The sequence below is a fragment of the Phalacrocorax aristotelis genome, chromosome 21, assembly GCF_949628215.1.
Source record: "Phalacrocorax aristotelis chromosome 21, bGulAri2.1, whole genome shotgun sequence".
Taxonomy (NCBI): Eukaryota; Metazoa; Chordata; class Aves; order Suliformes; family Phalacrocoracidae; genus Phalacrocorax; species Phalacrocorax aristotelis.
Window position 1 is genome coordinate 2,286,138 of NC_134296.1, and position 268,240 is coordinate 2,554,377.

Sequence of the window (268,240 nt, forward strand, 5' to 3'; positions counted from 1 at the left end):
GGGGCAAATCTCATGGCTCTTCCTGTCTTGCCATGCCATACAAATAGCAGGACTTCACCTGAAGCTACTTGCCGTGATTCCTGTATGCCTGTATGTCAAACAAGAGTTTGGCAAACGTCTAATCATGAGTGGATTCACAAGAAGTCACCACTCTACCCGGTCAAAAGCTTTTTCTCCTTCTTTCCCTCCTGGATAACCTAATGAACGATGTTTGGTGTCTGACTGGATTGGAAATATTGCATCTGGCATATTCTGGGCATTATCTGTTCCAGGGCAGCCAGGTAAAATCTCTGAGGATAAGTTTTTACTATTTCACGGCAGGCTGGTGATGTTCTGGCCAGCAAATTGTAATCGCACATTTAGAGAGAAGCTGGCCTCTAATCTAGAATATCTCAGCCACACATCTTTAGCACTAACTCAATCTTTTATCCCTTAAAAGCAAAGGAATCTAGTCTCTGAGAAGTGTTTTAAAATTTACCAATGAATCCAGTAGTCTTGGTTCCCTGCAGGAACTTTGCTCAATTAGATGGGCGCTGATCTGAGCCACTTGTCTTCTCTGTGGTACAATCCTTGCCACAGCAGGATCACCATTTCCAAGCAGTATTTCCTGTACAGTTTTTATTGCGAGATGATGCCAGCTCGGCTTCTGGGAAATTTGCATTCCTTCAGATTTGGGCGATTCTTGTTAAGCCTTTCAAGCTCCCTTTGAATTGGCAAAATACTCCAGCCTCTGTTAACGGTGAGGTAAATCTTTGCCTTTTTCATTTATAAGAAGCTAGACTTAAAATTTATCTAATTTTTCATAGTCATAACTTTTTCCTTGTGTTAAATTCAAACATGTTGAGTGAGGCATAACTCAGTGACCTCTAAATTGCAAAACAGACCCATAGACTTCACACAAACATCAGTTTTGATGCAGTCTTTGGGGAAAACCAGTTCAACTGACTGTCTCCTTATCCTGCCCATTCATATGGCATCATTTGTTTTTGACTTTGAGTTCACCATGTGTCTAATGAAAGCAGATACTTGTGTGCAGAACTGACAACCCATTTATTTATCAAATGCTAGCCTAGTCTTTTCTTCAAGAGGATAACTCGGCTTGTTGGTCTGACGCTTCAGTTAGAAAAGCCAGATAGATGCATCCTCTGTCAGGCAATATGGATATTGTCAACACTTGCTCTTGTCAAACTTGATGCCATTGAGATATCACAAGTTGGCAAATTTAGCTGACTAACATTAACTGATGCCCTAATACATCTGGAGTCTTGTAACACTGTGACAGCAATAAATGATGCTGAACTAAAGAGTCTAGCATGTCCTCCCTATTCCATCCATACTACATGAATTATAAACTGTTTTATGTATGTATGTAAACTATTCTCAATGCAGTTTTTAGTGGTGAGTCATCAAAGGCGTGAGTGTCCTACAAAGGCTGGGTCCCACCTCTATGGTGATGCCTACCAAATTAGTATTTTCAACCACGTAAAGCAAATTCGCAAGTTTAAAGCAAGTCTAAAATCACTGCCAGTTATACAGCTTGAAAAAGTAAAGTTGGTGTTAGACATAGTAAAACTTTAATTAAAATAAAACTTCATGAGGTTTTGCAAGAATTTTGCATTCAACACTCCTGCTTTCTAAACACAAAACAAATTAATGCTCGATATTCTATTAGAGGTCCACCAAATCTTAGCTAATATTGCTCTTTTTTTTTTTAAGAGGGGTTTTTTGTACAATTACAACCAAACCACAAAGAATTAAAATTCAAAACTCATCCAAAGTTTGAAACACCAATAGCTGTTTGAGGAACCATTACAATAACCAGTGGTTGTTTTGTTGTTTTAAAACAGGTGAACGGCTCATTAAAAACTCAATTGATTTAAAGAATAATATTTTCTAATGAGACCAAGTATGGAAGGTTTCATGATTAAGGAAAAATAGTTGAGTAAGAGAGAGGAGTGGGGTAAGTTACAATTTTGACAGGACAATTCAGAGCATGAGGAGAGAAACTTTTGCACATATCTGTGTTTTCCGCCTTAAAGTACACACTCCACTGCCTCCCACCAGTGTTTACCACACATTGGAGGGTAATTATTGTTCCTGTTAATCAACCCAAAAATATTCAAGAAGTACACTACTTAGAATTCTAAATCTCATTTATAAAAGTGATATATCACTTACCAGCGTAATAAAATGAAAGACATTAGGATACAGATATCTGTGTTCTTGGAGTCTAGATCTGGGAAAGGATTTAGATTTAACTCAGACACCACAATTTTTAGTTTAATACTGAGAACTTCTGCCATCAGTAGAAGCTGGAGAAATAATAACTTAGTTCTTCAGGAAAAGCCAACCAGTCTAGAAACCAGCTGTTTCTCTCCTAAACATCCATCCAAAACAAGATAGTGACAGGACAGTGATAGGACAGGCAGGCTGTTCTTCACACTCCCCACCCTGTGAAGGTGCAATCGGACAGCACGCAGAGGAACTCCATCCTTAACTTGCAGCCAGGCTTAGCTGAAGCTGTGACCCAGAGCATGCTGTGAAACTAAAGTGCATTGGGCCTGTAGTGAATAAGGGTATTCCAAAAAACCATCATCCGTGGGAACGGACAGGTGGCTCCAAGTTCAGGGTCAGCTCCAGGCTTGCATCAAACATCTCTCTGATGGTTCTTTGCTGCATAGTAGTCCGCCAGTTAGGACTGTTTGCACTTACTGCTTTGCTGAAGTGAAGATGTTGGAACACAAATGCTTCAGCACTGAAAACGCAAGACTAATAGGGTCAGTCGCAGCCGCACTTCCCAGGCAGGATTTGCTCTAGCAGATGCCATGCCTTGGAGAGGACCTTACTGAGCTGAGGCATGGAGCCACCCCCTGCTGTCTCTCCTGGCAAAGCCCCACCCACCACCATCCAAGGACAAGTCCTCCAGGATAAGGTTATAGAGTAGCTCCTGTTTCCAGCCAGTGATTTCAGCCCTTCAAGCCAACAAATGAAGTTGGTTGAACTGGTGAACACAATTAGCGGTGAAGGTTTCTTCAACAGCAAGGAAAAAAGCTGTACATCAGCTCCACTGTTGTGGAAGAAACTCTGAAAACTCTGCATCTGGTTGGGAAAGGTCCCCCCTAAAACCGAAGTCACCACAGGCAGGTGACCTAATTTGGCCACCCACCTATGGCATGATTCACCACAGCTTAAGGGCCCATTTCCGTCAATTGTGACACAAACCGAAGGAAGTGAGATCAGAAAAGACACCTAAAGCCCTAAGTCACAACTCCCAAAATGTAAACTTAAAAAGTTAAGCCTCATAAAGAAGGAATAATGAGATAAAATATCACCTGGACATATAGAGCAGCTTCCTGCATGTTGGAGAGGAGTGTGGGAACGAAGGGAGGGGCAGGAGTGGCAAAAAAAAAAAAATCAGGCAAGATCAGTCATCATCAAGCACCTCTCCCTACCCTAGTAAATGCACTTAAGATGGGCCAAATTCAGATACTACCACTGCCTGGCGGGAGTGGCTATGCCTCGCATCAGGCACACACAGCAAACACTTCATTGCCCATCTCCATGCCCCAGAACGCAGGGATCTGCATCAGCAGAAAGCCAGGTGCGTTTTGTTGGCTCAGATTCTGACCAACTCCACATGTGAATACCGTTGCCTCCAAGGTCAGTTTCCCCACAGCAGAGAAAAAGAAGATGGAGAGACAAATTCTTTCGGTAGTTCATTTTTACTGAGCAAGTCTTTTTGCCACAAGGTCACAAACTAGACGTCAGCCTTTTTCTTCACAGGAACTTCACCATTGCTACTCTGTGTCCTGGGTTTGGCTGGGATAGCGTTAATTTTCTTCACTGTAGCTGGTACGATGTGTTTTCGATTTAGTAGGAGAATAGTGTTGACAGTACATGGATGTTTTAGCTGGTCTTAAGGAGGTGCTAACTGTTGCTGAGCAGTGCTTACACTAGTCAAGGAATTTTCCAGCTTCCCATGATCTGCCAGGTGCACAGGAAGCCGGGAGGGAAAGGGCACAGCCAACCCCAACTGACCAAAGGGATATTCCATACCATATGACATCACGCTCAGTATATGAAGCTGGGGGAAGAAGAAGGAAAAGGTGGGGATGTTGGGAGTGATGGCGTTTGTCTTCCCAAGTCACTGTTATGCGTGATGTATGGGGATGGCTGAGCACCCACCTGCCCAGGGGAAGGGGTGAATGAATTCCTTGTTTTGCTTTATTTGCGCATGCAGCTTTTGCTTTTCCTTTTCATGATATTATTATTGTTATTATTATTAATATTACTGCTTTGCTTTAACTATTAAACTGTTCTTATCTCAACCCACAAGTTTTCTGACTTCTGCTCTTCCAATTCTCTCCCCCAACCCACTGGGCTGGGGGGAGTGAGCAAGTGGCTGTGTGGGGCTCAGTTACTAACTGGGGCTAAACCACAACATGCTGTCAGCCAGAAGCAGATGTCTTAGAGCTCGATTGCCCTTACAGTTACTTGCTCAAACAGTGCTCCTACTCTTATTTCAACTCCTTACCAGACACAAACCCTATTCCTTCCAACCAAAGACCAGACCTTTCAGCTGCTTTGCAACAAAAGGAGTCCCAAAGAGGCCTTGGTCCTCCTGGCTCCTTTGATGGCTAACCATGGCCATCTGCATAGTTGGAAGACTCTCCTGCTAGGGCGGGTGCCACTCTAGCTGCATGCACGTTCATGACCATTGAGCATCCAAAGTCATCTCCTGCACCGCAATGTTAGAGGTGATGCTGAACTGAAAAAGCCATTTGAAGGCTACAGATGGTCTTGTCTTCTGCTGTACTAGGTATTTCCCAGGACTCAGAATGAAGATCAGGTGACAAAAAGCACTCCAAGGTAGAAATATTTTAGGTAATCAAAGACCAGCCCATTTAGGCCTTGAAGGCAATGACCATACCTTAAAACATGAGGCAACTACCAGCTCCATATCCTTGTGGCCACCTGCGCTGCACTACAACACTGCAGAGGTGGATGCAATAAACGCCTTTAATCATAGAATCATAGAAGAGAATCACAGAACCATTAAGGTTGGAAAAGACCTCTAGGATCATCAAGTCCAACCCCTAACCCAACACCCCCAGGCCTCCTAAACCATGTCCTGAAGTGCCGCATCTACACATCCTTTAAATACCTCTAGGAACTGTGACTCCCCCACCTCTCTGGGCAGCCTGTGCCAGGGCCTGACCGCTCTTGCACTAAAGACATTTTCCCAATATCAAACCTAAACCTCCCCTGACGCAGCTTGAGGCCGTTTCCTCTTGTCCTGTCCCTGGTGACCTGGGAGCAGAGACCAACCCCCCCCTCACTCCAGCCCCTCTCAGGCAGCTGCAGAGAGCGAGAAGGGCTCCCCTCAGCCCCCTCTTCTCCAGGCTAAACCCCCCCAGCCGCCCCCCAGCACACTTGTGCTCCAGACCCTGCGCCAGCCCCGCTGCCCTTCTCTGGACACGCTCCAGCCCCTCCAGGGCCTTCTTGTCCCGAGGGGCCCAACCCTGAGCCCAGCATTCGAGGTGGGGCCTCCCCAGGGCCGAGCACAGGGGCCCCATCCCTGCCCGGCTCCTGCTGGCCACACCAGTGCTGACACAAGCCCGGGGGCTGGTGGCCTCCTTGGCCGCCCGGGGGCTGGTGGCCTCCTTGGCCACCTGGGCACTGCTGGCTCATGCCCAGCCGGCTCTCAGCCAGCACCCCCAGGGTCTTCTCCGCCGGGCACTTCCCAGCCCCTCTGCCCCAGGCCTGGAGCGTTGCCTGGGGTTGGTGTGACCCAAGGGCAGGACCCAGCACTTGACCTTGTTCAAACTCACCCAGTTGAGCTCGGCCCATTGATCCAGCCTGTCCAGGTCCCTCTGCAGAGCCTTCCTGCCCTCGAGCAGATCAACATTTCTGCCCAATTTGGTGTCATGTGCAAACTTACTGAGGGTGCACTCAATCCCCTCGTCCAGATCGTTGATAAAGACATTAAATAAGACTGTCACCAAAACTGAGCCCTGGGGAACACCACTCGTGACCAACCACATAATGTATTTCCCTCCATCCACCACAACTCTCTGGGCTCGGCCATCCAGCCAGTTTTTAACCCAGCAAAGAGTCCGCCTGTCTAAGCCTTGAGACACCAGCTTCTCTAGGAGGATGCTGTGGCAGACAGTGTCAAAGGCTTCACTAAAGTCCAGGTAGACAACATCCACAGCCTTTCCCTCATCCACCAGCTGGGTCACCCGGTCATAGAAGATGATCAGGGTGGTCAGGCAGGACCTGCCTTTCATGAAGCCATGCTGGCTGGGCCAGATCCCCTGGTTGTCCTGCACATGCCTGGTGAGCACACTCAAGATGAACCACTCCATAACCTTCCTCGGCACCGAGGTCAGGCTGACAAGCCTGTAGTTCCCTGGATCCTCCTTCTGGCCCTTCTTGTAGATGCGTGTCACACTGGCAAGCCTCCAGTCATCTGGGACCTCCCCTGTGAACCAGAACTGCCGGTAAAAAATGGAGAGAGGCTTGGCGAGCTCCTCACCAGCTCCCTCAGTACTCTCAGGTGGATCCCATCCAATCCCATAGACTTGTGAGTGTCCAGGTGGTGCAGCAGGTCAGTCATAAACTGCTTCCTCCTGCATTATGGGGGGTTTCTTCTGCTCTCCACCCCTGCCTTCCTGCTCAGGGGAGTTGAATAGCCTGGGGATAACTGGTCTGACTATTAAAGACTGAGACAAAGATGACATTTAGTACCTCAGCCTCCTCCTCATCCTCGGTGGCAATGTTCCCCTCCACATCCAATAGATGATGGAGATTCTCCTGGGCTCTCTTTCTCTTGTTAATATATTTCTAAAAACATCTTTGGTTATCTCTTACAATAGCGGCCAGACTGAGCTCTAGCTGGGCTTTTGCCTTTCTAATTTTCTCTCTACGTGACCTAACAGGATCCCTGTACTCTTCTTGAGTTGCCCGCCCTTCTTCCAAAAATGGTGAAGTCTCCTTTTTTTTCCCTGAGTCCCAGCAAAAGCTCCATGATCAGCCAGGCCAGTTGTCTTCCCCGCCGGTTTGTCTTGTGGCACCCGGGGACAGCCTGCTCCTGCGCCTTTGAAACTTCCTTCTTGAAGAGTGCCTGGCCTTCCCAGACTCCTTTGTCCCTCAGGACTGCCTCCCAAAGGACTCTGTCAACCAGTGCCCTGAACAGGCCAAAGTCTGCCTTCGGGAAGTCCATGGCAGTGGTTTTGGTGATGGCTCTCCTTATTTCGCCAGGAATTGAGAACTCTATCATTTCATGGTCGCTAAGCCCAAGATGGCCTCTGACCACCACATCTCCCACCAGTCCTTCTCTGTTTGTAAGCAGCAGGTCGAGGAAGGCACCTCCCCTGGAAGGGTCCCTCACCAGCTGCCTCAGAAAGGTCTCTTCCACACACTCCAGGAACGTCCTGGATTGCCTCCTCTCTGCTGCATTGTATTTCCAGCAGATATCTAGTAAATTGAAGCCCCCCATGAGAACAATGGCTTGTCTACAAGGCCGCTTGTGGAATGCTTCATCCACCTCTTCACCCTGGTTGGGCGCTCAATACCAGACCCCCAGTAGGATATTTGCCTTGTCAAGCACAGGAAGGAACCCAATTAAAAAGATGACAGATGCCAGCAGGCTTTCAGAGCAGCAGTCATCTTCCCGGAAGTAACAAGCACTTGCATTGGCCTTCTCCCCCCTCATCAAGGGTTCGGTAACTGCCCGTCATTCTGGTCATCCTTGCAAATCATTAGGTTCACTGAAGAGCTAAAATGTCAAGTAACATCAGCATCTCCAGGAGCTCAGTGCAGGCTTGGCACAGCGGGAGGGTACAACCAGCCTCTCCGATTGGTCCAACAGTCCTCGCAGCTTTTGTATTTACTATAGAAGCAGAAGGCAATGCTACCCTGCTGCCAGCAGGTGCTTCCCTGACAGGTCCTGCAGGTCACCAGCAGCATTGGAAGATGCTGCCAGGAGCAGTGTTTGGCCTCATCCTGGTGCACATTGGTCCCGTGCTGCTTCTGTGCTACATCCACAAATGCTTTCAAGGTGAAGGAGTTTCGCTGCACTGGATTGTTGCTGGAGTTGTCTTGCAGCCAGGTTTCCAAAGAGGACAGATGGATGCCAATTGTGATAACAGATTGCTCTAGAGACCTTACATTTTTCATGTCAGAAATAATTTTTATTCTTTTAAAACCAAAAATAGTACTTCCAGTGATTAAAATCCCACTCCAACCCCCCGACATTTACCAAAACCCCACCCATAAAGATAACTGACTAATCCAGCCTTGTGAAACTTCACAATGAGACAGTTCAACTGAAGGGTAAATTTTAACATGTGGTAGGTGACAGAAATAATATCTACCCTACAGTTCTAGTGGAACTAGCCAAGAAGGAGAGTTATGGTGAAGGAAGTTATACATTGGCCCTAACTCAGTGAGACATTTTGCAACGTCACCCTTAAAATGTGTAAAAAAAGTCCCCTTTAAGTCATAGGAACTACTCACAACGGTCTGCATTCTGCTGCGCCTCCCCAAACTGGGGATTGCAAGCAAACTGTGAACTTAAAAACCGTATCTGAAAATCCCTAAACCTCTGTCTCTACAAGACAGACAAATCAAGCGTTTAACGCTAATGTGTGATCACATTAATGTGCATATATTCGTCAACTGACATTCATCTGGCATGTTGGAAAGACTAGTATTTATCACTTAAACTATTTATACAGATGCATGAACGTCAAGTGGATTTGAACAATACTACAGCATCGTTTCCTGTCAAACCCAGTCACCTCTAGAATTTACCTAACAGCTGCAGCAAAGGACTTGTAAGCCACTCACAGATAGAAAATTTCATTCAAAATCATTGCACTAGCAAACGCATTGAAGATACAACACTTTTCTTGGAGGTCAGTTCACACCAAGAGGCACTATCTGCAGGGAAACGCAGTGAGTGCAGTTCGTCCGGTTCAGCTGACCTCTGGCTCTCCCCTTTTGCCATGTTTTGGTTCCCAGTGGGGGACCCCTGACACAACCTCGGTTTTTTCTGTCGTCCTGGCCACTTTTCCTTTTGATACGTTTTCTTCGGAGTGGTCACGCTTTACCTTCATTTCCATTGGGTCATCTGTATCATCTACGGCAAGAAAGAAAGAAGAATTAAAGCTTGTAAGTCCTTCTCCAACTTCAGTGCAACAGCCCTCAATGACGGCAGCAGGTGAGGTTACAAAGCATGCCAGAAAACGCTTCTATTCACAGGCAACGAGAACAATGATGGGCGTAGGGGACTCTGGTTCTCAGATTTTGGCTTTCCGTATCTCCCAAGAGCAATCACAACGACATTTACTCCCCTATACCAAAGGGTTTGTAGAAGAACTCTCAGCATACATTGATTCTATCTGGTATGTAACGATGTGCAACCTCCTGGATGCATTAGTATGCACAGGATTGGGAACAATTAATTCCTTCTGACCATAGCAGTTGAGGTGGGAACACTTAAGACTCCCCAGAGCTGCTGCACGTAGGATTTCTGTAATATATACGGAGGCTGCTATGGCATACACTGTTCAATACAAAAGCATTGCTTCACTTTCCTTCCTGCAGAGATTCCTCTGAGGCTACAAGCTCATCACAGGCCCCAGGATGCCAATTTTAAGAGCACAGGTGCCATGTAAGTGGAACACCTCTGTGATTGGAAATACCTAATTAATTCAGAGTAGCCCAAAGTTTGAGTGTTCCAGCCTTACCTGATAACTAGCAGTTTGTTACACATGTGCTTAACCTGTTTTAGAAAACAAGGTCAAAAGGTAAATTTCTTAGAGCAACTCAGCTCTCAAGGTCATTTTGCTAATCAGTGATCAGTGGGAATTTCAAGTAATTCCTGCTACAGGGCAGGGTAGATCATGCTAAAAAGGACAAACAACGATGCTCTGGTTCGCAAGAGGCATGGGCAGAGCCGCAGAGATTTCTCCACCTTGGAGATATACCCCGCAAACCTGGGGCTGGGCAGCCTGCTTGTGCAGACCTACAGAAGGTAGAGAAGGTCTGCTTGTGGGAAGGCATCCCTCCAGCAGGCACGAGCAAGCTCCCATCCTGCAAGAGCACCCAGAAGGGAAGGGAACACTGCTCAACCTCTGGCTTCCCATTTCAACAGTACCTAGAAGAGCAGCACATGGTGTGGGTAACCAAGAGGAAAGGCGTCCTGGAAATCAACGCAGAGCCAACCCCCAAAGCTGGTGACAGTCTCTGCATCGCAGTCACTGAGCATCCAGTGCTGCAGCATCTCTTACCTCTCGTGAGCTGGGCTGTTCTGTACTGTTCCTCTCTGACCTGTTTCATCAGCTGCAGGTTGTGATCACTGGCTTCCTTGTGGTTCACCATTGGGAAGGGGTAGTCTTGACCTAGTGCAACAGAGACAGCAGCCCTTACAGAACTAATCAAGGATGTTTCACTGGATTTGCACCAGGGCAAGCGCTTGCAGCTTTTCTTAAAATAAATGACATCTAAGACAGACCATGTGACCCACTCTTCAGAAGTGCCTACTTCCATCGAAGAGTAAGAGCTCCCATTTAGGCATAAGCTTATAAGAGACTTCAAAGATGCATTACAGCAAGTGTAAAAGCACAAGATGTTCAGATACAGATACTATTTAAAGACAGCCCAGAATCCAAGACAGATAAATGCAAAGACACACAGTGATCCAATAGTTTTAGGACATGAAGTTGAGGCAAAAATAAGTCCTCTGAAATCAGGCTCAAGTAAGAAACTTTAAAGGAGAATTGACAGAAGGTAGACTGCTGGACTAATCCATTTTCAGAAGATAAATGCATGACTTGTGTTGGAAATGTGATGCTTCCATCTCACACATGTAATTATTTTGGACAGTTAGCAGCATCAAAATCCTTAGCAAGGTATTCAAACATATTACCTATGATACACCCCGCTTGCTTCTGCTCCTCTTCAGATGCTGTCCAGGGCTCATAGATGTACTTGGAGGGAAAGTTCTTTAGTATAGGCAAGTATTTCCTACAAAACAGGAATAATATGGGGTTTTATAATCCTGCAGACAAATACACGTACATTTAAGAGAAGTGTAAACCAACCCATGCCACATTAATTCTTGATGCTTGTGCTGATACTACAATCCATGGCGAAGTTCTGATTCATCTTGCACAAAAGAACTGTTTTTATGTTCTGAAACCCTCCGTAGGGTGATATCTTCCAAAAGTTAATTTTACAGCAAAGAATAAATGGGTTGATTTAAACATTACTTCAGTTTTTACTTCACCAAAAAGGTTTTTGTTTTTAACATTTTCAGTGACATTTCATCCTAAATCTTAATAAATTAAAAAAAAATTCAAAAAAACTAAAAAATTTGTACATAAAAGTTATTTTCCGCCCCCCTCACACTGTAAGGTATATCAGCATGGGCTTCCCCTTGACAAGACGCAGAGCTAGACAGGATGTGAGGAAGAGGTGTCAGGAAATGGAGTTGTTTGCTCAGACATCAACACAGCCTGCTCCTATCGCAGTCAGCTGTAAAATCGCCCACTGCTTATGAGAAAGCCCATTGTTACCTTACCTAGAGATAAGGAAACCAAGACTTTGAAGCAAAGAGGACGCACTCAGAGTGGGAAATAAAACTTACGTGTCTGAAATGAATCAGACCGCCTACAAAGCCAAGAAACACAGTACAGACTGGAGCGGAGGAGCTGTGGGAAGTTTTACTCAAGTCCTTTAGAAAGAGGAGTCAGCCTCGTGATCACACACAGTGCTGGAGCCGCCAGGTGCTCACAGATCAATACAATGCCCTGCTCAGTCATCACCTGTGCAACCATGGGTATGTCTCTTTGCTTCTACGTGCCTCAGTTTCCTTACGTGTTAAATAAAATTGTTGCTATGATCCCCGTTTCACAGCGGTATGCGTTTCAAACAAACCGAGTTCATCAGCTCCTGCTGTAAGGGGAGCCAGGGAAGCGCCAACGGAGCAGACGGTGCCATGCTGTGCATCGCCCTACCGGATGTACTGGCCCTCGGGGTCCGTGCGCTTCCCAAAGCGGACAGGGCAGAAGATCCGTGTGTACTGGTGGAAGAACGCGCTGGCCGACAGCCACATCCAGTTCCCTGCATTGATGCTGTAGTCAGCATCTAAAAGCAGCTCCTCAAACACCTGCACTTCAGGGACAGGAAGAGAAAGAGAAACACCCCTGACATGGCTGCCATTGCTAGCAGAAAAAACACCCAAAAACCCAAACAGGCTGGGAGGTGAAGCTTGGCACTGTGCTGGTGTGGGCTACTTTTCTCACAGGGCACAGAGGGAAGGCCCTCCAGCAAGACAGTTTGCCAGAAGGAAGCTAGAGCAGTGAAAGAGCAACCCAAAGCCCAAAGGTCTGGCTTTGAGGCCTGCTGCAGACTGAGCAGGTCTCCAGTATTGTCATCATTCAAAATCATCAGGCTTTGGGGACGGGAACGACCTCTCATCACTGCACCCAGCACAGCAGGGCTCAGACGCGAGTGAGAGACCATGAGGTTTCATAAACCATCAGATTTCTGGTGAGGCTCGGTAACGAAGCACCACTCTACGTACCACCTCCCACTGCCAGGCTCGCATTTTGTTCAAGGTCAGCCAGAACAAAGAAAATAAAAAAACAGAAGTGAACCTTCATGCCCTCTTCCCAGCTGATCCAAAGGTCCCCCCGCGTCAAGAAGCAGGCAACAGCGTGCCGAGCAAGGTGATGGATCCAACCTTCCTGGCGCAGCTGGGTCATAATTGCGTCGATCCACGGGAACCCCGTCTGTGCCTGCAGCAGAAAAGAAATATCAGCCCTCCTGCAAAGCTTCCTTACACTTCTTTCCTACACAGTGCTGTAAGCCCCGTCTCAGACAGCCAGCAGGGAACAATCCCAGGGCAACAGAAAAACTCTAAACTGAAATGTAGCAGTTGTGGCAATGCATCTTGTTACCGTTTTCCATTTGTGGAGCCTCTCTGCATCCTCATACCAACTGATCTGAAGGCAGATGGGGTTCCCAGCCATTTTGGTGAAGTTTGGTGTTGCTGATGCCACCGTATAGAAGAATTCCCTCCACAGAAGCTGCCCTTGGAGCGACACAGGGGGCAGAGAGTGATGCTTGGCCTGCAAAAGACACATGAGGTGAAAGCTTCTGTTCATATATACCATTGCAGCCTCACTCATTTTGTAACTGTCAGGCCCATAAAAGATTAATCTAACAACGCTACCGGCTACATGGCACTTTATCATGAAAGCCCAATATCAAAGACCTGAAGAAATGCTGTATGCCCAAAAGGAAAGCTGAACTCTGTTAGACCTCAGTGTTACATCAAACATTCTCCATCTATCTTCCAAAATGGTATCACACTGGGATTTCTTAAACCAAACATGCATTTATTAACATATTAACTGCTCGGCCAGCTGAATTCAGGTGGCTCAACTGTGTCTCAAGAGATACTCTTAATGAGAAGATTTAGGGAGACCTTGGTTTTCTTGGGTTGGTTTCAACCATACTTTTTCTTAAGAATCAAACAAGTTTTCAGAAGTTGGTGTCGACTTATGCTACAGTTAAAACCTGTCTAAGATGAAAAGAGATGATTTCTGAAAACAAAACTGCTTGAACAGGCTAAACTGATGAAAAACTTCACTTAAACACCAGGCAGACATCCAGAATTCCTTGAATTTTAGGAGGGTTTTCCTGGGCTTCCCTACCGCTTCCAGGTCTCATTGATCCCTATTTATCATATTTCTAAAACGTAATTGGGAGAAGCTGCATACATTCACAGGTGCTCCACTCAACATATAAACCCCCATCACAGATTTCATAGCACTCTGTGAGAAGACATTAGCAAGGCAGCGTTTTTTGATACACTGGGTTTCTACCAAGATGATCTGAGCCTCACATACCAGACATGTGAGAGTGCTGGATTTGCTTAACTATGACCGATTATTTTCTTACCTGAGCATAAATGTTTGACAACCTATAAAAAAAGGTGCGAACTGACAGGCAGCCCACACTGAAATACGGGCTCAGGCCTGTGGTGCTTGGAAGCAGCGAATTTGGGATTGTTCTCGGTTTAGTAAAACTTGCCACCCAGCCCTAAAACAAAAACAGAAATCCAGGTTCAGGCAGTACAAGGCGACACATGGCCAGCTAATGAAACAGGGAAAACCTCTTGGCAATTGACTTCCACATCACAGAGACCTGTTCAATATCATGTCTGGAAAATGCTCCCACCACCCATCCTGCCTCAAATGCCACCATCAAGGAGAATGACATCTTGAGACCAGGCTGCCATCCTCCTCCGAGATCTCCAAACACATAGACCTCCTCCAAGCCCAACGTCAAGGCCACATCTCACCCGTGGGTGCTGTGAAGCTCTGCTCTCCCCAGAGAGCTGGGTGATTTTGTAACACAGAGAACAGCGCTCTCAGTCCAGCAGCACCACACTGAGATCTTTTCCCATTTTATGAAACCAGGAGTGGGTAAAGTATCTGCTTGGAAGCAGCCAGCACCAAGGAGGCTTGGCTGCCAAGAGGTGAGCCCCAGCGGGGAAGGACTCAGCTGGAGCTGGAATGGCTGAGTGGTTTCTTGAGGTCCAGACACAACCACACATAAAAGGAGCAAGGTGGACACTAACCTCAGCCCATCTAGAGCCACCATCATCACCCATGTAAAGTCAAGGCTGACCTGGTCAGTCAAGTGTTGCTCCAGGCGCTGTAGCCCTTCGGTCTCCCCTCCTCTCCAGGGGGAAGGACTCTCTGGTGGGATCTTCAAATCCACAGGGAGAGGCACCCTGTAACACTCAGCCAGGCCTGGGTCACGGGGCCTACATCTCCTGGAGTGAGAGGGAGGGCTGTGTCAGAGGGAACCGGAGCCAGGAGAGGGAGGAAGACCCCCGTCCATTGCACATGCCAAGATCTCCTCTGTTGCAGCACAGTGGAACAAAAGCACAGCCAGAAACGTCAGGCTGCACTCTCCCTGGGGAAGAAAAAACTTATCCTGGAATCTCTCCAGGAAATTCTAGTCTGAACTGAGGGAGGAGGTACAGACCCACCAAATTACAGCGCTCAAAGCAGTCGGCTGCAGCCCCCACAGCTCAGACACCCATCTCGCTTCCCATCTGCTACATAAGGCTCGGAGGTGCCCCCTCTCCAGCTTCCCCCAGCTGTCTTATCCATCCCTGGGAAGGAGCGAAGAGCATCCTCAGACTCTGAACATTATTACGGGGCATGGGCACTGCCTCCGAAGGCCTCTCCAGTTCCTGGGCCTCTGAGGAGAGGTCGCTCTGGGACAGGTTTCGTAGGGAAGGAGACAGATCAGTCCCCAAGGCCACCTCCCCAGCTGCATCTTCCCAGCCAGGGTGGGAGCTTCCCAAGCCCACACCTCCAAGCAGTCCCCCCACACCTCTTCTGCAGCCTCAGCTCCTGAGGCTTCCCCAAGGCCTCTGCCCCCTGTGAGGCAGGAAAAGCATCAGGGTATGGTTTTTTCCACGCCCTGCAATACATAGAGGAGATTCAAGGAAGTGTCAGTGGTATGCAGACTTCTCAAAAACCACGAATGAACTCAGATATCAGTAGAGATCTTTCTACTTACCTGGAAAAAACTGAGCTCAGCTCTGTTGCAGACACCTACAGAAGAAGGGGCCAGTGCAGCCCTCAGAGCACTGACATAACACAGGCCTGCTGGGAAGCATGTGAACCACTTATCTCTCATCATCATTAATTTTAAAAGTGCAAATAAACAGAGATAAAAAAAAGGGCAGGGGTGGGAAACAGTGCAAGAAAAAAATATAGTAACCAATATATCCCAATACTTACATGGGTCTTATCATCAGACTATCTGAGGCAACACTCAGGACCTAACAGGACTCCCCAAGATGGAAAGGTTACCAACCCAGAGCCGAGGTCACGCAGGAGGTGCCCAGCACAAGTCCCATGCAGTCCCATCCACAGTGGCCAGCTCTCTCCTACCCCAGTCCTACCTCTCTTTGGGTCACTGACCCCTCCTCATGCAGAAGAGCTCATGATGAGCTAAATGTAAGACTGCCCTGACTCTGAGCTTCTTCTCAAGTGCTGGGCAACATGAGCTCGGTCCCTCCTTCCCATACAGCAGATGGGAGGAGAGAAAGATTTAAAGCCAGAAGGGAACAGCATGACTATCCCACCGAACTTCCTACATAAAACAAACCACAGTGGTTCATCCAATTCCTGCCTTGAACCTTGCTTTGTGAGGAAGCTAGAGCATGCCTTTGAGAGACTGACCTGTAATTCCGTAATTCACCCCTCTCAAACTTTTACATACCTTAAAAGCCTGTCTCAATGTGCCTTGCAAAAGCTTAAGTCTTTGGACTGTGCCCCCTCTCATCTGCTCCCCTCTCGCAATAGCAGAATCACATCCCCTGTACATACAATCAATAACCCTCCGTGCGCAGAAGCAATACAAGGTAACATCAGAAACACCCCGCGGCCCTGGCTCTTCCTTTGGGCAGAGAAAAAGGACCTGCAATTTCCTGTTGTCTACGTGTTACTTACTGGAAGTCTTCAGCTGAAAGGTTTCGGACAGGCACCTCCGGGTCGCCGAGCAGAGACAGAATGTGAAGGAACCTCTTGTATGTTAATGGGGGAGTCCCACTGTTCAGGTCCAAAATCCTAAGTAAAACAAGATCACTTTTCACCACAATATAAACCAAGAAGGAAGCTGGAGCTGCCAGTGGATAGGAAGGTGACAGCACAGGCCAGAACAGCCTCAGTTCATGCAACCAAATGTGGAAATTACCAATTTTACAAGTAAAACTTCCCTGGGCGGATGTATATCCATCCTGAGAGCAGTGTCTCAGGGCTTGAGACAACAAACTTGGCACTAGGATGCCAGCCACGGCTTCAGCTGGGCAGCTCTGTACAGCCAGACATAGCCAGGATGGCAGAGTACAAGGTGCAAAACACACCTTGTGTTTGTGTCTGGTCACAAAAAAAAAAAAAAAACCACAGGTTCAGGGCAGTAAATAACTCTTCTATGTGAGCAACCACCTGTGCAAACAGACAGTTTGAATTCAAGATGGCAAGACACATACATCCATTCACCTACGTAAACTAGGGGCTTTCCAGAATGGAGGGTCAAGGCTGTTTTAGTTATTACTGATCAACTCGCTATTGTTGTTAATTTCAATATCTTCAGTCATTCAGCTCTGCATAACAGCTTGGATCCAAGTGCATCCAGACACCAGTGAAAGCTGATTAGAAAAATTTAAAAAAAAATCCGACACAAAAAATTATATAAAAGCCCTATTAAATGTGTTAAAGAATTTCTTCCACTCTGTTTAAAAGAGTAGCTAATGTAAGTCTTGAAGTGAATCAAACTGCCCAAAAGGAAAAAATTAACATGCTCTTCAGGCTCAAATCATAGCCCAACATCCTAACACCTCTGCAACCCACCAGAATCTCTTATTACTTCCAGCAGATCAACACAGGAAAAAGTCTCCAGCAAACAGTGCTACGTTCATCTCAGTCCAATTTTATCAAAAGAAACACATTAGGATTAGAACCACCAAGATACCTGGCCTTTGCCCCCTGATGCTCTAAAATAAACCTTCCTGGAGACACCTCACTGGTCTTGGGGGCAATCACGTACCGTTTGGTATCGTACAGACTGTGGCCCAGCAGGGAAAGCACCTCAAACCCCAGCTCTTCTCCAAGATGCTGTATGTTGGCCTCCATTTCCTTGTAAAACGGTTCCATCTCTGCATCCAGAGTCACTTGTGTGATATTCCATTTCTGGATATGATCCCTAAGAACCGACTCGTACTCTCCTTGAATGACCAGCAAGCAAGAGCCCAGCTGACACAAGTTTTTCTGGAGGTCGTCCAGGGACTGCAGCAGAAAATGCCACCGCAGGGCGCCTATCTGCATCGCAGACGTCATGAACTTTCTGTCCAGGATGTAGACAGGGTAGACGACCTCCGAGGACTCCAGCGCAGCCAGCAGCGTTGGGTTGTCATGAAGCCGAAGTCCCTTCCGGAAAAGATGAATGGTGCGATGCGGCATCCTGGCTCTTCTCCTCAGGTCTGCTAAAAGAGGAAGGGAACCATTGGCTTTGGGGTTACACAGTGCCTATTGAAGAACCAGCTCAATTAACAATTAGAAACAGAACCCCAAGCAGCCCTCAGCTCTTTTGACTGCAAATCTCTGCTTTTTTGATAAGGTTTCGTGAGAGAGAAAAGCAGAAACTGGACCAAACCGCTCTCCTCAGTGTCCTCAGCAAGGTCCCACCATTCAACAGCATTCACCTTGCTCCACAGAGAAAGGCTTCTTCCCCAAATGAGTCACTCAAGTCCTTAAACTAAATCCCTAAATTAAATTCTATCCCAATAGCACTCACCAGAACAAAGGAATCAAAACAGACAGAGCTGCCAGATCTCCACTGCAAAAACATTTTATAACCCCACAGATGTGGCCGTCAGCAAACCCGCCGTCAGTCAACAGCGAGAAGATGGTTCAGGGAGCTCTGCCTCCATTTGTACACAACAGGCTGCAGGGAGAACAGCTCTGCAGGAGCCCTCGTCTCACCAGAGACCCGATACAACCCTCGCTCTGGCAGTGACAAGCTTTTCTGTATTTCAGTAGGAGACATCAGAAAGACACAGCAGGTTTCCTCATTAACAAGACTGTTAAGGCTGCACGGTGAACCAAGGGAAAGCAAAGCACAGCCCAACCAACACCGGTACAAGAGCATTATGCCTCAGTTCATCAGTTTGCCGTAGTTTTTGTCCATCTTTCCTAGCCCCAGGAGACCTCATGGTGCTTCTCAGTGTCAGGAGCAGCCCTCCCCTCTCCATAGCAGAGCTGGGTGGTGTAACTGCACAAAACTACTCTTTTTCTAAGATGGGGCTAATGTAGGGATTAGCACACATTCATTCCCCTTTGAACTGCTTCAGCTGAATCTAGAAGACAGGCAGAAGGGCTGGTCTTGGCTCTCGGTCTGGGGTAGCTCAGGGCAGAGCCTGAGAAACTGCTTCACAACTAGTGGCTGCTCTGCTCACGGGGTGATGGACTCTGCAGAGGGCAGCACGCAGAAACGACGAGCTCAGGTGCCACCTTGTGTTTGTATCAAGCCCAGCAACGTCTCCCCAACTTGCTCTCTCTCACGTAGAAGCAGGGAAGCTCACACTCGCCTCCGAGGTGGGTCCACAACTGCTTCTCGTTCAAGCGTTACCACCCAGAGAAGAATTAAGAGATTATGGATTACCAAAGAACCAAACAGTAATCTCTAATCCAGTTCAGCTCTTCCACTCACACCCTCTCAAATGGCTGCAATGGGTGTCTCGGCCCCTTGTCCCTGCTCAACCCATTATCAACAGCTTTACCAGCCTCATAAACAATGATCTGACTTGCCCTGCTCCCAAAAACACGCATCAGCATCACCAAGACAAAGCCAGTTGCTCTCCCAGGCTGTGACACAGCACATCGCAAACACCCCGATAGGCAAACCCTGCAAACTTGCGGGCTCGCAAGTGCTGGGCAGCACCACGCACAGCCAAACACGGGGATTTGGGCACCGCGGGGTGCTCTGCCTTGTGCCCCAGTTTGGGCACCGCCCTGCCCACACGTCCTGGGAGAACAGGAGAGACAAGGTGACTCTCCTGCCGCTTGGGGAGCGCCCAGCTGGCACTTCTGGGTAACAAACCATGCAAAGGGTGCTGCATCCCATGGCAGGAGCACAGGACCAGCCTGCACCAGCTGGCCTCACTGAGGGGCTGCCCCAAGTTGGGGCTCCAAGGCCCTCCACAGCCTTTGGGGTCATCCCCAAGCCCTGCAGCCCCATGTAGTCTGCAGGGTCACCCCAAGTCCAGGGCCCTGCAGCCCATAAAACCTATAAACTCACCCCAAGCCCAGTGCCCCTTGGCCCCACACAGCCCATAAGCCTGCTCTGAGCCCAGCGTCCCATACAACCTATAGGGTAACACCAAACTTGGGGTCCCACCCAGCCGATAGGGCCACCCCAAACCTGGGGCCTTCCAGCCCCACACAGCCCATGGGGTGGCCCCAAGCCCAGGGTGTCCTGGGGTGGGGGGGGCATCCCATCCCTTCCAGTGGTGGCATTCCCTGCCAGTGGGATATGGCCATGGGGAGCGGGGCCACGCCAGGGCAGGGACTGGGAGGGACTGGGCACAGGGTGGAGGGACACCAGGGCAGGACCAGAGGGGCCTGGGTGGACTGCAGTGCCGAGGTTAGGAGCAGCTCTGGGAATCCCAGCGCAGGGGACTGGGGGAATTGGAGCTGGTGGGGAGCAGGGGTTCCAGGAAAGGGGGCTGAAGAGGTGTCAGGGCCGGGTGGAGAGCTGGGACCCACTTCTAGGCAGCAAGGAATAAGGGGGGGATCGCTGGTGCAGGCCTGGCAGCACTACGGGCGGCGTCGGAGAGGCTCAGCACCAAAGGACAGCTCCCTCGGACAGTCCTGCCCCGTCAGGAGGAAGGGGAAGATCCTCTGGGGCGATGGGGGAAAGGCAGAGCAGGCACTGTCCGTCAGTCGACTTGGTGTTAGGATTTAACCACCGTTACTCTCCTAACTCACCGTGAACTGGTGACTTGAGGCCGTTCACGCAGCAAGGCCGGGCAGACCCCCTACGACGTCTGTTCATCAAAAAAATCAAGCAGCACAGGCAGAAAATGCACCTCGCACCTGATACACCCCTGCACTCTGGGGGTACACCATGACACAAAGCAGGGAAAACCCCAAATCAGGCAAGTGGGCCTTACCCCGAGCCGTACCTGGCTGACGCTCCAGGGTCTTTACATGTTGCCCCAAAAAGAGGATGTGACACAACTGCTGATCACGGCTCTGCCACCGCCGAGCATTTCTCTCTGCGGGCAGAGGGATGCAGGGGTCATCAGAGCATCACCGGCCGGATCCAGCTGTGCCGCTCCTATTCCTACAAGCATTGAGAAATTAGTTACCCAGGTTTAAACACTCCTAAATACCATAAATATCAGCATCGAGGTGGATTCTGCATCAAAGACGATCTGAGCGACTTGAGGCTCTTGTGTAATACCCAGGCAAGGAGGAGGAGGATCGCATCCAGCTCGCCACCCTCTGGTGCGCCGGCTCCCAGCAAGACGGGGCACGTACGGACCAAGGCCCAGGAGCTGGAAGGAAAACCTTTAACAGTTTAATTCCCTCTGTGGGCACTCTTGATTGCCCGGTTAGGTCAAACTGTGGATGTTCTCCCTGGCCATAAGCCTGCCTGCTTAGAAGCGATAGTAATGCAATTACAAAGCTTTAAATACACACGTCAGGAGCTGGGAAGGCAGCCTTGCGGGAGCCCTCCGAGACCGCAGTTCGGGCTGTTGTTGCGGAATGATTGTTCCTTTACAATCGTTAATTGTAAATTCAGTTTACAACAGTTTTGGTTGCAATAAGAAAATTCGGTTTAACAACAATTCAGTTGTTTTAATGTTTCTTCTGATTTGAGAGGTTTGAGAATGATTCATTAAATCGGGATTTAAGAAGAAACCCCATTTTTTTGTGTTAACTTGGTTCCGTAATCCCCGTCTCCACATCGTGCCAGACCCGAGCCTGCTGCCGACCCAACACCTTTGTGCCGCCTCTCTTCTCCCAACGGTTCAGGAGATAAAGTGCCACGTAGAGCGTTGGATACAAAAAAAATGACATTTTAAGGCACACCAGGAAAAGAGCCCCCAGACCACCCCCCCGCTCTTCCCTGCAGCGCCCCGGGGACCCCAGCCCGTGCCTCCTCCGTGCCTCCCGGCGCCCACCGGCCAGCGCTTATCTCTTTGCCCGCGGGCCCGGTGACGCCCGGCACCTCCTGCAGCCCCGCGGCAGCACCGGCTCCCTTCCTCCACCGTCCCATCAGCCCCCGCGGCTCGACCCGCCAACATTATGCAAGCCACGCCCATACAGCGGGCGGGGCTTCACGAAATGGGCGTAGCTTGGTCATCCTCCCGCAGCGCTCATCCAATAGCAGCGCCTCTCCTCTTCAAATTCCGATTGCCGCCGAATGGGCGGGGCTGGGGAGATACCCAATTAGCGCTCGTCTGGCGGGACGCGGGGCGGGGCTGCCTGTCAGGCGTCTTCCCCTTCGTTGCTAGGCTCCGGGGGAGGATTCGCCCCCTGCCGCGCGCTTCCGCCGCGCGCTGAGGGTGTGTGAGGGGGACGGTAAACTATGGGTCGTGACGGGGGGGGGGGGTGATTAGGTGGGGGCGTAACTAATTAGGCCGCGGGGGTAATTAGGGCGCGGGAAGCAGCGAGGCTGGGTAGGAGGCGGTTCCTGGCGGGGTTGTGTGAGGCTGGGGGTTCTTGGGAGGGAGGGGGCCAGGCCAAGGGAGGCCGCTTCCTTGGGGCGGGGGGGCGATCCTCGGCCGTGTCAGGGGATAACCGGGTAGGGGGAGAGGGGCCCTGTCCGTGGAGGTATGAGGGGGGAGGTCCCTGTCTTGGGGGTGTCATGGGTATTGCTGTAGCAGGGAGTGTCTGTCCCTAAGGCCGCTTTGGGCTTTCCTGTTGCAGGAGGATGGGTGAGAGGGGCCCCTCTGGGGTGGGGAGACGGCCCCTCTTTGCTGTGGGGCTTGGAGGGAGGTGGCACTGCTGGGTACCAGAGCCTACAGCACCTCTGGGGGTAGGCGGCTCCAGCAGAGCTATGAAGGGATAGTATTTCACCCTAAAGGGACCCGGGTCATCCTAGGGCAGGTGTTACAGTCCCGTTAGGTGTCTGGAGCTTGGTCCTGGACTGGGAGGGGTTGTTACACTCAGCTGGGGATGGAGGAGTAGGGCTGATTTTAATGGTGGGGATTTGGATCTCTTCCTCCAGCTGGATGTGAGAGCCGCTCCAGGAACAGCCTCCTGAGACTCTGGCTATCGCATCAGGATAACAACTTGAAACCCAGCTTAATTCTTCTTAGCAGGAAAAAAGAATTCAATATTAAGTGCTGTTTTTGAAAAGCTAATTTTGCCAGCAATAAAATCTAGTCTTTTACAGCTTCAGCATAATGCAAAGAGCATCACGGCTGAAGAGGGAGCTCTCCCTCTTGACCACGGAGCCACCTCCAGGCATCACCTGCTGGCAGAATGAAAACCAGCTAGATGACCTACGAGCACGTATGTATTTCTCTGACGGGACTTTTCTATATGTAAGGGGTGTATTAGGGATCGCTGCTAGGTCTGGATTCGCTGGGTGGCAGGTACTTCATAGGCCGTGTGGAATTTAGGAAAACGCCTAGGGGTTTTTTTTGTTTTCCTTTAAATATAGCCTGGCCTATGCCTGGTCGTCTGCCTGCGGTTTGGATTGCCACGGGGTGGGACTGGTTTCGGATAAGCTGTCTTTTTTTTTTGTTCCTGGATCTGAGCAGCATTAGAGTTCTGTAAGTGTGGGACATGTGGAGGCCGTTGGACAAATCCAAGTGATTTTGAATGTAATGCTTATGTTTTAATCTTGGTTTTAAAGAAATTTTAGGAGGTGCAGACACACCGTATGAGAAAGGAATATTCAACCTGGAAATAGTTGTTCCTGAAAGGTAAGTAGGCAATGGTATCTAGTTTGGTAGCTGGTGTAGTGCTTCCTTCAAATATAAGTTAACTTATAACTTACTTAATATAAGTAAGGTATTTTATATAAGCGCTGCCATCTTGGTCTTTCCTTTGGCCTCCCAACAAAGAGTGGTTGATAGGTGACACTCTTTGTTTATGGAATGTAACTAATATTGTTTCCATTGGCTGACACACTTATTTCACATTGGGCATCCTACGATGTGCGAATCACTACCTAAAAGTGCTCTGAGGTATCTACCTTATCACACTGTCTTAAAGCTTTCTGGAAAGGAGTTCTTTCATGTGTAGAAAGTTCCCTGTCACGTTTGCTTCTTTGTGGAAAGCTACCCAGGGAAGTGCTAGTCAGACGCAGCTGAAAGCATCAAAGGCGAGCACTGCCTCCTCCAAAACTTTGTGGGGAAGGATGTCACTTAGTAAATGGCCAGGAGAAGGAAATAATGCCATTGCTCGGGTGATGAAGCAACTGGCGTAGAGATATAAAAATAATTTGTTTCTTAATGCTTATCCCTTAAAGGTACCCGTTTGAGCCCCCGAAGATTCGTTTCCTGACCCCTATCTACCATCCAAACATTGACTCTGCTGGAAGGATTTGCCTGGATGTTCTTAAATTACCCCCAAAGGTAAGACAGTGCTACCTGGGCGTGGGTAAGTGAGCCTGAGGAGGATAATGAGCTCCTTATCCTTTTCTTGTAAAAGCCATATTGAATGTCTGTTTACTACTGACTTATTTACACAGGAATAAAGTTTTTGAGTGGCATCTCCTTTGTTTAGCGGCTCAAACCTGACCTTCTTTGTTCCATATAAATTCCCAAGGTTTTAAGGATTGGAGTCAAAAGGCGTTAGGTGGCCCTGGGCAAACTGGTGGCCCTGGCACTGCTACAGCCTGCGGCTGTTGGTCAGGCTTCCTTGGAGAGGCCACAGTGTGCTGAGAAGGGATCTGGTGTTTTCTGCGGGGGTTTAAATGCTGAAGCCCTGAGGCAGCTTGTGGGCAGGTCGGGCTTAAATGCCACAAGCCCTGAGGGTTCTCTAAGGCAGCCTGTGGGCAGGTTTGTTTTAGATTAACTGCTTCTCTCACCCCATGTCCTTGAAGGGTGCGTGGAGGCCTTCCTTGAACATCTCCACTCTGCTGACCTCCATACAGCTGTTGATGGCAGAGCCCAACCCTGATGACCCTCTCATGGCAGACATAGTACGTGAGCTCCTCTTCCTCTCTCATGGCTGTGGGCGCAGACCGGGAAGGAACGGTGTGTTAGATTTAGGCTGTGCTTCCACTTCGCTCGCTCTGGAGTAACGTGCCAGCACGTTACAGTGCAGCGTGGCGTGATGTGGATCAGGCCTGGGGACACACCCACGTTCCCCTGAGCAGCTGGGGCACGCAGCGCCGGGTCTGTGCCAGCAGCGGAAAAGAGACGGTAAAGGTCTTGTCCTCCAGCCTGCCAGCACCAAATGGCAGCGTGCATTCTTCAAGCGAACTAAAGCAAGCAAAATAATTTTTATGCTTCATGCTGCGTACTTGTAGTGGTTTTGTTCTGGTTCTAGGAGTCCTAAAGCCAGACCTTAGTCCCAGCTTCTCAGTGTGATGTTTGTATTAAATCAAACCTGTCTTTGTCTTGCTCATTGCATGTAGTCCTCGGAGTACAAGTACAACAAGCAACTGTTCTTGCTAAATGCCAGAGAGTGGACTGAGAAATACGCGAGCCAGCAGAAGAGGGTGAGAAACATGCTCTGCTTTCTCAGCTGAATGTAGCTCTGCTTTGTGAGCAGTCCTCCTTGTCTCAATTTGCCTGTCACAGTCACTCTGTGCAGCTCTCTTTGGCAGCCTTCTTTCTTCCCTCCCCTTCTGTATTTTGGATGTCTATTTAATTTTATTACTCCTTAAGATCACTCGATTCGCTCCTCCCAAATAAATGTGTTAATTCACAAGTGATTGCAGTGCTTCTCGGTAAGAAGGAAGGATGAGTCAGACTGAAGCCTGATAAAGCCCCTGCCCAGGGATCCTCCAGCCCTGTGCCTCGGCTCTGCTCCTGCCAGGCTCCGTGTCCCACTGTTGCTGTGCCATATGCTCAGCTACACCCCTTCTCCACCTGTTTTTCCCTTCGCTGATGGGTCTCCCCAGTCCTCGGTGGAGCGCAGCCTTCCTGCCCTCACCCTCCCTCTTCTCCTGCCTCCATTCTGCGCCCTTGCTTATCTCACAGAGGCGTCACAGAAAAGTAAACCACACTTAAGTGGATCAAAGCCTGTTCCCAAAAATCAATTCTGTTTGGGCCTTCTCCCTTACCCGGGTGCCCTCCCTGCACCCAATTTGGACGGCATGCTTTCCCAGAGGGCTCGCTGCTCCAGCTCAGAACACATCCGCACGTTAACTGCGCGGGTCGTTAAAAGGGCTCAGGGTGAAGAGACCTTTACAGCAAGACACTCAGCCCCAGAGAGACCCGGCTCATGTGCGGGCATGGCACTTCCACACTCGGCCATCACCCTGCTCTCCTGGCGTTCCTAAAATTTCCGCATTCAGAGGGGGATAATTAAGGGTGACAGCATAAAAGCTGGAAGCGCGGTCGGCTCTGACCCTCACGGAGGGCAGGGCGCGCTAAGGCGTACATGTGCAGAGCTGGGAACACCCAGCGGTCGGTGCCAGGGGCTGGAGAACAATTATTCACAGCTGTTACTTTTATTTCTTGTGTTACTACAGGCTTCCAAGCCTCTAGAAGAGAAAATAAACCGAAGCGAAATGAGTACCACCAGTGAATCTACTGTGCAGAAGAGAAAAGGGAGTGCTACCAGCAAGAAGGAGAAGAAATCTCGCCTGGATTCCTAGGTGGTTTTCAGTCTTGTTGCAGCTCTCGCCTTTGCTTTTGCTGTCCTCTCTTTGCCTCAAACTTTAACCAATATGTGACTGCAGCGCAGGCTTTGTTGTTCTATTTCCTGGGGTTTTCTTCTGTGAAAAGTTATATAAATTAGATAAATAAGATATAATAAATAAATTAGATATAAAGCTTTAATTTATTTTCTCTTTTGTTGTGCGGAGTTTTTGAAATATTCTGAAGAAAAAGAAACTTGGAAGTATCAGTTCAGCTCCGCTTTCCAGCTTTCTCTCAGAGAAATGGGAACAACACCGAGGATTTCGGTTCCTATTTTACTGTCCCTGCCTCAGACCAGACTGAGAGCGGAAGCTGAGCAACAGACATGTCGGGACTAGTTTGTGGAAATCCTCGTCTAGTAAAGACTTACTTTCCTCGTAGCGTCAAGGCTTCTAAAGGATAAAGGGCAGCAGAGCTGGGGCAGGGTCTGGAGCACAAGTGTGCTGGGGGGCGGCTGAGGGAGCTGGGGGGGTTTAGCCTGGAGAAGAGGGGGCTGAGGGGAGCCCTTCTCGCTCTCTGCAGCTGCCTGAGAGGGGCTGGAGTGAGGGGGGGGTCGGTCTCTGCTCCCAGGTCACCAGTGACAGGACGGGAGGGAACGGCCTCAAGCTGCGTCAGGGGAGGTTTAGGTTGGGTGTGAGGGAAAATGTCTTCCCTGCCAGAGCGGTCAGGCCCTGGCACAGGCTGCCCAGGGAGGTGGGGGGGTCACCGTCCCTGGGAGGGTTCAAACAACGTGCAGACGTGGCCCTTGGGGACATGGTTTAGGAGGCCTGGGGGTGTTGGGTTGGTGGTGGGACTTGATGATCCTAGAGGTCTTTTCCAACCTTAATGATTCTGTGGTTCTATAAGTCAGTCATTAAAGCTGGAGACTCCCAGGGCTCCACACTTCCGCTCTCTGGAGCAGCCGGTTGGGCTCCAGTTGCACCCCGGACCATGGAACGTGACCTGGGCCGTGTCTCGACTCTGCTGGGTCTCTGGGATGTGGCCAGTGTAAAACACCAGCTGAGGGGGGTGAAGATCAGCCCAGAGGAGCCGGGGATCTGGGAGCGGGATGGGCGCAGGAGGAGCAGGGTGCCAGGGAGGGGACGTGCAGGGCAAGAAGCTGGCACGGCTGAGGAGGGAGGAGGAGAGGTTTTGGTGGTGCAGCGGGTCAGAGGGTGCCGGGGGCAGGACTCCCTGTTGCCAGAGCTGTCTGATTCTGTGAACGCCCGCGGCAGGTCGCAGCGGGAGCGAGTTTGTTGCTCGAACTCCTGTTCTGCGTGGTTGCCTGTGAGGAATTTAACCTGTGTCCCATCCCTGCTCCAAGAACAGCAAGCCAGGCCCATCCTTATGCGCCTGCTGGAGCGGAGGCAAGACTTGGGGAAGTAATCAGATTGCTGAACCAAGAGATGTGCTCTGATATGCCAGGAAATGGAGTGTCCTTGTCTGCTGCTGTTCACAAAGCCCTTGGCTTGTCTCTCCTGCGCTTCATCCGGTTCAGTCGAAGTTGTAATAAAGGCAAAAGGCGAAGAACATGGCAAAGATCTGAAACAGCAGGAGGGGGGGGGAGCAGGACACCATGTCCAAGGAGGCACTTCTGCCCTTCCTGAGGAGCAAAATCCACCTTCTCCCAGCCCTTTAACCTGACTCAACCACAGCGGGGGTTGGCTTTATGCCCCAAGGCAGACCCGCCGTATGTGCACCCGCCTTCTGGGTGCGATCATGAGGTTCAGGTGGGTCTGCCTCAAGCTCCTGTGTGGTCCCTTCACCCCCAGACCGCCCTCCTGGCAAAAAGGGAGCCTGACCTGCTGCCTGCCCCCTCCCTTCCCATCCCCTCCGGCCCCGCTCAGCACCTCGATGCCCAGCACGGCCGAGCTGCAGGTCCCCGGGAGGGAGATGTACTTGTGCAAGGTCCTGCCAAAGGTGGAGAAGCAGCCCTAGGGGGGAGGAGACGCTGGAGGGGCTCCCTCGGGCTCCCTTGCACTCCCCACAGCTGTGGGGAGCTCAGAGGGCAACCGAGGCCTGGGGAGATGGGGAGTGTGGTGGGGCAGGAGGAGCTGGGGACTTGAGGGGTCTCTGGGGTGCAGCACCATAGGCGGGCAGTGTCCCAGCCCCGGGAAGTGCTGGGGACGGGACAGGCACATGGCAGGGTCGGGTCCTACCTGCTCGTGGATGTAGCCAGGGTTCCTCTCGCGGCACTGCTCCCAGCCCAGCAGCTCACCCGCCTGCAGGACCCCGTCCCGGGTGCAGCACGCCCGTGGCCAGGGTGTCCCCGGGTGCAGCTCCTGGAAGCGGGACCCATTCCCAAAGTCTTCAGGTCCTAAAACGCCGCAACACGAGAACTGAAACATAAGGGAAACGCCATCAGCATGCTGTCAAACTGGGGGGCACTGCCTGGGGAGGTGACGGAGGGAGGGGCAACAGCCCAGCCTAGAATCATGGAATCATTGAGGTTGGAAAGGACCTCCGGGATCATCAAGTCCAACCCCCAACCCAACACCCCCAGGCCTCCTAAACCACATCCCCAAGGGCCACGTCTGCACGTTGTTTGAACCCCCCCAGGGGCGGCGACTCCCCCACCTCTCTGGGCAGCCTGTGCCAGGGCCTGACCACTCTTGCACTAAAGACATTTTCCCTCATCTCCAACCTAAACCTCCCCTGACGCAGCCTGAGGCCGTTCCCTCTCGTCCTGTCACTGGTGACCTGGGAGCAGAGACCAGCCCCCCCCTCGCTCCATCCCCTCTCAGGCAGCTGCAGAGAGCGAGAAGGGCTCCCCTCAGCCTCCTCTTCTCCAGGCTAAACCCCCCCCAGCCCCCTCAGCCGCCCCCCAGCACACTTGTGCTCCAGACCCTGCCCCAGCTTTGCTGCCCTTCACTGCATGCCCAGCATGGTGCTGGGTTTCTGGGGTACACGAGCCCCTCGCCTGCATTCAGGGTCACCCTCAGCAGCTCCTGTGGGTGCTCTGTGCCCCCCACAGCCCACCACCAGCTGCTCACCGTGACCATGAGGGTGTTCCAGGCGGTGGAGAAGACCTCGGCACCTTCATCCCCACGGTAGTTCCTCCGCAGCTCAGTCAGGAAGAGCTCAGGCCGGATCTGTGGGGCCGGTGCCACCTGTGAGCACCAGGGAGTGGTACCAGGGACGGGGCAGTGGGGGTGTGCGCCCACCCCACCCACCCCTGCGCAGCACCACGCAGCCAGGGGACATGGGGAGCCACCCACGGTACGCATCCACCAGGGTTCGGGCTTGCGTCAGGGTGCTGGTGATGAAGGTGAGGGTGACAAAGAACGTCCCCACACCAGTCCCAGTCCCCTGGGGCACTCAGGGCCATGACCCACGGGCACAGCGGAGGGAGAAGAGGGGCTGGCCACACTGGGCACGGCGTCAGGGCATAGGGATGGTACCTGCTTCCAGTGCACCAGGAAAAGAACAGCCCCAACCAGCTGCGTGACAAAGACAAGGCTCACAAGGATGAAGAACTGGAAGGCAGTGGGATGAAGGAGTCAGAGACCAGCCTGAGCCCACGGGCAGCTCGCTCCAGCTCTTCCTCCCCTCCTCTGCAGGCAGCCCTGCCCATGCCCAGTGCCCGAGAGCAGGGGACACAGGACGAGTACGCAGCTCCTGGGGATGGATGCCGCATCTCTGAGCACCACAGCTGCAAGGCAGAGGGTTGAAAACCAGCACCAGCTCTGGGGATGCTAAAGAAACAGGCATGTCGGTGCTCAGAAAGGGGTTCCTAGCCCTTGCAATTGGGGGAAAAGTTCAGAAATGCTGTGTGGAACAAGGCAGCAGCTTCAGAGAGAAGTGACACCCCCCCCACTCAGGGGCTTTATAAAATCCTCTGGGCTCTAAGTTCAAAGACTCGTAAGGTGGGGAGTGGATTGGGATGTGCGCTGAGAGCCGACGGGCCAGGATGGGGAACACTGGCTCCCCCAAGGACGCCCTGCATCCCCCTGCACCCTCTGTCCCCTGGCTCCCACACCCCGCAGGCCCCTGCCCGCCTGGCTCCCCGCATCCCACAACAGATGCCTCCCTACCCGTCTGCCCCCACTCACCACCAGCAGCAGCAGCCGGCTCCGGCGCAGGGCCCCGCAGCACCCCAGGAAGCCCAGCAGCGCGAGGGCGATGCCCACGGCCAGCAGCAGGTACGCGCCCGCACTCAGCACAGCCTTGGCAGCCACGATGTCCTGGAAACCAGCTGGGTCCACGGCCACCCAGACCCCCACACCCACCAGACACGTCCCCCCGGCCTGTGGGACACCCAGTGGTTACGGGGTGCAGGGACCCCACGAGGACTCCGTGGGGATGATCTCACCTCTGCTGGGGTCCCCTCCCTCGGACTGGGGTCACCCACCCCTGCGCCAGCCAGAGATGTCATCCCCCGGGAACACTGGTCCCCACCCCACCAGGCCCAGGGGGACTCACAAACACCAGCACATTGAAGACGAACATCAGGTACTTCACGCAGCTCAAGACACCCATGGGGACACTGCGGAGGGGACACAGCAGCGTTCGGCCCTGCAGAGGGGAGAGCAGAGCCTCTTCTGGACCCCCCCGGCTCCGGCAGGACACAGGGGCTGCCCCCAACCAGCATGAAACCCCCCAAATTCTGAAGGGCATCTCCTGCCGCACCCCCAAAAAGCCCCAAAACCCGTGTCCCTTCCAAACCCAACACCGCTCACCCTGTGGGGACAGCAGATGGCCCAGACGCCACCAGCCAGCCCCAGCGGCACCTATTTAACGCCGGGAAGGTTGGAAAATCTGTCCGCTCCTTCCCAGCCAAGCAGCCCCTGAGAAACCCCTTCCAGCGGCTGGGCATGAATGATTGATGGGGAACTGGATCCACCATTGTGCCGTCGCGGCAAGGGGAGTCTCCGGCCCCGGCTGTCGTTAGCGGAGGTAATTAAACCTCTGGGCAGGGAAAGACGAGCTGGCCCCAACAGGCCGAGGGCGACCTTGGCCATCAATTATTGCTGCAGTCATTTGCTCCCCGGGGCTGTTGACAGCTGGGGAAGCCCTCGACGGCCTTCAGTGGTGACTCGCGGTGCTGGGGTGGCCACTGGAGACAGAGGGACAGGTTATGGGCAGATGGCTGGGTCTGTTCCCCCCGGCCTGGGCACCCCTCAGGGCAGCGCTGACATGGTAACGGGGCAGCTGTGTCACTGCCACCACAGGCCTGGGGGAGGCATAGGCCCGCCCCCACCACCATCCCCCGCGGGGCTCTGCCCCCTCTCCTCGGTGCGGCGGCGGGTGCTGAGCCCCCCGGTCCTGCCCCGGCCCCGCCCCGGCCGGGCCCGCCCGCCGCCATCACGGGACTCCCGGAGCTGGCGCTGCCGCCGCAGCGCCGCGCCCCGCCCCACCCCACCCCTCCCCTAGATGGCAGCCGAGGGCAGGACCAGAGAGACGCGCAGCCTGGCTAGAGCGCCCCCATGTCAGGTGGGCGACTAGCCCAATGAACCGCCGGCGGGGCGAAGGGGAGGGAGAGAGACAGACGGCTTCTGCGGCCAATCAGAAGGCGGGACCCGCGTAGTGCCCCTACCGTTCCGTCCCGGAGGCGTCGTCGCCGGGCGAGGGCTGGTCTTCGCGACCGGAAGCGGCCCCGTTCCCTCAGCGTCGCTTCCGGTGCCGCCGCCGCCGCCGCCCTGTCCGCGATGTAGCCACCGGTGAGTACGGGCGGGGCTGGCCTGGGAGCGGAGCCGGGAGTGGGGCTGGCCTGGGAGCGGAGCCGCCGCCGCCGCCGCCGCCCCCCGCCGGTGCTCTGGGAGGGCCCGTCCCGTCGGTTCCAGCCCCCCGGGAGGTCCCGGCCCGGGGCGGCGCGCGTGGCCGTCGGTGCCCGACCGGGCCGGGCCCTGGTGACTTTCCTTTCCCTCCCCCCGCAGCGCGGCGGCACAAGGACGCGGAGCGACCCGCCCCGGCCGCCGCCGCCGCTGCCATGGCGTCCCGCAAGGCCTCCGCCGCCGGGCAGGGCAGCGGGCTGGCCGCCGCCGGCCGGGAGAGAGCGCACCTGGAGCTGGCCGAGCTGGGGCCGCTGCTGGAGGAGAAGGGCGACCGGGGAGCCGCCGGCTCGGCCAGTGTAAGCCCCCCGTGCTGCCCTCCTCGCCCAGAACCGCCGGAGTGGATTAACCTCGGAATTTGCCCGTTATCCCGGGAAAATACCCGGGCCGGGTGGTGTTTTGTAGAGCCACGAGTATGGTCATTGCTGTGCATCAGCTGTGAGGTGTTTTGTGACCCAGCCGCTGATGGGTCTGGCTGCTCCGTGCTTGGAGCCAGCCCAAAGCCTTCTCCGGTCGATCGCAATGGCCCCGTGCCGGGGTGTCGGCCGAGACGTGCCTCTGCGTCCTGGCAGCGCTGATGGAGCAAGGGGCTGTTCTTCACCCCTAACCTCGGGGCTGGAAACCACCTTCCCAACCCCAGAAGGGAAAAGGAGGAGAGATGGAGTCGAGCCAGGATGGGCAGAGTGTGCCCAGCCCGGGAGGGTGCCAGGAGCTGCTGCCGTCGCTCCGCGTTGGACTCATGACTGGGGTGCAGAGCCGGGTTTCCCGGCTGGGCCGAGTGGCTGTTCCAGCCTTGGTTGTAGGGATGAAAGCCCCCCCTTGTAATCCCGCCTCTCAGCACGGATAAATCGGGGATTAGCTTTCCCGAGATGGCTAAGACAGTGGTGTGTTGCATAAGTAGTCGTGACCGGTGGGCCTTGCGTCTCCCCTCAGGAAGGGATGAGGCCCCAGGTGCTCTCAGAAGGAGCTTGCAGTACGTTGTTCCTCCTCCCGTGGACAGCAATGGTTTCCTCCCAGTGTTTCTCCCTCTAGGCTGAAGACCCGCCATGCCCAGTGGCCCGTGAGGAAGAGGAGGAGGTGGTCCGTGTGCTGACTCTGCCTCTGCAGGCTCATCACGCCATGGAGAAGATGGAAGAGTTTGTGTATAAGGTACAGCAGCCTGTAGCAATTCCCCAGCCCTGATTTGGGAGCATTAACGAGGCCTGGATGCCCCAAGGCTGGTGCTGGGGGCGGTGGGCAGGGTATGGGATGGGTTGCTCTGCCTGAGTAAAGCTCCCTGGGCTCTGTGCGGCTCCACTGGCAGCTGGTTCTGGCTCCACTCGCTGGGGCCTGGATGAGCAGTGACCTGGGGAGCTATCCCAGTGTCTCTGCCTTCCTCTGATGGGGACAGGAGGCACCAAGCACCGTTGCTGGCTTCGCCCGGCGCCTGTCCTCGTGGACACTGCAGTTCGGTAAGCGGTGGCGTTGCCTTAGGGCCAGCCTGGGTCTGTTGCCAGCCAGGGTTCCCTCTTCCCTAACCAAAATGGGGGGAGTTCCCTGCTGCAGGGAACAGCTGCTTTGGGTGCAGAAGGGTTAAACCCAAGGGCTCAGTCGCCTTTGGCTCCCTGGGGGGATGCGTGGGGAGTGCTCTGCAGGATGTGGGTGGTGTAAGGGGTCCCGCAGGGTGCTGATGTTGCAAAAGCTGAACTTCCCCTCCCCGAGGAGCCTTACGGGGCCTTTTCAGCCCTGGCTGTAGGGAAGACTCTGCTGGCCTTGTTCTGCCTGCAGCTTTAGGCTCCCGGGGTAAGTAAACATGAGCCTTTGGGCTGGCTCGATGCCCTGAGGGCCACCAGCACAGCTTGCCTTCTATGATTCTATAGGGAATAGCAGGGAGATGTGCCAGGGGAGGGTTAGGCTGGGTATTAGGAAAAGCTTCTTCCCCCAGAGGGTGGTGGAGCCCTGGAACAGGCTCCCCAGGGAGGCATCATGGCACCAGCCTGGTGGTATTCAGGAGCACTTGGACAAGGCCCTCAGAGACATGGTGTGAATTTGGGGTGTCCTGTGCAGGGACAGGAGCTGGACTTGATGATCCTTGTTGAGTCCCTTCCCGCTCAGAGCATTCTATGATTGGTGTGTTGCAGGTGTGGGAAGGGCGCTGGCGCGTTATCCCTTACGACGTGCTGCCTGACTGGCTGAAGGACAACGATTACCTCCTGCACGGACACAGGCCTCCCATGCCGTCCTTCCGAGCCTGCTTCAAGAGCATCTTCCGAATACACACCGAGACAGGCAACATCTGGACACACTTGCTAGGTGACTGGGAGGGTTTGGTAGCCCTGGGGCTGGAGGTGGGCTCGGACCCCGTGCGAGAGGGCGGCCCTTTATGGCCTGGGCTTGCTTGGTGCTGGTGTCCACTCCATGCCCGGGACCTCCCTTTGAGGACCACGTCCCCCAGCCCGGTCCTGTGCGCGCAGGCAGCGGGGTCACGAGCTGCCTGAGAGCTCCTCCGGTGAAGGGAGACCTGGGCGCTTCCTCACAGCGGGGCCCGGGGCTGGGCTCAGCGATGGTTTGTGGCTTTGCCCACACTCCGCAAGAGCGGGACGGGGAAATGTGCCCTGGGTGAGACAGGAACGCCTCGGAGCGCTTTCCTCTGAAACCCAGGGACTGGTCTGCGGCTCTTCGCCCTGCGCCTGGCCCTGCCCTTACCCCCGGCTCCGCTTGCCTGCGCGTGTACCAACAGCCTGGGCTAACGGCTCGCTGCCGGGCAGCCCCAGCTGCGACTGAGCACCTCCAGAGTGCTGCAAGCAGGATGCGACCAGGGCCTGCCTTGCAGAGCGCAGCCAGGGCCGTGTTTTCCCTGTCTCTTTGCTGAATTCGTTCCCCCCTGCTTCTGCCACATCCGCCTGACCACCCTTTCGGTACACTTCCTGCAGGTTTTGTCTTGTTCCTCTGCTTGGGGATCCTGACCATGCTGCGGCCCAACATGTACTTCATGGCTCCTCTCCAGGAGAAGGTGGTGTTCGGGATGTTCTTCCTAGGAGCGGTGCTGTGCCTCAGCTTCTCCTGGCTTTTCCACACTGTCTACTGTCACTCGGAGAAGGTCTCGCGGACTTTTTCGAAGTGAGTCAGCACGAGGGCGGTTGTGCAGTCTCTGGTTTTGAGTTCTCACAGCACTTCCTCTTAAAAAGTGCTGTGTTCCCAAATGTTGTATCCTGGGGGGAAGGGAGCACTCTCTGAATCCAGCATGGAGCTTGGAGCTGAGAGGGAGCCACAGCTGGGTCCTGGTGGGCACTGCCCTGTGCCTGAGCACCCAAATCCCACCAGCCCAAGTGCCCTCAGGTAGATGATAAAGACCCCGGGACTCTGCGGCTCCCAAGGGAGCAGCCTTTGTGCCCCTCAGCACAGCGAATTGAGGACGGGTCTTGGTCCCACAGGGCAGCCATGGGACACAGCAGTTGGGCAGTTTCCAGTTTACTGGATGCTTTCAAAAAATCTCTGGTTTGGATCCAATTTGGCCTGAAACCAAATTGAAAGAAACAAAACAAAGAGGATTCCCGGCAGAGCGGAAAGGCCATGCAGCGGCCAGTGCTGCTCCCTGAGGTCGGTGCGCAGGCTGTGCTTAGAGTTAAGCTCACATCAGCCTTCGTGGCCTGGGCAGGGCAGCAGCAAGGCTTTCAAATAAGATCTTGCTCACGCAAGTCTGTCAGAGGTATTTACTTGGGCACTGCTTGCTGGGAAATCCTGCACAAACCTTTGCAAAATCCTTTGCACAAACCCGAGATCCTGCGGGCTCGTGTCTGCAGAACACGCTGTGCCGCCACGCCCGCAGCAGAAATGCCCTCGCGCACCAGGGACGTGCTTGCCACGGCCGCCGCGGTGCTGGGGGTAACACGAGCGGCTGCATTTCGGTGGTGAAATGGTTCCCGGATCGATAGATCGAAAGCACTTTGCAGTGGAGGATAACAGTCAAATCCATACGCGCAAGGCCTCGTGCCCACTGCATCCCATCAGGGTGGTTTGAGTGCGCGGCCTGTCTCACACCCTGCCTGCTCCTCTTCATCCTCTGCGGTCCTGCCGAGCTCTGCTGGCCTCCCCGGCAGCCGCATCCGTGCCCAGGCCCTTTCCCCATCCCAGGCCGTGTTGAGGGGGCCCAAGCGCAGCCTTCCTCCCCTCTCTGGACATGCAGCTTCACCTGCAGGGCCGTGGTGACTCCATTGGGGTGTGGGGAGGCTGGAGGGGGCCAACACCCCGGTACCAAGAGGAACGCAAGGGTTCGGGGGAGGGGGATTTTGGGGCTCACCTGTGACTCTGTGTTGTTGCACCCCGGCTGCAGGTTGGATTATTCAGGAATTGCACTGCTGATCATGGGGAGTTTTGTCCCATGGCTCTACTATTCATTCTACTGCTCCCCACAGCCAAGACTCATCTACCTCTCCATCGTCTGTGTCCTGGGTATCTCTGCCATCATCGTTGCTCAGTGGGACAGGTTTGCCACCCCCAAGCACAGGCAGACAAGAGCAGGTAGGAGTCCTCCCTCCTCGCGGTGGGTCCCTGGCCCTGGGTTGGAGCTTGGGAGGGGCTCAGGGAGGCACTTTGGGAAGATCCCATTTTGGAATGGTGCTTCCCTTCGGGAAGAGCTCTCAGCATCCGCAGAACTCATCCCCCAGAGCACCACAGCGCCCTGCAGCAGCTCCTGGCAGGGAGAGCTCTCCTCCCTCCTCTTGCTGTGCTGGGGATTTAGATCCTCCGCTGAGCAGGGCCAGAGCTCTGCTGGGCACTCGGTGAGCCTGAGGTTTGGAGCAGACAGACAGCATTTAAAAATAGCCCTGTAAGTGGCAGCTGGGTGGCCCAGGGCTGTGCCACGATAAGCCGTCTTCTCCGGGAAGCAGTTTGGCAGCGTGAACCTGCAGCTCAGCGCAGGAGGAGGAGGAGGTTCCCTCGGCTCTCCCCTGCCAGTTACCCCTGGCACGTCACTGCAGGGTGAGGCTGCTTCAACCTGCTCTACTCTCACACCCTGTCCTGCCCCTGCTGCGGCCTCCACAGGTTAAATCAGCCTCGCTGAGCACCGGGGGGTGGGGAGAAACACCCCTGCACACCCTCGCTTCCCAGGAGGGCTCCCGCAGCACAATGTCTCTTGCAGCAGCGTCCTGGCTACCTGAGAGGCTGGAGGCTGGGAAGCACCGCTGGCGTGGCACCCCCGACACCCCCTCAGGAAGGGGCAGGGGACGGGGCAGGACTGCCCGCTGGCGGAAATCCCAGCTGCCAGCTCCTGGAGAGGGCTGCTGTCCTCCCCCGGTGCGAGGCGAGATCCCGCTGCAAGCACAAGCCACGGCCTCTCTGGGCCTGTGTCTCGCCGCGGTGCCGTTTGCTCTCTGCCAAACTAATTAGATGCCAGAGCTGAAAATCCCAGCGCTGCTAATTAGCACCTTCCCCTCCAAGCAGCTTCACTGAATGAGTGACTGTGGCAAAGCCTCAGGGGGGCTGGCTGGGGCTGCCGCCGCGTTCCTCCCGCCTGTGAGGCTTCGGTGCGATCCCAAGGACCGGCACCTCCCAAAAGAGCCGTTCCCGTAGCCAGGAGCGGGAGCTGCTGCAGCCCTGCCGCTGCTGGGGGAACGTGTGTCTGTGAGCTCTGCCCAGCGAGCACTGGGGATCAGCACTGGTTTTGACTGGGGTGTTGAGCTCTAGATCCCTCATTCTGTGGTGGATAAATGCCATGGGGGTTGGATAATCCAGGACCAAGCGAGGAGAAGCTGCTAGTGCCTCCCAGAGCTGCCCTTCACACAGGACGAGGGTGCGAGGGGAGCTGGCGCGGAGGAGCAGCGCCCCGGCCACGCTGCGCTTGCCTTCGCTGATCTCCCCTCTCTGCCGCAGGCGTCTTTCTGGGGCTGGGGCTGAGCGGCGTGGTGCCCACCATGCACTTCACCATCGCCGAAGGCTTTGTGAAAGCCACCACCGTCGGCCAGATGGGCTGGTTCTTCCTCATGGCCGTGATGTACATCACGGGTGCAGGGCTCTACGCCGCCCGCATACCTGAGCGCTTCTTCCCGGGCAAGTTCGACATCTGGGTGAGTGTGGGACGTGTCGGGGGGCAGCTGCGAGGCTGGGGAGGGGGGATCGAGGGTGGGGAACGCCGAGGTGAGGAGGAGGAGGTGGCTGGGGGTGTCTTGGAGTGCCCCAACGGCTGCTGCAAGCAGGTCGGGGCGGCTGAAGTACAGGGTGGAAAACCTTGCCCGGGAGCAACAAGGAGGGGAAGGTGGAGCTCAGAGGACAGTCCTGGGGCGGTGGAGAAGCAGCGAGGAGGAGGAGGAAGAGGAGGTGTTCCTGGTGTTGCTTTGTCCCCTTTGGTCTGGTCTAAAGGGCTTTTTTGCTTCCCTGCAGTTTCAGTCGCACCAGATCTTCCACGTGCTCGTGGTGGCCGCGGCCTTTGTCCACTTCTACGGGGTGTCGAACCTGCAGGAGTTTCGCTACGGACTCGAAGGGGGGTGCACAGACGACTCTCTCCTCTGAGGGCGCCTGATTTTAGTACAAGCTTCCTAAGTGCTTTTTAAACTCTGTCTTTGCTAAAATCAAAGGAAGACTCAAAACTGTTTGGGGTTGTTGGTTGGTTTGTGTTTGGTTGGTTGGTGTTTGTTTTTTTGGTTTTTTTTTTTTTCTTAAGAAAAAAGAAACAGAAAAACTCTTTAGCAAAGTTGTCAACCAACTCCTCACCCCCTTCCCCCCGCACTTGGCGGGGGCTGAGGGGAGGCGACGTGGCCTCGCCTCCTCCAGACAGTGTTTAAGCTGCACCGGGGCCGTCCGACCTTCCCAGGCACGCCCATTCCCGAAAGCAAAGGGGTGCGGGTCCCCCGCTGCCGGCGCGGCCGAGCACCCCTTCCCGAGCCCACCGCCGGAGCCAGCGGGTCACGCGCTACCAGGGCCAGAGGTTTTTTTTCCTTTTGCATATCCCTCGCAGCAGAGCCGCCTTGCTCGGGGCAGCTCTGCCGCCCCCGGTGCTGCTGCCCAGGGCACGGGCACAGATTCATGTAACTTAAGTTTTAATTGTCTTTTCTTTGGTTGTTTGTTTTCCTTGACAAAGTAATGTAAACAGAAATGAGAGAATATTTAATATTTAATACTAAGCTTTAAAAAGACTTGCTGCCACCGCAGTGTACTCGGCTCCCTCACTGTCTGTGGTAGTAAAGGAAGGACAGTGTGTTAGGGGAATGTAGAGCTGCTGTAGCTGATCGAAATAAAAAGGTCCATAGTTCAGTGTTGTGCCGGCGGCGTCTGTCTCGGTTATTTTGGGGTGGGCGTAGGGAAGCCGCTCAGGGCGCGGGCTGCGTCTGGGGAGAGGGCCGGGAGCAGCGTGTCCCCTCCAGGGCTGCCGGCACCGAGCACCAGTAGGTGCGGCAGGATCCCTCCGGCCGCGGCAGCTGGGCAGGCTGGCCCCGACGGCAGAAATAAAACGTGGGAGCGCTCGGGTGTTGTGGCGATAACGGGAGGAACCCCTTCGTTGGCTGGGCGCTGCGCTGCTGGACAGCAGGACCTGCTGCCCTCCCTCCTGCGACCGGCACGGCCAGGTGCTCGCAGCTGCTCGGAAAAGCTGCCGCAGCCCGGCTGGGGCGTGGGGAGCAAAGGGTGATGCCCTGCATCGGTGCAACGTGTGAGGGCGGTTGTTCAGCACAGGAGGTCAAGGGGAATTAGAGGGAAGAGCCCAGCTGCGCAAAGCTCCTCTCAGGCGGGTGAGGGAGGAGCGCCTGGCAGGGCCACCGCGGCCCCTGGGCCACAGCCAGTCACTGCTGGCACCTATCCCTGCTCTCCCCAGCAGGTGGGAGTCGCTGCTGCCTCCCGGAAGGGTTGTGTGGTGGCCCCTTCTTTGGCCATGGCCTGACCGAGGGGCCCCCGTGTCCCAGCTCGGCCACTCTGCTCCCAAAGCACAGGTGGGAGAGGTCACCCAAGCGCTCCAGGCCAGGAGGTGGCTCGGCCCCGTCATCTCGCCTCGCAGCAAAGCCTGAGGGCAGACAGGGAGCGAAACCCTCACGCTGCACGCAGAGTTGCACAGCACCCGAGGGCTCTAATCCTATGTGAAGAGTATGGGGAAGCGTGGTGGTGAACACACAGCTCTGGATACACCTGGGAAGCTCCACAGCTTGCTGCGAGCTGAGCGTAATTCTCTCAAATACCAGCGACTCACCCACTCCCCTGGGCGGGGGTCTCACGCAGGGACAGGAGCGAGCACTGGCAGAGTGACACACGTCAAGAAAATTGTCCTGACAACTGGCCTGAGGAACCAGGTAAGTGGCAAAGGAAGACGAGCCTTTATACACACACACGCGGTGCTTTTGTGCTTACGGTTTTTTGAAACGTGCAAACCAGCAGCAGCTACACGACAGCAAGGCAGCCGAGGGGCGCGGCCCAGCAGTCCCAGGGCGGGTCTAGGGCAGGTGGGGCACGGACACAGGAAAATGTCGCTTTTACAGGATGATGGGACGTGACGTCCAGGATCTCGCACGCGCACGTCGTACAACCCCAATGCACCCGTTTGCCAACCATACTGTGACCGCTTCCGTGTTATTTTCATCCTCTCCTCCTACTAAATGGGTCTGAGTTTCCTGATAGAGAGCAGAGCTCACGTGCCCTCCCGGGCAGAGGAAAAGCCACGAGGCGGCTCAGATAATATTCAAATCTTTTTTGAATATGGCTATGCTATCAGGGCCTGCCAGCAAGCAATAGTATTAACAACAGAAAACTCACCAGATGATAAGATTTTTTAACTGCTGGCAAAAGGGAACACACTTAAACAACTGGAGTTTAAGACCAAAAACATGGAGCAGATGTTTTAGCTGTGCTTAGGCCTGGATCCGAGGTGAAAAGGCAAGCAGTTGCGCTGGCAGCAGGTGCAGCGCTTCCCCCTGCAGCCTGTGCTCTGTTCGGGGCTCCTACACGCGTCTGTGGCAGTTCGAGGAGGGGCGGCTGGCTGCTGCGCGCCCTTCCAGGCCTGCTGCGAAAGCCACAGCAAGCAGCAGCAGAGGCGACGAGTTAAATTTGCTGCCACCTCTTGCTAAAAGGGGCTCAAAGCCCCGCGGGTTTAGGGGATGGCGGAGGTTTGCTGCAGCCTGCGGACCCGCACAAGGCTCCTGCTTTAAGCAAAGCACTCAGGCTGTGTGGCGGCAGCGCAGAAAGCCAACAACAGCAGTGGGACGCATATCGCTGGGAGTGATTGTCACCGGCTTGAACATTCTCCCAATAATATGCACTATAGGAATGTAAAACTGCGCGTAGACGAATTATCTTCCTTAAGCTGAAATACGGGTAGCGACCTAAATCCGATGGGGAGGTGGCTAAATTGCAGCTGCGTTCACTGCGGATGGTCAATGGCACGTGCCAGGGAAGGCTCCAAAGACTTTCACTTCAGTCCGTGTCCAAAGGACGACAAGACTCCGTTTGTCCTTGTCTTAAACCTCCGTGTATTCTATCAGACATGTATTAACGTTACAGCAATGGAATCTATCACGAATAAATAGATTTGTCATCTTCTAAAAGTTCTCCTGGGCAGCTTTACCCGGAAAAGAGCTGAAGGTCCTCGTGGCATGGTTTGTGTAAGAGGCTGCCACTGGTGTAGACATACCGCGTCGCCGTCCTCCAGCATTTTACATCACAGCTCAGGTACAAGGTGAACCAGGAGAATGGGGATGATCACTGGTATTGTCTGTAGTCGCCGAACGGAGAGGGCTGCAGCTGGGAGGGGTCATCTGAAAACTGAGGGCCTGGGAATACAGCAAGAGAAAAAAGGCAAATAATAAACACCAGAGGACGAGAGATTCTTCCCACTAACAATGAAACGCATTCACAGCATTTTTAATACAAATCCCCTCTAAAATTAATGAAGCCAGATTTTACAGGATCACAGAATCCCAGACTGGTGGGGGCTGGAAGGGCCCTCTGGAGCTCACCCCGTCCCACCCCCTGCTTGAGCAGGCACCCCCAGAGCAGGGGCACAGGGCCGCATCCAGGCGGGGGGTGAATGTCTCCAGGGAAGGGACCCCACAGCCTCTCTGGGCAGCCTGTGCCCCTGCTCTGGCACCCGCACAGGGAAGGGGTTTGTCCTCACGTTCAGGTGGAGCTTCCCGTGTTCCACCTTGTGCCCGTGGCCCCTTGGCCTGGCGTTGGGCACCGCTGGAAAGAGCCCGGCCCCATCCCCCTGACACCCACCCTTCAGATATTTATAAGCGCTGATGAGACCCCCCTCAGCCTTCTCTTCTCCAGGCTGAACAAGCCCAGGTCTCTCAGCCTTTCCTCACAAGGGAGACGCTCCAGCCCCTGATCCCCTCGGCAGCTCTGCGCTGGCCTTGCTCCAGCAGCTCCCTGTCCTTCTGGAACTGGGGGGCCCAGAACTGGCCGCAGCCCCCCAGATGTGGCCTCACTGGGGCAGAGCAGAGGGGGAGGAGAACCTCCCTTGCCCTGCTGGCCACACGCCTTTCCATGCACCCCAGGGCACCACTGGCCTTCTTGGCCCCAAGGGCCCGGTGCTGGCTCAGGGTCAGCTTATATTTGATTTCCTTTCATTCGGAGAAGTTTGAGAGCTTCACGCACTGACGAGAGCCTCTGTCCAACAAGGACCACAATTTCATCTCCTTTATTAATGCAGCAAGAGAGAAACATTTTCAGTCACCTAAAGGAGCTGGAAGCCTCTGCCTTATTGCCCTTCGGTTGAACTTAGCCACTCTGTAAAGGTTTAACCACGGTAACGTGCCCGACAATAAAGCAAGGCAGTGAAACGGAACAGACCATTGTGGAGTCGGCCTCCCGACTCCTCTCACCGACGTTCTGCTGGAGGGAAGCAATACCTTTAGCGCACGCCACTTCTAGAAGGAGTAAATGGTAACAGACAGATGATACCCCTTCTCTAAAGCAGACTAATTTTAAAATGTCTTTGTATTAAGAACAGAAACTGTTATAATTTAGACTGAACAAAGAATGTCAGTGAACAAACCCAGGAGAGGAAGCCTCTCAGGAATTGGTGGCTTGTTACTAATCCTTTCAACACTGGTGGTTTTGTCTGTATTCCTCCCAAAACAAAATGGGGCGATAGAGGTATGAAGTATTTTGCACGGCTAAGGATTGACACAAACAGCTACTGACTCGGCTAACTGACACCTCAGCTTGCATTTTACTTAAGGAAAAAAAAAGGGATTTATTTTTTGAAGCAGTTTAGAAAAAAACTGCTGCCACCACCATCCCCTCTCTTCGAAATCTGTTATCTGTATCTGCCGGCTGCTCTTTATCACCTCTTCACACCAGGGCTGCCCGCAGACCACAGCCTGCCAGCACCACCCCTCTTGCTCCTCCCTCAACCCTGCTGCCACGGCCCGCCGGGTCCGGAGGCTGCGCCAGGGGCCAGGTGGGCAGCGGGGCCGTCCCTGCTCTCAGCCACGCAGCCTCCAGTCGCCCAGCGGGAAGGAGCTCAGGAAACTCTTGTCTCGTCGGCAACGCGCGGTTCCTCCTTGACTTTCTACAGCCTCAGAAGCTGGCAGAGTACATTCACTCTGCGATAAAACCGATGACTGAAGAGGTGCATTAGTAAAGCCTGCACGATAAAAGCCTTGCGATACCACGGCCTGCTGGCTCCTTACCGTTTGGAAACTGTGTGGAGGCAAATCTTGTCAACAGAATACCAGCTCCTTCAATTAAAGCCAGGAGAATTCCTCCCATCGCAGCAGATCCAACCATGGCAACAGGTCCATCTGAAAACAAAAAGCACAAAACAAGACTTTTTACTTCTTTGGTGCATCACTTTGCATATTAGAGCTCTCTTTAGGTATCATCTCTCCTATAAGCAGACTCAGAAGCAGTAATTTTGCATCCATTAAGCTTCATGAGCATCACCAGTAAAAGGATAATTACTGGGCAACTCCCCCTTCCCCAAGGAAGCAAAGGAACACCACTAACGTCTGAGAACATAATCATCACTTCCATAAGCACGGGACAAAAGTTTCAGATTATCTTTTAATTTCTCTTAGAAAGTAAATTCCAGTTTGGGTACCGCAGACTGCTCCTTCACTATAACGGTGAGTACAGTACATTTAAAATCAGAAGTTTTTAATTAACGTCCTCCCCAGTGCTCAGTTTCTTACTTCTTGCAGCTAATATGGCTCCAGTCAGGGCTCCGCTTGTGATTGAATTCCACGGATCTTCCTTCCCTCTCATTCTGACCATACTGCAGTCAATCATGGAGAAGAGACCTCCCCAGACAGCAAAGCTACCTGGTAAAAACAAAAAGCCAAACCAGTTGAGAGAAAGCAGACAAACCAGCCACGCCGCAGCCGGACAGTCGAGACACGGTGCAGTATTCGTGTGCTTGCTTCCATATTCCAACCCACAAAGAGCCAACAACAGGTTAAAATCAATACTGAGAAAAACTCTCAACTTGCCAGGTGATGCACATATTACACATACAGACATTTTATAATCTTACTGATTTATATTTAATGACAGGCGGCCTATCAAACAGTGGTTATAATGGAACTTCCATCCTAATAAAGGATAAAGAGTAAGATAAGGATAAAGAAAAAAGCTCAGGGAACTTTCACGGCTTTCACTTTTTAAACCTATCTCCTCACAGAGAATGACGCAGGGTAATTTCGCACCTCACCCTAACCTGCTCCTGGCATCTCAGAGGATCGGTGCCGGTCGCCATCGTACAGCAGATGCAAAGGGAATGCAAGTTTTCAGAATGCAAATTCTGAATTTGTCACGGTGTGAGCTGGGACAGAGTTAATTCTCTTCCCTGTAGCTGGTGCAGTGCCGCGGTTTGGATTTAGGATGAGAATATTGTTGATAACACCGGGATGTTCAGTTGCTGCTGAGCAGCGCTTACACTAGGCAAGGACTTTTCCAGCCTCTCATGCTCTGCCGGGGGCACAAGGAGTCGGGAGGGGAGGGGAGGGGAGGGGAGGGGGCACAGCCAAGGCAGCTGATCCAAACTGGCCAAAGGGATGTTCCATATCACATGATGCCATGCCCAGTGTGTTAACTGGGGGGAGCTGGCCGGGGGAAGCAGCGATCGCGGCTCGGGGACCGGTGGCATCGCTCGGCGGGTGGTGAGCGGCTGCAGCACTTCTTGTCTGGTTGGGTATTTTTCCCCTCCCCAGGTTTTGTGTCTCTCTCTCATTATTTTTCTTTCCATTTTTAAATTATTATTAATATTTTTGTTTTATTTTTATTATTAAACTGTTCTTATCTGAACCCATAAGTGATCTTACTTTTGCTCTTCCAATTCTCTCCCCGCTCCCACCAGGGCAGGGGCAGTGAGTGAGCGGCTGCATGGGGCTCAGTTACTAACTGGGGCTAAACCACGTCCTTTAACAATAATGCGTATTAAAAATTAAAATAAATATTGACCTCCAGACTCATTTTGGGAAAACTACTGTTTAGAGTAAGTTCAGCCTTCCTTAATTCGAGGCACCTTAAGGCTTTATACCGGCTTAACACCAGCTGGAAACCAGGAGGCGCCTCCCTCCGCGCACAGCCACCGCAGGCTGCAGCCACGGAGCCTCTTCAGTCCGCGGCGCCGGCTCCTTCAGGCAGCTCTGCTGCAGCCGGCGCTTCCCCGCTCAGCACCACCCTCCCGTTTTCTCCTGTAACATACTGACTCCACGGGCCTGGCAGAACGGCACGGAGCAGCGCGCGGCCTTTGAGAGGTCACGACGTCATTTTGACTCAGGCCACGGTTTTATGATTTTTTACACTTACGCACAAAAGTCACTTCGCAAAAACAGCTGAAATTTACCTAGCTGGCCCCAGGGAACAGCCTGAAATCCTGCCCGGACCCACCCCTCCACTTCATTGTTTCTCCAATTTTCATTGTTTCTTTTAATTGGGCCAATTTTGTTTAGTTTAAGACCCTGCACACAAAGCACAAGCTGCCAGGCGACTCTGCTGCTTAAAATATGACAAAATTATTAACCCTGTGTCCTGGTTTCAGCTGGGATAGAGTTATTTTTCTCTGTAGTAGCTAGATTGTGATAGAAATACCTTTAAACTGTCGTAGCCTGGGATCCGAGTTACATGTTATGGCAATTGCTGTAGCAGAAACCCCTTGTTGCTGGCCAGGCTGGAAGCAATGCCGGGAGTTCACTGCAATGTTAAAACCCACAACCTGTCCCAAAGGGGCCAGAGGTGGAGATTGTGACGGTTCTACCTTTAAATTGTTGTAACCTGTGGTCTGAGTCACATGTTATGGGCGTTAATATAGCAGAAACCACCTGAAGCAACAGAGGACAAGCCTTACCAGAAGCAGTGCAAGTGCAGCAGTGACCCAGCCTGAGCTGACTTCGGTGCCCCGTAACTCCACGCAACACCCCACCTCTCCTGCCCTGAGTGACCACCGGAGCAGACGGAGCCCAAAGTCATGGACTGAATGAGCTCAATGGACATTTTGTGGACCCTCTACAGACATTTTACAGGGGTGGTCCATAGGTTAAGGGAATGATAAATGATATCTGTTATTTTGTCAAAGGATGGGAAGGGGAATGGTGGTTAATGGGGTTGTATTGGATAGTGTGAGACCTGAGCATGGCGAAAACGGTGTGGAATAAGGGGTGGATACTGTCCTGGTTTCAGCTGGGATAGGGTTAATTTTCTTTGTAGTAGCCAGCATGGGACTATGGTTTGGATTTGGGCTGGAAACAGTGGTGATAATGCGGAGATGTTTTAGTTGTTGCTAAGTAGCGCTTACACTAGTCAAGGACTTTTCCAGCTCCCCACGCTCTACCAGGGGCACAAGGAGCTGGGAGGGGACACAGCTGGGATGGTGACCCCAGCTGACCCCGGGGCTGTCCCACACCGTGCGGCATCGTGCTCAGCACGAGCCGGGGGAGGAGGAGGAAGGGGGCACGTTGGCAGTGATGGTGTTTGTCTTCCCCAGTCACCGTTAGGCGCGATGGAGCCCTGCTCTCCTGGGGATGGCTGAGCCCCGCCTGCCCGTGGGGAGGAGGGAATGAATTCCTTGGTCTGCTTTGCTTCCGCGCATGGCTTTTGCTTTACCTGTTAAACTGTCTTTATCTCATCCCATGAGTTTCCTCACTTCTACTCTTCCAATTCTCTCCCCCGTCCCACCACAAGGGAGCGAGCGAGCGGCTGAATGGGGCTTGGTTGCTGGCTGGGGCTAAACTGTGACACCCTGGCTTGTCACTCCATGAACACAAGCACGCTTCCTCTGCACCAAACTAATTCTGGATGCGTCATAACATTTACTCATCACTTGGACTAACAAACACCCTGAAACCCAGCTGGCCCACAGCTCAGGTGTCACTGCACTCGTACCGCGTTACGTTCCCAAACTTGGTTATCTACCAACAGTCAACTGACTGCAACAACAATACAGCATTAATTACCTCCCAGTTGCGGAGCTCTTGTTTTAATAGCTGTCAAACTTCCCCGCAGCCGGTGGTTTACACCCTACAATAAAATAAATGATAGTTAAAAGAGTGAAGCCTTACAGCTGATCTGACTGTATATAGCAAAAACTTGCCACAGGCCCGACTTATTTCTAAGCTCCTTCAACAGCCGGGACCAGGAGCTGACAGAAACGGCATTTTACACATACTTCAGCATTTATCGCTCCCTTACAACACACCTGTCAACTACAGAAATGAATTACAGCCATCAGGCATTAAACAACTTGAGTTCAAGTTTGTTTGAGTGGCCTAGTGGGGATGGAACGAGACATTTAAAGTAACACTTTTAGCAAGACAAGTGTTATTTATTTTTCACATTTCATTTCTTTGTTCCATTCCGATGCCCGGTCACTTGACACAGTTTGCACACAGGACACACGCGGAGCAAACAGCAGCATCAGGTGGCTCCGGGCAGCAGCACATCTCACTAGTTGTCCCAAATTTAGTCCTTCCTGCTGGTCATGAGGAGCATTTAGTCCTTGGCCCATCAGCCCAGTCTCAGGAGCTCAGAGAAGCAATTCAGTTTCTAAAGGTAGTGCTGAGCCTTCCCGAGTGTAACACTAAGCACGTCATCTGGGACCCTGCGGAATTATGACTACACATTTTCCCACACCTTAAGAAGATTTAAAGAACATAAACTGTCATGGTTTGGGCTGGGACAGAGTTAATTCTCTTCCCTGTAGCTGGTGCAGTGCCGCGGTTTGGATTTAGGATGAGAATATTGTTGATAACACCGGGATGTTCAGTTGCTGCTGAGCAGCGCTTACACTAGGCAAGGACTTTTCCAGCCTCTCATGCTCTGCAGGGGCACAAGGAGCTGGGACGGGAGGGGGCACAGCCAAGGCAGCTGATCCAAACTGGCCAAAGGGATGTTCCATATCACATGATACCATGCCCAGTGTGTTAACTGGGGGGAGCTGGCCGGGGGAAGCAGCGATCGCGGCTCGGGGACTGGTGGCATCGGTCGGCGGGTGGTGAGCGGCTACAGCACTTGTGGGTTTGTGGGGTTTTTTCCCCTTTTTTTTTCTCTGGGTTTCATTTCTCTCTTGCTATTTTCCTTTTTATTATATTATTATCACCACCATCATTATTATCATTACCATTATTACTACCAATATTTTAATTATTAAACTGTTCTTATCTCAGCCCATGAGAGTTCTTACTTTTGCTCTTCCGACTCTCCCCCGTCCCACCGGGTTGGGGGCAGCGAGCGAGCTGCGGCGTGGGGCTGAGCTGCTGACTGGGGCTAAACCACAACAATAAACCCGAGTTTTATTTTTGGTACAAGCGCTCACAAGTGCAGACTGGTTTATTTAATAACTCTTATGCAAAATTAAGAATGCATTTAAGCAGATAGATCCTGCAGACACTTAACTTGAAAAGGATTGACTGGTTTGGAAACAGTTACTTACAAAACTTACCTCAAACTGAGATATTTGAGGCAAACATTGTCACAGAGTAACACCAAAAACCACACAACAAAACCCCCTTTTACCCTAAGCCAGAGAAATGTTTTAAAACAAATGTTCAAGTAGAAATAGGATCTTATTTTAACAAATGTCTCTACAACAGGCTTAGAGTAAAAATTTCGCAGCAGAAATCCTGAAAGCGGAAGCATCTTAAATGAGTTGCATCGGCTAAACTTCAACTTTCATGTTTACATACGCTGCTGCATTTAAACAAAGCCTATCAAAAAATCCAGCTAATAAAAAATATTAATCATTAAATAAGAGAAAAATAATCCCCCCTAGTATAAATCTGAAGGACAAAAAGATTCTTGCTTTGAGTCTTTCCATTTCTTAAAAGAAAGGGAGAGGAGTAGGCCAGAAGAGGAAGAACAGCCCAGGCTTCACATCTTTACGTGCAGACAGAGCCAGTGGCTGGTGCCGAGATGGACCCAGTCTCCGCTCGCCGACCCGAGGGAGATGTCCCTCAGCGAGGGAGGGCAGCCGGCCACTGGCGTCCCACCGCTGCCGTCAGATCAAACAGAGAAAGCACAGCTTTCACCCAGGAAGGCAAAGGCCCCGTCTGGATCCTGAGCCGGTCCCCGAGGTACCCTCCTGCTTTGGATTAATGACACGCAGGCCGTTAATCAGTCCCACAGGGGTTTCTTCTCCTTTACCTGCCGCTGGCCAGATTCACTGCTGACGGACGGAGGACTGCGCTCTGAACGCTCTCTCAAGTGATTTTACTTACCACTGGGGAATTTCTGAATCCCTTGATAGCTTGGAAGATGCCACCTCCTATCGCTCCCATCGTGAAAGCGCCTCCACAGTCATCTACTATCCTCCAGGGACTATAAGGAAAAATAAAGGTGAAAATACTAAATTCTATTATGTTAAACCATGCAAGTAACCATCACGGACCCACCGCTCACGCACTGAGTGTAACTGGAGTGAAGATCAAGCCTGTCTCACATCCAGCTTGCCGAACAGACATCAACAGAATGCACGGACAGGTAATATTACAGCAAAAGAAACTCAACTTTTGCTGAGAGTTTGCCAACCCGCCTCCCAAGAGCGGTAAGCGTCAATTAGACAGAAGAATTGCCCGAACAACTCACACAAGGCAGAAAGACGTATCTCCATCGTGGAAAAATTCTGCAGAGTTCCAGCTCTCCCCTACTTACAGAGTGTAAATGGCTTTATGTTTATTGTTCTCATTTTCATCTTGACATACAGAAAACTTAGGTGGCAAATTCCAGGAGGCTCACTTCACAGCTGGCACAAAACACCGCTTTTCTGAATTATCCATGCTTTTCATTAGTTCTGGTTATTTAAATGGGAGGCTTCAAAGTCATCTTTTGTTAAACTGAAGAGGTTTTTCCTGCCGCATCCTGGACCTTTGAAGTTCATTCAACCAAACACAGACCTAGTCAGAGGTCCAGGAGGCCACAACTCCTGCCTCCAACAACACGCGGCGTCCAGTGTTTCCAACCAGTAAGCAAAAGCTTTGCCACAGAACGAGCACGCTCCTCACAGGAAACACTTTCAACACCGGTGAGATGAGCTTTAATTTGGGGTTCAAAACTGCTGCCAAGCACTAGAGCCTTCCACCCCTCCGCCACTAAACTGAACTCCTACACTCGGTGAGCACTAACCTGCTATTAACCTCTGTTGCCACTGCTGATAATTTTGAAGAATAAAATAACAAAGTTGTTTTGTTTCTTTCATCTTATATCAAAATCTTACAGCAGAAGCCAAAAACTCAGATGGTTATAGCTCCTGCACTGGCAATAAACAGCAAACCTCGCAAAAAACAGACTACAGCAGCACGCAGGGCCACAAAACTGAACACTGCAGCAAGCTCAGTGTTCACATTACCAAACCACAGACAGGAGCATCGATGTGTGTTTGGGACTTCACCCTGAATTTCACATTTCTGTTCTAGATAACTCCCTACAGCACCCAGATCCTGCACCTCAGAATACATCTTCATTGATCCATTTTGAATCTGCCACAGCATATGCTAATGCTCTTCTGCTGTAAGGAGCAACAAACATCATCACTCTCCCCTGGACCCCTTGCTGTACTTTGTATTTTCTCACAGGGTTTTTTTCTTCTCAAACAAAAAAAAAAAAAAAAAAATGTCTAAAATTTGCCATCCCCCCTCCTACAGGCTCCTCAATTATGTGACCTATTTCTGAAGCTCTCCCTACCTCCGCAGTCGCTTTAATGAGAGCGCAGCCAGCTCTGCACGCCTTCCAAACGAAGGCAAATTGCTTGTTTGCACACATGGCATCGTTCTCTTGCTCTGCTTTTGCGTCTTGGCATCGCTTGGCTGTTCCAAAGGCACCGGGACCCCACCCAAACGCCAGCGCTGATCCTCCCTGGTGACAGCGACATCCAGGTCCCAAACCCACGCTGGTTCAGAGAACAGTGGAAGGACTGCACGTTACCCCACCATGCATCACCCTTCTTTTTCATTGCTCTGCCTGTAACATGCTTTCTTCTCATATTCCTCACAAACCCCCTCTAGCTTAGACTAAATTAAATAATTTAGCCCCATTTCACATTTTATTTTCCTTCCCCTATTTCCTCTGTATAATGATCAGGAAAAGGTTACAGGCGCACTGTTGTCAGAGATGTCAAGATGAAAAGCGACTAAGCCTTTCTTCTCAGGGCTTTGGTTTTTTTGTTGCTTTGTTCTTCTCCACGTCTCCTGTCCAGATTTTGATCTACTTTGTTATGAATAAAACATCTCATCACAAATCTCCTCCTTCATTAGCTTGCTAACAGTGATCTTGTTAAAAGGCTTTCGGAAATCTAAACAGATTATGTAAAGTGGTCTTCCTTTACCCACAAGGTCAAAGAATTCCAATTTAGCAAATCATGACTGTTCTTTACAGAAGCTTCCTTAATTAGACCCCAATCATGGAATGCTTTCCTAGATTTTTTTCCATCTTGAACCCTACTTGAGATGTCAAACTCATTAGCTGTTACCTTTGGGGTTCTTAATTTTCCTTTTAAACTACCCTCCACAGGAGCAGCTTTTAAACAAGAAAACATCTTTGATGCCAGCAAAGCCATTTCATATGTCAGCTCCTTTCAACTCCTGCGTGCATCTGAAAGCCGATACAAAACACCCCACAGTCCCTGGCAGCGCTTGGCCTCAGCAGAGGAGAGAATCGGAAGAGAACAGATTACTCCATTATTAATTTGGCACTTATCTACAAGTTTAATGTTACTGTTAATTGTTTCCCTGACTTTAAGGGGACCCCTCCCTGTGGGGAGATGATGTGCTCACTGCAAGATGAGGTTAGATTCCTACACCTGTGGCAACCAAGATGGCTTAGAGATGAGGAGAGCAGAGGCCAGGGCTTTGCTTATGCCAGGGACCTGGAGCAGCCACACACCAGCTGTGCTGACCAGAGAGGCTGAGGATACCCCACACCTCAGACACATGCCCAGAGGGAGCTGTGGTGCCTCAGCACTGCCTGGCTCCATAAAAGAAGAGGGGGTGGCTGGCAGGGCCAGCGGAGCGAGGAAAGCGGTGGGTGCCATGCCAGCTCTGACTGTCTGAGAGCTCTTGGGGGGGGGGTGGTGAGGCATCCCTCTGAGCTCCACAGCTGCCAGCAGCTCTCCTAACCGCTACAGGACCACCAGAGTCAGAGGGTACCATGTTTTAAATGAACAGAGCTGCCTCGTCTCAGCACCAATAGTTCAGCAGGGCGCCAGCCTGGCACCAGCTTGGCTCTAGACAGGGCAGCACTTCATCCTCATCATCGAGCCGTCATGACGTGCCAGCCCCAATGGCCTGACCATCAGCTGCTCAGAGCTTTCCCAGCGCAGACAAGCCTACACAATGAGACCCATGCTCCTAACGAAGGGAACTGCGATGCAAGTTACAGCCAGGTCACAGAATCCCAGGCTGGCAGGGGTTGGAAGGGACCTCTGGAGATCATCCTGCCCAACCCCCTGCTTGAGCAGGCACACCCAGAGCAGGGGGCACAGGACTGCATCCAGGTAGGGTGTGAATGTCTCCAGGGAAGGGACTCCACAGCCTCTCTGGGCAGCCTGTGCCCCTGCTCTGGCACCCTGAAAATAAAGAAGTATTTCCACATATTCAGGTGGAACTTCCCATGTTCCAACTTGTGCCCGTTGCCCCTGGGCCTGTCATTGGGCACCACTGAAAAGAGTCCAGCCCCATCCTCTTGACACCCACCCTTCAGATATTTATAAGTATTGACAAAATCCCCCTTAGTCTTCTCTTCTCCAGGTCCTACAGCGTCGCCTTCCAGTGAGGACATGCTGCTCCCAGGAACGGCAACTCCCGGGGGGTGAAACCCCCCCACATCGCTGCGGGGGAGAGATAACAGGGTGACCAGCAGTAAAATGGGACCAGCCAGCCCGGGGACCCCGACAGCCCCCCTACAGCTTCGCAGCAGACCGTCCTTATTGCATGGCCTTGCTAAAAAGAGTGAGGTTATCTGGAGCCCACAGCGACCAATACATAACATTTATTTTGTTGGCATCCCAAACGCTTACAAAGACACAGCTGAAACGGGACGGGGTTTGGCGGTGGGGCTGCCTGGGCGGCCGGCCCCGGGGCGCTCCTGCCCCGTGGAAGCGGGGGGAGGAGAGGGCCAGGGTCACCGGGAGCCGGGGGACACAGGGGGCCGCAGCCCCGCCGGAGCGGGGAGCCTGTCCCAGGGGCCGCAGCCCCGCCGGGGCCCAGGCGCAGGCCGCAGGGCCCAGCCGCCACGCCGGTACCCACCCCCGCTCCCAGTCCCTCAGGGAGACTCCGCCGGACCCGGTACCGGCGGGGCCTCGGCGGCCCCCGAGCCCCGGGGCGGCCCCTCGGGCGGCGCGGCCCGGCCTACCCCGCCGCCGCTCTCTCGGAGGGGCCTGGCCAAGGTCACACAACCACACACACACACACCCCCGCCGGGGGCGGCCTTGGGAGCGGCCCCGGAGCCCCTCTGTCTGTCCGTACGCCCGGTCGTCCCTCTGTCCGCCGGCCCGGCCCGCCCCGCTCCCGCCGCCCCTCACGGCCGCCGCGACGCCGCTCACCAGGGCTCACGCGCGTACTCCTCCATCTTCCCGACCGCCACCGCCCTCGCCGCCCGATTGGCTCACCTCCTCCCCGCCACGGCCAATAGGCGCGGAGGGCGGGACTAAGGTGGAGGGGAGTGAAGGAAAGCGTGGCGCAGCTCGGAGGGCGCATGCGCAGTACACTCCCGCCCCGCTCCGCCCCGCCCCGAGCTGAGGGGTGGCCCGTGGGGTGCCGGCTGTGAGGCCGTTGTGCCCGGGTGCGTCCACCGGCCCCTGTCCTGGCAGCATGAGCTTAACTTACACCCAGCCAATGCACCAGAATTGCTGCCTCAAATGTGTATGTGTATATATATATATTATTCTTGAATGAAATGGAATAGTCCAGGAGTTATTAGTAGCTATGAAAGAATCATAGAATCATAGAATCGTTAAGGTTGGAAAAGACCCTTAAGATCATTGAGTCCAACACTAACCTATCCCTGCCAAGCCCACCACTAAACCATATCCTTAAGCACCACGTCTACCCTTCTTTTAAATACCTCCAGGGATGGAGGCTCAACCACCTCCCTGGGCAGCCTGTGCCAATGTTTGACAGCCCTTTCGGTGAAGAAGTTTTTCCTAATGTCCAACCTAAACTTCCCCTGGCGCAGCTTGAGGCCATTTCCTCTCGTCCTATTGCTTCTTACTAGGGAGGAGAGACCGACCCCCCCCTCACGCCAGCCCCTCTCAGGCAGCTGCAGAGAGCGAGAAGGGCTCCCCTCAGCCCCCTCTTCTCCAGGCTAAACCCCCCCAGCCCCCTCAGCCACCCCCCAGCACACTTGTGCTCCAGACCCTGCCCCAGCCCCGCTGCCCTTCTCTGGACACGCTCCAGCCCCTCAAGGGCCTTCTTGTCCCGAGGGGCCCAAACCTGAGCCCAGCATTCGAGGTGGGGCCTCCCCAGGGCCGAGCACAGGGGCCCCATCCCTGCCCGGCCCCTGCTGGCCACACCAGGGCTGACACAAGCCCGGGGGCTGGTGGCCTCCTTGGCCACCCGGGCACTGCTGGCTCATGCCCAGCCGGCTGTCAGCCAGCACCCCCAGGGCCTTCTCCGCCGGGCACTTCCCAGCCCCTCTGCCCCAGGCCTGGGGCGTTGCCTGGGATTGGTGTGACCCAAGGGCAGGACCTGGCACTTGGCCTTGTTGAATCTCATACTGTTGGCTCTGGCCCAACGATCCAGCCTGTCCAGGTCCCTCTGTAGGCCTTCCTGCCCTCCAGCAGATCGACACTTCCATCCAGATTGGTGTCATCTGCAAAAAGATCACAGTTAGGAATGAAAACTAACACCTGAGAATTTTAATAACGCTGAGGCCAGAGAGGAAGGTATTGACAATGAATGCTGCATTGACATGAAACTCTTAAAAGAATACAAATCAGTAGAAGTTCAAGGACTGACAGTGGAAACATCCTGCTACAAAGAAGGCCATGAAGATAAGGGAAGGCCACAGATCCATCAACAGTGACAGAAGGGAACAACTTGGCCCAGAAGGCGCTGAAGCGTAGAACTGCGGGAAAGGTAATTCCGGCAGGGGAATATTGCGACCATCGGCTCAACTGAGGGACAAAAGGACTGACCCCACACACACTCCTCTTGAGCATGGGCAGTGAATTAAAATCACACTACAGCTTTACATATAAGTGAAGAAGATACAGACCAATGGAAGAAGAGGATGCTCAGTCAGGTCAATGATTATGTGTTAGATAAGTGTGGTGTGTTAACTGTCATGTATAAATGCCAAAATGAACTCCAACAGGTGAGCACGCTAGGAGGAATTATCCCCTGTGCATTTGGCACTGTAATAAAAGAATGCCTGCTTTCTAAAACTTCAAAATTGAGTCTTAGAGAGTTCTTTTAGCTGTCTTTTACAGTATCACCCTTGGGTCCTGGCGTTGGTCACCAGAGAGAAGAGACCAGTGCCTGCCCCTCCTCCTCCCCTCGTGAGGAAGCTGCAGAGCACCATGAGGGCTGCCCTCGGCCTCCTCTGCTCCAGGCTGAAAAACCAAGGGACTTCAGTCGCTCCTTGTACAGTTTCCCCTCTAAACCCTTCATCAACTTCATGGCCCTTCTCGGGACACTTTCCAGTACCTTTATACCCTCAATGTCCTGCGGCGCCCAACACTGCCCACAGCGCTCAAGGTGAGGCCGCCCCAGTGTGGGGCAGAGCAGGATAATCCCCCCCCCTCGCCCAGCTGCGATGCAGGGCTCGATGCCCCCCGGGGCATGGCTGGCCCTCTGGGCTGCCAGGGCATGGCTGTTGGCTCATGTTCAACCTGCCATCGACCAGAGCCCCCAGGTCCCTGCAGAGCTGCTCTTCAGCCTCGCGTTCCCCAGGCTGTCTGTACAGCCAGGGCCGCCCTGCCCCAGGGGCAAAATCTGGCACTTGCCCTTGTTAAACTTCATACGGTTGGTGATTACACCATCAGCAAGATTCAGATGCATCAGGGCTAGGCTCACATCATGGCCCTCTGACTGAGGCCTGACCCACAAAGCAGCTTTTGTTTATCCCTCTAGGAAGTAGCGCCTGCAGTAAAAGTGTGAGGAAATCTGAGTCAGCCCTGCCGATTCTTGAGGCTTCAGGCAGCCAATCACCCCACAACCGATCTGGTCTGCACCCTGCAAATGCATCCCAGCGGCAAGTGTCATGAGCGCCCTGGAAGTGGAGATGAAGATGTCTGACAGTACCCGGCTGAGCTGGAGGAGGACGCCTGCCCGGTGGCCAAGGAGGTGGCGAGGGGTGGCGTGCCTGCGCTGCGGGCATCCATCCCACCGGAGCAGCCGAGATGCTCAGGAGCGGCACCTGCCTCACTCCTGGCACTGCTGAATCAGCCAGGCTGACCTCGGGGTGTCCTTGGGGATGCTCCTGTGGGCTGGGCAGTGCAGGCGAGAGCTGGGCTTTCAGGGACCCCTCAAGAGACTGTGCCTGCGAGAGGGCAGTTCTCCAGGGACAATTAGTCTCTGTGCTGGCAGCAAACACCAGGGCAGCCTGTGAAGCCCCTGAAGCCTTTCCCCACATGTTTGCAAACTCTCTAAGTTGTAAATTGCTTGTTCTTTTCACACTCCTAATTTAACCTTACACACTGTGCTCTCTTGAAAGGGTGGTAAATCATTCGGTTGCAACAGGCGATGCGGATTGTGCACCAAGGCACTTAATTGCTCTAATAAATCATGGGCTGAAGCAATGGAAAGGAGCTGAAATGCTCCACCTGCTTTAATTTGCTGTTTTCAAAGGCTTTAAAAGACTCCTTGTGAATGTAAGCCTTCATGGTGTGAGTGCAGCGATGGCATGTTTGTCCTTACTTAAGGCAGGATGGGAGCAAAGGGTGATGCAGTAATGGACGTTACCAGAAGGTGGTATTGTGGCTTCTGCTTTGGCGAAGGAGGGGAGATGGGAAGAGTGGAAAACCTCAGCCTCATCCCAGCCTGGCTGAGCCTGGGAGCAGACCTTTCCACTCTCCTGTCCTGTTACTGCTGTGACTGGTCCCACACTGGTCTGACCTTCCTTGGGGTGGCAATTTCTTGTGGTAGAATCATGGAATCACAGAATGGTTTGGGTCAGAAAGGACCTTTAGAGGCCATCTAGTCCAGCCCCATGCAGTGATCAGGGACATCTTCAAACAGATCAGGTTGCTCAGAGCCCCGTCCAGCCTGACCTTGGATGTTTCCAGGGATGGGGCATCGACCACCTCTTGGGGCAACCTGGGCCAGGGTTTCACCACCCTCATCATAAAAAATTTCTTCCTTATATCCAGTCTAAATCTCTCCTCCTTTAGTTTAAAACCATCACCCCTTGTCCTGTCACAACAGGCCTTGCTAAAGAGGTCACCCCCACCCTTCCCACAGCCCCGCTTTAAGCACTGGGAGGCCGCAATAAGGTCTCCCTGCAGCATTGCCTTCCCCAGGCTGAACAACCCCAGCTCTCCCAGCCCGGCCTCGCAGCAGGGGGGCTCCAGCCCTTGGAGCATTTCTGTGCCCCCTCTGGCCCCGCTCCAACAGCCCCGTGTCTGTCCCGTGCTGAGGAGCCCCGAGCTGGAGGCGGCGCTGCGGGGGGGTCTCACAGAGCGGGGCAGGGGGGCAGGACCCCCTCCCTCGCCCTGCTGCCCGCGCTGCCGGGGATGCAGCCCAGGGCACGGCCGGCTTCTGGGCTGCAAGAGCACATTGTTGGCTCCTGTCCAGCTTTTCATCCCCCAGCACCCCCAAGTCCTTCCCTGCAGGGCATTGTAGCCCTTGTCCATTCCCCTGAGGAGCAGCAGGTTAATTCTATCAGGCTGAACGGTCACTCTGCTCATCCCTTTCACAAGCCGTGGGAGAGCTTGTGAAACTCCCTGCCGAGCCCATGTGATGCTTGAGTTGCAGTGGCCAAAGTCACCACAGGGACATTCAGTAGCTCAGCTGGGGGCACTGGGGCACCCTGGGGCAGGCTGCGGGAAGGTGCTCAAGGACTTCCTGGGGTTTTCTGAATTTCCCTGCGGCCAGGATCTGGTTCCTTTCCTGGTATAGAATGCCTTCTCCCCACTTCCCTCGCTCTGCATGGGCAGGTGTTTTGCAGAGGCGGGGTTTGGGTGAAGTTGCGTTGGGTTTGGGAGAGAAGCGATTTCTCTCACTGGCCATGGGAGCAACACGTTCCAGAGCAGCCGCGTGTCCCAGCCAGGCAGGGAGATGTCGCTTGCTTTCTCAAGGAATATCTTACACAGTAGGAAAAAAAATGAGTGTGTTTAACCTTTCCTCCTGCAGGCTCTGAAGGAAAGGGAAATAAAACAGATTAGAGGAATCCATTCCATTTTTTTGGTTGTCATTTATCACCTAATAGGAAAAGATGAAGACAGACAGTCCTAGGTAGTGGCACGGGAGAGGGAGGCACAGAAAGCTTTCCCAGCTCTGCCAAAGACCCTGTATGCTCACCTGGAAAAGGTATTTAATCTGACTTTCTCTCAGTGCCTTATCTCTGAGATGCAGCTAATCACGTTGCTGTGTTTCAAAGGAGTGTTGTGCAGAAATATTCATTAGTGCCTCCAAGGTGCCCAGTTGCTATGGAGATGGGGATCCTGTTAAATGCAGCGACTGACAGAGCCTCGGCCGGGATCCGGAGCTGCCAGGAGCTCCTCTGCGCCAAACCGCACCGCGCTGTGCCGCGCCACTCTCTCCCGACGGGCGCAGCTTCCCAGGGCCAGCGTCAAGCCCGCAGTGGCTGGAGCTGGCTGCGGAGCGAGGCCCGGGGGTCCCAGTTGCTGGTGGCCCATGGAAGAGCAGCCAGAGCAGACATATCCAGAGCTCATCTTACTCTGGGGTGAAATTTTTCTTTCTTCCCTAGATCCTCTTTCTGTTGTTTTCTTTCTTACAGCACTGGAACTCTGTGGAATACGGTGCAGTCAGAGCTGCGCTAATATCCCCATTTCAAAAGAGACGTGTAACAGCCAGGGTAAATTCCAGTAAGACCATCCACTATAAACCAGGACAAGTTTAGGGTGACCCTGCTTGTCTCCCGGCTTTTCTGCTAATGAGGGAGCGCCACAGCCAGCTCTGCAGCTCGGTGGAGGAGGGCCCAGCAGACGTGGGCTCCCAGAGCAGGGGAGCACGTGTGATGCTTCAGGAGAAACTCGCAGCCTCCCAGGTCATGTTTACAGCTTCTCAGGGAACTCGGTGTCCGGTGCTTCTCCTCACAGGAGCCAAGATTCAGGAGCAACAAAACAGAGACCCAGTCGAGGTGTCGATAGGGATTTTATTCTGTTGAAAACTGATTTAAAACACAGGAAGGAGTAGTGAAGGGAAAGGCAGACACACAATTCCAGGTTTTACTTGCCAGTGGAAAGGTTCTGTCTCTGGTTTAACATTGCAGATTGTCCCTGGGGCTGTCCACGTGCCCTGTCCCTGGAGCCAGGGGTGGCACACTTGAGGGAGCCTGGATTTTTCCTGGAAGAGGGAGACACGCAGCTGTGACTCCTCACTGCCTTTTTTTTTGTGCCCTCTCCAGCTGGGGACTGAGCTGCCAGTCTGTAGCTTACTTCCTACGAGCACTTGCTGTGTGCTCCTGGTGACTGCGCACAGCGGCACCGGGTAGAAGTACCAGGCATTTGGCCATTTCTTCCATCCCTGGCCTCTGTTAACTCAAATTTCTCTTCCAGAAGACGCAGTGATAAGACGCTTTGAACTGTGTATCCTGAAAAGCAGCCACGTTACAGAGCTCCAGGGCTGTAGTAAGGTGGAACAAGCAAGACACTCCTTTGGCTTCTGTGGGAAAAGAAGGCACCAAATAGACACCGATACGCTAAATTCTCTCTGGTTCCTGTTGCATTCAGTGCTGTTGCATCCACGGCAGTTTTGGGGTGAGGGAAGGGGAAGAGTCTGACAGGGCTGGGCCCAGAAGAAGGTGAAGGGGGTGACCATGTCCCTCATAGTCCTTGGTGCAAGTGAGCACCAAGACAAGGGTCACGATATCAGGGAGATAGAAGTGGTGGAATGAAACGGGATGAAATTGAAGACAGCAGTGTTTAAGGTTATGCGCTTGGAAACTAAAACCAACCGTTTCTTCTACACTCTGGAAAAAATCTCAGTGGTTCTGGTGAATCATAGGAAGGCTATGAGCAGGAGCTGCGATGCTGGAGATAAATGAAATCCTAGAATGCAGCGAGAATGTGCATTTCCCGTTAAGATGGGGGATGTCTAGTTTGTAAGACAAGGCACAGGGAGACTCACCTGGAGCACCCTGTGCCTGTGTTCAGGGGGGGATCTGAGCCAGGGAGACAGGCAGAGAAGGTAATTAGTCTGACAAGAAAAATCTTACAAGAGCCTATTTTACAGAAGACCAAAGCGCTGCTTGTTTGGACTAGCAAAGAGAGAGGCCTGAGAGCAGGCGGTAAATCCTGGGAGGATGATAAAGGATGAAGAAAAAAGGAGGCGGTTGGCAGCATAACAAATGGGTGCGAAATACTGTGCACGGAGTAAAGCTGCCTTGAAACTTGGAGAGAAGAGCCTGTCTGCCTCTATCCCTCTGGGAGAATTTGCAGGTGCCAGTAAGCTTCTTTATGGATTAGGTTGATGGAAAGTAGGTGCCTCCAACCAAAGCCTGGCTTAGGGCACTGCCTGAACCAGAAGCAGGAGAAACTCAGGAATTTAGTCTGTGCAGAGGAGGGATGTCTCTGGGGCTTGGCGAGGGGAAATGGGAGCGTTGTGATGAAGAGCAGCTGCAGAAGTACCCCTGCAGAGAACAGGGAATCAGCAGAAGCTCTGATGAAATGATGCAGGGATGGTGCTGGGGTCAGACTTTGCAGAGCGAGGAGCAGGCATCGGGCTGGGCTGGCACCCCCTACCTGCTTCCTCCCCACCCCAAAGGTGCTGGACTTTGTGCATCCTTCGTAAAGAAACCAGTCTGCACCAGCAACATAACCCCCACCACCTCCTTCCCGAAGGGGAAAAGAAAAACCGCAGAGATCCTGGCGAGCAGCGGCATGAAGATGAAAACTTTCTGTGGGGTGGGCGCTTTATTGCCCGTTTCAGCCAAAAGCTGTCACTGTCACAGCAGAAACTCTCCCCTCCTGTAACGGAGGAGACGCCCCGTATCTTCGGAGCCACGCTGACCTCTTTATTAGCCCTGCGGCACCGATGGGCACATGCGAGGGATCTGCCTCCCCCACCCCCCAGATCCCCAGCCTGCCAGCTTGTGCATTTTTGCGTGTTTTCGCACTAGGTTGGCCCATTGCCTTTAAAAGGCTAAATGCTCCGGACTAAATTTGGTCATGGAGCTCTGCATGGTTCCCTGGAATGTCCTCGGGTTTCAGGCTCCTCTGATAGCACCATTCCCCGCCTCCCGCTGGGCTCCATTGGCTTCCCAGCACCCGAAATTGCGTCCGGACCCTGTTATTGGCCAACTCTTGGATCGAGGGGTGTCCCCTCTTCGTAACTACTATATCCCGGGCTGCAGCGGTTGAGAGCTGCTGAGATTTAACACTTCAGCACCTGCCGCTGCTGGGGGAAACTGTTGGAGCTTTGGCTTCTTGTTTTTTTCTCCTGCCTTGGGTACCACACATAACCGCAACCGTGTCTCGCCAGCGAGCCAAGATGTCCAAAGTGGCCAAATATCGGCGACAAGTTAGTGAAGATCCAGATATTGACAGTTTGTTGTCTACTCTGTCTCCAGAGGAGATGGAAGAGCTGGAAAAGGAGCTGGATGTGGTGGATGCAGATGGAAGCATCCACCTGGAGCTCAGTCAGAAAAACCAAACAGAAAATTCCCCGCCCGGCCCGCAAAACTGCGACACAATGCTCAATCACTGCGAAAAGGAGACCAGGAAACTTATTCAGAGGGAACACTCGATCGACGTAAGTCACCTCTCCCCACGCTTGAGCTGTTTCTATAAGTGCAGGGGCATACCTGTGAACTGCGCCGGGCTGTTTTAGGGGATAAGATGGAAAACACGAGCCCCAGAAAGGGCGTGCTGTGCTTGCTAAAGAGGAATAGCTGTCGTGTAGAGAGCGGAGGAGCGAGGCAGGGAGCTACTCCCGGCACTCCAGGAGGGAACAGGGGATTTCATCAAATCCCGGTGTGACTGGCAAACCTGTGCCGGTGTCAGGGATTTTCTCTCTGCTTCTGCTCTGCGTCCTTTGGCAGGGCTGAGGGCAGAGATGGTCCTCCCAGAAGGCGGCTGGAGGGGCCAGTGCAGTGACAGCGATCCCTTGGGCTGCATTTCTTTTTCCTCCTTTTTTTTTTTTTTTCCCTTTGGAGATCTTCAAACTCTCAGTCCCTTAAGTTCTTCTTGTGCAAAAGCTTAAACAGTCTCTGGTTCTTCTGGAATAAAAGAAGTTAGCTGCTTTGAGGAAATCACCTCGAGAAGCAGGTTTTGCCCCGAGCCATTTGTTTCGTGTTTATTGTTCAGTTAAAATTCATTCTTTTATTTTGATTTGGATACATTCATCTCCTTCTTTTCACCTGGCAAATCCTTTAATAGCTTGCTTTGAGCTAGAAAGCTTCGTGCCAGTCCCTCTCGTCTTTTTGTGCCTTGCCTTAGTGGGAGCCAATCCCACTTCTCCGTAACATTTATTAACCTCTGCACTAAGAATATTTGGTATGTGCTTCTTGCGTGGGAGGCTGGGAAGCATTTGGTTTCCCTGGTTTTTCACGGCAGGCTGAGCCAGAAAGCGAAAGAAGGAGAGTCTTGAGCTATTTATCTGTGTAGTCACAGGCAGATTTCATGTCCCAAGCTGGATTCGCATCTGCTGGGATGGGCCAGGGCTGAGGAGTATCAGCAGCGTAAGCAGAGCAGAGGCTTATGTGGATCCCACTCTTAAGAGATTGCTCTGGCTCTGGTTCCTTATCTATTCCAGGTCACCCTGCAGCACCCTGGATCTCCCAGCTGAGTAATTGAGCTCTAACTAGCCCACGACCACTTGGAAGTAGCTTTTTATGGATGTGTATGGGGTTTATTATAGGAGGGTCCTCTGCTGACCGGGGCCTGGGAGAAAACAGGGAGAAAAAGTTGAAAATTGCAGCTATAGGAGAAATAAATGAAGGTTTATTTTGAAGACCCGAACAAGGGGTTAAACAGTTCCCCCCCACCTCTCTCCAAGCTCCAAGCTCGGCTCACGCTGCCTGGGAGCTTTCCCCTGGCTGTGAGGACAAGGCACCTGCAGCCTTCGCCTCCTATATGCAGTGCTTGGCACGGGCTGGGGGACAGAAAGCGCTGGGCCCCTCGCCACGAGAGCGCTGGGTATATCTTCCCACTGGTGGAAAATTTCCCTGTGGTGGGGAACTGCAGGTGCTACAGGACAAACCTGCCTGGAAAGGGAAATCTGTTATGTGAGACCAGTTATCCCAGTGGCGCTGCAGGGGATTGCACTGGTTCACAGGTGACCCCGGCTTGCAGCCAGCACTGAGAGCTGGCAGTGGAAAAGCTGCTTTTTCAGGCAGGGGGACTCTGGTGTTTGGCATCACTAGTGATGCTGGTTTGTTTTAACCATGGGAAGAGGGGAGTCGACTGGGAATTGGGACAGGGAAGTGTCCCTGACCAAGAGGAAGGGAAGGAATTTGTGTTTTTCGGAAATAGATTGTTGGGAAATTGGTTAAACGCTGTGTTATTTGGAAGATGCCTGAGAGTGTGCGTGTGTCTGCGTGTTGCAGAAGAGGTCTTGGGATGGCAGCAAGGGATGGCAGGGGGAGGAGAGGTGCCCCGGGAGAGGGTGCACAGCCCTGGCTGGCGGGGAGGGCAGCGACGGAGGTCCTGAGAAAAGCACTCACTGTGCTCTCCTTTGAACTTCGGTAGCTTTGGGCCATGGAAGACAAAGCAAGTTGGCTGCTGGTCAAATTTGTCAGTGAAACTGGCCCAGTTAGATTGCATTGCAGTAACTGGATATGGCAGAACTGTCTTTCTTCTTCTATTTCAATCCCTGGAGGCCAAGAAAAAAGATATCCTCCACCCCTTCCTCCTTGGCATTGTTAGGACCTGGGATTAGCACCTAGAAAATGCCAGCTCGCAGCGTGGGCAGGTCAGCCCATGCTGGTGGTGGAGCAGGGCTGTTGCTGCACCATGGGGCACGAGGATGGGAGGGGATGGGGTGGGGTGGGGTGGGATGAGGACGGGATGGGATGGGATGGGATGGTGGGATGGGATCATTGGACCACAGAAGCGATTGCAGAAGCCAGCCCAGAGCCAATGGTTCCCTCCATCCGAGGAAGCTGCAGGGCTGTGTTTTGCTGCAGGATGGATTGAGAACGTGGAGCCACCCAGACCATCCCAGACGGCTCCCGAGCTCTCACCCGGCTGCTCAGAGCACTGAGGGCTGTGATGATAAATCCCTCTCTTGTATCAGTGGATTTCACCTTGCAGCAGTCAGCAAAGCCCTTGTGCCTGCCAACAGAGGCGTTGTGGCTGCACACCCCCAGGGATGGCATTCCCCCAGCCAAGCGCAGGCACCACCCCACCGAGGTCCATCCAGCCTCTCTCCCTCGACAGCTCCCAACATTGCGCATCACAAACCCACGCAGTGCCCGGCATCCCTGATTAAACGCGTCAAGCAAAGCCTTTGCGAGCGAGAAGCGGAGGCGTGAGCATGGGAGGGAAGCGCGGGCACAAGGGCAGGGAAGGAACGGGAGGTCCTTCCAGCGGGACTGGCCTTTGGAACATCTGGAAGATGTTATCTTGCATCTGTGGTGTCTCTTCTGTCGCGAGGGACAGGAGGTTAGATTCTTGTCCTTGAACTACAGAGAGTTTATAGGTCTGTAGCTGCCTTGTGCAAATGCTGAGGATAGAAAATGTTAGGGAGTTCCCAGCGCAGCTCCACAGCGGCGCCTCGGGCTGTATCGTTGCTGCTAAAACTCATTTTGCAAAGCTGGGAGGTGGCTGGGTCACAGACCCCGCCGTGCAACGGCCGCTCCAGCTCCCGCAGCCTGCCAGGACCGGGGCCGGGGCAGCTGCCACGCGGGGCCGGCAGCATGCCGAGCCAAGCTGCCGCACTCCGCTCTCCCCGCCTGTCTTTCCTCCTTCCTCCATGCATCCCTCATTTGCCCCTTCTTCGTGCAGTTGCTGGTGGGACATCGTCTGTTAGCTGGGATGTGCAGGAACTTCTCCAAAGAGCAAATTAGGATATTTTAAAGGGAAAGGTCCGGTTTCTGCCCATCTCGCAGGTCTTCTTGCAGTCATTGCTCTGTTCTTGGGCTGGCTCCAGGCACCCCCATTCCCTTCTAAATATTGTGAGGAGTGGGTATATTTAGAAATATTGTAACTACATAATAACACATCTTCTTAGTGATGAAAAGGGCAAACTTGGGTAACTAGGAAGCAGTTTATAAACAGCCCAAAATAGATGTGAGCTTTGCCCTAACTTCTCTGCACGGGAGAGCCAAATTCACATCTTGGTGATGCATTAACTAATTAATCTTCATTTTGTATTGTTAGCGAGTAAAAGTACACCCCGAGTTCAACAGTGGGGCTTGGGACAGTGCCCCTCTTCGGATGCGCTCGACAAGGCCTTCTTGCAGGTCCGTGTATCAAGGGAACCAAAGTTAAACTAATATTCACAGGTAGATAAATGAAGAGATTATTTTTAATAGCTCATGGCTCTTTACTGTAGCGGGCAAAGACATAATGAGAGAGAAATCCGGGTTAGAAACACACTGCAAAGTCGAAGCAGTGGCGTTAAGCAAAGGATGATTTACCTGGGAACACAGCGGAGTTGCTGTCACTTGAAAACTTCATATGGTGCCTGGGATTTCCCTTTAGAAAAGGAAAGGCTGCTTGTGCCAGGGGTTTGGGACTCAGTGGGATGGGTTCCCTCTGTCTCTGCGGGATGGGTTTCTCTGACAGCTGAGCTCTACAAGGGGACGGGGTTTGTGACAGCTGCTCTGGATTTGTGCGGTTCTTCCTCTGCCATTGGTGACATCTTTAAAAAGCAGGTGTCTGTGTATATGGCACTACGATACACAGCCTGGAGATACCCCCGTTGTTCCCGTTGGCATTCGGTCGCTCCTAAACCCCCTCAGGGTACCTTTGCCAGGAGGGACCTGGCTGAGTAGAGCCACGCCGTGGGTAGGACCCCGCCGCACCAGCCGTGCATGCCGCGGGACTGCCTGGTGTGGTGGACAACTGCTCCTTAGCAGCTGCCATATCCATAGCAGGAGGTTTTACCTTTCAAAGCGTGCCACAAAATCCACTTGCTTCAGTTCTTGGCTCTCCTTGGATTCCCACCCAGCCTCACCACAGGGCCCACGTAGCTCCAAAACACTGAGCACCAGGTGACAGAGGCAGCCTCTCGTGCTCTCCTTCCCCAGCACCAGCACCTTCCCTGGGAGCGGATGGAGCCTCCTTCCCTCAACTGCACCTGTAAGGAGAGGCCACCTGGATGCCCTGGTCCCGTCAGAGTCCCCAGTCCTGCCTCCCAGTGGGGATGCACTGATTTCATGCTGCTGCAAGCAGGAATGGCTGGGAAATTGCATGGAAATTGCATGCGGGGGCTTAATCCTACAGGTGGAGGGCATTCATTCCAGGGCCACAGAACCACTTCTCTTAGCAAGATGCTTGCAGGCACGGTGGATGTCTCATTCCATGTAAGCCTAGGGACCAGCTTCTTGGAGGAGAAGGCCCCGAACAGGAGACACTGGATGCTAGGGCAGATGTGCACAGCCAGGGCAGATGTGCACAGTGCAGATGACCCCTGTATTTTTGTCTCCTGAAGGTTGAACACCCTTCCCACGAGAGGAGCTGAGGTGGCTCAGGCGAGTGCCTTCCAATACCTTTCCCCTTCCTCTCGGACGTCCCACTCCCCAGCGCGCTCCTGCACGGACAAGACACCCTCCTGCTCCAGCTCCGTGCGTCCTTACCCCTGCAGGCTGCTTTGCCTGGCCTGGTGCTCCTGGGGACAGCCTTGTGCCCCCAAGCACTCTTCGCTGTCGGCTGCGTGCATCGGTTGGTTTTGATGCTGAGGGGAAAATCAGTGACCTTGGAAGGCGTTTACTTAACCCAAATGCAGCACATTAGAAGGATGCTGGTGGCAGAGGGCAGCAGGTCCTGTTGCCGTGGATAAGGATTACCGAACTCCTCGGGAAGGTCTTGTAAAAAGTCCTGCCTTCCTTTCTGACTTACTAGGGGGTGCGCATGTAGGCTTGACGCTCGCCACTGTGTGGGATTTAATCCAGTTACTGGTGGCTATATGTGGAGGGTGACACCGTGACAAGCGGAGATCCCTACCAATGAGCCCTTCCTCAACGCCGGGGAAAAACAAGTTAGTATTTAATTTTCTTATCAAAGCTCGTCATCTTTTCATGAAAATATCTGGAGGAAAAACAAGCTCTACGGTTAAATAGCTGGGACAGACTCAAGGGAAATTGCAAACAAGGGAAAAGAAGTGGTTGTATCATTCTTTAAGCATCTTACCAGTCTGTGACTAACACATATGTATTTAAACACTGCTGTTCTGTTTATCAGCCAGTTCTGTCGATATGCCAAGACCATTCCTTCTCTCTTCCAAGAGTCTTCACCAGTTCCCAGCCCTTGCCTTTCTTTTAACCATGTCCCAGGCAGGTCTCTGGCAGCCTGGGTGCCTGCTCTTCCCTCACCAGAACAAGTTGTTGTTCCGCTCTTGGCCTCCAAAAGAGGTGCAGGGGGTGGGTGGCACTGGGGCATCCTTTGCTTCTCCAGCAGCACCCAGCTCACAGTGGGGTGGGAAGGGAGCTGGTGGCTCCCTGGTCTTTGCGTTACTCCCGCAGACGGTAGCCAGGGGTATCCAGAAGAGTCACGCAATTTGGAAGAAACCAAAGGTATTGAATTGTTCCTACTTGGTCCTTAAAAGAGGCCACAGATGGGCTCTGCTTCGCGGCCTCCCCAGGCTGCTGCAGAGCCGCCCACCCAGGAGGGCCCTTCTGTTTGTCCCCTTTTGTTGTTCAAAAATGAAAACTGCCATTGTCTGCGCTCGGAAAATTCATTCTTAATTTCTGAAACCCTGGAACGAGAAGGACGAGCATCAGAAGCGAGAGCTGTCAGCTAGCAACAGACGATAAAACAGACCTCCGAGGCAAAAAGAGAAGCAGGATCGATCCCGTGACAGATAACTGAGGGATCTGCAGCGTGGAGAACAGCTGAAGCAAGCGAGGCAGCAATGCACCCGGGTTTGAACTCCGTTTCTGAGCAAACGGTGTGAGAAGGAACCTCGCGGCCAGATCGGGGTTTCTGTAACACCGTGGGAAACCATGGAAGAAACCTTGTGTTGCTGTGACCGGGGCAAGTGGCAGCACAAAGCGTTCCCAGTGACTCGTAGGTCCATCTAAGGGCACAAGCGGGGAAGAAAAGCTGAATTTCTAGTCAGTCTGAAAAAAAGACCAAGAGTAAAAAGCTGAGTTCTATATTTACATAAACCACAACTGGGATGCAGATAAATCCGTGGAAATGCTTGGAGCGTTTAGCTTATATGGGCTGAGCTGCCACAGGCAGGGAGGTTTACTGTCTGTTTATGTTGAGCTGATAAATAGACATACAGAGGAGGGAAAGAGCTGGGATCCTTTACGTATCGCTTTCTCTTGCAGCGTTTTGACATCATTTGCGTGCTAAAATGATCTCAGTGACTCAGCTCCCAGCAGGACGCTGGGATTAACCGGTCGTGTCACTCAAGCCCACCCGTTGCCGTGGTGGGAATCGCAGCACGGTGGAGTGAGAGGATCTCACTTCACAGGGAAGGAGGTATCGGGGCACTTGTTCTGAAATCACGGCGTGGAGAGCGGCAACGGCGGCCGCACCGTGGAGTAACATGAGTCCTGCTCGGTCCTTTCCTCTGCCCAGAACATGGTGCAAACAAGGTTGAAAGCAGGCAGGGCCAAGAGCTGCAGAAGTGCCAGAGGGGAGGCGACAGCCCGGGGTCACAGAGGTGCTCTGGTGCGTGCAGCCCGCTGCCGTTGGGTTGGGGAGCCCACGGCTGAGACACGATACTTGGGTCGGGATTCACACCAAGACCCGCCGGCTGCTGCCGAGGGCTCCGAGCGGTCCTGCCTCCTGGCAGGGGCACAAGGGCAGGAGGCAGGTGTGTCCGGACATCCAGACATCCGTGGGGATGGGCACCCGCACAGCCCAGCACAAAGGGAGCTGCAGTTTGCTTCCTTTCAGGGAGGATCTTCAGTTTCTAAGAACTAGCCATGGCGACTCCCGGCATGCCCTGCTTTCTCTCATTAAGTCCTGGACCACAGCTCCCACGTGGCGTAGGAGCCCAAGCAGCCAGCGCTCTTGTTTCTCGTAAGTTATTTAAGGGTTTCAACCTGCAAACCAGCTCTCTGATTTTGGCAGGTGAGCTCCTGGGTCTGGGGCTCCTCTCACCTGCTTCAAAGACCTTGATTCATCCTCCCACACCGGGTGCCTGTGGCCACCAGTGACACCATGGGGTGTCTGTGATGGTCCCACGGGTTGGCTGGTGGGAGACCTGCACCAGCAAGGGGCCTGGAGATGCTTTCCACATAGTCCCAGGAGGCTGGGAGCCAGAGTCCTCTTTCTCAATCATCCAGCCCCCTGTGACGCAGAGAACAGGAGATAGGGTTTAAGACTTGCTAAGCTGATTTGCAGTTCTTCTGACCCTAAAAATCTGAGGAATGCTCTTTGTGGGCTGTCCACAGAAAGTGCTCTGAGCAGAAATCCAGCCGCGAGGTGGCCGTGCTGTGAATCACTGACATTCACACATTCACTGCCCTTTGCAACCTCTGCCGAAGAGGAGGTGATCAGCAAAAAGGTCTCATCTTGGGAATATCCAGTTCAGCCATGGCAGTGCCAGGAGAAAGGGCTGGGAAAATGTTGGGTAGAAGAGAAAAACCCTGACTTCTAAAAACAGATTTTGTTAGAGAAACAAAAGTTTCCATTTGCAAAGTATCCAGCGGCATTAAGGGCTTTCTGGAAAATGGTTGCATGTTGCTGAGGAAGGGCTGGAGCTATTCTATTAAAGGAAACCCAGTTGAAACATTTGTTGTCTGCCTTAATTCAGCAATGAAGGCAAAGCAAGGCAAAAGTCAGGGCCAGAAGCTGTCCAGTCTCTGGAGAACAGCACTGTGTCTCAGAAGGAGGGTGTTTTTAAAAAAATTGGCTTGGGAAGTGCAAAAAGACAGTGATATTTGGGGTCAGGAAGATCTGAGCAGAAGGGAAGGGGAATAACTGAGCTCCTCATTAAAATAACAGAGTAATAGCTGAGGCAGGACAGAACAAGGAGTTGTTTACATCGCTCTGGGCTTTAGCACATAGAGCATGGCCTGGGGGGCCACGCTAGGTCTGCGTGCGTCCCAGTGCTGGAAGCTGAGGTCCTTTCACCCTTGCTTCATGCCAAAAAAATCCAAGCGTGCCGAGAGAGAAACTCCGTGCTGCCTGGGAATGGTCCTACCAGGGAGGCCGTCGGGGCCAGAGCTCTGCGGGGCGTATGGAGAGCCACGAGCAGGGAGTCTCACCGCAGCAGCCCATGGTAAGGTAGATAAGGACTTGGCAGGGTTACTCTGGTGCTGCTGCAGGTAGAGCAATGCCAGATCCCTTGTGGGTGGGATGGGTGTCGTGTAAATCTGGACTTGGCTGTCTCGGGCAAGCAAGGTCAGCAGAAGCCTCGTGGACCCGCTTCCTCCAGTGGTCTCGTCAGTCCAGGTTTAGCAGCTCTCAGGACTCAGCCAAGGACACAGTATTTTTCCCAGGAATGTCCTTGGCTCTGAGTTGTCCCTGGGTTACTCAAAATTGGCCAAGGAATGGAGGAAAGGAGCCTCTTGGCCAGCTTGTTGTGGTTTAGCTTGGCTCCAGCAACCCTCTCACATGCCTAGGGCATAATGGCGATGCATACCCAGATACCCAGGAGCATCAAGTGCAAAACAACCTGCCTTCACCCACTGGCCACCTCAAAGGACTTCTCCAAGCAGTGGGAGAGTCTCGGGGGACACCCCTGTCCCCAGGGAGCTCACATGGCCTCTGCCCAGCCCCCTCAGCCCCCTTCACCCACGGCCACAATGAGGGGTGGTGGGGTGCTGGTGCTTCGCTCACAGCTCTGGCTGGGGGTTGGGGTAGCTGGGCAGGGCAGAGGGGACATCAGGGCTCCTTTAGAGCCCACGCAACGGGGTAGGCGTCTCCACAGGATGATGCAGATGCCCAAGGTTAGAGCTGTGGGTTTGATCTCAGCATCTCTTGGTGGCTCTGGAGACCTTTGTAGGGCTCGGCAGCATGTAGTAGGACAGACTGAAACCTCTCAGGCAATGATACCAGATTGGCCCATTAGTTATGGATCCATAACTAATTTAGGCATAACTAGTTTAGGCATAATTATTATGCTTAAAACCCCTATGTCAAATAACCAAACCCAGGTCCCTTCTCTGGCCAGTCTGGTCTGGGAGCCCCCAGCCGACCAACAGGTTCTGGTGAGCTGTCTCTCCTGGTCTCCCGTCGTCCCTGGGGCTTCCCCACTTCCCGGCTCCAAAAGCCCCTCCGTCACTCAGGATTTGCCTGGGACTGATGGAGCTTTGCTGATGGGTACCTGTTGCCTAAGCCATGGCCTGCCAAGAGATGAACTGGAAAATGTCCTGTTGGCTGCAGGAGAAGTTTATTACCCCAGCAGAGGCTGGGAGAAAGGGACAGTCTCTTGGCCTGGATTTTATCCCCCAGCCCTACAGCTCCAAAGGGATTCTGGTTGGTTTGGAAGGAGCACGGCTCTGGGTGGAGGGTCTCTGTTGGTGGCAAAAGCCATGTGCCAGGCAACCAGCACACCAAAACAGCTCTGCCGGTGGAATTGCTGGCGAGGAGGGAGGCAGAGAGCCGCAAGGAGAGGACTCATGGGCTCCGGTGCACATGTGGAAATTACCCTGTGTGGCTGAAATCATTCCTGGATCAATTAAGTTCAGCTGGTCCCATGGTCCTTCAGCAGACACCTGCATCTGGCTTTAGGAGGGCCGTGCGCTGGTGTAGGGCAGGTTGGTTACAAGCGGTGACACACCCTTGGTGCTTGCAAGAGCGCAGGCACAAGGCTTGTGCCCACGAGCCGTCGTGCAGCTCAACCGACGGAGCTGAATAGGGGCAATTTCCATGCGTGGGCAGTTTCTGACACTTGCCTCTCGCTTTGCTCCGTGTTTTCCTCTCATATCCCTCAAGAACAGACATCCCCAGGGTGGCACGCAGGCGAGTACCAGGCCCCGCTGTTTGGGGGTGTGTGAAGCCCATGTCCCCATTGCCATCCACAGCAGGAGCCATCAGCCACGCTGGAGCTAACCCCAGCTTTGGAGCTAACCCCGGCTTTGGAGCTAACCCCGGCTTCCCCAGCAGAGCTGGTGGTTGGGGTGGGCCTGATCCCTGCTCAGACTTCCCCTCTTGTGCTCTTGATGCTCTCCTTATATCAGCTGGGGGGTGATGCCTCACCGTTGGCTTCCAGAGGCCACCAGAGCTGGAGATGACATTAGAGACCGAGTCAGTGACAAGCCAGGAGGTTGAGTTCATTATTTCTGGAGCCATTTTCACATGAGCTGCAGGTGGAGGTTTGGCCCTGAGGTCTTCTGCTGACAGCCCTGTTTCCTCCTGGGGCACAGCGTGCCACAAGCCCCCAGCAGTGACCCTCGCAGAGGAGCCATCCTGGACTCTTCTGGCTTCCCCCTTTCAGCCAAGCCCTCCTTGCACCCAGATGGGGCACAGCTCCTCGGAGCCGGCATGGAGCTGCTCGGCAGCACGTGCCCCGCGAGGCTTCCACCCTTACATCTTGTTCCTTGGCGGAGCCGAGCGCACGGCCAGCGTGGCGGGGCGACATGTTCAGCCTGCTGGTCCAGGCCACGAGGGACTCTTCCCAGGACACGTCTCTGAAAATAACTGCAGGCTGGTGAAAGCTGGCCCCTTCCAAAGGCAAGATATTTCTTCTACAAATGCATTTCCATATGTCCCCTCTGCCAGGGACTGATGTAGCAGCAGCAGCTGGGCCACAAAATGCCCCTTCCCTCCAGCTTGGGTACAGATTTTGCGAGTGCCTGGGTAACCCATCCTTTCCCCTTCTCTCCAGCAGGTTCCCCTTTCTCTTTGAAACCTGCTTGTGGGCACTGTGGGGTGACCAGCTCTCAATCCCTGTGCTGAGCAAACAGCCTGGGTGATACCTACCACCCAAGCAGCGACTTTCTACCCCAAAATGAGCTGTGGGGCTTTCAGGGCAGGAGGCGAGAACCTCGCTCCACCATCGCATCACCCCCGCCCACAGCAGATCTCGGCAGCCCCTCTGCTCCGCTCCCACCCGGACCCGGCTCGACCGGCTGCTCCAGCCCCAGCCCCAGCCCTTGCTCAGCTCGGGAGCGGTGCTGCGAACGCTCGGATTCCAGGCAAGAAGTTCCCAGTCGCCTTTGCCTTTTAAGGAAACATCTGAGTGGGTTTGAGGGTTACAAATGCTAACAGGCAACGGCAATACTCATTTTAGTCTATTTAGAGGAAACGGGAAGGCATTTCAGTTCATCAAAACACTGGTGATTAATCAGCCAAGTACCAGGCTGTTTTCATTAGGCTTATTTTTAAAGGTCTGACACGCTGGGTAAAAATATTCCCCTAATAATCATGCTTACAGCAGAGGGAATGGCAGAGGAGGGGGTGCAGCGGCACTGGTTTCTAGGTATCCAAGGTAAATATGTCAGCGCAGCAGAGAGGAGCGAGCAGGCAGGACTCAAGATGGCAATGGAGAGGTACAGGGCTGGCACTGGCTGCTGCAGATGGAGCCAGCCTGGCTGGTGGCCTGGGCCGCAGGAGAAGGTGCACTGGTGGCTGCGGGGACAGCCAGGGTTTCAACACCGGGGGGAAGGATGCATTTCTCTCTCCCCTTCTGCTTCAGCCTGCCACGCGGCTCCTCTGCTGGGCTACAGCCCAAGCAACGTGCTTTATTTCCAGCCCGGAGGCGAGCCCTTCTGCACGGCCACCAGTGAGCAGAGCTTGGGCTGGTGTCACCACCACGGGCTGGCACCTGCGGTGGAGCCAGGGTGGCACAGCACGCCGATGGGTGCAAAGGCAGGAGGGGATGAAGGCACGCTCCCTCCTGGGCATGTACATGGCCTTGGCAAGGGCCAAGAGCAGCTTCTGACCTGGCTTTGGAGATGTCCCCAGTCCCCACCAAGGGACGGAGACTCTTATGCAGGCAGTGGCAGGTGGGTAAGAGCGACTCTTGGGTTTAGAAACACAGATCTGGTTTCTTGCCTGCAAGTTTTTGCTTCTGATTCCTCCTCTTCTGCTGCTGCTGCTGGAGCGAGGCGCTTGCAGAGGGCCTTCCCCAGCAGGGACTGGGGTGCCATGATCAAGGCAGCTCTTGCCCCATCTGCATTAAATGAAACAGCTTGAACACCTCTCACCTCTTGCGCTTTCTGCAATAGCCTGCAGCTATTTGACAGGATCCTTCCAGCGCACCCCAACTTTGCTGGATGCACGCGATCCTGCAAGCGCTGCCTGTGGGCACAGTCACACCGCAGCCGGTCGCTGCACAGCCATTGCCTTCCCTTTTGCCCCTGCCCGGGGACACAGCTGGCTCCTTTTCCCCCAGCTCCTTTCCCATGTCCTGCTGCCTGGCTCCAGCGCCCTCCTCCCACAGACCTGCCCCACGCCGCAGCACCTGGACATGTGGCAACACATCCATGGATGGATATTTTAGTGAGAATGACACTAACAAGACACCCCCAGCAGCTTTACTAAGCAGGGATTTGCTACTCACCTTATTCTGCTCTGGTTTCATCTTGTTTGGAGAAATTCATTGCCTTCTCTGAGCATGGGAGATGTCGTAGGTCCTTCTCTCCAGGGTTTTCCTCTGTTTCTGCAAGATCTGCTCATTCCTGCTAAAGCCTTTGCTCTGGTTGGTGTTAGATGGCCCAGGGAGTTTAGGGGAGACTCAGGGCTCCCCACTGACAAGTGTGTGCTCAAGCTGGGAAGGAGAAGGCTTTTTGGAGAGCTTGGTGTGGAGATGAGGCTGCTGGCTCTGACTTGAGGAGAGCTCAGCCTGTGGACACAGAAAGGCTGCAGAGCCCTGGGGGGGGACAACTGTGTCTTCTCGAGGGTACCTTCAAGAAACCTCCAACCTGGGATAACCCCAAACACCTTTGCAAGGCACTGTTGGGCATGGGTTTGGGGGCACAGAGTGAGGCAGCAGCATCCTCATCCCCCACACCCTCCCTGCCCAGGCTCCTGCCAGGGCAGACGTGGCTCTTCCTTCAGCGAGGTGCTTCAGGATGTCACCGAGCATCCTCGCTCTGTCCCAGCCCTGGGAATGGCACGTCTTGGTGAGCAGGGCTGCTGGCTCGGAGCCAGAGGAAGTGGCATCGCCTGCTCCCTGCAGCCCCCAGGACAGGGGGGTCCTGGCGCCAGGGCACCCCTGGGCCCCCCGTCCCTGGTCGCTGGGGTTTGCAGCAGCGAGGGGCTGTGTGGACGGGCTCTGTAAGGGTCTGGCATATGCCTTTCTGTCGCCTGTTTAGGTCTGTGCAGGGGAGCCAAGAAATCTCCTAACTAAATAAACAGCTTTCTCGTCCCAGATGGCATCTGTTTATACGCCAGGTACAAACAGTCCCCACGGCTGCCCCGCTCACAGCCAGGCCAGTTCTTTCCACAAAAAAGCCATCCCCGAGGGCCAGCAGAGCCACGCACTGGGAATGCAGAGCTGCATGCTGCCCCGACATGGACACCAGCAGGGCCTGGGCTGGGGAAGAGAGCATGGCCGGGACACCAGAGCGCTGGAACAGGCTGCCCAGAGAGCCTGTGGAGTCTCATTCTCTGGGAATATTCAAACCCCTCCTGGACGTAGTCCTGTGCCCCTGCTCTGGGTGTGCCTCCTCAAGCAGGGGGGTTGGACAGGATGATCTCCAGAGGTCCCTTCCAACCCCCACCGTCTGGGCTTCTGTGATTCTGTGATCTTCTGGAGGAGATGGCCAGCCCTGGCTGCAGACCAGGGTCTCTGGGCTCCGATTTGGGGTTCAAGGCACTGGGCAAAGCCACAGTGCTGTCCTAGCCCTGGGAGGGTCTAGTGAGCTCGTAAAGGCATCACAGCTGCATCTCCCAGAGGCATCTTTGTTACTTCTTTCTCTGAAGTCCTAAAGTCCCCCCAGCAAGGATGACACTTGCTCTGCCAGACCCTCACCTTGACGCTTCCTCTTCCTCCTGCAGCCAGCACCACTGTCAGGTCACCAGCATCGCTGTGGTCAAGCTGAGGACACCCAGGTTAATTCTGCAGCTATAGATCTGAGCCTGACCTAACCGTGGCTCTGCGGCCGGGCTCCCAGCTAGCAGTGTCTCAGCACATCACCCTCTGCTCATCTCTGGACAGAAACCCCATGGCACCCGCTGGCAAGGAGAGCCGAGCCAGACTGCCAAAGCCAGGCACTCCAGAGCAGCCAGGTCAGCTGCGAGGGGCAGGAGTTTAAACTGCCAAATCCAGAGCCAGACTTTGCAGTAGGATCCTCCCCTGCACAGCAAACTTGGTCTCAATGTCAAGGGTTCATCTGCCCTCAGTTATCGTTCATAGCATTGGCTCATCTCTGTTGGGAGTGGAGGCGTCTCGTATCTGATGTTCAGGGAGGTGAATCCTGTGCCGGTGCCCTGCTCTTGCTGTGTTGCTGTAACAAAGCCTTGGTCTGGGCCTGCGTCTCTCCAGGCAGACGAGGAAGCAAATCCGGTGCCATAAGAAAACCGACAGGCTGGAAGGCTGCGTGCGCTGGCCTGCCATCAAAGGCTTTGACTGCAGAAGCAGAACGAGTCAAAACGATGCTGATGGGAGATTCTTCCCAGCCCCATCGACCACAGGTGAAGGCTGCAAGGAGGCGTTTTTTGTGTCCTGGAGCAATGCACGCACGGGCTGTGCCACGGGTGTTAAGCTCTTCCCTCCCGTGATGCCTTTGGACACTGGAAGAAGATGTGCTGGGAAAATGTCCCACACTACAAAGCAATAAGCAAAGTTCAGATGCTTGGCAAAAGTACCAAAAATGACACAAGAAATGTCTGAGAAAAGCCAAACGACCAAATGGCCCTAAAGCATGAAGGGAAAGAGGAGAATCCTTTGCTGCCACAGGTAGTTTGTTAAGAAAACAGCCATCAAGTCAAGTCTTGGGGTTGCATCCCTCTGCATGCAGGGAGGATGCGGACACCGCCTGAAGGTCAGCGTTGGAGGGTTGAAAGCCAGACTAAGCATCCCGCTGCGTATCAAAGACCCACAAACACAACAGTGGCATGGTGATAAACATAAAAGCAAAGGCAAAAATTGCTTTTGAAGAGTGAATATACAGAATGAAAGCGCTGATGCTTGCCGACCCACTAAGGAATGAGCTGGCCTGGAGCTAAAAGAAGAAACTCAGGAGGTCCAGGGCACTGCTGCATGACTTCCTGGCACAGAGAAGTGGGGAGATCCCGGGACAGGGAAAGGGGGTGCCAGCTGCAGTGACACCGCTTTGCTTAACCCACAGGGCAAAATCTGCCTCCTTCCTCAAGACAACCCCAGTTAAGCTCTTCCCTCCTGTGATACCTTTGAAAACTGGAAGACGTGCTGGGAAAACATTGGGCATTACAAAGCAATGAACGCCGGTTTCCCATTTCCTTGGTTTTCTGCAGGGAGCTAAAAAATGCAAACTTATTTAAAAGGAGGCCAGTTTCAGAGAGCCCAGGGTTGGGTGCAACTGCTTCATCAGCAGTGTCACCCGTGTCACCGGCTGCGGACACTCCCCTGCTTGCACACACGCCCAGGCCAGCGCGGGAAGCGTGTTGGGCTCTGGACGGGGCGAAGCTGCAGAGCACCCAGCTGGGAACCACTCAGGAAAGCTGGGAAAGCACCTGGGGTTCACAGGTACGGGCATTAGATCCATTCCTGGTTAAGAAGGTGTTTAAAAAGAGGGTAGCTCGTAGGAGGTATGATAGGAAGGGGGCAAACAGCACAGTCTCCTCAGGGAGGTGCATCATGCTGCTTGTTAGGTTATTGCCTCTTTGCTGGGGACGAAGGAGGGCATCCCGCAGACCTCCGGAGCCCTTTGGGACAAGACTGGAGGCAGAGGGAGAAGGTGCCTTGGAGAGCTGCAGCAGGGCCTCGGCATGCCTGGGTCCTGCGGGCTCTGCCGACATTTGGGGCACTCGGAAGCTGAACCCTCCCCTGGAAGCAGGACCTCGGCTGGGTTAAACTTTCCTCTTCCAAAGCCCAGCCACGGGCTGCAGTGTGTGAATGTGCAGTGTTGAATCACCAACGGTGAGATGGAGGAGCCTCTGGCCTCTATTCAGGGATAAGGCATCGTGATTTGGGGCAGATCACTCTCCTCCCTGAAGAGTTGTGGCCGTGGGTCTGTCCCCTGCCACAGCACAGAGCAGTGCTAGCTGTCCTCGTGCTCCCCCATGGCACCTCCCCGATGCCTCCTGGGGACACTTCATGATGCCCTCACCAGATTTCTCTCATAAATGCCCAGTTTAGGGCAGCTCATCCCTCATAGACATAACCTAAGACATTCCTAAGACCAGACTGCATCCTCCCACGCATCTTCTCTGGCTGCGGTGCGGCCCCGCGGGGCCTGGGCTGCTCCTCTGTGACAGAGGTGCACAACTGGCGATATGAGATGAGGGTGGCGAGTGTGGAGGTCAGAGGCATCTGTCTCAGTGTTGGGGCCAGGCTTGTTTAATGGCTTTATCATTGATGTGGATGAGGGGATCGAGGGCACCCTCAGTAAGTTTGCAGATGACACCAAGTTGGGCAGAAATGTTGATCTGCTCGAGGGCAGGCAGGCTCTGCAGAGGGACCCGGACAGGCTGGATCAATGGGCCGAGCTCAGCTGGGTGAGGTTTAACAAGGCCAAGTGCTGGGTCCTGCCCTTGGGTCACACCAACCCCAGGCAACGCTCCAGGCCTGGGGCAGAGGGGCTGGGAAGTGCCTGGCGGAGAAGGCCCTGGGGGTGCTGGCTGACAGCCGGCTGGGCATGAGCCAGCAGTGCCCGGGTGGCCAAGGAGGCCACCAGCCCCCGGGCTTGTGTCAGCCCTGGTGTGGCCAGCAGGAGCCGGGCAGGGATGGGGCCCCTGTGCTCGGCCCCCGGGAGGCCCCACCTCGAATGCTGGGCTCAGGTTTGGGCCCCTCGGGACAAGAAGGGCCTTGAGGGGCTGGAGCGTGTCCAGAGAAGGGCAGCGGGGCTGGGGCAGGGTCTGGAGCACAGGTGTGCTGGGGGGCGGCTGAGGGGGCTGGGGGGGTTTAGCCTGGGGAAGAGGGGGCTGAGGGGAGCCCTTCTCGCTCTCTGCAGCTGCCTGAGAGGGGCTGGAGTGAGGGGGGGCTGGTCTCTGCTCCCAAGTCACCAGTGACAGGATGAGAGGGAACGGCCTCAAGCTGCGTCAGGGGAGGTTTAGGTTGGAGATGAGGGAAAATGTCTTCCCTGCCAGAGCGGTCAGGCCCTGGCACAGGCTGCCCAGAGAGGTGGGGGGGTCACCGTCCCTGGGAGGGTTCAAAAACCGTGTAGACGTGCCAATTCAGGGCATGGTTTAGGAGGCCTGGGGGTGTTGCGTTGGTGGTGGGACTTGATGATCCCAGACGTCTTTTCCGACCTTCCTGATTCCATCATTCTAAGTCTCTGTAACACCCTGGTGGTTTTCTCTTGTTAGGAAAGCAGATCAAGGGAGAAGAATAAGGGAGCTAAGAATGAAGAAGAAAAGGGAAAGGAAGCTCCTTCCAAAGACCTGGCTCGGAAACGAGATACAAAAGTGGGGAAAGACTCTAAAAAGGAAGAAAGCGTTCAGAAAACAGACCCAAAAATTAAAGCTAACACTGAGACCAAGACCAAAGAGGAGAAGGCTATCAACGACAAAGTCAAAGCCATGGAGAAGAAGCTGATGGGGAAGGACAAAAAGGAGGAAGAGAAGGGCTCAATGTTGAAGAAGGACATGGGGAAGGATAAAAAGGAGGAAGAAAAGGGCTCAGGATTAAAGAAGGATGCAGGGAAGGATAAAAAGGAGGAAGAAAAGGGCTCAGCATTAAAGAAGGATGCAGGGAAGGATAAAAAGGAGGAAGAAAAGGGCTCAGCATTAAAGAAGGATGCAGGGAAGGATAAAAAGGAGGAAGAAAAGGGCTCAGCATTAAAGAAGGATGCAGGGAAGGATAAAAAGGAGGAAGAAAAGGGCTCAGTGTTAAAAAAGGACACAGGGAAGGATAAAAAGGAAGAAGAGAAGGGCACAGCAGCAAAGAAGGATGCAGGGAAGGACAAAAAGGAAGAAGAAAAGGGTTCTGTATTGAAGAAGGGCACAGGAAAGGAGAAAAAGGAGGAAGAGAAGAGTTCAGGGTCAAAGAAAGAGGCAGAAAAAGACACAAAGGGAGAAGATAAGAAAGAAAAAGATAAAAAAGAAGAGGAAAAGACTTCAGCTTTAAAAAAATCAAAGGCAGATGACAAGGAGAAATCCCAGCCAGCGGCAGAAAAGGCAGCGGAGGAGAAACAGGAGGCCAAGGCAGCGGCCGAGAGCAGCCCCTCCAAGCCCACCACCGGCAGCTCCCCAGATCAGGCCAAGGATGACGAAGCCTCCAGCATTTTCGATGAGCTCATTGAGAAGGTGAAGAACAACGATGCGGAGGTCACTGAAGTGAACGTGAACAACTCGGACTGCATCAACAATGAGACCCTGGTGCGCTTCACTGAGGCCCTGGAGTTCAACACCGTGGTCAAGCTGTTCGCCTTGGCCAACACCCGTGCCGATGACCACGTGGCCTTCGCCATCGCCATCATGCTGAAGTCCAACAAGGTGTTGACGAGCATCAACCTGGACTCCAACCACATCACGGGCAAAGGCATCCTGGCCATTTTCCGGGCACTGCTGCAGAACAACACACTGACGGAGCTGCGTTTCCACAACCAGCGGCACATCTGCGGGGGGAAGACAGAGATGGAGATCGCCAAGCTTCTGAAGGAAAACACCACGCTTCTGAAGCTGGGCTACCACTTCGAGCTGGCTGGACCACGCATGACAGTCACCAACCTGCTGAGCCGGAACATGGACAAACAGAGGCAGAAACGCCTTCAGGAGCAGAAACTGGCACAGGAGCGTGGGGAGAAGAAAGATCTCCTGGATGTGCCCAAAACCGGATCCTTGCCGAAGGGATCCCCAAAGCCATCCCCACAGCCGTCCCCCAAGGCTTCCCCCAAAAGCTCTCCCAAGAAAGGGGGGGTGCCTGCTGCGCCGCCCCCACCTCCACCTCCGCTCGCCCCACCACTGATCAACGAGAACCTGAGGAACTCACTCTCGCCGGCCACGCAAAGGAAATTGGGAGACCGGGTCCTGCCGATCCAGGAGAAGAACTCGCGGGACCAGCTCCTGGCAGCCATCCGCTCCAGCAACCTCAAACAGCTCAAGAAGGCAAGTGCAGGGCCGCGGCGGGGTCTCCGCCGGGCAGCACCCGTGGGGTTGGTCTGTGGGCTGAGACCTGAGGTCACGCCTGTTGTCACTCGGGTGGTGGAGAGGTGAGGGCTGTCCTTCTCCGGCGCAGGGAGCGTCCGTGGTCCTGACCCCTGTGTGGAGCACGTGGCAGGGGCAGATCCATCCCTTTGCCGAGCGCACGGGGCGGGCAGATTCATCCTTTTGCACCATCCTTTGCAGAGCAGGTGGGGTCAGCAGATCCATCCCTGGGCAGAGCATCCAACAGGAGAAGATCCATCCCTTGGCAAAGAGCATGACAGGGGCAGATCCACCCCTTGGCAGAGCCCCTGGGGTGGGCAGATCCATCCCATTCCAGCAGTCAGGTTTGGCTCAAGAGTTTGGGACACAAGGAAGAAGCCAGCTTTAACCTATAACCCTGGGGGATGGAAATTCAGGACCTCCCCATGCAGAAAAGAAGCTTAGAGGCAGCGAGGGAAGCTCGCAGCCACCTGCATGGACTGGTGTCTGTGCAGGCAAGAGCGGGGTTCCCAAGGGCAGCAGCTCACCGAGCTCTTGCTGCCACGTTGGGCTGAGCCCACACCCCTGGGGGTGGGAGGTAGCCCGGGGCAGCCACATAGGCTGCGTCTGCACCGCTGGTCCCAGCATGATGCCTTGAAACATCTCACTCGCCCCGGGTGGGTTGTGTCCCCGTGCCCACGAGCTGGAGCATGGGGACAACCAGCCTGGCCAAGAGGAAGAGATGTCCCTGGAGCGCTGAGCATCCCCAGCAGCAACGGAGAGAGAGGCCCAGCTCCGCCACGGCGGGTCTGCTCAGGGCCCTGGGCCGCTCCAGCATCCCCTGTCATTGCCCCCGCTCCCCCCAGTAACGGGGTGTCTTCTCTGGCAGGTGGAGGTGCCGAAGCTGCTGCAGTAGGGAGCGGGACGGCTTTCCCCCCGCAGCCCGGCGTGGCAGACCCCAGGACACTTGCCTTTCTCATGACTGATTCCATGACAAGCCCTTTGGCACCCTGCAGTGACCGAGGCCGAGGAGCAGCGATCTCTCTGGGACGGGTGGAGGAAGGGCCGGGCTGAGGAGGGCCAGCACGGCCGTTCGATGCAGTGCAGGAGGAAGACGTATTTATTATTTTTACGGTTGTGAAGCCTTCAAGCTCTTTCTTTTGCCAGCACCATGCCCAGCTCCGTCCGGCTGCCTAGAGATACCGAGGATGAGGAGGGGTCTGCAGAGCCGGTCCTTGCGGGAAGCTCCCCTCAGAGTGTGCCGAAGGGGCTCAGCACCCTCCGTCCCGCTTGCCATCAGGGCCCCGAGGTGGTCCAGCCTGGGGTGAGCAGAGGTGCCCTCCCAGCCTTGCTTTCTGGAGGGGCAGGGGACAGCCAGGTCATCGTCACGGCTTGCCTCCCGCGGGTGGCCGGGAGAGTTATGGGGTGCAGCAGTGGGGTGCCGGCTTATGGGGTGCAGGCTTGACGTTGGGAGGAATCGAGGGTGGTCGGAGAAGGGAGTGGCGGGAGGAGAGGGGGGACAGAGGTGGTGAGGAGACGGGGCAGGAGATGGACCCAGGAGTGGGGGGCTCAGGGCACCGTGTACACCCCCGGCGCGCTTTATGCTGCAGCCCAGCCCATCCGGGGGCATTTTGGAATCTTGGCTTTTCACCCCAATTTAGGTGTGGGGTTTCCCCCCTCTTTTACTTGACCTACCACCTCTTGATGCTACACCGGCCCCCTCCACCTGCCCCCCACGCAGAAACCATATAGTCCCCCAGGGAGAGTGGGGTGGGATCCCTTGGGGGGGGGGGACAAGAGCAAGGAGGTGGCATGTGGCAGCAGCTGCCCATGCCACCAGTACTACCGGCAGCCCTGCCCACAACTCCACCCATGGGCATGGGGCCGGCAGGGATGCTTCCCCCGCCAACTCCCCCTCCTCCAAGCGAGTTTTGGGGCTACGCGACCCCCAACCCCCTGCACCTTCCCAGCGTGAGGCCACCTTCGCGATTTGTACGGCTGCGGCCACTGCATCAGCAATAAAGCTCACCCACCGCTTCCCCCCGCCTCAGGGCCGGTGCTGCACCCCGGGGTCCCCAGGAACCGTGGCGCGGTTGGGGGGGGGCGGGCGCAGGGGTTGTTTGGGAATGGGCTCGGCCCCCTCACCCCACCCCCAGCACCCACAGCCCCAACCTCAGGGCCACCTGAACTGGGCGCACTGGGGCACCCAGGAGCCATGTGGTCACCCCAAACTGGGCACCCTGGGGCCACCCAAACAGCCCAACCTGGGTCTCCCTGGTCACCCCCTCCCCCAATGAGACACCCTGCACCCACCAAACACCCACAGCTGGGTATCCTAGAGCCACACAGACACCCCAAAACCCCCAGGGTCACCCCAACCCTGCCAGGGTCGCGCAGAACTGGGCTGAGGGGTCCCCCCAGCCTGCAGGGCATGACAGGGATGGGGCCACTGTGCTGGGGCAGGACTTGGGGTGCAGGGTGGCCCCTGGGGGGGTTCCCCACTGGCAAGGGGACAGACTCCGGGGCCGAGCAGTGGCTCCTGGAATGGGGCGAAATGCCTATATTTGGGCATTTTGCAGGAGGACAGCGCCTCATCCCCAGCAGGCGGCCACCCAGTGCAGGGGGACCCGCACCCCCACCCGCTCCTGCCCCTAGGGGCACCCACCACTCACCCGGAGGTGACAGGGCCGGGGGCGGCGCCCCAGGGTTCTGGGGGGGTGCACCGGGGGTGGCTGGGTAGAGCCAGGTGCTGAACCCCTGGGGTGCTTGGCCCCACCTGGCACCCAGACCCCCTGTGTGGGCACCTGGGGCCAGCGGGGACCCCAAACTGGGCACGTGGGGTTGCCCCAAACCGGGTGCTGTGGGACAGCGGGGACCCCAAACTGGGCACGTGGGGTTGCCCCAAACTGGGCGCTCTGGGGCCAGCGGGGACCCCAAACTGGGCACGTGGGGTTGCCCCAACCTGGGTGCTCTGGGGCCAGCGGGGACCCCAAACTGGGCATGTGGGGTTGCCCCAACCTGGGTGCTCTGGGGCCAGCGGGGACCCCAAACTGGGCATGTGGGGTTGCCCCAAACCGGGCACCTGGGTGCTCTGGGGCCAGCGGGGACCCCAAACTGGGCACGTGGGTTGCCCCAAACCGGGCGCTGGGGCCAGCGGGGACCCCAAACTGGGCACGTGGGTTGCCCCAAACCGGGCACCTGGGTGCCCCACGCCCGCAGCTGCGCCGCCGCCGCCCGCATGGTACCCACTAACGGAGCGCACCGGGCGCGGTCGGGGTGGCGGCGGGCGGCAGTGCCCGGCGGCGGCCGGCAGGGGGCGCCCTGCCGAACGGGGCCGCTCCCGCCCCGCCCCGCCCCGCCCGCGGCCGGTACCGGCGCCCCGCGGCAGCGGCAGTGCGCGGCGGCGGCCGGCAGGGGCGCTGTGCCGCCGGTCCCGTCCCGCCCCCTCCGCTCCCTCCGTCGGGGCGATCGGTACCGGCGGGGGGGGGTGGGGGGGGGGCGGCAGACAAAAGGCGGCGGGCGGCGGGGCGATGGGCGGCGGGGCGGTGCCATGAGGAGGAGGAGGAGGAGGAGGCGGCGGCGGCGGTGGCGAGGAGCATGGCGGCGGCGGCGGGCGGCGGCGGCGGGGCGCGGCGGGGGCTGCTGAAGCGGAAACCGAACTTCACGTTGCAGGAGATCGACATCCTGATGAACGAGGTGCTCAAGTACGAGCAGCTGCTCTTCGCGCCGCGCCAGCACCGTGAACGCCTACGAGAAGCAGAAGATCTGGTGGCGCATCACCAACAAGATCAACGCCGCCGGCCGCAACCAGCGCGACATCGGCGAGGTGAAGAACCGGTGGCGGGGGCTGCGCCGCCGGGCCAACGATAAAATCACCCGGCACCGGCAGGAGAGGCAGGGCCCCCCTGGCCCGAGCCGCCCCCCGGCCCGGCAACGGCACCAACGGCACCAACGGGAGCAACGGGGACGGGAACGGCTCCGGGCCCGGCCCGCCCGAGCTCGGCCCCGGGCCCGCTCCCGGCTGGGGACCGCGCGGTGCCGCCGGTATCGCCCCGCCGCTGCTCAGCGTCGAGGGGGGGGGCGCCGCACGGTGGGTGCGCGGGGGGGGCGGGGAGGGGGCCGGGACTGGTGGGGGGTGGGACCGGGACACGGACACGGGGACCGGGACAGGTGCGTGGGAGGACTGGGATGGGGACACGGGGGACACTGGGACCAGGGCAGGTGTGCGTGGGGACCGGGGACACAGGCACGGGGGACAGGGAGAGGAGCGTGGGGGGCCCGGGGCACGGACACGGAGGACGGGCACAGGTGCACGGGGGTACTGGGACACAGACACGCAGGATGGGGAGAGGGGGGCCAGGACACGGACACGGGACGGGGAGAGGTGCGTGGGGCCACTGGGGCAGGGACACCAGGACCAGGACAGGTGCATGGGGGGCCCGGGACAGGGACACGGAGGACGGGGCGGGAGCCGGGACAGGGGCACTAGGACAGGGACACGGGGGACAGGGAGAGGTGGGGGGGACTGGGGCAGGGACACGCGGGGGGACGGGACTGGGAGAGGGACACGGGGACACTGGACCAGGATAGGTGCACGGGGGGGACCAGGACATGGACACTAGGGATGGGGAGAGGTGCATGGGGGACCGGGGCAGGGACACGGGGACCAGGACAGGTGCGTGGAGGGACTGGGACAGGGCAGGGACACAGGGGACAAGGACCAGGATGTGGGGGGCCAGGACACAGGCAGAGGGGAACAGTGCAGGTGTGTGGAGGACCGGGACTGGGACATGGGAGACCGGGACCATGTCAGGGGCACTGGGACCAGGACATGGGGACCAGACAGGACTTGGAGGACTGGGACAGGGACACAGGACACCAGGATGGGTGGGGACCAGGACCAAGGCACTGGGACCAGGACAGATGCATGGGAGGGCTGGGACATGGACAGGGGACTGGGACAGGGACATGGGGGACTGGGACAGGGGCACAGGAGACAAGGACCAGGATGGGGGAGGGGAGTACTAGGACCAAGGCACTGGGACCAGGACAGGTGTGGGGGTGGACTGGGATGGGGACACAGGGGAGCAGGACCAGGACAGGGACACTGGGACCATGACATGGGGGACCAGGACATGGATACAGGGGACCAAGGCAGGGACTTGGAGGACTGGGGCAGGGACACGGAGGCACTAGGACAGGTCTGTGGGGGGACTGGGACAGGGGCAGGGACACAGGTGACAGGGACAGGGGAACAGGACAGGGACATGGAGGACAGGGGCAGGGGCACGAGGGACCAGGATGGGGACACAGACAAACAGAGCAGGGATGTGGGGGGACTGAGATGGAGACATGGACATGAGGGGACTGGGACATGGGGGACTGGAACCAGGATGTGGGGGAAACTGGGACAAGAGCAGTGGGACCAGGACAGATCCGTGGAGGGACGGCGACAGGGAGGATCAGGACAGGGGGCAGGGGCATGGAGGGGACACAGACACAGGGAAGGAGGACAGGGTCATGGAGGTCTGGGGCAGGGACGTGCGGGGACAGGGATGTGGGGGAACAGGAGAGGGACATGGGGAACAGGGACGTGGGAGTACTGGGACAGGGAGATGGGGACAGCAACAGGGGTACTGGGTCAAGGGCAGGGCCAGGAGCACTGAGAGCAGGACTGGGACAGGGGCATGGGGGGACATGGACAGGGGTCAGCGGCACTGGGATCGGGACAGGCGGCTACCAGGACCAGGCCAGGGACATGGGCAACTGGGGTGAGGACAGGGACAAGGGACGGGGTACTGGGACCATGCAGGGACATGGGGGGAACCACATCCAGGACAGGCATATGGGAGTACTGGGAGCAGGAGAGGGACATGGGACATGGGGTGGGGCTGACCCATGGTGAGGGGCACGGGGTGATGGGGATACGTCCAGATGTGGGGGACCAGGACCAGGTGCAGGAGAGGGGATGTGGGAGGACAAGGCTGGGGATGAGGGGGACGGGGACAGGGGCAGCAGAGGCAGAAGGGGGGCAGGTCGCTCGGTCCGTGGGGTGCTGGGGAGACGGGGGGGGTCCCCACCAGCTGCCCCGCGCTCTCCGTCTGTCCCGCAGGCATCAAGGAGGAGGCGGTGAAGGAGGAGCCGGTGGAGGTGAAGACTGAGCCCTTCCACGGCCTGGTCGCCGACAACATCGCCGGCCGCGGCGCCGAGCGCCAGCTGCCCCACACTGGCACCCACCCACCCAGCGAGCTGTGTGAGGGCTGGAGCCGGAGCCCCCCACACCCCGCGCCCCCCAAACTCTCCCTCGGCGACTTGGGCGGGCAGCAGGAGCCGTTGGGCTCCGATTTCCCAAGCATCCTCTTCGAGCAAGAGGCTGAGCATCTCAATAACTGCAGCGCGGGCGAACCGGGACCCCCAGGGACAACGGGGCTGTCGGACGGAGCACCCGACTGCACCCAGCTCACCCCAGCCGAAAAACGCATCGTCCAGTCTAACGAACGGCTGGTGCAGGAGATGCGAGCTTTCCGCCGGGAATACGCCGAGAGCCGCCGGGAAACCACCTCCGTCTTACGTGTCATCGCCCAGGCGCTGGGTGGCCTCAGCCACAGCCTGGCCGAAATCCGTGACCTCTACCTCCGGGAGCAGGCAGTCCCCAAACCCTGAGCCCCCACGCAGCTGGCTGTGTGTACCCGCGGCCGGCGGGGACCGCCCTGGGGACAACTTCCCCCACCAGCACCCACCTTGCTTTTATTATTTTTATTATTATTTCCCCCACCCCCCCATCCCACTTAAATAAAACCCAGAGCTGCCCCCCGGCTCTCCCCCTTCCCCGGGCTCATTGCGGGGTTTTTGGGGGCGATGGGATGCTGGGACCTGTGGTCCCCAGGGATGTGGAGCAGTGGTTTGCACCAGGCGGGGTCTGTGTGGCTTTTCCCCCGCACTGCAAGCAATGGGCTCGGCGGTCCCAAATTTAGCCGGTGCTTGGACCCCCCCTTTCCCAGCGAGGGTGGGGATGAATCATCCAGGAGCAGCTGTCCAAAATAGCGGGGGTGAATCACGCTCCCCCGGTGCCTGTTCCTCACTACTGGCTGCGAGGGGGATGTGTCCTAGCTCCGGCAATTCGGGATGGCGGGGATGGATGGAGGAATCGGCCTCCCACCTGCAGCCCCCATCCTGGGGCTGAATTTGTTCTGCCCCAGAACACCACTGGGGATGTTTCACGCCCTAATTTTGAGCGGTGGGGCTGGCAGGCAGCAGCGCTCCCAGGCTAGCTCATCCTGGCGGCTCCTTTGTTGGGAATTATCCATCCTGACCCAATTTGAGATGGAGAAGGCCTGGGAGTGGACAGTGGGAATGTCGCAGCCCCCTGGGGAGGGGTGCGAGGCTCTGCCCCCCCACCCAGCACAGAGCCACCTAGATGACACCGGTTGTGGGGCACAAGATGTGGTTTAATGCCAACCCCGGGCGGGGGAAGAGCCGGGGCCAAATCCGGACACGGGTGTGCAGGGGTGCAGTGATACACGGCCCTCGGGGGACCCACCCCCGGGCACCCCCCCTGTGGGTGCAACGGGACTGTTGGCACCCAGAGCCGGGGCAGAGGCACCCACAAAGGGCCCAGTGTGCAGGACAAGAGCCGCCCTGTGCTGCCGGCACGGGGTCATCCCCGGGATGGCAGGGAAGCGCCTGATCCAGCCACGGCCAGGGCACCCTCCTGGCCCCGTGGCGGGGGGATGAGGGTCCCCAGCCCGGCCCCGCTGGCCGGCGGCGGGAGGAGGGTGCTGGGGTCCCCGTGGGTGCTCAGGCTCCAGGGTAGCTGGGCTGTGCCGGGACGTAGGGCGGAGGCGCTGCAGGGGGAGCAGGATGGGGGGTGTCAGTCTCCGCAAGGCCACCATGCCCCCCTGGGAAATGGGGCGGGTCCCATCCCCCTGCCCAGTGCTCACCTGTGGGGTTGTAGACTTGGGGGCCGGATGGGTACAGTGGGTACTGGGGAGCGGGGCCAGCCGGCGGGTACATGGCCATGGGGGCGAAGCCAGGCTGGGGGGGCAAGGGTCCGGCTTTGGGGTCCATGGGGAAGGGGGCTGCGGGGGGTGCTGGGGGGTAGCTGGACAGCGGAATCTCCGGGCCTGCAGGAGAGATGGGATGGGGGCTGTGGCACCCTGGACGGGGACACGGATGGGGACAGGGCCCAGCAGTGCCCGTGGGTGTCTGTGGTCCTCAGGGTGGGGGAGGGGACGGCAGTGGGCACTGGGGTGATCGCAGCAGCACCCACTCCAGTGCCGTCCCCCAGCACCCAAATCCCCCCACCCTGTACCTACAGGTCTCCCTCCTGCACCCCACCCCTCCTCCCACATCCCACCCCCCCAGTCACTGTGGGCCCCCACCCTGCACCCCAAATCCCCCCACCTGAACCTACAGGTCTCCCTCCTGCATCCCACCCCCCGAATCCCTGCGGTGGCCCCCACCCTGCACCCCAAACCCCTCCCAGACCTTGCAGGGGGGTGCGGAGGTGCTGCCGGCGCTGGTACAAGTAGCAGCAGGAGCACATGAAGCAGCAGACGATGGTGGTGACGATGGCGATGAAGAGCACCACGGCCGAGGCAATGCCCGCGATGGTCTTGGGGCTGCGGAACACCGTGTGGGGGGAGCGGGGCCTGGGGAAGGCACCCAGGACAGAGACCTCCCCCGCAGGGCACCTCCCCCCCACCCAGTCTCACCAGTGCCCACAGCACGAGGGGCACCCGTGGAGCACCGACCTGGGACTGGAGGGGCAGGGAACTCCAGGCAAGCACCCAGTGCCCAGCACCCAGCACCAATTTCCAGCACCGAATTCCAGTACCAGTGCCCAGAACCCAGCACCAGTGCCCACCAACACCCAGCACCAGTGCCCAGCACCCAGCACCAGTGCCCACCACCAACACCCAGCACCAGTGCCCACCAACACCAAGCACCAGTGTCCCACCAACACCCAGCACCAGTGCCCAGCACCGAGCACCAGTGCCCACCAACACCCAGTACCAGCACCCAGCAGCAGTGCCCACCTCCCCAACACCCAGTACCAGTGCCCACCAACACCCAGCTCCAGTGCCCACCACCAACACCCAGCACCAGCGTCCACCAACACCCAATACCAGTGCCCACCAACACCCAGCACCAGTGCCCACCACCAACACCCAGCACCAGTGCCCACCACCAACACCCAGCACCAGCGTCCACCAACACCCAATACCAGTGCCCAGCACCCAGCACCAGTGCCCACCAACACCCAGTACCAGTGCCCAGCACCCAGCACCAGTGCCCACCACCAACACCCAGCACCGGTGCCCACCAACACCCAGCACCAGTGCCCCACCAACACCCAGCACCAGTGCCCAGCACCGAGCACCAGTGCCCACCAACACCCAGCACCAGCGCCCACCAACACCCAGCACCAGCGCCCACCAACACCCAGCACCAGTGCCCAGCACCCAGCACCAGTGCCCACCACCAACACCCAGCACCAGTGCCCACCACCAACACCCAGTACCAGTGCCCACCAACACCCAGCACCAGTGCCCACCACCAACACCCAGTACCAGTGTCCCACCAACACCCAGTACCAGTGTCCCACCAACACCCAGCACCAGTGTCCCACCAACACCCACCACCAGCGCCCACCAACACCCAGCACCAGTGTCCACCACACCCAGCACCAGTGCCCACCAACACCCAGCACCAGTGCCCACCACCAACACCCAGTACCAGTGTCCCACCAACACCCAGTACCAGTGTCCCACCAACACCCAGCACCAGTGCCCACCAACACCCAGCACCAGCGTCCACCAACACCCAGCACCAGCGTCCCACCAACACCCAGCACCAGCGCCCACCAACACCCAGCACCAGTGTCCACCACACCCAGCACCAGTGCCCACCAACACCCAGTACCAGTGCCCACCAACACCCAGTACCAGTGCCCACCAACACCCAGCACCAGTGCCCACCACCAACACCCAGTACCAGTGCCCACCACCAACACCCAGTACCAGTGCCCACCAACACCCAGCACCAGTGCCCACCAACACCCAGCACCAGTGCCCACCACCAACACCCAGCACCAGTGCCCACCACCAACACCCAGCACCAGCGTCCACCAACACCCAATACCAGTGCCCAGCACCCAGCACCAGTGCCCACCAACACCCAGTACCAGTGCCCAGCACCCAGCACCAGTGCCCACCACCAACACCCAGCACCGGTGCCCACCAACACCCAGCACCAGCGCCCACCAACACCCAGCACCAGCGTCCACCACACCCAGCACCAGTGCCCACCAACACCCAGCACCAGCGTCCACCACACCCAGCACCAGTGCCCAGCACCCAGCACCAGTGCCCACCAACACCCAGCACCAGCGTCCACCAACACCCAGCACCAGCGCCCACGAACACCCAGCACCAGTGCCCACCAACACCAAGCACCAGTGCCCACCAACACCCAGCACCAGTGCCCACCACCAACACCCAGCACCAGTGTCCCACCAACACCCAGCACCAGCGTCCACCAAATCCCAGCACCAGCGTCCACCAACACCCAGCACCAGTGCCCACCACCAACACCCAGCACCAGCGCCCACCAACACCCAGCACCAGCGCCCACCAACACCCAGCACCAGCATCCACCAACACCCAGCACCAGCGCCCACCAACACCCAGCACCAGTGCCCACCAACACCCAGCACCAGTGCCCACCAACACCCAGCACCAGCATCCACCAACACCCAGCACCAGCGCCCACCAACACCCAGCACCAGTGCCCACCAACACCCAGCACCAGTGCCCAGCACCGAGCACCAGTGCCCACCAACACCCAGCACCAGCGCCCACCAACACCCAGCACCAGCGCCCACCAACACCCAGCACCAGCGTCCACCAACACCCAGCACCAGTGCCCACCAACACCCAGCACCAGCGTCCACCAACACCCAGCACCAGTGCCCACCAACACCCAGCACCAGTGCCCAGCACCGAGCACCAGTGCCCACCAACACCCAGCACCAGCGTCCACCAACACCCAGTACCACCGCCCAGTGCCCAGCATCCAGCACCCAGTATTCAGCGCCCAGCACCCAGCGCCAACAGCCAATACCAGCACCCAGCACAGCTGTCCAGCACTCAGCACCCAGCACCCCATCCCTGTGACCCAGTACCCAAAAGCAAGCAGCCAGTGCCCAGCATCCAGCACCCCCTACTCAGCACCCAGGGTACCCAAGGGCAAACCCTCAGCACCCATCGCTGAGGCTCAGCGCCCGCCCCCAGCACCTGAAGGCGAGGCAGTGGCGCTGCTGGCGCTCGGTGAGCAGGCGCAGGGGGTCGCGGCAGCAGTACCGCTGGTGGCACGTGCCGCAGCAGAAGGTGAAGAAGTCGCAGTCGAAGCCGGGGTGCCAGGAGCCGTTCCTGTCCACGTACCACAGGCAGTCCTCGCCCCCTGCCACTGGGGACAGCCACCCGTCACCGGGGCCTCGGGGCACCCCCAGCCCCGCCACCGCCACCCCCAGTGGTGCCAGCATCAGCCCACGTCCTCCGTTCCCCAAATGCTGCGCAGGGGGACAGCCCGTACCCCACCTGCATCCTGCCCTGTGTCCCCCCCCACCCCATCCTGCCCCCATGTCCCCCCATACCCCACATGCCCTGCCCCATGTCCCCACATGCCCTGCCCCTATGAACCCCCTGCTCCCTCCCACCCCCACTTGCCCCTGTACCCCATTCTATCCTGCCCCATGTACCCCTACGCACCCCACTGCATCCTGCCCCCCATATCCCACTGCATCCTGCCCCTGTGTCCCCCCATACCCGGCCCCTACATACCCCCCACCCCCTGCTCCCTCCCGCCCCATGTGCCCCCATACACTGTTCCATCCCACCCCACATCCTCACGGACCCCGCTCCATCCCTCCCCTCACCGCGTAGGCCCCGCTCCATCCCGCCCCACACCCCCGCGCCCTCCCGCCCGGCCCCCTCCCCGCCCGGGCGCTGCACCAACGCCTCCGGACTCTATTTCTGGCCGGAGCCACCTGCGCTCCCAGAAATAGCCCCGCGCCGAGGCCGGGGGCGGCCGGGGGTGCCAGGACAAGCAGCCGCGAAGCCACCGGCCTTAGACTGCTTCCCTCGGGGTTTCCAGCTCGCTCCCCACCCGCTCCAAGAGGCTTCTCAGGGGTCTCGTACGGGGTTCACTCACCGCCCCAGGGGCACCTCAGAGCCAAGTGGGGAAACTGAGGCACGGGCCACGTGCGTGGGAAGCCCCCAGACCCCCCCAGCGCCGGCCACCCCGGTTCGAGCGGCCACCGGCTCGGTGCTCGCTGCTTCCGGGGGCGAACGGCTCCGGGGACACCCCGAGAGCGGCAGGTGGGGTGCGGGGCGGGGGGAGGGGGGCAGCACCCAGTGGGAGGCGTTGGCGCAAGCAGCGGGGCCGTGTGCGGGCGCAGGTTACGGTCACAGCCGGTGGCAACGGGGGACACACCCCCACACCCCCCGCCGCGATGCCGCGGCCCCCCCTCCCCACCCGTGTCTCTTACCCAGCGAGGCGGCCACGGCCACCAGCACGGTGCCGGCCAGGGGCCAGCCGGTGCCGCCGGGCCCCATCCCGGGGGGCGGCCCGGGGGGGCGCCGAAGGGCCGGGCGCGGTGCCGCCGCTCGGCGCTGCGCGGTGCGGTAACGGGCCCGGTGCGGGGCCGGCGCAGGCCCGCAGTGACGCCGCAGCCCGGCGGGGCTCGGTGCCCGCCCGGTGCCCCCCCGCGGCGGCGCCTCCCGCCGCAGCCACCGGCCCCGGCCCGCCCCCGCCGGGCGGAGCGGAGCGGCCCCGGGGCACGGGCGGGACCGGACGGGGAGGGAGGCTCCGGCGGGCGGAGGGCGGCCCAGCCCGGCCCCCGCCACTGCCCCCCCCCGCGCCCTGGGACCGCCCGTACCCCCCACACCTCGCCCCGGCACCCCTTGATTCCCCTCCCCTGCACCCCTTTCCTTGTCCTTCCCCGGCACCCCCTTCCTTCCCCACCCCCCGCACCCCTCCCCAGCACCCCGCCTTCCACAGCCCCTGCTCCCCCTTCCTCTGCACCCCATCCCTTCCCTGCCCCCCCGCTGCCCCATCATTTCCCGTCCCAGCACCCCTCCCCCTGCGCCCCATCCCTTCGCTTGGCCTTGCACCCCCTCCCCTGCACCCCTTTCCTTCCCCATCCCCTTGCACCCCCTTCCCCTGCTCCCCCATCCCGTCCAAGCACCCCTCCTCCTACCCCATCCTCCCCCTGCACCCCTTATTTCCCCTCCCCCTGCATCCCTGCACCCCATCCCTTCACCCATCCCTGCACCCCTTCCCCTGCACCCTTCCTGTCCACCCCCCCGTACCCCATCCCCTCCCTCTGCCCCTTCCTGTCCCCAGCACCCCGCTCCCCAGCACCCCATTTCCCAGCACCCCCATCGCAGCGGGGCCGAGGGCTCGCTGGGTGCCGGGGGGTACGGCCGGGCCTGGACAGTCCCCCTTTGTGCCAGGGTCACCCCATCACTCCCCCGAACCCACAGAGGCACAGCCGGACCCCAAACTGCCGGGGCCCGATCCTGGCAATCCCAACCCCGCTCGTGGGGATGGGGCTGGGGGCGGAGGCGACGCATCCTGAGGGGGTGGCGAGGACAGGAGCACCCCAACGAGCACCTTTATTAGAGACCAAACCCTGAATCAAGGATTGTGGTGGCACCATCAGCATCAGGGTCACAGTGAGGGGACACGGGGGGGGGACCAGCCCCAGCCACCCCATCCCAGCCCCGCGCACCCCGGGGGTTCTGGGGGGCGGCTGCGACCCCCACCCGTGTCCCCATGCCGGGGTGGGGGGCTGTGGGGCGGCCTGGTGTCCACTGTCCCTGGGCCAGCCAGGCTGTGCCTCCCCCCCTGCTGGAGGGGTGGGGGGGGTGTCGACGCTTACACTTGTGTGACGATCTCGCCGTTCTCAGGCACGTAGACCTGCACGGGCACGCCGTCCGGGGAGCGCCGCAGGACGTGGATCAGGGGCGCCTGAGTGGGAGAAGGAGCCTGTGGGTGCCGGCACCCCACCCCGCACTAGGGTAGCACCCCAGGGTGCACATCCTGGGGCAGGGGTTGGGGGGGGGGGCGCTGTTTGCAGGGGCACGGCTGCAGGTCCCAACTTGCCTGGACCAGGCCCACGGGCACCTCGGTTCTGCCCTGGGGACCCATGTGGGAACCTGGGTCCTGCTCATGGGACCTTGGATGTGACCGAAGAGACCCTTGTGGGACCCTCGTGGGACCCTCATGGGACCCCAGGGACCCTTGTGGGACCCTGGACCTGCCCAGAGGGACCCTGAGAAGGTCCCCATCCTGCCCCAAAGGACCTTGAGGGACCTTGGTCCTGTGCCCAAGACCCTCACAAGCCCCTGGTCCTGGCCATGGGACCTCCTCAGGACCCCAGTCCTGCCCTTCGGACCCTTCTAGGACCCTGGGCCTGTCCCAGAGACCCCCTTAGGACCCCAGTCCTGCCCCAAGGGACCCTCACCAGTCCTGCCCTAAGGACTCTTCGAGGTCCCTGGTCTTGCCCCAAGGGACCCTCATGGGACCCCATTTTTCCCGCACAATCCCCTCAGGACCCTGGTCCTGCCCCAAGTGGCCCCTTAGGATCCTGCTCCTGCTCCAGGGACCCTCATGGGACCCCAGGCCTGGCTTGTGGGACCCTGGACCTGCCTGGAGGGACCCTCGGAGGGTCCTGATCCTGCCCCAGAGGACCTTGGTCCTGTCCCCAAGACCCCCTTGAGACCATGGTCTTGCCCCAAGGACCCTCACGTGACCCCAATTCTTCCCCATGGACCCCCTCAGGACCCCACTCCCGCTCTGGGGACCTTCAAGGGACCCCACCCATGCCACTTGTCTCTGAACTACCTCAGGGTGACAACTCATGTCACCCAGTGACCCACAGGGCATCACCCAGGGGGTCCCCGTGTGGGGACAAGCGCCGCGGTGCCCCCCGCTCCCCCATGTCCCCACTCTCATCCCTGCACCAGCTGGACCCCAGGCCCTACCTGAGCCCGCGGCAGGACTCCACTGGTGATGGGCACATCCCTGGTGGTCCCACCACGGGGACCCCGAAAGGCGCCTTGCCGGTCGAGAGAGTGGGGACGGGCACCCCGCAGCCGGGCGCGCTGGTGCCACGATTTGAGCTCTTCGGTCACGGCCGCCTTGGAGAGCCCCCGGCCCCCCGCCGGCGCGTAGTCCTTGAGCGAGGGGGTGCGCACGATGCGGCTGTGCGAGGGCACCAGGCGTTGGTAGCGTAACGGGGCCAGATCCTGCTCATAGAGGAAAGCCGGGGGGCCGGCGGGTGGCAGGAACCGGTGGGCACCCCGGGGGTAATAAGCAGGTTCGGCGAGGGGTGGTGGAACTGGGGGGCGAGGGAAGGAGACATCGGGGCTGCTGCTGCCCGGAGAGGTGGCGTGGGAGATGCTGGAGAGGTCAGAGATGCTGTCGTCGGAGCCGGAGCAGCACGCGGGGCCGGGGGACGGGATGCAGGAGGTGGGCACTGTCACCGTGTAGTAAGTGGGGCGCCGGCGGGGTATGGCGCTGCGGCCCCTTGGCTCGCCAGGATGCCAGCATGCCTCCACCCTGTGGGCACGAGGGCTGTCGCTGCAGATGGACCCTTCCCCTCGCCACCCGCCCGGAGGCCAGGGCAATCCATGGGAAAGGGTGGCCAGGGGTGTGGGGGGCTGAGCACCCCACAGGTGCAGGGTGCAGCCTCCCCTCGGGGGTAGCTCCAGCCTCCCCACAAGATTATATCCATCCTCCACATAGGGTTATCTCCTATAGCTTTATCTCCACCCTCCTCATCACGTTGTCTCCATCCTCCCGCTAGGGTCAGCTCCATCCTCCCCTTGGTGTTCTCTCTAACCTCCCCAAGGATTTATGTCCACCCTCCCCATAGGGCTGTCTCCATCCCCTCCATAGGGTCATCTCCAACCTCTTCCCCATGGGGTGATCTCCATCCTTCCTCGCAGAAGCCCTTCTCCCCCCTTCCCCATGCACAGGACATACCTCAGGGACTGGGACTGTCCCCTCCTGCCCGATGGCTCCGGGGTGCTGGGCGCGCTGGAGCCCGCCTGCCGGCACAGCACCAAGGTCCTGATGGGGACAAAGCAGTACGGAGGGACGTCTCCAGTGCTGGGCACCGGCAAGGCCGCAGGGTCAGGGCTGCCAGGGGACGAGGGGGCGGCCGGTGGGGACCCAGGGTAGCACCGGGACCCCCGGGTTTCCCCATCCCCGGCATCGACGCTGGGTTTTTTGGTCTTCTCATAGGGTCTGTCAAGGCTGGTCTCCTGCCAGGGGCTGGGGGGGGCCGGTAGGACCCCCGAGCCCTCCTCCTCGGATGGGTCCTCAGGGGACGGGGACCCCTGCGGGGTGGAAGGTCCCAGCAGCTGCGTCTCCTCTGCAGGAGAGACAGAGGGTTGGGATGGTGGGGAGATATGGGGGGCACCCCAATGTCCCCCCCTGGTCCCCACAGCCCCCTTACCCTCCTCCAGCAGGACGGCGTCCGACAGGGAGCTCTCATCGGAGGCGCTGAGCTCTGCGGGGCAGGGGACGGGTGAGAACGGTGCCGGTGCCGCCGCTGGGTGCCAAAACGCTCCCACGGCACCCGCCGCCACCCAGCGCGTCCCCGGAGGCCTCCGCTCCCCCTCTCCCACGCCGCCTGTCCCGACACGCTCCGGGACGGTGGCGGTACCGGCCGGGCCGGCTTTGCCGAGCCACGTGCCGGCACTGCGGGCAGCTCCCAGCCTGCCCAGGCCAGGCAGGAGGAGGGGTGCTGGGCAGGTGTGGGGGCACCAGGGGGAAGGAGCCACTGCCACCGGGTCCCTGGTCCATAGGGGGTGACTGAAGCCCCGGGAGGGCGGCAGGGGTAGAGCCGAGGCCGAGGCACGTGTGGCGGGGAGTGGGGACCCACTTGGACGGCCACTGGGACGGGGACACGGCAGCCGGGCCAAATCCTGCCACCCGTTGGAGTGCGCTCACTGGGGATGGCGGATCGGGGTGCAGTCACGGGGTGCAACCTCCAGGGATAAGTACTGGGGTGCATTCATGGGGGTGCAATCGTCAGGGATGGTGTATCAGGGTGCAATCACCATGGATGAAGTATTGGGGTGCATTCACTGGGGATCACATGTCAGGGTGCATTCATGAGGGTGCATTCAACACGGATGAAGTATTGGGGTGTGTTCACCAGGGTGCATCCATTGGGGAGAGTGTATCGGGGTGCTTTCACTGGGGTGGGGGGATTGGGGTGCATTCACCAGGGTGCATTCACAGGGAGAGCATATTGGGGAGCATGCACTGGGGATAGTGTATTGGGGGGCATCCAGGGGGGTGTATTCACCAGGGATGGGAGATTGGGGTGCATGCACTGGTGTTGGTGTATTGGGGGGCATCCAGGGGGGTCGATTGACCAGGGATAGGGAATTGGGGTGCATTCACCAGGGGTGGTATGTTGGGGTGCATCCAGGGGGTACATTCACTGGGGTTGGAGGACTGGGGTGCATCCAGGGGGGTGGATTCATCAGGGGATGGGGAATTGGGTGCATTCACCAGGGATGGCATACTGGGGGACACGCAGGGGGGTGCATTCACTGGGGACAAAGGATTGGGCTGCATGTGCCAGGGATGGCATATGGGGGTGCATTCACCAGGGATACCCACCAAGCTGCACCCAATTCTGCCTCTCCCAACGTCCAGCATCCCCCAAATAAGCCACCACCAGCCAGGGGCAGGGGGGGGCACCCAGGGGGTGCAGGGGGCTCACCCTCAGCAGCACCGGTTCCACTGCCGGCGGGCAGAGACTGTCGGCCCGCCAGGAGTCGTCGCTGGCTGAGGATGTTCTCCAGGTCCTTCAGCTTCTGCTCCTCCAGCAGTGCGGCCGTCTGCCGGCGCTTGCGGAGCCGCTTGCTGATGTTCTCCTCCCGGCAGAGGCGCTGGGCGGCCTTGGCGATCTGCAGCTGCAGCGCCAGGTCCCGCTCCAGGGCGCTCAGCGGGTCCTGGGGATGGAGGGGACAAGCTCAGCACCCCACCAGAGGTGTTACCCAGCACCTCTCCGCCACCCAGCACCTCACCGCCACCCAGCACCCCACCAACACCCAGCACCTCACCGCCAGACAGTCCCCACCATCACCCAGCACCCCACCGCCACCCAGCACCCCACAGCCACTCAGCACCCCACCATCACCCAGCACCCCACCTCCACCCAGCACCCCACCGCCACCCAGCACCCCACAGCCACTCAGCACCCCACCAACACCCAGCACCCCACCGCCACCCAGCACCCCACAGCCACTCAGCACCACACCATCACCCAGCACCCCACCTCCACCCAGCACCCCACCGCCACCCAGCACCCCGCTGCCACCCAGCACCCCACCATCACCCAGCACCCCACCTCCACCCAGCACCCCACCGCCACCCAGCACCCCGCTGACACCCAGCACCCCACCACCACCCAGCACCCCACCGCCACCCAGCACCCCACTGCCACTCAGCACCCCACCTCCACCCAGCACCCCACCTCCACCCAGCACCCCATCGCCACTCAGCACCCCACTGCCCCCCAGCACCCCACCGCCACTCAGCACACTTGCACGCTGACGAAGGCTCCGCATAACAAGAGGAAATATTAATTTCTCCCATGGGATGGGGATGGTGACACATCCGGGTGACGCTTGGGCGCCTTCCAGAGCTCTGGGATGGGACGGAGGGGGGTCCCCACCACCCGCCCCAGGGACCCCCCCAGCCCGGTTGCACCCCAGGGACCCCCTCACCGCCCCACGCAGGACGAGGGTCTCATCCAGCTTGAAAGCGGCCCCGATCCTGCGCCGGACCTTGGGAGGCTTCTCGCCGGCTTTCAGGGGGTACTCGCGGGGCAGCGTCCCCGTCAGCTCCTGGGGACAGCACGGGGACACTGAGCCGCTGTCGTGGAGGTGGGGGGGCTCAGGCAGGGTGTCCCCCCCCGTCCCCTCTCACCGCCTCGCGCAGGCAGAGCCGCCGCAGCTCCTGCACGCAGCCCTCCAGCCGGGCCTCCAACGCCTGCTGCTGCCTGCGCCCTGCCTGCGCCCGCTCCTTCAGGGGCGACACGGGGCTGTCGGGGCCTGGGGACAGACGGACGGACGGACGGACAGAGGGTCAAGCGGGCAGACGCCTGCTGAGATGCACCCCCCACACACACCCCAGCCTCCCTGCCTCAGTTTCCCCCCCAACCCCAGGGGGAGGAAAACCAGCCATGAGCCCCCCCCCCGGGTCCCCCCCGCTCCCGGCAGCACCCGTGGGTGCTCGGGCTCCCCCGGGGCACCCGTGATTTCCCAGCGCAGCGGCGGGGGGTGAACACAGGGAAAGTTTCACCCTGACTCAGCCATCCCTGAGCGAAACCCGGCTGAGTCAAAGCCAGTCCAGGCCTCCCCCCCGGCTTGGGTGCCCCCCCGTGACTGGGGGAACCCCCCATTTCCCCAGCTGCCCCCCCCGCCCCAGGAGCCTTTGTGTGTCCCCAGGGTGGCCCCATGCAACAAAGTGCCCCGTTCTCAGCCCAGGTAGGGGGGGCACATCTACAAGAACACGTGTGGGGGATGGGGGCACCCCAAAACCTTCCTCCCCCCCCCTCAAAATACCCCCCCCAGCACTCACCCGAATGCAGCATAATCCCACTGTCGGTGTCGCTCACCTCCCCCATGCCGGGCTGGGACCCTACGGGTGACAGTGGGGAGACGCCTTGTCCCCACACCACCCCCTGAGGAGCACCCATGGGTGCCCGCCCCCCCGTACCCCCTCCAACCCTCAGCATCGCCCCGTCCTTTCCGGCCGCCGGCTCCGGTGATGGCGGCAGGGAGAGGAAGGTGAGGCCGTGTTTGCTTTTCCTGCCTTCTTGTAGGTCCTACGATAAACAAAGGTGTGCAAACACGTGCGTGGCAGCCGGGGTTGCCTGGATGAGACCCATCCCGGGGGCAAAGGTGGTCGGGGTGCGGCAGGGGGTGCCGGGGGCGACCTTGCTCCCGCCCCGGCTGGTTTCGCTGGGCGCCTCTCCCAGTTTTGATTTCTTTTCCGTCTGGGCTAGAGGAGGCTCCTGGGGTGGGGGTGGACACTGGCCCTGGGAAAGCGCCCCCCCCCCCGAGCACCCCGACACCCCTCTGCTCTTTAGGGGGGGTGTGAATGGGTGGGAGCAGGGCAGGGGGGTTGCTCGCCCCTGTTTTTGCATTGCTTTCGCCTCCACCGTGCCTCAGTTTCCCCCGGTGGGACGTGGAGCCGGTTGGGGAAACTGAGGCAGGGGAGGGTCGGGGGGCGCTGGGGGGTCCCGCGGCAGGGCCGGGGGGCGATGCCTTACCTGGGCGCTCGCCGCCGCTGCCGGCTCTGCTGCGCCCGGGACACGGGGACGTGTTTTGACTTGAGGTGGATGGGAGGAGCGGGTGAGCAACACCTTCCCCAGCTGCCGCCGGCGGCAGCGCCCGCGCCCGCGCCACCCCACGCGCCCCGGCCTCCACCCTGCGACGACGACGGCAGCGACGAGGGCCTGCGGCACGGCACGGGGCGGGGTGGCGTGGCAAAGTACAGCGCAGCGCGGCGTGGCGCCGTGTGCCATGGCATGGTAGAGTATGGCATGGCATGGCATGGTATGGCATGGTATAGGGTGGCATGGCACGGTGTGGCATGGCGTGGCGTGGTATGGTGTGTTATAGTGCGGCACGGTACGGCAAGGTATAGCATGGCATGGCATGGAATGGCGTGGTGTAGTGTGGCGTGCCATGGCGTGGCATGGTACGGTGTGACATGGTATGGCGTGGCATGGCATGGTGTGGCATGGCATGGTGTGGCGTGGCATGGCATGGTGTGGCGTGCCATGGCGTGGCATGGTACGGTGTGACATGGTATGGCGTGGCATGGCATGGTGTGGCATGACATGGTGTGGCATGGCATGGTGTGGCATGGCATGGTGTGGCGTGGCATGGCATGGTGTGGCGTGGCATGGCGTGGTATGGCATGGCGTGGCGTGGCATGGTATGGCATGGTATGGCGTGGCATGACGTGGCATGGCATGGTGTGGCGTGGCATGGCGTGGCATGGCATGGCGTGGCATGGCATGGCGTGGCATGGCGTGGCGTGGCATGGCGTGGCATGGCATGGTGTGGCGTGGCATGGCGTGGCATGGCATGGTGTGGCATGGCATGGCGTGGCATGGCATGGTGTGGCGTGGCATGGTGTGGCATGGTATGGCGTGGCATGGCATGGTGTGGCGTGGCATGGCGTGGCATGGCATGGTGTGGCGTGGCATGGCGTGGCATGGCATGGTGTGGCGTGGCATGGCGTGGCATGGCATGGTGTGGCGTGGCATGGCGTGGCATGGCATGGCGTGGCGTGGCATGGTGTGGCGTGGCATGGCGTGGCATGGCATGGTGTGGCGTGGCATGGCGTGGCATGGCATGGTGTGGCGTGGCATGGTATGGCATGGTATGGCGTGGCATGACGTGGTGTGGCATGGCATGGTGTGGCGTGGCATGGCGTGGCATGACATGGTGTGGCATGGCATGGTGTGGCATGGCATGGCGTGGTATGGCATGGTGTGGCATGGCATGGTATGGCGTGGCATGACGTGGCATGACGTGGCATGACGTGGTGTGGCATGGCATGGTGTGGCGTGGCATGGCATGGCGTGGCATGGCATGGCGTGGTATGGCATGGTGTGGCGTGGCATGGCGTGGTATGGCATGGTGTGGCGTGGCATGACGTGGTGTGGCATGGCATGGCGTGGCATGACGTGGTGTGGCATGGCATGGCGTGGCATGGCATGGTGTGGCATGGCATGGTGTGGCGTGGCATGGCGTGTCATGGCGTGGTATGGCATGGTATGGCATGGCATGACGTGGTGTGGCGTGGCATGGCGTGGCATGGCATGGTATGGCATGGTGTGGCGTGGCATGACATGGTGTGGCATGGCATGGTGTGGCATGGTGTGGCGTGGCATGACATGGTGTGGCATGGCATGGTATGGCATGGTGTGGCGTGGCATGGCATGGTGTGGCGTGGCATGGCGTGGCATGGCATGGTGTGGCGTGGCATGGTATGGCATGGTATGGCGTGGCATGACGTGGTGTGGCATGGCATGGGGTGGCATGGCATGGCGTGGTATGGCATGGTGTGGCGTGGCATGGTATGGCATGGCATGGCGTGGCATGACGTGGTGTGGCATGGCATGGTGTGGCGTGGCATGGCGTGGCATGGCACGGTGTGGCGTGGCATGGCGTGGTATGGCATGGTGTGGCGTGGCATGGCGTGGTATGGCATGGTGTGGCGTGGCATGGCGTGTCATGGCGTGGTATGGCATGGTATGGCATGGCATGACGTGGTGTGGCGTGGCATGGCGTGGCATGGCATGGTATGGCATGGTGTGGCGTGGCATGACATGGTGTGGCATGGCATGGTGTGGCATGGTGTGGCGTGGCATGACATGGTGTGGCATGGCATGGTATGGCATGGTGTGGCGTGGCATGACATGGTGTGGCATGGCATGGTATGGCATGGTGTGGCATGGCATGGCATGGTGTGGCGTGGCATGACATGGCGTGGCATGGCATGGTGTGGCATGGTGTGGCGTGGCATGACATGGTGTGGCATGGCATGGTATGGCATGGTGTGGCGTGGCATGGCATGGTGTGGCGTGGCATGGCGTGGCATGGCATGGCGTGGCATGGCATGGCGTGGCATGGCATGGTGTGGCGTGGCATGGCGTGGCATGGCACGGTGTGGCGTGGCATGGCGTGGTAAGGCATGGTGTGGCGTGGCATGGCGTGGCATGGCATGGTGTGGCGTGGCATGGCGTGGCATGGCATGGTGTGGCGTGGCATGGTATGGCATGGTATGGCGTGGCATGACGTGGTGTGGCATGGCATGGTGTGGCATGGCATGGCGTGGTATGGCATGGTGTGGCGTGGCATGGTATGGCATGGCATGGCGTGGCATGACGTGGTGTGGCATGGCATGGTGTGGCATGGCATGACGTGGCATGACGTGGTGTGGCATGGCATGGTGTGGCGTGGCATGGCATGGCGTGGTATGGCATGGTGTGGCGTGGCATGGCGTGGTATGGCATGGTGTGGCGTGGCATGGTATGGCGTGGCATGACGTGGTGTGGCATGGCATGGCGTGGCATGACGTGGTGTGGCATGGCATGGCGTGGCATGGCATGGTGTGGCATGGCATGGTGTGGCGTGGCATGGCGTGTCATGGCGTGGTATGGCATGGTATGGCATGGCATGACGTGGTGTGGCGTGGCATGGCGTGGCATGGCATGGTATGGCATGGTGTGGCGTGGCATGACATGGTGTGGCATGGCATGGTGTGGCATGGCGTGGCATGGTGTGGCAAGGCATGGTGTGGCATGGCATGGTGTGGCATGGCATGGTGAGGCGTGGCATGGTGTGGCGTGGCGTGGTGTGGCATGGCATGGTGTGGCATGGCATGGCATGGTGTGGCATGGCATGGCATGGTGTGGCGTGGCATGGTCTGGCATGGCATGGCATGGTGTGGCATGGTGTGGCGTGGTATGGCATGGTGTGGCATGGTGTGGCGTGGTATGGTGTGGCATGGCCTGGTGTGGCATGGAGTGCCATGGTGCGGATGGGGTAGCGTGGCGTGGCATGGCATGGCAAGGTATGGCACAGTAGGGCATAGCAGGGCACGATATGACATGGAACTGTACGGCACTGTATGGTGTGGCATGGCACAATATGGCACAACTCAGCACGGCGCTGCCTGGCACGGCACGGCACACCATGGCATGGTGCCGGGAAGCAGCTCCATCCCCGGTGCCGCGCGGGGCCAGGCCAGGCGCAGGGGCACCGTCCCCATCGGTGGCGGGGCAGTACCAGGGCAGTGCCAGGCCGTGGGAACGGCGCTGCCGCGGCTGCCGGTGCGGTGTGAGATGAATCAGGGCGGCTGGCGCAGCCGAGCCGGCCACATCCTGCGCTGCCAGCACGGGGCAGGTGGTGGAAAGTGTGTCTCAGCCCCACGGGACGGGCCCACAGCCTGCGGGGACGGGACGAAGGGCAGCGTGCAGGCAGGATACAGGCAGACGGGCAGGCAACGGCTGCGGGCAGGAGAGGAGCAGCAAGCGTGCGGACAGCAGAGGTACGGGCTGGGGGAGATGCAGGCAGGGGCGCAGGGGAACAAGCAGGGGAGCAGGCAGGGTGCAGGCAGGGTGCAGGTGGGTGAGGTACAGGCAGGGGAGCAGGCAGGAGAGGTGCAGGCAGGGAGCGGACAGGGGAGCAGGCAGGGTGCAGGCAGGGTGCAGGCAGGAGAGGTGCAGGCAGGGAGCAGGCAGGGGAGCAGGCAGGAGAGGTGCAGGCAGGGTGCAGGCAGGGGAGCAGGCAGGGTGCAGGCAGGAAGAGCTGCAAGCAGGGCAGGCACAGGCCAGGGGTGCAGGCAGGCGTGCAGGCGGCAGCAGTGCCCTGCACCTCCACAAGCTCCCCAACACCTTCCCGATGTCCCCGAGTCCCTCTGTGATGTGGGGGGTGGGCACCCCATCTTTGTCGGGGCCACCCCTCGCACAACGACCCCACCAAGGGGTGGGGGGTGGGGGAAGGAACACCAGCAGCACAGAGAAAGGGTGGATTTGGTGACAAAAGGCGGATTTGGAGAAAAGAGGGTTTTTTTTTCCCAGCGTGTCCCCGTACCGGGCAGAGCTGCTGGCAACCCCACTGGCACCGAGCCCCCCCTTTACCCTTGGCGGGTGGTAAAAACAGCTCAAAGACTAAAATATGTCATCAGTGATAAAGCTATATTTGTATTAATTAGGATGAAATTGGAATTAAAACCAGGTTCCTGCTCTCGAAGCTGTCCCTGATGAAGAGCATTGCTGGGGGGGGGAGCGGAGGGGGTTTAACCCGGGGGCTGGATCCTGCCTGCGCCGAGGCCGCGGGCAGGGCACAGGGTAGCAGCTCCGTCGGGAATCGCACCGGGGTGGGTTGGACCCGGGTTACAGCTGGGGACTGGGTGGGACAGCGGGGATGGCGGCGGCACCCGGGGACACCGGGGAGGGGGCGGACGGACTCACCCCGGAGTGGACCCGTGGGACACCCGGTGCCAGCTGGAGCTCGGTCCCGCTCCTGTGCCGGGGGCCGGGGGTGGTCTTGGTCCAGATCCAGCCACTGAAGAGGAGGCTGGAGTCGGTGGCGGAGGAGTGGGCAGTCGCGCCGGGCCCCATCCCCGGCACATGGGGACCGAAGGGACATCGGGGACGGCAGCGCCCGTCCATCAGGGCGTAGATGAGGGGATTGACGCAGCTGTTAATGAAGGCCAGGCAGGTGCTGCCAGCCACCACCCACCTCAGGGCCACCTCCTGCCCCTGGGACAGGACCAGCGTCCCCTTGGCGAGGAAGAAGAGCAGCACCTTGCAGGCATTGAGGGGCAACCAGGAGCAGAGGAAGGCTGCCACGATGGTGACGATGGCACGGTGGGAGCGCTGGACGCCCCTGCCCAGCCGGACATGGCGCTGGAGCTGGCAGTAGATGGAGCAGTAGCAGAAGGAGATGACCCCCAAGGGCAGGAGGAAGGTGAGGAAGACCATGGCGAGGCTGAAGTCCTCTCCATCTTCATCCCAGCAGTCGTCCCCATCCAGCCGCCGGTACACCAGGGATGGGGCACCCAGGAGGAGGGACGCTACCCAGATGATGCCGCAGGTGACGTGGATGTGCCTCCGGGAACCCATCACCTTGGTGTCCAGCACCTTCCTGATGACCAGGTAGCGCTCCACGCTGAGGGCAGTGAGGAAGAGTATGCTGGAGCAGCGGTTAACGGCGATGGCATAGCTGCTCACCTTGCAGAGCCCTTCACCGAGCAGCCAGCGGTTCCCCCGTGCCCCCGCCACCACCCAGAAGGGCAAGGTACAGACAAAGATGACATCAGCCACCGCGAGGTTCAGCACGAAGGTGTCCACCATCCTCTTGCTCCCACCTTTCTTGGCCATCAGCACGATGACAAAGATGTTCCCCACAAGGCCGAGGACGAAGATGAAGGAGTAAAGGATGGGGATGAAGACAGAGGTGAAGAAGACCTCCGCCCCAGAGGAGACCTCCTGGTTCCCCGTCTCATTGGTCACCGGTGGGTAATCGTAGTCGGCCGAGCCAGCGAGCTCCTCGGGAGCCATGGCGGTGGCTGGGTACCCTCACCGGTGCCCAGGGCGGTGCTGGCCGCACCCGGTGGTTGGGTTGTTGATCTGACATCTGCTCAAAAACAGCATCGCGCACTTCCTTTCCAACGGGGCAAGGGCTGCAGGGTGGAAGGGGCAGGAGGTGAAGCACGTTTAATTTTGGAAACAGAAAAAAAAAGCCAATCAGAAGAAAGAAACCCCCAAAAAAGGGGGGGGGGGAGAGGAAGACCGGGGAGGGTGGAGGAAGGCTCCTTGCCACCAGGTGATGGCTGAAGGCCTTGGGTGGACACCAGCCTGCATCTGGGCTGGTGGGACCGCCACCAAACCGAGCCACCAGCCCACCCCGCAGCTCTCCCACCATGGCTGCCCTCCATCCCCACCACACGCCACCAACCCAAGCCAATGCCACCCCACTGCTGGCCCCATCCCCATCCCCGGCACCGGCACTGGCAGCGGCACATTTGCATCAAGAAAACCAGATGAAAACTTTTATTTTTCTGTATTTTTTTTTTTCAGAGAGAGCTGGAGCAGGTGCAGGTTGGGGTGAGACCGTTGCCCGCCGCATCCCCACGCCGCCCCCGGCATTGCCCCAGCTCTGCCAGCTCATTCGAGCCCTGGCACGTTGGTTCTCACCGCTCTGGGGACGCCAAGGCAGCGGCACCCACCGCCACCCCAACCACGAGCTCTCCCAGAATGACAGCGCTGGGCACCGTTCCCAGCATCAAGATGTGCTGGGGATGGGGGGATCCCAGCGTGCCACTGGTGAGGATCTCAGGGGAGCAGCCCCCCACTCTGCTGGGCCAGCTCCTGCTCACGTCTGCCAGACGCTCGGCTCCATCAGCTTCATCTTCCTCAGGCTGTCCCGCACCAGCAGGAACTCAGGGCGAAGGTCCAGATCCAGCCCTGCTGCCACCTCCCGCTCATGCTGCGGCAGATGAGGCCCAGGAGGGGGGCCTGTGGGTCCTCGGTTGGGTCCCCTCAGCCACCCCCACGACCTGCCCTCTCCTGACATGGGTGTCCCATCAACCCAGGCTCCCTCAGCTGTCCCCATGCCCCAGTCAGCCTTGACCATCCTTTGACCCATCCCTCCAATGCAGCCTCCCTCAGACGCCCCCAAATCCAGCCTCCCCTGGTTGTTCCTCAACCCAACTGTCCCAACACCCCGGCCATCACCCAGCTGTCACCATGATCTGGCCTCTCCCAAGTGTCCCCATGGTGTGGCCTCCCTCAGCCGCCCCCCACATCTGTGGGGCAATGAGGAATGGATGGGGGCTGAAGGTGGGTTGGGTGGATGGAAGAGTGGACGGACACATGGATGCATGGGTGCATGCATGGATGGTTGGAAGGACATATCGATAGACAGACAGAGGGATACATGGATGATGGATGGATGGATGGATGGATGGATGGATGGATGGATGGATGGATGGATGGATGGATGGATGCAGGAAGGGAGGAAGGGACGGATGGATGGTGGCACAGGTGGATGAATGCACAGAGGGATGAAGGGTGGGTGGATGGAGAATGGTGAGGTGAAGGCAGGAGGACTGGGCCGGATGGAGGGCTGGAGGGCTGGGACAGACAGACAGGGGACAGAGGGACGGCACAGACCTCCTCAAGCCTCTGGTGGCATTTCCTCCAGCTGCTGCTCCAGGTCGGAAGGGGGTCCCTGCAGGTCCTCCCTCAGCTGCCTCAGCCGCCAGCTCTCCAGCTCCCGTGGGAGCTCAGCCCCGTGCCTGGGCAGGATCCCTCTGCGGGGACGGACAGACTTCAATGGTACCAACCCGACCTGGCCACTCAGCTGGGGACCACCTTGTCCCCATGCCCTGGGTCCCATCCCCGCTCACCTGCTGTGGCTGAAGAGCAGCTCCCGGTGCAGCTGCCGGTGGCTCCGGGACTCCCGCATTGGGTTTGGCACCTTCCTGGGCTGGATGAGGCCCCCGTGGCCGTCGGTGGCCGTGTCCGGGGGGGGGACATCGCTCCCATCACCCTCTGGGGGGCAGAAGGGAGCAGCATGCGATGGGGTCACTGGGGATGGGGCCACCAGAGGAAGAGGGTCACTGGAGACAGGGTCACTGGGGTATGGGGTCACCACGAGGGATGGGACAACCTGGGACAGGGTCACCAGAGGATGGGTGACACTGCCTGGATCCCTCGCCTGGAGCCACGCGCAGCACAGGGCGAGATCCTGGACACCAGCCCTGGGTGCCTGTGCCTGGGGGGCCCTGGGTGTCACAGCCCAGGGTCCCTGGACACTGTCCTGCAGCACCTGGTGCCCTCCAGGACCCCAGTGTCCAAGCGCCCTATGGACCCATGTCCTTCCATCACCCCTCAGGGTCCCCGTCAACCCTTGGGGTCCTCATTATCCCTGGGGTCCCCACTACATGTTGGGTGCCCATCACCCCCCAGGTCCCCCTTGTCCCTGGGGTCCCCGTCACCCCTGGGGTCCCCATCCCCTGGGTCCCCCACCCCTGGCCCCACACCCCGGCAGAACCCACCCGGCACCGCGCTGCTCCTCGGGGCTTTGTCGTCACCCTGGAAAAGGCAAAGAGCAGGGTCAGGGAGGGACACTCGGTGGGTCCCTGGCTCTGGGCCCTCCCTGGGCTGGGGACACAGAGGGGGACACTGCCAGGTCCCCACTCGTCACCCTCATCCCCCCAGCACAGAGGGGGCACAGCTGTGGGTTCTGTGGGGCTGGACATCCTCTGTCCATCCATGGATGTCACCCACAGGGACAGTGTTGCCCCCCGATGTGACCCTCTCCCCCCCGCCCCGGGAGCTCAGGGCTGGCTGTGGTGGATGGTGCAAGGGAGGGAGAGAGAATAGAAGTTGTCCGTGTTAACTCTGGAATCTAAGGATGATGAGGGGTCCCTAGGCTGAATGCCAGCCATTTGGCTCTGGGGCATCAACGTGGCACCTGGGGACAGGTCTTGGGGTGGCCACTGTTTTCCCCTGCCACCCCCAGCACGGGAGGTGGGGGGCCCAGCCCAGGGCACGGGGGTGTCCCTGTCCCCCAGCCATCCCAGCCAGCTGCCACTGCTCACCTTCTTGCTCTGCGACAGCCCCGTGTCCCCAGTGTTGGTGGTCCTTGTCCCAACGCCCCATGGGGCCGGGGGCGCAGGGACACGGGCTGGGTACCGGCTCCACTGAGCCTGGGTAATCGCCCCGTGTGCTCTGCTGGTGACGGTGATGGTGACGGTGGCCCCGATCCTGTCAGCAAGAGCCATTAAGCTCCGGGGTTAGCCCTGATGGGGCTGAGGGGACGGTGACACGTGTCCTGCGCTGGACTGGTGGCACTGCGCCTGCTGCTGCTGCTGGGGACACTGGTCCCACTGGGGGCACTGGGGTCTGCTGGGGAGACTGGGGTCTGCTGGGGGCACTGGTCCCAGTGGGGACACTGGGGTCTTTTGGGGACACTGGTCCCACTGAGGGCACTGGGTATGCTGAGAGCACTGGGATCTGCTGGGGACACTGGTCCCACTGGGGTCACGGGTGCTGCTGTGTTATGGGGGTTATTGGGGGGGCCTGGGGGTTACTGGAGAAACTGGGTTGGGGACTGGGGGCACTGGGGATTGGGGGGCGCTGGGTGTTATTGGGTGCACTGGGGATCATTTGGGAGGCAGGGCTTATGGGGGAGCCTGAGAGGGGGACTGAGATGGGACTGGGAGGCACATGGAGTTACTGGGGGACTGGGGGTTACTGGAGGGACTTGGATACTGGGGGCAGTGGGGATTATGTGGGGACCCTGAGTTATTGCGGGGACTGGTGGTTACTGGAAGAACTGAGATGGGGACTGGGTGCTTTAGGGGGCGGGAGCTATGGGAGACTGGGAATTACTGGGGAACCTGGGGGTCACCGGGGGCCAGGATGGGGACTGGATACACTAGGGGGTTCCTGGGAGGACTGGGTGGTCACTGGAGGAGCGGTCGCACAGGGGTGGGGCCCGGGTGCACTCGGGCTGTTGGGGCGAGTACCGCGCGATACTGGAGTTGCTCCCCCCGCGCTCAATAGGCGCTCGATTGAGGCTGTCTGCTCCCGCAGGCCGCCCCTCGCGTCATCGGCGGGCGACTGGCCTCGCCTGCGGGTTCCGCTGTCGCGTTGGCCCCGGGAAGGGGGGGGGATTCCGCGCATGCGCAGCACCGCCGGGCCCGCCGCCGCGGGGGTCCCGCTGCCGCCATGACCAACGGTGAGGGGCGGCGGGGCCTCCGGGGCGGGGGTCACTGGGCACTCAGACGCCAGGTCGCTGGGGTGGGGGGGGTCTGAGAGGTCTTTGGTGGGGCCGGGGTCCCTTTGAGGGAAGGCTCGGAGGCAGGGGTGTCCCCTTTGAGGGAGCTGGGGTCCTGGGCAGGGGGCGCTCTGAGTGTCCCCCTTGGGCGGGGGAGCTGGGGGTCCAGGGTCCTTTTGAGAGGCGGGCTTGAAGGCTGGGGTGTCCCTCTTTTGGCGGGGGGTAGCTGGGGAGCCGGGGTCCCGTTTGGGGGTGGGGGTGAGGCTCGGAGGCTGGGGTGCCCCAGACGGGTGGGGGCGGTCTGGGTGGCCGGGGTCCCTTTGAGGGGAGGGCTCGGAGGCTGGGGTGTCCCCTTGAGGGGGGAGCTGGGGGGCTGGGGTCTATGGGCAGGGGGGGCTCGGAGGCTGGGATGTACCCCTTGGAGCGGGGGGGAGCTGGGGGACCGGAATCCCACCATGGAGGGGGGGATCTGGGAGGCCAGAGTCCTGGGTGGGGGAGCTCAGGGTGTCCTCCTTGGGGGGGTAGCTGGGAGGTCTGTGTCGCTTTGAAGAGGGGGGCTTGAAGGCTGGGGTCCGTTTGGGGGGGACTTGGAGGGCAGGGTGTTCCCCTTTGGGGGAGGAGGAGCTGGGAAGTCTGGGTCTTTTGCAGGGCTGAAACTGGGGGGCCTTGGTTCCCCCTGGGGGGAAGCTGTGTGGCCAGGGTCCTTCTGGGGGGGCTGAAGGTGGGAGGCCGGGGTGCCCCATGGTGCCCGCGGCCTGGCCCCACTGAGGCTCCCTGCAGTGTACTCGCTGGACGGGCTGCTGGTGTTTGGGCTGCTCCTGGTATGCACCTGCGCCTACCTGCAGAAGGTGCCGCGCCTCAAGGCCTGGCTGCTCTCTGAGAAGCGTGGTGTGTGGGGCGTCTTCTACAAGGGTGAGACCAGTGGGGCTCCGTGGCAGGGATGTGGGGGTCTGGGGTGGGGACACAGGGGTCCAGGTGGGGATATGGGTGTCTGAGTCACACCGACCCCAGGCAACACTCCAGGCCTGGGGCAGAGGGGCTGGGAAGTGCCCGGCGGAGAAGGCCCTGGGGGTGCTGGCTGACAGCGGCTGGGCATGAGCCAGCAGTGCCCAGGTGGCCAAGGAGGCCACCAGCCCCCGGGCTTGTGTCAGCCCTGGTGTGGCCAGCAGGAGCCGGGCAGGGATGGGGCCCCTGTGCTCGGCCCTGGGGAGGCCCCACCTCGAATGCTGGGCTCAGGTTTGGGCCCCTCGGGACAAGAAGGGCCTGGAGGGGCTGGAGCGTGTCCAGAGAAGGGCAGCGGGGCTGGGGCAGGGTCTGGAGCACAAGTGTGCTGGGGGGCGGCTGGGGGAGCTGGGGGGGTTTAGCCTGGAGAAGAGGGGGCTGAGGGGAGCCCTTCTCGCCCTCTGCAGCTGCCTGAGAGGGGCTGGAGTGAGGGGGGGGCTGGTCTCTGCTCCCAGGTCACCAGTGACAGGACGAGAGGGAACGGCCTCAAGCTGCGTCAGGGGAGGTTTAGATTGGATATTGGGAAAATGTCTTTAGTGCAAGAGTGGTCAGGCCCTGGCACAGGCTGCCCAGAGAGGTGGGGGAGTCACCGTCCCTGGGGGGGTTCAAACACCGTGCAGACGTGGCCCTTGGGGACGTGGTTTAGGAGGCCTGGGGGTGTTGGGTTGGGGGTTGGACTTGATGATCCTGGAGGTCTTTTCCAACCTTCATGATTCTATGCCCACCCCGGCTCACCCTGCTCTGCTCCGACCCTGCAGCGGCTGTCATAGGCACCCGGCTACACGTGGCTGTCGCTGTCTCCTGCGTCCTCATGGCTTTCTATGTTCTGGTGGTGAAGTGACCCCGTAGGGACCCACCGGCAACAGCACCGACAACGACCAGAGATCCCAGTACCGCTCCAGTTACCCCAGTGCCAGGGGTAACTCCCTACCCCAGGGAGCTGCCATGGCCCAGCACCTCGTTGAAACCCACCTCATCCTCAGTGGGGCCGGGCGATGATGGGCGCCACGGGACGCCTCGGAAGGGGGTGCAGTGGAGCCCGGGGCTCGGGGTGCCAATCCCCCGGTGAGAGGGGAGACGCAGCCGTGCCCTGTGAGAGCCTTCTCCCGACGCCAAATGCCACATCCTGGCAGATCCGCGGCTCTGGGCAGCTTGTGGGGATGGTGTGACTTCCTGCTGTGGGGACTTGGGGGGGCCGGCAGGGCCTGTCCTCACCAGTCAGGGTTCCCCACTCCCCCTGGGAGCACATGGGCTCCCTCGGCAGGGGTCTCACCCCTGTAGCTGTGGGGTTTGTAACCCCCCAGTTTTGTAAACGCAGGACCAGGATGTGCAAATAAAGTGGGGGTTCCCCTGCAAGCAGCAACGGCTCATTCCTGGGGGGCCTGTGGGGTGAGGGGCTGCTGTGGGGCTGGCTCCCGGGGGGTGGAGGGGTCCTGTGAGGTGGGGGGGCCCCATGGGGCGAGGAGCTGCTGTGGGGCTGGCTTGTGTGGGGGTCCTCTGGGGCCGGCTCCTGTGGGGTGGGGGCGTGCTGTGGGGCCGGCTGCTGTGGGATGGGGATCCCGTGGGCTGAGAGTGATTCAGCCACTCCTGGGGGGGGTGGCGTCACGGGGGCCGTGCCCACCCGGGCGTTCGGGTTGAGTGTGCAAGGCGTGCACACCGCCTGCCCCCGCAGGGGAGAGCTGTGCGGAGCCACACACACGCACACACCCCCCGGGGTGGGGGGGGTGCCGGTGCGTGTCCGAGCGGTGCGGTGGGGCCCACGCGTGGGAGGCTGGGCGTGCTCCCGTGTATGCACACCCCGGGCCGGGCAGGGCGGGTGAGGGTGCGGCCGCGGGTCCTCCCGCCGCCAGGGGGCGCGCTGGGGGGAGGCGTGGCTTCATCCCGTCGTGCCCCGCGCGGCTGCGCTATAAAATGGCGGCGCGGGTGGGCGGGCGCTGGGCGGGCGGGGAGCGGCGGCGGCGGGCGCGAGTGGCGGCGTGAGCGCGGCGGGTGCGGGGGGCGAGTGCGTGTGTGCAAGGGGTGCGTGAGGTGTGCGTGAGGTGTGCGTGAGCCGTGCGCCAGCCCCCCCCTCCCTCTACACGTTGATCTTATTCGATCGGCCAGGCCGGGCCAGGCCGAGGTGAGAAGAGCAGCGGCGCCGCGAAGCCCGCGGGCGCTGTGCGGCGGCCGGCGGCGGGCGGGATGAGTCGATCAGATAGGCGAGGCCGCGGCCGCTGAGCGCCCTGCGATTCTGACCCGCCGCCGCGCCCCGCGTTGGGGGGGGGGCGGGGGGGGGGGGCGCACGGGGCCGGCACCCCGCCCCCCCCCCGCCCCAAACCCCCGCCCCGGGGCTGCGGAGCGCTGTACCACGGGTGGCGGCCCCGCACCGGGCCCCGCCAGCCCTTGTGGCGTGCGAGGAATTTGCATAAGGCCGTGTAGGCTCTGTGCGACACGCGTGAGCTTTGCACAGGCCAGTCTGAGCCCTGCGGCACACAAGGGCTTTGCACGAGGGTGTGCAAGCTCCGGGTGAGGTGTGGAAGCCTCGCACGGGGGCTCCGCCAGCCCTGTGGTGCACCAGGGCTGTGCACCAGGCTCTGTAAGCTCCGTGCGGGCTTTACACGGGGTTGTGCAAGGGCTTTGCACAAGGCTTTGCAAGCTCTGTGATATGGGTGGGAGCCCCCTCACCGGGCCTCGCTGGCTCCGTGCCATGCGTGTGAGCTGGACAGGGGGCTCTCCCACCCATGCAACGTGCAAGCTTCGTGCAACACATGAGCTTCATGCAAAGCTGCGCGAGCCCAGTGGCGTGCAAGGGATGCGTGCAAGGCTGCAGGAGCTCTGTGTGACACACGTGAGCTTTGCACGGGGCCATCTGAGCCCTGCAGCACACAAGGGCTTTGCACAAGGCTCTGCTTGCTCCACGTAAGGGGTATGAGCTGGGCACAGTCGTCCCCCAGCCACGCAGCGTGCAAGGGCTGTGCACACGGCCTTGCAGGCCCCGTGGAATGCACGTGAGCTTTGCACAAGGCCGTGCAAACTCTGTGCATGTCAGAGATTTGCACAGCACTGTGCCAGACCTGGAGTGTGCAAGGCCGTATGAGCACAGTGCAACACATGAGCCTCACACAGGGCTTCCCTGAGCACTGCGGTGTGCAAGGGCTGTGCACAAGGTTCTGCAAGCTCTGTGCAACGTGTGAGCTGGGCACCGGGCCCCACCAGCTCTGTGCAACATGTGTGAGCTGGGCACGTGGCTCCCCCAGCCCTGCAGTGTGCAAGAGCCGCGTGCCAGGCTCTGTAAGTTCCATGTGAGCTTCGTGCGGAGCCGTGCAAGCCCTGTGGCGTGCAAGGGCAGCACACAAGGCTCTGCAAGCTCCGTGCAATGCGTGTGAGCTTCATGCGGAGCCGTGCAAGCCGTGTGGCGTGCCAGGGCAGCACACAAGGCTCTGCAAGCTCCGTGCAATGCGTGTGAGCTTCGTGCAGAGCCGTGCAAGCCGTGTGGCGTGCCAGGGCAGCACACAAGGCTCTGCAGGCTCCGTGCAATGCGTGTGAGCTTCGTGCAGAGCCGTGCAAGCCGTGTGGCGTGCCAGGGCAGCACACAAGGCTCTGCAAGCTCCGTGCAATGCGTGTGAGCTTTGCACGGGGCTGTGCGAGCCCCGCAGCGCACGAGGGCGCACACCAGGCCCCGCAGGCTCCACGCGCGCCCCGCGCAGTGTGGCAGCTGCGCCCAAGGCCACGCCAGCTCCGTGCCGCAGGTGTGAGCTTGGCACGGGGCGACGCCGGCCCCGCGGCCGCCCAGGGCCCAGTGTCACGCGGGGCCGTGCAAGTGGGCGAGCCCTGTGCAAGGGCTGTGGGTGCCCAGGCTGTTCACACCGTGTCCCCCGCAGGGCCACCCGTGGGTGACACCCCGACTCGGTGCTTTATCAGCAGCTTGAGGTGACAAAGGGACAGCGGCCACAGCACCGGTGCTGCCACAGGAGTGGCCGCTGTCGGTGGCAGCACTGTGGGGACGCTCTGGAGGGGGGACACGGGCTCAGCAGGGTCCCTCCACGCCGCCAGATCCCCAGGTGTGTCCCCATGGTATGCAGCTGTGTCCGCCATGGGGACAGGCGTGTCCCCACGCCATGGCCATGTCCCCCGTCCCCATGGTACGTGCTGGCGTCCCTGTGTCCCCAGTGTCCCGTCCCCATGGTGCACACCAGCGTCCCCATGCCACCAGGGACAAAGTCATGACCCCCGTGTCCCCTGTGTCCCCCATGTCCCTTGTGTCCCTGTCCCCCTGTGTCCCCTGTGTCTCTGTCCTCCCTGTCCCATGTCCCATATACCCCCCATGTCCCTGTCCCCGTGTCCCCAATGTCCCCTGTCCCTGTGTCACCTGTGTGCCCACTGTGTCCCCATGTCCCCTGTGTCATCCCGGTGTCTTTGTACCCGTGCCCCACATGTCCACTGTGTCCCGCATATCCCCCGTGTCCCCAGTCCCTTTGACCCGTGTTCCCTCTGTGTCCCCCGTGTCCCCAATGTCCCCTATGCCCCCATCCCGGCACTCTCGGGGCCCGGTGCACCGACTCGCTGCTGGGGCTGCCCCACCCCCGCGGGGGGGACACACACTCCCCCGTGGGGGCGGGGGGGGAGGGGATCCGTGGCCCCCCCCGCCCCGCTTGGGGGGGGAGGGGCCGTTGCCGGGGGTGATTCCCAGCGCCGTTCCCGGTGCTGTTCCCGGTTGGGGGCGGGGGGGGGGGGGGCGGGTGATGCCCGGCGTTGTTCCGGGGGTGCCGTTCCCGGTGCCGGGGGCGGGGGCAGGTGGCGGCAGGTGCGCGCGCGGGGCCGGGCCGTTGGCGGGGGGCGGGGCCGCGGGGCCGGTGCCCGCTCGGGGACCGATCGCTGCCGCCGCTGCGCCATGGCCGGTACCGGTACCGGGGCCCGGTGGGTGCTACCGGTGCTTTGCTTAGCGATCGTCACCGTCACACCGGGCCGCACCGGGGAACGGCTGCACGTCTGCAAGGAGGTACCGGCACCGGGAATGGGGCGGGGGGGGGGGGACGACAGGGACGGACATACACCGGTAACCCCCCCCACCCCGCCCCCGGTTGATGAAACCGATCCCCGTAGCACGGGGGATGCGGAGCCGGGGCTGATCCCTGTGGAATGGGGAGGACCGGGATGGGGATGCGGGGTGGTCCCCGTTGCACCGGGGATGGGGCTGGTCCTAGTAGGGGGGTTGTCCCCTATAGCGGGGGGGGGACTGGATGGTCCCCTGGGGGACTGGGCGGGGGAGCGGACCCAGGGGATCATCCGCGGGGTCTCCCAGTTGTACCTGGAGGAGGGATCCTATGGGATCCATCACCTATAGGGAACATATGGACTGGGCTGTGCTGGCTGTAAAGCAGGGAGGGGGGGCCTACGTGGGGTCCCCTATAGGGCCTGGGGAGGTGGCTTTGCTACTGGGGGTCCCCTCGGGGACACCCCTTTCCCCCCTCCCTGGGGCCACCTCCAGCCCCACAGCTGTGTTCCCAGACTGGTCTCCGTGGCCTGGTGCTGACCCTGGGTAGACGTTGCGATGTCCCCAAAACCCCTGGGTTGGGATGTCCCCAAACCCCCCCGCCCGGTTGGGATGTCCCCAAACCCCACACGAGCGCTGCTGGGGGTGGTGACAACAGCAGGGACACACACATGTCCCCATCGGCCACGTGCCGGTCCCAGCCCCGCACGTGGTGGCCCAAAGTGGGGACAAAGTGTCCTGCGAGGAGAAACCAGGGGGGCTTCGCAGCTCACCACGACCCGGGCACCTCGAGGACAGCAGTGCCGGGGCGATCCTCCCTCCAGCTGCCAAATTTCCCTCCCCAGGGATCTGTGCTCACCCTCCGTGGGGTCCTCACCTGCACCCCTCCTCCCCTCACCCCACCCCCGCTCCCCCCAGCTCTCCCTGACCTGCGGCCGCTTTTCATCTGGGCCAGTAATTTTTTTGTGCCGTGATCCAATTTTGTGCGTGTCTGTGTGTTCCACGGCCCGGAGCTGGAAACAATAGACTGCGGCTGGCGCCCGTCCCCTGGAGGGATCACTCCCGCAGGGGTTATGTCCCCTGTCCCCCCCCACCACTGGGGACAGACCCTCTCGCTCCCCTGGCTGGGGCAGGGGGGTGGTGGTGGCCAGGGGTCCCCCCTCCTGTGGCAGAGCTGTGCCAGGGCTGAACTAGGTCAATTTATTTAGTTGTTTTTGTTTTTTAAATTTGCAACCTTTATGAAGGGGAGCGATCAATATTGCTCGTTGTGGCCACTCAGCTCAGTGCTGGAGGGGGGGAAGTTTGGGAAAAGGGGGAAAAAATCCACCTTCTTTCCAAGGGAATCCCCTGGGAGTGAGAGCGATGTTGGGAGCTCAGGGCTGCTGAGAGCCCAGGTGACCCCATGGGTGTCCCTGTCCTGGTCATGGGGTGGGAACCCTCCTCTGTGTCCCCATCCCGGGGCCGTGGGGGGCTCGGTGCTGCCTGCGCACGGGCAGGGGGTGCTGCAGGCAGAGGCTTTGCACCACCGCCCCCGTCCCCCTTTTCCCCCTTTCCCCCCCATCCCCCCTTTCCCCCCCCATCGCTGCCGTTTCCAGCTGACGGGAAACATCAAAGTGTTGTTTTCTTGCCAACCTGCCACGCTCCAGCGTCTGCCGGGAGCACAAAGCTGCGGCGCCCAGCTCTGAAAGCCCAGGGGTGCTGCAGCGTCGCTCCCTCGCCTCCGCCCCGGTACCCCACCGTGCCAGCATCAGCCAGGGAGCAACCAAATCCGGCCTTCGCCTTACCAGGGAGATTAACCACACCGGCTGGGCTTCGCCTGCCCCCGGCGTCACCTCCTCGCCGGCCTTGAGCTGGGCCTGGCTTGGAGACAGCCGGCAGCACGGGGGGGTCGCGGTGCCCCGCTCGCCCCAGCCCTCCCGGGCGCACCCTGCGGCAGCACCCAGCCGGCAGCTCGGCCGAGGGGGGCTCCCGCCACCGCTGCGGCTCCCCAGGACGGCGCATCCGGGTTGTGCTCAGGAGCCTGTTGAACGAGCAACGCGTGCCGCCACGCTCGGGCCACGCCAAGGCAAATGGTGCCATGCCGGGGACGGTGCCATGCCAGGGACGGTGCCATCTGCTTGCCAGCGATCGAGGGGTGCCGGGGTTTCAGCCCCCCACCCCGGGGCGGGGGCAGCAGTGCCAGCTGCCTTACGGGGTGGCCGGGGAAGTCCCAGTCATCTACCTGAAACCCCACCCTCGGCATCCCTGGCCTCAGCATCTCCCCAGCCTCAGCATCACCCCAGCATCCCCCTGCTCCCAGCACCCCATGGGGCCCCAGCACCCCAGCATCACCCCACTCTGAGCCTCCCCCCACCCCGAGCACCCCCTGCCCCCAGCACCCCCAGGCTGGGAGTGAGGCAGGGGTCTGGGTGCTGCAGGACATTGCAACAGTTTAAAACAAAAATACCAATGCAAGAAGCATCTGGGCACACGTGGGGGGGGCAGCCCCTCAGGGTGGGGGAGCACCATGGGGGTCTCGGGGCTGCAGCTCTGCCCATGTGTTTTCTTTTCCAGTCTGAGTACCACTACGAGTACACGGCATGCGACAGCACGGGCTCGCGGTGGAGGGTGGCCGTGCCACACACGCCGGGACTCTGCACCGGCCTGCCGGACCCCGTCAAGGGCACCGAGTGCTGTAAGGCTGGGGGGACTTGGGGGGGGGAGGGCGGATGGGGGGGTCTTGGGGTGTGGGAAGGGCAGGGAAACGAGGGCGATGGCGGGGGGGTGGGGGGAGAGGAGCGGCGAGACGAAGCGCAGCTTTTCATCAGCTCCGTTGCAGCACGATGCCTTCAAAGGTGGCGACGGGACCTGTCTGCTCAGCAGCAATAGGCACGCAGCGCTGGCAGCTGTCACAGGGAAGGCCGGGATGCGATGAGCGGGATGGGAACCCCCCCTTCTCCAAGGCTTGGGAGGGGCCGCGGCTCTGCGGCGCCCTTCGGCAGGGGGTCGCATCCTGCCTGGCGCTTGCTGCTTTTTAAAGAGCTGGCAATCAGGCAGGGAAGTGCCACGAGTTGCCAAAAACCATAAATCGGGGGGGGTTCGCCTTGCTGCCATGGGGTTGTGTGGGGATGCTCGGGGTGGGGGAATCCCAAAGCCGGCCAGGCACCTCCGCTAGCCAGGAGCACTCCAAAAAGCGGAGCTGAGGATGACGAGGCCGAAGGAGCGCTGGGGGAGTAGGGGACAACTGCCGTGACCCCCTCTCGTTGCACGTGGGCAGCTTTTTCCTGCAAGGCAGGCGAGTTCCTGGACATGAAGGCGCAGGCGTGCAAGCCCTGCGCGGAGGGCACCTACTCGCTGGGCACCGGCGTCCGCTTCGACGAGTGGGACGAGGTGCCCCACGGCTTTGCCAACGTCGCCACCAACCTGGAGGTCGATGATGGCTTCAGCGACGTGGTGGAGAACTGCACGGCGTGAGTCGTTGCGCCGCTGCCATCAGCACAGCTCTTCCCATTAACGGGAGGATTCTTCCCGTTAACTCTGGGAGGATGCTCAGGGATTCGGCCACGGCGGTGCAGCGGGGACGGGCACGGTGCACGGTGCAGCAGGGAGCAGGATGGGTGCTGCAATGCCTCTGTGCATAAATAGCACCCCATTTCCCCAACGCCCCATGCTCCTTCCATCACCCTTCCCTGGGAGGCAATGCAGGCAGGGACACCCTGGCCACAGCATCATCCCCACCTGCGGCGGCAGAACCCCAACCCCACGGGCACCCACAGAAAGGGAGCACCCACGGGAGTCCCCCTGCCTTTACGGCATGACCCAGTGCCTTTATTTTCCACCGCGGCCCTTTGCCCGGTGCCAGCAGCCACGCAAAGCCCCGCCAGCCGCCGAGCTGCCCCGCACCGCACCGCAGCATTTATGCAACTTGCAAATGTAACCTACTTCCAGCAGCACTTTAATTATTCAGCCGCCGTCCCCGGCGCAGCTCTGGCGCGGCAGGATCCCCCCCTCCTCCTCCTCGCGGCCCACCCACCTCTCACCAGTGCGGTGGGGATGCGCTGGGGGCGGAAAGGTTCCCCAGGGATAAGTGACGTGTCCCCTGGGCTGTCCCCAGGGCCCAGCTCTCCATCCTCGGTCCCCAGGGTTCCCCGGGCTGTCCCCAAGCCTCCATCCACCTGGGGACCGTGACAGCTGTCCCCGCCGTCCCCATCCCGGCTGCCGCAGGGTTCGGACCGGTGTGACGGAGCCCACAGTCTGTGCCACCCGCCCCAGGTCGACGTGGGTGCCGCTGGGGGACTATATGGCCTCCAACACGGATGAGTGCACGGCCACCCTGATGTACGCCGTCAACCTCAAGCAGTCGGGCACCGTCTCCTTCGAGTACATCTACCCTGACAGCAGCATCGTCTTTGAGTTCTTTGTAGGTGCCAGGGACCGGAGGGGTGCTGGGCTGGAGGGTGGGGGATCCCCTGGGAACATGGGGAGGGTCCCTGGGGACATGGGAGGGGTCCCCATCCTCACGTTGGCCCTGCAGGTGCAGAACGACCAGTGCCAGCCCACGGTGGAGGAGTCGCGCTGGATGCGGACGACGGAGAAGGGCTGGGAGTTACACAGCGTGAGTGGGGGGGGGCTGGAGGTGACACGGGGTGGGGGTCGCTCAGCACAACCCCCGGGGTCCTGGGTCCCTCCCCTGGGTAGAAGGTGCTCCATCAGGGTGCAGAGGGGGTGGTGGGTGATGGCAGGCAGGGGTTAGTGCCTCAAGCCCCCACCCATGGCTGCCAACCTCCTCCCCAGCAGTGGGACCACCCGACCCCGCTCCCCCCAACCCCCCCCCCCCAGCACCCCCCACCCCTTTTTCAGGTGGAGCTGAGCCGCGGCAACAACGTGCTGTACTGGCGGACCACGGCTTTCTCCGTGTGGTCCAGGGTCCCCAAGCCGGTGCTGGTGAGGAACATCGGTATCACAGGTAGGCGGGTGCAGGCTGGGGGGGGGGTCCCACCGCCCCCCTGATGGCTCCCGCACCCTGAGCACCCTCCCGCTGCCAGGGGTGGCTTATACCTCCGAGTGCTTCCCCTGCAAACCCGGCACCTACGCCCCCGCCGCCGGCTCCTCCGCCTGCCAGCTCTGCCCCGCCGACACCTTCTCCAGCAAAGGAGCCACCGCCTGCCAGCCCTGCGAGCCCCCCACCTACGCCGGTGAGAGGTGGCGGCCGGGTCCCCTCGTCCCCGCTGTGCCCGAGCGGGGATGCCCCTGGGGCAGGGAGAGGGGGTGCGAGGGGCCGGGGGGGGACCTGCCATCCCTTGGTGGGGTGAGGACGCGGGCATGGGGCTGGCAGGGCATCCCGTGGGGATGGCGGTAAGGTCCCCTCACCGCGCTGGCTCAGCCGCCGTCTCCCCGTGGCCGACAGAACCCGGCTCGGCGTCCTGCAAACCGCGGCCGCCCTGCACCGACAAGGATTACTTCTACACCCACACGGCCTGCGACGCCCGCGGGGAGGTACGGCCGGGGGCGATGGCAGGGAGCTGGCACCCTGTGTGCCCCCCCCCCCCATCGCCCAGCTCAGGCCCCCGCTCCCGCCCGGGCAGACCCAGCTGATGTTCAAGTGGGCAGAGCCAAAAATCTGCAGCGAGGAGCTTCCCCAGGCGGCCCAGCTGCCCCCGTCCGGGGTGAAAACCAAGTGCCCCCCCTGCAACCCCGGCTTTGCCAAGAGCAACGGCAGCGCCTGCCAGCCCTGTCCCTACGGCACCTACTCCAACGGCTCCGGTAAGGCTGGCACCGTCATCGTCCCCGAGAGGTGACCAGGGCACCAGGAGCTGCCGAGGGGTACGTGGGTGCCACCCCGGTGCAGGGCTGTCCCCTCCTGTCCCCAGGCTGCCTCAGCTGCCCAGCGGGCACCGAGCCGGTGCTGGGGTTGGAGTACAAGTGGTGGAACGTGTTGCCCCCCAACATGGAGACCACCGTCCTCAGTGGCATCAACTTTGAATACAAGGGGATGGCAGGTGGGGCTGCGACGCTGTCCCCTCGCCGTCCCCTCCCGCGGGGGCAGCTGGGGACCCCGCTGAGCCACCGCCGTGTCCCCACAGGCTGGGAGGTGGCTGGGGACTACATCTACACGGCGGCGGGAGCCTCCGATAATGACTTCATGATCCTCACGCTGGTGGTCCCCGGCTTCAGGTGGGGTGGGGACAAGCACCGGGGTGTCCCCAGGGAGGCAGGGGAATGTGGGGGAGGGCCCGGCAGCGTCCTCATGCTGTCCCCGCGCCGTCCCCAGCCCCCCGAGCCCGGTGCTGGAGGACGCGGAGAGCAAGGAGGTGGCCAGGATCACCTTCGTCTTTGAGACGGTCTGCAGCGTCGGCTGCGAGCTCTACTTCATGGTGGTGAGCAGGGGGACATGGGGGTGGTTGGAGGAGGGAAAACACCAGGTTTGGGGGGGGGGCACCCATTTTGAGGGCATCCCACCATCCCCATGTCCCCACAGGGCATCAACTCCCGCACCAACACGCCGGTGGAGACGTGGACGGGCTCCAAGGGGAAGCAATCCTACACCTATGTCGTGGAGAAAAATGCCACCATGAGCTTCACTTGGGCTTTCCAGCGCACCCCCTACCACGAGGCGGTGAGGGGCGGGGGCGTGATCCCCCGGGGGGGGCTGTGGGTGCTGGCGGGCGCGGATGGGTGACGGTGACGGGTGCTCTCGGTGCCAGGGCCGGCGGTACACCAGCGACGTGGCCAAGCTCTACTCCATCAACGTCACCAACGTGCTGGGAGGGGTGGCATCCTCCTGCCGGCGCTGCGCCCCCGAGCTGGCCGGCTCCTGTGCCCCGTGTCCCCCCCGGCAGCGCCGTGGACCGCGGCTCGGGCACCTGCCGGCCCTGCCCACCCGGCACCTACCTGCGGGGCCACCCCTCCGACGGGATCCCCGCCTGCCACCCCTGCGGGCCCGGCACCCGCAGCAACCAGGTGCCCGTCCCCGTGGGGGTGGGGGTCAGCCGCGTGGTGGGGTGCTGTCCCCACGGGCAATGCCACTTGCCCCCGGCCATCCCCAGTGGGTGATGCTGTGGGACCCAGAGGGGTGACACCAGCCACCCCCCGCTCCCCCCAGGGTGTCGTGGGTGGGTGACACCAGCCCCCAACAGCCATCCTGAGTGGGTGACGGTATCTGCCCCTGGGTGGGTGACGCTGCCCCCCGAGCTGTCCCTGACGAGCAATGCCAGCCCTCCACTGTCCCCAGGGGGATGACCCCAGCACCCCAGCTGTCCCTGATGGGTGACACAGCCTGTCCCTGGCGGGGTGACGATGTCCCTGACCGCCACCTCCTGCCCCCCCCCAGCTCCGCTCCCTTTGCTACAACAACTGCAGCTTCTCCCTGGCGCTGCCGGGCCGGATCCTGCACTACAACTTCTCGGCGCTGGCCACCGGCGTGGCCTTCGCCAGCGGCCCCAGCTTCACCGCCAAGGGCCTCAAGTACTTCCACCACTTCAACATCAGCCTCTGCGGCAACCAGGTGAGGCCGGGGCGGCAGGCAGCGCTGCCCGCCGTGCAGGCAGCACCCGCAGCGCTGCCCGCTGGCACGGGGACGGGGTCAGGGCCTTCCCTGGGCCGTGAGGGTGGGCAGGTTGGGTGCACGTGGCGGTGGGAGCATGTGCATGCCTGCATGTATGGTGCAAACACGCAGGTAGGCACGCAGGTGTAGTGCCAACACGCACGGACATGCAGTCGTGCAAGCACGGGCAGGCATGCAAACACGTGCGCAGTCGTGCAAGTGCGTGCGTGAGTTCTGCAAACGCGGCTGTCCGTGCAGTCGTACAAAAAGATCTGCAAATGGTGATGCAAACATGCAGGGTCATGCAAATACATGCACACACTTTTGCACAGGTGTACATGCAGTCATATGCGCAACCATATGGGCGTAGTCATGCAAACACACATGCAACTACACACAGTCACACAAGTGCACACTTGCACACTCATGTAGACACATCTGCACACCTGCAGTCATGCGAACATATGCACATGGTCATGCACATGCATGTAATCATGCAAACTCATGCCAACAGTTATGCAAACACAGGTGTGCATGCAGTCATACATGCACTGTCTTGCAAACACACATGAACACACGCACGCAGCCACGCAAACCTCGTGCACTCATGCAAACACACATGCAATCACGCACAAACACTCACGCACACTTGCACGCTCATATAAACACATATGCACACCTGCAGTTGTGCAAACATGTGCACATAGCCATGCAAACACATGCCATCATGCAAACACATGCCAACAGTTATGCAAACGCAGGTGTGCATGCAGTCATACGTGCACGCATGCATATAGTCATGCAAACACATGCACGGCCATGCAAACACACATGCAACTACACACAGTCATAGAAACATGCACACTTGCACGCTCGTGTAAACACGCATGCACACCTGCAGTTACGCAAAAGCATGCACATGGTCATGCACACACATGCTGTCATGCAAATGCATGCCATGCATGCAGTCATGCAAACACAGGTGTGCATGCAGACACATGTGCCCGTATGCAAGCACATGCAGTCATGCAAACACACATGCACACGTGTGCATAGTCACGCAAACACACACGCAGCTACACAGTCTCACAAACACTGGCACACACACGCGTGTGCCCTCGCCGCCTGGCGTCACCCCGCTCTTCCTCACTGCCAGGGCAGGAAGGCGGCCTCTTGCACGGACAACGTGACGGACGCACGGCTGCCGGCAGGCGAGGGGGACCCTGCCCGGGTGGTGACTTCCTACGTCTGTCAGTCCATCCTGGTGCCCCCTGACGTCATGGGCTACAAGACAGCCGTGTCCTCGCAGCCCGTCAGCCTGGCCGACCGCCTCGTGGGTGAGCCGGGACATGGGGTGCCGCCAGGACACCAGGACACCCCCTTGCCATCCCCTCCCGTGGGACAGTGCCACCAGCTCACCCCAGTGCTGCTGGGTCACCCTGGTGCCGCCAGGACACCCCAGTGCCACTGGGTCACCCTGGTGCTGCTGGGACACCCCAGTGCTGCCGGGTCACCCCAGTGCCACCGGGTCACCCTGCTCTCCCCGCAGGCGTCACCACCGCCTCCGCGCTGGACGGCATCGCGTCCCCCCCCGAGCATTTCCCCCCCGGCCACCCCGACCTGCCCGACATCGTCTTCTTCTACAGGTGGGTGACCGGGGAGGTGACACAGACATGGAGGGGGAGGACAGACACCCCGCTGTCCCCACCCTGAGCCCCCCGTGTCCCCCTCGGCAGGTCCAATGACGTGACGCAGCCCTGCAGCGGTGGCCGGGCCACCGCCATCCGCCTGCGCTGCGACCCGCTGCGCCCGGGCACCGGCACCCTGGCCGTGCCCAGGTAGGTGGGGACTGTGCCGGGGACCGGGGTGGCTTTGGGGAGAGGGGCACACACAAATCCTCACCCCCTCCCTGTGTGCCACCCCCGTCTCCTGCCCCCCTAGGGCTGGCAGGGCGTGGGGTGCATCCCTTGGGTGTTTTGCTTTGGGCATCCTGTTGTCCCTGTGCCCCCCACCCTGGGTTTCACCGGGGGCCGAGCCCCCCCTCTCTTTTTTATCCCCCCCACCAGCAAATGCCCCGAGGGCACCTGCGATGGCTGCACCTTCCACTTTCTCTGGGTGACGGGCGAGGCTTGTCCCCGCTGCTCCGCCGGCCACTATCGCCCCATCGTCGGCGCCTGCCTCGGCGGCACCCAGGTACCACCGTGACACCAGGCGTGACACCACGGGGATGGGCTGGGGGGGGCCACCCACCCCGCTGAGCCCCCCCTGTATCCTCCCCTCCGCAGAGAACCACCTACGTGTGGCGGGAGCCCCGGCTGTGCCGCGGCGGGCAGAGTTTGCCGCCGCAGAAGGTGAAGGCCTGCAGGAGCGTGGATTTTTGGTTGAAGGTGGGGATCTCCGCCGGCACCTGCGCCGCCGTCCTGCTCGCCGCCCTCGCCGCCTACTTCTGGAAGAAGAACCAAAAGTGAGCGATGCCAGCAGGATTTTGGGGGGACGGTCAGTGTCACGGGGGGCGTTGATGCCACCCGCTCTCCATCCCCAGGCTGGAGTATAAATATTCCAAGCTGGTGATGAACGCAGCGGCCAAGGAGAGTGAGCTGCCAGCGCCGGATAGCTGTGCTATCATGGAGGGGGAGGACGCCGAGGATGACCTGGTTTTCACCACCAAGAAATCACTTTTTGGCAAAATCAAGTCCCTCACGTCCAAGGTAAGGGCTGGAGGTGGTGGGGAGCACAACCCCAGAGCAGACACCGGAGAAGCCACAGCGGTGTGGTTTGCAGCTGCTCCGTGCCTCGGTTTCCCCACACCGGGGGTGGGGGGTGCAGGGGGCTCACTGACACCAGGGCTCGCCGCAGAGGACGCCGGATGGTTTCGACTCCGTCCCGTTGAAGACATCATCCAGCAGCACCGCCATGGAGCTGTGACGGGGCGGGGGGGGGCACCGCGCCCACCCCCCACCCCCCAACGTGGCCTTAGGGACCTGCTTCGGACCGGAGCTTCGTTACGGCTTTTGTACGTGTGTGTCCCCCACCCCTCCGTGTCCCCCCCTCAGCCAAGCGCCGAAATATGCCAAATACAGGTGTGGGGTTTGTACGTGGGCTCCGCGTCCCCCCGCCACCGGCACCCCTTGGGGAGGGGGTGTGGGTGGGGATGGGGCGAAGCAGGTCACACGTGTGTGCAGAGGTAGCGCACGCATGTGCACACGTGTGTGGGGCACCGGCGAGCGGGGTGGGGTTGCAGGCGTGGGTGCGTGGTGTGGGGCTGCGTGGGCACACGCGTGTGTGTGCGGGCACATGGGGGGTCAGGGGCTCACGTGGGTGTGCACATGCGTGTGCGAGCTCCGGCCGTGGCGTGGCTGCCTCTGGCAGTGCTGCCGAGGCTCAGGGTGCCGGGGTGAGTGGCCAGTGGACCGCGGCTGTGCCGTGCCATGCGAGGCCACACCACGTGATGCCATGCCATGCAGTGCCGTGCCAGCCCATGCGATGCCAGGCTGTGCCGTGACAGGCCATGCCATGCGATGCCGTGCTCTGCCATGCTGTGCCAGGCCACATGGTGCCATGCCATGCCGTGCAGTGCCATGCCATGCCACACAAGGCCACGCTGTGCCATGCTGTGCCAGGCCACACCATGCTGTGCCGTGCCACCCCAGGCTATGCCTTGCGGTGCCATCCTGTGCCAGGCCATGCCGTGCCGTACCATGCCATGCCACGCCGTGCCATGCCATCCTGTGCTAGGCCATGCCGTGCCGTGCCGTGCCTGGTGAGGTGTGCCACAGCCCAGCACCGGCCCCATCTCCGCCTCTCCCTGCCCAGCCTCACTTGGCCGCTGGCACAAATTGACCCATTTGGGTGATTCTGACCCAAAGCGGGTACCCGATGCCGGGAGCTCCCAGCACAGCGTTTCCCACCGCCGCCGTGGCACATGGCTCAGCGTGTTTCCCGCAGCGTGGGGCATCCCAGGGGTCCCCCTTGGCCTCGCTCCCGAAGACCCTCATTCCTGCAGACCCCAGGGTCCCCTGGCACGGGGGATGGGGGCCAGTGCCAGCCCCCCCCGGGACCCCCAGCCCTTTTTACACGGTTCTCCACATTTTCTACCCGGCACCGGGCGCTCCTGTCCCGGCAGTGCAATAAGGATGGATTTTTCTGACCCCCGCCTGGCTGCCCCTTCTCAGGGGACTGAGGCCGGGGTCCCCGCAGGGGTGGGAGCACCCAGGACTCCTCCAGGACCCCTCCAGAGACCGGACGGTGGGGATGATGGGGAGCTGCTCCCATGACGGGGGGTGGCCACCCCAAACCGGCCTTCCCCGGGAGGCATGGCCTGGGATGTGCCCCTCCATGGGGGGCTTGGGAAGAGGGAGGGGCGGGCTGCGCCCCCAGGGGAATGGGGGTACGCGGGGACCACCAGGGTACTCGGGGGGTGGATGAGGACAGCCGGGGAGACAGAGAGACACCGTGGGGGGTGCTCAGGGACGGGCAAGCGGGCACCCAGAGCCCCCGGGGGTGCCGGGGGACCCCCGGACCCCCCCGAGCCTCCCCAGTGCCGCCGCCGCGCCACCAGGGGGCGCTGCTCCCCGCCGCGCCAGCGCCGCCTGCCGGCCGGCGGCGACGCTAAATGCGCAGGCTACCTCTCTGCGCATGCGCCCCGCCCCTGCCCCGCGCATGCGTGCTGGGCAGCGGCCGGCGGGGTCTGACAGGAGCTGCAGCCGCCATCATGGTGCTGGACCTGGACCTGTTCCGCGCCGACAAGGGTGGCGACCCCGCCATGGTGCGGGACATGCAGCTCAAACGCTTCAAGGATCCGGCGCTGGTGGACGCGCTGGTGCGGGCCGACGGCGCCTGGCGGAGGTGTACGTGGGGCGGAGGGCCGGGCCGGGCCGGGGGCTGGCATCCCCCCCCACCCGGGGCTGGGGGGGACTGAGGGGGCCTGAGGGGGCCTAGCAACCCCCGGGGCTGGGGGGGCCCCAGGAGGGACTGTCATCCCCTTCAGAGGGGACCAGATGCCCCAGCCTAGCCATGTCCCCTCTTACACGCCCAGGAGTGGGGGAGCCCTGCCAGCCCCCCCCCAGCCTGGTGGCTTGTCCCCAGGTGATGCCCCCCCATCTCTCCCCCTCCTCAGGGATGGGGAATCCCTCAGGGGTCCCTCTCTTCCACCCACCCCCTCCCCGGGTCTGGGTGCCTGTCCCCAGATTGATCCCCAAACCCCCTCGCCAAGGCGGGGTGACCTCTGGGGGGGAGTCCCTCCCACCCCCCTCCCCAGCCCCCGGGGATGTCGGTGGATCTTTCCCCTGCAGAGCTGGGGAATCTGTGGGTGGATCCCTGTGGGGGATGGGGGTTGTCCCTGGGTGGATCCCCCTCACCCCCTTCCCCAGAGCTGGGGAGAGACTATCCCCCTGGGTCTCCCCTTTCCGTGTCCTCAGGCCTGGGGCCAGTCCCCCTTGGCCTGGCCTGTGTGTGGATCACCACCGGTGATCCGCAGGGATCCACTCCCTGTGCTGCTGCCTGAGCTGCGCTGGTGCGGCATCCGCCTGGGCTGGCGGGGGTTCCCCCACGGTGCCACCCCCATACGTCGGGGTGAGCCCGTGCCTGACTGGGGCGAGGGCGCAGGGGCAGGGATGGCTGCAGGGGCAGCTGCCTCCAGCGCTCCCCACCCGGGCAGGAGGTCGGGCAGTGGGAGCTGCTGTCGAGCCCTGTTTTTGGGAGCCTGAGTGCAGAGGAGGGTGTGGTGGGAGGCAAGGACGGGTGGGTGCCCCAGAAACCCACAGTTCCCAGGGCGCCACAGTCCCCCTTGCTGCCGCCACGGGATGAAAGAGGCAGTTTTAAACACGCTTTTAATCCTGTTTCCTTGATGTGTATGAGCCCGGCCCTGCTTAATCACACCCGGCACATCCCCTGGCTCCGGCTGTGCCCGTCATCACCACCTTAATTTTGTCCGAGGGCCTTTCATCCCACAGGACCAGCCAGCTTTCCAGGCTGGCAGTGGGGGCTGTGCCCCGTCCCTGTCCCCGCGGGGCTCTGGCCCGTCCCGGCGGCAGTGGGTGCTGCAGAGGGGTGCGCTGGCGTGTGACCGCAAGGCGCAGGGCTGGCAGGATGCGCTGGCAAACAGCCGGGCTGATGCAATCCCACGTTTGCCGGTGCCACAGTGGACCCCGGAGGCTGCTAGGGTCATGTTTGCCGTGGCGCCCCGTTCCCTGGTTCTTAACCCTTTGTGTTTCCTGACTCTGGACCTCCCCACCCTCCCCCCCATGGGCCTGATCCTGCCTGCAGATGGAGATGTTACCCTGTTGGGGTGACACATCCTGGTGTTGGTGTGTCTCTGATTTGGGCTGCCCTGCCAGGAGGGGATGGCTATGTCATGGGTTCTGCCTTTCCCAGCACTGCTGTCACCAAGGGGGACCTCCCCGGTCCCATCATCGCACATCCCAAATCTCATCGCTGTGGCCCCGGATCTGCTCAGTCCTTGGCGGCCCCAGCCTGGCGTGGGGGTCCTGGTGGGGCTGTGACTCATCTCCATGACCCGCTGTGGCATCACTTGGGGTGTTTTCAAATGACACCCCTGCATGGGAGCCCTCTGCTCCCCACACCTCTGCCCACCCACACATTGCAGCCAGCACCACACCATGATCTTACACCCTCAAACCCTCCGCTGTCCTTCCAAAATGCTGGGGGCCAGCGGCAATGGGCATCCCTGGAGCTGCCGTCCCCTCTCCTGCTCCCACCTGAGGCTTTGTGGCCCCACTTGGTGTCAGACAGGGATCCCGGCCCCACTCCCACTTGTGCGGCTGTCTGATGGCTCACTCCTCTCTGCTTTCTAGGCAGGTTTCGTGCTGATAACTTGAACAAGCTGAAGAACCTGTGCAGCAAAACAATCGGAGACAAGATGAAGGTGAGGCGTTAAGGCAGACGGTCCTGGCAGCGATTCACTGGTGGGACGTTACTAACTGGTGGCATCTCCCCCAAGTCTCTGATCTCTAGGCCTTTCCTTCACATTGCTGAGGAATATTTTCACCCTGGAGCTTTACTGTTTAACCCTGCTGGGGTTTCTTTTTCCTCCCACTGCAGAAAAAAGAGCCAGCGGGGACAGACGAGTCTGTACCGGAGAGCGCGCAGAACCTCGACGAGCTCACGGCTGACATCCTGGGGGTGAGTCTGACCCCAGCTCCCCACACCACGCTGCTGGCCCACCCAGTTTGCCCAGTTTGCCTGTAATCACCTGAATTAATGGCATGAGGCGCCCAAAACCCCAGCGCCAGGTGAGGGGGGCCTGCCTGAACCCCCTGCCCAGAGGATCCTTATATCCCCCAGTCCCGCACGGCACTGGCCAGCTCTTGCTCAGTGTTCTTCGCCTAAAGACTGTTCCAGCCCACCGTGGCAGCTCGCGGCTGCTCGCCAGCACAGGGCCCATCCCGCGCTCCCCTGGAGGATTTGAGCAGCCTCAGTTACAACGTGTCCTCTGCAAGTCCCTTCTTCCCTGCCCGCTCCCCTTCCCAGTTCTTTAACCATGATGTTTAATGAGCGTAGCGCTGGCCAGCTCTCGCTGCTGTGGGAGCTGGCTGCTCCCCCTCGTCCCTGCCGCGCGCCGTGTGACGCCGTAGCTCACTCAGGCCTTTCAGAGCCTGACTTATGTCAGTCCTTTGTCCTTGGGGGCTGTTGTCTGATGTGTTCAGTCCACGGTTTCGCTCCAGAAGCCGTGCTGGTTGGGTGAGGGTCTGTGATTAACCACACTCAGCTGCAAGTGCCCTCCTCCCGGGCAGTTTTGTCCCTTCCCCATCTCACCCAGCTGCCCTGTGCAGGCTCTGCAGGTATCCCAGATCAAGAAAGTCCGTCTCCTCATCGACGAAGCCATCCTCAAGTGCGACGCCGAGCGCGTGAGGCTGGAGGCAGAACGTTTTGAGAGCCTCCGGGAGATCGGGAACCTCCTCCACCCCTCGGTGCCCATCAGCAATGACGAGGTAGGGATGAGGGTGCGCTCGGGGCCGGACATGCCACTTCATCAAAGCCAGACAACTGCGGGCAAGCGGGGGGGTCGCTGTGGGGAGGTCTCCCCCAACCCAAGATCAGCAGGCGGCTGAATGAAATCTGCATGACAAGACAGCGTTTCCTGCGGGGAGCGGACAAAGAACGGCTCAGACAACACTGGACATGGCCATTGTTGGGGGAATACATGGGAAACTTGCTTCCAGCCGGGGGGCTGGGATCTCCCTCCACTGCCTTCATTCATCTGGCAGGAATATTTTGCTGGGGGAAGACAATTGCGACGGGCCAGCTGCCAAGTGGCCGCATAATAATTGACCAGCCAGGATCAGGGCTGGGATTCCAGGCTCTGTAGTGTGGGATCCCAAACTGGGCCCAGCAAAACACAGAGACTGGTGTCGCCACAGCCCTGGGAGCTGAAGTGATGGGGTCCCCCTCCTCCTCCTCCTCTCTCTGTCTTTGTGCAGGATGTGGACAACAAGGTGGAGCGGGTCTGGGGCGACTGCAGCTGCAGGAAGAAGTATTCCCACGTGGACCTGGTGGTGATGGTGGACGGTTACGAGGGAGAGAAGGGAGCCATCGTTGCGGGCAGCCGGGGCTACTTCCTTAAGGTGAGAGCCCGGACCCCGGGGGGGGTGCAGAATCAATCAGAGCTATAGGGAGAGCTGAGGGAAGCGAGGGGGGACGGCAGTCCTGGCCGAGCCTCCCCTGAGCTGAGCTCACTGCTGAGCTCGCTGCAGTGACGAGAGCCTCTGCGGCGACGTGAGCTCACGCTGAGCTGGCTCATTGCGTGGGACAGACTTTAGCATCGGTGGTGCCGCCGCCGTGGCCTGGGCACCCTCTGGATCCAGCCCGGCGTCCCTGCCGCAGCCGGAGGGTGATGCTGAGCGTGGCAGTTGGAGCAGCCCGGAGCTGGCGTGGGCTCCGTGTGCTCCCAGACCCGCTGAGCAAGAAGGGGTGGCACAGCAGGGCGTGTGTGTGTGACAGGCGGTGGCTTCCCTTGTCCCCCAGGGTCCCCTGGTGTTCCTGGAGCAGGCCCTGATCCAGTACGCCCTGCAGAGCCTCCGCGCCAAGGGCTACATTCCTGTTTATACCCCTTTCTTCATGCGGAAGGAGGTGATGCAGGAGGTGGCCCAGCTCAGCCAGTTCGACGAGGAGCTCTACAAGGTGAGTGGCTCGATGCCTGCTGGGTCTCTGCGTCTCACTGCCTGGCACCCACCATGCCCTCTGGGCCACCAGCTTTCCGAGCGAGCCACTGCCACGTGGCTTCACCCACGGGGAGGGAGCCAGCCGAGATCCCTCTGCCCTGATGATGCCACGGTGGCGACTCCCTCCTGCTCCCTATCTCCTGGGTCCATCTTCATGGCCTCAGTCCCCGCTAAGACGGTTGTCATGGCAATGCGGTGACAGGGGGGTGGCTTGTCCCCGGCTCTGCTGGCGGGAGGCCGTCGGGGCTTTTGAAAGCCAAACAAGCAGCAAACGGCAGCTGTTCCCTTTCCTGAGCCATCCTGTCCCCGCTCTGGGCACCGGCCACGCAAAGCCTCGCTGCCTGTCCGTGTGCCGGCTGGGCGAGCGGCCACCTGCACCTCTGCCGGGAGCGTCTGTCCCTGGAGGTGCGGGAGCAGCTGAGGAAGGGGGACGGTGGCTTTTGTCCCCCCTCCAGGTGATCGGCAAAGGCAGCGAGAAGGCTGACGACAGCTCCATCGATGAGAAGTACCTGATCGCCACCTCGGAGCAGCCCATCGCCGCCCTGCACCGGGACGAGTGGCTGAAGCCGGAGGATCTGCCCATCAAGTATGCAGGGCTGTCGACCTGCTTCCGTCAGGAGGTGGGCTCGCACGGCCGCGACACCCGCGGCATCTTCCGCGTCCACCAGTTCGAGAAGGTGAGAGGAGCGGGACAGGCGTTCACGATGGGAATTGGCTGCGTCCGAGGCTGGTGCCAACGCGGGGTTCGGGTCTCTTTTGCAGATCGAGCAGTTTGTCTATGCCTCGCCCCACGACAACAAGTCCTGGGAGATGTTTGAGGAGATGATAGCGACGGCCGAGGATTTCTACCAGTCCCTGGGCATTCCCTACCACATCGTCAACATCGTCTCGGGTAGGGGCAGGTGCTTCCTCACCGCGTGGCACCGGGGCTGCCTCCCTGTGCCGTGGTGGGCCTGGAGGACACCAGCTGCCTCTGCCAGCGCCTTGGGTGTCACCCTGGCCCTGACCCGCTTTCCGGCTTGGCGTCCTTTGTCCCTGGCTCACCTTCCCGCTGCACCTGTCCCCGGGCCTGGCGGGGAGGAAGGAGGCATTTGCTTTTCTGCAGAGATCCTCTGCTTTGCTCTTGGGTTCTCCAGGCGCAGGCGCCGGGGCTGTCCCCTCTGGCCCTTCCAGAGGGACACTTTGAGTGTCCCGACACACCCTGGAAACTCCCCAAGGAAACTTCTCTCGTTTAAACGCTCCTTCCCAGCCCCCCCGCCGCAGAGCAGGGCCCCACGTCCCTTCCGAAGTCACCTCAGAGGCTTCACACCTTTAGCCGGCACTGCTGTCCCCTGGGGCGGGTGCCTTTGGGGCGAGGGGAGCGGCACCCCTGCCTTGCTCAGCGCTGCCCCCCTCTCTCCCAGGCGCCCTCAACCATGCCGCCAGTAAGAAGCTGGACCTGGAGGCCTGGTTCCCCGGTTCTGGTGCTTTCCGCGAGCTCGTGTCCTGCTCCAACTGCACCGACTACCAGGCGCGCCGCCTCCGCATCCGCTACGGCCAGACCAAGAAGATGATGGACAAGGTGAGGCTGAGCAGCTGGGCTGAGAGGGGATGGCCCTGCTTGTCTGTGTCTCCCCCCCCATTTCTTCTTGGCTGCGTCGCCCCCCTTTCACCGCATCCCCGCCGCAGGTGGAGTTCGTGCACATGCTCAATGCCACGATGTGTGCCACCACCCGCACCATCTGCGCCATCCTCGAGAACTACCAGACGGAGGAGGGCGTCCGCGTCCCGGAGAAGCTCCGAGACTTCATGCCTCCAGGTAACAACCCACCAGCCTCCCCTCCCCACCCAGCCTGGGGGCCAGGGGGCTCCACCCGGTGCCCCCCTCCCCCGGTAAGCCGTGGATGGGGAGTGCGACACGTGGTGCCCGCTCTGCCCCTGCGCAGACCTGCGAGAGCTGATCCGCTTTGTGAAGCCGGCCCCCATCGAGCAGGAGCTCTCCAAGAAGCAGAAGAAGCAGCAGGAGGGGGGCAAGAAGAAGCCGGCGGGGGGAAGCGAGCGGGTGCTGGAGGAGCAGATGCAGAGCATGGGTGTCAACAGCGCCTGAGTCCTGCCCCCCCCCCCCCCATTCTCGGGCCCCCCGAGGGACATTGGGGGCCTTCTGAATCATCCTGCCTTCATCGCCGCTGGGGCTGCACCCATCACCTTCGCTTCAGGGCTCAGCCAGGGCCGGGAGCTGCGTGGTCACCACCTGGCTGCCGCCACGGCACGGAGCGCTGCCGTCCCCACGGCATGAAGGACTGACGCTACTGGGGCTGTGGCCCCCCCGTTACTCCTCCCCCAAATGGGGCCGGGGACCCCCCGCACCTCAGCCCCTTCCCTGGGGAGGGGAAAATGTCCGCTCCCTCCATCCAATAAAGCCAAGAACTGCTGAGCTGCGTGTCCCTGCAGGGGTCGGGGGAAGGGGGGGCCCAGCCTGGTGGGGGGGGTGGCTCTGCCTGTCTACCCCCCCTCCCCGCCCCCCGCCTGGGGGCCTCCGCACCCGCACAAAGGCCTGGACAAAGGCTGCACTCCCCCGAGCCCATTTGTGTTTCAAAAAGGGGCTGGGGGGCCCCTGCGCCCCCCACCCTTGGCTGGGCCCCTCCGAGGGAAGGGGGGGCCGGCTGTGACCCACCGCTCCCCATGTTGTGCGTGGGAAACCCGTGGCTGCACTCAGGGGTGCTGGGGAGGCAGCCCAGGCGTCGGGGGCCCCCCCGGTGTAGCACCCTGATGAGCCGGTTGGGCTCGCCCTTGCCCTGCTCCCCTTTGAAGGGTGCTGGGGCCGCCGGCCAGGGTGCAGAGAGTCTTTGGTGAGTCACCGGAGCCCTCGGCGGGTGCCGGGGGGACCCCAGGCGGCTCCCCAACACCCACCCTGGCTGTAGGGGCCCCCCCACACCCGTCTGACCCGTTTGGCTGCCAGGGCCCCCTGGGCCCGGCTCTGCACCATCCTGCCCGGCACCCACGCCCTGGGCCCAACGCCGGCTGCCAGGCTGGGTGCCAGGGGGCCGGCGCCCACGGCCCCACCCTGGCACCCACGGCCCCGCCACAGCACCCGTAGCACCCCGCTGGCACCCATGGCATGCCCTCACCTTGCTGGGCCCCCCTGAGGGTACAGCCCCCCCCGGCCTCCCCGTGCCCCCCAGTCTTGGTGTGATGGGGCCAGCCCAGGCCTCCCTGTTTCCAGCCCATTCCAGTGCTCCCGGTCCTTCCCAGTTTGTCCCAGTGTGCCCCCAGTCCTGCCATGCCCACAGGGCTGGGACCTGGTGTGTGGACTCCGGTGTGCGGGGGTGTCACAGCCCGCAGCAGTGACATGTGTGTGCGTGGATCATGCATGTGCTGCACACACATGCATAGCCCGTGTGCGATGCGTGCTGCTGCGTGTGCCCCGCGTGGGCGCAGCTCACGCGTGGGCGCGCCCTGCGTGTGCAATGTGCGCGTTCCTTGTGTGCACGCGTGCACGTGCAACCTCCGCGCGTGCCGGTCCCATGCGCGCGCGCGCGCGCGGCACCCACGCGTGTCCCGTCCCGCGCCCCCTGCCCCGCAGTGACCGCTTCCCCCCTGCCCCGCGTTGCCGCCGGTGCGGGCGGTGCCGGTGCCGCTGGGGGGGGGGGGGGTTCCGGGGAGGCGGAGGGGGGTGGTGGTGCAGGGGGTGGAGGGCGGCGGCTCCTTTAAGCGCGGCGCAGGCCGGTGCAGCGGCGGCCCCGCCCCGGCGGGAGCGCGCGGGCGGCGGGAGCGCGCGGGCGGCGGCGCGGGGCGCAGCGGGCACCGGCGGCAGCGGCCGCACCGCGCCATGGGCGCTCCGCGCCCGCCCGCGGGGCCGCGCTCCCGCCGCCGCCGCCGCCGCTGCTGCGCCGCCGCTGCTGCTGCTGCTGCTGCTGCTGCTGCCCGCACCGGGCCAGCCCCGCCGCCCGCCCCCGCCGCCCGCCCCCCGCACCGGCACCGGCATCGCCACCGCCGCCGGCACCGGCACCTGCCCGCCCGAAGCCCGCACGCCGCCGCTCCGACCCCGCGGCGGCACCGGGGACAGCGGCGGCTCCGGCGGCACCGGGGACAGCGGCGGAGCGGGGCCCGCGGAGAGCACCGGTGCTTCCAGCGGCACCGGGGACAGCGGCGGCGGCGCCGGGCCCTTCCCGGCCACCGGCGGCTCCCGGCACGGTGGCGGCGCTGGGACCGCACTGGGCGCTTCCAGCGGGGGCGGCGGCGGCGGCGGGGCTTCCCGAGGCACCGGCGGCGCTGGCGGCAGCGGGAGCCCCGAGGGTGCCCAAGGGCACCGGAGCACCGGGGACACTGGAGGCACTGAGAGCACTGGAGGCACCGGGGGCTCCAGGAGCACTGGGGACACTGGGAGCACTGGAGACACCAGGAGCACTGCAGGCACCAGGGATGCCAGGAGCACTGGGGGCACTGGAGGCTCTGGGAGCACTGGAGGCGCCGGGAGCACTGAGGACACTGGAGGCACCAGGAGCACTGAGGACACTGGACACACTGGGAATGCTAGGAACACCAACGTCCCCAGGGACACCAGGAGAACTGGGGATACTGGACATACTGGGAACACTGGGAACACCAATGTCCCCAGGGACACGAGGAGCACCAGGGGCATGATAAGCACCAGCAATGTTGGGCACACTGGGGGCACTGGGGGCACCCGAGTCCCCAGGAGCACCAGAGATACTGGATGCACTGGGGAGACTGGGAAAGTCCCCAGGGACACTGGGAGCACCAGGAAAGTCCCTGGGAGCACCAGGAAAGTCCCCAGAAGCACCAGGGATACTGCACGTAATTGGGACACTGGGCAAGTCCCTGGGGCCACCAGGAGCACCAAGGGGATAATGGATACCAGGAATGTTGGGGACCCCCTGACCACGGGGGCCACCAGGAGCCCCGTGACCTGCAGCCGCCCCCGCCGGCGCCGCAGCCCACGGTGCCGCAGTTCCAGCCCTCCAGCTACCAGGCCTCGGTAGGGGAGAATCGGCCAGCGGGGACACCAGTGACGCAGGTGACGGCGGTGGACCCCGACGAGGGGGAGGCAGGCTGGCTGCGCTACACCATGGCCGCCCTCTTCGACAGCCGCTCCGACGCCCTCTTTGCCATGGACCCTGTCACCGGCGCCGTCACCACTGCCGCCCCCCTGGACCGTGAGAGCAAGAGCACCCACGTCTTCCGGGTGACGGCGGTGGACCACGGGACGCCCCGGCGCAGCGCCATGGCCACATTGACAGTGACAGTGAGTGACGCCAATGACCACGACCCGGCCTTTGAGCAGCCCGAGTACCGGGAGAGCGTGCGGGAGAACCTGGAGGTGGGCTATGAGGTGCTGACGGTGCGGGCCACCGACGGCGACGCTGGTCCCAATGCCAATGTCCTCTACCGCCTCCTCAATGCCGGCGGCGCCAACGAGGTCTTCGAGATTGATCCCCGCTCAGGTGTCATCCGCACCCGTGGCCCTGTGGACCGTGAGGCAGTGGAGGCTTTCGAGCTGTTGGTGGAAGCCACAGATCAGGGCCAGGAGCCAGGACCCCGCAGCGCCACGGCCACCGTCCGCATCGCCGTGGAGGATGACAACGACAACGCACCACAGTTCAGCGAGAAGCGTTACGTGGCACAGGTCCCCGAGGACGTGGCGCCCAACTCGGCCGTGCTGCGGGTGACGGCCACCGACCGTGACAAGGGCAGCAACGCCCTGGTGCACTACAGCATCGTCAGCGGTAACACCCGCGGCCACTTCTACATCGATGCGCAGACGGGCGCGCTAGACGTGGTCAGCCCCTTGGACTACGAGGTCAGCAAGGAGTTCACCCTACGGATCCGGGCACAGGACGGCGGCCGCCCGCCCCTCTCCAACATCAGCGGCTTGGTCACCATCCAGGTGTTGGACGTCAACGATAATGCCCCCATCTTCGTCAGCACGCCCTTCCAGGCCACTGTGCTGGAGAACGTGCCAGTGGGCTACTCCGTCATCCACGTTCAAGCCATCGATGCAGATTCAGGTGACAACGGCCGGTTGGTCTACACCCTCCTAGAGACCGGCGCCAGCTTCCCCTTCGCCATCAACAACAGCACAGGGTGGATTGTGGTGGCGTCCGAGCTGGACCGGGAGGCGGTGGACTTCTACAGCTTTGGGGTGGAGGCGCAGGACCAGGGCAACCCCCCCATGGCCTCCTCAGCCAGCGTCAGCGTCACCATTCTGGACGTCAATGACAACAGCCCTGAGTTCACACAACGGGAGTACGGTGCCCGCCTGAATGAGGACGCGGCGGTGGGCACCAGCGTCCTCACCGTCTCCGCTGTCGACCGTGACGCCAACAGCGTCATCACCTACCAAATCTCCAGTGGCAACACCCGCAACCGCTTCTCCATCACCAGCCAGAGCGGCGGTGGGCTCATCTCCCTCGCCCTGCCCCTGGACTACAAGCTAGAGCGGCAGTACCTCCTCACCATCGCTGCCTCCGACGGTACCCGCCAGGACACGGCCCAGGTGGTCATCAACGTCACCGACGCCAACACCCACCGACCCGTCTTCCAGAGCTCCCACTACACCGTCAATGTCAATGAGGACCGGCCGGTGGGCACCACAGTGGTGGTCATCAGTGCTACGGACGAGGACACGGGGGAGAACGCCCGCATCACCTACCTGATGGAGGACAGCATCCCCCAGTTCCGCATCGCCGCCGAGACGGGGGCCGTCACCACCCAGATGGAGCTGGACTATGAGGACCAGGTATCCTACACCTTGGCCATCACGGCGCGTGACAACGGCATCCCACAGAAGTCCGACACCACCTACCTGGAGATCCTGGTGAGTGATGTCAATGACAACGCGCCCCAGTTCCTCCGCGACTCCTACCAGGGATCCGTCTACGAGGACGTGCCCGCCTTCACCAGCGTCCTCCAGGTCTCTGCCACTGACCGTGACTCGGGGCTCAACGGCAGGGTCTTCTACACCTTCCAAGGGGGTGATGATGGCGATGGCGACTTCATCATCGAGTCCACCTCAGGCATTGTCCGCACCTTGCGCCGCCTAGACCGGGAGAATGTGCCGCTCTACACTCTGCGGGCGTTCGCCGTTGACAAGGGCGTCCCGGCCAAGCGGACGCCGGTGGAGATCCAAGTGACGGTGCTGGATGTCAATGACAACCCGCCCGTCTTTGAGCGGGATGAGTTCGACATCTTTGTGGAGGAGAACAGCCCCATCGGGCTGGTGGTGGCCCGGATCACGGCCACCGACCCTGATGAGGGCACCAACGCCCAAATCATGTACCAGATCGTGGAGGGTAACATCCCCGAGGTCTTTCAGCTGGATATCTTCTCTGGCGAGCTCACAGCTTTGGCTGACCTGGACTACGAGTCCAAGGCGGAGTACGTCATGGTGGTCCAAGCCACCTCAGCTCCCCTGGTCAGCCGGGCCACTGTCCACGTCCGCCTTCGCGACGCCAACGACAACAGCCCCCAACTCAAGAACTTTGAGATCCTCTTCAACAACTACATCACCAACCGCTCGGGCAGCTTCCCCGGCGGGGTCATTGGCCGCATCCCGGCCCACGACCCCGACGTCTCTGACAGCCTCACCTACGCCTTCGAGCAGGGGAACGAGCTCAACCTGGTGCTGCTGGACCCCCGCAGCGGGGACCTGCGCCTCAGCCCCGCCCTGGACAACAACCGCCCACTGGAGGCTGTTATGAGGGTCTCCGTCTCAGGTAAGACCCCCATGCTGGGGTGGGGTGGCTTGGTGGGGAAGGGGGACAACGTGTGGGGCTGGGGAAGCCTTTGTGGGTGCGCTCCCCCCACTTCTGCATGAAGCTGAGATGTTTTGGGGTCCCACAACTCCATCTTCTTTGCCCCCACCCTCCACGTCTCGGGGGGGGGGGGTGATGGGGATGCTCTGCCCCCCTCCCTTGTACCCCAGACACCCCGGCTGGAGGCAGTCGGGGTCCCCAGCACCCCCTTTTTCTTCCTCACCCCCAGTCTCAGCCCTGGGGTGTCTCGGGGGGTCGAATAGCCCAGTGCATGTTTCTTTGGGGGGGGGAGGGGGATCAGGACCCTGTAGCAGGGGTTTGGGGGGGGCAGGACCCCATGTTTGTGTTTGGTGGGGGTCCTGGCACATGCTGTGTGTGGCTGGGGGGGGCAGGACCTACTGCGTGGGTCTGGGGAGGGCACAGGGCCTGTACCTGTATTTGGGGGGGCAGAGCCTGGCAGTTCGTGGCAGGGGGGCTCCTGGTACCCTTATGTGTATGTTATGGGGGCCCAATGGATGAACTGGGGCAGGGCTCAGGGTCCAGTGCAGTATTTGGGGGGGGTCATGGCACCCCAACGCATGTTTCCAGAAGGGCCCAGTGCTTGTGTATGGGGGGGGGGGGGGGGGGGCCACAGGGCCTGGTGTGTGTATTTTGGGGGGTCCTGGCACCCTGGCCTCTCCATTGGGGGCTCCCCAAACCCAATGCACCTCTTGGGGGGGGGTCACCGGTGGGACGGGGCCAAGGGGGGCGGTGCCAACGGTGCTCGGCACAGTTTGGGCCGGGGAGGCCAGTGGGTGCTGCCGGGGGGGGTCGCCGCGGGGCAGGGGAGCGTCTCCTTGTCCGCCCCTGGGCAAGGAGGGAAACTGAGTCATAGGCCACGTCGTGATGTCCCTTGTCCCCAACCACGTGTCCGCCTTCGCCCCCCCTGTACCCCCTCAGACACCCCTGGCCTGGGGTCCCTGCACCAGCTGCGCAAAGGGGGGGCCTAGGGCACAAAGGGTGGGGGCAGGGAGCCCCCTGCCCGGGCTGTGTCCCCCCTCAGCGCGGGGGCAGCCGGGAGGGGAACAAAGGGTCCGGCCATAGCTGGGGCCCCGCGGCCGCAGCCATGGCAACCCCCCCCCAGCCACCAGCCACGGGCCACCGGCAGCCCTGGCCCACCGCCCCCCTCGCTATCACCCCCTTCTCCCTCCCTCCACCCCCCAACCCGGCTGTCCCCACGCTCCCTCCGTCCATCTGTCCACCTGCCGACCGCTCTCCATCTGTCCCGCATCCTGCTGCCCCTCGTCCTGGCCAGGAGGAGGAGGAGGAGGAAGGTGGGTTTATCAGTGCCAGGCAGAGCCTTTGTCCACCCCCTCCCCATGGTGCTGTTGGGTGAGTCAGGATGGGTGCCCCGAGCGGGTGCCGTCCCCGTCCCTTGGTGCCCTCAGGATGGGTGCCCCGAGCGGGTGCCGTCCCCGTCCCTTGGTGCCCTCAGGATGGGTGCCCCGAGCGGGTGCCGTCCCCGTCCCTTGGTGCCCTCAGGATGGGTGCCCCGAGCGGGTGCCGTCCCCGTCCCTTGGTGCCCTCAGGATGGGTGCCCCGAGCGGGTGCCGTCCCCGTCCCTTGGTGCCCTCAGGATGGGTGCCCCGAGCGGGTGCCGTCCCCGTCCCTTGGTGCCCTCAGGATGGGTGCCCCGAGCGGGTGCCGTCCCCGTCCCTTGGTGCCCTCAGGATGGGTGCCCCGAGCGGGTGCCGTCCCCGTCCCTTGGTGCCCTCAGGATGGGTGCCCCGAGCGGGTGCCGCCCCTGTCCCTTGGTGCCCTCAGGATGGGTGCCCCGAGCGGGTGCCGCCCCTGTCCCTTGGTGCCCTCAGGATGGGTGCCCCGAGCGGGTGCCGTCCCCGTCCCTTGGTGCCCTCAGGATGGGTGCCCCGAGCGGGTGCCGCCCCTGTCCCTTGGTGCCCTCAGGATGGGTGCCCCGAGCGGGTGCCGCCCCTGTCCCTTGGTGCCCTCAGGATGGGTGCCAGGAGCGGGTGCCGCCCCCGTCCCTTGGTGCCCTCAGGATGGGTGCCCCGAGCGGGTGCCGCCCCTGTCCCTTGGTGCCCTCAGGATGGGTGCCCCGAGCGGGTGCCGTCCCCGTCCCTTGGTGCCCTCAGGATGGGTGCCCCGAGCGGGTGCCGCCCCTGTCCCTTGGTGCCCTCAGGATGGGTGCCCCGAGCGGGTGCCGTCCCCGTCCCTTGGTGCCCTCAGGATGGGTGCCCCGAGCGGGTGCCGCCCCTGTCCCTTGGTGCCCTCAGGATGGGTGCCCCGAGCGGGTGCCGCCCCTGTCCCTTGGTGCCCTCAGGATGGGTGCCCCGAGCGGGTGCCGCCCCTGTCCCTTGGTGCCCTCAGGATGGGTGCCCCGAGCGGGTGCCGCCCCTGTCCCTTGGTGCCCTCAGGATGGGTGCCCCGAGCGGGTGCCGTCCCCGTCCCTTGGTGCCCTCAGGATGGGTGCCCCGAGCGGGTGCCGTCCCTGTCCCTTGGTGCCCTCAGGATGGGTGCCCCGAGCGGGTGCCGCCCCTGTCCCTTGGTGCCCTCAGGATGGGTGCCCCGAGCGGGTGCCGCCCCTGTCCCTTGGTGCCCTCAGGATGGGTGCCCCGAGCGGGTGCCGCCCCTGTCCCTTGGTGCCCTCAGGATGGGTGCCCCGAGCGGGTGCCGTCCCCGTCCCTTGGTGCCCTCAGGATGGGTGCCCCGAGCGGGTGCCGTCCCTGTCCCTTGGTGCCCTCAGGATGGGTGCCCCGAGCGGGTGCCGTCCCTGTCCCTTGGTGCCCTCAGGATGGGCGCCCCGAGCGGGTGCCGCCCCTGTCCCTTGGTGCCCTCAGGATGGGTGCCCCGAGCGGGTGCCGTCCCCGTCCCTTGGTGCCCTCAGGATGGGTGCCCCGAGCGGGTGCCGTCCCCGTCCCTTGGTGCCATCAGGATGGGTGCCCCGAGCGGGTGCCGTCCCTGTCCCTTGGTGCCCTCAGGATGGGTGCCCCGAGCGGGTGCCGTCCCCGTCCCTTGGTGCCCTCAGGATGGGTGCCCCGAGCGGGTGCCGCCCCTGTCCCTTGGTGCCCTCAGGATGGGTGCCCCGAGCGGGTGCCGCCCCTGTCCCTTGGTGCCCTCAGGATGGGTGCCCCGAGCGGGTGCCGTCCCTGTCCCTTGGTGCCATCAGGATGGGTGCCCCGAGCGGGTGCCGTCCCCGTCCCTTGGTGCCATCAGGATGGGTGCCCCGAGCGGGTGCCGTCCCTGTCCCTTGGTGCCCTCAGGATGGGTGCCCCGAGCGGGTGCCGTCCCCGTCCCTTGGTGCCATCAGGATGGGTGCCCCGAGCGGGTGCCGTCCCTGTCCCTTGGTGCCCTCAGGATGGGTGCCCCGAGCGGGTGCCGTCCCTGTCCCTTGGTGCCCTCAGGATGGGTGCCCCGAGCGGGTGCCGTCCCTGTCCCTTGGTGCCATCAGGATGGGTGCCCCGAGCGGGTGCCGCCCCTGTCCCTTGGTGCCCTCAGGATGGGTGCCCCGAGCGGGTGCCGCCCCTGTCCCTTGGTGCCCTCAGGATGGGTGCCCCGAGCGGGTGCCGTCCCTGTCCCTTGGTGCCCTCAGGATGGGTGCCCCGAGCGGGTGCCGTCCCCGTCCCTTGGTGCCCTCAGGATGGGTGCCCCGAGCGGGTGCCGCCCCTGTCCCTTGGTGCCCTCAGGATGGGTGCCCCGAGCGGGTGCCGTCCCCGTCCCTTGGTGCCCTCAGGATGGGTGCCCCGAGCGGGTGCCGTCCCCGTCCCTTGGTGCCCTCAGGATGGGTGCCCCGAGCGGGTGCCGTCGCTGTCCCTTGGTGCCCTCAGGATGGGTGCCCCGAGCGGGTGCCGTCGCTGTCCCTTGGTGCCCTCAGGATGGGTGCCCCGAGCGGGTGCCGTCCCCGTCCCTTGGTGCCCTCAGGATGGGTGCCCCGAGCGGGTGCCGTCCCCGTCCCTTGGTGCCATCAGGATGGGTGCCCCGAGCGGGTGCCGTCCCTGTCCCTTGGTGCCCTCAGGATGGGTGCCCCGAGCGGGTGCCGCCCCTGTCCCTTGGTGCCCTCAGGATGGGTGCCCCGAGCGGGTGCCGCCCCTGTCCCTTGGTGCCCTCAGGATGGGTGCCCCGAGCGGGTGCCGCCCCTGTCCCTTGGTGCCCTCAGGATGGGTGCCCCGAGCGGGTGCCGTCCCTGTCCCTTGGTGCCATCAGGATGGGTGCCCCGAGCGGGTGCCGTCCCCGTCCCTTGGTGCCATCAGGATGGGTGCCCCGAGCGGGTGCCGTCGCTGTCCCTTGGTGCCCTCAGGATGGGTGCCCCGAGCGGGTGCCGTCCCCGTCCCTTGGTGCCCTCAGGATGGGTGCCCCGAGCGGGTGCCGCCCCTGTCCCTTGGTGCCCTCAGGATGGGTGCCCCGAGCGGGTGCCGTCCCTGTCCCTTGGTGCCCTCAGGATGGGTGCCCCGAGCGGGTGCTGACCCTCTCCCACCATCCCCATCCCTTGGTGGCCAAGTAGGCTGCGTGCCCCATCACCATCACGGTCCCCATCCCACAGTGGCCGGCGCTGTCACTGACCCCACCCCCTTTCCCCTCCACCTGCAGATGGGGTCCACAGCGCGACAGCCCAGTGCACGCTGCGGGTGACGGTGATCACGGACGAGATGCTGAGCAACAGCATCACCCTGCGCTTGGCCGACATGTCCCAGGAGCGATTCCTCTCCCCGCTGCTCAGCCGCTTCCTGGAGGGGGTGGCAGCCGTCCTGGCCACCCCCCGCCACCGCGTCGTCCTCTTCAACATCCAAACGGACACGGACGTGGGGACCGCCCGTATCCTCAATGTCAGCCTCTCAGTGCTGCTGCCCGCCTCGGGGCACGGCGCCCGCTTCTTCTCCTCCGAGGAGCTGCAGGAGCGGCTCTACCTCAATCGCTCGCTGCTGGCCGCCATCTCGGCCCAGCGGGTCCTGCCCTTCGACGACAACATCTGCCTGCGCGAGCCCTGCGAGAACTACATGCGCTGCGTCTCCGTCCTCCAGTTCGACAGCTCGGCGCCCTTCCTCGCTTCCGACACCATCCTCTTCCGCCCCATCCATCCCGTCACCGGCCTGCGCTGCCGCTGCCCGCCCGGCTTCACTGGCGACTACTGCGAGACGGAGATCGACCTCTGTTACTCCAGCCCCTGCGGCAGCAACGGGCGGTGCCGGAGCCGCGAGGGCGGCTACACCTGCGAGTGCCACGAGGATTTCACCGGTTAGAGCCCGGCACCTCCCTGGTGTCACCTCGTCCCATTCCCCTCCAGCCCCTAGTGGTGGTCCTTTCCTCTGGGTGTCCATCCCCACGATCCCCTTCAGCGCTCCGTCGTCTGTCCCTCCTAGCATCATCATCCCTCCCCATCATCCCTTTGTCCCACTCCAGCCCTCCATCATCTATCCCCATCAGCCTTCATCCCATTCCTCATCAGCCTTCCTCATCTATCGCTTCTTCTGCTGGCCCTCCACTATCCGTCATGGTCATATCTTCATCCTGCTCCTCTTCAGCCCTCCATCATCTGTTCCCAAGCGTCTGTCTGTCAGCCACCCTCCATTGTCCATCCCTCTGTCCACCCTCTCCATGCCCCCCCCCAGCTCTCCATCCTCCCTTGTCCCTCCATCCCTCTGTCCTCCCTCCCTCCCTCCCTCCCTCCCTCCTCCCCTTTGTCTCCAACACCTTCATCTTCCTCCTCTCTCACATCTCCACCTTCCTCCCTCCATTCCCCACCCCTCTCCCTCTGCCGTCCCTCCCTGCTCCCCTCCCACGACCCCCCCATTCCCCCATCGCCTCCACCCCTGCTCCCCTGTCCCCTCTGTCCCTCCACCCCAGTTTGGTCCCCGCAGGATGTCAGCGGGGGGGGACAGGGACGCTGAACCCTGGGGACACCCTGGGGTGCGGGGGCACCCCGTCCCCACCACAGTGGCCCGGCCATCTGCTCCCCACCACAGCTGTCCAGGGGGACACACAAACCATGGTCCCTGGGAGACTGGTGGCACTGGGGACAGCCCTTGCCTGCCCTGGGGACCCCTTGGCACCCCCAGCCCCACGGGACACCTGGGTGGGGGGTGCCAGCTGGTGGAGGAGGGGATGCTGGGGGGGGGGGGACGACTTTGATTCAGTTGCCATGGCAATGGGAGGCAGTTGCCATGGCGATGGAGCTAGGGATAAAGCCACTCTGGAGCTCATGGGGGGGGGAGTGGTGGGAGATGGGATCCCCAGCCCCCATTCTGGGGGTCTAGGGGGTGCCCGGCACCCTGGGCTTGGTGCCAGGTGCCAGCTGGGCCTTGCGCAGGGGAACGCTGCGAGCTGAGTGCCCGGGGGGGCCGCTGCGCCCCGGGGGTCTGCCGCAACGGGGGCACCTGCCTCAACCTGCTGGTGGGGGGGTTCCGCTGCCAGTGCCCCCCCGGGCACTACGAGAAGCCCTTCTGCACCATGAGCACCCGCAGCTTCCCCCCGCGCTCCTTCCTCACCTTCCGCGGCCTCCGCCAGCGCTTCCACTTCACCCTCGCCCTGACGTGAGCCCTGGCGGGAGCAAGGGGGCCCGGGGGCGTCGGATGGGTGGCGGTTGATGGGTGTCCCCTGGGCGTGAGGTGGGGTGATGGGGTGTGGGGTGGTGCGTCCCTCATTGGCATCATTTGGGTTGGGGGGCGATGGGTGCCCTGTGGGTATCACCTGGGGTGACGGGGTGGGGTGTGATGGGTGCCCCATGGGCATTGTCTGGGGTGTGGGGTGCTGGGTGCTGCATTGGCATCATTTGGGGTGTGGGGTGCCCCACTGGTGTCATCTGGTGGGTGGCCCATGGGTACAGTGTGGGGGCAAGGGGGCAGGAGGCATGGGCACCCCATGGGCATGGGCAGGAGCAAAGGGACAGGGGACAGCGTGGCACCCTGCGGGCACAGGGCGGGGGCAATGGGGTGTGGGGTGGTCGGGTGACCCCTTGGCGTGGGGGCAAGGGGATGGGGGGCACCCCATGGGCGTGGGGTGGGGGCAGTGGGTGATGGGTGCCAGTGTGTCCTGGTGGGCGCAAGGTCACGGGGCACGGGGGGACCAGGGAGCTGCGGGGTGATGGGGCATGCTTAGGGGGCACGGCAGTGGATGGGGGGAGATGAGCAGAGCCTGGCACTCGTCCCCACGCCAGGTTTGCCACCAAGGAGCGGGACGGGCTCCTGCTCTACAACGGGCGCTTCAATGAGAAGCACGACTTCGTGGCGCTGGAGATCGTGGGCGAGCAGGTCCAGCTCACCTTCTCAGCAGGTACGGGCACCGCGCCTGCCGCGCCCCGGCACGGCATCCCCGGCATTCCCTCCCGGGCATCGTGTCCCCGGCACTGCCTGGCACTGCATCCCTGGCACTGCACCCCGTGCCGTACATCCCCGGCACTGCCTGGCACTGCATCCCTGGCACCGCACCCCGTGCCGTACATCCCCGGCACTGCCTGGCACTGCATCCCTGGCACCGCACCCCATGCCGTACATCCCCGGCACTGCCTGGCACTGCATCCCTGGCACTGCACCCCGTGCCGTACATCCCCGGCACTGCCTGGCACTGCATCCCTGGCACTGCACCCCATGCCGTACATCCCCGGCACTGCCTGGCACTGCATCCCTGGCACTGCACCCCATGCCGTACATCACCGGCACTGCCTGGCACTGCATCCCTGGCACGTGTCGTGGGCATCACGTCCCTGGCACTGCGCGCCGTGCCTCATGTCCCTGGCACTGCCTGGCACTGCATCCCGGGCATCCTATCTCTGGCACTGCACCTCATGCATCGCATCCTGAGCTCTGTCTGGCACGAGTCCTGGGCGTCACGTCCCTGGCACTGCGTGCTGTGCACTGCACCCCAGGCACCGCCTGGCTCTGCATCCCAGGCATCCCATCCCGGGCACTATATCCCTGGCACTGTGTCCTGGGCATCACATCCCGAGCACTGTATCCTGGGTGTCGCGTCCCTGACACTGCATCCCAGGCACTGCCTGGCACTGCGTCCTGGGCATCCCATCCCTGGTTCTGCATCCCTGGCACTGTCCTGGGCATCATATCCCTGGTACTGTATCCCATGTGTCACAACCCGGGCCCTGCATCCCGGGCCCTGCATCCCTGGCACTGCATCCCTGGCCCTGCATCCCTGGCACTGCATCCCTGGCACTGCATCCCTGGCACTGCATCCCTGGCCCTGCATCCCAGGCCCTGCATCCCTGGCACTGCATCCCTGGCACTGCATCCCTGGCACTGCATCCCAGGCCCTGCATCCCGGGCCCTGCATCCCGGGCCCTGCATCCCTGGCCCTGCATCCCTGGCACTGCATCCCTGGCCCTGCATCCCTGGCACTGCATCCCGGGCCCTGCATCCCTGGCACTGCATCCCGGGCCCTGCATCCCAGGCCCTGCATCCCTGGCCCTGCATCCCTGGCACTGCATCTCGGGCCCTGCATCCCTGGCACTGCATCCCGGGCCCTGCATCCCGGGCCCTGCATCCCTGGCCCTGCATCCCGGGCCCTGCATCCCTGGCCCTGCATCCCTGGCCCTGCATCCCGGGCCCTGCATCCCTGGCCCTGCATCCCGGGCCCTGCATCCCTGGCCCTGCATCCCTGGCCCTGCATCCCGGGCCCTGCATCCCTGGCACTGCATCCCGGGCCCTGCATCCCGGGCCCTGCATCCCTGGCACTGCATCCCGGGCCCTGCATCCCTGGCACTGCATCCCGGGCCCTGCATCCCTGGCCCTGCATCCCTGGCCCTGCATCCCTGGCCCTGCATCCCTGGCACTGCATCCCGGGCCCTGCATCCCTGGCCCTGCATCCCTGGCACTGCATCCCTGGCACTGCATCCCGGGCCCTGCATCCCTGGCACTGCATCCCTGGCCCTGCATCCCGGGCCCTGCATCCCTGGCACTGCATCCCGGGCCCTGCATCCCTGGCACTGCATCCCTGGCCCTGCATCCCGGGCCCTGCATCCCTGGCACTGCATCCCTGGCACTGCATCCCGGGCCCTGCATCCCTGGCCCTGCATCCCGGGCCCTGCATCCCTGGCACTGCATCCCTGGCCCTGCATCCCGGGCCCTGCATCCCTGGCCCTGCATCCCGGGCCCTGCATCCCTGGCACTGCATCCCGGGCCCTGCATCCCTGGCCCTGCATCCCGGGCCCTGCATCCCTGGCACTGCATCCCGGGCCCTGCATCCCTGGCACTGCATCCCGGGCCCTGCATCCCTGGCACTGCATCCCGGGCCCTGCATCCCTGGCACTGCATCCCTGGCCCTGCATCCCTGGCCCTGCATCCCTGGCCCTGCATCCCGGGCCCTGCATCCCTGGCACTGCATCCCGGGCCCTGCATCCTTGGCCCTGCATCCCGGGCATTGCATCCCTGGCACTGCATCCCATGTGTTGCATCCCTGGCACTGCATCCTGGGCCCTGCATCCCTGGCACTGCATCCCTGGCACTGCATCCCGGGCCCTGCATCCCTGGCACTGCATCCCTGGCACTGCATCCCGGGCATTGCATCCCTGGCACTGCATCCCATGTGTTGCATCCCTGGCACTGGATCCCTGGCATCACATCCTGGGTATCACATCCCTGGCACTGTGCGCCATGCGTCGCATCCCGGGCACTGTCTGGCTCTGCATCCCGGGCATCCCATCCCTGCCGCTGCCCCCGTGGCACTGCAGCCCCAGGACCCCCACCACTCCACGCCCCCGCCCCGCGCCCCCCTCCCTGGGCCGTGCCCGCTGCCTGAGCGCTGGTGCCCGCAGGCGAGACCACCACCACAGTGTCACCCTTCGTGCCGGGCGGTGTCAGCGACGGGCAGTGGCACCGCGTCCAGCTCCACTACTACAATAAGGTGGGGGCACCTGGGAGGCGCAGCGGGGGGTGGAATGGGGGAGTGGAGGGGAGTGGGGTGAGGTTTGGGGGGACAGAAGAAGAGGGGATGAGGGGAGCAGGGTGGTGGTCTGGGTCGGTGGAGGGTGGGGCTTTGGGGGGACAGGGACGGAGGGGAACAGGGAGGGAGTTTGGGGGGATGGAGGAAGAGGGGAGGGTGGGGGTCTGGGGATGGAGGGGAACAGGGAGGGAGTTTGGGGGGATGGAGGAAGAGGGGAGGGTGGGGGTCTGGGGATGGAGGGATGGGGGAGTGGGGTGGGGGTTTTGGGGGGACAGAAGAAGAGGGGATGAGGGGAATGGTGGGGGTTTGGGGACATAAGGATGGAGGGTGGGGATTTGGGGGGCTGGGGGAGCAGGGCAGGGGTCTAGGGGCTGGAGGGCAGGAGGACTGGAGGGAAGAGGGATGGCGAAGAGCGGGGTGAAGGCCACAGGGTGGGGGGAAGCTTGGGTCCCGGGGCTCAGGTGGTGCCCCCAGCCGGTGCTGGGGCGGTCGGGGCTGCCCCAGGGCCCCTCGGAGCAGAAGGTGGCCGTGGTGACGGTGGACGACTGTGACACCGGCATGGCCCTGCGGTTCGGCCCTGTCCTGGGCAACTACTCCTGCGCTGCCCAGGGCACCCAGTCCGGCAGCAAGAAGTAAGGGGGGGGTCCCTTGGGGTCCCCATGGGAGAGGAGGTGGGTGGGGGGTCCTTTGGGAGGCCCTTGGGGTCCCCATGGTTGGGGGCTCCCTTGAGGTCCCTTTGGATCCCCATGGGTGGGGGGCTTGGGGGTATGTGTGTTTCCTTGGGGTCCCCATGGGTGGGGGTCCCTTGGGCTCTCTATGGGTGGGGAGGTGGGGGGTTCCCCTTGGGGTCCCCATGGCTGGGAGGTCCCTATGGGTGCAGGGGCGGGGAGGATTACCTTGGGGTCCCCATGGGTTGGGGGATGGTTTGGGGGTCCTTTGGGGTCCCCATGGGTGCAAGAGTTGGGGGGGTCGCTTGGAGTCCCCACGGGTGGGGGTCCCTTAGGGTCCTTGTGGGTGGGAGGACCCTTGGGGTCCCTTGTGGTCCCCATGGGTGACGGCAGGTGCTGCAGGTCACTGGATCTGACGGGGCCGCTGCTGCTGGGCGGCGTGCCCACCCTGCCCGAGAGCTTCCCCATCCGCAGCCGGCAGTTCGTGGGGTGCATGCGGCACCTCCACATCGACCAGCGCCCCATCGACATGGCCGCCTTCATCGCCAACAACGGCACCCTGCCCGGTGGGGGACCGGGGGGGAGGGGGGGTGGGGTGGATGGGGATTTGCTGGGGATGGGGGGCTGTGCCTGCTTGGCATGGCGCGGGGGGTCGGGGGGGACTGTGGGGCTGGATGGGGGTGCAGGGGGTATTGGGGTGCTGTGTCCCCTGGGAACAGGGATGTGAGGTCAGGGGGTGCCAGGGCTGGAGGGCATGTGGGGCTGGGGGCAGTGCCTGGGGGACTCTGTGCCCCCTGGGAATGGGAGCGGGGCATGTGGGGCCAGTGGGGTGCCAGGGTGTGGGGCTGGATGGGGGTGGGGGGGTGCCACCATGCCAGCGCCAGGGGACTTGGGAGCCGGTGCCCTCCGGGCATGGGAGCATGGGGCTGGGGCCTGCCAGGCCGTGGGGCCAGCTGGGGGGCAGGGTGATGGGGTTGGGTGTGAGCCCCACACCCCCTGCCCCCCCCCGCCCAGGCTGCCCCGCCAAGAAGACGCTGTGTGACACCAACACGTGCCACAACGGTGGCACCTGCGTGCACGAGTGGGACAGCTTCAGCTGCCGCTGCCCACTGGGCTTCGGGGGCAAGACCTGCCAGGAAGGTACCCCCGGCACCATAGTGGGCATGGGGGGGTCCGTGGGGGTGTCAGCACCCACCCCACGCCCTGTCTCCCCGCAGAGATGGCGAGTCCCCAGCGGTTCCTGGGCAGCAGCCGGGTGTCCTGGAGCGGGCTGGCGTTGCCCATCACCCTGCCCTGGCACCTGGGGCTGATGTTCCGCACCCGCCACCCCCGCGGGCTGCTGCTGCGGGCGAGCGCCGGCACCCACGTCACCCTCGCCATCCAGGTGTGCCCCATGGGGACGGGGGGCACGGGGGGCGATGGGGGGGATGGCCATGGCGGGGACTGGCACAGGGGTGTTGTCCTGGGGAGGGGGGTATTGGCACAGGGGTGTTGCCCTGGGTGGGGTATCGCCCTGGGGACAGTGCCAGGGGTGTCCCCCCAGGGTGCGGGGGTCACTGACATCCCTCTCGGCAGCTGAGCGAGGGGCAGGCGGAGGCGGGCGTCTGGCAGGGGGGCTCCCGCCTGGCCTGGCTGCGGCTGCCCAACGCCAAGGTCGACGACGGCGACTGGCACCATCTCCAGCTGGAGCTGCGGGGGGCCCCCGGCCGCGCGCCCCCCGCCACCCTCCTCCTCCTTGCCCTCGACTACGGCCGCCACCAGGTAGGGTGGGATCCCGTGGGGATACTGCGGCACGGGGCGGGCACCCCACCCCGCTCACCCTACGGGTGCCACCACGGCACCCATGGGTGTCTGAGCGCCCCTGCGCCGTGCCCGCAGGCGGTGGCTGACGTGGCCGAGGAGCTGCAAGGCCTGCGGCTGCGGACCCTGAGCGTGGGGGGGCTGGCGGGCGACGGTGGCACCGTGGAGCAGGGCTTCCGCGGCTGCCTGCAGGTACGGGGGGGGCACGGGCACGGGGGATACTGGGCATAGGGGTGCTGGCAAAGGGGTGTGGGGACACAGCGTAGGGCGTGGGGACGTGGGCACAGGGATGTGGGCATGAGCGTGGTTAAAGCTATGGGGGCATGGGCGTAAGGCGCGGGGACGTGGGGACATGGGCACAGCGGTGGGGGACACGGGTGCAGGCACAGGGATGTGGGCACAGCGCGTGGTTGGGGACATGGGGACATGGGCACAGGGCATGGGGCCATCGAGTGGGGATGGGGCACAGGGGCATGCCCGCGGGTGTACGGCGTGGGGACATGGGACTTAACAGGCAGGGGACATTGGTTGTACATGGGGACGTGGGTGCGGGCACAAGGCACGGGGATGTGGGGCATTTGGGCACAGGGGATGGCTGCGGGCGTGGGGACACTGGTATGGGGACATGGGGCGTGGGGCGGGTGGCACACTGGGACAGGGACATGACCGTGTGGCCTGGTCACGGGAACAGGGATGCAGGCACAGGGACGCAGGTGTAACCCCTGGGGGGGCCTGTGGGCACGCTGACGTGGGGACAGGGTGGCACGGGGGCTCCCGGGTTCCAGCCGGGGGAAACTGAGGCACGGCGGGGGTGGTGACAATGCGGCGTTGGCGCAGGGCGTGCGCGTGGGCGAGACAGCAGCCAGCGCGGTGGCACTGAGCGTGGCGCAGGCAGCGCGGGTGAACGTGGAGGGGGGCTGCGCCCTGCCGGACCCCTGCGACTCGGGGCCCTGCCCCCCCCACAGCTCCTGCAGCGACGACTGGGGCAGCTTCTCCTGCCGCTGCCACCCAGGTGAGTGCCCGCGGTCACCCACCCTGCCGCCCCGGGGCACTGCCACCCCCACACCGCCACCCCCCCGGGCACTGCCACCTCGTGAGCACTGCCTCCCCCACGCTGCCACCCTCGGCTCTGCTGCCATTGGCATGGCCACCCTCCCTGGGCACTGCCACCCCTGTCACTGTCGCAGGGCACTGCCACCCTCCCGGGTGCCACCCGCTCCCTACAATCTCCCCAACCGTGACTGTCCTTGTGCCCAGGCTACTTCGGTGACGGCTGCGTCAGCGCTTGTGCCCTCAACCCCTGCCAGTCCCCGGCCACCTGCGCCCGCAGGCCCGGCTCGGCGCACGGCTACGCGTGCGAGTGTCCCCAGGGCCACTTCGGTCCCTACTGCGAGCACAGGTCGGTGGCAGCGCGGGACGGGCACACGCGAGCGTGGCGGGTGCCCGTCGTGCTTGTGTGCGCCCGACCCTCGTGCTGGGCAGGGGTGGGCGTGCGTGCAAGGGACAGGGTGGGCACATGGGGGGCACAGTGGGCGTGCAGGGCGCACAGTGGGCGTGCAAGGGACAGGGTGGGCACATGGGGGGCACAGTGGGCGTGCAGGGGGCACAGTGGGCGTGCAAGGGACAGGGTGGGCACATGGGGGGCACAGTGGGCGTGCAGGGCGCACAGTGGGCATGCAAGGGACATGACAGTGGGCACGTGGGGGGCACAGTGGGTGTGCAGGGCGCACAGTGGGCGTGCAAGGGACATGACGGTGGGCACGTGGGGGGCACAGTGGGTGTGCAGGGCGCACAGTGGGCGTGCAAGGGACAGGGTGGGCACGTGGGGGGCACAGTGGGTGTGCAGGGGACACAGTGGGCGTGCAAGGGACAGGGTGGGCACATGGGGGGCACAGTGGGCGTGCAGGGCGCACAGTGGGCGTGCAAGGGACATGACAGTGGGCACGTGGGGGGCACAGTGGGTGTGCAGGGGACACAGTGGGCGTGCAAGGGACATGACGGTGGGCACATGGGGGGCACAGTGGGTGTGCAGGGGGCACAGTGGGCGTGCAAGGGACAGGGTGGGCACATGGGGGGCACAGTGGGCGTGCAAGGGACAGGGTGGGCACATGGGGGGCACAGTGGGCGTGCAGGGGGCACAGTGGCTGTGCAAGGGGGCAGGGCGGGTGGCAGTGCCAGCCGGGGAGGCCGTGCCACGCCGTGCCACACCATGCGGTGCCGCCCGGGCAGGGAGGCGCAGCCGTGCCCCCGGGGGTGGTGGGGCCACCCCACCTGCGGCCCCTGCAGCTGCGACGTCACCAAGGGCTTCGACCCCGACTGCAACAAGACCACGGGCGAGTGTCGCTGTAAAGTGAGTCCCTGTCCCCAACGGGGACAGCCGTCCCCATCGCCCCGTGCCCTCGGTGACCCCAGGGGGTGGTGACACCCCCCAAATTGTGCCACCCACCCCCCCCAGGAGAACCACTACCGCCCGGCGGGCAGCGACTCCTGCCTGCTCTGCGACTGCTACCCCACCGGGTCCCTGTCCCGCCTCTGTGATGCCACCAGCGGGCAATGTCCCTGCAAGGCTGGCGTCATCGGCCGCCACTGCGACCGCTGTGACAACCCCTTCGCCGAGGTGACGGCCGGCGGCTGCGAAGGTGGGTGGCAGCGACCAGGTGCCACTGCTGTCACCCTGCTGTCACCCTGCTGTCACCTTGGTGTCACCCTGGGTGCCAGCGGCCAGGTGCCACTGCTGTCGCCCTGCTGTGACACCCTGCTTTGCCCCACAGTCAACTACGACAGCTGTCCCCGTGCCATCGAGGCCAGCATTTGGTGGCCCCGGACCCGCTTCGGGCTGCCCGCCGCTGCCCCCTGCCCCAAGGGATCCATCGGTAGGTGGGGGGGGGGCTCCGTGGTGGCACTGTGGGGTCAGAGGGGTGATGCCATGGCGGCACCACTGAGTTGGGGACACACACAACACTGTGGTGGCCCTGCTGAGGCAGGGACAGGGGTTGTGACATCGCGGTGGCATGGCTGGGACAGAGCTCGGGGCGGGTGATGCCATGGTGGTGCTGCCAGGATGGGGTGAGGGTGATGATGCCATGGTGGCACTGCTGGGACAGGGCAGGGTGGTGACACCGTGGTGGCACCGCTGGGATGGGGTACGAGGGTGGTGACACCGTGGCGGCACCACTGGGATGGGGCTGGGGTGGCATGAGCCGGCGGTGTCGCCACTGGGATGGGGCAGGGGAGGTGTCACCGCCGTGTCACCGCTGAGCCGCCGTCCCCGCAGGCACAGCGGTCCGGCACTGCGACGAGCACAAGGGCTGGCTGCCCCCCAACCTCTTCAACTGCAGCTCCCTGGCCTTCGCCGCCCTGCGGGGCTGGGTGAGTGCCGGGGGGACGGGACGCGGAGGGGACGAGGGACGGTGCCGCCGCCGCGTCCCCGCTGACGGTGCTGCCCGCCAGGCGGAGCGGCTGGCACGGAACGAGTCGGCGCTGGACCCGGCGCAGTCGCGGCGCGTGGCCTTGCAGCTGCACGACGCCACCCGCCGCACCGCCGCCTACTTCGGCAGCGACCTGCGCCTGGCCTACCGCCTGGCCAGCCGCCTGCTGCAGCACGAGAGCGCCCAGCGCGGCTTCCGCCTGGCCGCCACCCAGGACGTCCACTTCACCGAGGTGGGGCCCGACGCCGGGGTGACGGGCACCCTCGCGCCGGCGGGTGCGAGCGGTGGTGGGGTGTTGGCGTAGGAGCCCGGACGCCGGGGTGACTGGCAGCCTTTTGAGAGGTGCTGGCGTGCCCGATCTGTGTGATGGCAGCCGCGGGCCGGACGCCAGGGCGACGGGCACCCTCGCGGGTGGGCTGGCGCGGGAGCCCAGACGCTCGGAGGATGGGCGGCCTTTCAGAAGAGGTTGCGCGCTGGGGCAGGGCATGGCCGGGAGCAGCCGGCGGTGCCTCCTCCGTAGGCTGAGCTGCGGGGGAGCACGGGCTGGCGCGGGAGGCCAGACACCGGGGTGACGGGCGCCCGCCCCTGCCCGTCCCGGCAGAACCTGCTGCGGGTGGGCAGCGCGCTGCTGGACGCCAGCAACAAGCGGCACTGGGAGCTCATCCAGCAGACGGAGGGGGGCACGGCCTGGCTGCTGAAGCACTTTGAGGACTACGCCAGCGCCCTGGCGCAGAACATGCCCCAGACCTACCTCAGCCCCTTCACCATCGTCACCCCCAACATCGGTGGGTGGGACTCCCGAGACGGGGACACGCGTGTGCCTGGGGGGGGTGCCGGGGGCACGGGGGTGCTGGGGACGCGCCTCTGCCCAGGGGACGTGGGGCTGCTGGTGATACCGTAAGTGTAATGGGGACTTGCAGGTCCCCAAGGACGTGTGTGTGTCTTGGGGACACGTGTGCGCCCAAGGGCATGTGTGCTGGGGACATGGGTGTGCTGGGGGTATGCATGTCCCCAAGGACATGTATGTGCCTGGGGACATGTGTGCCCAGGGGACATGGGCATGAGTGTGTCGGGCACATATGTGCACCTCAGGGACATGTATGTGTCTGAGGACACGTGTGTGACTGGGGACACACATGTAACCAGGCTTGTGGGTGTGCGTGTGCCCAGGGGATGCGTGTGTGCCCAGGGACACACGTGTCACCAAGAACATATGTATGCCTGGGGGACACATGCCCCTGGAGACACGGGTCTGTGTGTGCCCGGGGATATGGGCATGTGTGTGCCTGGGGACACACGTGTGCCTGGTGACATGGACATGTGCAGCCTGGGGACATGAGCGCTGTGCCCCCCGCTATGTGTGCCCAGGGGACACACGTGTGCCGAGGGACACGGCGGGGTGCATGTGAGTGTGTGTGTGTGTGCACATGTGCGCGCTGAGGATGCTGCCACACGCGTGCCCCGGGGACACGTACCCAGGGTCCTGCACTGTCGGTGCCAGGGGCCAGGGGTACTGGGGGCTGTGGGTGCTGGGGGGCTGTGGGTGCTGGGGGCCAGGGGTGCTGGGGGCCGGGGGTGCTGGGGGCCGGGGGTGCTGGGGGGCTGGGGGTGCTGGGGGCCGGGGGTGCTGGGGGCCGGGGGTGCTTGGGGGGCTGTGGGTGCTGGGCACCGTGAGTGCCAGGCAAACGGGTGGCTGGGGGCTGTGGGTGCCAGGGCCATGGGGGGCCGGGGTTCATGGGTGGGGGGGGCGTGGGTGCTGGGGGCCATGGGTGTGGGGGGCCGTGGGTGCAGGGGGCTGTGAGTGCCAGGCACACGGGGTGCCGGGGCCCCCGGGTGACACGCTGCCGCAGTGGTGTCGGTGGTGCGGCTGGACAAGGGCAGCTTCGCGGGCGCCCGACTGCCACGCTACGAGGCACTGCGAGGGGAGAAGCCCCCCGACCTGGAGACCACCGTCATCCTGCCCGACAGCGTCTTCCGGCCCCCCGAGGGCAGGCGTGAGTCTGGGGCGATCATAGGGGGGCGGGCGCAGGCTTGGCGGGGGTGGGGGAGCCCCAGCACATCCGTGGGCTCGCAGCGATGGGGACCCCAGCATGGGACTGGCACAGCTGGGGATCCTGTTGCATCTGTGGGACTGGCAGAGTTGGGGGGGGACCCCTGTTTCGCTGTGGGGCTGGCATAACTGGGGACCCTGGCATGGGGCTGGCAGGGTTGGGGACCCCAGGATGGAGCTGGCAGGGTTGGAGGGACTCTGGTATGGCTGTGGGACTGGCACAGTTGGGGACCCTGTCATGGGGCCCGAAGGAGGTGGGGACCCCAGTGTAGCCATGGAGCCGGCAGAGCTGGGGTCACTGGTGAGGCCGGGGGGCTGGCACAGTAGGGGACCCCAGCGTGGCCATGGTGATGGTGGGGTTGGGGACGCTGGTGTGGCCGTGGGGCTGGCAGAGCATCATGCCAGCCCCCTGCCCACGCACCCCAGACCCCTCCGCCGGGCACGGGCAGCCAACGCAGGGCACAGGTGAACAAGAGGAGGAGGAGGAGGATGAAGATGAAGAGGCTGCAGAGGAGGAGGAAGAGGAGGAAGAGGAGGATGAGGGGCAGGAGGTGACCCTGGTGACCCGGCGCAAGCGCCACCCAGCAGTGGGCGAGGGCCAGGCCATCGCCAGTGTCATCATCTACCGCACCCTGGCCGGGCTCCTGCCCGAGCAGTACGACACCGACAAGCGGAGCCTCAGGTGCCCAAGGGTGGGGGCACAGGGGGCTGGGGAGAGCGCATGGGGGGTGCCCAAGGGTGGGGGCACAGTGGGGCGGGGAGGATGCCCATGGGGTGCCAGGGCAAGGGAGCACATCTGTGGGGCACTGGGGACAGGGGGTGCCGCCAGGAAAGGGCGCCCGCGGGGTGCCTGGGTGGGGACCCTGACCCCGCTGCACCCCAGGGTGCCCAAGCGCCCCGTCATCAACACGCCGGTGGTGAGCATCAGCGTGCACGCGGCGGGGGGCGCGGGCGCCGCGGGCGCTGGCGAAGCCCATCACCCTCCAGTTCCGGCTGCTGGAGACCCAGGAGCGCTCCAAGCCCATCTGCGTCTTCTGGAACCACTCCCTGCTGTGAGCCGGGGGGCACAGGGACCCCCGGGGGGGGACAGGGGGCATGGGACGGGGCGGGGCGGGTGCCCCAGTGGGCACAGAGGGGTGGCACAGGGTGGGTGGGGCGGAGATGGGGCGGCCTTGGCCCTGGGGTCATGGGTGGGTGGTGCGGGGCTGGGGCTGTGGGTGGCATCCCTGGTACTGGTGGGTGGCATGGGGACAGGGCATTGGAGTGGCAGCCCTGTCCCTGGTGTCACGGGTGGGTGGCAGGGACAGGGTGCCAGGTGGTGTCCCCATGTGGAGTGGGTCTACCTGCATGGGGTGGGTGTCCGGGTGGTGGCTGAGAGTGCCAGTGGGTGTCCCCATGCGGGATGGGTGTCCCAGTGGGTGTCCCAGTGGGGTGGGTGTCCCGGTGGGTGTCCCAGTGGGTGTCCCAAGGGGGAGTGGGTGTCCCCAGGGGGGCAGGTGTCCCCAGGTGGGTGTCTCTGGGTGCACCAGGTGTCCCCCGGTGGGGTGGGTGTCCTGGTGGGTGTTCTGGTGGGTGTCCCCAGTGGGGTGGCTGTCCCAGCGGGTGTCCCCGGGTGGGGCGGGTGTCCGGGGTGCAGCAGCTGAGGGTGCGGGCGCAGGGCGGGCAGCACGGGCGGCTGGTCGGCGCGGGGCTGCGAGGTCGTCTTCCGCAACCGGAGCCACGTCAGCTGCCAGTGCCACCACCTGACCAGCTTCGCCGTCCTCATGGACATCTCCCGTCGCGAGGTGGGACATGGGGACACACGGGGACATGGGGGGACCTGGGGGGGACAGAGGGATATGGGAATACAGGGAGACGCAGGGGGACATGGGGGAACACAGGGGGACACAAGGTGACATGGGGGGTCCTGGGCCATGGGGGGTGACCGGGGGGGCAGGGCCCTGCCCTGTGACATGGGGCACACGGGGGAAACGTGGGGACCCAGCTGGGTAGGATGGTGGCCCAGGGACAGGGCTATGGGGTGGCAGGGGCGGGGCTTGTGGAAAGTGGGCGGGGACAAGGGGTGGGCGGGGCTTGGCAAGAAGAGGAGGGGTCTGATGGCGTGGGGTTGGGGTGGCGGGGGTGGGTGCCTATGGGGGTGGAGCTGAGCAAGATGGGTGGGGCTCCAAGGGGCGTGGCTACGTATGGTGGGTGTGGCTCACGGGGCGGGGCTTAGTAAGGTGTGGCATGGTGGGTGGAGCTTCCTAGTGGCAGGCCCAGGCACTGTCTGCCTGTAAGGGGGGGGTGGTGTCCCTTAGGGGCGTGTCCCCCGGGGGTGTGTCCCCAGGGGCGTGTCCCGGGGGCGTGTCCCCAGGGCACCCGGCCGCACGTGGCAGGCACGTGCTGACGGGTGCCGCGGTGCTGCAGAACGGGGAGATCCTGCCGCTGGCGGCGCTGACCTACACCTCGCTGGGCGTGGGGCTGGCGGGGCTGCTGCTGGCCGCGCTGGCGCTGGGGGGGCTGCGGGGGCTGCGCTCCAACCGCCACAGCATCCGCCGCCACGCCGCCACCGCCCTCTTCCTCGCCCAGCTCGTCTTCCTGCTCGGCATCAACCAGGCTGACCTGCCGGTGCGCGGCTGGGGGGGGGGAGGTGGGCAACGGGAGAGGGGGCTCAGGTGGGGCTTGGGGATCGCCCCACACCTCTAAGGGATCCTGGGGCGGGGGGCTACAATGGGTGGGGCTGAGTGGGGTGGGGCTAACCGGTGGGTAGAGCGATGGTGGGCTGGGCCTAAGAGGGTGGGTCTCCCAAAGGAGGGGGGGTCTACCAAAAAGGCCAGGGTCCCAAAGGGGGTGGTGTCCCAAAGGTGGGGCTCTCAAAGGGGTAGGGCCTCTCAAATGGGGCGGGGCTCCCAAAGGGGGTGGGGCTTTCAAAAAGGTTGGGGTCCCAAAAAGGTTGCGGTCTCAAAGAGGGTGGGGCTCCCAAAGCGTGGGGGTCCCAAAGCAGGTGGCTCTCAATGGGGGTGGGACTCTCAAGAGGGTGGGGCCTCTCAGGGTGGTGCTCTCAAAGAGGGTGGGGCTCCCGTGGGACTATTGTGGGGATGGGGCTACAGTGAAGGGTGTGGCTTTTGTGGGTGGAGCTGCAAGGGGGGGCTGCAAGGGCTCCCGTGGGAGGAGTGGGTGTGGCTGCAGGGGGCGGGGCCAGGCAGGGGCGGGGCAGTGACGTGCGGGGCACAGCTGGCGTGCACGGTGGTGGCCATCCTGCTGCAGTTCCTGTACATGAGCGCGGTGGGCTGGGCGCTGCTGGAGGGGCTGCACCTCTACCGGCGCCGCAGCGAGCCCCGGCACGTCGACCGTGGGCCCATGCGCTTCTACCACGTCCTGGGCTGGGGGCTGCCCGCCTTCATCACTGGTGAGGGACTGCCCACCGTGCCGGGCCCCTCCCCTGCCCCAACCCCCGGGCACCAGCTCCCACCAGCCTCAACACCCCCTGGATGGCCACGCCCCTTTCTGGGGTTTGGCCCCGCCCCTTGAAGCACCTCCCCAGTCAGCTTGGTGGGGTCTCATTTCCATGTGTAGCCCCGCCCCATACATATGAGTATAGCCCCGCCCCAAGAGCATAGCCACGCCCTCAGGCAGCGTAGCCATGCCCCCAAAGAGCCCCACCCCAAGACAATAGCCACGCCTCCATCTGGAATAGCCACGCCCCTGAACAGAGCCACGCCCCAACAAAGAGCCCCATCCCAATAGTTTAGCCCCGCCCTCACCCACCACAGCCCCGCCCCCACGTTTCAGACACTCCCCCAGAGCCCTGGCCCCGCCCCCAAGAGCACAGCCACCTCCCCAGCCCTACGCCACCCACGTCATTCAATGCCCCACCCCACCTTAGCCCCTCCCCTCCTGCCTTAGCCCCGCCCCTCGCGATTAGCCCCTCCCCGCGTCTTGGCCCCGCCCCTGAGCCGTGCTTGTGGGGGCAGGGCTGGCGGTGGGGCTGGACCCTGAAGGCTACGGCAACCCCGACTTCTGCTGGCTCTCCATCCACGACAGCCTGGTCTGGAGCCTGGCAGGGCCCATCGCCTGCGCCGTGGCTGTGCGTATGGGGCTGGGGGGCGCCTGCCTCACCCATGGGTGCCCACCCCCCGCCCACTCACCCCTCTGCCCCCACAGGTCAGCATCTTCTTCCTCGTGCTGGCGGCCAGGGCCACCTGCGCCACCCCGCAGGGCTTCGAGAAGAAGGATGCCGCGTGAGTCGCCCGGGCGAGGGGCACCCATGGTGGGAGGGTTGCAGGGACACCCACCGGGAGTCAGGGGGCCGTGGGGTGATAGGGCACCCAGGGGGGCCAGGGGGGCACGGGGTGCTGGGGCACCCATAGGTGCAGGGGCTGTGGGTGCTGGGGCACCCCTGGGTGGCCGGGACACGTAGGGGTCGCAGGGTGCACACGGGTGGCAGGGGCACATGAAGGGTGCGGGGCACCCGTGGGTGGCAGGTGAGGCGATGTCGGTGTGCAGGGGGAGCGCAGAGCCCGTGGGGCGGGCAGGGCTGCAGGCAGGGGCAGGGGCAGGAGCAGGGGCAGGGGCAGGGGCAGGGGCAGGGGTAGGGGCAGGAGCAGGGGCAGGGGTAGGGGCAGGGGCAGGGGTAGGGGCAGGGGCAGGGGCAGGGGCAGGAGCAGGGGCAGGGGCAGGGGTAGGGGCAGGGGCAGGGGTAGGGGCAGGGGCAGGGGTAGGGGCAGGAGCAGGGGCAGGGGTAGGGGCAGGGGTAGGGGCAGGAGCAGGGGCAGGGGTAGGGGCAGGGGCAGGGGTAGGGGCAGGGGCAGGGGTAGGGGCAGGAGCAGGGCAGGGGTAGGGGCAGGGGTAGGGGCAGGAGCAGGGGCAGGGGTAGGGGCAGGGGCAGGGGCAGGGGTAGGGGCAGGGGCGGGGGCAGGGGCAGGGGCAGGGGTAGGGGCAGGGGTAGGGGCAGGGGCAGGGGCAGGGGCAGGGGCAGGGGTAGGGGCAGGAGCAGGGGCAGGGGCAGGGGTAGGGGCAGGGGTAGGGGCAGGGGCAGGGGCAGGGGCAGGGGCAGGGGTAGGGGCAGGAGCAGGGGCAGGGGTAGGGGCAGGGGCAGGGGTAGGGGCAGGGGCAGGGGTAGGGGCAGGAGCAGGGGCAGGGGTAGGGGCAGGGGTAGGGGCAGGAGCAGGGGCAGGGGTAGGGGCAGGGGCAGGGGCAGGGGCAGGGGCAGGGGCAGGGGTAGGGGCAGGGGTAGGGGCAGGAGCAGGGGCAGGGGTAGGGGCAGGGGCAGGGGTAGGGGCAGGAGCAGGGGCAGGGGTAGGGGCAGGGGCAGGGGTAGGGGCAGGAGCAGGGGCAGGGGTAGGGGCAGGAGCAGGGGCAGGGGCAGGGGCAGGGGCAGGGGCAGGGGTAGGGGCAGGGGTAGGGGCAGGAGCAGGGGCAGGGGTAGGGGCAGGGGCAGGGGCAGGAGCAGGGGCAGGGGTAGGGGCAGGAGCAGGGGCAGGGGCAGGGGCAGGGGCAGGGGCAGGGGTAGGGGCAGGGGTAGGGGCAGGAGCAGGGGCAGGGGTAGGGCAGGGGCAGGGGCAGGGGTAGGGGCAGGGGTAGGGGCAGGAGCAGGGGCAGGGGTAGGGGCAGGGGCAGGGGTAGGGGCAGGAGCAGGGGCAGGGGCAGGGGCAGGGGTAGGGGCAGGGGTAGGGGCAGGAGCAGGGGCAGGGGTAGGGGCAGGGGCAGGGGTAGGGGCAGGAGCAGGGGCAGGGGCAGGGGCAGGGGCAGGGGTAGGGGCAGGAGCAGGGGCAGGGGCAGGGGTAGGGGCAGGGGTAGGGGCAGGAGCAGGGGCAGGGTCAGGGGCAGGGGCAGGGGCAGGGGTAGGGGCAGGAGCAGGGGCAGGGGCAGGGGCAGGGGCAGGGCAGGAGCAGGGGCAGGGGCAGGGGCAGGGGTAGGGGCAGGGGTAGGGGCAGGAGCAGGGGCAGGGGCAGGGGCAGGGGCAGGGGCAGGGGCAGGGGTAGGGGCAGGAGCAGGGGCAGGGGCAGGGGCAGGGGCAGGAGCAGGGGCAGGGGCAGGGGCAGGAGCAGGGGCAGGGGCAGGGGCAGGGGTAGGGGCAGGGGCAGGGGCAGGAGCAGGGCAGGGGCAGGGGCAGGGGCAGGGGCAGGGGTAGGGGCAGGAGCAGGGGCAGGAGCAGGAGCAGGGGCAGGGGCAGGGGCAGGGGTAGGGGCAGGAGCAGGGGTAGGGGCAGGAGCAGGAGCAGGGGCAGGGGCAGGGGCAGGGGCAGGAGCAGAGGTAGGGGCAGGAGCAGGGGCAGGGGCAGGGGCAGGAGCCGGGGCAGGGGCAGGGGCAGGGGCAGGAGCCGGGGCAGGGGCAGGGCAGGGACAGGGGCAGGGGCAGGGGCAGGAGCAGGGGCAGGGGCAGGGGCAGGAGCAGAGGTAGGGGCAGGAGCCGGGGCAGGGGCAGGGGCAGGGGCAGGGGCAGGGGCAGGGGCAGGGGCAGGAGCAGAGGTAGGGGCAGGAGCAGGGGCAGGGGCAGGGGCAGGGGCAGGGGCAGGAGCCGGGGCAGGGGCAGGGCAGGGACAGGGGCAGGGGCAGGGGCAGGAGCAGGGGCAGGGGCAGGGGCAGGAGCAGGGGCAGGGGCAGGAGCAGAGGTAGGGGCAGGAGCCGGGGCAGGGGCAGGGGCAGGGGCAGGGGCAGGGGCAGGGGCAGGGCCGTGGGCAGGGGCTGACGGCGGTGCCCCCAGCTCCGGGCTGCAGACGGCCGTAGTGGTGCTGGCGCTGCCCAGCCTGGCCTGGCTCCTGGCCCTGCTCTCCGTCAACAGCGACGCGCTCCTCTTCCACTACCTCTTCGCCATCTCCAACTGCCTCCAGGTGGGCGGGGCCCCCCCACAGCCCCCAGACCCCGCTGCCCCCACACCCCTCCCACCCCTACATCCCCTACACAGGTTTTGCCCCCCGCACACCCCCTCGCCTCCCCATACCTCCTGAGCCTCCCTAAACCTTCTGCCCCCTATACGTCCCTGCGACGCCTGCTCCCTATATGTCCCCATGCCCCCTATAGCTCCTCATGCCCCTATACCTCCTCATGCCCCCTATACATCCCAATACCCCTATACCTCTATGGATGCCCCATGTCCCCACACCCCCTACAGCTCCTTTATCCCACCCGCTCTGTGCCCACTCCACCCCTATAGTACCCTATAGCTCCCTGTAGCTCCCTGAACCCCAACACCTCCACCCCCCACACCCGTGTCACCCTATACCTCCCCACACCCTGGACTGTCTCCATACCCCTACATCCCCCCTGTCCCTGTGCCCCTCCGCCCCGAGCTGCGCAGCTGGGGCCCCCCACAGGGGCATGGGGTGGGGAGGGGGATAGGACAGAGGCACCCCAGGAATGAGCCCCTCTCCTGGTGGGTGCACAGTGGGTTCCAGGGGTCCCTCACCTATTTTGAGGGGACACCCAGTGGGCACAGCGGGTCGCTCACCCAACTAAGGGTGCCAATGGGGGGCACCCAGTGGGCAGGATGGTCCCTCACCCAATTAGGGGTGCCAATGGGGGGCACTCCGCAGGCGGGGGGGGTCCCTTGCCATATCCAGGGTGCCAATGGGGGCACCCAGGGGGTATGGGGGGACCCTCGACCTGTCTGGGGTGTTGGTGGGGTCCCCAGAGTGTGCAGACAGGGGCTGGCTGGCCCCCCCATGCCCGCCTGCCCCACTCTCCATCTCAGGGCCCCCTCATCTTCCTCTTCTGCGTGGTGCTGAGCAAGGAGGTGCGGAGGAGCCTGCGGCTGAGCTGCACCCGCAGGCGCAGCCCCGACCCCGCGCTGGCCACCAAATCCACCCTGACCCCCGTGAGTGCCGGGGGGTTTGGGGGCGCTGGGGCACCCCCCCCACCGTGGCTGTGACACCCCCGTCCCCATGGCAGGCCTATGGCTGCGACAGCACCTACGTGGCGGGGCGGCTGTACCCGGCACCCACGGGCGGCTCCACCGGCTCCCTGCACAGCACCGCGCGCTCCGGCAAGAGCCACCACAGCTACATCCCCTTCGTGCGGCGGTACCGCGTGGGGCAGGGACGGCTGGGGCGGCGGGCGATGGGTGGTGGGGTGGCGGGGCGATGGGTGGTGGGGTGGCAGGGCGATGGGTTGGGGTGGCGGGGCGATGGGTGGTGGGGTGGTGGGGCGATGGGTTGGGGTGGCGAGGTGATGGGTGGTGGGGTGGCAGGGCGATGGGTTGGGGTGGCGGGGCGATGGGTGGTGGGGTGGTGGGGCGATGGGTTGGGGTGGCGAGGTGATGGGTGGTGGGGTGGTGGGGCGATGGGTTGGGGTGGCGAGGTGATGGGTGGTGGGGTGGTGGGGCGATGGGTTGGGGTGGCGAGGTGATGGGTGGTGGGGTGGTGGGGCGATGGGTTGGGGTGGCGAGGTGATGGGTGGTGGGGTGGTGGGGCGATGGGTTGGGGTGGCGAGGTGATGGGTGGTGGGGTGGTGGGGCGATGGGTTGGGGTGGCGAGGTGATGGGTGGTGGGGTGGTGGGGCGATGGGTTGGGGTGGCGAGGTGATGGGTGGTGGGGTGGCAGGGCGATGGGTTGGGGTGGCGAGGTGATGGGTGGTGGGGTGGTGGGGCGATGGGTTGGGGTGGCGAGGTGATGGGTGGTGGGGTGGTGGGGCGATGGGCGGTGGGGTGGCAGGGCGATGGGTTGGGGTGGCGAGGTGATAGGTTGGGGTGGCGAGGTGATGGGTGGTGGGGTGCTGAGTGGTGGGATGGTGGGGTGGGTGGCAGGGTGGTGCCCACCTACTGGTCGGGTGGTGGGTTGGTGGGGTGACACAGCAGTGGGGTGGCAGGATGATGGATTGGGCTGTCAGGGTGCTGGGTGATGGGTGGTGGGGTGACATGGCAGCGCAGTGACAGGGTGGCCTTACAGTGGGGTGGGAGGGTGCTGTGTTGGTGGGTGGCAGTGGCGGGGCAGCGGGGCGGTGGGGTGGGTGGCAGTGGGGGGGAGGTGGGGGTGGGGGGGCAGGGCGGCGGGACAGCAGGTGGGCGATGTGGCGGGGTGCCGGGGTGCAGGTGTCCCCTCTCTGGCAGCGAGGACTCGGGGCTGGCGGGCAGCCCGGGGCAGCGGGCACTGGCCGAGCCCGGGGGGCTCTTCCTCGACACCCAGGACCGACCTGAGGGTATGGCCACCGCGCATGCAACGAGTATGCCTGGCCTCAGCCCGGGTGGGGTGGGGGGTGTCCCCGGGCACCCCCTGAGCGGTGTCCCCCGCCCCCGCAGAGCATGACACAGACTCGGACAGTGACCTGTCTCTGGAGGATGACCGGAGCGGCTCCTATGGCTCCACGCACTCCTCCGAGAGCGAGGACGAGGGTCCCCCCGCCAGCTGGGACCCCCTGCCCGGACCCCCCCTGCCCCCCCCCGCCCCCGGTAATGCCAGCTGGGGGTGACACCCACTGGGGATGGGGGATGGGGTGTTGCTGGGGGACACCCAGTGGGCTTGGGGGGGGAGGCCTTGTCCTCTCTGAGCCGTGGGGGAAGCACCCTCTGGGTTTGGGAGGGGTCCCTCGCCCTGTTCCTGTGTGGATGGGGGGCACCCAGTGTGCGGGGGGGGGGGGGAGTCCCTCACCCTGGCTGGGGACACCCCGTGGGTACAGGGGATCCCTTGCCGTGGCTGGGGTGTCGATGTGGGGCATCCAGGTGTGGTGGTGAGGGTCCCTCACCCAGTCTGCGTTGCTGATGGGGGGCACCCAATGGAGATGGGTGGGGTGTCCCTTGCCCTGCTTGTCCCAGCAGCCCCCCCCCACCCGCAGGTGACAGCTTGGTGGCCCCGGGGCGGCCGTACTGGCCGGGGGAGTTCGTGACGACGGCCAGCGAGAGCGAGGGGCACGGGGGCAGTGAGACCCTGCGGGTGGAGCCGGCAGGGGGCGAGGGGTCCCCCCGGGGCGAACCCCCCCGCCACAACGGCGAGGCACTCCCCAGGGACACCCTGCTGCTGCCCCTGCCCCACCCTCACAAAGGTACGGGGTGCCCCGCACCCAAATGGGTGCTGTGGGGTGGGTACCCTCAAGGCTGGGACCCCCCCCCACCCCCAAAACCTGGGTGATGCCCCCCCCCATCCCGCAGGCATACTGAAGAAGAAGTGCCTGCCACCCATCAGCGAGCGGGGCAGCACCCAGCGCCTCGGGCCCCCCCCGCCGCCCCCCGCGGGCACCGCCGCCTCCTCGGGCAGCGAGGGCAGCCGGGTGGGGGGCACTGCGGCCCCCCGCCCCCGCCAGACCCTGCAGGAGCAGCTCAGCGGCGTCACCCCCATCGCCATGAGCATCAAGGCCGGCACCGTGGACGAGGACTCCTCCGGCTCTGAGTGAGTGCCCGAGGGACGGGTGCCGGGGCACCCACTGGGTGCAAGGGTTCCCACTGGGTGCAAGGATGACTGTTGGATGTAGGGGTCATCGCTGGGCGGCCGTCGGGTGCCAGGGTTCCCACTGGGTGCGGCACTGCTTCTTGGGTGCCCACTGGGTGCCAGGGTTCCTGTTGGGCACTCATTGGGTGTAAGGGTGGTTATTGGTTGTCCGCTAGCTGCCAGGGTTCCCACTGGGTGCCCATCAGGTGCCAGGGTCCCCATTGGGTGCAAGGGTGCCCACTGGACACCTGTCAGGTGCAAAGGTGTCTGTTGGGTTCCCAATAGGTGCCAGAGTTCTCTTTGGGCACCCATTGGGTGCAACACTGCTTCTTGGGTGCCCACGGGGTGCCACGGTTCCTGCTGGGCACTCATCGGGTGTAAGGGTGGTCGTTGGGTGCCCATCAGGTGTGAGGATGGCTGTTGGGTGCTGTTTGGGTGCCCGTCATGTGCAAAGGTGCCCACTGGATTTGACGATGTCCATTGGGTGCCATCGGGTGTGAAGTGGGTATGAGGGAGCCCACTGGGTTCCAGGGTGCCCATTGGCTCTAACTACCTATTGGGTGCCCATTGCCTGTCCTTTGGGTGCCCATGGGGTGTAAGGGTGCACACTGGGTGTGAGGGCTCCCATTGGGTGCCCATCAATTCTAAGGGTGCCCATTGGGTCCCCATTGACTGTCCATTGGGTGCTTATGGGGCACTGGGGTGCCCGGGAGGGCCAGGGTGGCACCACGGTGGGCACCGGGGGGGTGGGGGGGCTCCCTGCCCACGGGCACTAACCCTCCCTCTTCTCTCCTCTCCGCCCCCCCTTCGCCCAGATTTCTCTTCTCTCCTCTCCGCCCCCCCTTCGCCCAGATTTCTGTTTTTTAATTTTCTCCATTAACCGTGGGGGCCGGGGGGCTCCTGCCCCCCCACCACCCCCCCTCCATCTCCCCACCACCCCCGCCTGGGCGAGCTCCGGGTGCTGCGGGCGCAGAGGGCACCCTGGCACCCGCCTCACCCCCGATCATGCATCTGTCTGTCTTGTTTTTTATCCCCCACCCCACCCCCTTCGTGCGCACCCCCTGCCCGTCTGTCTGTGTGTCCCCCCCCACCCCAGGAGCGACGAGACGTCCATCTAACGGGGACTCGGCGGGCACCCCCCGCCCGTGCCACCGCGCCAGGGACCGGGGGGGCCGCTGCGCCGGGATGGGGTGGGGTGGGGGGGCAACACCGGCTTGGGGGTGGCACAGGGATGGGGGTGGCACCAGGAGGGGGCACAGAGCCGCAGACCGCCCCCCCCCACCCGCCCCATTGCACTTTGGATCCTGGCAGGGATTTGCCCCCCCACCCCCATTGGCATCAGGGTGGGGGGGGGGGTGTGTGTGGTATTGGGTGCCCCCCCACCCTGCCCCCCCCCAGCATCATCCACAGCCCCCATGCCCGGTGGAGGGTTTTATTTTAAAAATACATGAAAAATACAAAAAAAAGGATATATGAACTCCCCCCCTCCCTGCCATGGTGCCAACCCCCCCCCAGGTGGGGGCGGGGGGGGCACAGGGCAGGGGGGGGATTAGTTGAGGGGTGCAGGGATGTCTGGGCCCCCCCCCCAATACTTTGCCTGCCCCAGGGGTGAGTCTCAGGTGGTGGCACCCAGCGGTGGGTGGCACCCGGTGGAAGCTGTTGGGGGGGGTGAGGGGACCCCTGGGTGCTGGGGGGGCGGGGGGGGGGGGTTTCCTACTGCTGACGTAACCTTTTGTAATTAAAGCAAAATCCAACCTGCGCCTCTGCCTCACCCCGGGGGGCCCCGATTCTGCGCCCCCCCCACCCATGCCTCAGTTTCCCCAATCCCCCCTTCGTCACCCACACACCCAGATAGGGGGTGGGTCCGGGCACCCCAAGCTCTCTGGGTGATTAGGTGGGGGGGGCGTCACCTTGGGGTGCTGCTCACCGCCGTCTTCCGGGGGGGGCGGAGGCGGCTGGGGGGGGGGTCCCGGTTTGCACCCCGAGCCAGCAACCGGGGGGGCTGCCCGCACCGCCCCCCGCGCCTGCAGAGGGGAGAGCAGCCATGGGGTGGGGGAAACTGAGGCACGGGGGGGAGGGGGGGAGGTGACCCCATGCCCCAACCCCCGCCCCAGCAGCAGCACCCATCCTTACCTCTGGGTGACCCCCCCGCCGGGGTCCGGCCAGGGCGCCCTGGGGATGGCGCTGGGGGCGGGGGGGGCGGCTGGAGGGGGGCGGGGGGCGGCGGCGGCCCTGGGCGCGGGGCTGACGCGTGGTGGGGGGGCAGGGGGCTGCTCCCCCCCTCGCCCCTCGGCTGGCCTGGGGGGAGAGGGGGGATCGTGGGGGCACGGCGGGGGGCGCCCCGACGTCCCCCACCCCGCGGTGTGGCTTGGGGGCGGCTTTGGCACCCACTTGGCCCCCCTTCTCCTGCCCCATGGCGTGGCTCCCCCCTGGTGTGGGTGCCCCGTGACATGGGTGCCCCATAGCATGGGGTGGGCGCCCCCGTGGGGTGGGTGCCCTGTGGTGCAGGTACCCCGTGGTGTGGGCGTCCTGTGGGGTGGGTACCCCCATAGCATGGGGTGGGTGCCCTGTGGCGGGGGTGCCCCATAGCGTGGGTGCCCCCTGCCCGAGGCACTGCCCATGCCCCGGTTGTCCCCGTCCCTCCGCAGAGCCGGTACCTGCTGTCCCCACCCCGGGGGGGGCTCTGACTTGCCCCGGCTCGCAGCCCCCTGCCCCTGGGGAGGGCAAGGCCGGGGGAGGGGGCCACCCGGCTGGGGGGGGTCACCCTGGCTCCGGGGGATCCTTTGGGTGCCCGCGGTGGGGTGGCAGCTGGGCAACACCCTGGAAGCAGAGGTGGTGGGGAGGAGGAGGGGACAGGGACACCGCTCGGTGGGTGCCCCCGTCCAGCCACAGGGGGCCACAGTGCCCCTCTTGGGGGCATGACGGTGGCACTCAGAGCCCCCCCCACCCTACGAGGGGTTTTGGCGGGGGGGTGCTTTAGCCCTAGTGGGAGGTGTGGGGCCCATACTGGGAGCACTGGACACCCCCTCCCCAAAAGGTGTCACCTACCTTGCGGGTGCCGGGGCTGTTTGGAGGCAGCGGGGGACGCCGGGGGACTTGGTGGGGGGTCCGACTGGCAGCGGGGGGGGGTGGGGGTCCCACGCGGCTCCACCGTGGGCAGCAGCGCCCGCACGGGGCTGTCCCGCACCACGAAGGTCTCGCGGCGGGGGGCTGCGCGGGGGGCCGGCGGGGCGCGGGGGGGGGGCAGGTGGCACTGCTCCAGCTGGGCCGCCAGCCGCGTGGCCTCCCGCACCACCTCCTCCAGCCGGGCGCCGCGCAGGGGGGCTCCAGCGCCCGCCGCCCCCCGCCCCCTCCTCCTCCTCCTCCTCCTCTTCCTCCTCCCGGCTGCGGGGGGGGGGGGAAAGGCCAGCGTTAGTCCCTGTCCCGGCTCCCTGAGCGCCCCCCCCCCCCCCGCCAGTGTCACCCACCACCATGGCCAGGAGGTGGCATGTCCTCCCCCACGCCACCCAGAATGCCAGCCGTGGGATGGCACGTCCCCCGTGTCCCCCCGTAACGCCAGCCGTGGGGTGGCGCAGCTCCTGGGACATTCAGGGTCCCGGCCGTGGGGTGGCATGGCCCCCATGTCCCCCACGTCCCCATCCAGGGGGTGACACGTCCCCCACGTCCCCCATGTCCCCATCCAGGGGGTGACACGTCCCCCATGTCCCCATCCAAGGGGGTGACAACGTCCCCCATGTCCCCCCCATCCCCATCCAGGGGGTGACACGTCCCCCATGTCCCCCATCCAAGGGGTGACACGTCCCCCTGTCCCCCATCCAGGGGTTGACACGTCCCCCCATGTCCCCCCGTCCCCATCCAGGGGGTGACACGGCTTCACTGTCCCCCAAAACCTTGGCCACGGGGTGACAAGTCCCCCACGGCGCCAGGATGCTGTTTGGGGAGGGGGGTCCCCCCGCCCTCACCTGTCAGAAGGGGACAGGAACCCGAAGTCGAAGCTCTCCTCGGTGACGAAGCGGACGTCTGAGGGGGACGCGGGGGGTGAGCCCCGGCCCCCCAGCACCCGGGGAGGGGGACATGGGGGACACGGGTGGGGGACACGCGGCGCTGGCGCTGCCCTACCTCGCTCCTCGGCCATCGCCTCGGCGCCCGGCACAGGGGCTGCCTGGCGGCGAGCGGGGTGGGGGTGACCCCACGGACCCCCCTCCGTGTCCCCGACCCCGGCCCCCCGTGGGGCGCGCGGGTGACAGCGGCCGGCGCGCGGGGCACGGCACCCGCGGGGGCCGGGGACAATCGGAGCTTTGTGCCACCGGGGACGGCACCGGTGGCGCGGGGAGGCCGGGGGGGGGGGGCTGGGCCGGGGCACCCCCCGCGCCCCCACTCGCGAACCCCCCGCATGCTGCGCCCCGATCCCGGGGGTGTCCCCACTCCTGCACCAGGGGGGCTCGGCCCCCACACCAAACCTTTGGGGACCCCACACTGGGGGGGGGTCCCAGCCCCGCCCCCTGAACCCCGGGGGACCCCCAGACCCACACCCTGTTCCTGGGGGGGGACCCCAGCCCCAAACCGAGGGGTTCCAGCCCCCTACCACGATCCCGGGGGTTCCCAGCCCAAACCAGGGGAGTCTCAGCCCTGCCCCGCGAACCCCGGGGGACCCCAGTCCTGCACCCTGATCCCAGGAGGGGGACCACAGCCCCACACTCCGATCCCTGGGGGACCCCCAGACCCACACCCCAATCCCAAGGGGGGCCCAAGACCCACACCGAGGGGACCACAGCCCCACACTCCAATCCCTGGAGGACCCAAGACCCACACCCCAATCCCAAGGGGGGCCCAAGACCCACACCGAGGGGGTCCCAGCCCCGCACCCTATCCCTGGAGGACCCCAGACCCCACACCCCCGATCCCAAGGGGGACCCAAGACCCACACCGAGGGGTCCCAGCCCCGCACCCTATCCCTGGGGGACCCCAGACCCACACCCCAATCCCAAGGGGGGCCCAAGACCCACACCGAGGGGTCCCAGCCCCGCACCCTATCCCTGGAGGACCCCAGACCCACACCCCGATCCCAAGGGGGACCCAAGACCCACACCGAGGGGTCCCAGCCCCGCACCCTATCCCTGGGGGACCCCAGACCCACACCCCGATCCCAAGGGGGACCCAAGACCCACACCGAGGGGTCCCAGCCCCGCACCCTATCCCTGGAGGACCCCAGGCCCACATTAAGAGGGCCCCAGCCCCCAGGGGGAGGGGTCCCAGCCCCGCAACCCAATTTTTTGGGGACCGCAACCCCACACCCTGATCCTGGGCGGGGGGGGGGGGACACCCAGCCCCACAAGGAGGGGTCCCAGCCCCACACTAAGAGGGTCCCAGCCCCACATCCCGATCTCAGGGGGTCCCAGCCCCGTACCGACGGACCCCAGCCCCACACTCCGACCCCGGGGTGTCCCAGCCCCGCACCGGAGGGCTCCAGCTCCGCACCCCGATCCCGGCGGGTCCCAGCCCCGCACCCACGAACCTCAGCCCCACACCCCGGTCCCCGCTGGTCCCAGCCCCGCACCGACGGACCCCAGGCCCACACCGGGGGCTCCCAGCCCCGCACCCACGAACCCCAGCCTCGCACCCAAGAACCCCAGCCCCGCAGCGGGGGATCCCAGCCCTGCACACCGATCCCTGGGGGACCCCAGCCCCACACCGAGGGGTCCCAGCCCCACACCAGGGGGTCCCAGCCTCGCACCCCGATCCCGGGGGGTCCCAGCCCCACACCCGCCCCCCCAGCCCCACAGCGAGGACCCCCCCAGCCCCGCCCCCCAGGGACCCCCCCCCGCTCACCGCCGCCCGCCCCCGGATCCCGCTCGCCGCGCGCGCCGCGGGGGCGGGGATGGGGGCGCGTCCTGGGCGGGACGGGGCGGGGCCGCGTTCGAATTCCCCCTCCCCTGCGTCACAATAGCGGCGCGCCCGCCCGCCGCCCGGATTGGCTCCCCTCTCCTCCCCCGTTCCGCTCCCCCGCGCTCTCCCATTGGTGGCCGCCGGGAGGGGGCGTGGCCCAGGAAGCCCGCGCCGCCGGCAGTCCCGCAGCATGGCCGCCGTCCCGCCTGACTCCTGGCAGCCGCCCACCGTCTCCATGGAGACCACGTAAGGGGCGGGGCCGCTCCCCCCGGTACCGGTACCGGCAGCGGGCGGCCCTTCCCACCCCCGGCCCGCTCCGTGCCCCTCCGCCGGTACCGGGAGCTCCCCCGCCCCTCCCCGCCCCCCGCTACCGGCAGCCCCGGTGTGTCCCCGTCAGGCCCCGGCCCCCCCGGTACTGGACAGTCCCCATCGTCCCCCCGGTACCGAACAGCCGCCATTATCCCCCAATACCAGCCAGTCCCGGTTGTTCCCCGGTGTTGTTTAGTCCGCAGTCCCCCGGTCCCCCCCCCGGTACCGGGCAGCCCCTGGTGTCCATTAGCCCCCATCGTCCCCCGGTATCGGCCAGCCCCCCACATACCGGACAGCGCCCCCCAGTCCTAACCAGCCCCCCCAGTACCGGACAGCGCCCCCCACTACCGGCCAGCCCCTCCCATACCGGCCAGTCCCCCGCCCCCCCGGTACTGGACAGCCCCCCCCCATACAGGACAGCCCCTCCCCGGTCCCAACCAGCCCCCCCAGTACCGGCCAGCCCCTCCCATACCGGCCAGCCCCCGCCCCCCATCCCAACCAGCCCCCCCCCGTACCCCAGCGCCCCCCACCAGCCCCGTGTACCCTCTGGGCTGGTCTGAGCCCCCCGGGAGGGGCGGGGGGGGGGCACCCTGGGTGACCCTGCTCGGTGCCGGTGCCGGTGCCGGTGCCGGTGTGGCGGCAGGATGGGCCCGCTGGTGCTGGAGCTGTACTGGAAACACGCCCCCCGCACCTGCAAGAACTTCGCCGAGCTCTGCCGCCGCGGCTACTACAACGGCACCAAGTTCCACCGCATCATCAAGGACTTCATGGTGCAGGGGGGGGACCCCACCGGCACCGGTGAGACACCCCCTGCCACCGTCCCCGCCTCCGTGTCCCCCCCGGCCCACGGGGCCCGCTGACCTCCCTCGCCCCCTCCCCAGGCCGCGGCGGCGCCTCCATCTACGGCAAACAGTTTGAGGATGAGCTGCACCCCGAGCTGAAGTTCACCGGTGAGCCAAGACCCTCGTCACCGCGGGGTCGCGCACCCGGCCAGGGGTGGTGTGTCCCCCGGGACCTGGGCCGTGGGGTGGTGTGGCCCCCGCGTCCCCCAGGATCCCAGCTCTGGGTGGCATGTCCCCCACGTCCCCGGCCGTGGGTGGCATGTCCGCCATGATGCTAGAACCTTGCCCATGGGGTGGCATGTCCCCCAGGACCCTGGTCATGGGTGGCGTGTCCCCCAGGACCCCCAAAATCCTATCCATGGGATGACATGTCTCCCATGATGCCAGGACCTTGCCCATGGGACCACGTGTCTCCCATGTCCCCGAAGACCACATCCATGGGGTGACGTGCCCCCCATGACACCAGGAACTTGCCCATGGGTTGGCATGTCCCCCACATCCTCCAGGAGCCTGGCCACAGGGTGGCGTGTCCCCCATGTCCCCCAAGACCCCGTCCATGGGCTGACATGTCCCCTAAGACCGTGTCCATGGGGTGGCTTGTCCTCTGTGATACCAGGACCTTGGCTATGGGATGACATGACCCCTTATTCCCCCAAAGCCCACCCACAGAGTGGCATATCTCCCATGATACCAGACCAAAACCCCACAAAAGCAGAACATTAATGCCGTCTGTCCATCCATCATCCCCCGCAGGCGCCGGCATCCTGGCCATGGCCAACGCGGGGCCGGACACCAATGGGAGCCAGTTCTTCCTGACGCTGGGCCCGGCGCAGTGGCTGGACGGGAAGCACAGCATCTTCGGGAGGGTCTGCCAGGGCATGGGGGTGCTGGGCCGGCTGGCCATGGTGGAGACCAACGCCCAGGATCGGCCCCTCGACGATGTCAAGGTCATCAAGGCGTTCCCTTCGGGGTAGGGGAGCTGCGGGGTGGGGATCTTGGGGTCCCCCCCCGCCGCAATTTGTAGCACTCGGTTGTAATAAAAGAAGTGGGAAGCGGGTGGCGACACCCCCCCTCCCTTCACCATGGTGGGGTGTTTTTAGGGGGGCTGTGGGTGGTGGGGGGTGACACCCCCCCATCATGGTGGGGGACCAGGGGGCTTGTGTGCCCCCCAGGCAGCAGCAGGACATGGCAGGGGTCCCATGTGCCACCCCTCAGCCCTGGGGACATGGAGCTGTCACCAGTCCCAGCTGCTGGGGGGGGCAGAGTGGGGGGACCCAAGAGACCCCAGTTTACCCCCTCCCTCCCTGCCCCACCTCTGGGGAGGGCAAAGGGTGCTGCCAGCCCCCACCATGTTTGTGTCCCCCCGCCAAAGTGCCCTGGGACCCCTGGGGATGTCCCCCATCATGGGCCCACTGCATCACTGGGCTTCAGGTGGGTGGGGGGGGGTGGTGGTGCTTCCCCCCCCCAAACCTGGGCTGGGGTCCCCCACGCAGTGCTGGGGACCCCCGGACCAGCACGCGGTGTCCCCATGCACAGGGGGTCCCAGTGCCAGCACACACTGTCGTCCCCCCCAGCACCCAGCACTTGGTGTGTCCCCCCAGGTGGTTTTCGGGGCCCCAGAGCTGCCCTGGGGCCCTTTGCTGGTTCTGTAGGACCTACAATAACACCTGGGCTGCAGTAGGCCTGGGGGCTCCCAGGCTGACTCCCAGTCTGCCCAGTGCCCCCAGTACAGCCCCATTTGGAGGGGTACACTGGGGCCAGTGCCCCCTCGTCCCCATGGCCAAGGCACTGGGGGAGTGCTGGGGGTACCGGGGGTTGGCCTGGGAAGACTGGGAGGTCCCAGGGCAGGACCTGGGACAGTACTGGGAGCCCTGGGTGATACTAGGGATGGTGTGGGGGTGGTACTGGGAGCTACTGGGGGACCCTGGGTCTGCAGGTGATGGGGCTATGGGGACACTGGGCAGGGGTGCCGGGGGGCTGGGGGGACTGGGAGCTCTCCCTGGGGAGCAGGGTGGTGCCTGGTGGTGTCCCACGGTATGGGGAGGGGGTTCCGGGGGGGGGGCACCGGGGGTCCGGGGTGGTACCTGGGAGGGTACTGGGAGCCCTCAGGTGATACTGGGGGGGTGTCGGGGGCAATACCGGAGCTCCGGGGGCAGTACCGGGGGTCTGGGTGCGACCCCGGGGGGGGGTTCTGGGGGTGATCCTGGGCGGGTACCGGGGGTCCGGGGGCGGTACCGGGGGTCTGGGGGCGATGCCGGGGGCGATGTCGGGGGCCGGGGGCGGTGCTGGGGGCGATCCCCGGGGCCGGGGGCGGTACCGGGGGCGGTGCGGGGCGGTACCGGGGTCCCCGGGGGCGGTATCGTAGGAAACACCGGGGCAGCCCCTCGGTTCGGGGCCGCGGCCGGTGCCGGGAGCCCCGGGCGGTGCCGGGGCGGAGCCGATCCCGATCCCGGTGCCGATCCCGGTGCCGGTGCCGGGGCTCGGGGGCGGCCGGAGCGGGGCAGCGGCGGAGCCCGGGGCATGGCGGGCCTGGGGGCCCCGGAGCCGGGCAGCGGCCCCGGCCCCGTCCCGGCCACCCGGGTGGAGCTGACGGTGTCCTGCAGGTACCGGGGGCGGCGGGAGTGGGGGCCGGCGGCGTTGCAGGGCACTGGGATGCACTGGGAGGCACTGGGAGGCAGCGGGGAGCGTGGGGCAGTCGGCGTTGTAGGGCACTGGGAGGCACTGGGATGCACTGGGAGGCACTGGGATGCACTGGGAGGCACTGGGATGCAGTGGGGAGCGTGGGGCAGTCGGCGTTGTAGGGCACTGGGAGGCACTGGGAAGCACTGGGATGCAGTGGGGAGCGTGGGGCAGTCGGCGTTGTAGGGCACTGGGAGGCACTGGGGGGGAGCAGGGAGCGGGGAGAACTGGGGAGGATCTGGTGGGCACTGGGAGGCAGTGGGAGGCAGCGGGGAGTGTGGGGCAGTCGGTGTTGTAGGGCACTGGGAAGCACTGGGAGGCAGTGGGGAGCGTGGGGCAGTCGGCGTTGTAGGGGGCACTGGGATGCACTGGGAGGCAGCGGGGAGCGTGGGGCAGTCGGCGTTGCAGGGCACTGGAAGGCACTGGGAGGCACTGGGAGGCAGCAGGGAGTGTGGGGCAGTCGGCGTTGTAGGGCACTGGGAGGCACTGGGATGCACTGGGAGGCACTGGGATGCAGTGGGGAGCGTGGGGCAGTCGGTGTTGTAGGGCACTGGGAGGCACTGGGAAGCACTGGGAGGCAGTGGGGAGCGTGGGGCAGTCGGCGTTGTAGGGCACTGGGAGGCACTGGGGGGGAGCAGGGAGCGGGGAGAACTGGGGAGGATCTGGTGGGCACTGGGAGGCAGTGGGAGGCAGCGGGGAGTGTGGGGCAGTCGGTGTTGTAGGGCACTGGGAAGCACTGGGAGACAGTGGGGAGCGTGGGGCAGTCGGCGTTGTAGGGCACTGGGAGGCACTGGGAGGCAGCAGGGAGCGTGGGGCAGTCGGCGTTGCAGGGCACTGGAAGGCACTGGGAGGCACTGGGAGGCAGCAGGGAGTGTGGGGCAGTCGGCGTTGTAGGGCACTGGGATGCACTGGGAGGCACTGGGAGGCAGTGGGGAGCGTGGGGCAGTCGGCGTTGTAGGGCACTGGGAGGCACTGGGATGCACTGGGAGGCACTGGGATGCAGTGGGGAGTGTGGGGCAGTCGGCGTTGCAGGGCACTGGAAGGCACTGGGAGGCACTGGGAGGCAGCAGGGAGTGTGGGGCAGTCGGCGTTGTAGGGCACTGGGATGCACTGGGAGGCACTGGGAGGCAGTGGGGAGCGTGGGGCAGTCGGCGTTGTAGGGCACTGGGAGGCACTGGGATGCACTGGGAGGCACTGGGATGCAGTGGGGAGCGTGGGGCAGTCGGCGTTGCAGGGCACTGGAAGGCACTGGGAGGCACTGGGAGGCAGCGGGGAGCGTGGGGCAGTCGGCGTTGTAGGGCACTGGGAGCCACTGGGAGGCACTGGGAGGCACTGGGGGAGCAGGAGGCAGCTGGTGGTTTTGGGTACTGGAAGGTGCTGGGGGAGTGGGGAGCACTGGGGGAGGATGTGGGTACACTGGGAAGCACTGGGAGAGCTGAGGGGGCCTGGGGTGTGGGGTGCTGGGGGGAGTGGGGGGCTCTGGGGAGGGGGGAGAGGACGGTGGGGGGCCCCTGGGGGTCAGGGTGGGGGTTTTGAGGGTGCCAGGCTCTGGGTTCCCCTGAGATGGGCTCCTGCCCCCCCCCCCCCCCCCCAACGCAGGTGCTCGGGGTGGGGGCAACATGGGTGCTGGGGGCCCGGCTGTGGGGGCTGTGGGCCGAAATGGGGGCGCTGGGGGGGTTGAAATGCCACTGACCCCCCACCCCGGGGTGGGGGGGGTCTGAACTTTACCCCCCACCCAGCCCCCTCTCTGCACCCCCTCTCTGCAGGCTGGGATCCCCAGGGTCGGGGTATTGGGGTGTCCGTGGGACCCCCCCGGCCACGCTGGGTGCCCTGTGTCCCCACCCGGCTGCAGCGGGTGCCCCCCCGCCGCGCCGCCCCCCCACCCCCCGCCGTGCCGCCCCCCCACCCCCCGCCGCGCCGCCTGCGGCCGCTCCGACCTATTTTCCTCCCACTCCACCGGGGACCAGAGAAAGTCCCGGCGGTTGGACACTGCTCAGGGCTGTAGCGGGGGGTGATGGGGCCTGGGGTGTCCCCCCCACCGCCCCGCACCCCGACACACGGCTGGGCACACCCCGACACGCAACATGGCGCACACTCGGCCGTGCACACCCTGACACGGGGTGCTGCGTGCTGTCACCCAGCCGCGCACACCCGGACACACAGCATGGAGCACACGCGGGCACGCACACCCTGACGCGCGGCCGTGCACGCCTTGACACGTGGCATGGAGCGCGCACGGTGGTGCACACCCTGCCACGTAGCCGTGCACACCCCGACACGCGGCTGCGCACACCAACACATAGCGTGGAGCACACATGGCTGTGCACACCTGGACACGGCCGTGCGTGCCGTCACACGGCCGCGCACACCGACACGTGGAGGTGCACACCCTGACGCACACACGAACACACAGCCTGGAGCACACTTGGCTTTGCACACCCGGACACACCAACACTCGGCTGTGCGCGCTGGCACGCCACGTGGAGGGCACACGGCCGTGCGCAGCCTGCCACAGGACACGGAGCACACGCTGACACATGGCACGCGGCCGTGCGCACCAACACGCGGCGCAGAGCTCACCCGCCCTGTGCACACAACCACAGGTGCAGGCGAGTGTGCGCCCCGGCGCTCACCCTCACACTCACACACTCTCACCCTCACACCCTCACACACTCGCACCCACACACTCACCCTCACACTCACCCTCACACACTCTCACCCTCACACACTCACCCTCACACTCACCCTCTCACACTCACCCTCACACTCACCCTCACACTCACCCTCTCACACTCACCCTCACACTCACCCTCACACTCACCCTCACACTCTCACACTCACACTTACCGCCCCCCCCGCCCCCCATCTTCCCACAGGCAGCTCCTGGACAAGGACACCTTCTCCAAGTCAGACCCACGTGAGTCGGGGCTCGGGGGGTCCCGGGGGGTCCCGGGGGGTGCCGGGGGGTGCCGGGGGTGCCGGGGGGAGGGGCTGGGGGTGTGCAGGGGGATCTCGGGGGAGTTTGGGGGTGCGCGGCCCCCCCTGACCCTCCCTCTGCCCACAGTCTGTGTGCTCTACACCCAGCGCCCCGGCAGCAGGCAGTGGCGGGAGGTGGGTGCCCGGACAGACGGACGGACGGACGGTGGGGTGGGGTGGGGTGGGGTGGGGGTGGTGGCCGATCAGCATGTGGGGGTGCTGGCCCAGTGGCCAATCAGCATGTCCCATTCTGGCCAACTGCGCGTTGGGGTACTGACCAATGAGCACGCTGGGGTGTTGGCCAACTGGCCAATCCCGGTGTTGGGGTGCAGCCAGCCAGCCAATGAGCATGCTGGGGAGCCAGGGAGCGGGTTGGGGTGCCGGGCAGCCAGCCAATCAGCCGTCAGCATGCAGCCAGCAGCCAGTTGGTGCTCAGGCGCCATCCCAGGGAGGGGACACTTGGGGACACCCCCGGGACGCCCCGGCCCCCCCCACTGCCTCCCGCCCCCCGCCCCCACCCCGCGCCCTGTAATTAACCACCGCTTAATTGCGGGGCTCCGGCCCCGCGAGCGGCGGGGGCTGGGCAGGGCGCAGTGCCACCCCCGCGGGTGACAAAGGGGCACCTGTGCCCGCCGTGCCTGGCCCGCCGCCCCCTCCCGCCCCCTCGTGTCCCACATGTGTCCCCCCCCCCGTGTCCCCCCGGTGTCCCCATCCCCCTCCCCATCCCCCTCTGGGCTTCTTCCTCCGCCCCCCACCATCCGATGTCTCCCTGTCCCAATATCCCTGTGTCCCCATATCCCCATGTCCCCCATGTCTCCGTGTGTCTCTGGCCCCATATCCCTGTGTCCCCACATCGCCCTTGCCCCCATATCCCCCTGTCCCCCGTCTCCGTGTCCCCTGTGTCCCCATGTCCCCAATCCCTTTGTTCCCCTGTCCCCCTGTCCCTGTGTCCCCATGTCCCCGTGTCCCCCTGTCCCCGTGTCCCCCAGTTCGGCCGGACCGAGGTCATCGACAACTCCCTGAACCCGGACTTTCTGCGCAAGTTTGTCCTCGACTACTTCTTTGAGGAGAAACAGAACCTCCGCTTCGACCTGTGAGTGTCCCCGCTGTCCCCCACGCTGTCCCTCAGTGTCACACCCCTCGCCCCGGCCACCGCAGCGGCCCCGGTCCCTGTCACAGCCCCCCCGCTGTGGGGCTGGGTGCGGTGGCTCAGCCTGGGGACGCCGGGCGGGTGCTGGCGTCTGTCCCTGTCTCCATCCCAGGCGTGTCCTTGTCACCATCCAGTCCCTGGCCCCCTCCCTGTTCTGTCCCCATTCCTGTCCCGTCCCCATCCCACCTCCATCCTATCCCTGCCCCCATCCCTGGCTTTGTCCCCATCCCTGACTCATCCCTGTCCCCATCCCTGACCCATCCCTGTCCCCATCCCTGACCCATCCCCTTCCATGCCTGTCCCCATCCCATCCCCTCCCCTCCTATCCATGTCCCCATCCCGTCCCTGTCCCCATCCCATCCCACCCCTGTCCCTGTCCCCAAGGCCACCCCGACCCCACTCCCGTCCCTGTGGCCTCGCCCACGGTCCCCGTCTCTCCCCAGGTACGACGTGGACTCCAAAAGCCCCGACCTCTCCAAGCACGTAAGTGCGGGGCCTTCCCCGCTGCCCCCCCCCAGCCCCACAGGGTTGGGGGCAGGGATGGGGGGACAGACCCCCAGTGACACGGTGGCTTCGGCAGGATTTCCTGGGCCAGGCCTTCTGCACCCTGGGTGAGATCGTGGGCTCGGCCGGCAGCCGCCTGGAGAAGCCCCTGACGTGAGACCCCCCGCCGTGCCTCAGTTCCCCCCGGGGGGGCCCTGCGCTGGGCTGGCTGCCCGCTGTGCCCGTGGCCCCCCCGCCCCGGTGCTGGCGGGGCGCCCGGGGCCTTATCGGGGTGTCTGGGACGGAGAGCAGACGCCGGTGCCGACAGCCCCGGCTCCAGGCTGCCCCGGCTCCCCGCGTCCCAGCCCCTGCCTCAGTTTCCCTATGGGGGTGGGGGTCTGGCTTGGGGGGGGGTGGTCCCCTCCGTCACCCTTCGCTGTGTGTCCCAGCAGGATGGGGACCGTCACCACGCACACCCGGGGCAGGAGACCCGCTCCGGCCGTCTCCAATGGGTGAGTTTGGGGATGCCCGGTCCTGGGGGGGGCAGCAATGACACCCCAGGTCACCATGTTTCCCCCCCCCCGCCCCGGCTCATGGCCCGTCCCGGCAGCGGCATCCCTGGGAAGAAGTGCGGCACCATCATCCTCCTCGCCGAAGAGCTGGGCAACTGCCGGGTGAGCCACAGCTCCCAGGGTGGGGGGGACAGGTTGGGAACACCCCAGTGCCACGTGGGGGGGCTGAGACAAACACACCCCCCCCAAACTGCACCCACTGAGCCTTCCTCTGTCCGGGGTGAGGAAGATGAGGGTGAGGGCTGGGCTGTCCCCGTGGCATGTCCCATGGGTCCTGGGGACTTGCACCGAGCAGCACCCAGCCAGGGTCCTGCACCCCACTGTCCCCGGGGGGGTGGCGGGCGGGTGACCCGCCCGTCCCCGCTGCAGGACGTGGCCACGCTGCAGTTCTGCGCCAACAAGCTGGACAAGAAGGATTTCTTTGGCAAATCCGACCCCTTCATGGTCTTCTACCGCAGCAACGAGGACGGCACGTGAGCGACACCCACTCCCCCCGCCAAAACACAGTGACACCCCACCATCCCAGTGGGGGGGGCAGCCCCCGCCCCCCCCACCGTGGGACACACTGGGGACCTCTGATGTCCCCATGGGTCTGGGCTGGCTTTGTGGGGCCGGGGGGGTGTCTCCAAAAATTACCTCTGGGGTGATGGGGTGGGGGTGGCGTTTGCCATCAGGGCGTGACGCCCTTGTGTGGGGGTGTGTCCCCCCCGTCCCTCCCCTTTGTCCCCCCCGCAGCTTCACCATCTGCCACAAGACGGAGGTGGTGAGGAACACACTGAACCCAGTCTGGCAGGCATTCGCCATCCCGGTGCGGGCCCTCTGCAACGGCGACTACGACCGGTGAGCACCGGGTCCTCCAGGGCAGGCAAGGGCGGCCGCTCTGCACCCACTTCCCACAGTCTCTGTGGTACCTACGCTGACAGCCGAGCCCTCCAGCATCCCAGCCCGCCCACGCCGTGTGCCTCAGTTTACCCATCTGGGCAATGGGCTTCACTGCCATGGCAGAGCCATGCCCCGGGGCGTGTGTGTCCCCCCCAAACCAGAATCACCAGCTGCGTGTCCTGGTGAGCAAAGCTCAGCAGCGGCACGCCGCCGGCTTGGCCCCGTGTCGGACGTTGCTGTGGCAACGACAGATAAAAATATCCCACCGAAAAAGCCTGAGGAGGAGGAGGAGGAGGAGGAGGAAGGAGGAAAAGGTCCACGGAGGCGTCAAAACAAACCCATGGGGAGCAGGCACAGGGCGTGGCCCTGGGGACCCGTTGCAGCCCCTGGGGTGGGGGTCTGGGGTTTTGGGGGTGCCAGGAGGTGGCCCTGACCCCTCCTTGCCTTGCAGAGCTATCAAGGTGGAGGTGTACGACTGGGACCGCGATGGCAGGTGAGGGCGGGGAGGATGGCCCTGGGGACACCCCCCCCACCCCCCAACCCCGCACCCCACCTCACGGTGACACCCCCCTCGCCCCGCAGCCACGACTTCATCGGGGAGTTCACCACCAGCTACCGGGAGCTGGCGCGGGGACAGAGCCAGTTCAACGTCTACGAGGTGAGGCTGGAGAGTGGGGACGGGGCCCCCGAGGTGGGGTGGGGGGTTCCAGTTGCACCCATGGGTGTTACGGTCCCTCTGATGCACCCCTAGGCCTTACAGCCCCCCGGATGTCCCTGCTGCACCCCTGGGTTACAGTCTCTGTGCTGCATCCATGGGTGTTACAATCCCCAGGGCCCCCATGCTGCACCCTGGGGTGTCACGGTCCCTGTCCTGCACCCCTGGGCATTACAGTCCCCAGGGTGCCCAGGCTGCACCCCTGGGTGCCGCAGCCCCCCACGCTGCCCCCTGGGGCATTACGGTCCCCGCGGTGCCCCACTGCGCTCCGGGGTGCTGCGGCTCCCGTGGGGAGCAGCTCCCCTCCACACCCCCCCAGGTGGTGAACCCCAGGAAGAAGATGAAAAAGAAGAAGTACCTGAACTCGGGGACGGTGAGGACAGGGGGGGTGCAGGGGGGGGACGTGGGGGATCCCCTCTGTCCCCCACTCAGCCCCTCATCCCTGGCAGGTGACACTGCTCTCCTTCGCCGTGGAGTCCGACCACACTTTCCTGGACTACATCAGGGGCGGGTGAGCGAGGAGCGGGGACGTGAGCCTCAGTTTCCCCATCTGTATCCTGGGGGCCGGACCGGAGCTGGCGGGGTCCCGGGCAGGGTGTCCCCAGCACCCTTGGGTGCTCCCTTGGGTGCAAAACCTCAGTGCAGGGAGATTTGGGGGTGCTCTGGATTATGGAGGGGGGGTGGATGCATCCAGTCTTTGGGTGCTCACCCAGGGGGAGCGGGTGTGTGGGCCGGGGGCTGGCCCAGGGCGGGGGGCTGCCCCGCATACCCACGGGTCACCTCCTGCATCACCTGCCCCAGGTCCCTAAAGCCTCTCTCACCCTCCCAGGACCCAAATCAACTTCACGGTGGCCATCGATTTCACCGCGTCCAATGGTGAGCACCAGCCTGCATGTGTCCCCCTGCTCCACCTGGCGTTATTTAACGAGGGGGGCTCATTAAACCACTGGGGGGGCGGCTGCGGCCCGGCTGAGCCCACCGCCCGCGCAGGGAACCCCTCGCAGTCCACCTCGCTGCATTACCTGAGCCCCTACCAGCTCAACGCCTACGCCATGGCCCTCAAGGCGGTGGGCGAGATCATCCAGGACTATGACAGTGACAAGATGTTCCCCGCCCTTGGCTTCGGAGCCAAGATCCCACCGGATGGACGCGTGTCCCACGAGTTCCCGCTGGTGAGGGTCTGCCCTTGATGGGGTTGGGGACGTGGTGGCATCATCCGTGTCACCGGGGTTCCTCGTCCTGCAGAACGGCAATGCGGACAACCCGGCGTGCAGCGGCATCGAGGGCGTCCTGGAGGCGTATCACCGCAGTCTGCGCAGCGTCCAGCTCTACGGACCCACCAACTTCGCCCCCGTGGTCAACCACGTCGCCCGGTAAGGGGGTCCCAGCACCCCGGTGTCGGTGGTCTGTGACCACCCTGGTGTCGCTCACAGGGTCCCCTCCCCCAGCTCGGCGGCGGCGGTGCTGGATGGGTCGCAGTACTTCGTGCTGCTCATCATCACCGACGGCGTCATCTCAGACATGGCGCAGACCAAGGAGGCCATCGTCAACGTGAGTCCCGTGGGGCGGTGGGTGCCCCCGGACAGGGTGCGAGGATTGGCCGGGGTCCGGGTGCTCTGAGGCATCCAGGGCGCAACAGCCAGCTGGGTACACTGGGTGCCCCAAGATGGGTGCAGCAACCACCCAGGGATGGGGGGGCCCCGAGATGTCAGGGTGCAACATCCAGCTGGGGTTTGGGGTGCCCCTGATGAGGTGCACTGAGCTGTGTGGGTGCAACAACCATCATGGAGTACCCCAAGATGGGTGCAGTAACCAGCCGAGGACACAGGGTGCCTGGAGATATCGGGGTGCAGTAATCTTCCAGGGACATGGGGTGCCCCAAACTGGGGTGCAACAACCAGCCAGGTGCCCTGGATGCCCCAAGCTGTTGGGGTGCCAGAGCAAGCTGTGGGTGCCGGGCGTGATGGGCGGCCAAGGACGCAGTGTCCCCTGGGGGGGGTGATGGGTGGCTCCCGCCTCTGCCACACGAGGGGCCTGGGAAGGAAAAAGCACTTTTGGCACCGAGGCGGCTCTTTGAAGGCGCCAGCGGCACCTTTGCCCTCGCAAGCGCCGTGCTGGTGCCTCCCCACCGAGTCCCCCCCTTCCTCGCTCAGCCCAGCACCCAAGCGAGCTGGGAGCTTCATTCTTCCTCCTCCTCCTCCTCATCCCCCAGCCTCCCTCGCAGTGGCTCAGCCCCATCTCAGCTCCCCGACACCTGGGGTGTCGGGAGGGTTGGGATCCCCAGTGGGGATGCCGTGGGGGCCCTCAGCCCCACAGCTTGGGGGACAGAGGGCCTGGCAGTGCATGCGGTGCCCCCAAAGCCAGGCATTGCCAGGGGTCAGGAGGGCGAACAGCTCTGGTCGTGTTTATTTGCTGCTTTACTTAATATCCCCGCACTGCGGCTCTGCCGGGAGCTCGGGGCGCTCAGCCCTGGTGCTGCCGCACCTCGCGCTGGCCCCGGTGCCCGCCTGGCCACTGGCACCCCCGCAGCCGGGCTCGGGGACGTGCCAGCCCGCAGCCGGGCCGGGCCGCGGGCAGGCCTCCGGCTGCCCTTTGGGGTTGGCTTCGGAGGCTGGCGCTGCCCCAGGAGCACTGCGTCGAGCCGAGGGGACCCCTTAACCGGTGTTTCTGGGGTGCTGTGCGGAGTCGGGGGGCTCGTGGTGCCGCCGAGCATACGATGCCCATCACGGCCCCGGGTGCAGGACGCCCATCGCGACCCTGAGGACGGGGTGCCCATCATGGCCCCGAGCGCGGGCCGATGGTCGTGTCCCTGGGCGCAGGACGCCCATCGCTGCACCGCGCACTGGGTGCCCATCGTGGCACTCGGAGCGGGGCGCCCGTCGTGACCCCAAGGGAAAGATGCCCGTCGTGGCCCCGGGCGCAGGGTGCCCATCGCCGCACCAAGCAGGGGACGCCCCGTCACCGCCCCCAGCACTGGGTGCCCGTCGCAGCCCCGGGCAGGGGGTGCCCATCCCCACCCCGAGCGCGGGCGTTGGCAGCGGCGAGCCCAGAAATGAAGCAGAGAAAGCGCGGCGATGATCCGTGCGGGGGGTGGGGTGGGCAGCAGCGATGCCGGAGTCCCCAAGGGACGTCGCGGGCACCTCCCTGCCATCACCCTGTTCCCCACCCCCACCCCCCCCACCCCCAGACAGAGGTGCTGCACTCCGGGATCTAGCGAGTGTTTAATGCCAGGGGTGGGAAGGGGCTGGGACCCTTGGGGGTTGGGGGGGGGGGGCTGCACCTCACAAGCGCCCCCCCTCCCCCACCAGGACTGAGCTGCATTTGGTGGCAGCAACAGTAAATTTGGTGCCTTTTTATTTTGTGCTTCCTCCCCCCCCCCCCCGCTGCCCCCCCCGCGGCTGCTGCAGGCTGCCAAGCTCCCCATGTCCATCATCATCGTCGGGGTCGGCCAGGCTGAATTCGATGGTAAGGCTGGGGGTGTCCCCATCCCACCCCGGCTCAGCACCCCGCTGTGTCCCGGCGGGGGGCGGGGGCGGCCCTGGGGGGGGGGGGGGCTGCAGCTGCCTTTGCCCGCAGGGGAAATATGAGTTGAATTTGTTTGGGCTCAGCGGGATTCGCCACAAGTTGGTGTTTGCATGCGGTTATGAGCAGAGGCGTTCGTTAGGGCTGAATGAGCCCCCGGGGTGTGTTTGGGGGGGACACGGGCAGCACCCCCCCCTTGGCAGCCGCCTGCTCTGACACCAGGCAGGCAGCGAAGCCAAATTAAAGCTCCCCCAGCAATTGCTGCTGATGAATCAGCCCCCGCTCCCCTGCCTGCACATGCCTGCCTGCAGCTGCCAGGGCTTGGGGGCTGCCGGGCTCGGATTTGGGGGGGGCGGGGTGTTAAAGGGGTCCCACCCTGGGGTGTGGGGTGGGGGCCGGTGCTGCTGACACCCCCCCCCCCGCCCCCGCCCTCGCAGCCATGGTGGAGCTGGACGGTGACGACATACGCATCTCCTCCCGCGGCAAGGTGGCCGAGCGCGACATTGTGCAGGTACCAACCCCCCCCGAGGGGACTGGGGACCCCCCCACGGCCAGCCCAGCATGGCGGTGGCACGGGGGGGCACCCCAGGCACCCCAAATCAGCCCTGTCATTCCTGGGGTCCACTCACTGGTCCCAGCATGGAGGGATGATGAGATGGACTGGGTATCTGGGGGGGCCTGGGACATGGTGGGGGCAGTAGGACATGGGTGGGCACCAGGATGTGGGGGGATACTGGGACATGGGGGGGGGGGGAACTGAAACATGGGGGGGCACTGGGACATGAAGGGGGGGTTGGACTGGGAAATGGGGGTGCACTGGGCCATTGGAATGCACTGGGACATTTGGGGGGGCACTGGGATTTGGGGACACATGGGACGTCAGGGATGGGGAGGGGACATGAGGGACATGGGGCTACAGTGAGTGGGACACACCGGGCCACGCTGGCCCCCCTGTGCCCTGGTGCCCCCTCAAATCCTGTTGTCCCTCCCCAGTTCGTCCCCTTCCGCGACTACGTGGATGGGGGGGACAGCCCGGTGCTGAGCATGGCCCGCCTGGCCAAGGACGTCCTGGCCGAGATCCCCGACCAGTTCATCTCCTACATGAAGGCGCGGGGCATCAAACCCCAGCCGGCGCCCCCCCAGCCCCGACTCCCCCGGCCCCCCGATGCCCCCCCAGCCCTGATCGCACCCAGCCAGCACCCCACGTCCTCCCCACCCCAGCCCCGGGGCTTGGATGGTTTTTCCGAGACCCCCCTTTCCTTTTTCAAGGGATAAAAGGCAGCAGGACCCTGCCAGGCCCGGGATGGGGTTCCCCCCCACCCCCCATATATCACCATTCCGGGGGCGGGGGGTGTGGGTGGGATGGAGGGGCCTCCGCTGGTGTTGGCTGAGCATCCCCGGCCGTGGTGGACCCCACCCCCACCCCACTGTCCAGCTGGGACCATCACGGCTCATCCCCATCCCGGCACTCCCTGGACCAGTGCTGAGGGCCGTATCCTGCCCCCCAGAAAAGGGGGCAGGGGGTCCCTATCCCCCCCCTTGAGCACAGAGCCGGAATGAGCAGGAAACCCCCCCCAGGTATTGGGTCCCCTCCGGTGGCCCCGGTGACATTCAAAGCACCCCCATCCCATCCTCAGCCCCCCGGGGGTGACGCATGCCCCCCCCCCCTCACCCCACCAGCCCCCCCCAGACCCACAGGCACTCCCTGCCCTCCCGCAGGCTGCTCCCGGGGGGTTCCCGGGTCCATTTTTGTGTGTGTGTGTGTCCCTTCACTTTTCTACTTGCATGGACGGTCCCCTTGCCCCCCTCCCCGTGTCATGTGTGCGTCTGCTGTGGGTTGGTGTTGAGTTGCCTTAAATCGGAATAAATTATAGTCTTTTTAATTACCGCCACCCCTGCGGAGCATCCCCAGGGTCCATCCCCGCCCCCGGCATCGCCCCTGCGAGGGATGACCCTCCCCAAGTCCATCTGTCCATCCGTCCCCCCCGACACAGATCAGGGCACACAGGATCCGTTTTGGTTTTATTTCTAATAACCCAAATATTGCAAATATACAGAAAAATACCAGTACAAAGTTATAACACATCCAGGTTTATTTACAGGACTCTGCACAGGCCTCGGTGTGTCCCCCCCAGCCGGGCCGGGGGGGCCGGGGGGGGGCGCAGGGCTATGGCTTTTAGTTAGGGGGTTACGCTCCGTCCCCGTCCCCAGGCGAGGCCCACGGGGACGCTGAAGCACATGCAGGAGGTGCTGGGGCCGCGGCCCCCCCGTCCCGCCGGCGCTCGGTGGGCCGGTGCCGGTGGGGGGCGGCAGGCTTGGCCCCATCACTGGGGCGAGAGCAGAAGCCATGTGTCACGACAGCACGGCCCTATTGCGAGAGCGGCGGTGGGTTGCATAGTGGGGAGGGGGGGGGGGGGTCTGCAACTCCCCACCCTGCTGCACCCCCCTCCCCCTGCACCCCACGATGCAGGTGGGGGGGGTCAGGCAAAGCCCCCGCACCCTGGCTGAGGGGGAGGTTGTTGTGGGGTGCAGCTCTCCCCCCTCCCCAAAATAAAAGGGGCTTTCCAGTGTATGGAGACTCAAACAGTGCTGGGACCAAAACCTGGCAGGGTGCAAGCTGCGGGGGGGGCCGGGGTGGGCTGGCAGCCCACAGCGCTGGGGCCAGGCAAAGGACTGACCCCCACGCTTGGGGTAGGGGGCTGCTCTCAGCCCCCCGCCCTCCTGCCTGCGCCCTGCCTGCACCGCTGCCGGCTTGGGGGGGCTGGGGGCTGAGCCCCCACCAGCCGCTCGGTGAAGAGCTTCAAGCTTTAGTACATTATTGCTGCGTTTCCCTCGGCCAAGGCCAGCCCGGGGGGGGGGGCCAGAGCCGGGTCGTCACCCCATGGGCATGGGGAGCCCCCCCAAAGCTGGGGGGGCGTGGGGGAGGGGCTGGCAGGAGCACAGGCAGCCCGGCTCATATTGCTTTGGAGAAGGCAGCCAGGAGCTGCAGGCCAGCCTGGCTGCTGCCCCCGCCTCGCCCCCCGGCCGCCATCACACCTTGGGGCTCATCCCCAGCACCCTGGGGATGACACGGCTGTTAGAGGGGGGGTCGGGGGGCTGCTCACCCCTGGGGGACGGCGGTTCCTACTCTGTCATCCTTAAAATAAAACAGCCCAGAAAAGGGAAAAATAAAAAACCATAAAAGCCGTCCCCCACCGTCCGCGCTGGAAGGAAATATTAAAGTGGAGTTAAGTTAAACCCCTGCGTGTGTCCCCCCCCCAGCCCCAGCAGCAAAGCAGGGGGTCCCTGCCTGTACGGGGGGTCCCTGCCTGTGCGGCGGGGGGGTGCGGGCAGTGTGGCGGCACCCCCGGCGTCGGCCCTGCTCTGCTGCTACTCCAGGAGGTCCTGGGGAGAGACGGGACTGTCACCCACCCCTGTCCCCGGCGCGGGGTCCCCATCCTGCCACCCCGTGGACCCGCTGGAGGGGGTGGGGGTGGGGTCCCCGTGGGGGGATGCCGTGATCCCCGCACTCACCTCATCGGAGTCATCGTGGTACCCGCCCTTGCCGGCCGGGGTGCCGGGGTCCAGCGCATCCATCCCCTCCACGCCGTTGGCCTCGGCGTGCTGCCGGAGGACGGAGTAACGATGGACCAGGAACCTGGCAGGAGCAGAGATCAGGGTCGGGGGGAGCTCACAGCTCCAGCGAGCCCCCCCCCGCCCCCGCCGCCTCCGTCTTGCACAGAGCGGGGCCGGGGGAAGGCGGCGCGGGCAGCGCCGGGGTGCGTGGGCGCCCCGCAGCCTCTCCAGCGGGGCTCATGGGCACCCTGCAGCCTCTCCGGCCCGAAGTCAGCCCGGGGAGGGTGGTTTGCCAAGAGGTGTGAGGATGGGCAGTGTCGGTGCTGGGGGGGGAGCATCCAGCCACCGCTCAGCTCCTCACCTGCCCCCGCAGACGTATTTCTTGATGAGGAGGACTCCGGCCACAGCGGTGACGAGCAGCACGGCCACCACGGCCAGGATGATGGGGGTGGAGCTGGTGGACGCTACCTGCAGGGAGAGGACGAACAGTCCAGACCTAGGGGGGTACCAGCGTCCCCCCAAAACACAACCAGCACCCTCATTTATCCCGGGGGATAAAAGCCCCGACATCCCCGCAGCACCCAGCCAGGATTCAGGCAGGCAAGAGGCCCCGGGCCGGTTTAGGCAGGACAGACCGGCACTGGCTGCACGGCTCCGGGCAGGAGCTGGCCCGATGCCCAGAGCCGTCACCGTGCCAGGCCGGTGTCACCGTCACCTACCAGCTGGCTGGGGTTGAGGAAGTTGCTGGTGCATTTCTTCTTCATATCCGTCTCCTTCCGGCTCGGGCTCTCCCCTCCCGAACACTTGTCCCCGGGGATTTTCCGATACCTGGAGATGGGGAGGTGACGCCCGGTGACCCCCACGGCTCCCGCAGCCGCTTCCCCGGCACCGTCAGCCCTGACCCGAGGCGTTGGGGCAGGATCCATCCCCGCTGGGTGCAGGTTCCCCAGGATCTGGGGTTTCTACCCTGTTCCTCCCCACTCCTGGCTCCAGCATCGATGCCAGCCAAGCTTTACCCGCTGGTCTTGAGCAGCTCCTGCCTGCCGTAGAGGCAGAACTCCAGGTCATGTCCCTTCAGCTCCGGCTGCTCCACGCAGACGGACTGGTTCTCCGGGCGGTAGTAGCCAAAATCGCTGCGGGAAGAAGGGGAAAGGCAGGTGAGACCCTGCTCGGGGACCCGGCGGGAGCCAGGCTAGAGGAGGCTGACATCTGGCCCGAAATGGGGACAGGAGGTGGGAGACGTGAAGATGGATGCTACCAGAGGAAATCCTCCAGCGTGCAGGGACAGACGGACGGCTGCTTGGTCACCATGTAGTCCCGGCCATTCTGGCACACAGAGGACTTGCGGAGACGTCGGTATTGCTCCTTGTAGCCCAGTATGCAGCCGTCACTGGGGTCACTGGGATCGCTGGAGTGCGCCAGCCAGATGGTGTAGTCCTTGTCCTCGCCTGCAAGGGAGAGGGCTCAGCGGCCCAGCCAAGGAGGGGTCCCCGCGGGACGGTGCCGCTGCGGCACTCGGCGGGACGCTGCTCTGCAGGGCAGCAGCCCAGCACGAGCCACCGGTAAGGCGTGGAAACCCCGACCGCTCACCCCATCACACTGTCCCCAGGGCAGGGACCGAGGGCCACGCTCCCCTGGGAGAGACTCCGTTAATGTCACCCACACCGAGGCCTGGGGGAAAGAGCGTCCCCCAGCCCGGCCCTGGCCGTCCCCATCCTGGTTGTCCCTGGTCCCGGACGTCCCTGACCCTGGTTGTCCCCGGCCCAGGTCCCCCCCTGCCCTGGCTGTCCCCATCCTGGTTGTCCCTGGTCCCAGCTGTCGCCAACCCCGGCTGTCCCCAGCAGCTCTCACAGGTCCTGCTGAGCAGCTCGCTGAAGTCGATGGTGTAGGAGACCCACTTGCGGGAGAGGAAGTTCCCCCGGAAGCCCCAGATGCTGACGTTCATGGAGCGAGCCCCCGGCTCGGACGCCAGGCCGGTGAAGAAGATGGGGTCCTTGGAGAAAGCGTACTTATACCAGCACTGCCCTTCATCTGTCGAGAACCTGGCATGCGAGGGGTCAATCAGCAGCCGGGCAGTCCGGCAGGCACCTCCCGCAGCACCCCCCCGCCCCCCTTTCCTTGGGGACCCCCCCAAACCAGCGAGCCCCACTTCCGTGGCAAGGGGAGCCTGCACGTACTCGATGACATTGACGGGCTGGCTGGTGTGCTCGATGGCGACGATGAGACCGCCCGAGTCCAGGATGGCATAATGGTGCGGCCCCTCCAGCATCCGCGCCCAGGTGTAGCCCCCGTCGTCCGAGATGTAGACGTCGGGGCTCATCACCGAGATGGCGCCCCCCACGCTCCCTGGGAGGGGGGACAGGGTGAGTGGAGGGGGGGGACACACACAAACACAGGCTCTCCCTCCCCACCGCCCGCCCCCGGTGAGGCTCGGTACCGTGGGCGATGACGATGCCAACAGCATTGGGTTCGGAGAGGGGAGCCATGGGGACGTTCAGCTTCTGGGAGATGCTGTAGGAGGCGTGGATGTGGAGGCTGCACTGCAAGAGGAAGAGGAGAGCGTGTCCAGGAGCCCACGGGACCGGGCACAGGGGACGGTGGATTTGCCTGTTAACCACCGGTGGGTGCTGGGGAGCACCCCCAGGACCCCCCCAGCCTGCTCAGGGCTTGCCACGATACGACCCACAGCCTCGCGGTGCGACCCACAGCCCACGCGCAGCATGCCCCACGCCGTTGGCATCTATGGTGGGGGCTGCAGGATGGATTTGCTCACCCCCGAGCATCCCCCTGGCAGAGCCAAGCCAGAGGATACGCAGGGGAAGGACAGCGGGAACCCCCGCGCAGACAGACCCACCTCTTCCTTGCTCCTGGCCGTAGAGTCACAGGTGGTGTTTTTGGGCTTCCGCAGCGGCACCCACTCCCCACCGCGGTCAAAAGTGATCACGGACTGGATGGAGTTGTCTGGTGGGAGGAGGAGGAAGAGCTGATGGGGTTGGGAAGACGTCCAGCACAGCCTCACCCGCCCTGCACGGGGTCACGCTCCCCTCCAGCCCCTTCCCGGGACCCAGACCCCATCCCTGGGGAGGCACGAGCCTGGTTTCAGCAGGGGGCCAGAGCCACGGCCGCCCACCTTCGGAGAGGACGCTGGTGATGTAGATGCCCCGCAGCGAGGTGACGTTGGTGAAGTCGGTCTCCCCGCCGGTGGTGGTGTAGAGGTGCCGCTCCAAGGACTTGGAGTAGACGATGCCGCGGTCGTCAGAGGTGTAGATGGTGCCAAAACCCGTGTCTGCAGGAGGGACACGGGGACAGCAGTGAGGGGGGGCCGGGGGGCTGCTCCCACGGGGCCACCACAGACCGGTGCCGGCACCAGCAAACCCCGCCAGGGGTGGCTTGGGAGGAGGAGAAACCCCCAAGTGCCACAAAATGGACCCAGCGTGGTGACAGTCCCTGTGCGCTGCGCACTGGAGCCAGCAGCCTGCTAATTAGCGACACCTTAACGAGAAAGTCCTTCCTTCCTGGCACAGCAGAGCTACCGCTGCGTGGAGCGCCCCATGCTCGCATGAGGAGCCGGCTCGCTTGCTGCAGGGGGGATCCCAGTTGTCCCCAGCGCCAGGATGTGTCCCTGTCCCTGTCCCCATCGCACACAGCCCGGTCCCACTCACCACCCGGCTCATCCACGTGCATGAACACCAGGTCGTCGTTAGCGGCCAGGATGGAGTAAAACTGCTCGTGCCCGACGGAGGGGAGCTGGGCCATGTTCCACGTCTCGCCTTGGTCGAGGGAGACGTGAATGCGCCTCGTGGTACCCTGGAGAACCAAAGCATCATCATCTTTCCTCCCCCTCGCAGGGAGAGGGAGGAAGGGGCCGCCGGGGAGGGCTGCAGGCAGGGATGAGCCACCGCTGCCCGCTCTCTGGCAGCCCAGGAGGGGGGACAAGGACCTTCTCTGTCATGACGGAGGCAAAAAGAAAGCGTCCTCCCAGCCCGAAGGAATAAATCTTGGTGCCGATGACCTTGAAGGTTTTGCCGAAGTCGGAGGTTTTCTTTAGCTCCAGTAACCCCAGATCAGCTTCTTAAGAAGAAGGGACAGTGGATTAACGAGCCCGGAGCTGCCTCCAGCTTTGTCAGCCATCGCTGGAGCTGTGTGTCCCCGCAATGTCCCCCTCCGGTGTCCCAGCTCCGGGCATTCCCAGCTGATCCCAGCTTTTCCGCTGGGCCCACCACCACCTACCGGCAGAGCCCCCGCATACCCTCCCAAAAGCGATGGAGACCCCAGAGACATGACTCGAGATCAAGGACTTACTGCAGGAGTTGTTCAGGTAGGTGGTGAAGAAGATGGTGTCGTTCGCGCCCCTGGGGAAGAGGGGGGAACCCCCAAAAACGGGTGGGACACGGTGGGCCAGGATGTCACTGCCCACAGATCGATCCCTTGCCGTGGGGTTTGGGTGGGTGTCCCCCTGCCTGCTCAAGCTGTGATCGGACCCCCCCAAAATCATTTCCCTCACCCCACAAAGTGAGCGGCCACTCACCACTTGGCCAGGCAGACGGCTTTGTGGATCTCCTCCCACTTCTCTCCGAAATCCTTGGAGACCCAGAGGCCGTTCTGCAAGAGTCGAGAGGTTGGTTATGGCCAACAGGCCCCCAAACGCCTCCCCCCAACTCAGGGGCTGCAAACCCCCATCCCCAACCATGTCCTCCCACTCCATCCTGGAGCCACGCGCGTCCTCCAGGCGTGGGGACGGAGCCCAGGACACACAGCCACGATCCGGCTCGTCCCTGAGGATGCACCAGCCCCAGCAGGGTCCCATCCCAGCCCCCCCGCCCGCACCTCGGTGCTGAGGGCCAGCAGGCAGTCCGAGTTTTGGGGGTGGTAGGTGATCTGCACCAGGGGATGGAAGGGCAGATCCGTCTGGACGAAGTTCTTGGCAAAATCGGATGAGCGGAAGATCCTGCCGCCGCGGCTGCTGCCGGAGATGTCGCCTGTCAGGATGACCTGGGTGTGGGGAAGGAGGAGGCTCAGCTGTGCCGGGAGCTCCGGAAGGAAAACCACCGTGACCCGTCGAGCACAGGGCAGGGGGCTGCTGGGCGCAGAGGGGGGGTCCTGCCTTGCCAGCGTCCTGACACGCCCCGCCCCCTACCTTCCCCGAGTTCTCCGGGCCGATGGCCATGCCAAACTCAGTCCGGATGAAGGTGTTGTTGATGAGGCTGGTGATATCCTTGAAGGTTTTCCCATAGTCCTCGCTGGAAGGGAGGAATCGGCACGGCCGTGAGCCGGCGCCGGGAGGCGGGGGCTGCTCCCAGCCCACCCCCAGCCCACCGTGCGTGCCGGTCCCCGGTGTGCCACCCACGGGGTCCCACCTGCGGTAGAGCTTGGACTGCCCGAAGCTCATGATGACCAGCGGCACCTGGAACGTCGTCAGGACAAGGATGACCTGGGCAGGGAGAGGCGACAGGCAGGGTCACACCAGGGCCTCCCCAGCCGTGGGGGTCCCCCCCCAGTCCCCCTGGGGAGAAAGGCTGCCCCCTCCCCAGACACCCCCCCAGTGCTTACCCCCGTGCTGTCGCCCACCCAGGAGAGTGACACGGAGCCGCTGAGGTCGTCGAAGACGCACTGCAAGGGAAGAGATGGCAAAAGCACTCCTACAGCGGGTGGGGGGGGTCACATGAGCACCGGACCCCCCCCCCACGCCCCCCAGCAGAGCAGGGCTGCGGCTCACCCCACAGCCGCCCCCTCCCAGGGGACACGGGAGTGCCGGCGCCTTCCCCTGACACCCACCCAGGAAGGTAACACTGTCCCCACGGCACACAGGTGCGGGGGGGGGGGTCCCCTCTGCACCACTCAGCCCCCACCACCGCGCTGGGACCCCCCGTCCGCCCCGCTCAGCCGCTGGAAAAGGCTCCCAGAGCCTGCGTCCCCCCGTGCCGGGCCATCCCTCCTGGAGCAGGGTGGTACTGGGGGACACTGGTTTGGACTGGAGGTGCCGCGGGGTGCCAGGGCGGGGTGGCAGGGAGGGGCCCCATCCCCACATCCCACTCTGCGGGTGGCACCGCGTTACGTGAGGAAAAAGGGGGAAAAAGGGGAAAGAAACCTCAACTGGCGAGGGACGAGTCAAAGGACTGGTCAAACTGGGCTGGCAAACCCACCACCGCCGAGCGGCAACCGGCACCCGGCCGGGCCGGCAGAGCCCAGAGCCAGCGGATCCCAGCATGGATCCTGGCACGGATCCCAGCATGGATCCCAGCAGATCCCAGCATGGATCCCGGCACAGATCCCAGCGGATCCCAGCATGGATCCCAGCAGATCCCAGCACGGATCCCAGCGGATCCCAGCATGGATCCCAGCAGATCCCAGCACGGATCCCAGCGGATCCCAGCATGGATCTCGGCACGGATCCCAGCATGGATCCCGGCACGGATCCCAGCGTGGATCCTGCCCCCCCCAGCCCCAGGGTTAACGTCCGACCCGCAGCTGCCCTCTGCCGGGGACAAGGTCAGGATCCCCCACCCCCACCAACCCCCCGCCGTGTCTGTCTGTCCTTCCGCCCTGTCCATCCAGCCCACAAGGCACCGGCGGGGGGTGGGGGGTGGCGCTCAGGGGGTGCTCTGCCACCCACCCACTGTCAGGCCCGTGTCTGTCTGTCCGTCCGTCCGTCATTGCTTGTGGAGCCCATCCCACTGCAGCAGGTGCCTCTGCCTGTCTGTCTGTCTGTCTCTTAGGGGAATGTCTGTCAGTCCTGCCCCAGCAGGAACAGGGGCAGTAGGGTCTCTCTGTCTATCCTAGGGAATGGGGGGGGGGGAATGTCTGTCTGTCTGCCCGTCTGTCCCAGGGGACATGGGGAGGGGAATGTCTGTCCCCCATTCCAGGGGATGCAGGAAAGGGGATATCTGTCTGTCTGTCCATCCCAAGGGATGTAGGAAGAAATGTCTATCTATCTGCCCATCCCAGGGGACATAGAGGAAAATGCCTGTCTGTCTGTCTGTCCCAGGAGATGCATGGAAGAGATATCTATGTCTGTCCATCCCAGGGGATATAGGGGGGATGTCTGTCTGTCCGTCCGTCGCGGGGGATGTAGGAGGGGATGTAGGGGGGATGTCTGGCTGTCTGCCTGTCCGTCCGTCCCAGGGGATGTAGGGGAGGTGTACGTCTGTCCGATCGTCCGTCCGTCCAGCCCACAAGGCACCGGCCGGGGCGGGGCGGGTGTGCCTGTCTGCCCGTCCCGGCTGCGGGGCGGAGGGTCCCCGGCCCCTCTGCCCCTGTGGCTCTCGGGGGTGCCTGTCCGTCCGTCGGTCCCCGCAGCCCCACCCACCGGCTCACCTGGTGCGTGTTGTTACCGAGGGCGGCCGGGACGCCGCGCAGGCTCCCGCAGGCCTCGCCGCCCGCCGCCGCCGCCAGCCCCCCGCCGCGGGGTACCCGGTCCCGCGGCCCCAGTGCCGCCACCGCCGCCGCCACCGCCGCCATCGCCGCCGCCAGCGCCAGCCGCGCCGCCCCGCGCGGCCCCATGGCGACTCCGGCCGCCGCCGCCGCCCCGCGCCCGGACCCGCCGCCGCCCGCCCCCCGCCGCCCATTGGTGCTCGCCGACCCTCGCCTCGCCCTCGCGCCGCGCCCCCCCGCCGTGGTTGGCTGCGGGGGATGTCGCTCTGATCCGCGGCACGCCTTCCCGGCGGCGCGCCCCGCCCCGCGCCTGCCGGTTAGCCCCTTCCTTTGTCAATCATCCCCCTCCTCCTCCAGCGATTGGCCAGCGGCACTTGCACGATGGGTGCGTGCCCGCCCCCTCTCTAGTTTGACCCCGGGCTCTAATCTACCTAGCGACATCCCTCTGATTGGCGACGCCGCGGCGGAACGATTATCTGATTGGCCGAAGCGACAGGTAGCCGGGTGGGGGCGCCAGGCCCGCCCCCGGCCCGTTCAGGGGGTGCCGCCGCCCACGTGTGCGGGGACCCCCGAAGCCCCGGGAGGAGGATCCTGGGGCGGGGGGGAGCGCAGGGCCTGGGGAGGCCGAGGCCGGTCGTGGGGCTCAGCAGCCGGTTTTCGGGGTGCAGAGCTGGCAGGGGAGAGGGGGGCACGGGACGGCAGCGCGTCCCCCCCCGGCTCCCCCGGTTCGCCCCGGGCTCGTACAGGCAGAGCCGAGTGTTTTCCTGCCCGGTGACGGTTACACCCTTGCAGAGCGGTTGCGTTGCACAAGCGGGCTGGAGCCCTGCCCTCCCCGGGGAGCCCTGGTGCAATACGTGAAGCAACAACAGCCCGGCCCCCCCACACCCGGGGAGGGGAGGCCTCCACGGCCCCTTCGCAGCTCAGGGCAAGGGGACCGGGAGCTCCCTGCCCCGGCACCTGCCCGCCTCACCTTTGCAGAGAGGGGTTAAACCCTTCCCCTGCACCCACGCAAGAGGCCCCAGGTCCTCCTCTCGTCTCTTTTACAAAAAAAAAAAAAAAAAGGGAATTTTATCTCAGTGCTACGTCATCCTTCCACCTTTCCCCCCCACCCCCCCGGCTAAAGCCAATCTCCAGGTCTGATGTGTGGAAGGCACACGGAAACCCTTCCGGGCACAAAGCTGCGGGCGGCATCGCGCCCCAGCCCAGCAGGGCGGCGAAGGGGCAGACACCAACCGCCCTGCACCGGGCCTGTTGGCTGCCTGGACACAGCCCAAGCTCCTACTTGCCAAAACGGATCAGATAAGGAGCACAAAGCCTCAATTTTCACCCACAGAGGAGCCGCACTCATGTGATGCCGCCACCAGCGAACCATGTGATGAGGGCAGGGCATAAAGGACCATTTTCTGCCCAGTGCCACCTTCGGAAGAATTAGCTTTTTGTATTTCCAAGGACACAAACAAACCTAGGAAGAGCACTAGCCCCAGAACAGCAGGGGTTTTTGTGGGACACCCATCGGCCCCCTTCCCAAGGGAGAAGGGAACACGACCGAGCTTTGCGACGATATAAAGCTTTGAAGCATGTTAAGGATAAAGGGCATTTATATCTTCCACATACCTAAGAGCTGACGGCAGCCCCAGTTTCACTTACGGGGTGGTTTTATGAGGGTGAAGCTTGGGGCGGTGCCCTGGGTATGATCCTGGCCCGCTGGATATTCAGGACAGGTGAGCTCACGCACCAGAGCCGCCCTCCTCACCAACTCAAATGCGTTTCAGGGTCAAGGGGTGGCACAGAGACTGGGTATGGTGCTCCGCAGCGGCACAGGCAGAGCCTGCTTCCCCACATTTAGGCTGCAAGGAAGGTCTCCCCAAAGGGTAAAGTCCGTTAATGGTTATGTTTCCTCTTCCACCCGCAGGTATAGGGGCTGAATACAACACCTGCCACGACATCAGGCATCGCCTCATAATCCAGTTTGTCTTCCTTTAGACTGTTATCATAGAACCATGGAATCATGAAGGTTGGAAAAGACCTCCAGGATCATCAAGTCCCACCACCAACCCAACACCCCCAGGCCTCTTAAACCATGTCCCCAACAGCCACGTCTGCACGTTGTTTGAACCCCCCCAGGGACGGTGACCCCCCCACCTCTCTGGGCAGCCTGTGCCAGGGCCTGGCCACTCATGCAGTAAAAAAATTTTCCCTCATCTCCAACCTAAACCTCCCCTGACGCAGCCTGAGGCCGTTCCCTCTCGTCCTGTCACTGGTGACTTGGGAGCAGAGACCGACCCCCCCCTCACTCCAGCCCCTCTCAGGCAGCTGCAGAGAGCGAGAAGGGCTCCCCTCAGCCCCCTCTTCTCCAGGCTAAACCCCCCCAGCCCCCTCAGCTGCCCCCCAGCACACTTGTGCTCCAGACCCTGCCCCAGCCCCGCTGCCCTTCTCTGGACACGCTCCAGCCCCTCAAGGCCCTTCTTGTCCCGAGGGGCCCAAACCTGAGCCCAGCATTCGAGGTGGGGCCTCCCCAGGGCCGAGCACAGGGGCCCCATCCCTGCCCGGCTCCTGCTGGCCACACCAGGGCTGACACAAGCCCGGGGGCTGGTGGCCTCCTTGGCCACCTGGGCACTGCTGGCTCATGCCCAGCCGGCTGTCAGCCAGCACCCCCAGGGCCTTCCCCGCCGGGCACTTCCCAGCCACATGCAAAGAGGGGAAAACTCACAGCAGAACTGCTGAGGAGAGCTCTTGGCTATTCTGAAAACTGAGGTTATCCAGGGACTGATCTCCCAGCCATGAAGACCTGGGCTTCCCTTCCTGCATCTGTCTGGTAACAGCAAAAGAAAAAATAAAAATTAATAGGATTCTGCAGAGGGTAGAGGCCGGCAGCTGTGAGATCAGCTGCAGTTTTCCACAACTGTTTGGCTTTGCCAAGCGATGAAACACCCAGTGGAGACCGGCAGACGATCCCTAGCGCTGAACCAAGAGGAAAGTTACTCACTTCAGTCAAACCTAATGCTGGAAACGTCCCCACTTACCAGGGAATCCCCCTCCTGGCAGCAGCACAGGCCACAGCCGTCTCTTCCACAGCAGACAACATCGTTTTGTTCAGGGTGAAATTGTGACTTCTCAGAACAGGAGGGAGCGGAGCAGCCTCCGCCGCCTGCCAGCGTTCGCAGGGCGGCGCAGAGCGAGCTGCCAGGCGTCAGGGCAGAGCTGCTTTCCCGGCCCCTGAAGCTGCACTGACCACGCAGGCATGATTTTGTAGGAAAATACTTTGCTAGTCTCAGCTTATTCCCTTCTCAGACTGATCTTCAATTCTCAGATGCTCTTTTGAGGACAAGGTCTGCTGGATAACGCGAAACAAAAGCCCTGGGAAGTGGATGGGCAGAAGTCTGCCGGTCACAATGAGGCCAGTCTCAAAATGAAGAGCTACCTGCACAATTTGAGAGGTCACAGGCTGTCCCATTAGCCCCAGGCCTACTCCCATGCAGTGGGCTCTGGTCTGTCACTGTTACAGGTATTTCTGGGCTCCCACTAGGAGGGAATGCAAACCCAGGCCTGGTTATGGATTTCTGCCCTGGGAAGGAGTCAGAGCTCCAGATGAGCCGTTACGGACAAAAGCCGCTGGAGGATGGGGGCAATGCACCAAACTGCTACCAGCAGATCTGAAAACCTCATGTTTTTCAAGACTCACGTGACATTCTACATAGATCTCCTGATGTGATATCGCCACGCTCTCCACGAGAGGGAGACTTGCCTCTGCCACAGCCAGCAAGGACGGCAGCGCGCGAGCCCGGCACTGCGTCGCCCCACATCGATTCCGCGGCAGATGTTGCCCTCGTCTGCCCCCGATTTTAGCTCTAAATGCTTCCCCCCACCTCAGACCTCCGCGCTGAGGAAGCCAGGATAGAGTAACAAAATGATTTATTCTCATTTCCTCTTATTGTAGAGATCAGTTATGTACAGAAACTGTAAAAAAAACCTCAGGAGCCTTCTAAGAAGAGCAATTGCAGATGCTGCTTGAAAATAAAATCACAGGTACTGAAAGGAACCGAAAGTCAGTTCGCTTTGATCAGGGCGGGCGGGGGGAAATGAGCCTTTGAGGGAGTCTCTCTCCTTTTCAAATATCCTTGATGACCTCTTCAAGCTCCTCTTTTGTGTACATGTGGAACTTCATCCCGGGCTCCACTGTGGCAAGCTGAAAGAGAAGGAGCAAGGGGTTAAGTGTGCCTGCATATGTGAAGTGACAGCACGGGGCAGGGAACAGAGAGCAGCCGCAGCAGACAGAGCAGCTGTTCCTTCTCGGCTGCCTGATCTGCCAGCCCAGCAAGATCATTCCACCCCGTAACATGCTCTTTGATTCCCTAAAATAGCTGCCTGCCACAGAAATAGCTTTTAATTGACTCAATCTCCTCATAGTAGCAGCGGCAGGGAACGTCTGTTGGGAACAGGCAGGCTCTGCTTCTGCTTGCTGGGGAAGAAGACCCTGTTAATACGAGTCCTTCATCAAACGCTCCTCGGAGAGGGGCGGTTCTTGCTGCAGTTCAGCGTGGCCCTCAGCAGAAGTGCCTCTTCTCCTCCGGTAACCAACCAAGGGTACAAATCCTGGCCTGTTACATGCCTTGAGAGAACCAAGATAGCAAAGCACTCAAAAGGGGACCGAGGGTTAGCTCTGGGAAACTGAAGCAGAGGCAAACCTGCATTTTGATCCCCAAACATGGACAATAAGCAAGCCAGGGTGCACCCTGCAGCTGCCCAATGCCCGCACAAGCAGGCCAAAGAGATCTTTTCCAAGGTAAAGCCCAAGGGATGAAGCTGGGGGACAAAATATCCCGCCCTGCCCCTTTGCCAGGAGCAAAGGGAGGCAGCGCCCAGGGCAGACAGCTGAGACGTTGCACAGCGTGAGCACCAGAACAAGAGCTACTTGAAGAATGACAAGACTGGAAGAGGAATGTAAGCGGGACTTTCGTTCACACCTAGTTCACGGCATGAGAGCCCAAGATACGGCAGCTGCCGCAGGAGCTAGCTGGGATGCTCCAGACCTCGCTCGCAGGTTCCTCCCGACACCGGGCACGGACCTTTACTCTTAAGGGATCAAAGTGGTTGCAATAAGCTGAAGGAAAGCTGCAGAGGGTCCTGGCAAATCCCAGAGCTCTTCCTAGGCTTCTCTGCTTGCAAGGTCACCCATAAAACAGCATGGGATGGTAGGACATGCCTTTGGGGTAGAGGGAGGGTAGCCGTAAGCCTTTTTCAAAGAGAAACATCCCAAAGACTCAGCCTGAGAGCCCCTGACAGCCCAGGTTCTATCTGGCATTCTCAGACAAGTCAGAGTCACTTGTAGATGCCACTTTAGGGCCCTCAAATCACCTGCGTGGCCCGATGCTAGACCCAAATGGACTCAAAACCACATACACACCCTGAAACCCAAAACGAGTGTTCAGAGACAGCAGCTCCTTCGCTTTTCCACGGCTGCTCAAACCTGCGCCTCACCTCCTCCCTGCAAACAAAAGCTTTCCTCAACTATTCCCTCACAGGCTTCACAGGGAAGTGATTAATTTAAAAGCATAACATTGTTTAAAGCTCCTGACATTTGCCACCAACAGATTTAACCCTTCCATGACCACACTTCAACCCTTCTCTTTGCTGCTAGATGGAAAATCCCATATAAGAGGGGGAAGCGGCAGGAGTAAACAAACCCCAGCACCACGTACTTCTAAAAGGCTGGAAAGCAAAGCAGCTACTTCAGGTAGAAGATTTTTCAGCCAGAAGGGTGACTTGAGTCAATAGAGACCTTTTAATCCTCAGCACATTCTTCTCATACTTAACCCTGATACCGATTCCTCAACACGTTCAGAGCTTTGCCAAGCACAGTTAAGCCCTGTTAAACGGGGATGTGACATAAGGATACTGTACACGCTCCTCTGCCTCAATTTCTTCGCACTGTACTGCAGATCTTCCAGAAGGGACCTGAAGCTGAGCAAGAGAGAACTGATCGGCACGGGTGAGGAGAGCATCTGGGGAAGCAGACTTCAGCCAGCCAGCGTCGTTTCTGGACAGAGCATCTAAGTTTTCAGCATGCTGTTGGCCATTTCCCCCCAAAGGAAGCTGGTTAATCATGTCACGAAGGGTCCCCAGCGGCAGTATTTGATACAAAAATGGGGCGCACACTTTTAGACCGTTTGGGAAACGGGTTCCCCGTATTCAGAGGAAAGGACTGGGAGAATGGCGGGAGGAGAGCCGCTCAGGAGTTGGAGTGACACGATTTGGAAAGGTCTAGTGTCTCATAACCTTCCAGAAATAGAAGCAAACTCTATACGCTAGCCTTGCTCATCATCTATCCATTATCACTAACAAACTGGAAGGGTTTTACCTTTGCTATCTAGAAAGGAGCATTACAAGTCTAAGGAGCAGGGTTTAAGGGGGCAGGTACCACTACGCTTGTGGGGATCTGCAAGAGCACTGCATGCTCGGGTCAAGCGGAGCTTGGCGAGCCAGGCCGCTTGCAGGCAAAAGCCGGAGGTTAGAGGAGCACATTCATTCCTGGAAGCTTCACCTCTTGGGTCCTCCTCTCCAGCAGATTTTTGGCACCGCCCCACGACCGAATATAGCAAGTCCAGAAGCTGTATAATTTTCATTCCTTCTAATATTACAAGTACCAGGGAAAAAAAGAATAGCTAAACCCAGGGGAAGAAAAAGTGATCCGGCTGGCACGACAGGTTCCTGCCGGCTGGCTCGGCCTGTGTAAGGTCAGCAAGGGCTCCAGCCCACGGCCAGAGAGAATCGCTTCCGCCAGCACTCGTGGATTGGCCGGGCCAAGGGGCCAGGCTGCACACCTCGAGAAGTCACAAAGAGAGCTCCAACCTTTCCAACGCGCCACGCACGACATGCTACAACGAGCAGCTTGAAAGCTCAAGAACATCTGCAGCCAGCCAGCCGTTGGCTCGGCACGTCCTGAACTGCTCCCCCAACTCACTCCTTGCTCGAGAAGCGGAGGCAACCCTTCTCTCCAGAGAGCAAGTGGGCAGCTTTCTCACCTGGACATTGAAAATTCAAGACACTACTGAGACACCCACTGCGCAGCCAGCAGGAGTTGCACCGAGGAAGCAGAGACTACAGGCGGCGCAGACTTCTGCTCCGCGCCACGCGCCGCGATCGCACGCTGCTAACGGAGTTGTGGTTACCTCAATGTTGGTTGCATTCAGTTTCTCCTCCATAACTTGTTTCAGGATGACGAGGGATGATTTGATTGCTTCTTTCAGCGTCATTGACTGTAAAACAAACCACTCATTAATTGCATTGTTGATGCTCAAGCAAGTACTTGTACATTACAGCCCTTTGCGAAAGCGTGCTCCTCTCCCTCCCGCTCTTCACAAATCCTTTAAGCTGCCACTGGCAGCAAATTTGAAAGCTTATCAGGTTATCTACAGCATCAACAAGAGATCAGAGCCCGCTGTTCAAGCAGGACGGTGACAATTGCAAGGATGGCGACTTTCTGCTTTCATGTAACTTTTCACAAAGCTTAAGAACTGTTAATCTGGGCACGTAAGCCTTGTTCTCAGGATCGGGACACGAGGTCCATTTCTTTTCACCAGTTACTGCGTACAGGCAGTTCCCCCCAACAAGCCCCACTGGGAGCTCCAAAAAGCCAGACTCGCTCTTGGCAGAAGCCTCCATGTTTTAACCACATACATCCCTGCATGAGGGGGAACTAGAGCCAGGGGGCCGTGCGGCATTCAAAGAGTGACAATAGCTGTGTTTGCAGCAACTTTGCACTTGGAAGACAGTTAACAAGCCACAGAGCCTGGAACGTGGACAGTTCCACTAGTGAACAAATTAGGTAATTGAGTCTTAGGCTGGAAGTCCTTGCAGCCATCAACACCATCAACTGTGCTTTTTGTTACGGTGTTTGGTTTCTTACCACACAAAATGGGCAGTTCCCTCCTCGCAGAGGGAAGAAAGTTTCTATTTAATAACAAATAGGTCCAGTACTTGCAGCGTAAAAGCCATTAATTTCACTGGCTTAACAGATGTGGCAAAACGAAGCCGTTTGCTTTAGGTCCTTACGCTTCAGGCTGCATCAATACCGAGCCCTGATGCCGACTGGCAGCGTTCACATAGCAGTTCTTTTATTTATAGAGTACTTCCTGACATGGTCTTAATTATCACCCGCTAGAGGCAGAGACCGGCATCTTAGACGTGGGTCTCGTGTTCCAGCTGCAGCCTAGGGGGAAGCTCCTGGTAGTAGCACTCCTCGTCGCAGAGATCCTCGTCCAGCAGCTCAGCGCTGACATCTAGTCACGGGATCAACGGCCAAGGACCAAGTCCCACCCTGACAAGCTCACACACCTCCTCTATAGCGCAAGAAGAGTCTTAACAATCACTCATCGGGAGGGAAACTAGTGGATCCTCGTGGGTCATGAGGTACCTCTGTAACTTGTCAGATGCCAACCCCAATCCAGCCTTTTACCTTATGGTAAACCTCTTGCAGAGAGCTCTGCGCGCCTTCCGAGGCAGAGCCGATCGCTCTGGCATCGCACTGAACAAACGTCCCCGACGGGTCCATGTGAAACCTGCAGGACCACAGGTGAGAGAGTGAACAGCCGCCACAGCACCCCGAGGGCTTCCCCGCCAGTGCCACGGCGCTCCCCCAGAGCTGGGGAAGAACAAGGGCTCCTCGGGAGCGACAACTCGTCCGCTGACACGGGACAGAGCTCGCAGCAGCCCCTCGCTGCGTCCAGCCTCCTCCCTTACGCCCAGCAGCCTCCAGGGACCGCTGCAATTAGCGCAGCAGCAGGTCTCTACTCCTGGCACGCAGAGGAGGCCGCCGAGGTTTGGGGAGTGCCAAAGAGTTGCCTACAGACCCACGCTGGGCTGGTAAGCTAGGAGAGCTCTACGCTCCTGACACTGCCCTCCACACTCAGAGCAGAATCATTTTTGTTTTTATTCGCCCCCCGCCCTTTTTTTAATAGAACCAGCAAGTTTTCACTCCTGCCTCTGGGAGGGAGGTGGTGGGGAGACCTTATTGGGCTGGCTCTGCCAAGCCGTTCCCACCTCCAGCAGAGGCTGAGTGTTTGAAGCGCACGAGTTCAGGTTACAAGCACTCCGCACCACCTCCCCAAGGAATGTCACAGCAGGCTCCACATATTACGTTACCGGTGGCTCTGCTAGTCCTTTAGGGAAAGGTAAGAATAAACTCGGGACGAGGAGAGCTTTAATGCCTCCCTCCTGTCCAGGAAACCACATTAAAAAAAAAAGGATCCAGTGAAGACATGGCACTCTCTTCAACCCTGAACAAGCAGCCACTGCTCAGGCTGCCACAACCCCTGCTTTGAAAGGAAGCATTTAAAAGCATTAACAAACACATCAGGTACATAATGGGATAAACCCCAAGTGTCTGGCTTAGGTAAAATCCCAGAATCAAGTCATTAAAATGCCCTGGGAAGTTTCAGTAGAGGTTTTCTCTCTTCCCAGAGCTGGCCTGGATTAAGAGAGCCAAACTTACAGCTGGGGTCCCTTCTCATCAACTCCTCCAAAAAGCAGCGCAACACCAAACGGACGAGACTGCAACAGAAAGGAGCCAACAGGTTAGGGCCAAGTCAGAGGGGAGCCAAGAGCACCTCCCCAGAGCACCCCCAGCTCCGCACCATCGCCCCAGGGTCTGCGTCCTCCTCCCCAAACTGCAGCGCCAGGTTGGACACGGCCTGTGTCACGCTCTCCACTGTCATGGTTTCGTTGTAGGTGAACCAGTGATTCTGCAGAAAAAAAAAAAAAAAGAGATAGAAATTATCACCTTGCTCCCAAAATCTGACAATCCTGGATCATTCATGCCACAGGCTGGAGCGATACCCTGCGTAGCTACAAAGATAACTTCCCTCCAGGTGGGCTGACGGCACCCGGGGCCCTTCACCTGCAAGACGCAAGCACCGGGAAGCGCAGGACAAGCTGGGAAGTTTGCGCAGGGATCCCCCAGAAGCCTTGGGATACCAACAGGGAAAACGCAAGGCTGGAGCGCTTTATTCCAGTATCTGTTTCTGATGCAATAGGGTTATCTGATTCTCAAGGCAGGAGGAGTGCTGACATGCAGGAAAACTCCACAGAAAAAGTCTTTACTACAGCACAGAGATCTGTATCTGGGACCTCCGAGTACCTGAGGCACCAAGCAAATTGTAAAGGGTCAAAAATATAACCAACATAACCAGTCTTTTGTCAAAACAAAGACACACGGCCCCACATGTTGACTGGAGCACATCTGCCAGTGCTAAGAGACCGCTGGAAAACCTGCTCTAAGTTTCCCAGCACAAGAGCAACAGCAAAGAAGAAAAAAACTACAGGGGAGACTCCACACCTCTTTGTTCTGCAAAGGCCCGGTGAGGGAAGCTACGCTCCCCACAAGCCTCCCACTCCACACCGGCTCCTTTGCTATAACAATCTTCCTGTGCCAGAGGCTTTTGAGATGCCCCCAAGATTAGTGCTGTTGTTTTACGAAGAAAAATGTCAATTCTTACCTGAGTCTCCACTCTTGCTTTATCAATTAAAGTCTTTGCATCAGCTATTAAGCCACTCATGGCACACCCTGGAACCAGAAAGGGAAAACTTGAGTTGTTTCACCGATTATTTGCAATGTGTTCTTCCCCCAGACTTCCCAAAGCCCACGGTGGGATACAAAAGGCTGCAGGGTGGAGCGGGTTCCTGCGTGGCAGCGCACGGCAGCGCCACAACTTGCTGGAAAGGAGGATGGGGTCGAAGCAGATTTGCTCAAGAGCAAGGATGGACACCCAGCTGGAGGGCAGGTACACAACTGAGTTCTCCCAGTCACAACCCCCACCCACCCCAAATCTGAACTGGTTACAGGAGCCACATCTGAGGCCTTCCAAGAGAAGCTAACGGCAGAAATGCAGCCTGCCTGGGAGGGGAACTCACTCATCCCTCCACGGGGAGGGCTGGCTGACCCATAGCTGGGGGGGTGCTGCAGGACCCCCCAGCACAGATCCTGCTCCAGGAAGAGAGGGGCTGTATCGCCAGCACACAGGAGGAGGAAATTAGACTCTTCAAGAGCTCCTTCCATGTCATCAGCAACATGGGTATTTTGGAGGTCTCCTGCTTTTCAAGGCGACATATTTGGTCATGAGCCCGTCGCGGGCCCCCTCACGGTGCAGGAGGCTGCTGCGAGCAGGGGTACGGGCTAACATTAGTGCTCCAGGAGAAACTGGCCTCAAGTCAAGCCTTTTGCAGTAATTCCCTGCCCTCCCAGATCTAAATTTGGGATGAGCTTTCATGAGGGAGGTCACTGAGGCAGAAGGGGTGCTTCAGCTGCCTCTTCCTGCTCCTGTAACTATGTCCTGCTGGCCTGGAGCCTGGAAAACCAGTGACCAGGACCTGATGATCACTGGGCAGGATGAGCATTGCTGCTGGGCTCAGCAGAGCTCCCAGCAGGGAAGGCTAGCCCTGAAACGCAGCTTCTGAAATTCCACGGGGACAGAGTCTTATTTTTTACATCTATATATCTCCAAAACTTGAGGGATGCTCCCAGGCCTCTGCCACAGGGGCACCAAACCCCACTTCTTTCTCCTTACCTATGTGGGAATCGATTTCTACAATCTTCTCAATGCTGCTGGGCTCCATGAGCGGGGAGGTGATCCTCTTCTCCACGGCCAGGCAGACGCCCTCCGAGGTCTGGATCCCGATGGCCGTGGAACCAAGCTGAAAACCACCGCACACTTACCACCACCGCACCCGACGCGGGGTCTAGTCACGACAGCTCGCGTGAATTATAAACAGCGCAACGCTAATTTTGACTTGTATTATTTGCGGGCAGTTTGTGTGGGAGGCGATCTCATCGCCAAGGCAGAAACCCACCTGCAAGACTATGGCTCTGCACACCGAACTTTATGGACTTAAGCTAGGGAACTGGAAAGGTTAAACCCATGCTACTTCCCAGCTGAGTAGTTCATCAGAAGCCAGCAGGGCTGCCGCGTATCATTAATCTTTTCCCTGAGCAACATCAATTTTTACAGCTTAAAGCCTTACAAATGTAAAAGGCCTTGCGAATATTCATTTGCAAGGCAGAAATGAAATTTTAAAGCCAGAGAGGAGGATTTCACATAATGGCCCTAATTCTGACTGCATCCGTACTTCTGGCCGGGGCATTTTTCTTTCTATTAGCTCTTTTTCTCCCAAGTGTCCTCGGATCCGCAAGGTTTACAATGCGAACAAGGGCATTTCACGCACGTACCCTTTTCCAGGCGGCAGTTAATTGCCTGCAGCAAGTGTTACCCTGGCCTTGCAGGACACCAGAGCGTCACCGCGGCCCTGAGCACAGCCCGCCACTGGGGCAGATCTCAAGGGCTCCCACCAGCCCCAGCCTTGCTCCCAGCATTTCCACGCTGGAGAATCTACCAGAATAACCACCCCAGCTGCGGTGTGGAGGTGCTGACTCCAAACACCCAAATCACAGTGTAATTTCAGCAGCAAGATTCCCCAGGTAGCTACACCTATAGGCCTGGCTGAGGGGATCTCCCTGTTGCAAGCACTCATGGTTTTAGACATTGCCCAACGCTGCCGTCCTTTAAGCACGCACCCTGCCACAGCTGCACACAAACCCCAAGGGAAGAAGGGAAATCTGATGTCATTCGAGATGCAATTTTGTTAATGAAGCTACAGAGGACGAATAAAAACCCCTTGCATACCACCACACCCAGGCACCAAACATAACGTGTCGCAAGAGCCACCCGAGCGGCACCAATTTCATCATGAGCTTATGGGCTGATCTGGAAAAAAGGGAGAAGCCAGGCTTCCGTACGATTGTTACTCTAGTAGGTGCAGTCGTAGTTATAAAATCAGCACGGTGACTGACACTCTTCTGAGAGTTTTTACTTCCCAATGCCTTAATAAACATCATTACTTTTTGCCTCCTCATTTAGGCAGTGCTTCAAGGAGCTAAAGCAGTACAGGGAAGGTACAGGCAGCACCCCCAGCCTAAACACAGGTCTGCCCAGGGGTTTTCCACTTCACCACTTGACCGGTTTCCCCCAAGTTTAAACTTACTCCTAGTCAATGCCCACATTCTCAGAAACAAGAACATTAATCAATTTAGAACAGTTAACCCCCCAGAAAGGCCACTCGGCTCTGCAGAGGGTGCAAACTTTACCTTCAGGTTTTAAAATTCAGCTGAGCAAACAGTGACCCATGCCCAGCTGCAAGAGCAGCCAGCTAAGAAAAGGAAGGTTGACCTAGTGAGAGAAAATTTGCCACTTCGGGAGTCTTTTTTTAAGGGACTCCATCTTTCTAAAGCCCACAGAGCAGAAGGGAACACTGCATTAGCTCAGAGAGGCGAAGAGAAAGCAGAGCACTCCATAAACGAGTGTTTATAGACGTCAAGTGCACGAGGCAGCGTGTGCTTCTGCAGGCAGAGTCACAGTGCATGAGCACCCAGGACCTCTTGCTTCAACATCAGCTTTTAGTGGGTTTGATTTAGGGATTACCATCTTCGCATCGTGTTTGATTTGGGGGTAAATCGCTTAGTAGGAGACAGGGAGGGGAACGTTCCCCTGCATTTGAGGGGAAATTGATGGCTTTTGATTTTTTGTGACCCACAGCAGAGCCAAGCTGCAGGAGGTTCGGCTGGCTGGGAGGAATGGATCACTGGAGCACAGCTCTCCTACCAGAGGTTGCTGGTGAAAGGCCGGCAAAGTGCCGCCGGCGCAGTCGCATGCAGGAGCGGCGCCCAGGAGAAAAGGTAGCAGCTCCCACTCAGCGTTGTGTCCTGCCCTGAGCCGGCCAAATCCTGCAGAGCCAGACCAGAGCCCGAACCAGCGGAACCTGCCCGGCTTATTTCTGCCCAAAGCCAGGCTTTGGGTTTGTAAGAGCCCTTAGCGTCACAGTTTGACAGCCAGATGGAGCTGACCATACCTTTATGGCCTCGATGGCATACTCCACTTGGAACAGCCTTCCCTCTGGAGAAAAAGTGTTCACACCCCTGCAAGAACAACATCAGGACAGTGTAAAGGGCAGGAAAATGAAGGCTGATGAGAAACGCAGTTCCTTATTCCAGAGCAATGGCAGGAAGGGTGATGCCAGCTGGGGATGGGTAACATGGGAGGGGTGGCCGGAACACATCACGGCTTTGCTGGAGCCCATCACCCTCACGGCAGCCACTCGCACGGCGTGGGTTCAGGATGCTTACAGAGAAAGAGAACAAAAGGAATGCCAGCAGGTCTAGTTACAGGTCAGGAAGGGGCTTGTTTCCATGGCATGCTTCATGCTGTGCATGCTGGAAACATGCTGCCTTTGGACTCCAAACGGTCAGCCCTCCACCAGCACCAGGAGACAGCAGGATTTTGTTTTACCACAAATTCACTAGGATTTTTTTCCTTTCCCCGGGTACCCCAGCCCATCCCCAGCCCAGCCTCACTTCCCCCACTCCTCCCATCCCACTGCACAAAGCCACAGCCCACCCTGCCCTCCCTGCCAGACCCCCTACACTGTCAGCCAGAGGAGGGCTGTGCCCGAGGACTCCATCCACAGGCAAAACTCTCCAAGAGATTTCTTAAAAGCCTCCTGGTTTCAGGAAACGTTTAGAGAGATAAACCACAGCCTGATAAGACCCCCCCAGAGACCCCACACGCTGCCTGCCCCCGCACCGAGGCCTTCCAACACTGGAAGCCCCCGGTCACACGGGACGTGCCCTCCCGTCCCTTGTATTTAACAGAACCAGGGTCTCCAAATTTAAAGAAAATAAAAACCGCGGGGGGGGACGGCAGCGAACCGGCGAGGCGGAAACCCCCGCGAGCAGAGACCCTCGGGCAGGGCCCAGCAGGGCTGCGGGCTCCCCGCCAGCTCCTCAGAGCGGCCCCACGGCGGCTGCGGGCGGGAGGCACCAGCCGTGGCCTACCGGGACGGGAGATGACCGGCCGCAGGCCCGTGACTCAGCCGCAGGCCGCGGGAGGCGTGGAGGGAGCGGGAGAGAGGAGGCGGACGCGGGAGGGAACTCACCGGTCGTACTCGGAGCGTGTGAGGAACATGACGGCAGCGGGAGGGGCACGGGGGGGGAACAGCGGCGGAGGCGGGAGCGCCGCGCTGCCCTCACCGGGTGCTTCTCCGCCGCTTCCGGCCAGCAGACCCGCAGCGCGCAGGCGCCGCCCGGCCTCTTCCCCCCGCGCCGCCTTTCCATTGGTCCGTGCCGCACGCCGTTTAGCCAATGGGAGAAAGGGGAAGGCGGGCTCGGTGAAGAGGCGAGGAGAGTTGCTAAGGAGGCGGGGCCAGAGGATGGGGCGGGGTCATTGGGAAGGGGGTGGGGCCAGAGCGCTGGAGGGGCGGGGCGAGCGGGCAACGGGGGCACCGGGGATGGGGACGCCGGAGAGGGGGCACCAGGGCGGAGACATCGGATCCCCCAGGGTCCTCCGGGGCCGTTACGGGTCCCCCGTTACGGGTAACGGGGCTGTCGGCACCGTGCCGGGATCTGGGTGCCGGCACAGCCCCGGTGCTTTCCGTCCCGTTCCAGGGCTGAGGGGCACAGGGAGACTAACTGAGGGTTGGGCGAGCCGCTGGACGGACGGACACACACCCCCCAGGCGGGGGAGGGGGTTGCCCATCCCGCTGGGGGCCGGGACCGGGGGCGGACCAGGGCGGGGGGGGCGGTGCTGCCCGCCCCGGGGGCGGTGGGGTTCCCGGTGGCGGCTCTGACAGCGGAGCGGTCCCAGTGGGCGGTGGAGGCAGCACCGACCGCCCCCTGCCCGGCCATGTCGGAGCCCGGCGGCCCCGCGGCCGGCGACAAAGCGCCCCGGCTCCAGGTAGGGCTCCGGTGTGACCCCCCCACGCCTCCCCGGTGTCCCGGTGCAACTCCCGGTTCAGTCCCCGGTGTCCCGGTGCAACTCCCGGTGCAGCCCTGCCGTGTCCCGGTGCAACTCTCAGTGCAACCCTGCGGTGTCCCGGTGCAGCCACCCGGTGCGACCCCCGGTGCAGCCCGCCGGTGTCCCGGTGCAGCCCTCCGCTGTTCTGGTGCCGGGGCCGGTGCAGCCCCCCGGCACCGCGGAACAGCCCCCGGTGCAGCCCCTCGGCTCCCGGAGAAGCCCCCTCGGCTCCCCGTTGAAGTCCCCCATGGCTCCCCGTTGAAGCCCCCCCCGGCTCCCGGAACAGCCCCCCTTCTCCCCGGTGCAGCCCACCCTCTCCCCGGAGGAGCCCCCCCGGCCCCCGTGCAGCTCCCCCCTCCCCAGACCAGCACCCCCTCTCCCGGTGCAGCCCCCCAGTGCAGCACCCGCTCTCCCCGAAGCAGACCCCCGGCCCCGGTGCAACCCCCCGCTCCCCCGGTGAAGCTCGCCCTCCTCTCCGGAGCAGCCCCCCCTCAACACCGGCAGCCCCCCCCCGGTGCCGGCCCGGTGCCCCGGCTCCCACCGCTCTCTCCCCGCAGGACCGCGTCCTGGGCGGGGTGCGCTGGGGCCGCCTCCAGGAACCCCTGGGCTTCGTCAAGGTGCTGGAATGGGTGAGTCCCCCCCGGTGTCCCCCCCATCCCAGGCCTGATCCTGGCACCAACACCGGGACCCCCCCCAGGCACAGCCCCCTCCCCAACACCCCTGGGTGCTGGTCCCCTGGGACTCCTGTCCAGCACATTCTGCAGATTTGGGGTGCCCCATTGCTTTCCTAAAGCCCCCCCGCAAGGATGAGGGGACCCTGGAGCCCCCCTGCCCCTCCGGAGCCTCCGGCACCCCAGCAGCCCCGGGCGTGGGGACCCCATCCTGGGGGGGCTCCAGGGGAGGTGGGGTGCGGGGCCACCCGGACGCCTGGGTTTGGGCCACGCAATCCCCCCAGTGACCTTGAGCAGGTGGCTTTGCCCCGCCGTGCTGGAGGGGACAGTGACATCGGGGTGCCAGGTCCCCGTCACTTGCACAGGGTCTGGGGGGCACCAGGCAGGTGGGTGGGGAGGGGGGCTGAGAGGTCAGTGGGCCCCCGTAGGGGGGACCCCAGGGGCGGGGGGAGCCAAGTGCCCATGGCCCCATCCTGTCCCGCCGTGCTATGAATGGCTCCGGGATTGTATTTCAGGGCGGCATTTCTGTGGCACGGCCTCGCCGTGGCCGGGGGCTCCCAGCCGGCCCCACGCCCAGGTGCCAGCACTGGGGAAACTGAGGCACGGGGTGGGGGGCTTAGCCCTGGGGTGTGAGGCCAGATCCAGTTGGGCATCTCCCACCCGGAGGAGCCAGATCGAGTGGGCTTTTCCCCCAATCCCATGGCTCTTTGCTTTGGATAGTCCCACCCGGGGAAGGGCTGGGCACCCGGTCCAGCGGGGCCGTGGTGCAGGATCAGGCCCTGCATGCACAGGCACCCTGATGCCAAAAGCGGGAGGAAAATCCCTGTGTGGGGGGCGGCTGCCAAAGCTCCTGCTTCGCCTCTCGCTGCTGCACATGGGGCCTGCCCATCCCCACGGCGTCAGGCCTGGCCACTCGTCTTCCCCGCTTCACCCAGCCGGCCCCGGAGAAGCCGTGAGCTCAGCCGGGATGAGTTGCCAGAAAACTATTTGGGAATTGCGTTTTCCCGGCACCCTCCGCCGCCGGAGACGAGAGCACCGAGGGACGGGAGATGGCAGCAGCAGCTCCCGAGCCCCACCGGGGTCCCACAGCTGGGATGCTCCTGGCTTGCTGGGAACCCGCTGCAGTGCTCAACACCATGCCAAAAATTAAAAGAGGGGGTGGCCTTGCTGGACCCCCACCCCATCATCCCTCGCTGCTGGCCCATTTGCCCCCTTGGCCACAAACCCGGTGCCGGCAGCAGCCCCGGTGCCAGTGCACACGGCCGGCAGCTGCAGGGGGTACAACCTACAACCACCCCCCTTTACCTCTAAGTGGGGAGCGGGGCCGGTTGGGTGCATCCCCACCCCGGGGGCAGGGGGTGTCACCCGGGGCTCGAGCCCCCCCCTCCCCGACCTGCTGCTCCTTTCCCACAGCTCTTTGCCATCTTCGCCTTCGGGGCCTGCGGCTCCTTCAGCGGCGAGACCGGGGCGACAGTGAAATGTGACAGTGAAACCAAAGAGATGAGCGTCATTTCCATCCAGTTCGGGTACCCCTTCAGGTGAGGGGGCGCTGAGCCCGGACCCCCCCCCCCCCCAAAAAGGAACTCACCCCAGCACCCGGCAGGGCTCTGAGGGGAGCATACAGGGTGCTGGGTTGGGGTTAAATCCCCTGTGGGACCGCAGCCCCGTCCCCGTGGGCAGGGAGCCGCCGGCACCGCGAGACATCCCCCGGCTCTGGTTCCCAACACCATCCAGGGGGATCCTTGTTAATCAGGGAAGGTGGGGATGGAGCCGAGCCAGCCGCGAGCCACCATTTTAACCCCTTCCCTCAGCCACTGGCCCCCGTGCCGTGTCACCGGACTGTGGCAAAGGGACCACATTCCGGCTCGGCGTGCCCTCCGTCCCCAGGGGCACCACCTCAGCGCAGTTATTTCGGCCTGGCAGCGCCATCTCCCTCATGCCCCTCCATTCCTGGCCCACCCACCATCCCCCTCCCACTGTCCCAGGTTATACCAGATCCCCTTCGAGATGCCGGACTGCGAGGGGGAGGCGGAGACCCGCACCCTGCACCTCGTCGGCGATTTCTCCGCTCCTGCCGAATTTTTCGTGACCCTGGGGGTCTTCTCCTTCCTCTACACCATGGCAGCTCTGGTGCTTTACCTGCGCTTTCATTCCCTCTACGGCGAAAATAAGAAGCTCCCCATTGCGGTAAGGCGGCTGCATCCGTAACGGGGGACGGGATGGATCCTGCCCCGCTCCCCTGCCAGCACCGGGGCTGAGCCCGGCGTCCCCATCCCGGCAGGATTTCTGCATCACCGTCTGCTTCGCCTTCTTCTGGCTGGTGGCGGCGGCGGCGTGGGGCAAGGGGCTCTCCGACGTGAAGGCGGCCACGTGGCCCGCCAGCCTCATCGCTGCCATGGCGGTCTGCCAGGGCCAGGAGGTGGTCTGCAACGCCGGCGCCACGCCGGCCATGGGGCTGGCCAACATCTCCGTGGTGAGAGCCGGGCGCCAGCGCCACGCCACGGCTCAGGGGTTCGCGGGGCGTCAGCACACGCGTGTGCATGTATTTGCACGTGGGTGTGTATACAGGTGTGCATGTATGGGCACGTATATTCACTTATTTGCTTGGGGGAGAGATTTATGGTGCTTCAAGCAGATCTCAGCAGCTCTCAGCCCTTGCAGGGGCACACGCATGTGCACACATGCACACACACGCCTGCACTCATGCCTGCACACCCACACCTGTGTGTGGGTGCCTGCACGTGCTTGCCATACCCATGCGCACCCATGCACATGCGTGTTCACATGAAAATGCACACGCGAACACCCCATGCACGCGGGTGGCCGTGCACACACACGCTCCCACGCACGAGCCCTTGTGCATGCACATGTGTGCTGGGTTCCTGAGCTCAGCCGGGAGAGGGCAGTGGAAGCATGCACACATGCAATCCATGGCACCAACTCCCACTGGTCCCACGGGATGTCGGACCATTCCTGCACCCCCACAGGATCCCCCCCAGCCACAGGGGACCCCCACAGCCGGGGTGGGCGGTGGTGATGCAGCCCCTAGCATGGACACATGGGGTGCACGGGACACATGGGTTGCATGGGGTGCACAGGACACGTGGGATATGTGGGGCACATTGGGTGCATGAATTTAATGGGGTGCACAGATTGCATGGGTTGCATGGAGTGCATGAGGTGCACGGGGCACATGGGATATATGGGGTGCATGAGGTGCACAGCTGGCATGGCGTGCACAGATTGCAGGGGTTGCATGGGGTGCATGAGGTGCACTGGGGCTGTGGGATACAGGGGGTGCACGGTTTGCGTTGGGTGCACAGCTTGCATGGGGTGCATGGGTTGCATAAGGTGCACAGGGCGCACAGCTTGCATGGGGCGCACAGCTTGCATGGGATGCACCGCTTGCATGGGGCACACAGGGTGCATGGGGTTCACAGGGCACGTGGGGTGCACAGAGTGCGCGAGGTGCACAGGGGATACATGGGACACACAGGGCACATGGGTGGATGGGACGCACGGGGCGTGTGGGGTGCCCGGGGGCCGGTGCTCACCCACGGGTGCCCCCCACCGGGGGTCTCTCCTCTTCCCCCCCCCCACCTCCTTCAGCTCTTCGGCTTCATCAACTTCCTGCTGTGGGCCGGGAACTGCTGGTTCGTGCTGAAGGAGACGCCGTGGCAGGCGCAGGCTGCGCCCCGCGACAGCGCCGCCGAGCAGGGCGCCATTGACAAGCAGTAGCCGCCCGCCGGGGGGGTCCCACCTGTCCCCCGGGACCTCGCGCCGGCCGCCAGCCCGGGGACGGGGTGTCGCTGGCCCCGGGGTCGGAGACGCGGGGGGTATGGATGCTATAGGGGAGGGATTAGGGGGCATTAACCGCTGCTGCCTGGCTGTATATAGGGGTCTGCGTAACCCCGGGGGTCCCGTTCTGTATAGGGGGGCTGTATGTGTAACCCCGGGGTGTCCACGTCTGTGCGAGGGGCGTATAAAAGTCCTGGGTACCAGTGCTATATAGGGGTGCCTATAGCCCCTGGTGTCCGGCTCTGTATAGGGGGTACATACAACACCTGGATGCTCTGCCCCGTATGGGGGTGTAGGCAACACCTGGGGGCCCAGCTCTCTATAGGGGTATATATAAGCCCTGGGGGCCCAGCTCTGTACAGGGGTTATATATAACCCTGGGGTGTCCTGCTCGGTGTAGGGGTAACTGCCATGAGTGTATAGATAATGCCCGATGTCCAGAGGGGATGTATAAGCCCTGGGTGCCCAGGGGATGTGTATGTAAGGGATATATACACCTGGATGTAACATCCCCCTGTATAGGGGTTATATGTTGTCCCTGGCTGTCTGGCCCCATATAGGCCTGTATAGGGAGTATATAGGACCCCCGGGTCCCCTGCCCCACATGGTGGGTGTGTATCTCTGCTGGCTGCCCAGCCCGGTGTAGGGATAACCCGGACCCCCAGCCCCATACAGGGGTATATGGAACCCTGGCCCCCAGGCCCGTGGAGGGGTATATGGATCTGCAGTCTGCTTACGGGTATATGGACCCCAAACAGGGGTATACAGACCCCCAGCCTGTATAGGAGTATATGGGCTCCCAGCCCCATGCAGGAGTATATGGACCCCTGGACCCTGGGAGTATATGGACCCCCAGTCCTGTATAGGGGCATATGGACCCTCGGCCCCTGGCCCCTATAGGGGTATATGGACCTCCGGCCCCATGTAGAGGTATATGGACCCCCAAACAGGGGTATGAACTCCCAGCCCCGTATCGGGGCATATGGACCTCCGGCCCCATATAGGGGTATATGGCCCCCCGCCCCGTCCATGTGCGGTGTCCCGGGGCGGGGCGGGGCGGGGCGGGACTACACCGCCCGTGGTGCCGCGGGGCGGGCGGCGCATGCGCGGGGGCGCGCGGGGCGGGGGCGGCGGCGGCGGCGGCGGCGGCGGCGGCGGCGGCGGCGCGGGGGGGCGCGCGCGCTCCCGCGGCGGCGGCGATGGCGGCGCGTGGGCGCGCGGCGGTGGCGGCGATGGCGGCGGTGGCGGCGGAGCGGCGGCTGCCCAGCCTGGACGAGTTCGCGGGGCAGAGCTGGAGCGCCTGGGTAGAACGGGCCGGGCCGCCGGCCGAGCCGGGTGAGGGGCGGCGGCGGCGGCGGCGGCGGGGGCGGGGGCGGGCGGGGGGGCTGCCGCGAACGGAGCCGCGCCCGCCGCCCCCCCGCCCGGTCCTAGCGCCGCCGAGTGGTAGGCGGGCAGCGGGGCGCCCCGCAGCGGGAAGCGGGTACCGGGAACCGGGCATCCTGCACCGGGAGGCACCGGCGCTGGCACCGGTCACCCCGGTCTGGTCACTGGGAACCGTGCGCCCCTCACCGGGAGCCGGTTACCGGGTGCCCCGGGCCGGGTGTCCCCGGGTGCAGTGGCTAGCCCTGACCAGGAACTGGGTAGCCCAGACTGGGAACCGGTTACTACCGTTGCCCTGGACCAGGGAGAGGCCACCGGGTGCCCCCGACCGGGCGGTGGGTACCGGGAGCCCCAGGCCGGGAACCGGGATAGCCAGTGCTGGGAACTGGGTGCTGCACACTGGGAACCGGGTACCCTGTACTGGGGAACTGGGTGCTGCCCCGGGGGCTCGGCACAGCGGGCACCCTGCACGGGGACTGGGGACCCTGCAGCACGGCTGGACCGGACCGGGCAGCCGGTGGGCACGGCGCAGGCTCCTGGCATGGCCGGAGGGGACTGGGCGCCCAGTATGGCAGAGCTGTATGGGACCGGGCACCCAGTACGGTATGGCTGGACAGGACTGCGTATCCAGTATGGCACAGCCAGATGGGACTGGGTGCCCAGTACGGCACGGCTGGATGGGCCTGGGCACCTGGTATAGCATGGCCTGACAGGTCCTGGGAGTGCACTGGGCACCCAGTATGGCATAGGTGGACAGCACTGGGTGCCCAGTACAGCACCGCTGGATGGCACTGGGCACCCAGTGTGGCACAGCTGGCCAGGAGACCGTCAGCAGTGGACACCAGTTCCCTCGCAGCAGAGCCCAGTGCAGACGGCTGGGGCCGGGACGCCCGCCTGGCACAGCCAGCGAGGACATGGGCTGCGGGGCCACGGCCCGATAGGGACTGGGGCGTCCCTGGGGTGTCCCTGGGGCATCCCCCAGGCAGCAGGGTCTGATCCCGGTGACGTCCCTGCCAGGACGGGGCCCCGCTGGCGGTGGGCAGGGGTGGGCCGGGGCTCTCGGAGGCGATGGCACGCCGCGGGGCGAGCGCTGATCCCAGGATGGATCTTGTCCCTCTGGTCTAATTTTAGCCCGGTTAATTGCTCCGGGAGTGCCGGCAGTGTTTGACGGCCAGGAGTGGTGGCGCTGCTGGCAGCGAGGACTCAGCGGCCGTACCCGATGCTGGATGCGGCCGGGGGAAGCCAGGACCGTCCCCGTGCCAGCTGCTGCTGACGGGGTTTTTTCTCTGGCAGGGTCAGGGTCGGAGCTGGAGGAGAGCGGGAAGAGTGGCAGCAAGAAACTGGACGCCATGACCCTGATTAAGGAAGGTAAGCTCCCTTCTTTGGGGAGACAACCCAGCATTTCAGGGCCGTGCTTGCCCTCCGGCCCAGACCTTCGGGCTGCGATGCGTCCCCTGGCACCGAGGCCTGGTGGGAGCTCTGCCGTGCCACTCACCGAACTCTCACCCTGCAGACATGAACATCTTCGGCCACTGCCCGGCTCACGACGAGTTTTACCTGGTGGTTTGCAACCACTGCAGCCAGGTGGTGAAGCCGCAGGCCTTCCAGAAGCACTGCGGTGAGCTGGGGGGGGGCTCCGGGCACGGCTATCCCCCCACCACCACGGCATCCCCTCCGGCATTGGAAGGGACCCGGGAAGGCAGCCGGGGCTGGCCGTGCTGGCACAGCCCAGGGTTGCGAGGCTTCACGGGGGTGGGACCCCCTAACGCCGGGCTTTCCCCCCTCCCCATCCCACCCTGTCCCGGCAGAACGCCGCCATGGCCCGCTCAGCAAGCTGTACGCCCGCGCCGCCGCCGCCAAGTGCCACGTTGCCGTCAACGGGCAGCCGGCGGCCAGCGGGACCCCCGGCGTGGCCAAGGTGCTGCGGGAGAAGCCCCCGGGTGCCCGTGGGCGAGTCCAGCCCCTGCCCGAGCGGCCGGACAAGGACAACAACCTCTGGTGAGCGCCGGGACGGGGCGCTCTGCCCCTTACCTGCTGCAGGGCCGCTCTGAATCCCCCCAAATTCTCTCCCCAGCTTGTTCGTGCCTGTGGTCAACCTGGAGAAGATTCCCAGCATCCCCAAACCGGACGGGCACGGGATGAAGGTGCCCCCCAAAGCCGTACCCACCAACTCCAAGGAACCCCTGGGGAAACCCGCCACCGCCGCGGTGCCGAAAGAGCCCCCGGTGTCGGCCGGGGTCGGGGGGGATTCGGCGATGCCTGCCGACGGTCCCGGGTGCAAACCGGAGAGCGCGCCCGCCCCGGGGGAGAAGGACGCGGGTGCCTCCAAGCCGCCCCCCAGGTCCCACAGGAAGCTGGCGCGTGAGTCCCCCTTTCCTTGCCGGCGACGGGGTGGGGGCGGCAGGTTGGTGCCGCGTGGCACCGGATCCCAGCGCGGCGTCCCGGTCCCGTTATTTCGGCAGCTGGGTGTGGCAGCGGGGTAGGTACCGAGGGAGCATCTCCCGCCTCTCCTCCTGCACCCTGCGGAGCCGGGCCCTGACTGCAGCTCCGTTCACCCGGCAGGTTTAGGGTCCCTGCCCGCGGTGCCGGCTGGCCCGGAGGAACGGCGGCGGTGTGCGGCAAGAGCGTGAGCCAGGGTTGAACTGCCCCTCACCAGTCCCCATCCTGTGTCCCCCCGCTCCAGAATTGGGGGTCAGAGGGATGCTGCGCTGCTCACGGGCTCTCTCGGGCGACAGTGAGAGATGCCATTAGCACAACCCAGGCTGGGGACGAAAGGGGGGACTCGCCCCAGGGAGGGGGTGCAAGGGGGGGCCAGGAGACGGTGGCCCCCCACCCCACAGAGGATGACTCTTGGGGTGGTTGGGTGTCCCCCCTCCCCGGAGTGGGCATGCTGCGGCCTCTCGCTCTGAGGAGGGGGGCGTCCGTCTCCAGCCATGGCTGGGGTGACCCCTGCAGAGACCCCCCCTGCTCATGGCCAGCCAGCAGGGGTCCCGGTGAGGCTGTGCCCCCCCTTCCCCAGAGCCACCGGAGCCCCCCTGCCGCCGCCACTCTCATCCCACCATCCACACCAGTGGAAACTTCAAACAGGGCCAGCCATGGTGCGGGGGCAAAGCACTCGCCCCCCACCCCAGCACAGCTCTCGGCCCCGGGTCCCCCCCGGCATCCCGCTGCCTTCCTCTGCCCGCAGGCAAGGAGTGCGACCTGAACAGGCAGTGCGGCGTGCTCAACCCCGACACCAAGAAGATCTGCACCCGCTTGCTGACCTGCAAGGTAGCGGGATGCCGGGGCGGAGGGGGGTCACCACCATCCTGCCAAGGGGTTTTTGGGGCGGGGGGGGGGGTGTCCCGGCAGGTGTTTTCTCGCCCCTCAACCCTTTCCCCACTGTCACCCGGCACAGATCCACTCGGTTCACCAGCGCCGCGAGGTGCAGGGTCGGGCCAAGGACTTCGACGTGCTGGTGGCCGAGCTGAAGGCCAGCTCTCGCAAGGGCGAGTCCCCGAAGGAGAGGAGCCCCCCCGGGAAGGAACCGCTGCCCCTCCCCCAGCAGGACCCCTCCTCGCTGCTGCAGCCCCCCGCCGCCCCCCCCAGCACCTCTCCCTGCCGAGCCAAGCTGCCCCACTCCCACTGCCCGCTCCCCAGGTGAGGACCCCGGCGTCTGGGTGGTGGTGGGTGGGGACATCCCCATATGGGGCACCCCAAAAATCTCCCACTGCCCCCCCTCTGGTGCAGGGCCCATCTTTCCTCTGACAGCGACCCTGAAGATGTGCCACCTGCCTCTGGGGAGGGGGGCATGGGGGTGTTCACCTTCCCCCTGCCCAAGGTGGGCAGCCGGGTGTCTAGCGAGGAGAGCGAGGAGGAGGGGGGCGAGGAGCCCCCCCGCCCCCCCACACGCCCGCCACGGCCCCAAGCGGTGAGTGGGGTGGAGACCCCCAACCCCGCTGTGAACCCACCCAGCTGCATCCCACTACCGCCCTGTGCCGGGTGGGATGCTCTTGGGTTGGGGGGCGGGGGGGCATGCTGACCGTATGTCCGTCTGTCCGTCCCTGCCCCCGCAGTTCTGCACCTTCGGGAGCCGCCTGGTTAGCCCGGGCTGTTACGTCTTCAACCGGCGGCTCGACCGCTTCTGCTCGGCGCTGGGCTCCATGCTGGAGCGGCACCTCAGCTCCCACATGTGGAGGTGGGGGGGGGGGGCGGGCCGGCGCAGGGCAGGGGGTGCTGGGGGGTGCCACGGTGCAAAGTCACCCAGCCCTGAGGAGGGGTTTGCCTTCCCCGGGGTGCCAGCGTGGCATGGAGGGGGTGTGCCTGAATTGGGGAGTGGGGATTTGGGGGGGGTCCCATCTCACCCCTCCGTGCCTGATTTGGCGGGGATGTAGTGGGGATGCAGGGATGGGAATGAAGATTTTTGGGGGGTCCAATCTCACCTCGCCTGAATTGGGGGCGATGTAGTAGGGATGTGGGGATTTGGAGGGGTTCCCATCTTACCCTTCCTCACCTGAATTGGGGGGGACATGGTGGGGGTCAGGGATGGGAGTGGGGATTTGGGGGGTTCCCATCTCACCCCTCCTCACCTGAACTGGAGGGGATGTGGCAAGGGTCAGGGATGGGAGTTGGGATTTTGCAGGGGGTCCCATCTACTCCCTCCTCACTTGAATTGCAGGGGATATAGAGGGGATGGGAGTGGGGATTTGGGGGGTTCCCATCTCACCCCTCCCCACCTGAACTGGGGGGATATAGTGGGGATGCAGGGATGGAAGTGAAGATTTGGGGGGGTCCCATCTCACCCTTCCCCTCCCCTCCTACAGGAAGATCCCTCCAGCTGCCGAGCCCCCTCTCCACACCACCCCGGCCCCCCCCAGCCCCGCCGCTCCCCCCTGCGGCCCCATCGCCCCGACACCTTCACCCCCCACACGGACCTCATCATCCTCGGCGGCCCCCCCTGGCACGCGGGAGGGCCGGGTCCCTGCCAGCCTCAACTACACGGTGGGGTCCCCCCATGCGGCGGCTGCCTGCAGCCAGCTGGAGTGCGGGGGGGGCGGCAGCCAGTCCATCACCTCCCCGCTGCCGGCCAACATCCCCTCGCCCTCCTTCAGCAAGTTGCCTTCCACCAAGGCCAGTAAATCTTCCCGAGCCCGGGAAGCGGCCGGCAGGATGGATCTGGATACCCGCAAACGGAAGCCCCCTCTTGCCGCCGGTGGCCCCCCCTATAAACGGACCTGTTCGGGCGACGGGGTCAAAACCAAAAACTCTGGCTGCCAGATTTCGGCCCCCCCTGGCAAGACGAAACCTACCCCTCCCGGCTGCCCAGCTTCATCCTCCGCTGCCGTCCTCAATGGTACGACGCGGGTGAAACGGCTCACCCCTCCGGACTGCCGTGGCCCCCCTGGCGCCGCCGCCATGGACCCCCGAGGCTCGCCACTGCGTGGACCGGGGCTGCCACCGCCACCCGCCCCGCGTTGTATCTCTGAGGATGAGGTCAAGAAACGCAAGAACGCGGCCACGTATTGTCGGCCTGTCAAACCCAAGCCTGCGCCCCCCCTGCCTGGCCCCCCGCCGCCCCCCGGCCCGGCCCCCCCCGACTCGGGCACCTCCATCCGCAGGAAGAAGCCGGGACCCCCCCTGAGCTTCGAGGAGAAGCGGAGTGCCCTGAAGGTAGGGCTGAGATGGTGGTGGGGGTGCTTGGGGGGGTCCTCTGCTGAGCTGGGAGGGGTGGGGCCAGGTGTTTGGGGTGCTCCTGGGGGTGCAGAGTGGCATCAGGGTGGGACGCTGGGCAGTGAAATGGGGGGACCCCCCCCAGGGCCAACAGCACCCACAGGGGAGGGGGTGGGGCCCACGTTCTCCCAGGGCCTGGGGGTGCTTCTGTGTGCCCACGAGCTGAGGGACAGCCTGTGGGTAGGGGCCACCGTGGGGACAACATGGCCCCGGGGAGGGGGGGCACTGTGGGGACATTGTGGTCTCGGCTGGGGGGCACTGTGGGGACAACATGGCCCTGGGGGGGGGGAAAGCCATGGGGATCTCTGGGGATGGCCATGGCCCAGGTAAGGGACATGATGGGGACCCTCTGGGTACCCCCTGGCTTGGGTGGGGGACACTGGGGGACACCGAGGTCTTAGGCAACAGGTGACGGAGGCAGTGGGGACCCTCTGGGGACACCACGGCTCTGGGTGGAGGGTGCCACAGGGACCCGCTAGGACACCCATGTCCGGGGTGAGGGACACTGGGGAGCCTCTGGGTACCCCCTGGCCCCAAGTAGGGGACACTGTGGGGGGACACAGTGATCTTGGGCCCTGGGACATCCTGGGTGTGGGTGGTGGATGAGGTGGGGACTTGTTTGTCCATGGTGGGGGGTGCCCCCTCTGGGGACACCCTGACCCTGGGTAGCGGACCCCGGGGTCTCCTCCGCCACCCATTCCCGCAGCTGACCCGGCACTCTCCTCTCCCGCAGTCCAAAGCCCATTAACGGAGGGGCCACGGGGGCCAACCCCGCCAGGCACGGGTGTCCCCCCGCGTCCCTCCACCGCGGGCGTGAGGAAGCCCCCACCGGAAAATGCCGAAAAGCTGATGAAAGGGGGGAGGAAAAAAAAAAAAAGCAGCCCTAAGTCCCCCAAGGAAACAAAAAAAGAAGGAAAAAACCCCCCAACCTCCAGAAAAAATACCTCAAGACTCTCAGTTCTGTTCTCTTGCTGCTAAACCAGCCCCCGGGAGAGGAGGTGGCCGTGGCCGGGGCTCTCCCGGCACACGACCGGCCACCACCGGGCACGTCACCGGCCGCCGCTGGCCGCGGATATTTATAAGAATTACTATTGCTGTTTTTTGTTTCTTTTTTTAAAAAAAAAAAAAGAAGAAAAAAAAACCCAACCCACAAAGCCAGGTATTGGGGGGGGGGGTGTCTCAGTGGTCTTTGGGGTCCCCCTTCCATCATCTGTGGGTTGCCAAGCCCTGCCCATCACCCCATGGCCCCGCCCCGGCAGGTGAGGCCACGCCCCCTGGGAGACGGAGGAGGGTGCTGGAGGCTTGGGGGGTGGGGGGTGCGGGGTGCTAGTGGCCATAGTGGGGCTGGAGGGGGCTGTGAGGGTCAGTAGGGTACTGGGGGGGGGGCAGGGGCTCACTGGGCTGCACAGAAGCCCCCTCCCCCCCAGCACAGCCCAATGGGGGTGGGGTTGGCTGGGCCTTGGGGTGGATGCACCGGGGGGGGTGACTGGGGTGAGCCCCCCTCCTCCCCCAAACCCCTTGCACCCCTCCTAGCCCCCCCATGCACCCCCCGCTACCCCGGGTGGGGGCCGGGTGGCAGCAGGGGCCCCAGCTCAGCCTGACCTCTCATCTGGGGGGGTCTCGCCGGGCTGACATGGTGACGCTGTCCCTGTCCCCCAACCCGCACACCCAGTGAGGAGCCCCCCCATCTTGGGGATGACCCTTTTAGCACCCCCGAAACCAACCGGGCGAGGGCTGCACAGGCACGAGGGGGAAACACATTTATTTTGGCCAAGCCATCGGTGGGCAGCTGCCAGCGGGGGGGGGGGAGGGGGCACACACAGCCTGGGGCAGGGGACATGGGGGTCACAGGCTGGGCTGTGGGGGGGTACCCCATTTGGGGTGCTAGAGCCCCCGGAGTCCCACTCCCTGCAGGGTGGAGGGGCTCTGGTTGTGGCTGTGGGTTGCATGGGGGGTGTTGGGCGGGGGTTGCACCCTGTGGGTCCCCGGGGGGTGACATGCCCCTCATGTCCCCCCCCCGCCGAGCGCTGGCTGGGGTGGCACATGCTCCCCCGGCGGGACTCATGCTTCGCGATACACATGCCGGGGAGGGCACAGTGGGGGGGGCAGGGTGCTTCAGGGAAGAAGGGGGGGCTGCCCTCTAAAACCGGGACCCCCAGGGCCCAGCTCCCGGTGCCACCATCCCCAGGGGGCACCTGCCGAGCTGGTGCTGGCACTGTCACCCGCAGTCCTGCTGTGCCTGGGGGGCAATGGGGCCGGTGCCCCTCCGGCTCTGTGGCCACATTGTCCCCACGGGAGCCCCCTTGTCCCTCACAGTCCCGTGGCACCGGCGTGGTGGTGGTGACCTTGGTGGAGGATGGTGTGGGTGGGCAGCAGCGATGCAGGGGGGGGGCAATGGCATGTGTCCCCCCCACAAACCTGGGGGTGTGGTGGTGAGGGTCCAGATGTCCCTGGGGACCCCACGAAGTTCCCCCACCACCCTACACCACGATGGGGGTGTCAGAGAAGACAGAGCTGACTGAGTCTGGATCCGACACCTTCCTCTGCGCCTTGGGGCCGTGCCGGGGGGGCGGCTGGGGGGTCCCGCCGACCTTGAACCTGCCGTTCTGCCCTGGGCCGGCAGCGGAGGCCGAGCGGGACTGGCAAGGCTCCCCAGGGACACCGGCGGCGTGGTTGGGGGTGGCGCTGAGGACAGAGGAGTTGATGCTGTCGTCGCGGGGTGCAGGCGGCTTGTCGGCGCCCCGGCAGCAGCAGCAGCGGCAAGGCGTGAGGTACAGGTAGATGAGCACCAGCACCACGCTGAGGATGCAGCCCACCAGCGTGGTGTAGGCAGTGTTGAGGGTGTCATGGGGACCATGCAGGGTGAAGTTGTGCACCAGCAGCTCCACGTAAAGGGTCTCGTTGAGGAGGGGACCTGCCACCCAACAGGCGTAGGTGCCGGCGTCCTCGGGGCGCAGCGCCCGCAGCTGCAGGCTGCCGTTCGCCAGGAGAGCGGCGCTGCCGTTACCCCCTTCCTCCAACACCCGTTCACCTCCTGGAGTCACCCAGTGCCGGCTACGTACCCCCCGCAACCGGGTGTCGCAGCTGAGGGTGACGGTGTCACCCAGGTGAGCTTCCAGCACCGCTTCCCGTGCCTCGCTGCAGTTGAGCGGCTGCCGGCCGGCCAGGGCGAGGATACCGACGGGCGCCGGGGCGGTGGGCAGCACACACCGCAGCTCCTCTTGGAAATCCATCACGGCGCTCAACCGGCGGCGCCGGCCGCGGGCAACCAGCTGGAAGAGCGGGCAGTCGCAGGCCAGCGGGTTGCTGTGCAGGTAGAGGCGGTCGCGCAGCCAGGCGGGCAGCGCCTGCAGCTCGCCCACGGGCAAGCTGCGGAGGCGGTTGGCCGAGAGGTCGAGCAGGGCCAGCTGGGGCAGGCGGCTGCCGTCGCGCAGCAGCTCCAGCGGGAAGCGGGCGATGCGGTTTTGCCCCAGGTAAAGCTTACGGAGACGGCTGAGGTTATCGAAGGCGGTGCGATCCACGGCGGAGATCTCGTTGTTGTAGAGGAGGAGGACCTCCAGCTCGACCAGGTCACTGAAGAGGTTCTCCTCCAGCGCCCGGAGGCGGTTAGAGGAGAGGTCCAGGTGCCGCAGGTGGGGTACGTGGGCGAAGGCTTCGGTGGAGACAAAGGAGAGCCCGTTGTGGCTGAGCAGCAAGGCGTGGAGGTGGGCCAGCCGCCCCGGCGCCCAGTCGGCGCGCAGCCGGCTCACGTTGTTGTGGCTGAGGTCGAGGACGGCGGTGAAGCGGGGCAGGGGGGATGGCACCGAGCTCAGCACCGCCTGTGAGCAGCTCAGGATGTTGGAGGCGCAGACGCAGCGCGGGGGGCAACTCCCGCCCGCAGACCCCCACGGTGACAGCAGCGCCAGGGTCAGCAGCAGTGGCATTACTGGCAGAGGGGCCCCCGGCCCCCCGGAGCCCCCCATGGCTACGCTCTGCCCTGCAGCGTCACACGGGGGCTGGGGACGGTGCACCGGCATGCCTGCGACCCCCGGCACGGTGGGCTGGGAGCACGGGGTTGGCTCGCGCGGGGTGGCTTTGGTCACCCGGTGTCACGGCATGCACCGGGCTCGCTGCTCACCCGGCGTCACAGTGCAGGGTGGCTCGGTCACCCGCTGTCACAGCACGTGCCAGGCTAGCTGCTTGCCTGGTGTCACAGCACAGAGTGGTTTGGTCACCCGGTGTCACGGCGCAGGGTGGCTTTGTCACCCGGTGTCACAGCATGTGCTGCGGGGTAGCTTTGGCCACTCAGTGTCACGGCTAGCTGCTCGCCCAGTGTCACGGCACCGGCTGGCTTGGTCACTCGGTGTTGCAGCACGGGGTGGCTTTGGACACCCGGTGTCACGGCATGCGCTGGGCTCGCTGCTCTCACCTGGTCTCACGGCGCAGGGTGGCTTTGGTTCACCCGGTGTCACGGCATGCGCCAGGCTCGGTCCTCACCCGGTGTCACAGCGTGGGGTGGCTCTGGTCACCCAATGTCACAGCGCAAACCACGGGGCGGCTTCGGCCACCCGCTGTCACGACACGCACCAGGCTCGATCCTCACCCGCTGTCACGGCGTGCCTGGGTCGCGGCTTCACCCGGAGCTCCCGCCCGCCGCAGCCCCGCTCCCCCCGCGCTGCGGAGGCGGCCCCGCTGTTCCCCCGGTCCCCGTCCCCCCCCTCCCCGGACCCCTCCCCCGATCCCGGCCCTGCTGCGGACGGACCCGCGGAAAGGCGCCCCCCGTCCCCCACCCCGCCTCCCGGGGCGTTACCGGGGCCTGGTACCGGGGCCGGTGCGGAGGAGGGCGGGCAGGGGAGGCCGAGCGGGGCCGAACCGAACCGGGCGGAGCCGAACCAAGCCGAGCGCGGCCGAACCGAGCCAAGTGGAGACGATTGGGCCCGAACCAAGCCGAGCGGAGCCGAGCGGAACAGAGCCGAACGGAGCCGAACCGACCCGAGTGGGGCCGAACCAAGCCGAGCGGAGCCGAGTGGGGCCGAGCAGGCCGGGCCGAGCCGAACCGATCCGAGGCGAGCGGGCCGAGCCAGGCCGAGGAGAGCCGAGAGCGGCCGGGCCGAGCCGAACCGATCCGAGGCGGGCGGAGCCGAGCGGTACCGAACGAAGCCGAACAGAGCCGAGCGGGCCGGGCCGGCCGCAGCGCGCACCCGCGGCCCCGGGACAGGGTCTGGGGGCGGCCCCGGCGCGGCGCACCCCGTGCACGGCCCATCCCCATTGGCTGCCGCCACGTCGCCCGCGACCAATGGCAGCAGCGCCCGCTTAACCCTTGGCGGGCCGCGCATCGACCCCCAGGCTGAGCCCCCTCCCCCGGAGCCCCCCCCCCGCTCTCGGCATCGGCCCCGAACCACACCCCATCTCCGTCCCCACCACCCTCGTCCCCATCATCATCCTCATCACTGTCCCCATCCCCACCACCCTCGTCCCCGTTTCATCCTCATCCTGAGCCCCATCCCCCCCTCCATCCCCACACCCCATCCCATCTCATCCCCATCATCCTCATCCCCATCATCCTCATCCCCATCATCCTCATCCCCATTCCAGCCTCATCCCCATCATCATCCTCGTCTCCATCCCCTCTTATCTCAGCCCCATCCCAAATCCATCCGTGCAGCCCTACAGCCCCACCCCACGCCCTCCTAGTTCCAGCCCGAATCCCCCAGTACTGGCCCCATCCCAGTGTCCCCAACCACGCGGAGGATGGAGGGGACACGTCCTGCCCTGGAGTCCCCGCCGAGGGGCACCCCTGGGTGCTGCCACCCCCCAGGCAGGGGTGCCCCGCGCCCCCCCGGCGCTCGCGGTGTGTCTCTGCTGCCCAGGTGTATTTTTAGATGCAAAACATTTGTGCCTTTTGGTTTTGGTCCATAATTACAGGGAAAGGAGCCGGAACAAACGGTGCTGAGAGGATGCAGCTTTTTACTGGGGGGGGGGACACATGACAGTAATTAACGGGGACCCCCCACAACACAGAGTGGGGTGCGCCCCCAGGGCGCCCCTGTGCTCCCCACCCGTGCCCCCCGGCCGGGTGCCGCCCCGTGCCGCCCCCCCCTCGCTGCCATCGCCCCCCCCCGCGGCTGCTGGGCCGGTGACAGGGAATTTTGTCCTTTGATCGTCCTCAATTTCTCTGCTTTAATCCGGGTGCTAATCCCTGCCCAGCACCCGTGGCCCACCCGGCCCCCACCCAGCACCCAGACCCCCCTGCAGGTGGGGGGAGCACCCACACCCCAACCTCCCTGGCCCACTGGTGGGCTCTGGGTGTCCTTGTGGCATCGCGGTGGGGACCCTGGGGGGACCCCGGCATCCTGGGGGAAACTGGCACAGCGCCGTGCCCCCGGCGGCGTGCCGGGCAGGATCAGTGCCGGCCGCCCGGCTGCAGGCCTCTGTGCTACACGGGTGCGCACGCGTGTCAGCCTGCACAGGCAGGCGGGCGGGCACGCACATGCCCGGGTGCACACACGCACGCACGCTGGAGACACGTGCGCACACGCATGCAGCGGGTACATGTGTGTGCACCCCTCCGATCACACGCGCGTGCAAACCTGGCAGGTTCACATGTGTGTGGTGCACACGGATGCACCCGCCGTACATGCGTGTGTGTGTGTGTGTGGCCCCGCCAGCCGCATGCGCGCACACCGGGGGCACACGTGTGCACACACACACATGCAAACATGCCTACCCTGCATGCCTGGTCAGGGCTCTGGCACAGCTGGAGGAGCCAGGCAGCCACGACGGGGTGCTGGGGTGCCAGGGTACGGGTATCCCAGGGTGCTGGGGTGCCGGGGTGCTGGGGTGCTGGGGTGCAGGAGTACGGGTATCTCAGGGTGCCGGGGTGCTGGGGTGCTGGGGTGCAGGAGTACGGGTATCCCAGGGTGCTGGGGTGCCGGGGTACCGGGGTGCTGGGGTGCAGGAGTACGGGTATCCCAGGGTGCTGGGGTGCCGGGGTGCTGGGGTGCTGGGGTGCAGGAGTACGGGTATCTCAGGGTGCTGGGGTGCCGGGGTGCCGGGGTGCTGGGGTGCAGGAGTACGGGTATCCCAGGGTGCTGGGGTGCCGGGGTGCTGGGTTGCTGGGGTGCCAGGGTACGGGTATCTCAGGGTGCTGGGGTGCCGGGGTGCTGGGGTGCTGGGGTGCAGGAGTACGGGTATCCCAAGGTGCTGGGGTGCCAGGGTGCTGGGGTGCTGGGGTGCAGGAGTATGGGTATCCCAGGGTGATGGGGTACAGGTTCCCAAGGGTGCTGGGGTGCAGGAGTACAGGTATCCCAAGGTGCTGGGGTACTCGATACCAGGGTGCTGGGGTGCTGGGGTGCCATGGTGCCATGATACCGGGCTGCTGGGATGCCAGGGGTGTTGGGTGCTGGTATAACATGGTGCCAGGACGCCTTGGTGCTGGGGTGCCAAGATAACGGGTGTTGGGGTGCCAGGGTGCTGGGGTACTGGGATGTTAGGTTGCTGGGGTGCAAGGGTGCTGTGATAGCAGAGTGCTTGGGGACTGGGGTGCTGGGGTACCAGGATGCCAGGGTTTCAGGATGATGGGGTGCCAGCAGTCTCAGGGTGGTGGGGTGCTGAGGTACTGGGGTGCTGGGGTGCTGGAGTACTGGGGTGTCAGGGTGCCTTGGTGCTGGGGTGCCAAGATAATGGGTGCTGGGGCGCAAGGGTGCTGGCATAGTGGGGTGCTTGGGAACTGGGATGCTGGGGTGCCAGGATGATGGGGTGCCAGCAGTCTCAGGGTGGTGGGGTGCTTAGGTACTGGGATGCCAGTGTGCCAGGTGCATCAGGGTGTCAGGGTGCCAGTGCACCATAAACCCCCTAACGCCAAGGCAGCCCCCAGCCCCCCAGCACCCACCAGCTGAGTCCCCTGGGGGCCCGGCTGGGCAGTAGGGTGAGGGGCAGCAGCCAGCCCTTTTCTGGGGGGCAGGACCTCCCCGGGGGTAGCTGCGGGGGGGTGTGTGTCCAGGTCTCGGGCAGCACAAGTGGGCCCTGGGCACCTCTTTTTGGGGGCCTGCACAGTGTGATGCCAAGGAAGGTGCCCAGCACAGCTGGGGCAGAGGGGCTGGGCGTGCACGGGGTGCCCCTGGGGCTGGGGGTGGTCTCCCCCGGCTGCAGGGCAGCACGGGGTGGGGGCAGGAGGAACTTGCAGGCAGCTGCAAGGCTGTGCCGCAGCAGCACAGCCACCCAGGCCCTGAATTATTGATGCTCCGGTGGCAGGAAACAGCAAAGCCATAAATCTGGCTGTGCCGGTGCTGACACCAGCATGAGGGGGCAGGAGCAGCCCTGGCTCCCTGCCTCAGTTTCCCCAGGGATGAGAAAAACCCTCAGGGACTCATTGTCAGGATGCACCCCGTGTGCTGGGGGGGAGGAGGTGCAGGGACCTCCTCCCCACTCCCCTTTCTGGACACTCAGAGTTGGGGAGAGATGCTCCTCATAGCTGGGTCCTTCCTGGCTTGTGGGGTGCTGGTGGCAGGCTCTGCACCTCCTCACCGTGAGACACCCCTGAAACTTTGGGGTGCTGGTGGCTGAACATCCCCCTACACTGGCACGAGGGAGGGAGGAGGCAGGGGCCAGTGGGGTGTGAGTTTTGGGTGAGAACCCAGGGTAGGGTGGGCATCCAGGGTAGGGTGCCTTCCTGGATTTTGGTACACACATGGGTTATCGGGACAAGCTAAGGGGGGGCCCCAGGGCTTTCCCCCACCCTGGGGAGCAGGATCGATCCCTGCACTCAGCTCCCAGCTGCTGCATGGGGCAGGGGATGAACCCTGGGCCGGCGGGGGGGGATGGGGGGCAGGATGGGCGCCCCCATGGGTCCCTGGCACTCCTGCTCACCGGGAGACGGCGTGCCAGGGTGACTGGTGCCCAGGGAGCCACCGGCGGCCATCTCCGAGCCCCGGTACGATGGGGCCGGTTCATTCGAGGTCCCGCGTTTCTAATCTGGTTTGGATGGATTTATTTTTGGGTCCTCGTAACCTAGCAATGGGCACGTGACGTGCGGGGCCTGCAGCAGGGACACGCGTCGCCCGCCTCACCCGCTGGCCACTCACCACCCTCCCCGCACTGGCCCCGGGGATCGGGCCCGCTAGGCCACACGTCCCTCCCTGGGCACCCATGGGACGGGGTCCAGGGCTCTGCCAGGAGGACGTTTGCAGCCTGTGCAGGGTTTTGGGGGGTGCTGGTCCTTGGAAGCGATAGGGATCCCCCTTGTAAGCCAATGGCCATGCCTTGGGGAAACTGAGGCATAAGGCGTGGCGAAGGGGGGCACCGCCCCGATCCCAGTAGCCATGTTACTGAACTGGGAGCAAGGGAAGGGGTGCTGGGCTGGGGGTGGGCAGAGCTGGAGGTGTCTGTGCCCCACCCCCGCGCGGCCCCCCCCAGCCCTGTGCATCCCCCGTCCACGTCCCCATCCCCACTCTGTGGCCCCCGCTGCAGCCCTGCCCTGTCTCCCACCACTCCCCAACCCCAGGGTGCCTCCCATGCTGCCACCCTCCCATCCCCGATTCCCCCACTTTGCCTCCCCACCCCATGGCCCCCGAAGGGCTCCCCCTCCCAGCCCCCCACCAGCTCCCCCCCAATCCCCTCCCCACCCCATTGGGGGGCAACTGGGGAAACTGAGGCCCGAAGAAACACGCCGGCGGGAACCGGGGGTGACCCACCCTGCACCTCCCATCCCGCGGGGACTCCAGCCGGCCGCCCTCCCCCCATCCCCGCGGTCCTGCAGCCCCCGCCGGGCCGGGGGGGGCCGTGCCAGGGGTGCCGCGGTGCTGGCGGGTGGCGCTTAGGACCCAGCAGCCGCCGGGTGCGGAGCATCCCTCGCCGCAGCGGCTCCGTTGCCGGCCCGGCCCCGAGCATCCCCGCCCGCCCCGGACCCCCCCGCCGGCCCGGGGACCCCCCCCCCCGCCCTCGGCCCATCCCGCGGCCCCATGCAGCCCCCCAGGGTAGGTGCCGGGGCCGAGCCGCCCCACCGGGGCCATGCCCAAGGGCGGGGTGAGGGGGGGGAAGGATGCGGTCGGGAGGGGACCGGGGGACCCCCTCCGGGGTGGGAGGGGGGACCCTAGCCGGCGGCATCGCCCCGGGGTGCTGGGGATGGGGGAAAGACGGGCAGGGGAGGGGGCACCCTCTGCCTGCACTCCCTTCCATCAGCATCCCACCCACCAGGGCTCCCCGGGGTGCAGGGGCTGGGGATCCCCTCCGCGCCGGGGAAGCACTTATGGATGGGGGGCTCCGAGATGGCCCCCAGCCCTCCAGCCACTCCCTAGGCTCCACTTTGCAGCCAGTGGCACCCATTGGGGTGGGTGGGGGTGCAGCACCCATCCCCTGGCCGAGTTTGGGTTGGGGGGGATCACGCACGGCCCTTGAAGCACAAGGGGTGATCCCAGAGGTCTGGGGTGCCGGTGACCCCCCACTCACCCCTGTGGCCGCTTGTGGTCCCCAGGCTCTGGGTGAAGAATCCCACTGGGGTGTTTTGGGTTGAAAAATTGGAGTTTGGGGGCTTTAGCCCCAGAATTGCTCATCTTCTGAGGGAACAGACTTTTGGTACAGAAAGGGGTTTGGGTGTCATGGAGGGGGACGCAGGGGTGATGGGGGCTGTGGCTGGGGGTCACAGCTCAGCTGAGACCCGCCCCCGGGCTCTCATGGGTCCCCCAGGATCGTGCCCTCCCCACTGATGGCTCTACCTTCCCTGCAGGTGCCTGGCGCTGCCCGGCAGCGAGGAGCAGGGAGATGAGCGGGGCCAGGGGGCACCCTTGGGTGCTCTGAGTGCCACCGCCGCAGCAGCACCCGTCCCCGGACCGCAACCTGGGGCCAGCGGCGGGCGTAGGGCGGGCGAGGATGTGAGCTCCCGGCGATGCCCCGCAGCCCCATGCTGGCCGCCCCGAGGATGGGCGATGGGCGGGTGAGCGCCGGCGCGGCGGCACAGGATGGAGCCCTCCCTGCCTGCCCCGTGGGCCTGGAACGGCTCTAGGGCGGCGCGGGGGCTCCAGCCCTCCCCGGGCCCCATGCCCCCCAACAGCACTGCCGACGGCAAACCCAAAGACGTGGCCTCCAAATCAGTGGGGCTCTTCTTCATGCTGCTCATCGACCTGACGGCCATCGTGGGCAACGCCGCCGTCATGACCGTCATCGTGAAGACGCCGGCGTTGCGCAAGTTCGTCTTCGTCTTCCACCTCTGCCTGGTGGACTTCTTGGCCGCCCTCACCCTGATGCCGCTGGAGATGCTTTCCGGCTCGGCCGTCTTTGACAGCCCGGTTTTCGGTGAGGCCATGTGCCGTGTTTACCTGTTCCTCAGCGTCTGCTTCATCAGCATGTGCATCCTCTCCATCTCCACCATCAACGTGGAGCGTTACTACTACGTGGTGCACCCCATGCGCTATGAGGTGAGGATGACGGTGGGGCTGGTAGCCTGCGTCCTCGTCGGTGTCTGGCTCAAAGCCGTGGCCACCTCCCTCGTCCCTGTGCTGGGCTGGTTGTCCCCCGACCGCCCGCCGGTGCCCGCCGGCCGCGGCTGCTCCTTGCAATGGAGCCGCAGTCCCTACTGCAAGTTCTTTGTGGTCTTCTTCGCCGCCTTCTACTTCCTCCTGCCCCTCCTCATCATCGTGGTGGTCTACTGCAGCATGTTCAAGGTGGCGCGGGTGGCCGCCATGCACCATGGCCCCCTCCCCACCTGGATGGAGACGCCGCGGCGTCGCTCCGAGTCCCTCAGCAGCCGCTCCACCATGGTCACCACCTCGGGAGCCCCTCGTACCACCCCACAGAGGACGTTTGGGGGGGGCAAGGCGGCTGCCATCCTGCTGGCCGTCGGGGGCCAGTTCCTCTTCTGCTGGTTGCCCTACTTCTCCTTCCACCTCTACACCGCCCTGAGCACCCAGCCTTTGGTGGGGCCGGCAGCTGAGACTGTGGTCACTTGGCTCGGTTACTTCTGCTTTACCTCCAACCCTTTCTTCTACGGGTGCCTCAACCGGCAGATCCGGGGCGAGCTGGGACGGCTCCTCACTTGTTTCTTCAAGCAGCCGCCTGAGGAGGACCTGCGGCTGCCCAGCCGGGAGGGTTCCATCGAGGAGAACTTCCTCCAGTTCCTCCAGGGCACCGGTTGTCCCACCGAGCCCCGGCCCCGCACCCCCAGCCCCAAACAGGACCAGCCCCCCATCGATTTTCGCATCCCGGGGCAGATCGATGAGGACACGGTCGAGGGGCCGGAGCGACGGGGTGGGGATGGGGTCTACATGCCGGTGGTTGCCTCTCCCAAACCGGAGCTGTAGCGTTGGTGGGGGTTTGGGGGCAAACACGGCTGCGAGGGGAGAGCTGGTCTGAGTGTCTTGCTGGGGATGGCGGGGGGTCCGCGCTGCTGTCGGGGCTCCGGGGTCCCGCCACGCTCGCCGGGAAGGTTTGGGGACAGCGGGGTGGGATGGGGCGGGTTGGTGGGTGCAAAACTGGGGAAACTGTGTCGTGCCGGGAACAAGCATGGGAGCGGGGTGGGGGTCTTGGGTTGTGTGGACCTGGCATGGAGGGTCCCCCGTCGCCCCAGCCAAGCGATGGGGTGCACGGTGGCCCCGCTCCCCGGGTCCCCTGCACAGGGAATGCCCCGGGTCCCCTCCCTATCCCCGGGGAGCCTGGACCCCCCGGGGTGAACTACATCTCCCATCATGCCCCGCTGCACCGAGGCGGAAGCAGGGCAGTCCCCGCCTCAATCCCGTCACTCCCCGCTCTACCGAGGCGGAAGTTCCGCCTCCAACTCCCAGCATGCCGCTCTAGGACTGCACTTCCCATCGTGCCCCGCGGTGGCGGGGTGTGACCGGATATCCGGTTCCGCCTCAGGGAGCCGCCCGGGCCGAGGGAGGCGAGAGGCGCAGTCCCGCTCCCGTTCCCGCACCGGCTCCGCTCCGGTTCTCCTCCGGCTCTGCTCCGGGTCCCGGCGGCTGGGCCGCCCGCCGGCCTCCCCCCGCCGCCGCCATGGGTTGTACATTGAGCGCCGAGGACAAGGCGGCGGTAGAACGGAGTAAAATGATCGACCGCAACCTGCGGGAGGACGGGGAGAAGGCGGCCAAGGAGGTGAAGCTGCTGCTGCTCGGTGAGGAGGGGCCGGGGCGGTAAAATAGGTCACGGGAGGGTGTCGGGGCGGGGGAGGGTCTCCTGCCTCGGAGGGGGTGTGTGAGAACGCAGAGGTTGGGGTCTGTGCGCCGAGGAGGGGGTCTTGAGGGGCCACGGGGAGCTTTGGTGAGGGGGGTTCTGGGTCTCCCGGGCTCAGGGAGGGGGTGGGGGAGGGCTGGGGTGTCCCTACAGGGGCTTGGCGGGGGGCGACGGAGCTCTGCGGAGAGGTGGTGGGAGGGCTGGGACATTTGTGGGGTCTCTGGGGCATGGAGGGGGTGAAACAGCCCCTTGGGAAGGGGACTTGGGGCTTTCTGGGGCTCAGAGGGAAAGTAGGGGGGGGCGAGGGGGTCTTGGAGGAGAGGAGGGGAATGAGGAGAGGGGTCCATAAGGTTAAAAGATCTTTAGAGGGCGAGTGATGGGGAAGGGAGCTGAAGGATCCCTGAGGGGTGTGAGGAAGATGAAGGGCAGGGACAGGGTCCTGACAGGAGGCTCGGGGGAGCTGTGGGGTGTGCACTGGGGTGTCCAAGGTGGGTCTGGGACAAGGCCACTGAAAGTAGCAGCTCTGCCTTTGCGTTGCTGGGGAGGGCTTGGCTCTCCATGTGGTCCCCAGATCTTGTCCCCTCACCCCACCTTGGGTCCCCGATCCCCTCTCCAGGGTGAGGGGGGAGGAGGTGGCCTGTCCTGCCCTCACAGGGGGTGAGGGGAGTGTGCTGCTGTCTTGGGCTGGGCTTTTTCCTCCCCGGCTGCTGCCTGATGAAGTAACTCCTGTTTCTAGCCTGGATGTTACCAGTGCTCCCCACTGGCTGCTCTGGGGGGACAGTTCTTCCCCAGTGGCTTTGGGCTGGGGCTTTGGGAGCAGAAGGTGCTCATTGGGCTGGCATAGGCGTCCTTTTATCTTGGGGTTTATGGGACAGGGGAGAAGGGGGAAGCGCTCGTGCTCTTGGTTGGATACAGAGAGTATATCCTTGAGACTTAGCTGTTAAGCTTTTTGCTTGGGACTGGGTAGTGGGATTAAATCCTTTTATCAGGTAGCCAGGTGAAAAAGGCCCCATGGCATCCCTCTTTCTTGGACTAGAAGTGCCCACATTGGTGTGTGAGCTCCCTTGGCAGGGGTACAGTAATCCTGCTGGGTTCTCTGTGCCTCACGCTCATAGATCCTCTGATAGGATCTGACTTTGCGCGGAAGATGATTTCAGTTCAGCATACTCTTCTGTAGCTGAGCTGGTTCTGCAGAGCTTGCAGGAGTATGAAACTAGCATCGTTGTCGGTGCTGCCCCGGTGCAGTCTCTGTATGTACAGACAGCCGAGAAAGGAAGTGTCACTTCTCTGTGTTTTTATTTTTTCCAGCTAAAATGCATTCATGGGCTTTGAGAAGAGCTGAATGAAACATTTGTCTTTAGCAGAACGACAGGTTCTCCTCAGCAGAGAACTTTTACTGTAGTTGGTCCACATTTTGGTAGCTGTGTTTAGAAGTTCTTGTGGGTGATAACCAACTTGAGTGCAGAGGAGGCGAAAGCTGCCCCTCTCTAAAGTCTGCCGGAGACAGACTGACTCCATTTCTTTGCAGCGTCGTGCGAGCTCAGGCCAGGCAGCGCGGTGCGGGGCGGTAGGTGGACCATCTGGTCATGTAGGTCTTCCTCCTCTAACGTCTGGGTTGGGTTTTTTTTGTTACGCTGACGTTTTCCATCTTGGGGGAGACAGATTGAGCTCGTGAGGACCAGAACAACAGTCTTGAGCGTCTCCTGTTAGAAAGGGATGTGTTAATGAACAGTTCTGCTTTCCAAGTGATCCTTGTCCTAAGAATGCCTTTTTTTTTCCCCCCATTTAGCCTGCTTTTACTTGTACCCTTGTGAGAGGTTCTTTGAGGTTTATGATCTTATGCTTGTGTAGAAAACCTGGCTGTGTGTCAAGATAATCCTTTATTCTCTGGGGGTTTGTTTAGGTGTTAGTAAGCAACACTTGCAAATTCTCTGGGTAGAATAATTCTCCCTTCGTATTTTTGCATGTAGGGTTTTTTTTTTTGTGGTATCATGTTCTTTGTGGCAATATTGAGAGGCCACCGAGGGCTTCGGGACAAGACTCTGTGACCTCGTCAGCAAGTGACAGAGTCGAGGGAATATCCAGAAGGTTGTACAATAATTGGTTTCAAAGCACTAGAGACCTGGTGAGGCTTTTAAAAGTACCGGCAGCAGCTGCCTCTTGGACTTCTGTTGACTTTGGATGGCAGCAAAATACCTGATTGCTGTGCTTCTGAGCATGTCTTCAGGTGAGGGCTTGTGCACATTGTTACTCCAGAGGAGCTCTTCTGGAATAATTAGACTTGCACACCGTGTGATGCTGGAGGAGTGATCTGTATCTACCCTCATTTAAAAAAAAAATCCCTCTCTTGGGTCAGGTTTGCACCTGGCCATAACCAGCAATCTCTCTCAAACGTCAGTTTTCTAAGTTTTAAAAATGAGTGTAACGATTCCTGGGGGTCAAAGGGAACGCCGAAACGTGCTCTCTCCGCGTGCAGCCCTGTTCACGGGCAGGTAAAGCAGAACAGTTAATTGCCAGGAGAAAAAAATATCTGCAGTGGGAACAAACATCCTTTCGGCACGGCATCAAGAAGCTGATGGAAAAGTTCATGAGGTTTTTTCCATTGTTTGAGCAAGCTTTTTTTTTAATAGCATAGTATTAAAATGTCTAAGGTATGTAGTGTCTCGTATCATTAACTGGTTGTAAGAGATCATGCGGTGGTTTATGTAACTGGAGCAAGCCTCTTGCAGCACTGCTGATGCAGTGAAGTTTAGAAGAAATGTATTTCTTTATCTGTAAAGTTTGGAATCCGTACGTTCTTCCCCAGCTCTGTTAAAATAACTGCCCTAGTTTGGGCTTCGCAGAATTATGTAGGTTAAGAAAAGGCTCGTGCTTGTACGAAGGGCAGTTGTTCTTTCCCAGCTCTGCTGTTAACCACGCCTGGGTGTTAGGAGAGCTTGGTGAGTTAGTGACGGGCCCAAAATCAGGAGGTTTTTGGTGCATTTGACTTCTTCCCCTCTTCCACAAGCGTCATCGCTTCTTGGGCAGAGGAGGCAGGTGAGCGGAGTTCAGCTGTGCACTCCCTTCCTCCAGGAGCTTCTCTGGTGCGGTTCGTGCAGTGCCGTGCATCCAGGAGGTGGTTCGGATGCTGGCGGAGGTGGTCTCGGTACCTTCGTAACTGTGGAGTTGTTGGGGTGAAGGTAATCCTGGAGCTGTCTGTCTGGTGGCTTCTCTGCAGGGATTTCAGGTCACTTCATAATATTTCCCTTTCACAATTTTGCACGTTGAGCAACTCCTAAGCTTTTGGGTTTGTTTTTTTTTTAATAAAACAAAAGTAAACCTGAGCATTGAATAGTGACTGACCCGAGGTCATGCCAACCCCTGCCCGTATGATGTAATGTTGTTTCGTGCGCAAATGCCATCAGCAGCCCCGCTTGAGCCGGCGCTGGGCATGGTTTGAACGACTGCACGCACCAGCAGCAGGTAAATGCTTTCTGCGACTAAAGCCAGCGCTCCTGGGAGGCTGGGAACAGCCCTGGAGCCCTCGCTCAAATCCCCGCGCTAAACACTGCCTCTTTTTTCTTCGTTCGCCTCCAGGAAAACGCCACTCTGCAGGCGCAGACACGCGATTCTGCTGACGTAGAAACCTGTGGGATTTTTCCAGTTGGGATGAGCAGCCAAAATGGAGGAGGGTTCAGGAACCCTTCCTGGTTAGTTCAGGTGCTAGCCTGTGTCCTCGGCTCCGCTCTCCGGTGCCTTTCAGGTGGTCTGGCATGTCGTGTCGGGCTGTGTCTTGGGTTTTGTGTGACACTGAGTGACAAAGCCCGTTGCTGGATGCACAAAGTTGTCCCGTAGCCAAATCCAGCCACTTTCGCTTCTCTGCCTGGACCGGCCTGTGTAAATGGCATTTTTGTGGCTCCGGCTGTGCGAGCGCAGCCAGCCTTGAACTCTTTGTGCCTAAAACGCACCGTTATTCAGCCTGTTACAATTTTCCTGGGTTTAGATGCTCTGAGTAATTATGTTGAAGTGGTCCTGCTAATTCATGCAAAAATAATTAAAAGCATGGGTTTGTCTGAAATAGCCTCCATCTACATAACTAACTGAGCAAACTGTGAGCTCTGCTGCTCCTGGAGGCCTCAGCTTTCTGCTGAGACTGATTTTTTTCCAACCTTTTTTCCCCTCAAATTCACCAAAGCTTCCTCAGCACTGGTGGTTAACGAGATTTAGTTATGTTTTGGTAAAACATAGAGAACAACCTTCTAGGGATCAGGGCAAAGCTGTCGCTGCTATTTATTGTATTGTTAACTAGAAATAGCTTTCCTAGTTAACACAGCAGCTTTGTTGTGGGTCCTGATTTCAGAGGGACCACTGGGCTGTCAGACCTGGCTGCTCCTTGGCTCTAGAGCTGCTTAATGGCCTTTGAAGCTCTGAGATTGAGCATAGGTTGCCAGCTCGGGTCTCCTGGCCCTGCAGTGGTGGCTGCTGCTCTCAGCATCCTCCCCAGCTGGGGCTGCTGGAGCAGGCACAGGGATCCTGTCTGGGGGGCCTGCAGGGAGCTGTCGTCCTCTCTGATCTTTGGGCTACCTGGAGGTTTCCTCCCGCGAGGTTTTTGAGGTACACAGGGTGAATCTTGTGACTTGTGGCCACGAGAAGATTTTTGTCACACATGCAGCAGTTGGGCTTGGCCCTGAGTTGTGTTTTCATATGACAAAAATTAAATTTCTCAATTCAGTTAGCTTGAAGAGGCAACCGGTGGGAGTTGTGACGAGGTCAGGTCAGAGCCTGACTCCCGGCTCGGGTTCTGAGGGTGCTCTTGATGTCTGAGACGTCCCGATCTTTGCACAGAAGTGCCACAGCCATCTGGTGACCGCTTCCCAGCTGAGAATGCTTGAAGCAGTTTGATAATGGGTCAGATCTTCCCTCCGAAGACACGGCGCTTCTTGGCTGTGCTCTGACATTCTTGGAGGACCCGATGTGCGTGTCATCTCCTGAGATGGAGGTCGTGCCTTGGTGCTGGTATTTCCCTGTCTTCAGATGTTGGAGCTGCAGCTTGCAGCCGGGTTTTCCCCCCTGAGGATCTGATGCAGGATCTCTGCGTACCTTCTACTTGGTCTTCAGTTCTGCCCTTCGCCCGCCAAAACCAGATGCAGGGCAGGCAGTTTCTTATCTGCAAAACAATCGTTCTTCAGAGTGACTTAACCTCACTAGTTTTTTTTGAGGAGTCAGCTGCGATTTAATCAGGGCAACTGCAGCTTGGAGAAGAGACGGTCTTGCCACGCTGGATGCTGCTGTGTAGGTGCAAACTTCTGTTTTTTGCATGATGTCACATCCGATGTCATTAGCCAGCTGTGGGATGGGATGACTTCTGTCTGGCTGACGCCAGGGTTGTGTGTACGTCACATGCTTGTGTGAAGACAGACAGACAAACGTGTTTGGGCCCGGACTGGGAGCCGAGGACAGACAATTTATAACACACAGCTCAGCTACAGATGGGGTGACTGGCTGGGGAATGGGGATTTCATCCTATGCTCCAAGAGCCCTCTGGACATAGTTCAACTTTTATTTAATTCTGAGGCAGAGCATTGAAATAACTTTTCTTGGAAGAGGAGGGTGTGCTGTGAAGAGGAATTTTTTAATTAGAGCCCAGCTTTCTTAAGTTCTGAGCAACTATAGCTGTAAAGGTGCAATGCTCCTCACTTCAGATGTGTAAGACGCTTGCTCCTCGTGCAAGCGGGATCGAACAGCGATCTCTTAGTGACTTAAACCTCTGAAATGACCAACGGATGCAGATTATTTTTCTGGTGTGCTCTTCTTAAACCAGGAGGCTCGGCTCGGGTGGGAGCTCGCCTCCATGCTATCACCTTTTGTTCCCCTGTGGGTACCAGTGACGGTGGCCACCCGATGCCTGTCTCTTATTTCATGTTTTCTCAGTTGGTGTTTGGTAACTTCTCTGCCTCATTTAACCTTCTCTCGTTACCAGGGTGGCACTGGCCGGGGTATCTTTAAAAACAAACAGCAAGCGGGATCTGAATTCTGGGGCGAGCGGAGGCGCTGGCGGAACTCGGCCTCCTGTAGTTTTGTGTTTTAGGGCCTCCGTTCACTGCAAGCTCCCTCGTGTTTGAGGAATGAGCTTTTCCCTCAGTGGGGGAGCTGACAGTCTGTTCCCTGCCCGGCTGCTTATTTTGATAAGTGTTTTTAACAGCTCAAGGCTTTGTCCCTGTGTCAGATTCAGTGGATGTTTGACTTTTTAAAAACAGGCACATCACAAGGAAACTTGATACTTGGGAGACCAGGCTAATGAAAAATCTCTTCCAAACCCCCCTCTTGCCACCATTCGCCCGCCTTCCAAGTCATCTGTTGCTTTCTGATATAACTCTGATTTTAGGGGCCTTGCTTGGCCGTTTCTCTGTTGTCTTCCACCCATACTGGTATCTGAGCAGACCAGACAGTGTCTTATCTCATATCTCTGAGAGCAGCCACTTGTGTGAATCCTGCCCGAGAAGGTTTGGTGTTACCGTGTCATTCCGGGGCATTTGGAGGATGAAAAAGCCGCCGTGGAATGCAGCTTCAGGATGAGTCTCTCGACAGGTTAGGGAAGGCGTTTGCTGCGTCTGTGACGTGCCGCAGCGCTTCGCTGGAAGCTGCTCCTTGCGCTCAGACTTAGGGCTGAGCATAAAGAGCGTCGCAATGTAGGGCTGAACGTCAGGAGCTGTAGGTGAGAAAGGGGTGCCCGGGAGGCCCAGCCAGGAGAGATGTTCGGCTGATCTTCAGCCAAAAGACACATTGCGGCAGTGTGGTGCGTATCAGTGGGTGTCTCGAGTCCACGCTGCTGTATAGCAGGCGCAATTAGTTTAAGATGCTCCCAGGAGAGTTGTTCAAAGAGCTGCAAAAACAACTGCAAACCAGAAGTCCCGGGCTGGCTCTTTGCTGCGTGGCTTGAAATGCAGCAAAGGGGCCTTTTCCCAAAGAGGACAAGGTGTTTGCAGCTGATCTCGGAAAGGATTTGAACCCTCTGGCTGGGGAGGACCTAAATCTGAGCATTCGGGGTACAGGTTGCTGGTGATGGCGCGGGTTGTTACGGCGTCCTCCTGTGAGCGTGGCTGGTGCTGGCTTCACGGAGGAGAAAGGCACAGCTGGTACTTACAATTACTGCCCTTGGGCCAGTTGGCTGCTTCGTGGTGGGAATGAAAGGCATCGTTTCCACCAGGGAAAGCTTTTCTCAGCGTTTGGGTTTGCGGCCCTGAGGAGTTGCGGCTGCGACAGCCCTTCTTTCCCGTGCTGGCGGTGGCTGCGCTGCAGAGCTGGGATTCGGTAACACGGTTGTTAGTGTCCCTCTCCTAAACCGGATTGGAACTTTGATTTGATTCTGGCTGGGGATGAAAATAGCTTTTTGTGCAAGAAATGATCTCATATCAAAGGTGAAAAGGGATGTTGCCAAAGTTCAGGATGTTCACGCTGTCACCCAAGCACTCGTACATGTTGGCCTTGCAGTTTTTTGAGTGCAGAAGACCGTTCCCAGTAAGACCAATGTCCTGTATTCACCAAAAGACTTGTTTATGGAGTCACCTCTTTGATGTTTATTGTGCTCGAGGGATGACAATGGTGGAACGTCAACAGCTGCAGTCTGTCCACTTCATGGTTACAAGTGGTTGTAAACCCGTTGTCCCCTTACTTGGCTGTGCCCCTGCAAGTTTATGCCATCGTTAAGATCTGGTGCAACAGCCAGGCAAGGAGGGGAAAAACCCAATCTGCTTCCTTCCAAGATGAGCCTTTTTTTCCCCCGTTTCCCAGTTTCTATTTCTAATTTTGTTAGGAAAAACTTTCTTAACTTCTTCAATTTTGTAATTGCATGATTTAGTGCCTCTTTCTGCAACTCCTTAAGCAATTTCTCGGTGACGTCGATGGTCACTCGGGTCTGCGTGTGGGTGACAGCGCGTTAGCAGGCAGCTAGCTCCGCCAGCCCCGTGCTTCCCGGCGGTCGGCAGGGCTGGTGCAGAATTCCCAGGGATATCTTAATCTTCTGAATGGTGACAGGATGATTTTAATCCCACTCCAGTGCAAAGTAGAGCTGACGCTTTGAACCCAGCGGTTCCCGGTCCCTTGCTGCCGTTAGGCTCCCGTGTGGTACGACGTCTGCTTTAAATGCTGCAAATTACATCGGCTGATGGTCTCTCCCCATGCTGGCACCGACTGCCTGGCACGCTCTTTGTTTGATGGACGAGCTTCGGCCTCGGCGCTGCCCTGCGTGGAGGCAGTCGCCGTGCCAAGCGCCCAAAGCTTTCTCTTGTGAGGCACCTGTTAAAAAAAAAACACAGAAGCTTTAAGGCAGGCATTACATGCTCAAAGCCTTTAAGCAAAACAAGGCCAATGCCCTAGGAGTTTCAAGGCAAAAAAAAAAGGCTTATAAAATATAATGCTGGGTGCTCAGGGGTTAATGTTCATCACTGAGGCATTTACAGTTCCATGGTTTCAAGTCTTAATTTTTCTGGCTTAAACAAACAACGTTTTAAGGCACATTGAATGGCTGAATAATAGGTGTAAGACTAATTCTTTCCCTGATTTTTTTCATATGGGGTCATTATTAGATTCATAAGGAAAATAAATGCGATCGCATGCAGCATGAAGTGCCTGCGATCCGCTGCGAGCGTGCGGGAGCAAAGTGGAAACGTGCACCTCCTCGCCGTGGTCCACAGGGTGGTTCATGGGCTGGGCTGGCCGGAGCCACCCGGACACAGCTCTTGCATCCCTTGCTGCCGTGTTGGGAAACCCTCCTCCGGGGCTGCTGCTGTTCCTGAGCATCCTCCAGGTGCTTTCTGGGAGGGGAAAACTGTGCCAGCTGCAGCCCAGGTAAGCCAGCAGGCAAAGTAGCACACTGCGTTTCGCTCGAAGGCCGGTTGAAGTGATCCTACGGCTCCTGCTACTTGTGTTCTCAAAATGGCATTCCTTAAACCACCCTCCATTTTTTATTTCATCCAGAGGCAGCGACAACTTCAAGTGGTTTGTCCTGTACCATTGGCTCCTCTCACCTCCAAAGTTAAGCTTCAGTCAGCCCATAGGCCCTCTTTTATTTGTATATATTGGTTTTTCTGATGTGTGGTTAAAGCGAAGTGTCAACCTAAGCTGTCCCAGTTCCTGTTGACTTTTCTAACAATAGCTGTATCTCCGTGGTGGTACGACACCGCTCATTTCTCTAACGTTTTTTCTCCTTTTCCTGATTCCCAGCGCAGCTCTGTTGCTGCCTCTGTTAGTTGAACCCCTCTTGGCCTTGTGGTATCCAAGAGCTGTCCAGGGATGTGCTGAAATAAAAAATCTTGACGAGGGGAGAGGGGGCAAGCGTTAGCAGGGCTGGCAGCTCGCTCTTCCTTAGAGATACACGTGCAAGGAGGTGGGGGGGTGGTCAGGATTTGAATGTGCTGTGATGAGGTTAGAAACCAGGAGGGTGGACGTGGCAAAGAGGAGCCGGTAGTTCGGCTGTCCAGAAACACGGCTGCACAGGTAGAGGGGCTGCAGGAGGGTGTGCGGGGTGTCCAGGAGCCTTTCCAGGTGGAATGCAAACCAGGAGGGCAGGGCTGTGGAGAAATATCTTAAGAGTGTGTTTGTGTATAAGGGGAAGTATTTGCATTCACTTGCTAGGGTGGGATGGTGAATAGATGTTGTCAAAAGGAAACATCTGTTTTATCAGGGAGATATCCATCGGGGTTTATGATGATTTCAATAGCTCCCGCTCCATGCTTGCGATGGATCCCCTGATATTTTAGGGTCTGGACTCCTGACAGCTTCGTCGTGCTGTTGTTTTGGCCCCTTTTTCGTCTGTCAGAGGGAAGATTTTCCATTTTGGGGCTCTGCAGATGGGCTGTAACCTCAGCCAGGCGATTCAGCATTGCTTCCTAGCTGCACCTTAGCACAAAAGGGTCATGTCGTATTCCCAGGTCTGTGACTCGGCCCTGCAGCTTCAAGCTCTTCAAGTGAAATGTCTGGGGTTATTCCTGGGCTGCTTAAGAGGGGATGTTGGAAACCCTAAGAGATTCCCAGGGATTTCAGAGTTCAGCAAGGGCTGCAGCATCATCCTGCCTCAGGAATGGTCTGGCAAAGTTTCTGCCAAACCCCTGCTGAGATTTTTAAAGCCGATACGGGCTGTTGCTGTAGTTACAAGCTGTGCACACTCTCCTCTGGAGGAATCAGAAACATGTCAGCCTGATAATTTTTGTCTTCCTTGCTTGTACTTTATTGGATATTCCAGGTGCATCTCTTCTGGGTCTCTGGTAAGAATTGTTTCAGCAGTGACCTGGTTTCTTTTCAGAAACTTGTAGGTGCTGCAGGGCTTTTCCCCTTAATTTCAGGGGGGGAAATTTCCTCACCTGAAGTACAGCTTAATGTGGTTTTGATATGGCTTTAGGAGAAAAAACACTTAAGATTGTTTGTACCTTCTGAAGCAGTGAACTGGATGCTCGTGTCTGGAAGATGTAGGTAGGCTTTGACCTTGTTTCTTGAGCAGGGTGAATAAGTAATGGGTTTAAAACCAAGCATTTTATCTAGAGTGTAGTTGTGCAGACCTGTAATTCCCAGTCTAACCTTGCTTGTTGCTCGCTTCCCTGTAATCTCGAGTGTGTGGATATGCCGAGTCGCTTGGCTTCCCATCTCCTGCTACAGGAAAGCCTCTGGCGGAAGTGGTTGGGTGATAGTTTCCCCCCTTTGTATGCATTGCTCTCCCAGGGCCAGTGCTAATATGGCTTGGAAGCTCCGCAGGTTCCCTCCCCTCTCCCTTCCCCCTCCCGAGGGAAAAGGGATCCAGCCGTAGGATGTCTACAGGGCTTGGCACCCTTTGAACAGAAGGTTGTTCAGCACTGTCTGGTGGTGACAAGCTCTCCCTTAAGCACTTTGGGTGTTATTGGGCCGGCTTGGGGTGAGCCCCGGGGGTTTGTGGTGCCTCCTGGCTCGGGCTGGTTTCTGGAGGGAAGGTTGCTAGCTGAAGGATGCTTGAAGACCAAGGATGGCATTGAGCTCTTGCAGAGTGTGCGTCGATCGAGTGGGACAAGCGCTGCGACAAAAAGCAGCAAATGCTTTGTAACAGATTAGCTGCTCTTTGTGTCTAGGGTGTGCAGGCGGAGCTGTAGGATAGATAGGTTTCTTGCTCCTAATTTGGGAAAAGAGAAGTTAGGACTTCTGAAACAATTTTTCCATGGGGTTACGACATCCCCACTTAGGTCAGCCTTGGTTTCTTGTGACGAAACGTGATCCCCGTGTAGCCGTGCTAATAGGAGCAAAAAGGAGAGGTTTGCTTTTCCTTTTACAGTGAGAAACATCCCAGTAATGTTCTGACTTTCATATTTCTTGAACCCAGTAAGATACGGTGTCATATTTCACGATTTTCTTGAACTCATTCTAGCTCCCCATCTGGTCCCTGCCTGCGATCCCGGAGCCTGGGTGCTTCGCCTGTGGAGTCCATAAGGATTTCGATGTAACTCTATCCGCTCTCACCCGTCATCTTAATTTCTAATGCAAAGCATCGGTTTTCTGTAGGTCGGAGCAGCGTTTCAGTAGCATTTAAATTCCTACTCTTTTACACCCCCACCCCCACCCCCCCCCCCCAAAGGTACTTGACCGAAGGCTTAAGCCACACTGTAAGTATAAACACCGCGCATCAGGGTAAATGAAGCTGCGTGATAGCAGGGAACAAAGGGTGCAGATGAAAAGCTGTTTACCGAGTAGGTCCAATATGGGTCTCTCTATGCAAACCCTTTACAGCCACTCCAGTCAGTTGGAAAAAGGAGAATAGCAGCTTGCACGGCAGGGTGGGTACATCTGTGAATGTTTAGAGAAGTTTCAAGCCTCAAAGAACAGAAGTGAGACCTGGAGATGTCGAAGCTAGGGCTGGAAAGTAAAATGCAAATGATTGTGCACCTTGTTTGGGGGGGGGTGGTGTGTGTGTCGGATAAAAGCAAAGGCACAAAGTGAGAGAGGCCCCTGAAGACGCTGCGTGGGAGGACGTAGTACGGGTGTCTCGGAATAGACCAGGGCAGCGTTAATGCTTTATTTTCCTTCTGAGCAATTGAGATGAGACTGTGCCTGACGTTGGCCATCTCATGGGCAAGCAGCTGCCACCCCAGCAGGAGCTCCCAGTGAATGACTGCGGAGCTGGAGGGCAGATGTTTTTAAATGACTGTTTAATGAGGTACCTTGCCTGCATGGCTCTTGCAGGAGCAGAGAGCGACTCTGGGAGAGGACCTGGAACATCAGGAAAAACTCCTTTAGGAATAACATCCCAGAGAAGGTGACTTACTGCTTGGCTGTGCCTTTGAAGCCGTGACTGCCATTAGTGTGAGCTGGAGGAGCCAATTCTGGGTTGTCTGTTGGTAAGGAGGGAGGTTTAGATGATGTGGGTCAGTATTTCCTACCTCTGCTAGTCCCTTAGAAGTAACAGGGTCAGTAACCAGCACCCTTTCCTCCGAGAGTGTGGATTGGTGCTCCTTTAAACCCCGCTGAAGCATGTGGGGGCTGGAAATGTGAAGGGAAGGAGTTAAACGAATATGGTTTGAATTAGTGTTGTATAACCAACGTGGTTATGTTGTCATGGCATAATTGTATCTGATACTGTTTTGTCAGTCAAATGACAGGTAGTACAAGTTCAGCGCTGCCTGCTGCAGCAGCAGATTATTTTAAGATAATCTAAGGAGGAAATGACAGCAAATATGATGATGAGAAACAAGCCAGAGAGGTTAAGTTCAACAGTCTCTTCTAAATTCCCGCGGTCGGGACCCTGGGTTGAACCCCACTGTTTCAGGGCACCGAAGCTTTCAAATCGCAGTGCCTTAATATGGGGGATGTGGAGATGGCTGTGACAATAAACATGAGGTTTTGTGTTCTTTCCGGGCTAGAAGTGCTGAGTCCACAGAGCGTTAACGTCGTCATACCTGACCACAAATGCTGCCATGCTGAGTGCCTGAGAAGCCGTAGCAGGAGCACGCAGATATTCCCAAGCCCTTCTTGATGCCATCTCTGTTAAAATCCGTGCCAGCTGGAGAAGAGGCGCAGACATCTTGGCAGTGGGGAGAAGAGACAATGATAAAAGAAAACCCCCCCCCGCTGAAGGGAAGGATGTTTCCAGCAAGCTGTTGCCTTCGGACGGAGTCTCGCTGTAGCTGGCTGCGGCGAGGTGCCCCGCTGGCGTAGTGTGCTTCAGGCCCTGGGATTTGGTTGGGTGGAAGGTGTTGACTCCAACATCTGAGCAGATTTTGGGTGATTCTGCTTAAAATGTACTTCGTTTTTCATCCCTGTTAATGCTTCATGAATGGCTTTGAAGGTGGAATCTAGTTCATATTGGCCGCTCTACTTGAGACTGAACTGGCAATAGCTATTCTTCAAGGCTTGGGGGAAGTAAAACAAAATATTGAAGTGCCTTATGCTTAGGAATAACTTAAAAGTTTAAGTTCTTTGGTTTGCAGACATTTAACTTGGCAGCCTGCTAGTATTTTATCATGAGAGACTCTAATCTGGTAACCCTTCAACCTAAACTAAAGGCTAATTGATTTAAATTGCACTACATGCCCTGTCTTGGAAACAGTTTTCCTGCTGTGCGGGGCAGCTGTTGGCGTTACAGTCCCTTGAGGGGGATGTCGAGACAGATAAACTCACGGCGGTATCTGAGCAATTGACATTTAAAGGCGTCAGTGCTCTTAGATGCATATCCTGGCCGCGGCTCCCCGGGAGCTGTGCAGGAGAGGCACTGGGTACTTGTTTGTTGAACACCAGCACGTTTCTCTTGTTGCCTCTGTATTCTTCTGTGCAAAATGGATCCAAAGAAGCAGAAATCCTTTGTCTTGCCACCCCACGATGGAGGTACAACCCCACGACACCTGCAAATGGGTGTAACGAGTTAAGGCACCGTTTGACTTGAGTTTGCTCCCATTTGGCAGCCTTAGAACCCGCCATGAAAGTGCTTGTCCTGCTGTGAAAGCTCTGAGCGAAGAGGCTGATTTGCGTCTGCTCTCTTCAGCCACCAAGAGCTGTAAAAATATTTGGTTGCTTGTTTGGTTTGGAGCTGTCTAAGTGCAAATAGGAAATGCACCTTCAGCTAGAAAATGACCTTGTCTGGTGGTGGGGAAGCTTTCTGTTGTAATTTAATACAGCGATGGATCCTCAGGAATCCTCGTCCACATCTGGGAACTGACCGGGATGAACTTGGGAGTGGAAATACAAGCGTGAGGCTGTAAAGGCCGTGCTGTCGTCGCTCGGTCCCGATTGCCGCCGCCGAGCCTGGGCTCGGGTTGGCGCGGCGCGTTCGCCGCTGGTGAGCGAGCTGCTGGTATCTGGCTGTTGCCTAACTTCAGAGAGCAGCGGTTGTGTTTGCTCCCTCCCGGCCACTGCTGGAACCTGCACCTTAACGTTCCTGCCAGTAATTTGATTCCCTTATCAGCCAAAAGGGTTTTACTAGTGATGCTGGAAAGAACCTGAAGAAATGTGAAAGAAGCAGGCTAAAAAGGGTACGAAATTTCAGGGAAGGAAGAAGTTTGTACCTATTGCACACACAAACCCAGCAAAGCCACCTCTTCTCTTCAGGGGTTTGATTTCTGGGTTCCTCTGCCCATATGACATGAAGTCATGAGACTGGGAAGAGAATGCTGCTTTTTTTTTAAAAAGCGTTGCTGCTTTCACACCCTGTTTGTGGTGCTGTTCCTAGGAGCTGGCCTTCCTCAGGCTTCAAGGATGTGAGAATGAAACTGGAACGCAGCGTTGCCCTTTCTGGATGTTGCGAGAGGCTTGGGAAGCTCTCTCCTGGAAGGCGTGCTTCCCGAAGGTAGCACCAGAAAGCTTTTCTGCCCTTTTTCTGGAGAAGTGTGCCGCAGCCCGATTTCCACAGCCTGCCACTCCTGAAAGCTGGTCTTTTTTTTTTTTTTTTTCCATATTGGTCTGATAACTCAACAATGATTTCCCTCCTCCAACAAAGCTCGCCTTGCTTGTAACAATGCCCTCCTGGGTTGGCAGGCTGCTGCGTTGCCTTGACTCTATGGGCCGGGGCATCTGGTGCTTTGATGCTAGAAGTGAAGGGGAGCCCGTGTCTCTTAGTCCACCCAGGGTGTCTCGAGTCATATACCCAAATCCAGGCAGGCTCAGCTTCATTCCTTTGCCTTCAGCAAACCCAGTTCTGCAGCTCAGAGCGAGCCTTTTAGGCTGAGGAGCCCCGAAGCCAGCGGCTGGTCTGGCTCGTCTGCAGCGAGCTGCTGGTGTTGCGGTGGCCCGAGGCAGAGTGATGCGGGGCCCGCGCTTCTGCTGACGCGCGGTAACGCCGTGCATGCCTTTCACATGCTTCACGGCTGGGACGGGCGAGCGTGTGGGCAGCGCAGCTCGGCTGCTGCGGCCTGCGGGGCTCGGTAAACTGTGCAACGCGATGGCTCTGAGTGCCGGAGCAGGCATCTGCTGCACCGAGCTGTGCAAGCGTGTCAGCTGCTGCACGGGTGTGCAGAGGTGGTTTCTGCCTCCTGCCCGTGGGAGGGGGACGCGATTTGTGGGTGCTTTGTGGTTCACGAGCAAAAGCTGTGAAAAACAGGATAACTAGCTGTTATTTTGCAGACAGAGAGGGGCTAACTTGCCCCTCCCTGGGGCTGCAGAGGCTTGGCAAGCCAGGTTTCTCTGCCGTTCTTGGAAGGAAGGCTGTTTGCAATGCAGGCATGTCCCAGTGCCACAGCCTGCAACTTTGATATTTCAACTAGAAATCATCCTGTGGCAAAGGCTCATTTCTGAGCTAAATTTGCGTGTCTCTTTATCCTCAGTTTCCCAGAATAATAATCCTTGTATTGTGGGAAATGATAGAGAATAGAGCTTGTTAATCAATGACTGTTTGCCCTGCATGTCCTGTGGGTGGATGCGTATGGGTGTGCCACAGCGAAGATCCCCGAGTGGCTCTGGGAACCTGTGCTGGCAGCTGAAGGGTTGGAGCGGGAGCCCAGGGCCCTCATCTTCCTGCTGGTGATTCACAGGCGCCTTAGTTGCCACTTCAAGTCTAGACAGGTACCTTGTTTGAATTTGCTGGAGCTGTTTAAGAGGTATCTAGCTCAGGAGTGATACCGGTGTGCTTACCACTATGTTCTGGTAAGGGATCGTGGGAACACGCCTCGTCTTTCCACTGTAGAAACAGCACATTAGTTCGGACGATTACGGGCAACGTTTGGCTGGCTCTGTGCTAAGTGGAGAAGGGAGCTTAGAAGGTCCATTATGGTGTTTCTGCTGTGACACAGTAACATGTTTCTGGTCTTTAATGTCTTAAGCTGCTTCACCTGGATCTGCAAAGAGCAATTTGCGCAAGCTTTTGAGCTCTGTTCTGGGTCCCTTCCCTTCCACTGCGTATCATGCAAGATTGCTTCTAAATTAGATGTTCCTTGTAAAAATGCTCCAGGATCTGGGATTGCGTCCACCTGGTTACTCAAGGCTAATGCTTTTACCCTGTGCAGCTCAGTAACAGTGGGTAGCAGCTGATGACGTTGGTGCCCTTAGCTGTAGGGCTACCTTGGACTGTAGCTACTGAGCTGGAAAGAGGGATGGTAGATAAATCCTCGTCCCGGTTTTTCAGACCTGCCTCCCAGGTGGCTAGCCTCAGTGAACGAGAAGCACACTCTAGAAATTCAGAAATTCTAGGGTTGGGTTTTTAAATTTTTTTTAGCAGATGAATGCCTAATGAGCGCCAGCATCTGTAAATAAAACCCCGGAGGGACGTACCTGTGGATGCGCTCTTCAGCGATCCCTCCCAAGGGGCCCGGGACAGCTGCTCTGGAGGTCTGATACCAGCAGCAGTGCACAAGAAGTATCTTACTCCAGACCCCATCGACTTCTGTGTGGGAACTAGGAAGAGTACATTCCGCTTTTCCTTTTCATTTCATCTGGTTGCTGACCGTAATTCTTTTGTGCTTTTCAGGTGCTGGAGAGTCTGGGAAAAGCACCATTGTGAAGCAGATGAAGTAAGTGAGAGTGCAGGCATGTGAACGGCATTTTTGTGTGAAAAGAAATAAGAAATCTGTGGTGCCCTTCTGCTTTGGGAATGACAGCTTGGTTTTCTTCCAGGATTATTCATGAGGATGGCTACTCGGAGGAAGAATGCAAACAATATAAAGTGGTTGTCTACAGCAATACTATCCAGTCCATCATTGCAATCATAAGAGCCATGGGAAGGCTAAAGATAGACTTCGGGGAAGTTGCCAGAGCAGTAAGTATTTAACTTGTTTCACTTAGTCTGAGCCTGTTCTGTGAATTGTGTTAATGAATCCTGGAAATTCATTCCACAACACTCACAGTGGAAATATATTTGTTACAAGATACAATAACGAAAGACCTTTCAGAAACTGTAATGTTTTACCAGTACAAAGCGTCAAGTGTTTTACTGAGGTTATGGGTAAGAACCTTTACTAGTTTGAATTCTCAGGAAAAAAAAAATCCCCAAACCTTTGTCTAAGCTATTTAAATTTTTAACAAAATTCTGAATTTTTTGTTTAAATTGCTTGACATCACTCCCCAGTAGCATTTCACAGCATTGGGGCAGTTAATTTTTAAGCTGAGCCAAATAAATTTTAACAATTTTCACTATTCATTTTTTGGGGGTTCGAGGCCCTGCTTCTCCCAACTCACCCAGTTCTGCCGATTCCTTGGGCTGTTACTGGCGTTCGCCTTCAGCACTAGATGGTAGAAGGCGAAGTTGGGAAGTCTCGACCCCCGAGGTGTGGGGAGAGCGTGAGTAGGATGGGGAGTCAGGGGCTTCTGAAAGTGCGTAGGAGAACAGTTGTGTGTATTGGCACAGGGCAGTGGCTGCACAGCCTGTCACTCTTGCTATCTGGCACTAATTCCTCGTGCTTATGGTTAATATGCAGTAAGTGAAGTAACCCACTCTGCTTCTTTGTGATGCAACCACAGATATTTTCGAACTTACGATGTCAAGCATCCTGGCTGAAGGGCGTATCTTCCCTTGCATGCTAACCTCGGCTGCTGCCCCAAATCCTCCCTGGCGTTCCCTTCCACCTTTCCTCTGTGCTTGTCGAAGCCGAGCGGTGATGTCAGCCTAGCTAAGGTCACTGGAAGGAGGAAGATGCTAAAAATCCAAGTTTCTCTCTCGGTTGACTTCCCCAAGCTTAGCAGGACGAGAGCCAAGTGCCAAGAATTTTCTCGTGTCCCAGTCTACCCCGAAGAGCAAACAACTTGCCCCACTTTCCTAGGAAAAGACCCGGGGTAACGAAATCAACTGTCTTGCAGGAAACCCCAGTGGTGACCTGTCAGCAGAGCACCGCACCCATCAGTGCTGCACCTGCGAAGGCTCAGAACCGAGGCCCACCTCTGTGCTGTGGCAGTTCAGGCCTTGATTAAGTTAATTTAGGTGCCTGTTGCTTGTGCTGGGGAGGCACCCTTTGGACTAGCACGTGGACTTGACTCTTGCCTGAGCTTAGGTGTGCATTGGGCAGTATGGGCTGGGGCTCAAGTGACAGGAGCCAGCATTAGGAAGAGACAGGCTGAAGTTGAGAGCCTGCCGGGATTGTGAAAGGTCTCCTACACCTCCCGAAAGGGAGCTGGCAGGTCTGATCGCTGTAGAAATAAACGTCAGTGTGGGATGTATGGGATGCATGTCAGCCTGGTTTTCACTTTCAAAATCTGCTTGTTAATGTGTAGAAGAATGAGGTCCTGCTCTAAGACTTCTGAGAACTTCTCATGCTCTAGGGCAAATGCTCAGTCCTGATCAGTCCATCCCACCTCCTGATGAAATGCTTTATTAAGAAATCGGTCTCCCGTATTTCTGACAGCTATTGCAGCAAACGGCAAGTCCTCAAAGCTTTAAACCTATAATCATCCAAGAACCTGCTTTTGATACTGAATTTTTCCTTGTTGCCATACTGCATGACACTGCAATAAAGGTTTTCCAGTTTAAAAACTATTATTTATCGTTCATTAGTCTAGTAGCTTGTTGATGTTCTTACCTTTCCTTCGAAATGCTGCGCCAGCTGACTGAAGTTTGGTGTGTCCGACGTGAAGGCTGCCTGTCGCTTCAGAGCGGCGATCCCCGCGCGATGGTGCCGCCCGTGATCAGTGCGTCTCGCCCATGGGCTGGGGCTTCTTGTCCAGAATTTCTTTCTGACTGCAGGAGAAAAACAACATGATGGTTTGGGGGAGAAGACTGGACAGAGAGCGGGAGAGAGGGGACCATGATTCCTTAGAGCAGTTGCTGCAGCCCCTAGGATCGTTACTGATGTTAAGCCTCGATGTAATTTGTGAAGGTATAAACGGGTGCAGATCCTAACTTGTTTTCGTTTCCCCTCTTCCTGCAGGACGATGCCCGCCAGTTGTTTGTTTTAGCTGGAAGCGCAGAGGAAGGCGTGATGACTGCCGAGCTTGCTGGTGTGATTAAGCGGTTATGGAAAGATGCTGGGGTCCAGGCCTGCTTCAGCAGATCAAGAGAATATCAGCTTAACGACTCTGCATCCTAGTAAGAAACCGTTACCAGCTTCTGGGCTCTTCACAGCAAACCAAATGCTGTTCAAAAGGGCTGGGGGACTGAAAGTGGGGTGGTACCTGGGTCCCCTTCCGAGGGGGTGGACGGGATCCCTGGTCTAACTGGTTTGCAGGGTTTGGGCTCACAAGTCAATCTGGTGCTTTAGCTCATCAAAGTCAGTTTTACTGTTTGCCTTCCCTGTATGCAGTGTTGGACAACCCCTCTCCATATTCCTTGTTTTGTGCCTAGCTGAATTTGCCAGTCAGGTTTTTAGTGGAAGAATAGCTTAGTGTGTCTTGTATTAAGATGGCTCGTTACAGCAGGTGATCAGCTACGTCACCTGCAGAAAGGAGTAAAGCTCCTGAAACAGAGTTCCGGATTAAACTACCACATCTGTGACAATCAACGGCTTCCAATAGCGGGATCTCCTGATATCAGCAGATCAATATTTACATAGCTGTGCTCCTTAACAGCTCTCGCTACGCTTGTGTGCCGGACGCCGCGCGGGCAGCGCTGCGGGCCCGCTGTAAACCTGCTTATTGTTCTGTTCCTGAAACGCACACGATTGCTTAACAATTGGGAAGTTACGACCGGCTAAGTGGTGTGGGCTGCTGCTGGCTGGTTAATGAGAATTTTGACTAAATGCCTCTTCCATTTCCAAGAGGCAGCTTAGTGCAGGGAGGGGAAATTATTTCTTTTAATGAGCAAAACAGTTGTTGCTCTTGTCTTTTTTTTTTTTATTTTTGTTTTTAAAAAGTTGTGTGCTTGGTCTCTAGAATAAATATTTGAAACTCTGAAAGGATGATTTTGGGGTTAAACGTGCCTCCTGACGTCCAGCTGAAAACTTGTCTCAATTTAGCCAAGTTTTAAGCCTTTGAAAAATTTAGTTTGGAAGTGCTTTATAAAGGTACTTCAGATGTCACAGCTCAGCTGCCTGCAGGCTCTGTCTGCACAGAGCATATTTTAGCTTGAAAATAAGGAAGAATTCTTCTAAATCTGTAACACCTTGGCAGGCTGCCGTGGGTTTAGATCAAGGTAAGTGAGTTGATGAGAGGAGGCTGTCTCAGATTCGTCTGTGCCTTTGCAGCGTGCAAGGAGGAAACTTCAGATTCAAAGGGAGAAGAAAGAATGGATGAGGAGGGGGGTGAATGAGGGAACAATTTAATGAACAGGTATGGAGGAGAGAAAGAGAGCTTGAGGACTTCTCGAGCAGAAGATCTAGGGCAGAAAGCATAGGGGGTTGAGTGGAGCATAAGGAAGAAGCTACGGATGGGGAACCTTGGCTCTGTGGTCTTGATGGTCAGCTTTGAAAGAGAAGGAGAACAAAGGCAGGAAGGAGAAAACAGGGTAGAAATGGCTCGGAGCAGACTGGGGAGGGAGGGTGCGAGGCTGCTCGGAGGTGCCCGCTTGACCCGACTGCCTTCCAGAGACGGGATTTGGGAGGGTTATTCCTGTTCCTGAATAGCTGCAACCCACTCGTGTCCAGTTCCTGGTGCCGGCATGTGTAGGCACGGCTACTGTGACGAACCGCTGTCATGGCCCGGTGTCAAATCTGTGTGGCAGAGAGATTTCAGCCTGATGATGACCCACGTGGCATTTTACTGATAAGTGCATCAGAGAACTTTTGCTTCCCGTCCTAAGACCGCAGGAAGTTGCACTAGAGCAGCATTATTTTGACTCGGTAGCCAGGCAACTCAGCCATTGGGAAACGCTGTGAGTGGGTTCCTATTGCGCAGTTAAAAACCTGTTTTCTCCTGCAGGACCCCCGTCTCGCCAGCAGACGCAATGAGCTGCCCAGATGAGTGTTCAGTCGGTATTTGTTCTTCTCCGCGCAGTGCGTGGCTCCTGTCTTGCCGTATTTTCTGGGGTTACCCAGTCAGTTCCCTTATCCAAGCTTAAAAGATGGATTTTTTGCAGTCCCTTCTTGTGGCGGTGGGCACGTAGGTACCAGCTTCGGTGCACAATTCTCTTAAGGGAATTTCACTTCTTTAAATATCTCCTACAAAAGGGACAGAAACTCAAGGGTTGGCAGCCTTTAAATACATGCCCTATTTGAGGTGACTGGTTTTCCAGCTGGAATTCAGTATTGTGCAGTGTTTCAAGCCCGGTTCTGGCTGACTGGGAGCTTCACATCAGACCTCGGTGCCTCTGCTGAGATACCCAGAAAGCGGGTGGGGAGGGAAAAGAGGAACACATGCGCGAGCGCTCGTGAAGATTGGGTGGCACCAAGAGCGAGAGGGCTGTGGCAGAGAGCCAAGGCTTTCAGGGAATTTCAGATTGTTCCGAAAACTTCTCTTCCTGCTGTTCCCTGCCTCACTGAGGGCTTCCCCTTGTGCGGGCAGGGATCCTGCCCGTCAGAGAGCTGCCCTGGCAGGCAGGAGAGGAGGCAACCGTGATCATGGTGTGTCGTAATCCGTACGCAGCAGGTGGGGCTGAGCTCCCAGAGATAACCACTTGTGACACAAACCCAAATGGTCTGTCCTGGAATCAGTGTTTTGCCTGTTTTCTTTTTTTTTTTTTTTTAAGAACAGTTGAGTAACTCTTGGTCTAAACTGTGGATTTTCAAGTTCAGTGTCTTCTCTGGGCTCCATTTGATAATGTCCCTCTAGCAACCACCCTGGGTTTTTGGTGTGATATTTCAAACATCTGTATTTTCACTTTCCTTATCGTGACTTCCCATTTTTCTGTACCTATGACGTGAGCAAACGGCTGCGTAGCTCACCGTGCCCGCCTTGAGCCGGAGCTGCGGGCAAGCGTTTGAGGCCTGTGCGCGCGATTCGCGGTGCAACAGCTACAACGGACACGACCCCGTCCGCTGGTGCAGCGGTGTGGATGCTAAGGTGTGTTGCCGTCTTGCACATCTCTCTGATACTGGGAAATCTCGGCACGCAGATAATGCTTTAAAATATTTTAGTTGCTGGTTTTGCTACTTTTTTCCGGAGTTCATACAGACACCAGCCTGCAGATCCTGTAGGTAATTATCTGCAGTCTCACAGGCAATCAGCATAGCTCTGATCAACCGTTCTCTGTTCTGGCTTATCTTGTCTTGTTCCCGAGTGGCAGTTTTGGCCTGAATTCCCCGACACGATGCTGGATAAAACCTAGATTATTTCTGTGTGGGTTTTTTTCTCCTCTGCTTTCAAGCACTAGCTTGCAGGGCATTGTCCTCCCATTTGTATCCTGATGCTTTCTTCTGATCCCCCTCGAGTAGCACCACCCTGGGATCACAGCTCAAGCTTTTGAAGGGCGCTTTTCCACCTGTAGGTCTGTGCTGCAGACTGGGGGTCTGTCTTAGCTGGCCCAGATAAGTGCGCAAATGATAAAGGTAACGCACAACGTTCCCTTTTCCTGGCGATCCCGCTCCGTTGCCTTGTTTTCTGCTTTGCTTCGTCTGCCAAAATCCAGCTAAGCATGAGGGGAGGGACGAGGCAGACTCTGTGAAAGAAGAGCATTTCTTAAATATAGGTTTCACCAGGTCTTCGCCTGTTTTTCTTGCTGCAGGAAGAGTTGGCTGGAGATGATTAATTCTGCATGAGCTGCCAACCTATGGAGGAAGGATGCTGTTTGCATTTTCAGACTGGCACAGGTGCTTGGGATAATGTTTCCAGAAAGCTTGGTGTTTGGTGGCTGTAAATACTGACCCACCTGGGTACAAACCTGCATCTTTCTGCCCTCTTCTCTCCTCTCCCTGGTGAAGGCTGGTTTTATTTGCTGCTCTGCCTTCAGGCGCGACGGTGACAGCCCCCCCTTCCTTCCCTCCCATAGCTCAGGCTGCAGATAGCCGTTCATAATAAATGCTTTGTATGAATTTCAGAGCCATTTTTGGCCTTGAAAGCATTCTTTCCAGTGTTAAAGGGAAACATGACTGAATTGTTAGGAAAATACCATTCCAGGGTTCATGTGAGCGTGTGGAGGAGGGGAACTCAGTTCTCCTCACCAACTGAAAGCTGCTGGCTTCGGAACATCCCACTGCTGCGGTCAGTGCTTCTTGGGGCAGTGTGAGACGGGACGGTGCTGAAGCTGGCAGGCTTTCTGATCGGACTGGAGCCGCAGATCCTTGCGAAGGCAGGTATTGAGCCAGTGCCAGCCTGGCACAGGGTGTGCTGGGAAGGCTCAGAGGGTCGCAAAGACAAAGACGAGTTACGCCGTGGGCTTTTGGTCAGCCTTTTATTTTGTCCTTGAGCCCTTGTTTTAAGGGTGGAGAAAGGAGGGAAACAAAACCGTTGTCTTCGCAAGCTTGTATTTGCAAGCTAGTGTTGAAGCATGAGAAATAGTTGGCTCTGTAAACACAGGGATCCAAGGTGGGGAGCAAGGATTGCAACCTCAGCATTTGAAGGAAGCCTTGTGGTGAAGGAGACTCTGAAAAGGGATTCAAACTGCGTGGGATGGAGAAGGATTCAGTAAGGTGTATGTTTTCAGTTCCCGAAACAATATTTGCGAGGAACGTCTTTAAACTTTCAGACAGACTGTGGCAAGCTGTGGGTTATGAGTCGCTCAAAACCATGAGTCTCGGACCGCGCTTTTCCAGTTTTTTTCAAGTTCCACTTCATCTGTGTGTGGCAGAGGGAAACAAGCGGCCGGCTGGGCTCGGCAGCGGGTTCTGTTGGGTGGGCAGGCTGCTTCAGCTGCCTCCGGCAAGGCGAGGACGGCTGGAGGAGGCTGCGCGCACACGCGCTTTGGCGGCTCTGCTGCGACCGAGAAATCCCCCGTGCCGGATCTGCCAACTGCTTAGGCATTTCCATGGGATCTGGTTTTATTCACCCTTTGAGTCTCCCTGGAATGAATCTGCTTATTTTTTTTTTAAGGCAGGTCACAGATAGAGCAGCCGCTTAGTCTGATGCACCTTGTTCTCCTGACTGATGTGCAAGCGGTACTTTGCAATTCATTTGGTGGGAGTTGCCTGACTCCATTCACTCCTCGCTGGCTGCCTGAAAAGCCTTAAGTAGGAATTATACCGGTTTCACTGCTGAGAGTTCTGATGCTGAAAGCTGGCAATTAGGAGCAGATGCTTTGCAGCTCCAGCTTGCGCATTTATCACTTCAGCGATTCAGGGCAGCTGTGTGACCTGTATCAAAGCCAGGCTGTTAGAAGCTGCTGGGTCAGTTCTGAGGTAGCACTTCCATCAGCTTTTGAACCATCGTATCCCAGCTAAACTCAAACTGGTAGGAAAGGAGGCAGCGGGGGGAAAATCTGGGCGTGTTATTTCCTCAGTAGAAATATTTAACAGAAGCCTAATGGAGGTGCCTTCTTCCAAAATCTGTTTTGCTAAGCTGAAACTAAAGCCAATCCCAAGCGTGAGTTTTGGGTGCTGCGTTTCTGGTCAAAGAGCGGTTCACAAACCTGTCATCCCACCAAACATGAGAGGGGAATGAGAGGAGTCGGCCCTTTCTGGGCTAAAACTGCTTGCAGATACCAGCTCTTTGAGGAAAGCCCCGCGGTGCCAGGGCAAGCACAGGCAGGAGGCTGGCAGGTAGGCTGTGTCCTTCTGGGTTAGGGTTCTGCAAATATGCTGGCAGTCCTGGCCGGAGGAGGGAGATGTTGCTCGGTGATGAAGGTACGTGGGAAGTTGAAGCTCCTGGCACAGGTTTCAGGTGCATGGGAAGCAGCAGCCCCCGGCTGACAGCGGATCTGTGGTAATGCTGGGCTGGGAGGGCAGGGTTTATGTCACCAGCCCAGAGCCGTTGTGCCGCTAAAATCTCACAGTTGCACGGTACTGTATTGGTTAAAACTGCTCCTGATAAAGGCCTGGCTGTAGCTGTTAGGGGTAACGCTGCTGGCAGCTGCGCACGAAGGCAGCTGAATGCTTGCCTCCGGTCCCGTCCCGATGGAGCTGGAGCAATATTCGTCTCCTTTGCGGAAGCAGGAGGCCGTTGCCTTCCCCTTAACAGGAAAAATGAGCTCAGAGGTGTCGCTGGCTGGAGCGGGATTTCTGACACTGCTGGAAATGATGTATACCTCCTAATTATGTGCCCGAGAGCTGAGCTTCAAAGGGATTCTGCTGTAGTTGGAATTAGTTGGGGTCTTGATGGGCGCGTTGCCTTGATGCCGCGGAGGAGCGGCTTCCTCCGGCAGCCGTGCCGTTGGGGAGCTGGATGTGCTGTGTGTTGGTTCGCTCTTGCTAAAGGAGGGGAATGAATCCACCTGGTCTGGGGGTAGTTCTTGGTGCTTAATTCTTTCCTCCTGGTTCATCTGACGTATCCTTGCCCTTTAAAAGCGAGCCACTGGATTGATTGCCTTGCGCTTTGATGCGACAGACCTTGACTACTTTGAATTGCCCCAAGAGATACCAGCCTTGGCATGGCTTCTGCATCAGCAGTACTTGTCGTGCTAGCTTCTTATCAGGCTTCGCTCCCCAGCTAGCTGAACTCTACCCAGCCCACGCTGCAAGGTCATATGGGGGGGGGTTAGAGAAA

General features: G+C 61.3%; 25 protein-coding genes and 1 non-coding gene across 43 annotated transcripts in view; 15 read left to right on the forward strand and 11 right to left on the reverse strand.

The window, feature by feature from the left end:
- Positions 1–8,175: 8,175 nt before the first annotated feature.
- Positions 8,176–21,914, reverse strand: LOC142067087 (cryptochrome-1-like). 9 transcript variants are annotated; one of them, XM_075115355.1, is made up of 13 exons: positions 21,791–21,895; positions 20,786–20,946; positions 20,589–20,647; positions 17,650–18,085; positions 16,554–16,670; positions 14,710–14,857; positions 13,978–14,118; positions 12,972–13,142; positions 12,669–12,809; positions 12,027–12,178; positions 10,937–11,034; positions 10,299–10,409; positions 8,176–9,145 (listed from the first exon to the last, which is right to left on the reverse strand). In XM_075115355.1, exons 4-13 carry the CDS (start codon positions 18,060–18,062, stop codon positions 8,982–8,984), a joined length of 1,656 nt encoding a protein of 551 aa, XP_074971456.1. In that variant the 5' UTR covers positions 18,063–18,085; positions 20,589–20,647; positions 20,786–20,946; positions 21,791–21,895; the 3' UTR covers positions 8,176–8,981. The 9 variants fall into 9 exon arrangements, with proteins under 9 accessions (XP_074971456.1, XP_074971452.1, XP_074971455.1 ...); XM_075115351.1 differs by lacking the exon at positions 20,589–20,647 and having other exon boundaries at positions 21,791–21,914; XM_075115354.1 differs by lacking the exon at positions 20,589–20,647 and having other exon boundaries at positions 17,650–18,082; positions 21,791–21,905.
- Positions 21,915–22,079: 165 nt separating this feature from the next.
- Positions 22,080–26,575, forward strand: UBE2T (ubiquitin conjugating enzyme E2 T). Of its 4 annotated transcripts, none has more exons than XM_075115917.1 (7): positions 22,080–22,174; positions 23,008–23,126; positions 23,473–23,542; positions 24,091–24,196; positions 24,667–24,765; positions 25,204–25,287; positions 26,266–26,575. In XM_075115917.1, exons 2-7 carry the CDS (start codon positions 23,018–23,020, stop codon positions 26,389–26,391), a joined length of 594 nt encoding a protein of 197 aa, XP_074972018.1. In that variant the 5' UTR covers positions 22,080–22,174; positions 23,008–23,017; the 3' UTR covers positions 26,392–26,575. The 4 variants fall into 4 exon arrangements, with proteins under 4 accessions (XP_074972018.1, XP_074972015.1, XP_074972016.1 ...); XM_075115914.1 differs by having other exon boundaries at positions 22,085–22,174; positions 22,840–23,126; XM_075115915.1 differs by having other exon boundaries at positions 22,095–22,190; positions 22,840–23,126.
- Positions 26,576–27,686: 1,111 nt separating this feature from the next.
- Positions 27,687–31,653, reverse strand: LOC142067355 (tetraspanin-18-like). Of its 2 annotated transcripts, none has more exons than XM_075115912.1 (8): positions 31,093–31,653; positions 30,836–30,899; positions 30,466–30,660; positions 29,815–29,889; positions 29,407–29,505; positions 28,573–28,752; positions 28,264–28,347; positions 27,687–27,955 (listed from the first exon to the last, which is right to left on the reverse strand). In XM_075115912.1, exons 1-8 carry the CDS (start codon positions 31,257–31,259, stop codon positions 27,908–27,910), a joined length of 912 nt encoding a protein of 303 aa, XP_074972013.1. In that variant the 5' UTR covers positions 31,260–31,653; the 3' UTR covers positions 27,687–27,907. The 2 variants fall into 2 exon arrangements, with proteins under 2 accessions (XP_074972013.1, XP_074972014.1); XM_075115913.1 differs by having other exon boundaries at positions 30,836–30,928; positions 31,093–31,180.
- A 297-nt stretch (positions 31,654–31,950) lies between these two features.
- ADIPOR1 (adiponectin receptor 1) lies at positions 31,951–39,419 on the forward strand. The gene is made up of 8 exons (XM_075115919.1): positions 31,951–32,073; positions 32,290–32,483; positions 33,217–33,333; positions 34,305–34,476; positions 35,097–35,283; positions 36,497–36,684; positions 38,035–38,228; positions 38,542–39,419. The coding sequence occupies exons 2-8, from the start codon at positions 32,343–32,345 to the stop codon at positions 38,668–38,670; spliced, it is 1,128 nt and encodes a 375-aa protein (XP_074972020.1). The 5' UTR covers positions 31,951–32,073; positions 32,290–32,342; the 3' UTR covers positions 38,671–39,419.
- A 2,166-nt stretch (positions 39,420–41,585) lies between these two features.
- Positions 41,586–54,218, reverse strand: TIMM17A (translocase of inner mitochondrial membrane 17A). The gene is made up of 6 exons (XM_075115920.1): positions 54,113–54,218; positions 49,797–49,896; positions 47,538–47,601; positions 44,277–44,405; positions 43,776–43,886; positions 41,586–41,909 (listed from the first exon to the last, which is right to left on the reverse strand). The coding sequence occupies exons 1-6, from the start codon at positions 54,136–54,138 to the stop codon at positions 41,839–41,841; spliced, it is 501 nt and encodes a 166-aa protein (XP_074972021.1). The 5' UTR covers positions 54,139–54,218; the 3' UTR covers positions 41,586–41,838.
- A 7,814-nt stretch (positions 54,219–62,032) lies between these two features.
- LMOD1 (leiomodin 1) lies at positions 62,033–83,655 on the forward strand. 2 transcript variants are annotated; one of them, XM_075115294.1, is made up of 3 exons: positions 62,033–62,444; positions 80,153–81,892; positions 82,800–83,655. In XM_075115294.1, exons 1-3 carry the CDS (start codon positions 62,184–62,186, stop codon positions 82,824–82,826), a joined length of 2,028 nt encoding a protein of 675 aa, XP_074971395.1. In that variant the 5' UTR covers positions 62,033–62,183; the 3' UTR covers positions 82,827–83,655. The 2 variants fall into 2 exon arrangements, with proteins under 2 accessions (XP_074971395.1, XP_074971396.1); XM_075115295.1 differs by lacking the exon at positions 62,033–62,444 and adding an exon at positions 70,926–71,036.
- Positions 83,656–85,446: 1,791 nt separating this feature from the next.
- Positions 85,447–88,738, forward strand: LOC142067048 (uncharacterized). Its single transcript, XM_075115296.1, is given in 4 exon segments — positions 85,447–85,635; positions 85,637–85,814; positions 85,816–86,038; positions 88,023–88,738. Coding segments are annotated over 4 exon segments (1,080 nt in total). The 5' UTR covers positions 85,447–85,507; the 3' UTR covers positions 88,574–88,738.
- A 599-nt stretch (positions 88,739–89,337) lies between these two features.
- Positions 89,338–94,753, reverse strand: SHISA4 (shisa family member 4). Its single transcript, XM_075115297.1, has 5 exons — positions 94,461–94,753; positions 93,208–93,379; positions 90,398–90,531; positions 89,851–90,033; positions 89,338–89,754 (listed from the first exon to the last, which is right to left on the reverse strand). Exons 1-5 carry the CDS (start codon positions 94,525–94,527, stop codon positions 89,708–89,710), a joined length of 603 nt encoding a protein of 200 aa, XP_074971398.1. The 5' UTR covers positions 94,528–94,753; the 3' UTR covers positions 89,338–89,707.
- Positions 94,754–95,569: 816 nt separating this feature from the next.
- Positions 95,570–101,970, reverse strand: INAVA (innate immunity activator). Of its 2 annotated transcripts, XM_075115574.1 has the most exons (9): positions 101,733–101,970; positions 101,585–101,644; positions 100,931–101,055; positions 100,729–100,848; positions 99,720–99,951; positions 98,439–98,492; positions 97,964–98,354; positions 96,961–97,537; positions 95,570–95,944 (listed from the first exon to the last, which is right to left on the reverse strand). In XM_075115574.1, the coding sequence occupies exons 2-9, from the start codon at positions 101,628–101,630 to the stop codon at positions 95,852–95,854; spliced, it is 1,638 nt and encodes a 545-aa protein (XP_074971675.1). In that variant the 5' UTR covers positions 101,631–101,644; positions 101,733–101,970; the 3' UTR covers positions 95,570–95,851. The 2 variants fall into 2 exon arrangements, with proteins under 2 accessions (XP_074971675.1, XP_074971673.1); XM_075115572.1 differs by having other exon boundaries at positions 101,585–101,826.
- A 4,952-nt stretch (positions 101,971–106,922) lies between these two features.
- Positions 106,923–108,092, reverse strand: LOC142067380 (putative G-protein coupled receptor 25). The gene has a single exon (XM_075115955.1). The coding sequence runs from the start codon at positions 108,090–108,092 to the stop codon at positions 106,923–106,925; it is 1,170 nt and encodes a 389-aa protein (XP_074972056.1).
- A 634-nt stretch (positions 108,093–108,726) lies between these two features.
- LOC142067381 (uncharacterized) lies at positions 108,727–111,322 on the reverse strand. Its single transcript, XM_075115956.1, is given in 5 exon segments — positions 108,727–109,014; positions 109,707–109,733; positions 109,735–109,846; positions 109,943–110,205; positions 111,140–111,322. Coding segments are annotated over 5 exon segments (693 nt in total). The 3' UTR covers positions 108,727–108,906.
- Positions 111,323–112,142: 820 nt separating this feature from the next.
- Positions 112,143–114,681, forward strand: TMEM167B (transmembrane protein 167B). The gene is made up of 3 exons (XM_075115575.1): positions 112,143–112,281; positions 113,101–113,232; positions 114,081–114,681. Exons 1-3 carry the CDS (start codon positions 112,272–112,274, stop codon positions 114,161–114,163), a joined length of 225 nt encoding a protein of 74 aa, XP_074971676.1. The 5' UTR covers positions 112,143–112,271; the 3' UTR covers positions 114,164–114,681.
- A 620-nt stretch (positions 114,682–115,301) lies between these two features.
- Positions 115,302–115,560, forward strand: LOC142067441 (small Cajal body-specific RNA 2). The gene has a single exon (XR_012664053.1).
- A 2,582-nt stretch (positions 115,561–118,142) lies between these two features.
- ELAPOR1 (endosome-lysosome associated apoptosis and autophagy regulator 1) lies at positions 118,143–128,910 on the forward strand. Its single transcript, XM_075115339.1, is given in 23 exon segments — positions 118,143–118,300; positions 120,848–120,968; positions 121,551–121,743; positions 122,546–122,693; positions 122,808–122,888; positions 123,134–123,239; positions 123,319–123,468; positions 123,681–123,769; positions 123,859–124,036; positions 124,144–124,272; positions 124,357–124,447; positions 124,545–124,650; positions 124,752–124,889; positions 124,978–125,100; positions 125,102–125,233; positions 125,604–125,777; positions 126,973–127,153; positions 127,366–127,462; positions 127,553–127,654; positions 127,883–128,009; positions 128,102–128,280; positions 128,359–128,524; positions 128,673–128,910. Coding segments are annotated over 23 exon segments (2,988 nt in total). The 5' UTR covers positions 118,143–118,192; the 3' UTR covers positions 128,742–128,910.
- Positions 128,911–130,473: 1,563 nt separating this feature from the next.
- Positions 130,474–137,408, forward strand: SARS1 (seryl-tRNA synthetase 1). The gene is made up of 11 exons (XM_075115340.1): positions 130,474–130,663; positions 132,629–132,699; positions 132,876–132,956; positions 133,607–133,765; positions 134,255–134,398; positions 134,799–134,954; positions 135,451–135,672; positions 135,758–135,887; positions 136,399–136,556; positions 136,664–136,793; positions 136,921–137,408. The coding sequence occupies exons 1-11, from the start codon at positions 130,528–130,530 to the stop codon at positions 137,079–137,081; spliced, it is 1,548 nt and encodes a 515-aa protein (XP_074971441.1). The 5' UTR covers positions 130,474–130,527; the 3' UTR covers positions 137,082–137,408.
- A 1,450-nt stretch (positions 137,409–138,858) lies between these two features.
- CELSR2 (cadherin EGF LAG seven-pass G-type receptor 2) lies at positions 138,859–172,927 on the forward strand. Its single transcript, XM_075115318.1, is given in 37 exon segments — positions 138,859–139,933; positions 139,936–142,710; positions 147,334–147,978; positions 149,051–149,273; positions 149,897–150,012; positions 152,504–152,592; positions 153,106–153,263; positions 153,702–153,865; positions 154,314–154,439; positions 154,517–154,683; positions 154,875–155,060; positions 155,178–155,291; positions 155,937–156,111; positions 156,357–156,498; positions 157,329–157,449; positions 157,555–157,738; positions 157,871–157,972; positions 158,374–158,468; positions 158,550–158,759; positions 159,129–159,312; positions 160,378–160,521; positions 161,004–161,259; positions 161,461–161,518; positions 161,520–161,629; positions 162,235–162,361; positions 162,984–163,184; positions 163,791–163,965; positions 164,531–164,643; positions 164,721–164,797; positions 167,262–167,388; positions 168,249–168,371; positions 168,446–168,576; positions 169,602–169,690; positions 169,791–169,940; positions 170,324–170,530; positions 170,637–170,874; positions 172,010–172,927. Coding segments are annotated over 37 exon segments (8,643 nt in total). The 5' UTR covers positions 138,859–139,614; the 3' UTR covers positions 172,032–172,927.
- A 962-nt stretch (positions 172,928–173,889) lies between these two features.
- PSRC1 (proline and serine rich coiled-coil 1) lies at positions 173,890–175,048 on the reverse strand. Its single transcript, XM_075115959.1, is given in 6 exon segments — positions 173,890–173,895; positions 173,962–174,042; positions 174,044–174,235; positions 174,237–174,297; positions 174,876–174,933; positions 175,033–175,048. Coding segments are annotated over 6 exon segments (414 nt in total).
- A 1,887-nt stretch (positions 175,049–176,935) lies between these two features.
- On the forward strand, positions 176,936–179,030 carry PPIL1 (peptidylprolyl isomerase like 1). The gene is made up of 4 exons (XM_075115314.1): positions 176,936–177,045; positions 177,752–177,906; positions 177,990–178,058; positions 178,704–179,030. Exons 1-4 carry the CDS (start codon positions 176,990–176,992, stop codon positions 178,922–178,924), a joined length of 501 nt encoding a protein of 166 aa, XP_074971415.1. The 5' UTR covers positions 176,936–176,989; the 3' UTR covers positions 178,925–179,030.
- A 1,264-nt stretch (positions 179,031–180,294) lies between these two features.
- Positions 180,295–194,112, forward strand: CPNE5 (copine 5). Its single transcript, XM_075115874.1, has 21 exons — positions 180,295–180,553; positions 183,506–183,546; positions 183,694–183,740; positions 184,595–184,698; positions 185,199–185,238; positions 185,336–185,412; positions 185,691–185,750; positions 185,849–185,912; positions 186,180–186,283; positions 186,546–186,650; positions 187,144–187,185; positions 187,275–187,350; positions 187,727–187,780; positions 187,857–187,918; positions 188,237–188,283; positions 188,398–188,579; positions 188,653–188,780; positions 188,856–188,958; positions 190,815–190,872; positions 191,367–191,440; positions 191,923–194,112. Exons 1-21 carry the CDS (start codon positions 180,471–180,473, stop codon positions 192,202–192,204), a joined length of 1,833 nt encoding a protein of 610 aa, XP_074971975.1. The 5' UTR covers positions 180,295–180,470; the 3' UTR covers positions 192,205–194,112.
- SORT1 (sortilin 1) lies at positions 192,940–202,010 on the reverse strand. 2 transcript variants are annotated; one of them, XM_075115873.1, is made up of 20 exons: positions 201,799–202,010; positions 200,035–200,094; positions 199,842–199,915; positions 199,622–199,724; positions 199,312–199,476; positions 199,013–199,086; positions 198,787–198,836; positions 198,425–198,552; positions 198,147–198,291; positions 197,615–197,770; positions 197,339–197,445; positions 196,922–197,024; positions 196,662–196,830; positions 196,336–196,526; positions 195,743–195,932; positions 195,501–195,617; positions 195,200–195,312; positions 194,846–194,948; positions 194,443–194,566; positions 192,940–194,313 (listed from the first exon to the last, which is right to left on the reverse strand). In XM_075115873.1, exons 1-20 carry the CDS (start codon positions 201,982–201,984, stop codon positions 194,299–194,301), a joined length of 2,373 nt encoding a protein of 790 aa, XP_074971974.1. In that variant the 5' UTR covers positions 201,985–202,010; the 3' UTR covers positions 192,940–194,298. The 2 variants fall into 2 exon arrangements, with proteins under 2 accessions (XP_074971974.1, XP_074971973.1); XM_075115872.1 differs by having other exon boundaries at positions 198,425–198,555.
- Positions 202,011–205,750: 3,740 nt separating this feature from the next.
- PSMA5 (proteasome 20S subunit alpha 5) lies at positions 205,751–216,987 on the reverse strand. Its single transcript, XM_075115876.1, has 9 exons — positions 216,835–216,987; positions 215,752–215,818; positions 213,417–213,543; positions 212,349–212,416; positions 211,488–211,595; positions 211,346–211,404; positions 210,311–210,413; positions 209,025–209,111; positions 205,751–206,041 (listed from the first exon to the last, which is right to left on the reverse strand). Exons 1-9 carry the CDS (start codon positions 216,861–216,863, stop codon positions 205,964–205,966), a joined length of 726 nt encoding a protein of 241 aa, XP_074971977.1. The 5' UTR covers positions 216,864–216,987; the 3' UTR covers positions 205,751–205,963.
- A 397-nt stretch (positions 216,988–217,384) lies between these two features.
- SYPL2 (synaptophysin like 2) lies at positions 217,385–222,762 on the forward strand. 2 transcript variants are annotated; one of them, XM_075115878.1, is made up of 6 exons: positions 217,385–217,631; positions 218,249–218,320; positions 219,776–219,900; positions 220,348–220,549; positions 220,644–220,930; positions 221,972–222,368. In XM_075115878.1, the coding sequence occupies exons 1-6, from the start codon at positions 217,581–217,583 to the stop codon at positions 222,024–222,026; spliced, it is 792 nt and encodes a 263-aa protein (XP_074971979.1). In that variant the 5' UTR covers positions 217,385–217,580; the 3' UTR covers positions 222,027–222,368. The 2 variants fall into 2 exon arrangements, with proteins under 2 accessions (XP_074971979.1, XP_074971978.1); XM_075115877.1 differs by having other exon boundaries at positions 217,477–217,631; positions 220,644–220,835; positions 221,972–222,762.
- Positions 222,763–223,322: 560 nt separating this feature from the next.
- Positions 223,323–230,344, forward strand: ATXN7L2 (ataxin 7 like 2). 2 transcript variants are annotated; one of them, XM_075115654.1, is made up of 11 exons: positions 223,323–223,495; positions 224,834–224,908; positions 225,054–225,158; positions 225,349–225,538; positions 225,615–225,901; positions 226,728–226,810; positions 226,938–227,179; positions 227,270–227,450; positions 227,596–227,717; positions 228,343–229,189; positions 229,983–230,344. In XM_075115654.1, the coding sequence occupies exons 1-11, from the start codon at positions 223,360–223,362 to the stop codon at positions 229,995–229,997; spliced, it is 2,283 nt and encodes a 760-aa protein (XP_074971755.1). In that variant the 5' UTR covers positions 223,323–223,359; the 3' UTR covers positions 229,998–230,344. The 2 variants fall into 2 exon arrangements, with proteins under 2 accessions (XP_074971755.1, XP_074971756.1); XM_075115655.1 differs by having other exon boundaries at positions 227,291–227,450.
- Positions 230,345–230,992: 648 nt separating this feature from the next.
- AMIGO1 (adhesion molecule with Ig like domain 1) lies at positions 230,993–233,950 on the reverse strand. Its single transcript, XM_075115531.1, has one exon. It carries the CDS (start codon positions 233,263–233,265, stop codon positions 231,730–231,732), a length of 1,536 nt encoding a protein of 511 aa, XP_074971632.1. The 5' UTR covers positions 233,266–233,950; the 3' UTR covers positions 230,993–231,729.
- Positions 233,951–239,958: 6,008 nt separating this feature from the next.
- On the forward strand, positions 239,959–241,521 carry GPR61 (G protein-coupled receptor 61). The gene has a single exon (XM_075115608.1). It carries the CDS (start codon positions 240,184–240,186, stop codon positions 241,519–241,521), a length of 1,338 nt encoding a protein of 445 aa, XP_074971709.1. The 5' UTR covers positions 239,959–240,183.
- Positions 241,522–242,048: 527 nt separating this feature from the next.
- GNAI3 (G protein subunit alpha i3) overlaps positions 242,049–268,240 on the forward strand; it is a 31,960-nt gene continuing 5,768 nt past the window's right edge. Inside the window, exons 1-4 of the mRNA XM_075115321.1 lie at positions 242,049–242,330; positions 259,275–259,317; positions 259,421–259,562; positions 261,664–261,821. Of these exons, the coding sequence (XP_074971422.1) occupies positions 242,213–242,330; positions 259,275–259,317; positions 259,421–259,562; positions 261,664–261,821 (461 nt within the window). The 5' untranslated portion in view covers positions 242,049–242,212. The remainder of the gene's footprint in view (positions 242,331–259,274; positions 259,318–259,420; positions 259,563–261,663; positions 261,822–268,240) is intronic.

Coding starts and splice junctions, on each gene's coding strand:
- SYPL2 (XM_075115878.1), top strand. CDS start 217,581: ATGTCGGAGCCCGGCGGCCCCGCGGCCGGCGACAAAGCGCCCCGGCTC. Junction 217,632..218,248: donor ACAAAGCGCCCCGGCTCCAG/GTAGGGCTCCGG, acceptor CTCTCCCCGCAG/GACCGCGTCCTGGGCGGGGT. Junction 220,550..220,643: donor ATAAGAAGCTCCCCATTGCG/GTAAGGCGGCTG, acceptor CCATCCCGGCAG/GATTTCTGCATCACCGTCTG.
- UBE2T (XM_075115917.1), top strand. CDS start 23,018: ATGCAAAGAGCATCACGGCTGAAGAGGGAGCTCTCCCTCTTGACCACG. Junction 23,543..24,090: donor GAAATAGTTGTTCCTGAAAG/GTAAGTAGGCAA, acceptor TATCCCTTAAAG/GTACCCGTTTGAGCCCCCGA. Junction 24,197..24,666: donor TTCTTAAATTACCCCCAAAG/GTAAGACAGTGC, acceptor ATGTCCTTGAAG/GGTGCGTGGAGGCCTTCCTT.
- ATXN7L2 (XM_075115654.1), top strand. CDS start 223,360: ATGGCGGCGCGTGGGCGCGCGGCGGTGGCGGCGATGGCGGCGGTGGCG. Junction 225,539..225,614: donor GACAAGGACAACAACCTCTG/GTGAGCGCCGGG, acceptor TTCTCTCCCCAG/CTTGTTCGTGCCTGTGGTCA. Junction 226,811..226,937: donor CCCGCTTGCTGACCTGCAAG/GTAGCGGGATGC, acceptor CACCCGGCACAG/ATCCACTCGGTTCACCAGCG.
- PPIL1 (XM_075115314.1), top strand. CDS start 176,990: ATGGCCGCCGTCCCGCCTGACTCCTGGCAGCCGCCCACCGTCTCCATG. Junction 177,046..177,751: donor ACCGTCTCCATGGAGACCAC/GTAAGGGGCGGG, acceptor GTGTGGCGGCAG/GATGGGCCCGCTGGTGCTGG. Junction 178,059..178,703: donor CCCCGAGCTGAAGTTCACCG/GTGAGCCAAGAC, acceptor CATCCCCCGCAG/GCGCCGGCATCCTGGCCATG.
- AMIGO1 (XM_075115531.1), bottom strand. CDS start 233,265: ATGCCGGTGCACCGTCCCCAGCCCCCGTGTGACGCTGCAGGGCAGAGC.
- TMEM167B (XM_075115575.1), top strand. Junction 113,233..114,080: donor GTGGGGCGTCTTCTACAAGG/GTGAGACCAGTG, acceptor CCGACCCTGCAG/CGGCTGTCATAGGCACCCGG.
- LOC142067087 (XM_075115351.1), bottom strand. CDS start 18,062: ATGCCGCATCGCACCATTCATCTTTTCCGGAAGGGACTTCGGCTTCAT. Junction 12,810..12,971: donor GGCTCCACAAATGGAAAACG/GTAACAAGATGC, acceptor TTTCTGCTGCAG/GCACAGACGGGGTTCCCGTG. Junction 11,035..12,026: donor CCCGAGGGCCAGTACATCCG/GTAGGGCGATGC, acceptor CCTGTTTTGTAG/GAAATACTTGCCTATACTAA.
- INAVA (XM_075115572.1), bottom strand. CDS start 101,741: ATGCTGAGGGTTGGAGGGGGTACGGGGGGGCGGGCACCCATGGGTGCT. Junction 98,493..99,719: donor TGGAACCGGTGCTGCTGAGG/GTGAGCCCCCTG, acceptor CCTGCCCCGCAG/AGCTCAGCGCCTCCGATGAG. Junction 95,945..96,960: donor GAGTCCTGCCGCGGGCTCAG/GTAGGGCCTGGG, acceptor TCTCCCACTCAG/GCGCCCCTGATCCACGTCCT.
- PSMA5 (XM_075115876.1), bottom strand. CDS start 216,863: ATGTTCCTCACACGCTCCGAGTACGACCG. Junction 211,405..211,487: donor ACGCAGACCCTGGGGCGATG/GTGCGGAGCTGG, acceptor TTTCTGTTGCAG/TCTCGTCCGTTTGGTGTTGC. Junction 206,042..209,024: donor TGAATGCAACCAACATTGAG/GTAACCACAACT, acceptor CTTCTCTTTCAG/CTTGCCACAGTGGAGCCCGG.
- SHISA4 (XM_075115297.1), bottom strand. CDS start 94,527: ATGGGGCCCGGCGGCACCGGCTGGCCCCTGGCCGGCACCGTGCTGGTG. Junction 90,532..93,207: donor CGCCACTGCCTCGCCTTCAG/GTGCTGGGGGCG, acceptor GGTGTTCCGCAG/CCCCAAGACCATCGCGGGCA. Junction 89,755..89,850: donor CCAAGTCTACAACCCCACAG/GTGAGCACTGGG, acceptor CTCCCCCTGCAG/CGCCTCCGCCCTACGTCCCG.
- SARS1 (XM_075115340.1), top strand. CDS start 130,528: ATGGTGCTGGACCTGGACCTGTTCCGCGCCGACAAGGGTGGCGACCCC. Junction 134,955..135,450: donor TCGACGAGGAGCTCTACAAG/GTGAGTGGCTCG, acceptor TCCCCCCTCCAG/GTGATCGGCAAAGGCAGCGA. Junction 135,673..135,757: donor GCGTCCACCAGTTCGAGAAG/GTGAGAGGAGCG, acceptor TCTCTTTTGCAG/ATCGAGCAGTTTGTCTATGC.
- LMOD1 (XM_075115294.1), top strand. CDS start 62,184: ATGTCCAAAGTGGCCAAATATCGGCGACAAGTTAGTGAAGATCCAGAT. Junction 62,445..80,152: donor AGAGGGAACACTCGATCGAC/GTAAGTCACCTC, acceptor TTCTCTTGTTAG/GAAAGCAGATCAAGGGAGAA. Junction 81,893..82,799: donor ACCTCAAACAGCTCAAGAAG/GCAAGTGCAGGG, acceptor CTTCTCTGGCAG/GTGGAGGTGCCGAAGCTGCT.
- TIMM17A (XM_075115920.1), bottom strand. CDS start 54,138: ATGGAGGAGTACGCGCGTGAGCCCTG. Junction 43,887..44,276: donor AGCCATATTAGCTGCAAGAA/GTAAGAAACTGA, acceptor TTTTGTTTTCAG/ATGGACCTGTTGCCATGGTT. Junction 41,910..43,775: donor CTCCACACAGTTTCCAAACG/GTAAGGAGCCAG, acceptor CTGTATTCCCAG/GCCCTCAGTTTTCAGATGAC.
- GPR61 (XM_075115608.1), top strand. CDS start 240,184: ATGGAGCCCTCCCTGCCTGCCCCGTGGGCCTGGAACGGCTCTAGGGCG.
- SORT1 (XM_075115872.1), bottom strand. CDS start 201,984: ATGGGGCCGCGCGGGGCGGCGCGGCTGGCGCTGGCGGCGGCGATGGCG. Junction 200,095..201,798: donor TCGGTAACAACACGCACCAG/GTGAGCCGGTGG, acceptor CTTCCCTTGCAG/TGCGTCTTCGACGACCTCAG. Junction 196,831..196,921: donor TGGCATCGTCATCGCCCACG/GTACCGAGCCTC, acceptor CCCCCCTCCCAG/GGAGCGTGGGGGGCGCCATC.
- LOC142067355 (XM_075115912.1), bottom strand. CDS start 31,259: ATGGTGGATCCAGTTCCCCATCAATCATTCATGCCCAGCCGCTGGAAG. Junction 29,506..29,814: donor TCCTGGTGCACTGGAAGCAG/GTACCATCCCTA, acceptor CCGGCCCCACAG/ATCCGGCCTGAGCTCTTCCT. Junction 27,956..28,263: donor CGGCCGTGCTGGGCATCGAG/GTGCTGAGCGGG, acceptor CTGCTGTTTCAG/ATCTTTGCCATGTTCTTCGC.
- LOC142067380 (XM_075115955.1), bottom strand. CDS start 108,092: ATGGCTCCCGAGGAGCTCGCTGGCTCGGCCGACTACGATTACCCACCG.
- ADIPOR1 (XM_075115919.1), top strand. CDS start 32,343: ATGGCGTCCCGCAAGGCCTCCGCCGCCGGGCAGGGCAGCGGGCTGGCC. Junction 32,484..33,216: donor GAGCCGCCGGCTCGGCCAGT/GTAAGCCCCCCG, acceptor TTCTCCCTCTAG/GCTGAAGACCCGCCATGCCC. Junction 35,284..36,496: donor GTCTCGCGGACTTTTTCGAA/GTGAGTCAGCAC, acceptor CCCCGGCTGCAG/GTTGGATTATTCAGGAATTG.
- CPNE5 (XM_075115874.1), top strand. CDS start 180,471: ATGGCGGGCCTGGGGGCCCCGGAGCCGGGCAGCGGCCCCGGCCCCGTC. Junction 188,284..188,397: donor CGATTTCACCGCGTCCAATG/GTGAGCACCAGC, acceptor CCGCCCGCGCAG/GGAACCCCTCGCAGTCCACC. Junction 188,959..190,814: donor CCAAGGAGGCCATCGTCAAC/GTGAGTCCCGTG, acceptor CGGCTGCTGCAG/GCTGCCAAGCTCCCCATGTC.